Source organism: Arvicola amphibius, chromosome 10 (assembly GCF_903992535.2).
Source record: "Arvicola amphibius chromosome 10, mArvAmp1.2, whole genome shotgun sequence".
Lineage (NCBI taxonomy): Eukaryota > Metazoa > Chordata > Mammalia > Rodentia > Cricetidae > Arvicola > Arvicola amphibius.
In genome coordinates this window covers 80,848,757-81,103,676 of record NC_052056.1, presented here as the reverse complement: position 1 = coordinate 81,103,676, position 254,920 = coordinate 80,848,757, and the positions used below count along the sequence as shown (strand labels likewise).

At 45.8% G+C, this 254,920-nt stretch overlaps 4 protein-coding genes and 1 long non-coding RNA gene across 22 annotated transcripts in view; 3 read left to right on the top strand and 2 right to left on the bottom strand.

The window, feature by feature from the left end:
* Positions 1–13,017: 13,017 nt before the first annotated feature.
* On the top strand, positions 13,018–142,064 carry Kdm2b (lysine demethylase 2B). 12 transcript variants are annotated; one of them, XM_038346739.1, is made up of 23 exons: positions 13,018–13,241; positions 14,465–14,609; positions 17,524–17,602; positions 19,765–19,811; positions 42,884–43,062; positions 43,377–43,483; positions 54,809–54,902; positions 55,616–55,769; positions 63,277–63,392; positions 69,309–69,435; positions 71,750–72,234; positions 83,125–83,211; positions 121,599–121,823; positions 127,786–127,929; positions 128,758–128,844; positions 129,008–129,277; positions 129,487–129,600; positions 130,203–130,241; positions 130,423–131,102; positions 131,637–131,800; positions 131,882–132,043; positions 132,823–133,041; positions 140,804–142,064. In XM_038346739.1, exons 2-23 carry the CDS (start codon positions 14,597–14,599, stop codon positions 140,983–140,985), a joined length of 3,774 nt encoding a protein of 1,257 aa, XP_038202667.1. In that variant the 5' UTR covers positions 13,018–13,241; positions 14,465–14,596; the 3' UTR covers positions 140,986–142,064. The 12 variants fall into 12 exon arrangements, with proteins under 12 accessions (XP_038202667.1, XP_038202664.1, XP_038202665.1 ...); XM_038346736.1 differs by having other exon boundaries at positions 13,021–13,423; XM_038346737.1 differs by having other exon boundaries at positions 13,022–13,423; positions 129,017–129,277.
* Positions 59,826–67,168, bottom strand: LOC119825698. Its single transcript, XR_005287250.1, has 3 exons — positions 67,106–67,168; positions 64,111–64,319; positions 59,826–61,750 (listed from the first exon to the last, which is right to left on the bottom strand). It is a non-coding gene; the product is annotated as an uncharacterized LOC119825698 (long non-coding RNA).
* A 4,667-nt stretch (positions 142,065–146,731) lies between the features above and the next one.
* Rnf34 (ring finger protein 34) lies at positions 146,732–166,565 on the bottom strand. Of its 3 annotated transcripts, none has more exons than XM_038345294.1 (6): positions 166,431–166,565; positions 155,854–156,072; positions 153,196–153,603; positions 149,508–149,618; positions 149,074–149,275; positions 146,732–147,653 (listed from the first exon to the last, which is right to left on the bottom strand). In XM_038345294.1, the coding sequence occupies exons 1-6, from the start codon at positions 166,434–166,436 to the stop codon at positions 147,463–147,465; spliced, it is 1,137 nt and encodes a 378-aa protein (XP_038201222.1). In that variant the 5' UTR covers positions 166,437–166,565; the 3' UTR covers positions 146,732–147,462. The 3 variants fall into 3 exon arrangements, with proteins under 3 accessions (XP_038201222.1, XP_038201223.1, XP_038201224.1); XM_038345295.1 differs by lacking the exon at positions 166,431–166,565 and adding an exon at positions 165,014–165,111; XM_038345296.1 differs by lacking the exon at positions 155,854–156,072 and having other exon boundaries at positions 166,431–166,557.
* Positions 166,566–202,041: 35,476 nt separating this feature from the next.
* On the top strand, positions 202,042–233,721 carry Anapc5 (anaphase promoting complex subunit 5). 2 transcript variants are annotated; one of them, XM_038345113.1, is made up of 17 exons: positions 202,042–202,351; positions 204,379–204,458; positions 205,103–205,212; positions 206,065–206,248; positions 209,491–209,557; positions 214,525–214,626; positions 215,624–215,814; positions 218,723–218,804; positions 219,452–219,541; positions 221,011–221,153; positions 222,189–222,324; positions 228,103–228,177; positions 230,528–230,649; positions 231,465–231,572; positions 231,651–231,798; positions 232,788–232,950; positions 233,392–233,721. In XM_038345113.1, the coding sequence occupies exons 1-17, from the start codon at positions 202,181–202,183 to the stop codon at positions 233,601–233,603; spliced, it is 2,184 nt and encodes a 727-aa protein (XP_038201041.1). In that variant the 5' UTR covers positions 202,042–202,180; the 3' UTR covers positions 233,604–233,721. The 2 variants fall into 2 exon arrangements, with proteins under 2 accessions (XP_038201041.1, XP_038201040.1); XM_038345112.1 differs by having other exon boundaries at positions 220,972–221,153.
* An 8,899-nt stretch (positions 233,722–242,620) lies between these two features.
* Camkk2 (calcium/calmodulin dependent protein kinase kinase 2) overlaps positions 242,621–254,920 on the top strand; it is a 48,116-nt gene continuing 35,816 nt past the window's right edge. For all 4 annotated transcript variants that reach the window (XM_038345092.1, XM_038345090.1, XM_038345091.1 and 1 more), the window contains exon 1: positions 242,621–242,767. The gene's annotated coding sequence lies outside the window, so the exon portion shown is untranslated. The remainder of the gene's footprint in view (positions 242,768–254,920) is intronic.

Below are 254,920 nucleotides of genomic sequence, written 5' to 3'. Positions count from 1 at the left end.
CAAACTCGGAGATCAGCTCACTATTGCCTCCCAAGTGCTGGGATTAAAAGTGTGTGCCACCATTGCCCGGCCTAGGTATTACTTTCTAGTAACTTATTTTGGGCTTGGTTTTGTGATGCTGGGGATGGATCCTTGGCCTTGAACATTCCAAGCAAGTACTGTACCCCCTCCTAAGGCCCCCTCCTGGGTTTTTATGGTGATTTTATTGCATATCCATGATTGATTAAATTACTGGTCATTGGTGATCAACTTTACCTTCACCACAACCCCTGTCCTGAGGTCGCAGGTGGGGCTGAAAGTTCCCACCCTTTAATGCTGCTTTAGACATTCTGGTCACCTAGCTCTCATTCGAGCTACCAGGAGGCTGCCTGGCAGCACTCAGCTCATTAGCATATAAAAAGACAAATCACTTTGGAGATTCAAAAGCTTTTTAAAGTTGTAAGCCAGGAAACTGGGATGAAGATCACACATATTTCAAAATATCACAAGTGCTAAGCTTTAAAAAATTAGAATATAAACATATGTGTATGGTCTAAAAATAATTTATCTCCATCAAGCTAAAAGAAAATATTAATGGTTTGCAATAGCCCCAAGGGTGGAAACACAAGATGTCAGTCAGTGGATGAATTAGAAAATAAAGTGGGGTGTATTGCTGACAGAGGGCCAAAGGGCCATGCTGGTAATATTCACACTTGAGAAACTGAAGTAGTAGGATAACTATAATTTCAAAGCTACCCTGAGCTACAGAGTAAATGTAAGGCTAGCCTAGGCTATGTAGTAGAGTGAGAGAGGCTGCCTCAAAAACAGAAACAAAACCACCAAACCAACAAGACAGTGGAATATTCAGCACTCGTGAGACCAAGGCAGGAGAATCAGGAGTCTCCGCTATATATTAAGACTATATTGGAGCTGGAGAGATGGCTCTGTGGTTAAGAGGACTGGCTGCTAGCACTTCCAGAGGACCTGGGTTTGATTCCCAGCACCCACACGGTGGCTCACAACTTCTGTATCTTCAATTCCAGGTGGCCTGGTACCTTCAAATAGACATACATGTAGCTAAAACCCAATGCACATAAAATTAAAAAGAAACTTATGGCTATACATTAAATTGTCCTCAAAAAGCAGATTTGACAGATGTTATAACTAGATGAATCTTGAAGATATGATAAATGAAATAAGCCAGACATAGAAAGATAATGTGGTTCTTATAGTTTCCAAACTAGTCAAATTTAGAGACTGCATGATGGGTACCACTAGGGCTGTGGGGAGGGAGAACTTGGGATAGTTTTTGATGAATACAGAGGTAGCGCAGTGGGATAAGCCTTTGCTCAGGAACCAGGAGGTGAATTCTGTCTTTAAATGCCTCTGTAAAGGGGACTTTCTTCAGTAACTCCCCACTAAATTACTCTCCTTCCCTGCCTCATCCCCCTTCACTCACTTGGAACCCCAAGAGCCTATGTTCTACAGCAAGGTAGGCCCGCACAAGCTTAGTGGTTTCTCCTCTCCCCACTTCTTTGAGATGGTCTCATGTAGTCAAGGCTGGACTTGAACTCCTTATCTTCCTACCACCACATCTAGCATTCAGTCTGTTTTCTGTGGAACCCAGACGAAGACATGCTGGGCAGTTCACACTCTCTCCCACTGATGAGTACTTAGACTAGTTCACATTCTCTTGGGATGGCGACAGTGGTGCTAGGGTGCACTCTTGTTTGCCAGGATTGCTCCAGAATGTTCGAGCTGAGCAGTAAGCCCGCTAGGCCCTAGGCTACATGCACTTCCAGCTTCACTTGCCACTACTCAGTTCCTAAAGTGCCGACTTAGATTTCACAGCCAACCCCATCCTCAGTTCCCTCTAGCTGGGTCTGATGGGCCCTCTCTCTGCTCTTGTGGTACAAGTGCATCTTCAGCATCTGTGAGGGAGGGCACTTCCCCAACAAACAGCTTAGCTAAGCTGTTCTCTCCTTGGAGTCCAGCTTTCCACATCAACTCCTTCAAAGTTTTCCGTTACTCTGACTCAACCACATATGGATCAGTCTCCCCTACATTATGTACCTGTAAGAAGCATATAGCAGCTCCCTGATAGAGTGATTGCCAAACATTTGAGAGGGGCTAGACTCAGTCCTCAATGCTCACGTGTACATACACCCCTTTGCAGTATTTAGTTTGCAATGTTCCATTGATCTATGCAACTATTAGGACCAACTGTCTTCCTGACTACATTGTAAATTCCTGAAAGCAGTAGACACACAGTAGGTAATTGATAACTGTAAGTCATTCTTTATTCTAACCTACAATGTGCCAGATTCTGTTTGAGGGGAGGAGAATAATTCCTCCTCTGTTGCACTGGCATCCTGGCAGGACAAGAAGAATTAAAGAAGCCATGATGGACGGTGATGCCTGCTTCAGAGGAAAGAACAGGAGGCGGCAACAAGGGAGCATGACTATGATTCCTAGGGTCTGATTTCGCAGCCCAACAGTGTTGGGTGATGTCACTTCTTCAGGCACGCCACAGTTCATATACTGAGGAGAGAGGACCTTAAAGGTCTGAGAACCCACCTTGCAAATTATTCTTCCCTGGGCTCCTGCTCTTTGCACTGTGACATAGACAAAGCAAGTGTCACACTTTCTCCCAAGAGCTTAAGATCTGGCAGGCAGGTAAGCTTGCCTCATGGCGCCTTGGAGTCACCGAGTTCCACTGAGTCATCGCTGCAGAGGGCAGGCATGAAGTGATCATGGACAACTCACAGATGGGGAGGTTGGCCTACAGATCCATACTGATGAGTCAACTCCAGAGACCAGAAGCAAAAAAAGCCCCCCCCCCCCCGAATGTCCTGCTACCATTGGCTAATTTAAAGCTAACAGCTGGCTCTGTGCCCTCCCCCTTGAGTTCCATCATGAGCTGGTAGGCCAGGCAGGGAGGGGCCAGCTACCTAGTGACTAGCTCAGGCCTGCAATCAGTACCCACCCTTCTCTGGCCCATCACCCTAGACTGGGGTTCGGGAGGAGGATGTGGGGTGCATGTCTGAAGGCTTCAGATGTACACAGTGATGTTGGCACTCTGCCTGCAATGGCCTGTGACTCGCTCAGCTTCTGCCCAGTGGATCTCATCAACTATGGTGGTAGTCTGGAGTATCGAGGAGTGGATGGGGGGACACAGAGCATCCCTGGCACTATCTTCCTCTAACTCCACACTGTAGCATGTGTTCTGTGTGTCAGGAAGGTCCCTAAGAACTTCCATAATTCATCTCCCACCCCCCAATAAAGAGGTACCCTTTAAAGCTTAGCTGACTGAGCTGAAAACAGGCATATTTCAGGGGGTGAGTTTACTTCTCCATGTAACTTTATTTGTATTTTTGAGACAAGGTTGCTCAGTGTAGTCCTAGCTGTCTTGGAACTCACTCCTCAGCAGGCTGGCGTTAAACTTAGAGATTCACTCCCTGACAGCCCCAGTGCTGGGCAGTGCCTTTAATGGCAACACCACCACACCCAGCTCCTTGTAACTCCTTATTTTTATTTCGGTTCTTCGAGACAGGGTTTCTCTTTTTCTATACTCACTGTATAGACCAGGCTGGACTTGAACTCGCAGAGATCTGCTTGCCTCTGCCTTCTGAGTGCTGGGATTAAAGGTGTGTGCCACCACCGCCTGGCTAATTTTTCAAAAAGGATTTGTAAATAGCCAGGCATAGTGGCACACACCTTTATTCCAATACTTAGGAAACAGAGACTGGAGGATCTCTGAGTCTGAGGCCAGCCTGGTCTATACAATGAGTTCCAGGATAGCCAGGACAATAGGGATTCTGTCTCAAAAAGATTTATTTATATGTACTTAAAAATTATTTTTATACTTAAAAAAGGTTTATTTTGTATAGTGTTTTGTCTGCATATTTGCCTGCACGGGAGAGGAAGACAACATATCTCATTATAGATAGTTGTGAGCTGCCATGGGGTTGCTGGGAATTGAACTCAGGACCTCTAGGAGGAGCAGTCAATGCTCTTAACCCATCTCCCTAACCCCTCTTTTTGTTTAATACTTATTTAATGTGTATGCATGTTTTTCTTGCATGTATGTATACTTCATATGTGCTTACAGATGCTTGTGAGTCACCATGTTGGTGCTGGGTACTAACCCAGGTTCTTTGACAAGAACAGCTAGTGCTATTTTTTCTTTTTTTTTAGAAAGGTTTATCTGGGTAACAGCTCTGGCCATCCTGGAATTCCCTCTGTAGACCAAGTTGGCCTTGAACTCACAGAGATCTACCTCCCTTTCCTTCCCGAAAGCTGAAAGCTGGGAATAAAGGCGTGTGCCACCCCACCCCCAGCTCAACAAATTCTCTTAACCGCTAAGTCATCTTTCTGGCCCAGGTACTTTAAACGGTGTAGTCTGTGAACCAGATCCAACGGGCTGAAATTAAGATCTGTTTTTGCAAGGAATTTTTACTCATAACAAGAGGCATATATTAGACAGTTAAGAGTTTCTCTTGGAGTTGGGGAGAAGAGCCAACTGTCCTTTTTAGAGCATTCCATCCTCCCTAGGGGGAAGCTTGTTCTCTGCCAGGAATAGGTGGCATGGGAAGGAAGGGAGGGGAACGGAGGGTTTCCTGTAAAGGCTGCCGTGCGTGCGTATCAAATTCATGTTTTTTGAATGATCTGTGAATTAATGTCACTTTGGAAAGGGTTAAAGCCACCGACACCACCTACAAAAGCTATTTATCCAGGGAGAGGAAGCTAAGCACTGTGGGAAGGAGAATAGTGAGGGCATTGGGGAGAATGGTAGGGTTGTGGGAGTTTTAAAGTAAACAGACTGAGGTGCTGTTGGAGGTGACACAGGGAAGGGGAACGCAGGCAGGTGCTTGCCCATCATCCGCAAAGCCATGTTCAATCGTGTTGAACCTGTGGTTTGTGCCGTAGGTTTAGTCCTCAGCACTAGAAAGCTCTGCCCCTGGGGGAGGATCTCCCTGATCTGAAGGCAGTTTGGTGACAGCAGAGGCAACAGATACAAGCACCTCTTTCCATTGCCACAGGTTCAGCATTTGTGGATCGGGTGATTATTGTGCGTGTGTTAGGGACAGATACTGAGACCAGAGGAGGGGCATATGGTGTCCTTATTCTCATCTCACCCTTTGAGTCAGGCTCGCTCTCTCTCTGAAGCTGAAGCTCTTGTTTTCCTGATGGGCTAGCAGTCAGTGAGCTCCAACAATCCTGTCTCTACCCCTGCACAGATCAGGCTCAGCTTATGTAGGTGTCAGGAAACAAAATTCCTTGTTGCTCAGCAAGCATTCTTAACCAGTACGCTGCTTTTCCTGCCGCCCCTATTTATTAGTTTTGTTGTTGTTTGTTTGTTTTTTTTTTTGTCCTAGGGGTTGAACACGGGAACTCGTCCATGCTAAGCACTTTATCTCCAACCTCAGAAAACAAAGAATTCCACCTGGAGTTAGGTTAGTTTGTGCTGTAGACCTGTCACTGATGAGGCCAAGGGCAGGTGCTTCTTTCTGAGTTTAAGGATAGTTTGGTCAGCAGAGTGAACTCCAGGTCAGCCAAAGCTATACAGGGAGGCTCTGTCTCAAAGCAACAATAAAGAGCCAACTAGGGGCGCAAGATAGCTCAGCGAATAAAGATGCCTTCCACCAAGCCCGATGAGCTGATCCGAAAGAACAGGCTCCTTCCTTCGAGTCCTCTGATTTCCATGTGTGCTATGCTGCATCTGCACACACAACAAAAGCAATAAAGATGTAGAATGAGAAGCTTAACAATAACACAAGGAATCCCATCTGGCTGGGCCTTAGGTCTGTAATTCCAGCCGAGAATGAGGATCATAAACAGAAGGCTAGCCTGGACAATTTAAGAAGACCGAGTTTCAAAAGAAAATGAGAAAAAGGGTTGGGGAAATAGCTCAGTGGTAGAGTTTCTCTAGCACTGAAAGAAAAAAAATTCCATACTTAATAGGTTTTCAAAAAATTTTTTTCTCCTCTACCGCATCTTTTCTGCCGGGTCATTATTCCCTAAACACAACTATATTGTAACAACTGTTTACACAGCAATTAAGTATTAGGCATTCAAAATAATCTTGAAATAATTCAAATAATACCTGGAGGATGGGAGTTCTAAGGCAACACCACCATTATAGGACTTGAGTATCCTTGCATTTTGCTATCTGCTAGAGAAACCTCAGAACAACAGAATGTGCTAAGCACTAGAAGGAAATAAGATACCCAAGCCGATTCTAGTAGCCAGATGTTAGAGAGAAGGCGGCTAGTAGGATAAAACACAGAGGGGAGGAACCAGCAGGTGCAAAGGCCTGCAGGAGACAAGAATGTTTAGTCAAAGGACTCAAAATACATAGAGCAATGAGATCAGGCTAAGAGAGACTATGGCTGGGGAAATAGCCACTCCATCCTTCACAGGTGACTCTCCCCTGAACCTTAAACTTGGAAGAAATCAAAATGGTTGTGGCGCCTAGGACGCCAGTTTCATTCGAACAGCATCATTGGATGCCCCTTTCTAACACTGGCTCACACAGTACCCATGAGACAAGTGTGTCTACAACTTCCGCTCTACAGGTGAGCAAACAGGCTGGCCAGCGCCTTGTATCTTGAGGGTTACAGTGTTCCTTTAGGTAAATGCTTTCGTTCTAGCAGTGCCTTTGAATTGAAATAATACACAGAAAAGCTTTGTTTTCTTGCTTTCTCTCTTTCTTTCTTACTAGAGCCACTTAGACACGAGGCATTATGAATTTGCCGGACTTGTGGCTCCCTCCAGTTCAGCCTGGACTGTTCAGGAACCCTAGGAAGGGGCAATGGTTATTGCCTAAAGGCTAAGTGGCTTCACAAAATTCCCCAGTCTATTCTGGTTCTCCCTCTGGGGCAGCTCTCAGATACCATCTTCTGCCAAATAGAGTTTGTTTCTCAGAAGCTATAAGAAGTGGGAGGTTAGGGGAAAAAAAAACCTGCATCAACCACTGCAAAATCCCCCAGCAGCCTGAGCACAAAGGGTTTGAGTTCTGAACAAAGGGCTGGGTGAGACTGGAAAGTAGATGCTGACACATCCTCTCTCCAGCTGTGAACTGGGGGTCTGAGGGCTGCTGCAAAGGTCATCGGTCTCCACATCTCTGCGCAGGAAATGCAATTCAATCCTTCCAGTGACTGATCACTTTACAAGATTAATGGAAATGTCTCCATGGCTCTGTTCTGACAGCACAAAAAGTGAATCAAACTTCTCCCCTGGCCGCCTACTCAGCGAGGTCAGCTGATTCCTTGTCTTTAAAAGTTCAGAACTTTCTTCCCAGACGTCTTTGCTGACGTTCCTTTGATAGGAGAGACCTGCCTCCAGGGTTGGACCAAAGTCAGCACCTGGAGGTGGGCGGACTTTCTGAGGCTCTTCTGTTTTTGCTTCATCTTTCAAAATAAAGGACATGCAAAGGGTTAACTGCCAGCCTTCTTGTCCATCCCTCAAGGACTGTCAACCAGTGACAACCGAGCATGATGAAGTAATGCATGCCTTTTTATTTCCATTGGCTACCATACACGTCCATCAATCCCAAGATACAACTTTCGAAAGAATCTTTGAACTTTTATGGCTCTCTTCACAGCATTAACCCTTTAACTCACCTGTGGCCTCGAGGGTTCTTCCCATCCTTAGAAAGAGAAACAGGATGAAAAGCAGGATTCTATGGAGAACATTAAACTTTCCCCCAAGGGTCAGGCCTGAGAGTCTCTGTACAGTTTTGTTTTTCCTTTTTGACTTCGATCCACAAGGGACTGAGGACTAAAAAACAATATAATCAATCACTTCAACAGAAACAGCTCTGTCTGCTGATACAGTAAAGCAAAGGAGATTTTAAATTCTAAAAGGGATACAAAGTAGACCAAAACTTGTTTTAGGATTTGCCAGTGCTGGCTCTTGCACACACAAGGTTTTACTGTGTTTAATTTCTATTGCTGCACCCTTCTATGCCCTGGCACGCTGTGGACTGAACCCAGAGCCTCTACATGCCAGCAAGCGCTTGCTCTATTCCTGAGCTACGCTGCTAACGTGACATTCGTTTCTGAGGTTGTGCACCTCCATGGTACAGAGATGGGAAGGCACTACAGCGTCTGGAACCAAACTCAATCCTTCAGATCTGAATCAGGCACTATTCACACATACGTGTGGTTAAAGTTTCACAGGGTGCCAAAGAATAACTTCTTTACTTGCTTTTCTTCGCCCATTGTCGTGTCTTTCCAAAGAAAATTCAATGCATATAAATGGTTACATATAGCCACGCCGTGGTGGCACACGCCTTTAATCCAAGCTCTTGGGAGGCAGAGGCAGGGGGATCTCTGAGTTGGAGGTCAGCTTGGTTTACACAATGGGTTCCAGGACATCCAGGGCTACAAAGAGAAACCCTGTCTTGTTAAAACAAAGAATAAGTATTGATCTTCTTTGATTTACCCAAGTAGTGATCAAAATTTAGTATTCTATATCTTATTTTTACTTAAGGATATCATCAAGTCATTCCATATAAACATATTATTTTCTTTTTTTTTTTTTTTTTTTTTTTTTGGTTTTTCGAGACAGGGTTTCTCTGTGGCTTTGGAGCCTGTCCTGGAACTAGCTCTTTTTTTTTTTTTTTTTTTTTTAAATATTTATTTATTTATTATGTATACAATATTCTGTCTGTGTGTGTGCCTGCAGGCCAGAAGAGGGCACCAGATCCCATTACAGATGGTTGTGAGCCACCATGTGGTTGCTGGGAATTGAACTCAGGACCTTTGGAAGAGCAGGCAATGCTCTTAACCTCTGAGCTATCTCTCCAGCCCTGGAACTAGCTCTTGTAGACCAGGCTGGTCTCGAACTCACAGAGATCCGCCTGCCTCTGCCTCCCGAGTGCTGGGATTAAAGGCTATTATTTTCTTCTATTCAGCGTTGAAGATCAAACCAAGAGCCTTGATTTAATTTTTTTGTGTGTGCGTTTTTGACAGGTCCTTGAAATTATCCATAGGATGCATATCATCCTTTGGACGTTTATTTTTAAGATGTGGGCAGGTGAGCCAGCCCCATCCAACTGGTACCTGGCTAGGCTCACAGGCATAGGAGCAAATGCTTTGAATCTAAGGCTGCAGAATTCACATTGTACCATATGTGCCCTTCCATATAACCATTGCTGGGATCTTTGCCTCCATGGCCTCTTCCTTCATTCAATTACTGTTTTGGGATAGTTGATTACAGAGATGCTAAGTCGAATGGGACCTTGACTCATGCATAAATAGCCTGGTAGGTACTTTAAGAGAATAGTGGCAAATACCCTAAGGCTTCATTGTTTTAAGTTTTCTGTTTGCTTGCAGCTCTGGGATTGGATCCAGGGCCTTGTACATGATGCTAGGTAAGAGCTCTATCACTGAGCTATAACTCTAGCCCATTAATTTTTTTTTAATTTTGAGACAGGTTTTCATTATATTGCTCAGGCATGCACTACCATGCCTGGCTTAAATATGAGTATTTTTGCTACAAGTGTATTTTAAAATAGTAGAGTGAGTTCTTGGTTATCATTACAAGTAGCTGGGTTTTACCCCGTGAGCACATGCATGCGTGTACACACATCAGGACAACTGTAATTGACAGCATAGGTATATAATATTCCTATCTTTTTTATGTCACAAACCCTCAGTCAGGCTTACACAGTGGCCAGTCTTGTGTGCTCTGGATTCGTACAAGCTCTTGGTTCATATCCTATAGCGATAATATCATTGTGGTCAAACGACTTAGCATTTCTTTGAGTCTTAGCTATAAATGGGGAGAAACTGGCTAAGATGTAAAGAGATGGCAGATAGGAAAGGCTTTGCTCACAGACACTGTAAGTTCTTAAAAGCCTGGAGCTAGAAGCCGGGAGAGTCCAGAGGCAGGAGGCTCATGCAGAGTTTGAGATCTGCCTGGTTTACATAGCAAGTTCCAGGCTATCTAGGGTTCGGTAGAGACCCTGTCTTACAAAGAAGACAGCCAATGATCTGAGGTTTGTTTTTTCCCAGTCCAGATGAGTGCTCCATCCAGTCATCGTGTTAAGCCATGTCTGCCTCCCAGCCACCCAACAGTGTGTGTGTGGTGTGTGCGTAACTGAAGCTGCTGCTTCTGTTTTCTCTGTGTGTATATATGTATGTAACTGAAGCTGCTGCTTCTGTTTTCTCTGTGTGTATATATGTATGTAACTGAAGCTGCTGCTTCTGTTTTCTGTCTTTGAACACAGATCTGCTTAATTAGCCTGTGGGGATAGAGGAAACAGCTGAATGAGTAGAACCCAGGTAGGATTTAACTGGGTCTTTGACAAGACCGAGCAGGAAGATGCAGGAAGTCATTATTACTTTGTTTCCAGTGGGGCTGGCTGGGTGTTTTCTGCATTAAAAGTTCATCTTTTCTCTTCCTCTCACCTATTCTAAGCTCCTAGGGGGGACAATCAGCCAAAGTTACAGCTCAAGGGTCTGGCCCTTCCCCCTCTGGTCCAAAATAACCTCCTCTGCCACTTGGAGCGAATGCTTGGAATTCTTTCAACTGAGGACAGAGCCTTTCATCTGCCAATTACTGATAAAGAGAAAATGCAAATATGCTGGAGAAGGTGATCCATCAAGGATCCAACGTTTATTGAGTGACCACTTAGACCCAGCAGAGGGGTAGGCATTCTGGGGGAGTCAAAGGGGAACAAACTGCAGGCTGGCCCATTCTTTTAGGTTTGTGGTTTCCTGGAGGTCTGTAAGGGGAGGGGATTCTATCAGGTGACTAGTCAACAACCCCCACTCTCCACAAGCCAGGAGGTGATATATGGACTTAACTGCTTTTATATGAAGGTGTCTAACATTAAACTTTTTCCTAATGCCAGCATTTTGGGGGATTCTAGGAAGCCAAAGGGGGAGAAAGAGCCTTAGGAAGGAAGATGAAGGAGGGGGATCAAGTGTCCCATTTGACAGTTTTGCTTTAAGTCTGCACTGATTCTCAATTCAAGCCCTCCTTTAAGCCAGCTTCATTTTATTTTGAAGCATACATGGAGATGGTGAACATTTTAAAAGGGTCAGCTGTTTGCCGAGTGGTGGTGGCGCACACTTTTAATCCCAGCACTTGGGAGGCAGAGGCAGGCGGATCTCTGTGAGTTTGAGGCCAGCCTGGTCTACAGAGAGGGAGTTCCAGGACAGGCTCCAAAGTCAAGGAAAAACCATATCTTGAAACCCCCAAACACTCCCCCAAAATGGGCAAGCTGTGTGATTGTGGGTGAATGGTTTTGCCTTTCTGATCTGAGAGTATCTTCATTTACAAAACAGATCTACAAGGCAACAAGACATTTCCTTTAAAAGATTCTTTCTCATAAGAGGCAAATAAAATGATCCATGTTATTTATTTATTCATGTATTTATTTACTTTTGGTGTTGAACCCAGGGCCTAATAGTTGCTAGGCCAAACGTTTCACCACGGAACTCCATCCCAGCTGGTCCCAGGTTTTCAACAGAGGGATAGTTAGAAAGACTGCCTACTGGGTGCAGCTGAAAGCTAAGGAGATGTAATTTCAGTTTGGTGACAAAGTTGGAAGCTTGTTGCTTCATCCCAATGTAAAAGATTTCTACTGTTAACATGTGTGGATGGAATTAAACTTCAAAGAGTAGCTTTGGGCACAGGCAGAAAAAGGGAAGGGAATTCTAACGTGAGTGAGGCAGTATATTGTCTCTTAGGGTGAGTCAGGGCTCAGGGCTCAGCTCAGGTGGCAAGGCTACTTCCTTCCCACATCTGTCTGAGCTAGTGCTTGTTGACACTGGGACAAGATAAAAAGAACAACCACCCAGATTCATAATTTCTTGCATCTAAGTTTCTCAATGTGCAAACTGACCTGCTTTAACTTGTGTACTAGGATCATCTAAGGGGTCTCGGAGTATTCCGGGTGCTATGTCATAGGCCTTGCACGAGAGGCTGGGTGGGAACTAAGTTTAGGGCCAGCTTTTCTCATAATTAAAATGGACCTGATTTGTCCACTTTGGTATTACAGGATCACCCAGGTCCAATTCTGGGAGCAGTCACAAGCACTACTTAAGGGGACGGAGGAACATTGGGGGGTCTGATATTCTGTGCATATTCAGAGGGTGCCCCTACCTCCGCTAAGAAGCAATATGGATCAATCAAGGTGTGCTATCTCAGCAAGCCGCGAACATCCTCACCGCTTTACTATTAAATTGCCAAACAAAGAGCTTACCTTTCTCCTGCGTGTGAGTTGCATTACAGATGCGCTAACTCCGATTCTCTATTTCCCTCCCGTATATCGATTTATCTCTTTGCAGCGAGTGTAGAGACTTTTTTCTTTTCTTGCCCAACTTCTCATTTCAGGGCTCTTCAACTGAGGCTGTCCGAATGAATGAATGAAGGGCTGTCTTCCGGTCAGCTGCAATCTGAAAAGGCTGTGGACTGGCTGTATTTCCTGTACCTTTGCGTGTATGTCCATATTATTATTTCAATCCGGGGAGCTTAAAAGTTATGCAGTCTATACGGAAACAGAACTGCGCTAATTTCTTTTGAGCCCCTTAGATACCTCTTCCATACGGCAGGTTCGCAAATGGATAGGGGTTTGGACAGGCTGGCCCCTCCCCCCAGACATGCAGTAGAAAAGCAAAATCAGAAAAATAAATTATACGTACAAAATACTTTGAATTTAGGTCGCCAGCACAGGTAATAAGGTGAGGTAGACTCAGGAAGAAAGGGGCAGCCGTGGGTAATCCGAGTAAGGGGGCAGGGGCAGAGGTGGGGGGTCGTTTTGGGGGGTGCTAGGCCCCGGGGGCTTTCACGCCAGCAGGCTCGGCTAGCATTTCCGTGCCTCCCGCTGAGGCCATCCGAGCAAAGCTGCACCTCCCTCTCCACCCCCTCCTCTCTTTCCCTCCCTCCCTGCCCCGCCATCTCTGGGATGCGCCCGCCGCCTGCAACTCAACCCTCCAAAAGTCAGCTCCCGGGCGGCGGCGGCGCCTGCGTGCAGAGGCGCACTCGTGACCCAACAACAAAACAGCGATGCCAAGGCGCTAACGGCGCCGGGTGCGTCCCAGGCTCCCTTCTGGCCCCACACCTCCTACGGCTGTGGTCCCCGATACCCCCAACCCGAGCCCCCCTTCTCCCCAACTAGCCCAGCCGCGAGCTCCGAGCGCGATCTGCAACAATGTTTACGTTCCGGGGATTATGACGTCGACGCCTCCCCCCCCACAACTGCTGAAAATGGTTTCCTAGGACTTTGCAAACGGATCTGCTTAAGTGTTGGTGCAAAACTTTGTAGATATCGGCTCTGGCTTGCTCTATTTATTTATTTTTTGGTTTCTTTTCTTTAGTCTTCCCTCCTCTCCCCCTCCGCCAAAATGCAGGGGGCAGGAGTGTTGACAATTAATTGGTGAACTCTCCTAAAAAAATGGAGGCAGAGAAAGACTCTGGAAGAAGATTGGTGTGTAGCTTTTTTTTTTCCCCAAATCTGTATCTGGTATATGATCGATTATTTATTTTTTTGGTTGTTCCTTGCTGCCTTTTCTTTCCTTTTCTGTATTTTGCAAGAGGACCGGAAAAAATAATAAATTGCATGCAAAAGGAAGCAAGCAGCTTACTCCTCCAGTCTCTTGTGAGGCTCAGGGTCTCAGACACTTAAGTGGGGAGGAGGTAGCGCCGAAAGGCGTGGAGGGGGCTGAGCGGGCTTGGGGTTCGCCTGGGATCTGGGGGGTTGCGGGGCTCGGAGCAGGGCGGCGGAGGGAGGAGGAAGAGGGATGCGGGGAGTGGTGGGGGAGACTCCTTAGGAAGTGAGTGTGCGCGCGCGCTTGCGGGGAGATGAGGCAGCTGCTGGTGCGTTTTGGGGTCTCTGATGGAAGCTTTGTGGTGGGCCAGCTGCCTCTCTCTCCCCAAGCTCTTAACCTTCTCCCCTCTCCTCCTCTTCTCGCACTAGCGGTCGGTCGGCGGGGGCGGCTAGGGTCTCAACCCTTCCGTTTCAGCTTTCCAGCTTTTCTGTAGCTCCGGAGCGGCTCCAGCTTTAGAAAAGCCGCCGGCCCTGGGTTCCGGCTTCCCGGGTTGGCCGCTGTGGCCGCCGGGGCTGCTGTTACCGCTGAGCCGGGCGCTGCAGCGGCTTCTCTCGGGGCCTACATCTGCCCCGCCAGCTCATGCCCCGAAACCCCTTTAGGGGTTACATAACCAGGCTCCCTGTGGAGCGGGCAAAGCTCTGGACATCACTGGGGTAGGGGCAAAGGAAAGCTCCCAAATAGCATTTCCACGGCTTCAAAAGATGCAGGGAGTGCTTCGTGTATAGACATTTGGGCCTTGGGGGTGTGAGCCCCCTTTTCTGCTTTTCAGCATCTTTGGCATTTGCGCAAAGTTGTTCAGATTGCAATGCTGGGGTACAGTGGGCGCGCGGCTCTTGCACCTGTTTGTGGTGGGCCCAGGGTGAGAGGAGACCCCCAAGTCCTCTCAGTAATGTCCCGGGTTCTCTGGTTGGGTCCCGCAGCGTGCGATTGACCGCCAGAGATACGACGAAAACGAGGACTTGTCGGACGTGGAGGAAATCGTCAGCGTCCGTGGCTTCAGCCTGGAGGAGAAGCTACATAGCCAGCTGTACCAGGGGGACTTCGTGCATGCCATGGAGGGCAAAGGTGAGGTGCCCCCTCTCCTGGCTGCAGTGTGTGCAGAGGGCCAGCGCACACGTGGGGAGGGAGCTGCCTGTGGCTGGGTTCGTATTTCGCGCCCGCGTCCCCCATTCCAGGGGATCCGGTGACGAAACGAGACCGAGCACTGGGGGTGGGGGGTGGTAAGGAAGGAGGGCAAGCAGGAAGAGGGCTGGGCCTGGCGTGGGCCTAGGCCCTGATTGTACCCATCACTAACATCAGGGTGGTCATTGCCAAGGGGCTAGATGACTGAGAAGGACGGGGGACAGACACTGGGACTGAGGGAGGATGTGAGCGCAGCATCCTTTCTCTCCCAAGCCGGTTGCGCTCTCTGCGCTGCCAGAGGTGCAGCGTCTGGCAGGAGCCTTGTGAACGTCCTTGGGACATCGGGGTTAGGGCATATGCCTAAAACCTCCCATATAAACCCCTGTCATCCTGGACCCTGAGGGTTATGAACTGGAATGGGTTTAAGGATTGGAGATAGCAGCATCTTCGGTTAGGGTTACGCCCCTTAGAGGCTTGAGTCTGAGCCTTTGGTCAGTAGTGCCTTTCTCCTTTCGAGAGCTCTGCCCTGCGGGTTGGGAGAAGGGACTAAGTGGGCTGTTGGCAGTTGTTGGCACTACACCCTCCCAAGCCTGAGGCCTCTAGCGCCCCAACCGTGGCAGCGCTGAGTAGTGGGGTCTAGGTTATATATGTGATGAATTACCCGATCAGGCCTAAAGGTAAAATCCCTGTGCCTTGGCAGTTTGAATGAAGACTTAGGTATCTCTCTGGAAACAGGGTCTTTTTCCATGCCTGAGATGAGAGCTCTGTGCTCTGACCTTCCCAGTGTGGAGCAGAAGCTGGGTAGGCTCCGGTTTTGGAGGGACTCCTGACTTTGGGCTTCTCCCTCTCCTTCTGACGGTGTGGGTGTGGCTGAGGATGTTTTTTAGATGTGCTGGGTGATGCTCCTGTTTGAGGCTTGGTTTTAGGAGCCCTGAACTACCCCAGCCAACGTCCTGGGATTCCTTTGTGGACCCTGGTCCCAGAACCTATTTTTTTGGCTTTGGGAGCAGCCCTTGTTTACCCAAGCCTTCCTAGAGTGTATGGATTCTTTTTTTTTTTTTTTTTTTTAAAGTTTCCTTTTAATTACTCATTTTCCATTTTGTGTTTTCCCCATCCCCCTTGGAAACCCCTGTCCTCACAGTGAGCTGACAGCAGGGGAAGTGCCTCCCTCCAGGTTCTGCTTGAGTGGCTGAGGCCTAGAGTCAGCCCTAGAGGAGACTGTCCCGCCTTTGCATTTTTGAAGTTTCTCTTTTGTGCTCATCGCCTCCTGGGGCTCTGGTGGAGTTAGGGAGAAGTGGGGGGAGGGAAGAAGACATTTTTTCCCAAGAAATTTCACTCAAAAGCAGGGTGCCAGCCCCAACAGCATTTCTATTTTCTCTGTATAAATGGGATTTTAATTCTTCTTCTTTTCTCCCTCCACTTTACTGATCTTGGCAGAGCCTATGAGAATATGATGTGCAGGCTCTTGGTGGTCATCTGTCAGCAATCCTCAGGCCCATTTGTGGAAGCTGAAACTGGGGGGGTTGGTGGGGAGTTAGGGGTGTGAGGGCTGGGAAGGTTCCATTAGGGAGCTCTGAAGGGCATCCTTCTAGCTGCTGTCCTGGCTGCTTTCAAAGGAGAGGGCCTTAGGGTTCTGCTTGTTAATTCAGACCTGGCCCCAAAACTGGAGGGAGGAGTTGAAATGCAGAAGGAACCTTTAGCATGGATTCAAAACAGAAGCTTCTCAGACTTCTCTTCCTTTAAATCCAGAGGAATCCCCATTCACTGGGAGCCCCTGGGGATCTGAGCCTCTGGGGTCAGGGCTTTCCAGGCTCTGGGTTTTGTTCTCTCTCTTCGGAGCCTGTGGCTCTGGCCTCCTCCTCCCCCAAGGCTGCCCTGGTGAACTGTTTCACTGGGACCGAGGCTTCCATGGCTCCAGGGCTGTCTTTCTCCTTTCTGACTAACTTGGAGAGGACCTATGCTCTTGGTGCCTTGCGTTAGTTGATTTGGGAGAATGGAGGATATGTCTCGGCACCTCTCACCTCCATTGTCAGGGAGATGGTTGGGTCAGAGCCCCTGGCTTGGGAATCAATGAAGGAAAGGAATGAGGGCCTTTGGGTGGGATATTGTGGGTGGGGGCGTCTGTACCATGCAAATAGAAAACTGCCTGGTGAATTTTTTCGGGGAGTGGGGTCTTCCTGTGCTCCATCTTCACAGTTCACGAGCTCATCCCTCCTGGTTATCCAACTGAAGCAAGTATTACGATGTGCTCCAGCAGCATTTCACCACGGGAAGACAACAAAGCTGTGCCCAGTTCCCCAGTTATTTTGGCACCAAATACATAGTTTCCAGGGAAACCGGCTTTTCCCCACTCCCCTTCACTATGCAGGATATTACAATAAGATTTTCCCTGACGTTCAGCTCCAGCGAGAGCCCTCCTCCCTGGTCTCTGTGGGGCTTCAGATCCTCCCAGGTAGCATGCTTCAGTTTGGCTGTCCTTCTGTCTCAGCTCTGCCTGGGACATGTTTGTCTGTCCCTATTTCTCAACAGTAGCTGGTGAGCACAGAGTTCTCAGTAAGTCTCCTCCGCTGGCCTCAGGCTGTTCATTGACAAGTTGGGACCCGTGGGGCATGCGGAGAATGAGTGGGCAGAAGAGCGGTGGAGGAGACAGTTCGGCTTTGCCTGTCTATCTTATTCCGCCACAGGGTTTTTTTTGTTTGTTTGTTTTATTTTATTTTTATTTTGGTCTTCTAGCTGGTACCTATATCTAGTGTATATGCCTTGTTCTTTATTTCTCCCCCCTCACTGATGGGTTGTGGTTCATTTGCTCTTCAATAAATTAACCAAATAATTGTTTTTAATTCAAATATCCAAACAGATTTTAACTATGAGTACGTACAGAGAGAAGCTCTCAGGGTTCCCCTGGTTTTTCGAGACAAGGATGGACTAGGAATCAAGTAAGTTGCAAAATTAACCCCTTCTTCCCTGATCTTCCTCCTCTCTGTCAGAATTTCTAGCTTGGGATGTGTTCTCTCCTGTCTTCTTCCCACACCTCAGCACTTCCAGAAGGACTTTTTCCTAAGACCTGAGAACAGCTTCTCCTTGTTCAAGACCTGCTTGAGGAGAAGAACTGTCGAAAAGTGATCTTTTTCAGGAGCTGGGGAGAGGTCCTAGGGCCTTTAAACAGTGACAGACCTCCCCCATTCCTGTCTGGTCTAGCCTGGTCATTTCAGCAGTGTTCCATCTCCCAGCCCTTTCTGGTCTATCCTGATCCCACATAGCAACTTCCCAGTGAGCATTGTTCCTCGGCTGCGTAAATCAGAGAGAGGGTAGTAAAGGGACCAGCTACCCAGTCTGGGGCACCAGAATGCCTGCTTTCTCAACATACTCCCAATGTGTGGGAAATGGGCCTCTTTCTATGAAGGGTGTGTGTGTTTTCTCCCCTTTCCCTGCCTGCCTCTGTCTGTCTTATGTTCTGGAGGAGAACTGCCAACATTCTGGGTTGGGGAGAGATGGAGGCAGGCTGGAAGAACAGGTTCCTTTCCTTGGGCAGGGATAGGAAAGGATAGGCTGCCTCCTTCTGCAACATCTATGACCAGGCTCGTTCATGTATGTTCCTACCAGAGTCACAAGACTTTCAGCATCAACTTCACCATGTAGTCCTGGCTAGCCTGGAGCTCGTTAGGTAGACCAGGCTGCCTAAGACTTAGAGATCTTCCTGCCTCTTTCTGAGTGCTGGAGTTAAAGGTGTGTGATACCATGTCTGCCTTTCAGTAACTCCTTTGTTTTGTTTTGTTTCCGAGAGGCCAGGCTGTCCTCATACTTAACTATGTGGTTAAGGATGACCTTGAGATCCTGTTCCTCCTGCCTTTACTCCCAAGTGCTGGGATTATAGGCAAAGGCCACAGTCCATAAAAACATGATGTCCCCTTTTCTGACTCCGACTTGATTTATTATTTAGTTAATTTATTTATTTTTGAGATAGTTTATTCTATGTAGCCAAGGTTGGCCTGAAACTCAAAATCTTCCTGTTTGAGTCCTCCAAATGTGTTCCCTCTGAGTATAAATGGTCTCCCCTGCTTTCCGTACCATACTGTATGGAATCTTGTTTCCCTTCTGTGCGGCCCCTGGTTGTCCTCTGCCTCCCAAGTGCTGGAATTAAAGGTGCGTACCAGCATCGCCCAGATGGAAAATATTTTCTTTTCTTTTTCTTTTTTCGAGACAGGGTTTTTCTGTAGCTTTGGAGCCTGTCCTGGAACTAGCTCTTGTAGTAGACCAGGCAGGCCTCGAACTCACAGAGATCTGTCGGCCTCTGTCTCCTGAATGCTGGGGTTAAAGGCGTGCGCCACCACCGCCTGGCTGAAAGTATTTTCTTTTTTTTTTTTAAAGATTTATTTATTTATTATGTATACAACATTCTGCCTTGATGTATGCCCGCACGCCAGAGGAGGGCGCCAGATCTCAGTACAGATGGTTGTGAGCCACCATGCGGTTGCCGGGAATTGAACTCAGGACCTCTGGAAGAGCAGCCAAGTGCTCTTAACCTCTGAGCCATCTCTCCAGCCCCTGAAAGTATTTTCTAAAAGGGAGAGAGACACCCTAAATTAAAGCAGGTGTTTGGTCCTTGACACCACGCTTCAGTTTTCTTGCTGTAGAGCTGGCCAGTGAGGTCCCATCCTTCCTGAGGCTCAGCTTTGGTCTTTCTCTTATACTAGAGGGTATACTCCATGATTCTGGGCAACTTCTCTCAAGGTACCTTCCTTCTTTAACAGGTTTCCCTCTGGGTTACCTCATATTCTCAGCAAAGATCAAAGAACCCCTTTTGGGAAAAATGTCTTCCCCCTGGATCCAGGGTAGAGTCTAGCTGTGGGTTTATTTTATCTATCCATTTTTTAAATTTATTTTTTATTTTCATTTTGTGTTCATTCGTGTTTTGCCTACATATGTCTGTGTGAGGGTGTCAGAAGCCCTGTAATTGGAGTTGTGGGCTGTGATGTGGGTGCTAGGAATTGAACCTGGGTCCTCTGGAAGAGCACTTGGTGCTCATAACTGCAGAGCCATCTCTTCAGCTCCTGTTTGTTTATTTTGTAACCAAATGTTCATGCCTGTCTCTCTGTAGGATGCCAGACCCTGATTTCACAGTCAGAGACGTCAAACTCCTTGTGGGTAAGTGCTGCCAGGTGGGACAGGAGAAGGGAAGGGGCGGTCTTCGCTACCTGCCCATTTAGAAAGAACGTCCTCCCTGGAGGAGGTTGGAGCAGGTGTTAGTTTCAACCGTCTGATTCTGGAGAACAGGTCAGATTGCAAAGTCCTGAGAAGCTGTATGGGAGGGTGTTTGCCAGCACAGTTTTTATGAGGTGATTTGGACCCAGTCTCTGTCTCGGGCGTCAGCAATGCAATTTCAGATCTCCCCTTTGCGTTTGTTTGTGGGTTGCTGGGTAAACACTGGGTGCTTCATGACCCCTAAAAGACTTTGAGGCGTTCAAGCGGGAGGGATTATGCATCCTGCTTCCTCAGGGTTCTAGACAGGCCTAGGGTGGGGCTTCCACTCAGTGTGCTGCAGATGCCTGTTAACCCTCTGAGAGCCTGCAGAGTGCAGCTGGGGCTTGGCTCTCTCAGCCTTCACCAGGGAGCAAGAAAGTCCTTCAGTACCCCATTCTTTCTAGAAAACTGTTTATCTACGTGGTAGGCTGAGAATGTAACTGACAAGGCCCCTGCCGTATTTACTAGGACAGGAGTCTTTAAAGTTAACCACGCATCTTTCCAGTGATGGAAAGGACTTTGAAGAAGCAGTGCAGGGTGATGGGTCCAGCATGGTGGGGCTGTAGACGGGGTCATCAGGGTCGATGAGAGGAGACATTTGAGCGGATACCTGAGCCCAGACAATCAACTCTGGGTGCCTGGAGAGCGAGCTCACTTGCTGCTCTTCCAGAAGGCTTGAGCTTGTTTCTCAGCACTTACATAAGGCTGCTCACAACTACCTGTAACCCAGCACCGGTGGATTTGACACACTCTTCTGGCCTCTGTAGGCACCAGCGTACATACAGAATGAAATATTCTTTTATTTTTAAGAACCAATCATGGAAAAGAATAGTCTAAGCTGTTAGATGAGCAGAGGAAAAGGCCAAGGGGACAGACTTGACATTTCAACTTAAATGACAGAGCAGAAAGTGGTAGAAGAGCTGGCAAAGGCCCTGGGGAAATTTGGATTTGGCTGTTGGATATGATGAGAAGCCTTGGGGAGCTGTAAACAGGGATGAGGGTGAACCTGTGATTTATTTTCTTTGGGGGGGGTATTGGCATTTTTAAATCAATTTAATTAATCAGGTAATTAATTAATTTGTGGTATTGACTTAATTTAATTGTGGTTTAAATAAACCAAGGCCCTCATAAATGCTAGCCAAGTAAGTTTTCTACAAACTGGATTATATATTTTTTTAAGTTAAAATAAAATTCATGTAACCAAACGCTATTTAAAGTATACAGTTCAGTGTTTTTTTGTTTTAATGTTCGTGTTTTACAGCCGTCACCACTATCTACTTCCAGACTACCACAAATCTGTAGCTCCGAATTGTGTTTTTCTTCATTTCCTTCATATTGAATGACCGTGCTTTGTTTGTCCATTTTCCCACGGATAGACATTTTATTTTTTTCCGTCTTTTAGCTGTTATGAATAATGCAATGAATATTTATGTACAAGTTTTTATGAGTATCAATTTCTCTCGAGTCATGGGAAGGAAACTGGTGAGTCTTAGGGCATCTTCGTATGTCTTGTGTTGCTGCAACATACTGCCTGACGCCTAGCAGTTTTCCAGAGGGGAGGCGGCTTTGGTCCATGGTCTTGAGACTGTCAAGTCCAACAGCATAGGGTAGAAATACGTGGCAGAGAGAGAAGGGCCAAGCAGGGGTGTGCAGAACTCAAGGAACATCTTGCTTTAGAGCAACATGTATCATGGTAACGAATTCAGTCCCTGGAGACATTTATCCATGCCTAAGGGGTCCACCCTGAAGACCTAAATACCTCCCAGTAGGCCTGCTTCCCACCTTCAATACTGAGATACTGAGTTTCCAACGTGAACTTCTGGGAGTCACTCATGCGAAGTATAAGGCAGCTGACTAACCGTTAACTGCCGATCTGTTTGCCATCACGTCTTTATCAGTCGGATCTGTATGAGTGTCCAGATTGCTCCTCCTCTACACTTGTGCTTAATATGGTCTGTTTTAGTTTTGTTTTTTGCTTTTGCCTCTAAGTTAGTTTTGTTTCTTGGGGTTTGTGTTTATTTTTGTTTGAAGCAGGGTCTCATTATAAAGTCTAGACTGGTCTAGACTTGCCATTCTCCTGCCTCAGCCTTGTTATTACAGGTGTGTGCTACCACACCCCATCTGTGTTTTTGATGACCACTGGCCATGCCAGTGGGTATGGACTGGAGTGACTGGATTGAAAGCCACACACGCTGTGTGTGAAGATGAAGGCAGCTGGCTAATGGCATGTCAGACAGTTTGGTCGGAATAACTGGGGCCATTGCTCTTTTAGGTTTTGAAGACTGTGTAACCAAGGTTGGTGGTTTTGAATTCACAGTGATCCCCCTGCTTTAGCCCTCTGAGTGTTGAGATTATAGACATGTCCAGCTTCAGTTTTCTTAAATAATGTTGCCCACCTGGACTTTGTAATAGGCGTTCCAGGCCTTTTGTGGATGTGTTATGCTCTGACTGCATCCAGGCTGCCTCTTTTTTCCTTTGGTCCTCGTGCATCTCCTGGTGAAAGCAGGAAGACCCAATTAGATGGTTCCAGCATCCTTGGCAGACTAGGATTGTATGTTGAGTAGGAAAGTAGGGCCTGCTAACCAGCTTCCATCTCTGTCAGTGTTCTTTTTCCCCCTTTGTTTTCATTTTGAGACAAGGTTTTACCCTATAGTCCAGGCTGGCCTTCAGCTCACATTAATCCTCCTGTGCCTCCTAGATGGTGGGATTATGGGTATGAGCCATCATGCCTAGCTCTCTTAGCATGTCTGGGGACATTCTCTGTATGTATACGCTTTAGGAAGGCATGAGGAGTTTGGACCCTGATGTTGGTAGCTGCAATTCTCCTGGGCTATTACAGTTGTCCATTGTGGTCTCTGTCTGCACAGGCTCTGGACGGTGGTGATAGGCACGTTTATCATAAGTGACAGAGGTGACAGGTGTAACTCAGGCGGGCTTAAGCAGAACAAAATAGCTGACTTACGTGATAGATCCAGGCTGTAACCTTCAGGCACTTACAGACCTAGGTGTCCTAAGTCTGTCCTAGAGGAAGTTATCTCCAGAGGTCACCTCTTGCCTCAGGTTCTGTTTGGAGGGCCCTTACTTCAGAACCATCTTTCTCACCTGCCTTTCTTTTCTCCACAGTTTCTCTTTGCTTCTTCCTTTTCCTGAGTTGTTTTGGGCAGTGCTGCCCCTTGAGAAGGTAAAGACAGAACCAGGAGCCCCAGGCTGACACTTGGCTACCACAGGCTCCTCCTTCCCGACTGCCCTCTGGGATGACAGATAGTTCTTGAAGCTGGTAGCTCGGGGACAGTGAGTGAGCTCTAGGGACGGCTAAGCCTGGCCGGCAGGGAGTGAGGAAAAGGCAGTTCTCCAGGGTTTCTCAGACACATCTTTTCCTATCACCACCTCAGGCCTTCTGCTAGAAGGGCAGTGTTGGGGTGGCTGACCAACCAAATTCAGGAGGGGGTTGGGTGGATGGAGAGCGAGACACTCGCTATGGAAACATGAGCAACCTGAGGCTCATGCACCATGTCAGTGCTGAGCAGGCGTGGAGCCCGTCTAAGACACATCCAGACACACACACACACACACACTCCCCCCCAAAAAAGGAAGAGAGAAGCAGGTTGGGGGAGGCATGACCAGCTGTTCAGGCTACAGTGCTGGCTGTAACTCCTCTACTGTTTTAAAATCAAGCTTTTGTCTGCTGGCCATCTGCTCTCTCTTGAGCCCTGTCTTTTATTTATAGAAATGGGTCTCAATATGTTTTCCAGGCTGGTCTTGAACTCTTGGCCTCAAGCATTCCCCCTACCTTAGCTTTCCAAGTAACTGTGACTGGAAGCCTGTGTCACTTGCAGTGGCTTGCCTTTAAAAATAATAAAAATTAGAGAGTTTCCATTTCTACATTATACTGTAGTCCAAATAATAAAAACCCAGAGATCGATACTGGCTCTTCCCTCTACCTCCAACTGAAAACGGGTGATCCTGCCTCCAGGAATCCTCAGATTGAGACTGAGACCTGTCTCGTCCTGTTTTCTATTCCTCTCTAGTGCACCGCTACCGCCCAGCCTCTGTGGCTAACTAGTGTGGCTGCTGGGATTGAAGGTGTGCGCCACCACTGCCTGGCCTGTACGGCTGACTAGTGTGACTACTTTGCACTGATCTTCAGGCAAGCTTTGTTTATTAAAACACAGATAATATACCACTGTATTTCCCCTTTTGTCTAAAATAAAAGAGGCTATAACTGATACATGAAAATTATATATAGTAAGTATAACTATATAAGGAAAACTGTATACAATAAGTATAATAACTGTATACAATATATACAGGCAATAAATACATCAACAGTGTCTAGTCCATTTACATTTGACAAATTCAGAGAAAATACTCCATATCTATCCTGTCTTGATAAATCCAAAAGGTTGTACCTAATTCACTTTCTCTTGCAATTTGCGTTATCGAATTCTTTTACACTTTTTACCTCTTTAATGAGTTTCTTTTCTGAGTCTGGTAACCAAGAAAAATTCTACTATAACCACCTAGTCTTCGACTCCCTTAGAGACCCGAGGAGGAAGTAATATTAGCTGTGTAGCAGAAAGTACAAACAAGCAACTTTGAAAAAATGTGAGAGATGACAGAAACAGCTGGCCACCTGACAGTCACCCAAAGTTCCTCTGCAGTGTTGGGGTGTCCATCTTTGGCCGACAGGCCTAGAATATCGAATAGACTTTCCTATGAAGCAAGGTTTTTGAAGGACTGTCTCGCCTTGTCTGAGCAAGGTTTGACAGTCACTCTCTTTTGTGTCCTGCTTGTCCCATTAGGACAGAATACTGCCAGCAGTCGAGGCAAGGGCATTTTCTTGCCCAGTGGCTTATTTTTGCCACAAAGAAAGTAAACTCCATGTGAAGTTTCTTCAATGCCCATTATCTTCTCTGAAGTAGATTGGTGCTTCCAGGAGCATACATTGTCAGTTAAAAACAAAACAAAACAAACAAACAAACAAACAAAAACTGTTATTAAAACATCTTAAATACCATATTCTGATATTCTGTAGATCTCTGAAGTGTTTGATGATCTGTCTTTTTTTTTTTTTTTTTTTTTTTTTTTTTTTTTTTTTTTGGTTTTTCGAGACAGGGTTTCCCTGTAGTTTCTAGAGCCTGTCCTGGAACTAGCTCTTGTAGACCAGGCTGGCCTCGAACTCAGAGATCCGCTTGCCTCTGCCTCCTGAGTGCTGGGATTAAAGGCCACCACCGCCCGGCCTATGACCTGTCTTTTTAAAATATCTGTTTGACCTTGAAAACATACCTAATGTGACTACAAGTTCAATTGCAATAGGTGATTGATTACTAACCTGCATTTCCTTATTATCCTGAACAGTTGGTAATAATAATTTTTAAGGACTAGAAATTTGCATTACCTTGTTAAATGAACTGTATGGGTACCATACCTTGAACAAGAGTAGAATTGTATGTATAATATGTTCTAACAAAATTAACCTTAAATTTGTATCAATATACAAAATTTGGGTACAATATACAAAAATTCAACCCAATGTAAAACATTTAAAACTAGTAGTTGTTTTAAATAAGTAGATTCAATAAGCTACCTTTTTATCTTATCATATCTACATTATACTTATTTCTTTAAATTGAAGTGTAGATACAAGGAAGTTCATATATGCTAATAGTGCTGGCTGATTTTTAACACCCAAACACATGGAGACCTGCTTTCTTGTCTGTCTTGTCTGTTTCCTTTTTTTCTTTTCTTCTTCTTCTTTTTTTTTTTTTGGTTTCGGTTTTGGTTTTTTTGAGACAGGGTTTCTGTGTAGCTTTGGAGCCTCCACCAGGGTGGCCTCGAATTCACAGAGATCCTGCTGTCTCCACCTTCTGAGTGTTGGGATTAAAGACGTGTGCCACCACCACCTGGCTTGCCTGTTTTCTTCGTGAGTGGACTCATACAGAGTATCCCGTTGCTTTTGATTTCTTTTACTCAACTTTGTACTTAGGCAGTTCGTAGTATTTATCGTGTGTGATCTATTTATTTCACTGCTGTATAGGTTTCCATTCAGTGATTATCTCAGTTGATTTATTTATGATATCGATTGAGGGGCAGGCTGGTAGCTGCTTGGTTAAAGGCGGTATGCAAGCCATGTGTAATGAATGACTCATGCCTACAGTCGTAGCGTTTGGAGTGTTGGTCAGTGCTATTCTGGTTTTAGCTGTTCCCTTTTTTCAAAAAAATACTTATTTATTTATTTATTTATTATGTATACAGTATTCTGTCTGTATGTCTGCAGGCCAGAAGAGGGCACCAGACCTCATTTCAGATGGTTGTGAGCCACCATGTGGTTGCTGGTAGTTGAACCTTTAGGAAGAGCAGGCAATGCTCTTAACCTCTGAGCCATCTCTCCAGCCCAGCTGTTCCCTCTTGTATAGCCAGTCTTTCCCTTCTCATTTCAGCCGTGGTAGCACAGGTGTGCAAGGCCGTGAACTTGGAATTCCACGTCTTTAGTCTCCTAATTACAGACATGTGTTTGTGTGCCCTGCACAACTTTTAAAATTTCGCTCGCTTGCATCATTTTGTTTTGTTGAGACAGGGGCTCCTGTAGTCTGTGTTGACTTCACCTTCATGATCCTTCTGCCTCGGCCTCTCAGGTGCTGAGGTTATTAAGCAGGTACCGTGGAGCCCAGGCTGTGTAGTTAAGATGGTGTTATGTAGTTAAGATGGTGTTTTGGCTAGGTGTGATGGCACATGCCTTTATAATCCCAGCATTCAAGAGGTGTAGGCAGGTGGTTCTCTGAGTTCCAGCTCAGCCTGATGTACATAGTGAGTTTTAGGTCATCCAGGGCTACAGAGTGAGACCCAGTTTAAAAAACAAAAATGGGGAGGAAGGGTACAGTTGGTTTTATCTTGTCTTTTTTTTTTTTTTTTTTTTTTTTTTTTGAGATGGGATCTTTGGATCTTGCTGTATTCCTAAGGCAGATTCTAGGCTCAAGTGATCCTGTTCCTCACAGGGAACTGGGACTGGAGGCACTGCCGCGGGACCCCACAGTTCCAGTTCTTCTTCATTCTTACAGACACTGTTTAGCTTTGTACTCAGCTCCTCTTGATCATTTTTTTTTTTTACCTTCTCCCAAGTCATGAAGATGCTCATATGTTTCTCTTCTTCTTCTTCCTCTTCTTCCTCTTCTTCCTCTTCTTCTCCTCCTCCTCCTCCTCCTCCTCTTCCTCTTCTTCTTCTTCTTCTTCTTCTTCTTCTCTTTCTCCTCCTCCTCCTTCTCCTTTCTCTCTCTCTCTTTCTTTCTTTCTTTCTTTCTTTCTTTCTTTCTTTCTGGAAAGCTTCTCATTGACTTTTCATTTAAATCTCAACTTCATCTGGAATTGTTTTTTGTGTCTGGTAAAAGATAAAAGTTAAGATCTTTTTTAAAAAATCCTTGTGGATGAAAGGTAGCCTCTCTCCAGAGAACCACTGGCATCAGGAATCTGGCTTTCGTGTTGGGGTCTGTTCCTTTGGCCAGTCTATACTGAAGCTTAACTGTCTTAGTAACTTTGTAAAGGACTTTGTAGTAGGATTTTTTTGTCTTTTTAATTATTTTACATACACTTTACTGGCTTATGTGCGTGTTTGGGATTGAGAAAGCCCAGGGGAGTGTGTGCATGTCAGGATGACTTCTGAATCAGTTCTTTCCTTCCACTGAGTGGGTCCTGGGGAGTGAACTTAGGGCAGCAAGCTTGGCTGCGAGACTCTCTCTGCTCTGAGCCATCCTGCTTACCATTGCTTACCAGCCTGTTCGTGTTTAGTTTTTTGTTTTGTTTTGTTTTTTGTTTTTTTTTTTTTTGGTTTTTCGAGACAGGGTTTCCCTGTAGTTTCTAGAGCCTGACCTGGAACTAGCTCTTGTAGACCAGGCTGGCCTCGAACTCACAGAGATCCGCCTGCCTCTGCCTCCCGAGTGCTGGGATTAAAGGCGTGCGCCACCACCGCCCGGCTAGTTTTTTGTTTTTATTTTCTTCTTCTTCTTTTGCTTTTTTGGGATAGGATCTCACTTTGTGTTCAGGTTGGTCCTCAACTCAGTATTTAGTAGTTCAGGCTGACTTCGAGTTCTTGGTGATCCTCCTGCCTCAGTGTAAGTGCTGAGATTACACGAGTCTGCCGTCACACCCAGCTTGTTTTTATTTTGCATGTGAGCATCAACCCAGGGCCTCCGCATGCTTGGCAACACTCGTGGTTGAACTGTACATTCCCCGCCTCTCTCTGTGACATTTAGAATCATCTTGTTGCAGTTTTGGCAAATCTGAGTTTGGGTCCAGTGATGCACATTCTGTAATTCTAGCAGTATAAGAGGCTGAGGAGTGATGGAGGTAGGACTGAAAATTCCAGGTTGGGCTAGGCTAGCTAAAAACAACAACAACAAAAACAGTTATATCCCGGGAGTGATGGTCACTCCTTTAGTCCCAGAACTCGGGAGGCAGATCTCTGAGTTTGAGGGAATTCTGGTTTACAGAGTGATTTCCAGGCCAGCCAAGGCTACATAGTGAGATCCTTCCTCAAAATAAACAAGTAAGTAAAGTAGAAGAAAAGAAACACTGTTATTGTAGAGAAATGGGAGCTGGAGAGACAGCTCAGTGGTTAGGAGTGCTCGCTGCTCGTGCAGAGGACCTGGATTTGCTTCCCAGAGTGCTCGCTGCTCTTGCAGAGGACCTGGATTTGCTTCCCAGCACCCACGTGGCTGCTCACAACTGCCCACAACTCTGGTTCACAAATCTGATGCCCTTTTTTTTACCTCCCAGGGCACCAGGCACACATGTGGTATACATACATACATGTAGGCAAGACACAAAATAAAATACGAAATACACATCTAAGAGTTCCTTTAAGCAGAAATGGAAAAATGGCTTTTTATCACATTGAATTCTGATCAGTGAACGTAATGTAAGTTACTTTTCTGTAACCGTGATTGAACTCTGGGGGCTACAACTCTGGGGGCACAGGGAGACTTAGTGTGGTTCAGTCTCTGAGGGTTCAGTCCAGGGCCAAATGGACTGGTGTGTTTGGTAGAAAGGGGGTGGAGTGGGGTATGTGTGGTTGGGGGCTTCTTTAGCGCATGGTTGATGTATTACTGTTATAAGTATTACTTGTAACAATGTATTACTGTAACAGGAAGGGGTCACAGCAACATCCAGTTCCTAAGAATGGGCTCTGGTTACCCACTTCTTTCAGTCAGGCCCCACCTTCCTCAGTTCTTCCTCCTCCCAGTAGTCCGTTCAGATTTTCAGTATATTAAATCATTCAGGCCTCCCCGCCCTCAGGATCCAGGGAGTCTGGAAACGTTCTTGCAGGCATACCCAGAGGAACCCGTCTCTCACCTCCCCAATGTTTCTCAATCCAATCAAACTGACAAGGAGATTAATCATCACAATAAAAAGAAGGGATTAATCCCACAACCTACATCTCTTACTAGACTTATTCCTAGGTAATCGGCTTTTCTTTTCTTTTTTTTTCTTTTTTTAAATTCTCTGTGTGTGTTGCATACACATGTGGATGTGAATACCCATGACCGATTATTCAGAGGCCAGAGCATGATGGCAGGTGCTCTTTCGGGTTTTCCTTGTTGTTTTGAGACAGATTCTCTTCTGAACTAGCAGCTCCCCATTTTCTCCAGTCTAGATCGATAGCTAGTTTTCAGGATCTGCCCATCGGTGGTGAGGGTACATGTCTATGCTGACATAACTGGCTTTTTACGAGGGTGCTGGGGTTTCGAACTCAGGTCCTCACACTTATAGAGCAAGTGTTCTTCCCCACTGAGCTACCTCCCTCAGCCTCTGCTTTGTGTGTGTGTTTGTGTGTTTGTGTATTAGGTTATTTTAAATTAGCCAGTTGTATTATCTGCATTATTGTTTCTTTTTGCAATAGACTTTTACACTGTAACCCAGGCTGGCCTTTGGCCTGTGGCAGCCTCCTGCCGCAGCCTCCTAAGTGCTAGAATTATACGTGTGAATCCCCACGCATATCTGAGACTATCTATGGTACTTCTTCCATTTGATGCCTTTTAGTTTATTTTCTTTGTCTTGTTGAATCGGCTGGAATCTTGTCTTAGCTTTTCATTGTCTGATGACAGAAGTAAACCAGGCTCTCTGAAGAAAATGATTTAGTGCTGCTTCTGACATTTGGCTCCACTCCAGTGGCAGTTCTCAGCTGTGTCACCTCATGGCACATCACAATAGCTTGAGAACATATGGGTGCAAATAATTGCACTGCCATCCAAGGAGGTGGCGTGCTGGGTGGAGCCAGGCCAAGGCTTTTGGAAATGTCCTCTCCAAGGACTAGCCAAGATCCCAGGAGAACTAACTAGGCCCTGCCACAGGCTTTCATATAATCAAAGCTAGCTTCCACCTCCGTAGGTAGTCAGGGCTGGCTTCGAACTCTTGATCCTTTTGCTACCACTTCTGGTGCTGGGATTACAAATGTGCACTATTTCGCCTGGCTCCAAGCCTTAAAACCTTTTAACATGTTTCCATCACCTCCCTCCATTGCCGTTGTAAGCCAAGCCTCTGACCGCTGGAGACACCACAAGTGTCTGTCTGTAAGTTCGCTTTTTTATCATTTATTTAGTTTTTGATGTGTGCCTGGGTTTCCATGTGTGCATTTGTATGAGAGCTTGGCGCCATGGCACGCATGTGTAGTCAGTCAGAGAACATCTTGCAGGAGTTGGCTCTCCTTCCCGAGCCATGTGGACCCTAGGGATTGAACCCAGGCTGTTAGGCTTGACAGTGAGTGCTTCCATGCATTCGGCCATCCTACCAGCCTGGCGGTTTATTTTAAAAAGCTCACTCAGTTATTTTATTTTATACTGTGAGTATTTGCCTGCATGTGTGTCTGTGTACCACATACGTGCCTGGTACCTGCTGAGGCCAGAAGAGAGATCTGATCCTCCGGAACTGGAGTTACAGATAGTCATGAGCTATGTGTGTGCTGGGGATATTATTTGATCCTTGCAAGAGTACCAGCAGTGTTCTTCACTCCTGAGCCATCTCGTGGGGCTCCATATCCCCCCTCTATTTCATGGTGCTGCGAATGAGACCCAGGGACATTAAGTGACTCTGTCGCTGGATAGACCTCCCTAGCTCCCTTTGTTTCTCAATGTTTACAAAGGAGATTTTAAGGTGGGTGGAAGATAGTAAATATTTTATACTGAAAAATGTTGAACTTCAAAATAAGCATTCTTCTGCATAAACATGGAGACACACATACTTTGTTTCGCTGCTTGAGAATTAGTTGCAGTAGAGGTCTCCTAAGAAGCCGAGCATCCTCCTACAGGACCTGCGTAGAAGAGTCAGTCGCACTCAGGAAGTTCACACTGATATGTAGTGCCACGCAGTGAACAATTTTCGTTAGAGTGCTTTTTCTTGTTTCTTTCATTCTAGCATATGGTTAAGGTGTCCCTTAGGCTGTGGGGGACTTAGCCTGTAAGTCTCAATGGTGCTACCATCTGAAGATGCTGAAATCTGCATGCATGTATAAAATGATTTGGTATTTGTGGCCAATCTGCACATATTTTCTCATATGGTTTAATGCACCCCTAAAATAATTTCATTAATACAATGTTAGTGCCATGTAAGTAGTCATGATATATTTGCCATAATGATACTGATAGGAAAATAAGTCTGAACACGTCCAATATAGACACGCTTTATTTGCTTTATGTTATTTATTTATTTATTTTGGTGCTGAGGTGTCCAACATACGGCTGCAAGTACTAGACAAGTTGAATTCTTAGCCCCAAAGCTGAAGTGTATTTGAGACAGGGTCTCTTGAAGTAGTCCAGGCTGGCCTCTCCTTCCTGGTTTCTGGGATTATAGGTATGAATATTAAACTCATACTGTGCCTGGTCAGAATTTTTTTTCCTGAAATGTTTTCAATCTGAGATTGGTTGAATCTGATAATATGAATCTATGATTGTTCTCAAAAGTGTGTTGATCTTTTCTAGCTAATTTCAGTCCTAGGCACTCTGGACATTGATGGTTCAACAAGGAATCTATTTGGAGAAGCCTAGTTTTCCCACCACACCACCATAACCTAGGGTGTTATGTGGGCTGTGGGGTCTCTATCCTGGGCACTTCATTTTAGGACACTAGGCTATTTTTACATCTAGTATTTGGGTATTCAAGGAGTAAAGGAGCTGGAAGGAGAGAATCTGTAGATCAGAAAGAACTTGAACTCAAAGATCCCCTTTTTCTGCCTTCAGAGTACTGGGATTAAAGGAATTTGACGCTGCATCTGCACCCCTTCTCCCGATACTTTAGGTCTCAGGAAAGGTAACTTATCTTGGTGAGGTGATGGCTGTGTATTAGCTTTTTCTCTAAAGGGATATTGGAGTTAACTGATGCTCTTTGGCCCCTTTTTAAAAAAAAAATTTGCAGGAGAATTATTTCACTCAGTATTCATCGATCTAATTATGGTGATGGCCCCTTGTCTCTTACTGAATGTTTGCAATATGAGTTTATTTTGTTCTCACCAGTAATTCTGTGAATTAGTTGTTCAGTATTCTGGGTTGGGAAGCCCCAGGCTCTGAGGGACCAACTACTCCGCTCGTGGGCAGTAGAGCCAGGTTCTGGCTCTGAGTATGGCTCCCTATTTCTCTGTTCACTTTTGACTCATGCCTTTGTGTGCCAAGTGGCCGGACTTGGGAGGTGTGGGCTCGGCTCTCAGTAGGCTGAATTTAGGGGAAAGACTACAGATCCTCTATCTTGGACATCTGAGGTGGCTGACTTAACCTTAGATCTCTTTTGTGTGTTTGAGTATGTATGTATGTGCACTGTGTGTACATGTGTGTGTGGATACAGGCTTCCGTGAGGATATGAAGCCCGGAGGTTGATGTTGGATGTTTTTCTCTATAGTGCTCCATTTTATTTATTCATATTACTTTTAATTAATTAATTTATTGAGACAGGATTTCATTGTAGCTCTGGCTGTTCTGCAGCTTATATTGTAGGCCAGGCTGGCCTCAAACTCACAGAGTTCCACCTGCTTCTGCCTCCTGAATTCTGGGATTAAAGGGATGCACCACCACTGCCTGGCTGTTTTAAATTCTTTGAAATGACATTTATTATTGTATGGCTCAAACTCAAGCCTGGCAGCAAGCTCCTTTATATGAGCCATGTCGCTAGCTATTTATTCTCTCCCTGGCCCTTGTTCTCTGACTGAACCAGGAGCTCGCATCTGACAAGCCCCCAGAACCGCCTGTTCCCACGTCCAGCAGGGCTTTCAGCCACTCAGCCCCACCCTAGCTTTTCCATGCATAGAGGTGGAACGCCCGTCTATTCTCTTGTGCAGCTAGCACTTACCCACATCACCACCTCTTCAGCCCCACCTTTTACTTATTTTAAAATGAAACAATTTATTTAAGGTAAGGTCTCATGTAGCCCAGGCCAGCCTTGAACTCGCTGTGTAGCAGAAGATGGTTTTGAACTAACTACTGATCTTCCTGCCTCTTGTCTATCTTTCTTTTCTTTTTAAAAAAGATTTATTATGTATACTGTGTTCTACCTGCATGTATACCTGCAGGGCAGACGAGGGCATCAGCTCTCATTACAGATGGTTGTGAGCCACCATGTGGATGCTGGGAATTAAACCCAGGTCCTCTGGAAGAGCAGCCAGTTCTTTTAACTGCTGATCCATCTTTCCAGTCCCCTATCTTTCCTTTCTTTTTTTTGAGAGTATTTCTCTGTAGTCCTGGCTGTCCTGGAACTCACTCTGCGGACCAGGCTGGTCTCAAACTCACAGAGATCCATCTGTCTGCCTCTCAAGTGCACCACTAGGCCTCTTTTTTTTTTTTTTTTTTTTTTTTTAAGATTGTTTTACTATGCCGGGCGGTGGTGGCGCATGCCTTTAATCCCAGTACTCGGGAGGCAGAGGCAGGCGGATCTCTGAGTTCGAGACCAACCTGGTCTACAAGAGCTAGTTCCATGACAGGTTCTAGAAACTACAGGGAAACCCTGTCTCGAAGAACCAAAAAAAAAAAAAAAAAAGATTGTGTTATTAGCTAGGCTGACCTGGAACTCACTATGTAGACCAGGCTGGAAAGAGCCAACAGAATCTTCTGCTTCTGTCCTCTGAGTGCTGGGATCAAAGACATATTATATTATGTTTAGCCTCCTTTTCTTTTTTTCAATTTTTTGAAGCAGGTGTATGGATATTTTGTGTGTATATTTGTGTGCTACAGTTGCAGTGCCCGAGGAGGTCAGATCTCCAGAACTAGGGGTGCCGAGGGTTGTTATCTTCCACGTGGTGCAGACAGTGCTCTTAACCTGTGAGCCATCCAATTTATTTACTTTTTTTTTTTTTTTTTTTTTTTTTTTGGTTTTTTGAAATAGGTTTTCTTATACTTTTGGTTGTGAGCCCTCTTTCCAGCCCTGAAATAGGTTTTCTATATGTCCTGACTGTTTTGGAGCTCACTATGTAGACCAGGCTGGCCTCAAACTCACAGAAACCCCCTACCTCTGCTTCAGTGCTGGGATTAAAGGCGTGCACCACTGCACCAGCTTCTTTCCTTTCTTGACAGAGGTCTCGCTATCCATCCCAGGCTGGCCTCAAACTCAGTCCTCTTGCCTTTAGTCTCTTGATTGCTGGAATTGTCACCCTGTGTACCATCCTAGGTTCAGACCTTTCAAAGCTTTGTTTATAATTGTAGACTTTGGTCAGATGGGTGAAGTCACTTACTGCCAAGCCTGATGACCAGAGTTCAATCACCAAGACCCACTTGGTGCAGACACATATGTGACACACACACATTAATAGCAAATTAAGAATTTCTTTGGTATAGATTTTTTATTTGTTTGTTAATTATTTTATAACCTGATACACTGGGAATGTAAACCAAGATCATTTTGTGTACCTGGCAACTGCTTTACGATTGCCAGCACCATCTTTTTCCAGTTTTAATCTGGGAGAAGGTTCTGAGCCTTCCTCTGGCCCTGCTTCCATAGCTCACAGACGAGGACTGAGGACTGGCTCTCTGCCCGCTGAGTTCCTCAGATGATCTGTGGCCATCTGCTTCAGATGTGGGCTTGAATTTCGGCGCATGGAAGACGAGGCTTTTGTTCGATCCCAGAGGAAAAGTGACTTGGGTGTGGTTGTAGGTTTTGTTGGGTCCTAGCGCCATTAAATTTGAGCTCAAGGCAGAAGTCAAGATAAGACAAGCAGTTGTGGAAGGTCCCAGCTGTCCAGAAGGACGGAAATGCAGGGTGGTGGGGAGGGCATGAAGCAGAATTGTGACCCCAAGAAAAGTTGGGATTTCAGATTCCTTCCCATCTGACAGATTTGATACGAAGTTAAATCCCTAATAATCGTCAGATTAGGGAAACTGTACATACCCTCCTACTGCTTCTTACCAGCTTGAATCCCTGTCCTCCAGGGGTAACTCCTTAAATAACAAACACAAGCGCTTCTTGATGTACAGTAGGGTCTATACTAATAAAAGCATTGTTAGAGGAAAAGCAGTAGACAACACATTTTCTGTGTCTGTGCTCCTAAACACTGCCTAGCAACAGCACACGGTAGGGTACCAGCCGTTCAGCATCATGATCACAGGGCTGAGTAGGAGCATTGGCTGGCTGTTGCTGCCTTCCAGAAAGTATTGGATTGCCTGGGAACAGATCAAAACTCAGAATTCAAAGTATTTTTTTTATTATTTTGTTTTGTTTTGTTTTCTGAATGTGTTTTTCTTTTACACTGTCATAAAGTAAGAAAGTCATGTCTAATCACCTTAAGTTGGGGGCTGTCATTAATGGCCTTATCCACCACTGACAGAGATACTATAAGCCAAGGACCTCTCCTGTCTTTTCTGTTTCCTGGTTTTGGGAATTGAACCCAGCGTCTCAAACTGCTGGGCAAGCACTCTACCACTGAGTTATACCTCTCATGCCCATTTTGTAGAAGTCAAAACTGAGGCTCAGGGCTGGTTATACCTCAGAGATAAGAGTGCTTATCTACTGTATGTAAACCCTAACATAGCAAAACTAAAACAAAAAATTGAGGGTTCAGAGCCGTTTGTCCCTGATTGGATAACCAGTGAGTGGAAGAGCCAAGACTGCGCACATCCATGTGAACACAGAGAGCTTTTTGTTTGTTTTGTTTGACTGTTTTTTTTTTTTTTTTAACCTTTTGAGGACAGGGTTTCATAGCCCAGGATAGCCTTGGATTTGTGGTGGTCCTCCTGCCCCAGGCTCTGAAGTGCTGAGATTGCTGTCACACAGTCTGTTTTCATAACCTCTGCATAGTGTTGTGGCTCTCAGCCTCCATCGTTCAGAAAATTTCCTTGTCGCTGGCTTGGGTAACTTCTCTGATTTCCTTGTGTGGTTACATTTAGATCAGATTTGTTTGTTAATCTCTCTAGGTTAGTGTTGTCATTGTTGTTTTTCCTTTTTTTAAAAAACATTTTGAAATTTATTTTGTATGTGTAGGATTGTGTGGAGGTCAGGGATCAACGTTCAGGAGTCAGTTACTGCTCTTTCCGTCATGTGGTTTCCAAGGGCAGAACTCAAGGTTGTAGGTGTAGCTTAGCCGTCAGCTCCTTTACCCGTTGAGCCTGCCTTGGACTTGGGTCTTACCTTGCTGTCCACGAAGGTCAGAATCTTGAGGCATGGGCACAGTCCCAGAGCTCATTTGCGGGTGTCGAGGTGAGTGTCGAGAAGAGAGTTGGTCCTTTGCCTCCATCCCACCTCATACGTGTCTAGATCTGGGGAGACTTGTCTCGAGTCACAGTGTCTCCCTGGGCTGGCCTCCCTTTCCTACACTCTTTACTTTGGAACAGAGTCTTTGTGGGGGACCCCGACTGTCGGGCTTACCACGTGCCTTTGGCAGTTCTGTCAGAGCAAGAGGGGAACCCAAGGTGTCACTGTTGGAAACTGAAGCAGAGGAATGTACAAACCTGCACTTAGGATCCCATCTAACAATGTTACCCGCGGGAGATGGATGAGCAGGTACTTCTAGAAGCAGCGTAAAAGCCAGCTCTGAAGACCCCTGGTGATTAATGGTATTTCGGCGCTGTGATGTGGAACATAGCTGTGTCCCTTCCAAACACTTGGGCCACTGCTTGTATGTGCTTTCTGTTAGCATCAAGGTGACCTTGGGCAGCCTCCTCCTGGCTATGAGCCCACAACTCTTGGAACTGACTGATGGGGCCTGATTCAGATCAGGAGCCACAGGGCTACGGGTTTATTTCTGCAGCTGCAGTCTGTTGGATTCATTTGCAGTCTGTAAGCTGTGAGAGCCAATGAGACCAAGATGGAGAGAGAGGTCAGAGGAAGGCAAACATGATCTTGCTGGACCACTTAAGAAGCATTGCTCCCAGGTGGGAAAATTCCTGGTGATCCATTGACTGGGGAACCTGAGGTCCTCTAATGTGGATCTATCTTTCTTGGGTTCCAGCGGCGGCCTGTCCTAGTCACCTGGTACTATCTTGCGACTGAGCTGACTTGTCTGTCTCTGTGGTGAACTGTCCTGTATAGCGCTGAGGCTCTTCTTCCTCAGAGACCCAGTTTTTGAGACAGGGTCTCACTATGTAGCACATGCTGGCCTCAGACTCTCTGTTCTCCTGAATGCTGGATTATAGGTGTATACCCAGCTCAGGCAGGCTGACAGGCTGTCCCCAGTGACCCCTCAAACCACATTTTACCCCTCGGCTCCAACTTCCCTTAATCACACTGATGGGAAATGAGCTGAGTCTGAATGAGTCTGAACGTAGCGTGTCGGCTCTAAGAGAAGTCCCACACTAATGATCCCGCTCAGAGGTTTTCTAAGGGAAAGCCCAGCTATGTGGCTTGAATCCTGTCTTCCTTGTCCCACACCAACCTGGGCTGCTGGGGTGTTTTTGTTTTGTTTTGTTTTTTGATGTTTTGAGACAGGGTTTCTCTGTGGCTTTGGAGCCTGTCCTGGAACTAGCTTTTGTAGACCAGGCTGGCCTCGAACTCAGAGATCCCCCTGCCTCTGCCTCCTTAGTGCTGGGATTAAAGGCGTTTGCCACCACCCGCCCAGCTGTAGCTTGTTTGTTTATTGGGGCAGGGTCTTAACTATGTAGCCTTGGCCCCCCTGGCACTCCCTTGTAGACCAGGCTGGTCTCAAACTGCCTCTGCTTCCCAAGCATTGAAATTAATGGTTCCTCTACCTCTGTATAGTTCTCCCCAACCCCACCCCTAAGACAGGTTTTTTTTTTTTTCTTTTTTCTTTTTTCTTTTTTGTATAGCTTTGAAGCCTGTCCTGTACTCAACTTTTGTAGGCTGGTCACGAACTCACATAGATCTGCCTGCCTCTGCTTCCTGAGTGCTGGAATTAAAGGTGTGTGCCACCGCTGCCTGGCTCTCTGTGTAGATCTAAGTAAGAAGGCTTTTATTAATTCTTTGAGAATGTTTTTCAGGTAGAATTCCTTTTTGTAGCTTCGGCTGTCCTGAAACTCAGAGGTCTGAGTTCCTAGCTCTGCCTCCCAAGTACTTGGAGTAAAAGTATACACTACCACACCTGGCTTTGATTGTATTTGAGGCAGTGTCTATGTAGCCCTGTATTTTACTTATTTACATATTTGTTTATATAATGAGTGTCTTGCCTCCATGTATCTATATCTGTGCACTTTTCACACTCAGTGCCTTCACTTGGCAGGTCTGCAGCAGCCTCTGGGGCTGTAATGGTGATACTTTTTCCCTGATCCTAGTGCTACGCAATTACCTACTACTAGATCCTGAGCAAAGTTAGGGTGGAGAGGTGGACAGAATAGGAGGCTGTCCGAAGGGGAAGAGAATTTGTGGGTGCCAATAGCGGGTTCTCTCTCAGGTGGAACTCTGACAGCACTGGTTCTAGGCCCTTTGACTGCTAAGAAACTAGTATGTGCAAGTGTGGCCTGACTCTTCAGCAAAGACCAGGGATGCCCCCTGGTGGATATGCACCTTCCCAGTGCAAACACAAAGAGTTTTAGCTTGGGTCTGCTTCCTAGTATCTAGTGGCTGCAACTAGCCACTGATAACTGGAATGGTTGAAGGCAACCTTGGCATGTGGTAAAAATATGTAGCATTGCCGGGGCAGCTTTAGAGCCTGAGCCCTGTTGTTGCCGTGAATTAGCTCCAAATCCAGCTATGTGTACCGACTGGGCATGCTTGGGCACGTTAGTTGTCCAAGCATGCAGTCTTTCATGCGTCCAGTAAGTATAAGTGGAGTTCTGCCTCACAGAGCAGTGGGCCATGAAAGTGCTTGTGGAGGGGTGTGCCTGTGCAGCCCAGCAAACGGCAACACTGTAATTGGTAGGAAGGGCATGTTCCAGGGGACACGAGTCATGAGTCATCGCTCTGAGTGTGGCTGTACTCTTCCTCATTTGTAAAGCAGTTGGTCCCACTTTCCTTCAGGGTTGCCCTGAAAACCAGACCTTGAAGTCAACAGATAAGAACACCACCTGGGTGGTTCTGTGTGTTTGAGGAGTTATTTTTATGGCTCAGCTTCTGCTTCATGAGAGGTGTTCCATCTCACCAGTACTGGCCGTTGGGCTGTTACAAGGACAGTTCTCTGCCCAGAGCTGGGCAGGAAGTGTTGAAAGTGACGAGCTGTTAACTTGATTCCGCGTTCAGGTTCATCGAGGGCTATTTGGTGCAAGGGTCGGTAGACTTCTCGGAAAGAACCAGAAAGCAAACATTCAGGGCTTTGCGAGCGATGCGCTTTCTGCCGCAGGTGCTCAGCTCTGGCACTGCGGATGATACAGAATCAGTGCCTGCTGATCGGAGCCAAACAGACTTTTGTGGATTTCAATCATTTTCACGATTGTGAAATAGTCTTTCTACCACTGCGTTTAGGAACATAAAAAAAAAATGTTCTTCTGGGGTGACGTTTAGAGGCACTCAGAAATGGTCTGGCCTTTGACATACAATCGTTGTAGAGTTTCCTGCAGTACAAGCCTCAAGCAAAGCTAGGTTGTCCAAACCCCAGCAATAGGGTTGTTTACTTTCTTACCAAGAAGTTCAGGCAAACCTCAAACTCTGCGTGTGTCGTGTGTGCGAAAGCAGACTTTGAACAGTTCGTGCTTTGAGATTTGAGGTTCTTACGGAGTTGTCCAAGCCACAAACCGTGTGTTAGTTGTGTCTGGGACAGGATCAAGTGTGCTTTCAGTATTAAGGGGCAGAAAATCAGTGTGAAAAGTGTTGAAGGCACATGCAGGTCAGAAAGTGAGAGAAACGTAACACTTTCTAGAGGAATAAAAATCAAGTCTTCGCCAGAAGGCAGAGGCAGGTGGATCTCAGTGAGTTCATGACCAGGCAGAGACACATGGTGAGACCCTGTCTCAAAAAATAAAAGAAATCAAGGATTAAAAAACTGACAGGTGCTGAATTCGGCTATGCACTCCTTTCAGCATTTGATTTTGTTTTTTGATTTTGTTTTTTGTTTTTTTGAGGCAGGGTTTCTTTGTGGTGTCCTGGCTGTCCTGGAACTTGTTCTGTAGACCAGGCTGACCTCGAACTCATAGAGATCCTTCTGCCTCTGCCTCCTGAGTGTTGGAATTAAAGGTGTGTGCCACCACTTCTCGGCTTCATCAAGAGTTTTGCAGTCAACTTCGACTATATAGTGAGTTCTGGGACCAGACAGGACAATATATAGCAAGATCCTCTTTTTAAAAGGAACAAAGGTCAAAAAGGCAACAGAGCCAAGCGTGGTGTGCCTGTGCTGTCCCGGAGTCGGGAGAGCACGGCAGGAGGGTTCTGAGTTCAAGATCATTTTGGGCTATGTAGGGAGATCTGTCTTCTAAAAACATGCTTGTGTTCTCAGCATTTGGGAGGTGGGGGCAGGAAGATCAAGAGTTCCAGTTCCTTCTGGGCTGTAGAGCTAAGGCCAGCCTAAACTACAGGCTACACTGACTCAAAAACCAAAACCAAAACCAAGCAGTCAGAAAAGCAGGCCATGGGCTGGATTGACTGCTGGCCCTGAGGTGGTTGTGTGCTAACTCTGGGTGAGGGTTGAGGTAAATGAAAGGGTTCAACTTTGATTGTTGTTAGGTGTCTGTAAGTCTCCATGGACCATGTATTTGTCACTGAGATAGTAAGGAATTAGGGTCCTTTCAGACCAGATGTTGGGGTTCCCACCACAGTCCTGTTCATCTCGAGTGTCACACAAGGAGGCACCAGCTTCCTTCATGAATCACCAAGAACTTGGCAGGCTGCTTTGTGTCTGTATGCTCCCCTCTCTGGTGGAAGTTCCAGAGACACCTGTTTTCCCATTTCACAAATGAGCAAAGAAAGGTCAAAGGTTTGCTTGCTGGTGGGATCCGGCCCTCACCTGGAGGGTCTGTCTCTGTTCCCTTTTCTCTGGGATGTTGTCAGAGGCCGAGAAGTGTAGTGATGAGCGAGCAGGCCTGCTTTTCATCCTGCCCGGCTCCCAGCCACCGGCTAGCTTATACCCCGAAATAACAACACAAAATTGTATTCTTTTAAACACTGCTTGACCCATTAGTTTCAGCCTCTTAATCACATCTTGACTAACCCATATCTAACAATCTGTGTAACACCACGAGTGGTGTCTTACTGGGAAAGATTCAGCATGTCTGACCTGGTGGCTGGCTTCATTGCATCTATCTCCCTGAGGAGAGGCACAGCGGTCTGCCTAACTTAGGAGAGGTGTGGCATCTGACTGAGCCATCTACCTCACTTCCTTCTTCCTGTTCTGTCTACTCCACCCACCTAAGGGCTGGCCAAGGCAGTTTGTTTATTAGCCAATGAGAATCCTCCATCAGAGAAGAAGGCTGGACTGTCCTCACCAGGAGACACTTGCTCTTCTTGCTCTTTTCCTTGTGCTGCCATTCGTAGGTGATATGGGGTTCCACCTCATACTTGATATTTGCTCATTGTCTAGCTTGTGCGTAGGCCAGGCCCCTTTCTCCAGAGTCTTGTTGTGGAACTGTGAGGTGCCAGCACCCATGGTGCAGGGAAGAAAGACAAGAAAACAGTATAATCTTCAGCTGTTGAGATCCGTGCTGGGGGTAATGAAGCATCATTACATTCTGGACCCTGTGCCAATTATTTGAGGAATCGTGTGTTTTCTTCCTCACACTCAATCTAGCAGAAGGACTGATAAGATGAAGACCGAGGTTCAAAGAAACCAAGTTATCTGTTGCCTTTACAGACTAGGGTTTTTTCCTCCTTAGATTGATCATTCATTCATTCATTCATTCATTCATTTATTGAGACCGGGTCTAGACTTGCCTGGGACTCCCTGAGAAAGTCATCCTGGCCTTGGACCCATGGAGATCCTCCTGCCTTACTCAGCCTCCTGAGCGTTGGAATTACAGGTGTACAGGATGTGTCCCTGGTTTATATAATGCGTGAGGCTGAAACTGGCACCTTGTATGTATTAGGCAAGCATGCTACCAATTGAGCCAAATTTCTAGTTCCAGAAATGAGACCTTGTGGGAATGTGTGTATGCGTGGGTGCCTGCCTGTCTGTCTCTAGGCCAGCAGACAACCTTGGGTACCTTCCTGAGGAGTTATCCACCTTGTTTTTATAAGGCAGAGTTTCTCACTGACAGGCATCTCAGTGAGTGTAGGCTAAGCTGGCTGACCAGAGAGCCCCTTGCACAGGGGTCACTTAAGACCATTGGAAAACACAGATATTTACATTATGACTCATAACAGTAGCAAAATTAGTTATAAAATGGCAATGAAAATAATTTTGTGGTTGGGGGTCACCCCAGCACGAGAGGTATAGCATTAGGAAGGTTGAGAACCACTACTCTCTAGGCTTACCTGCAGTCCGATCTTATGGTGGCCTTTTCCCATCTGAGGCTCCCTCTGGCTGTAGTACTGTGTCAAGTTGACATGAAGCGAGCCAATACCCACAGACTTTGGCTGGCTTAGAGTAGCGGTGAGGAGAGTGGCGAGCTCTGTAGGAGAAGCAGATGTTGGATGTGGCAGGGGAGGTGCTTCTTCATGGGATCTGTAGTCCTAAGTGAACAGTGTGTACATTCTTTCCCCAGGGAGTCGCCGACTGGTGGATGTGATGGACGTGAACACCCAGAAGGGTACCGAGATGAGCATGTCCCAGTTCGTGCGTTACTACGAGACACCAGAGGCACAGCGGGACAAACTGTACAATGTCATCAGCCTTGAGTTCAGCCACACGAAGCTGGAGCACCTGGTCAAGCGCCCCACTGTGGTATGCCAAGGCCTTCATGGCCCCTTCCTTCCTTGTCTGCCACCCACTTGCTTGCCATGAGGCCTGGTTCTCCGCTGCTTGCGTCTTGAGATGGAATGGGTGTGAGATGGAATGGCTGGGTGGGCGTGGTTGAGGCTGGTCCCTCAGGGCATGGTGGGGAACTGTAGAAGAAGAGTTGGATCTGGTGCCTGGAAGGGTGGCATGGGTTGGGGCAGCCTAGCTGAAGGCACCCAGGGACTCCTCGGGAAGAGGGGTAGTTCTTTCTGGAATGTCTGCAGGAGACACGAGGGTGCTTACGATGGACTGGCTTTCAGGTGGACCTGGTGGACTGGGTGGACAACATGTGGCCCCAGCACCTTAAGGAAAAGCAGACGGAAGCCACAAATGCCCTTGCAGAGATGAAGTACCCCAAAGTGAAGAAGTAAGATTGCTTGGCTGGCTGTGGGACTGGGGAGGGCTGAACCCCAAACTTGTGGGTATTGGAAAAGCAGACGGAAGCCACAAATGCCCTTGCAGAGATGAAGTACCCCAAAGTGAAGAAGTAAGATTGCTTGGCTGGCGGTGGGACTGGGTAGGGCTGAACTCCAAACTTGTGGGTATTGGCAAGGGACTTCTTAGTCCTCGATGAGAGTCTCATGTTGCTTCAGAGGTGAAGGATTGACCCCCGGCTGGCACACAGCAGTCACATGAGAGATGAGTCCCTGGGTGTGAACAAACCGGCCTCTCAGGTCCGTGGGATGTAGGCCTTTAGGCGCTGTGATGGGTCAGGCCTGCCTTCCTGTTGGCCCTGGAGCCTCTCCACAGCTGCTCTGGAGGTCTGAGAGGAGTGATGGGAACTCTCTCTGTGAAATCCATGTCTGTGTGTGGGTACAGTTTTCTGGTTTGGTCTGTACCCTCAATGTGACATTGTCCTGGGAGTAGCATTTTCAGAGGACCCTGCTTTAGGAGCAGCACAGAACTCAGGCTGGGCAGTGTTTCTCTCACTTTAAAGATTTCGTTATTTAATATGTGTGTGAGTGTCTGTGTGTGTATGTGTGCACCACGTGTGTACCTTCGCATCAGATCACCTGGAAAGACAAGGAGTGGTGAACCTCTAGTGTGGGTGCTAGGAGCTAAACCTGGCCCACTGTGAGATTAGCCAGTGCTTTTAACCACAGAACCGTCTGTCCAACCCGTTTCTTTTTTCTTTGGTGTTGAGACGTGGAACTTCTGATCCAGAAGCACCTCACCAAGCAAAGTTCAATGTCAGTCACGTGATGTGCCTTCAGTGGTGCCCTGTGGATTGGAGGGTGGTCAGGGTAGGGAAGGTTACCCCAGTTGAGAGCAGAGAAAGACCTCGGTACACATCACATGACCAGCTTGTTCTGAGCCTGCTGTTCAGTGTGGACAGTGGTACTTGGGGGGGGGGGCTTTCATATTCAGGGATTTTAATAATGGGCCATCTGGAGAATGAAGTCACCTTAGATAATCCTGCAGTTTCAAACCCTCTGCTTCTGTCCCTGAAAATGGGAAGGGGATACTGGCTTCCCAGAAAGACTGGCGCTGGCAGCCTGGCTCCATTAGCATCTGTGCTTAGCTCCACTGCCAGCCATGCCCCCAGGAAATCTCAGCCATGAACTCCTAGTTTCCCCAGCCCTCCATTCAGCCTGTATTGAATGCAGACAGTGTGCCTGCTTTGTAAGGCAGGCTAACACTCTTGGCCCTGGATTTTTTTAATGTTCCTCTCTCTTTCTGTCTCTGTCTCTGTCTCTGTCTCTCTGTCTCTCTCTCTCTCTCTCTCTCTCTCTCTCTCTCTCTCTCTCTCTCTCTCTCTCTCTCATTAATTCATGGACGTTTTTCTTCCCCTCTAAGCTAAAGTTCATTGTAATCCTTAGATCTGGGCTTTATCAGAGGAAGAGACTATGGTCCAGGTGCAGAGGGAGGGGAGCAGGGCTTGTTTCCAATTCTGTTCTGTTCCGAATAAATCACAGCACAGTGTTTCGAGATGGGCAGATGAAGGGCTGAGCAGGACTAAGGACCTCATGCAGCCTATTTAGAGCATGTCTTGTAGCACAAGTTGCCATGTTTCTAGGTAGAGGGAAATAAATCCAGGCAGGTGAATTCTTTTGAGCCCTTGTTCTCAAGGGGTCTTCTTGGAGAGCAGGAGGCATTTAACTAGGGTTTTATTTATTCTTTGTCTTGTTTGAGACAATCTCTTTATATAGTTCTGGCTGTTCTGGAACTCACTCTGTAGACCAGGCTGACTTTGAACTGGGAGATCTACCTGCCTCTGCCCCCCATTTACCTTAATTGAAGAAGGTATGCAGTACCATGCCTGACTACTTTTCTTTACAATTTGTTTATTACTACTGTGTGTGTGTGATACGTGTGTGTTGGTGTGTACCACAGTGTGCCTAAGTCGTCTTTTTATGGGAATTGGTCACTCAGGTGGCCAGGCATGTGGAGCAAGTGCTTTACCTATTGGGCTGCCTCTGTGGCCTAACTGGGCTTTGGCGGGCAGAGGAAATGTGAGGACTGGGGAGGGATTGAGAAAAGGAAATGGTGAAGATGGAGCTGGAAGAAAGAAGCAGTGACTGTTTCCATTCATTCATTCACTCAGTATCAGGGAGTGGAGCATCTTAGTGGTACTGAGGACACAGGCACTCAGCATCAGGGAATAGAGCATCTTAGTGGTACCGAAGACACAGGCACTCAGTATCAGGGAATGAAGCATCTTAGTGGTACTGAGGACACAGGCACTCAGTATCAGGGAATGGAGCATCTTAGTGGTAAAAGCTGAGAGATTCAGAGAAGCAGGGCAGCTAGCCACTAGTTCTTACCACTATGAAATCCTCAGACCAAATGGGATATTCTTTCTCTACTAGTTCTGAGACTGGATGCTGTCTCTATGAAACCTCAGACCAAATCCCTGAGCTCCTGCCTCCTCCCGCCTTATATTCCTCTCTGCACCCAGCCATATCACTCCTGTCTCCACCTCCCTAGTGCTGGGATTAAAGGCATGTGATCCCAAGTGCTGGGATCAAAGATGTGAGCTCTGTTTCTCTTTTAGACTGATTCAATCTCTTGTAGCCCTCAGGGTGGTCTGAAATCACAGAGATCCATCTGCCTCTGTCTCCTTAGTGCTGGGATTAAAGATGTGTGCCACCACTGCCTGGTCTCTGTGACTAACTAGTGGCTTAGCTCTGCACTCTGATCTTCAGGCAAGCTTTATTTGTTAGATGACAAAATATCACCACACTGACCTTTGGGGATGAGGCCACCAACCGAAGCATGAGATGTCTTGGTTCTGGTCTGAAATGAATCATCTGGGAAGGCTCTCTCGGTTGACCCCAGAGCTCTCAAATATAGCCAGTCTAGCTTGCCAGGTCACCTCAGGGATCCCGTCTTGGCCTCGTGAGGTGCTAGAATTACAGTCAGGCTGCCACAACCCTGGAATTTATGTGAGTTCTGGTGATTTGTTGTTTGTTGTTTTGTTTTGTTTGTTTGTTTTTTTGTTTTTCAAGACAGGATTTCTCTATAGCTTTGGAGCCTGTCCTGGAACTCGCTCTTTTTAAATAAATAAATAAATAAATAAATAAATAATAAAATCTCGAGTTGGGTAGTGGTGGGGCAGACATTTATTTATTTATTTATTCATTTATTTATTATACAATATTCTGTGTGTATGCCTACAGGCCAGAAGAGGGCACCAGACCCCATTACAGATGGTTGTGAGCCACCATGTGGTTGCTGGGATTTGAACTCAGGACCTTTGGAAGAGCATGCAATGCTCTTAACCTCTGAGCCATCTCTCCAGCCCCTGGAACTAGCTCTTGTAGCCCAGGCTGGCCTCAAACTCAGAGATCCACCTGCCTCTGCCTCCTGAGTGCTGGGATTAAAGGCATGCACCACCACTGCCCGGCCCTAGTTCTGGTGATTTGAATTCCAGTATTCATAACTGGCCTAGCAGGTACAAACAAGTGCTGAGCATTTTCCCCAGTTCTGGGGAGTTTTGTTTGAGAGGGTCTCAATAGACAACCCAGGCTTGGCTCAAAGCTCATGATCTTTGTGCCTACACTCGCTGAGTGCCGGGAGTAACCATCAGTCTTCACCGTACGCCCTGTCCCCCCTTCCTTGAGACACTCTAAGCAGAGCAGGATGGGGTGCATGCATTCATGTGGGCTTGCATTCTGCAGCTGCTCCTGCTGTGTTGATTGGAGGTGTGAGGAGGCTGCTGCCTGGCCTGCATCTCAGCAGACAAGAGGAGATCACACCTGGGCATATATTTAGGATGTGAAATAGGTTGTACTGGGTGATGTGAATGCCTACTGAGGTCCGCCCTGCCCTTCTGAGGGCTTCAGTTAGTCTGCACACTCCGCAAAGATTCCTTCAAATAGTAAGTCCACACACATTTAGGGCCTCTCTAGTTATGAAAATAATAGGACATAAATGTGTGACTGTTTAGGCTCATGTGTCTCAGAGATATTGACGACACTGTGTTTCAAATAGATTTCCAAACTCCATCAGTGGCCATGGGAACTAGCTATAGAATTTGAACCTTGCTAGGAAGGACGGTGTCACCTTGGAGATAGTCCATTTGTTCAACTAAAAAGAAGGCTGATTTCAAATGTTCATATAAGCAAGGTGAAAAAAAAAATCTCACCATGATGGAGTCCTCTGGGACTGTGGAATGGTTCTGTGGAATTTAATTAAAATGACATTGTTTCTGGAAATCACAGTGCTTCCTTGCTGGAGGCGCCTACAGAACAGACAGCTGAATGGAAGAAAGGTTTGCGCGGTGGAGGGGATTTGTGACTAACACTAGGGCTTTTTTCCTGCCTCTAGGATTTATACCGCTTCATTGTGGTCAGAGGTTTGGGAATTTTAATAGGTTTTGGTTGAAATTCTTAAGGCAGGGGGAGGTGAATGGACCCTAGGTACACGAGACAGAGGGAGAGGAAAGCTTTCTAGGGGTGTTAATGTATTAGTTATAGTGCAAGAGGCTGCTTTAAGCTAGCCATGTCCCCATTCTCACAGAGCACATATTGTGGTGGGGACAAACACGCCAAGAAGGAAGTCGTATAATTGAATGCGTCTCAGTGGAACACAGAGCAGCAGGGTACAAAAGAGCGAAGCGGGTGAGCAATGAATACCCATAGCACCTGCATCTCTGCCGTCGCCACAGCCTCCTGCTCCCCCCTGCCGAGATGCTTTGAATGGGTAAAATTAGTCACCTTGGAAAAGTCCGGCCTGGACAGTAACAGTACTGGGGAGTTCCCTGGCTTGGTTGCTTATTGTTGTTTAGCCATTACCCTTAACTTTAACATCCTTTGGAAAAACAACAAAACAAAATACAGGACCAGTTGGTGGGCTCATGTCCGCAATCCCTCCCAGCACCTGGAGGGCTAAGGCAAGAGGATCACTTGTGAGTTCAAGTCTAAAACAACCCCCCAATTCACCCTTCAACCCCCATATCTTAAGACACCAAAGGTGATGTTGGGGATCTAAGCAGCAGCAGGGGGGTTTGCTCGAGGGCTCTTCAGAGCTTATGTCAAGGCTTAGGTTTAGGTGTATTCATCTGACAGTTAGAACCAGGCTTCTTAAGTGGAGCCTCACATGGCGGCTGGTATCAGTGGACATTGAGTTTCTCACCATGTTGACCACTTCACAGGGCTGCTTGAATGTCCTCTTGGCGTGGCAGCTGGTTCCCTCAGAGAGAGTGCTTCTGGGAAGACTCAAGAGGCCATGGTGCTCTTATGACCCATTTACTTCTGACTTCTCTTGTATTCATTAATTAGTCCAGCTCATACCCTAAGGGGGTAGAGATGGAGCTCTATCTTTTTCATTTTTTATTTTATTTTTATTTTTTTCCTTTTTGGAAGGGTGGTGGTTTCTTTGAGACGAGATCTCATGTAGCCTCAAATTTGCTCAAGATGACTTGAGCTTCTGATTCCCCTGCATCAACCTCAGGACTGCTGGAGTTATGTGACATGTGACCCCATGTCTTGTTTTAAATTTTTTAAAATTTATTTTTTATTTTATATGTGTGTTTTTCTTTCATATGTATGTATGTATGTATGTATGTGTGTACTATGTGTCCCTGCAGAGACCAAAAGAGGGTATTTGGTCTTCTGGAACTGGAATAACAAACAGTTGTGAGCTACCATGTGTGGGCAGGGAACCAAGCCTGGGTCTTCTGCAAGAGCAGCAAGTCTCCTAGCACTGAGCAATCTCTCCAGCACTCCCAAGTCTTGTTTTTATGTGATGCTGGACTCTGAACCCAGGGTTTTATACTGTCCAGGTGAACACTCTGCCAACTAAACTACATGCCCAGATCTCCCCGCCCCCCACCCCCAGAGCCTTGTACATGCCAGGCAAGTGCTCTCCCATGGAGCCGCAGCCCCAGCTTAGCTCTATCCTTTGAAGGGAGGACCTTGAAAGAATTCCTGGGCATTGGAAGCCTTCACCATCCGATAGGTCTGGACATGCGTGCACCTTTTCCACTAAGGAGGATTGGGCATGGTAGGACATGGCAGAAAGGAATTAGTGGGTCTCTCACTCCTAGCTGCTGTAACAGGGTTTTTGGCAGTGAGTGTGACTAGTGTAATGATAGGTTGTGGGCCCACAGTCAAGGAGCTCAGAATCCCAGCAAAAAGGGGGGCTTCGGATAAAGCATATTTGCAGCCCAGATGACTGCGAAGGGGCTTGGCCCCACCCACCACATACACTCACGATTTTACTGTATGTTTTGCTGCTGACTGGAAAATCTGGGGGCTATATTGGAAGGAGACGCTGAAAACACAGGGTGACAGTTTTACTGAATGCTCAGGCGTCAGGCCAGCGTGCACTTCTCTTCGTTGGGAGACTCAGCTTGTCCTTCTGTGTGGAGGCTTTCTTTGCCCTGGCCTTCCTGTCCCCCATGCTGTGGGAAGACAGGCATTTGCAGCAGATGTGAAATGTGGAGTGTCATCCTTAGGTGGGATGGGAGGTCTCACATGTGGCCCCTTGGGGTCTGAAGTTCTGTCTTCAGCCAGGCCTGCTTCACATCTGTTAGAGCCACGTGCCCCTTTCAGTCCAGATATTTGCTCCCATCGTAAGTGTTCACCCATGTCTTACCAAGTAGGGAAACTCACAGTATCATGGACAGAGACACCTCCCCAATGAAGAGTGCTCACACCCAAGAAAGAGAACATTCTCCGGAGCTATTCTTTTTACCTTCCATTAGGGAAAACATATACCTGCTAAGAAAACAATCTAACCAGTTGCAGTCTAAGAAGGTACAGAGAAGGAACTGCCTGGGTCATTAAACCCCTGGAAATGAGTTCAGTGTTTGCATACTTGAAGTGGGGCCATGGGGTTGAAAGGTGGCATAGAGGCTACGCTGTTTTTATAGGATCTGAATGTAACCAATGGTTACTGTCAACACTTTAGTTAGAACCTATTAACCTTGTGACTTTCCACGATATACATTGTTTGGCCTAGGAATGGAATTTGGTTTCTGCCTCTTGAGAGTCATACCAACATCTCCTGGCTCCTCAAGGCTTTGGAGGAAGGATGACTTTTGAGTTGAGTTGAACTCTCTTTTGCCTAAAGTTAGTGAATGATTGAAGTTGGCCTGTGACATCAAATTTTGTTGTTATTGGCCAGGTAGATCAGGATGGGACTGGGAGATTTGCCACCTTTTAGGCTAGTGTCCAGGATGAGGGGCTGTGCTTCTGAACATTGGCTTCCTCATCTGAAATGGTGGGCATGAGCTTACAATGTGTGAAGTTTGGGTTGAACAATGTAGTTTCTAATTATTAGATATTTATCTAAATGAATTCCTGCAATAATTTCTATGTCTGTAGGGTTATGGGGCTATTGAGACTCAGGTAAGGGAAGAGTCTTCTAGAATGCCTAGCTAAACTTCAGCTTACTACCTCCTTCTAGGAAATTACTGGGGAGAGGAAAAAAGTTGCCCAAGGTCACACAGCTAATAGGGCCAGAACTTCACCCCTCCCCATCATAGACTCTCCAGAAATCTTAGCTCTGGTCCTCCCTCCAGCTATGCCAGCCAGAGTGGGGAATATTTAAGGCAGGTGGTTTTATTAGGTTGCTACCTGGGCAGAAAGGTGCAGAAAACCCGCACCCAGTAGTCTCCAAGCTACTGCCTGGGAACTTAGGAGTGGGCTAGGGGTCCCGCCGCGTGTGGCCGCGCGTGTTCTAGTGTGGCCGGTGCTCCTCTGTCACCGCGGCCTTTCCACCTCGCTGTCGGCCTCCGCGCCGCGCGCGCGCGGGTGTTCAGTTTCAGCGCTGGGATGAGCGCAGACAGCGCCTGTCTCCCCGAGGAAGGAAGGCGGCGCGAGAGGGCCCCAGCGTCCTGGGCTGGGGCCTGGCAGCGCGGTGGAGGGGACTTGGCTGGCTGCGGTCGCCCCACGGGTCTGGCGCGCAGTGTTTCGAGCCTCTGCGGAAGGGGGACGCCTGGGAGCCGCTCCACGGCCGCCGAGGGTAACCTCCTTTGTGGCGCGTGGGGCGGGTGTGGGTGGCCTTCTGCCCGCGGGATGCATGGCCAGCATCGCTGAGCTGTTCTTTGTGTCTCCCGGGGTGGGTTGGAAGTGTGGGGTGTGTACGTTCTCGCCCGCGCGGCGCCTCTTGTCTGCCACCCGTCGTCAGCTTTCTTGAGTCTCTACATCAGACCTTAGCCGTAGGGGATGCCACCTGGGCCACCACGGGGAGAGTTTCTGGAAGTTGGAGGGAGAAGGGCGAGGTGGGGCCGCCCAGCCTCTGCAGACCCCAGGCCGCGCCCCAAAGTTGGTGAGGCAGGTGCAGTGCCCCCTCATACCTCGAGCCTTCCTCTATCCTGGGCCTCCAGCCCCTCAAGGACTGTGCTCCTTGGCTACAGATTTTCAGCAATTCTCAGCTGCTAACTTGCAGTGTGCATAGAAGCCACCTGGTGTGGTGGGGGCGGGGTTGGGGTGTCGCGTGCGTGGCTGTCCAGCCCTGCCATTGCGGAAACCTGCCTACTAGCCTGCCTAGCTGGCAGGCTGGCGGAGAGGAAAGCTTTAGCTAGCGGCTGTGGCACCAAGCCGAGCCGGGGTGCCCATGTGACTGCGGTGTGCTTGGGAGGAGGAAGCTGTAGAGGTCAGTGCAAAGGCGTCACGCCAGAGCGAGCAGGATCGAGGAGGAAGCCCCCAGTCAGCGCGGGTGGGAGCTTTGGGGTGACAAGCGCAGGGTTGCCTTTGGACTGCAGGGACCAGTACAAAGCCACTCTCTCACTGCCACTTTGGCGTAACGAGAGGGTTAAGGGCTTGAGGGCTGGAATGGACACTGAAAAGACAGGTCCACATTAGAAGAGGCTGGTCTGGAAGGAAGGTTCTAACAGTAGGTCCCTGAGGGCAGAGCAGACACTTGGAGAACTTTCCCTGCCAACACAGCCAGAGAGAACCCTAGTTTTCTATGTGAGTGGTTGGGGCGGCGGGGGTAGGAGGGGTCTGGAAGATGGGCTAAGTGGGAGTGACCCATTTGACCAAGCAGTCCCAGGGGTCCTAGAGCTGGGCAAACCAAACCTGTTTCTTTCTCCCTGCTGTAGGTGCCCCGTGGGCATCCAGCTACAGGCAGAAGGAAGCCTGTCCTCTTGGCTCCACCCCGCACACTTAAATTGTTTTCTCTAGTCTGTGTTGAGCTGAGGTTAAATTGTTTTCTCTAGTCTGTTCAGCTGAGGCCTGGAGGGGGTGGAAACCAAGGTTAGATTAAAAAAGAAAAAAAAAAAAACCTGAGAGGAAGAGCTAGTTTTAGGGAAATGAGGACTAATATTTTGAAGTGGAGCTTAGAGGAAAGAGGCCAGTGTGATCCATGAGGGTGGGGTAGGGCTGTAGGACCTCTCCACCCCTATTCTTTGGAGGGAAGATCTGAGGTCTTGAGTCAGGACCTGTTTGCATGGCCTTGGGTGGGCGGGCTGGCAGGGTGTGTGTGGAGCCCCAGTCAGGACTTCAGCAGCGCTAGTGCCAGCTTCGTGACAGTCCTGGGCTGTCAACTACACCCCTCCGATGGGGTTGCTAGGCAGCGGGGCTCTGATGTACGGGGAGGCCTTCTGATTTGTCAGACTCCTGCAGACACATGGTTAAAGCTCCTTCCAGCCTATCCGGAGGAGGGACGCCGCACGCTGCCTGCATATTGCCGAGCCCCGGGGTCCACCTGAACAAGAGGTGCAAAAGGCAACCAGAAGGAGGGGGCTCCTGGAGCCCTCCAACCTTCAAACCAGCCCAGCCCCACGCCCCCCATTCTCTCCACTGGGCTTGCTGCTGGCTCCTCCCTGCAGGTCCCCACCCCATTCTATCCCTCTTCCCCAAACCACGGAAGAGCAAAGTGCAGCAGGGAAAAGAGGTCAGTGGGTAAGCTTGTATGTGGGCCTCTGTAGGTGTCAAGATGGGTATGAGGGAGGGGAGGTTGCTCTTTTGTGCCCCTTGGGGTTCTTGTGGGTAGGGGTCAATAAGGGAGCTAACACCATTGTTGGTCAGGCCTGGACTTGGAAGCCAGTGAGGTACCCCCACTTACTCAAGCTCTGTGCACCCCTAGGGCTGGTAGCATGTAGGGGGAGGAACGGGAGCCTGCTGTGTACCTGCCTTAAAGGCTGGACTGCCTGCCTCTTCTAGTGCTTATCAGGGAGGGAGGCTGCTGTGGGCTCCTTCTCGCATTGAATGCACAACCTGTGACCCAGCTTCTATTGCCGGAGTTCTTCACCCCTCTCCAATCCCACTTGCGATAAAACATCTTTGAGATAAAACTCACATATCGTTCACATAGAAAAAGTGTGCAATCCAGTGTTTTCTGGTGTGTTCACAGAAAGGTGCAACCACACAGTCAATCTTAGGTATTTTCATCCTGACGGGATGAAACCCCCACCCATGTTAGTGTCATTCCCATCCCACCCCCACCCAGCCCCTGGCCACCACTAATCTGTGTGCTTCCTCGTCGGATTTCCCTAATTTAGGATGTTTTGTGTATGCGGAACAGGGTGGGATTTCTAGCCTCATTGCTTACTTGACAAGCCATTGCATCATTTAACTTTACCTGTGTAGTCTCAAGTGCAAGGGCTCAACTGCAAGGCCAGGGATCATCTGCAAGGGGCTCCTCTGCAAGGGCAGGGATCATCTGCAAGGGGCTCCTCTGCAAGGGCAGGGATCATCTGCAAGGGGCCCGTCTGCAAGGGCAGGGATCATCTGCAAGGGCTCGTCTGCAAGGGCAGGGATCGTCTGCACTCTTTCCCATTTCTCTCAGCGCTGTGCTTCATTCCTGGGCTGGACTACTGGTTGAATGAATGAGATGAATGGGGACTGGTAATTGGCAGACTATGCAGGTGGTTTACTACTGAATTCCAGGGGGCCCAGCTGGCTACAAAGGGGGCTGGCAGCTAGGGAGAGCTGAAGCCATCGGATCTGTGAAGGAGCAGAAAGGAAGCCTCGGAATTGGGCGGGGGGAGGGGCGGTTAGTGGTCGAAACTGATAGTGGCCTGTGGGTTGCCAGTTCTCTTGGGAACTTGAAAAACCAAGACGCTGTCTCTGAGCTTTGGGGTGGGTGACCCATGCTTGAGATTTGTCACCTGATCCCAGGGGCATCCCCCAGGAGGGAAACTCCACTTAGATTTCAATTTTTAAAATAAGAAGAGGAAATTCCCCATCTGCAACCTTTATAAAAGGGCATCGGGTCAGGTGGCTCTGAAGGGTTTGCTCGCCCTGTGATTTGGGGTTGACTTGTGCTTTCTGCCCCCACTCCTGCTTCTGTACTGCAGGTACTGTCTGATGAGTGTGAAGGGTTGTTTCACTGACTTCCACATTGACTTTGGAGGTACCTCTGTGTGGTACCATGTTTTCCGTGGTGGGAAGGTGAGTATCTGTAGCTTTTGTAAGTACTTCAGGCCGGTTTGCACCTAAGAACCTCTAGCATGAAATTCCTCGGCTTTGTCTCTGGGTTTTAAACTTCAGAGTAGAGGTGGCAGTTGCTGCCTGCCTCTGAGCAAGAACGTTTTGTGCCAGAGATAGACATCGCTCTGAAAATGAAGTACTGGGGTATATATTCAGTGTGCCTATGCTAAGTCTACTTTTGTGGGCAGCATCCCTGCATGGATGTAGGTGATGCAGGTGTTTCTTGTGGATGCCCATGAGTGCCTGGCTCATCTGGGTCTTTATGGACATCCACTTTAAACGACAGTGTTGGAAGAGACTCTGGGAGGAAGTCAGCCCACTTGATTCCAGATGTTTTTCCTCCTCCAAAGTGAGCACAGGCGGAGTTTATTTATTATTATTATCATACATCTTAGGAAATTCCCTTCCACTTCTCTCGCTACCTCCCAGACAAGCCTGTGGTTCAGGAGAGAAACTGTTCCACCCAGCACAGGAAGCATTCCTGCCTTGGTATTTCAGCAGGAATGGGGATACCCCAAAGGCATCCAGAACCCTTCCCCCCTGCTTGGGGAGTCCAGACAGATGGATTTGCCACCCTCCTTGTCCCTCCCCAAGTAGGTGGGGCTCTTTGGGGTTTGTTCAGAGTCTGGAAGAAATCAGAGACTTCAGCCTAACTGCCTCCTTTCCCTCTCAAGATCTTCTGGCTGATCCCTCCAACCCTGCACAACTTGGCACTGTATGAGGAGTGGGTGCTGTCAGGCAAACAAAGTGACATCTTTCTGGGAGACCGAGTGGAACGATGCCAAAGAATTGAGCTGAAACAAGGCTACACATTTTTCATCCCTTCTGGTAGGTTCCTGGTGTAGGCTTGGGGTTGGTCAACCACTGGCTCCCCCAACATTTGGAGCAGCCTCTTGCCTCCCTGTGGATTCAGCCAGGGTTGGAGGCAAAGTGAGGGCTTCTGTGGGCTTTGGGATTAGGGGAGCCATGGGTAAGGCCTGAGAGTAGGTCTGGTGGTACAGAGAAAACACAGAACCTGAGTTGCCATACCTGTGGGTCGGCTTTCCGTGGCCTTTAGAGAAGCCTCGGGTCCTTTCTCTGGGGACATTTGAATGTCTATCTTGGGCCTTCCTCTAGAACAGTGGTTTTCAGACTGTGGGTCACAACCCCTTTGGGGGTCAAATGACCCTTTCATAGGGGTCACATATCAGATATCCTGCATATCAGATATCGTAAAATCAGATATTTACATTATGGTTCATAACAGTAGCAAAATTATAGTTACAAAGTAGCAAAAATAATTTTATGGTTGTGGCCACCACAACATGAGAAACTATATTAAGCTTTAGGAAGGTTGGGAACCATTAGTCTATAAAGATTTCTGTGTGAAGATGACAGGCCCCTTAGGGACTGAAGATGAGTACCCCACAGACGTCAGTGCAAGCTCTAGGAGAGGGTTATGAGCCCTCTTAGTTGGCACTTGGCTCTGCTGCCTCAGTGTTCTCTCCTTTAAAATGGGCCAAGTTGTGTGGACTTAGTGAGTTCAGACCTCCTTCCTCTAGTTTCGTAGAAACAGACAAGAGAGGGCCTTTAGCTATAGACCGAGTTAACCAACAGAGGTTGCCAGAGACCTAGGAATCAGGGAGTTCTATGTGTGTGTGTGGGGGGGGGGCGGAGTGTCAAATCTACACATGGGAGCTTGTATATTTTTTGGTAATTAGACTTTGGAAGCTATGTCAACCAGAAGAAAGAGTGGCAGGAAACAGTTGTGATAGGAGTTTAAAGGATAATTGTGTTGGGTATCTAAGAAAGATACACTGGAGTTGGCAGTGACCAGGTCAAGGAGGCTGGTTCTAATGTGCCTTGTGGGTATCAAAACCAGTGTCTAATCAGAAATAAGATCTAATACAGTGTGGCACTATGGGATGAATGCATAGAAGCAGTATCACATGTGGGTAAGCAGGGCTTGGTAGATTTTTTTGTTTGTTTGTTTTTTGTTTTGGTTTTGTTTTTTCAAGACAGGGTTTCTCTGTGTAGTCCTGGCTGTCCAGGAACTCACTCTGCAGACCAGGCTGGCCTCAAGCTCACAGAGATCCACCTGCCTCTGCCTCTTGAGTGCAGGGATTAAAGGCGTGTGCCACCATCACCCTGGAAACTTTTTTCGAGTCTGAAAAAAATCTACTTCTGTCTTTATTTTTCCTACTTTGTTGCTACCAGGCAACATTAAAAGATAAAAATTATATTAATTTCTATATTTGTTTCGTGTGTGTATTGGGGTAGGGCGCTAGAGTTTGGAGGTCACAAGATAGCTTGAGGGAGTTGCTTCCCTCTTTCTACCATGTGCTCCTAGGGATCAAACTCAGGTTCTCAGGCTTGGTGGCAAGTACCAGGCTTACCCCCTGAGCCATCTTGCCGGCACCAAGATTTGGATTTTAAGTTTCAGGGGCCTAAGTGAATACTTTAGGTTCTCTTGGGACCTGGAAACTCCCCAGCATCTAAACCCTTTGATCCATAGATACACACATTTGAGTTGTATGGTATTCTGCTTGTGTTTTGTACAGAGAGAGCCTTGAGGGAATCCAGGAGGCTTTAGGAGTGTTTCTGTGTTGGAGAATCTCATTCTAGTTCACCTGACCTAGGTTTTCATTTCCATGGTGATGACCATAAATTTTAATTCTTTTTTTTTCTTCCTTTTTTAGTCAGCTTTTTTTGTGTATTGGGATTGGGGGGTGTTGAGGCAGGGTCCCATATAACCTAGGTTGGCTTTGGTTTCACTATGTAGCCTAGAAAGATCTTCAAGTCCTGCTCCTCCTGCCTCTACTTCTGAGGTGCCAGGATCATAGGCTTGTGGGACCGTACCAAGCTTGAGACAGATTTGATATATAACACAGGGTGGGCTAGATGTCATGATCCTCTTGCCTCTGCCTTCCAAATGTTAGGACCACAGGCATATATCACAATGACCAGCCTCCACAGTGAATTTGTCTGTCTGTCTGTCTGTCTGTCTGTTGAGCTAGGGTCTGTTGAGGAATGAACCCAGGGCCTCACATACACTGGCTAAGTGCTCTGCCGAATGAACTAACACATCAACCCACCCTAGTAAGCTTAGACATGTTTTCTGCTGCCTTAAACACTATGTCCGCCTCTGTCTCCCACTAGGTCTGCAGTTCTTTGAAAGTTCGTAGGAGGCTGATGGGTTAGAGTGGTTCAGTGTGTATCACTTTTCCTTCCTGTGTCTGAGGACAGAGGAGCTATGTAAGTTCAGCGCTGGTGGCTCTTCAGTCTCTATCCCTGGACAGGCCAGGAAAACTACCATTAAGAGGAAGATCATTGAAGAGAACTGAGAAGTGGGAAGACCCAGAAAAGGGGGCTTGCTGGGTTTATCCTGTGGATCTGCTGGCCATCGTGGAGGCAGAGGGAACGGTAACACAGGTCAGAGTGCCAGGAGCATCTAGTGAGGAGACCACTGGGTTCATCCTGGTCATTAGAGGCACGCATGAGTGTCAAGCAATAGAAAGTCAGGGGCTGTATCAGGATGAGCCAAGGGACATCTCTTTTTCTGATGTCCTGACCGTGTTTGTGGCCTCCTGCTCTGGCAGCAACAGTCCAGGTGAGTTATGGGTAATAATTCTGTGCAGGAAACAATCTACGTCTATTATTTGTTTTTGTTTTCAATGTGTAAGGGAAAACTCAAGCCCCTTTCCCCATGCTCTTTTTACCAAAAATAAAGATACTTGACCAAAGATCTGTTTCTCAATTGATAAGTTTCGGGGTCAGGTTTAGGTACCCAGGTGTGCCTAGTTTTTACACCTACTTACCTGGCTTGTATTCTGTTCTCCCTTCCTGACCATGTGACTCTGGGAAACTTAACTTTCTCACTTAACCAAACCAAACCAAACACAAACTCAACCAACCAACAGCTCAACAAGAAAATATATTCATGTGGTTGGTTGGTTGGTTGTGTGCAAGCATTTCATGTGGTCCAGGCTGACTTCAGACTTGTTACAGTGGAGGGTGGTTTTAAACTCACGGTCCTCTAACTCACCTCCCACATTCCATGATTAAAGCACTCAGCAAATGTTCTTGGAGCCAGGCTGATTTCAGGCAGTGAGGGAGAGCCTGAGGGGATATATGATACAGCCCCACCCTCTTGTGTGCATGTCCAGCCAGGTGACAGTCATGTTAGGAATACCTGAAGGCTGGAAATGTCTGAGAAGTATTCTGCAGTTTAGAGACTTAGGCTGATCTTAAGTATTCCCTGTCCTTGCCTTGGAGCAAGAACCATCCCTTGGAAACCTGAGGCAGTGTTGGGTGGCCAATGTTACTTGTCTCAAAAATTTTGCTGGAACCCCCCCAAAGAAATTAAAAGCCAGGTTGTGGTGACATGTAACTGGAAGTTTCCTGCCTGCCAGTTCCTGAAGCTTAATATTAATTATAAACTGACCTATTAGCTCAGGCTTATTAACTACCTCTTACAACTTAACCCATTTCTGTTATTCTGTATTTTACCACAAGGCTCGTGGCTTGTTACCTCACATCTTGCTTCTCTGGTGGCTGCTGGTGTCTTCCAGACTCCACCTTCTTTTCCCTGTGTCTTTGTTTAGATTTCCCACATTGCTATATCCTGTCAAGCAACTTCTTGATTAACCAAGTATAATAAGACATATTCACAGCATACAGAAGGGTATCCCACATCAGTGGCGCACACCCTTAATCCCAGCACTTGTAGGTAGAGATAGGCTGATTTCTGTGAGTTTGAGGTCAGCCTGGTCTACAGAGTGAGTTCCAGGACTGTTTCACAGAGAAACCCTGTCTCAAAAAAACCAAGAAAAGTAGGTTTTGCTTGTTGTGGTGGCCTACATCTTTATTCCCAGTGCTCAGAGTCAGAGGCCTATGGATCTGTGAGTTCAAGGCCAGCCTGGTCTACAGATAGTGGTGGCTCTGAGTCCTTGACAATGTAACATGATGGGGCCTTTGGTAATCCACCTATAAAATGGGTACAGGACCAGGGAAGAAGCAGAATGAAGCGGGTGAACTTAGCACGTGCTGGAGGGATGGGAAACTGGGCCATTGCTGGTTGGCTCTGGCGCTTCAGGGCTTGCCTTGTGTATCTTCCCACATTCTGAGGATGGAAGCAGTTCAGCTTCTCAGGTAAAATCTCCCCATTTTGCAGCACGAAGTAGCACAAACTTAACACACCCTTGGATCAGAGGCAGCCTGGAGTTTGCTAGTTGGCAGCCACAGTGTCCAGGGCATGGGGGTGGGCTGGTCATGGACTCCGTGATGGCGTCTCCACAGCATCTTCAGAAATGGAGGCAGATGTGCCAAGGGGCTCATAGACTGCTTTCTGAGCACTGGGACTGTAGGTGAGACTTCTGTGCTTCTGTTGTTCTTGGGTCTCAGAAATCACCCCTGCAGTGGGTTTTATCGGTCACGCTGCTCCTTCCATGGCTTCATTGTCCCCAGCTGCTTGGCCTGAATATGTGGCGTTCATTGCCTTTGTATTGCTGACGGCAGATGCCAGCCTCTCCTGCCCTGTTATAGACACCAGCCTCCCAGAGTATCGTGGTGAATGAGCTGCCCTTGGAAGAATGAGTTTTGAATGCCACGCCTCTCTCCCCGTTTCTTCCTAAGGGCATTATTGAGTCAGTGGAAGCATGTGTAAGCAGGGCTGGAAAGGAACTCAGCAGCCATTTCAATCTCAGCGAGTCTTCCTGACCCACCCGCGATGCCCTCGGGTGAGAAGGAAAGTGTGTAGAACCTTCCAGAATCTCTTGAGTAGCTGGGCATACAGATTCCCCGCCTACTTGCAGTGGCGCCTCTCCTCTGTTTTCCTCTGTTCACACGTTAGGGTATTAGATGTAAGTCTACCTGCAGGGAGAGTCTGGGTTAATCAGACAGTGGTCACTGTCCTTTTCCAAACTGACATAAATAGCAATTGCTTGTAGCAGTTGAGTTCTGGCTCACCAGGTTCCACAAGGAAGGCAGTCGTCTTCAAGTGGGCACACATGGCCAAATGAGGGAGAATCTGGAACGAGGCTCAGGCTTGGGTAGAGGGGAAGGCAGGCATGTGGAGCATAGGAACAGGACCTGGAGGCCCCAGACATCCCCGGTCCTGTCTTAGGAGGTGTTGTTTAAACATCAGTGATGGTGGCAACAGTAGCAGACAGCATACCTCTGCTTGGTGAAAAGCCAGAAATGTGGTTCTGCAAAGATCACCTGACAGGTGGCAGAGGCAAGAGACACTGTTTGTTGTTGTTATTTTTATTGTAGTATACAGATGCTCAGTATCTGTGTCTGTAACCTCACCACTGGGGGTTGAAGTTTGGAGTTAGAGACAGAATCTAGGCAGTCAGGAAAATCCAGGTTCAGTGAGAGACCCTGCTGCCAAAAGTGAAGTGAAGAGTGTTGGCTCTGGCCTCCAAGGACAAGTGCACACCTGCACATGCACATCTGTGCATCCGTACATATGCCCCCCCCCCCAGTATAGAAAAGGTTGCAAATAGGATTTTATCCTGATACAGTTGCACCAAGCAGATGCAGAAGTAAGACTTTTTAGACTCCACCATTGTCTTCCCAGAGCTTGATGGTTTCCTCCAGTGGCACAGGGGTCACAGAGTCACAGAGCAGATGGCCTGAGCCAGAGACCTGAAAGCCTCCATTCCTGTACCCCATGGTGTCCAGCTGTTGGTGACAGTGGTTTGCTTTTCTCTGATAACAGCTCTGCCCGCACTGGCAAGGAGGGCTGGTCCAGCAGCGGCCTTGGATCCTCCAGATGGCCTTCTCAGGTGGTGCAGACTGTGCGCCTGAGAACTGATGTCTTAGCTCACCTAGGAAAGAGACTGGACCTGAGTGGAGCCTGAGCAGAGTTAGGTTGGGCCTTCCAGAGTTTTCCTCTCGTGAAATGGTTAAGCACGCGTTAGGGAAGAGAGCTACAGGGTCTCTACTTGCTCCGGTTTGTGCTCTCCCCTCCGCTGGTCCTCTTCTGTCTTCTACTCTGAGTTTCCCCACTGGCTGTCCCTGTCATTGCCTCTGTCCTTACTTCTCATCGTATTTCTCCTTTGCTTCCTGGTGTTTGCTTCCTGGTGTGTTTTCCACGTCTGTTCCATGTCTGCTGGGGCAGTGCAGAGTAGCGGGAAATGGATGTTCTCCCTTGTCAGCTGCAATTTTAGCAAGGGACTAAGGGACTTTTTTTTCTGTTTGTTTGTTTGTTTGTTTGTTTATGTGTAGCTCTGGCTGTCCTGGAACTTGACCAAGCTTGCCTTGAACTCAGAGATCCCCCGTCTCTGTCTCCTGAGTGCTGCGATTAAAGCCGTGTGCCACCACTGACCTGCAGCAGCAAGGGATTCATCTCTCAGCCCGTTTGAACATCTCCAAATTAGAGTCTCTATAAAGCTGTATCCCTCTAGCTCCATGTTCAGGGGCCACATTGATATTTTCTGCACTGGCAGTGTGACCAGTCTCCATGGAGGTGTGACAAACCAGGTAGAGGCTAACTTTGGGGGTTCAAATTGCAGGTGACTTTATCTTAACACACCTCAGTTTCTTCACCTGTAAGTTGTAGTTGAAAAGAGTTTGTTTCTGTAAGAATCAATAAACTGGGACCTGAAAAGCCCTTAGAGTGCACCTGGGGATGTCACAAGTGTCACCCACACTTAAGAAGTTGCTGTGTGAGCCGGGCGGTGGTGCCACACGCCTTTAATCCCAGTACTCGGGAGGCAGAGGCAGGTGGATCTCTGAGTTCGAGATCAGCCTGGGCTACAGGAGCTAGTTCCAGGACAGGCTCCAAAGCTACAGAGAAACCCTGTCTCGAAAAACCAAGAAAAAAAAAAAGAAGTGGCAGTGTGTAGAAGGGACATCTATCATGGCTGTGTTAGTACACGGGGAAGACTAAAGGGGACAAAAAATGGCTGAAACGGGGTAGAAGCAGCCTGTGATTAAGGAGATAACTTAGACATGGGCCTTGGAAGAGTCCATGCCAGCAGGATGCGTGCTGCAGAAAAAGTGTCTGGGTTCTGTGGTCATTGTTCTGAACTGTCCCCTTATGACCCCTTCAGGGACCAGTATTCAAAGGAATAACTAGGGAAAGGCTGAGGGGCTCAGCATGGATGCAGGGACCAGGGCATTCTGTTCCTGACAAGTATCCTGACTTGAGTTCCTACCTCAAGTCCTGGGAGGTAGGTTTGCATCAACGTCTTCAAGACAGGCACTTGCCTGCAGCATCCCAGACTTGAATTAACTGGGGCCTCTAGGAGCTCTGGGCTGAGTTCCTCAGGCTGCCCAGGAGCTTTGGTGTCTGAAATGCCAGGCATCACATGTCCTTACACATCCGTGCCCCCTCTGCCCTCCCGCCCAGGTTGGATCCATGCGGTATACACCCCCGTGGACTCTCTGGTGTTTGGCGGGAACATCCTGCACAGCTTCAACGTGCCCATGCAGCTGCGGATCTATGAGATTGAGGACAGAACCCGGGTAAGAAAGTGCCCTCTGCCCCTGGGGGGCTGTGCTAGTCTTTCTCAGTTCCACTTTAATTCTCCCCACCGCTGCTCAAGGTCTCAAGGTCTCAAGCTGAGGCCTTGGTTCCGGTTCTGGAGGTAGCCAAGACATTCTCCACCAGAGCCCATCCCTAAATCCCTGGAGTTTCTGTCCACTGCCAGGCCATAGGCAGACAGAATCCTCTGTGGGGAAGTTGGGCATCATTGTGCATTCCTAAAGTCTCAGCTTTTGGGAAATGGAGGCAGGATCCAAAGTTCAAGGCTAGCCAGAGACCAGGCTGAGCTACTTTTTATCATAAAAACAAAGCAAAAAACAAACAAAAAACTTTGTGGGAACTCTACCTGAGCAAGTGTGTGTATTTGTCATGGGAGAGCAGCGGGAGGTGGGAGGGACCCAGCGATTTTTTTCTTTTTTTCTTTGCCTGTGTAGAAAGGTGTATGGTTCTTTTGTTGTTCCTGTTGCTGAAGTTTGCAGGGGCTGGGGAGGCTTGAAAAAGAGCCAGCCTGGTCCAAAGTCATATCTTTGCTAAGTGTTCACCTGGGAAACTGAAGTCTGATGGAAAGAAGCTGGAGTTTCTAATCTTGCTGCTGAGCTCGAAATCCCCCTCGAAAGCTGTCTGGGGTGAGGCTTCCCTGTGACCACTTGGGCGGTGCTTTCTCAGCTATCAAATTTCACAAGATAGGGTCATATGTACCTTTTGTTCCTGGAGTTTGTTTTCTCTGAATGTCCGTGGCTGGGACCTGGCCACCTTCCTTCTGTGCTACGCTTGATCACATGCACCCAGGCATCTGAGGTGGGTTCAGGGGTGAGAGTGGCGTGCAACCATCTGTAATGAGATCTGGTGCCCTCCTCTGGCCTGCACGCATACTTACAGACAGAACACCGTATACATAATAAATAAATCTTAAAAAAAAGAAAGAAAGAAACTGTAGCCCTGAGATGAGAAGGGCCTGTTTCATATCCTCCCTCCTCTTTCCGCTTCTGTTTTTAATGTGGCTGTTTAAATATTTCTTTAAATATTTAACTCACATACCATGAAATTCACCATTTGAAATGTGAAGTTCTGTGTTCTTAGTATGTAGCCATCACCACTAACGCCAGCACATTTTCACATACACCCCAGGAACCCCTGTACCCATTAGCAGTCATTTCTTATTCCCTCCAACCCCGGAGGTCTCTAATCTACTTTCAGTCTCTATGAATTTACCTGTTTTAGACATTTGTTAGTACGTGCCTTTTTTTTTTTTTTTTTTTTTTTTTTTTTTTTTTTTTTGGTTTTTCGAGACAGGGTTTCTCTGCAGCTTTTTTTTAGAGCCTGTCCTGGACCTAGCTCTTGTAGACCAGGCTGGCCTCGAACTCACAGAGATCCGCCTGCCTCTGCCTCCTGAGTGCTGGGATTAAAGGCGTGCGCCACCACCGCCCGGCTTAGTACGTGCCTTTTGTATCTGAACTTTTCCACTCAGCATGCAAGGTCCGTCCATGTTGTAGCACATGGCAGCGCATCTCATGACTGAGTAGAACTCCCTTGTATAAACAGAATACATGACATTTCTACTTGGGATTTGCCTCAAGATTGACTTTTAGACCCCAAAGAAGTATTGATGAGCAGCTGGGCGGTGGTGGCACACACTTTGCATCCCAGCACGTGGGAGGCAGAGGCAGAGGCAGGTGGATCTCTGAGTTCGAGGCCAGCCTAGTCTACAGAGTGAGTTCCAGGACTGGCTCCATAACTACTGAGAAACCCTGTCTTGAAAAACCAAGAAAAGAAAATGGTGAGCGTGGACTCTGGAGAAATACTTGCAGCTGCTCCGATCAGAATGTATCTTTCCAGTCTTGTTTTTAGGGTTCATTTTCATGGGATGCTACATTGGAGTCAAAGTTAGGCGGGTAATTGAGGGGGCCCAGGGTGTGATTGTGTGTCTAGTTTGTGGATTTCCTGGCTTGTGATGCCCACTTCCACACTGTCCTGGGCCACGATCCTCTGCAGACCCTGTTTCATAGGCTCTTCTGCTTTTCTCGAAAGGTGTGCGTCCTCTGTGCTGTCCAGGGGAAAGGCACTGTCTGGGCCCAAATGGCCACTTTTCATTTTGAGTCACGTGATGCCTGTACTCTGGCCAATGGTTCTTTGGCCAACCCTGAAAAACAGGCCATTAGTTGTGAGCAGCCACCAGCCGGTGTGGATGGAAGGCTGGGACTTCAAAGGAGAAGTCAGGCCCAGACTTAGCAGGCAGTTCCTGAAAGCCACAGTCAGACTGGGATTTCTCAGTTTCTCTGGCACCTTGCTGGGTAGCTGTCCCCTCCCAAGGGAATCTGATTGTCTATCTCAGAACACCTGCCCCCAGTGCATGTGTTATTACCCCTAGGAGCCTAGTTCCTCTCCCCAACTGGTGTCACTCAAGCAAAAGTCAGGGTAATGGACCCCCCCACCCTCCTACCCCCATGGCATCATTCTGTTTGTTCTGGTGAAGTATCTCATCACAGCAAGATGCATGTCGCCCCCCCCCCCCCGAAGACCGCTTGTCCTTAGTCTCTGAGGGGGCACCCATCTGGCTTCTCTGAAGCAGATTGTTGGCTCTAGGGCTGGAGTAAGGATGGCTATGGGGGCGGGGAGAGGGACAGGCTGAGCTGGAAGCAATAGCAGGCCTTTTAATCTGCTTTGATTTCTGGTCTTTGGAGAGGGGCTTGGCTACAAGGTCCAACTGTTTCCATCTTAGGAGCCAAAGCAGACAAAAGGCCCTAGAGAGAGTCCTGGAAACCAGATAAAATGTCAGGACTACTTGTCAGCCTGATACAGCTCAATTCCATCCATCCCTATCAGCTCCTTGAAGAAGGTTATGGCGGTTTGAAAATAGTTTTTCTCAGAGTGTTCTAAAACATGGCTTTGCTTGGGAACAAACGTTGGAGGTTGGCCAGAGTCAGGCCAGTGCAGGAGCCCCTCGCCCCTCAATGTGGGTTTGACTTAGAAAAGGAGCCTGCCTGTGTGGTGCCTGGGTGGGCCTCGGATGGGCTATCTAGTCCTCAAATCCTAAGATTCTCCCTCATTTGGAAAATAATTTCATTTTTCTGTGCTAGATGCTAGGTGATACTTGGCCCCCTTAAGGCAGTGCAGGCAGGTCTAGGCCTCTAAGGGCTGACAGAGGACCAGTTCCTTCTGGGAATCTCCCGCTCTGAAGATCACAGGAATGGGAACGCTAGCGCAGAACAGACTGCCATGCTGTGAGCTTCTTAATTCCGTCACAGCAGTCATGACATATGCCCTTCAGCTCCAGTTAGCTATGAGACCGGAAGGGTGGTCCAGATGACCACTCATCAAGCTGCTGTCTTTCTTATGCTTGTCTTTTTTTTTTTTCCCTTAATGACTCTAGTGAAAACAGCCTTCCCCGAAAAGGTAATGCCGGCACCCCTCTGGTTCCCTCCCTTTTCAGCCAGTGACTCTGTCGGGAAACTGCAAACTATCTACCTTTCCCCTCCCCCCTCCTACCATTGGATTTTTATTTTTTTCCCCATTGATATTTTTTTTCCAGGAGAAAAACAAAATTTAAGATACTTCCGCCCACTCTTGCATTTTAATTTCTCAAGACCTGGGCCCTAGGTGCAGAGAGAGTGCCTCAGCTTCCTCCAACATTTGCTCAATTCTTGGATGACCCAGGCCCCTGAGGAAGGGCTTGGGCCAGGCAGGTGCCACTTACTGGGCCTTTGGAAGTCCAGTTGGGCCTCTGAGATCCATTGTTGAATTGTCCTCTAGACAGGCCTTCTCTGTGACTGCCTTGCCCGTTGTTTTGGACAGAGGTTGGTTAACAACTCAATTTGGTGAGGCTCCAAGTTTGTCACCAAATAATATTGAGCAACCGTGTGTTTAATGTTCCCAGGCATGTGGCTGAAACCTTCTGAAGGCGGAGGGTGGAAGGTGACAACCTGTTTGTAAGTCAATTTTTGCAATTTTTTTTCTGCAGTTCTCTCTTGGAAAAAAAATAAATTACACCCCCCCCCAAAAAAAAAACCCAAACCAACCAGACAAACAAAAAAAGAAAAAACCGAATTGAATTCCTTCATCCATCTTTGTTCCACCCAGCTAGTTTCCCTTGGGTTCAGCAACAAAGAGGGGGAGATTTGCCGTCCTCTCTTGAAATACAGCCCCCCCTCTAATTTCCCCCTAACCTAGAAGGACTCTCTGGGGTCACAGTGCCCATCAACGGCATAGTGGCGTGGGTAGTGTAAAAAAGTTTAAAAAGTCAAAAGTTCCAAGTGTTCGCTCCATCAAGTCCGCTGTTGGGAGTTCTGAGCGTGGGGGTCTGTTTTCCTCAGCTCGCAATTTAGGGATTGGCAATTTGTTTCAGAATATTTTGGCCCAGTCTCTGGAATCGGGATGGGGCTGAGCCTCTTCCCTCAAACTCTTCATCATAGGAGGTCAAGGTCTGCTTCAAGCTCTAGAGCCCCTCTCCTGCCCAGGGGCACTGATGAGTAACTGACCAAAGGCATCCCAACATCCCAGCAGTGAAACTGGACTTCTCCGAAAGTAGCTGGAGCCAAGGAAAACACTTGATTCTGCTCCCACCTCCATGCATCTCCCAGAGGAGCTGAAAAGCATGCAGCGAACCATAATCTCATCCCTAAACACGTCATCACCAGAGGCAGGGAGGTGAAGTGGACCCGGTTCCCAGGTGGAGGAGGGCTTGAGAGCCTAAGTGGGTAGCAATGGGAGACAGGCGGGGAGGGAGGTCCTTTTCACTATGGTGCTTAGAGAATACGAGATAAATACGTCTTAGGTAATGGAGGACTTGAGTCTGCTCAGAGTTGGTTTTGTTTGAGAGGTACCTGGGCACCGTGTCTGGTCAGCACAGAAAGGGCACGTGGGGCTAAGGGCTACTGAGAGAGGTGAGGAGCGAGTCTCTGACCGTCACAGATACACCCTTAGAAACAGGCAAAGATGAGTGTAGAAGACGAGGTTGTGTAAGACCCACTGTGCAGTGCTTGGAGGAGGAGAGCGCCCCACAATGGGAGATGAAGTCACCTTACAGCTTCCATGTCCATTTAGGTTGTAGCTTCTGGAAGGTTCCTCCATGCTGAGGTCATCGATAATGGTGTTATTCCTTCCTTCCTTTCATTGCCAGTTTCTCTACGTAGACCCTGTACCGTCACCCATCAGAATTGCCTCGCAGGCCACACATTTTAGAGTTCTTACATGCGCTGCTTCTTCTCCTCCACTGATACCCTGCCACCAGACCCCAGTGATGTCTCACCTTGTCACATTGGGGAATTGTGTCCCTTGGAGTCCTTAGTGAAAACACAAGCAGGTATTGTAGGTGGATGTGAGGAACAGGACACTGGATGCTCCTAAGAACCCTACCCTTGGGAGGTAGGCGAGACCTCGCCACAATCACAGCGTCCCTCCAGTCCTAGCCTTCCTCCCAGAATTCAGGAGGCTGTGTAACAGCTGTTGAAGGGTAAGGACGGGGAGTGGACGTTAGTTTTCCGTGGCAGGGAGAAGCAACAGAACCCATGCAAGAATATTCTAGAGTGAGGAGCCCATGTCTGCTGTAGGGGGATCAGGCAGGGGTTCTGTTTGCAGGTATTCAGTGCTGGCAGCTGTCAGGGAAGAACTTTTTCTGCACACAGTGGGCCCTGTTCACCTTCCAGGATGGGTATCTTAGGGACTAAAAATGGATGCCTTCCATAGGCCTCTGTCCGCCTCATCCGTGCATGCTGCTGGCACCTACCTCTTCCAGGCCTCCCTCTTGCTTCCCCGCCAATGACACCTCCCATTTTTTCCCTTTTGCCATTTATGCTCTTGCTAAGATGATAAGCTCTACTTCAGGGACCCAACCGCCTGCCATGTGTCTCCCCCATTATTCTTGGAAACTGACCGCTTGCCTGCCTGCTCTTTGCTTCCAGGTTCAGCCCAAGTTCCGTTACCCCTTCTACTATGAAATGTGCTGGTATGTCTTGGAGAGATACGTGTACTGTGTGACCCAGCGCTCCTACCTCACTCAGGAATACCAGAGAGAATCAATGCTTATTGGTGAGTAAAGCTGCTTACAGCCTTCAGAGCTGCCTGTCTGGCCAGTCATGGAGCCTGTGGATTGCCCTGGGTCCCCTGGGATTCTCTGAAGCCAGGATGCTGGACAGGAAGCCTCTTAGGAAATAGCCCTGCTTGTGAGCCTCCTATCTGGAACACAGAAACCAAGGAAAGGCATTTGTGACCCTCAGAAGAAACACAGTTGTCACGCCCTCCTGTGACTGTGCATGCAGGAGCCAGTATAGGACCATCCAACAGACAAAGAACCCAGGCTCTTTTGGTCCCTCTGTAGTTACATGACTTTTCTTATAATACCCTGAGTTGTGGTTTTTGTCCCCAGAGGAGCAGACCCGTGTTACACAACTAGTTCCCATAATCCAGACCAAGTTTTTCCAGAAGGGAGGGGAGCCAGGGCTGGCAACACAGGTTTGGGAGTGAAGGGGATTTGGGATGGGGGAAGGAACGTGCTTAGGCTCTCTGCTTTGGTGCCCTCCCCCTGCTGCTGGTTCTTAAAGGGACACCGCCATCAGCCATCCCTGGATCACCCATCCCTGGATTCATAGATGCCTACCGTGAAGTTGCATCTGGCTGTTAGAGGGAACCCTGGTCAGCTTGTAAGAGCCAGATCTCCTTCCCCGGGTGGGACAGTTTCTGGGAAGATGAACTGAAGTTCATTACTATCCCAAGACACAAACCTCACGTTCACAGTGTGTGCAGTTCCTTTCACAGCCTCTAATTCTTGTGTCCTTTCCCCTTCTTTCCCTCGGTCTTGTCTTTTATTCCTTTTGTGGTATTGGGCCTGGACAATGGAAGTGGATTTTTATTTTTTGGCTTGGTTTGGTTATTGTTGTTTTGAGATAGAGCCTTGCTATGTAGTCTAGGCTGGTCTAGAAATAACTCTCTGTGTAGTGAGGCTAGCATCAAACTCTTAGTCTTCCTGCCCCATTTCTCCAGTGCAGGTATTTCAGGCACATTGCTGGTTGGTACTGAGCTGGGAACTGAACCCAGGGCTGTACATCCCAGGGAGTCACTTGGGGGCTCTTTGGTCTATCCCAGGTGTGCATAGCCATCAGCCCTGCCTATGTCTATTTCCAGAAGGAGTGTTTCCATACACTCCATCTTTTTTTTTTTGGTATTTTTATTTTGGTGGTCTTTGAGACACAACCTTATTATGTAGACCAGGCTGGGCTTGATCTTGAACCTGCCTCCCTGGGATTAAAGGCACAGGCTACCACACCTGGCCACCTCTCATCTCCTTATCTCTGCCCATCCCCAGCCTCAACTGTCACCGGTCTGCTTTGCCTAGAAACCCCTCACCTTGCTAATAATATATGAATAGAATCCTATCATGTGTGGTGTTTTTGGACTGGTCTTTTTCTACTAATTGACTTTCGAAGTTTAAAAAATTACATCTGTTGGGACTGGAGAGATGGCTTAACGGATAAGAGCACTGGCTGCTCTTCCAAAGGATAGCAGTTCAATTCCCAGCGCCCATATGGCAGTTCAAACCTGCCTATAGCTCCAGTTCCAAGGGATCCAATACCATCACACAGACATATATGGAGGCAAAACCCCAATGCACATAAAATAAAATAAACATTGAAATAAGTTTTTAAAAATTAACATTTATTTAATCTGCCTTTCTCCCTTCTCCCTCCGTCTTCCTCCCCCCCTTTCTGAGTAGGTGAGATCTCTCCCCCTCCCTCCCTGCCTCTCTACCCCTCCCCTCTACCCCCCCACAGGTCAAAGGTCAACTTTCAGGAGTCTGTTTTCTCTACTGCTATGTAGGTGCCAGGGATTCAACTTAGGTTGTCGGGCTTGGCAGCAAGTGCCTTTACCCACTAAATCTTCTTGGCAGCACTTGACTAATTTTTTTTTTAACATTTATTTATTTTAAGAGTATGTGTATGTGCTTTTATGGATACTGTGTCAAGTCCAGAAGAGGGCATCAGATCCTCTGGAACTGGAGTGACAGGTGGCTGTGAGCTGCCCATATGGGTGATGGGAACCACAGGTCCCCTGCAAGAGCAGTGATTGTATTTAACCACTGGTCTATCTTTTTATCCCTGCCATTGAGTGACCTGTATGTATATGATAATGTGCCAGGCACATTATCTGGTAAAGCACCCTGTATGGGTGCAGAGAACTTGAAAAAGCACAACTGGGATTTGAACCTGTGTATGACTGACTACTGCCCTTCTATAGGCCAGGAGACCTGGACTAGACCCTTGTTCTCTACAGTAAGGGTGAGTGGAATCCACAGAGCTTCCAGCAGGGGTTAAGTGATCATCATTTTATCTTACCATCTTCCCCACAGATGCCACAAGGAAAGCCAGTGTAGACGACTTCTCATCTGATTCCTGGTTGGACATGGAGGAGGAGTCCTGTGAGCAGCAGCCCCAGGAGGAGGAGGAAAAGGAGGAGGAAGAAGAGGAGGAAAGGGACGGTGCAGATAAAACACCCAAGCCACCCACCGATGACCCCACCTCACCCACCAGCACTCCCTCAGAGGAACAGGAGCACACAGGGAAGAAGCCCAAAGCCCCTGCCATGCGATTCCTCAAGAGGACTTTGTCCAATGAGTCCGAGGAAAGTGTCAAGTCCACAACGATGCCCATAGACTACCCCAAGACTCCCACAGGCTCCCCTTCTACCGAGCTCTCTACCAAGTGGACCCACCTTACCGAATTTGAACTGAAGGGCCTAAAAGCCTTGGTTGAAAAACTAGAGTCGCTTCCGGAGAATAAGAAGTGTGTCCCTGAGGGCATCGAGGACCCCCAGGCCCTCCTGGAAGGTGTAAAGGTGGGTAGGGACCAAGGCTGGGTCGGGTAGGGGTAGCTAGCTCTTCTGGGGTTGGTCCGGGTGCTGGGAATGTACTCTGGCTAGGCAAACTTATCTGGGTTATGGGATCTGGGACCACTGTTAGCAGCTGGGTGGAGGCTTGCTCTCTGTGAGTGACAGCAGCTTCTTCGTTAGTCTTTGGAATCTCAAGGCTCTCCCAAAGAAGGTTTTGGGTGTGTTGCAACAGCGTTCTATTGGATTTGGGAGACAGACTTCTATCTCTTGGTGACAGAGCTTGCCATTCTGGGTTGATTCCCTAGAGTGTGAGCCGGTGACCGTCCTCATAGCTAGCCATTGGCTATTTAGTCACCGTGCAGCAGCCTAAGGTTGAGAGGTTGCCATGATCTCAGCTGCATCTGCTTAGGAAGTAGGCCCGGGGGGTCAGGTGAGCTGGGATAGGAGGATCCAGGAGAGATGCCAGAGTGCCTGCTGGGCATCCCACTGTGTAGGTGCTTCTGGTAGTGCAGACTCCAAGTGCAGAATTGCTTCTGTAGCATCGCTCAGTCTGCAGTTATGAAGTTGTAAGACTTCTCCCCTTGCTGCTCCAGCATCTGATGAGGGCAGTGGAACTTGCTCTCTACTGGTATTAGAAACTGAACTTGGGAACTGGTAGCTTATCTAAGCAGCATTGTGTGGCCCTGCAGGGGCTCAGGCAGTCAGGGGATAAAGCTGGGGGCTGGGAGTGTGAAACACTGGGGCTCAGGTCAGATAGCCTGTTGTCATGTACTGTTATCACAAGTATATGGAACCATTGAACGACAACCACTAGTCCAGGTATACATCACTTACTAATTTTATTTTGTTGTCTGTGGTACCAGATGGATCTTTTTGGTTTTTCAAAGTAGAGTTTCTCTGTGTAACAGTCCTGGCTGTCCTGGAACTCACTCTGTAGAACAGGCTGGCCTCGAACTCCCAGAGATCTGACTGCCTCTGCCTCCTGAGTCCTGGGTTAAAGGTGTGCACCACTTATTGCCAGGCCAGTTTTTAAATTTTTATCAATCACAAAACAATGGCACTGCATTCCCAAAATATTGTAAGCGGGTTAAACTCTCCGTGTTGCCTTTTACTTTGCTAGAATCTGTGTAGTGTGTTGGCAGGGAGTGCCCCGGCTCCTGGCCAGATTTTTCTCTTCTTGTATCTCTCTGTTGTCCTCTGAGGCTGTATTTGATTGCTGGTGATCAGGTCTGTCAAGGTGAGGGCGTAGAGTCCAGCACCAATGCTGTGAGAAAAGGTGCAGGTGCTGAGGAACAGGACTGCTGTGGCTTGCCTGGCTGGGTTTTTATTTAGCTTTCTAGCTGAACGACTGTCTTATTCAATAGATCTTATTTGTTATTTAATAAGAGAAGGTTGCAGAACGCTAAGAAAGTCATCCTCATCACCACCTTGTGGAGATATCCAGAAAGCTGACGCTGGTGGTCTTCAGAGATGTCTCTCGTTTTACTTTGATCTTTGAGATAGACCCTCCTGTATCCTGGGCTAGGATAGCCTCAGAATTGTTATGTAGTCCAGCAGGACTTTGAACTTCTAGCCCTCCTGCTTCTACCTTCCAAGTGTGGGGATTCAGGCACATGCCACTGTGCTCAGTTCATGTGGTAGCAGGGAATGGAAGCCAGGGCTGTCTGCGTGTTGTGAAGGCACTCTGCCAACTGCCTGGAAATACTTCTCTTTAAATTCACTGATTCTGGATAGCAGTGCCAGGAAATCGGAATACAGGAGATCCTTGAGTCCAGATTTGTTCTCCACTCCTTGCCATGGGGCCCTGGGCACATCATCCTGCTTCCTATTTTCTGGTGCTGTGTAAAACGAAGATACTTCCTGGCACGCAGGAAGCAGAGGCAGGGGGATCTCTTGATTTCAAGGCTAGCCTGGTCTATGTAATGAGTTCGAGGCCAGCCAAAGCTACATAGTGAGACGCTGTCTCAAAAAGTCAAAAACAAAACAAAGATATCAGACATGATGTGCTTGATCCTTCTGGGGACCAGATTCTCATGTCTCTTGGTCACTCTGAAGAACCTAGGTACTTGACCAAAAACTGATGTGGGCAGGGCTGGAGTAATGACTCCATAGTTTGGAGTTCTCCCTGCTTTCTCAGAGGACCAGCATTGAGTCCAGGAACCAACCACCTGTAAGTGCTGCTCCAGAGGAACCAGCACCCTCTCCTGGCTTCATACACACATACCACACACAGACAGGAACGCACATGTAACTGAAAAATGAAACCTTGGACAGCTAGAGTGCTCGGCTAAGTCTGATGACCTGAATATTCAATTCCTGGAATATTCAATCCATGGTAGAGAGAGAGGGAGAGGGAGAGGGAGAGGAGAGAGAGAGAGAATTGACTTGACTGATTGACCTAGCCTCTGACCTCTGACCTCTATAGGTATACAATGGGATGCCTCCCCACCAGTAAATATAATAAAAAAAAAAATTAAACGATTTTTTTAAAGACTAAAAGGGGGTGCTAGATAGATAGGTGGTCGGGTGGTTAGGAGTACTTAACTGCTCTTGTAGAGGATCCAGATTTGGTCCCGCACTCACAGTCTCCTGTACCTCCAGTTCCAGGGCATGGAACTCTCCCTCCTTTCCCTTTTGGGCCCGTGCATGCACATGGTACATATAAACTTACGGACACACAGAGAAATACATAAAATTAATAAATATGTAAATCTAAAATAACGAACTGAAACGGGATCTGGCAAGATGGCTCAGTGGGTAAAGGCACTTGCTGCTGAGCCTCACAATGGGAGTTAAATCCCGGGAAGCCACTTAGTGGAGGGAGAGGACTAATTCCCCGAAAGGCACCCTCTGATCCCTGCCCTTGCACTGTGACCGTGCATGCCCCCTACAAGGTAAATACATGCAATAAAAGCTGGAATTTTTGAAAGAGTTCAAATAACACCATGGCAGGGGACCGGGCATGGACTGACTTTGAGGAACAGTGAGCTCCAGCTTTGGCCAGCCTCTGTTGTCCCATGATCCTTTCCTTCTCTTTCCCCACCTCTCATCCGTTCTTTAGGGAACACTGACCTCCGGCGTGGTTTCCCAGAGCTCCACCACAGGCTCAGTTGCTTAGGACCCCCAGCAGCCTCTTTCAGGGCCTGGCTTGAGGTGTTTGCAGAGCAACACCCAGGCCTCAGGCTCTAGGACAGTGGTTGTCCTTGGCTCCTCCTCTCCTCCGGCAGCTGCTAGCAGGCTCGACTCCCTACAGTTTGACTTAGAGTTAGTGTCACCCCGTTGCAGCCTGTGGTTAGGTTGATTGCCAGTGGCTTTCCCTCTCTCTGTTATCACTGAGTGATACCAGCCATTGGATTCAGGCCAGATGAATCCAGCAGCAGCTCACACCAACGTAATTAAGTGTATAGAAGCCATCCCCAGAGTCTCATTCTGGAGCTCCAAGTGCACATGAATTTTGGGGACACACTGATTAGCAGCAGTTGTGGGGTGAAGTAATTCACCGATTGCCTAGGAAGCTGTCTCTCCTGGAAATGTCTCTATTACAGCTAGAACTCAGGAAGAGGGCTGTGTCTCCTGGTGGAGGGGAAGATGGGCATATAGCTGTCATCCTCAATTTGGTTTTGAATGACCAGGATACAACCCAGCATGTGGCGGGGCTGTGAAGGGCTTGGTCTAAGTAGGCAGAGAGCACCAAGGGTGTAGATGGGATGACTTTATCAGAGTGAGCACAGAGCATCCTAACCACTAACTACATGCTGCCATGCCCCCTTGCTGGGATCTCATGTTCTTCTGGCTGTTATCATGGCATAGAAAGTCACCTATCTAACCACGTGGAATTATGGAATACAGTAGAGTTATGGGACTATTGGAGATTTCAGGGCTACACAGGGCTGTGGGAGTGAAAGACCAAAGTGAGGTTTTCCTATTTTTTTTTTTTTTTTTTTCGAGACAGGGTTTCTCTGCAGCTTTTTTAGAGCCTGTCCTGGAACTAGCTCTTGTAGACCAGGCTGGCCTCGAACTCACAGAGATCCGCCTGCCTCTGCCTCCTGAGTGCTGGGATTAAAGGCGTGCGCCACCACCGCCCGGCTGAGGTTTTCCTATTTTGAAGTCTCTTTTTATCTTTCTTCCTTCCCTTCTCCCTTCCCCTCTTCCTTCCTTTTCTATATTTTTTTCTTTTCTCTTTTTCTTTTGGGGGGCACAGTCTTACCCTATAGCCCAGGCTATATGTCTATATGTAGCTTGGTCTTGTCCTAATCTTGTAGCAATATTGCCTCACCCTCTCAAGTATCAGGATTATAGGTATGAAGTAACATATCTGGCCAAGGTTTTTTGTTTATTTTGTTTTGTTTTGTTTTGATCAACAGCCAAATAGAGATCAGCTGTATGGTTCTGACATCAAACTCCAAACTTAACAGAGAAGAAAGTCCTAAATTAAGAGCGCACTGCCCAAGTGGATGTCAATTCTAAATTAAGAGTGCATTGTCAGTCAGCGCTTGGACAGTTAACCCCAGCACTTGTGAGGCAGAGACAGGTGGATCTCTGTTAGGTCAAGGCCAGCCTGGTCTACAGAGCGAGTTCCAGGACAGATATCAAAGCTTCAGAGGAACCCTGTCTCAAGAAACAAAAAACAAAACAAAACAACAACAACAAAAAGAATTTTCCTGGGCTAGAGAGATGGCTCAGGGGTTAAGAGCACTGGCTCTTCTTCCAGAGGTCCTGAATTCAATTCCCAGCAACCACATGGTGGCTCATAACCATCTATAATGAGATCTGGTGCCCTCTTCTGGCATGCAGACAGAACACTGTATACATAATAAATATATCTAAAAAGAAAAGCATATTGTCCAAATGGGTGTTGCTTGTTTTGTTTTGTTTTTCAAGACTGGGTTTGTCTGTAGTTTTGGAGCTTGTCCTGGAACTAGCTCTTGTAGATCAGGCTGGCCTCAAACTCACAGAGATCAGCCTGCCTCTGCCTCCCGAGTGCTGGGATTAAAGGCATGCGCCACCACCGCCCGGCTTGTTGCTTGTCTTTGAAGACAGTTGTGGAGTCAGGTTGCAGTCACTGCGCAGTCTGTTGTGCTGCTGATGTTCTTGGGGACCCAGTAAAACAGGAGCAGGTAAGAGCCATGTCATGGCTGACACATGTAAGGCCCTAGCAAGGTCTTGAAGTGCGTAGTAAACTAGAGTTGGTATGGTTACTATTTCAGACACCTTAGAGTAAAAAGTTTTGCTTCCAGTCAGGTCTGAGCTGGTGAACCCATGATGTGGGGAGGGCGACAGAGCCTTTTTCTCTGTAGGGATCTTGCAGTTCTCCACTCTGGAACCTATCCTGTCCTATCCTATCCTGTCTGTCTGTCTGTCTGTCTATCTGTCTGTCTGTCTCGTGTGTGTGTGTGCACACGCGTGTGCGCGCATACGTGTGTATGTGTATATGTGCATGTGTGCATGTGTGTATGCGTGCATGTGTGTGCATGTGCGTGTGTGTGTGTGCGTATGTGTGCATGTGTGTATGTGTGTGTGTGCATATTGCATGAAGCTGGGTCAGGACCTTCTGCATCTTAAGCCAGTTCTCTATCACCCCTCCACCTCCAGCCCTGATGACTTTGTAAAATCACCTCTTGCTGACTTCAAAGGAACCTTTTCAGAGGAGCCAAAAGGCAGGAAGTGAGCAGCCAGGGGCTGGCTTCCAGCGTGACCACAGAACGAACTCTGTGTCCTGTGTCCCCTTGGCTGTACAGCCTCAGGAGAAAGAAGGGAGAGCAGGACTTGGGTGAAGAAGTCAGATACCCAGGCAAACCCATACCTGGTAAACATAGGTAGCCCCAGCGTTCAGGGCACTTTGCTGAGACCTTGTTTCCACACAAGACTGGACATTTCCATTTGCATGGGTTGGAGTTTAGAGTTAAGGCTTAAACACTGTGTGCTGGGGAGGCTCACAGTGAAATCTACAGTGAGACTTTTCAGGTACAGATGGAATGGAGGAAGGGGCTCGGTGATGACCCAGATAGACTGGTACCTGCTGTTCCCTCGAGCAAGTAGCTCTGGCCTTGTATACCCTCCCTTAACACCTCAGTCGGTGCTCTTTGCTTTGCCAGTCACGGCCTTGTTAGTGGCATTTTTAGTCACTGCATAGATGGGGCTTCAGTGATTAGCACCCTGCCCTGGGGAGCAATGGAGCCCAAATCTCCTGGGTTAAATTGTTTGAGAGAAGCTGGCATGGAGGGGAGAAGGGCAAGGCCTAGCCAGCCTGTGGTTCCTTTGGTAGGTCACATGTGGGGCAGTTTCCAGGAGCATGAGCCTCATGGTAGCTCCATCCTTTTGCAGGAAGCCTGCCCTGGGTTTGCCAGAGCCACAGGCTTATATGCTATAATTGCTAGGGGCTGGGGCAGGGTGGGTACACAGTCTTGATTCTGTGTGCTCAACAGTCCCTGGGAATGTATAAATTCAGGCAGAGCCTAAGGAATCCTGTGACATCATCCTCTCCACAGAACTTTTTTTCTTTCTTTTTTTAATGAGACAGTAAACTCCCATTAGGATATGCCTCCCCTGACTTTCTCGCCTTTACCAAAGAAAATATTTCTCAAAAAGACAAGGCCCATTGTGCCCCCTGGTGGCCAATCAAGTGCCAAACAGATGGGAACTTGGATTTCTTTGGTATGTGAGTGACGTCTAGGATACAAGAGCACCTAGGAAAACTTTAAAATTATATTCAATTAAAAAATAAAGAGCCAGGCAGTGTTGGTGCACCCTTGAATTCCAGCACTTGGGAGGCAGAGGCAGGCAGATCTCTGAGTTTGAGGCCAATCTGCTCTACAGAATGAATTCCAGGACAGCCAAGGCTACAAAGAGAAACCTTATCTCAAACCAACCAGCCAAATAAGAAGAATACAAAAACAGGCAGATCTGAGTTCAAGACCAGGCAGAATTACAGTCATGTCTTTAAAAAACAAAACATTTTTAATTTCTATACTTAACTTTTAGAACTGTTTTTTGTGGATGGTGGTGTTGGTTTGGTGAGACCGGTCTCACCAAGTAATTTTGGCTGGAACTCACTCTTAGACCAGGCTGGCCTCGAACTCTTAGAGAGCTCCTTTCTTCTCCCTCCCAAGTGTTAGAAATAAAAGCCTGCACCCCTTCACCAAGTAAGAAGTTTTAGGTTATGGAAAATTGAGATAAATAGAACCTCTCAAGCCCTGTTCCCATCTCAGTATAGTACATTCGACACAGTCCTTAAATCAAAGGTTTTGTCAGTCCCCTCTGTGCCAAAGTCTTGTCCCTGATACCCCAACATATTTAATCTCCTCAGTCTCTTGGCTGGACAGTTTCTCAGACTTTCCTGTTTTTTATGATGTTGGCGGTCTGGGAGGAGGCTCTGGTGTTTGGTAGAATGTCCTTCTTTGAAGGCTCCAAGCTTTCTGTCTTGAATTCTATCTTCTGGAAGGTTTCTATGTGGGGCTTTGGCCATACGACAGTGTGTCGGTTGCTCTTCTTACTGCTTCCATGGAATATCAGGCAGGAGCAGCTCAAAGGAGAACTGTTGTGCTTTATAGTTTCTTTTTTTGTTTGTTTGGTTTTTTTTTTTTTTAAATATTTATTTATTTATTTATTATGTATACAATATTCTGTCTGTGTGTATGCCTACAGGCCAGAAGAGGGCGCCAGACCTCTTTACAGATGGTTGTGAGCCACCATGTGGTTGCTGGGAATTGAACTCAGGACCTTTGGAAGAGCAGGCAATGCTCTTAACCACTGAGCCATCTCTCCAGCCCTGTTTGTTTGGTTTTTGATTTTTCCAATACAGGGTTTCTCTAGCTTTGATGCCTGTCTTGGAACTTACTCTGTAGACCAGGCTTGCCCTGAACTCACAGAGATCCTCCTGCCTCTGCCTCCCGAGTGCTGGGATTAAAGGTGTGGCTTAAACTTTCAGAAGCAGTCAGTCCACAGTGGCAGGGGAGCTTGAGGGAAGCCGCTGGCATAGTTTGTTGTGTCTGGGCAGCAGTCAGGACTCAGGGAGAGCACAAACAGGAAATTGTGCTCACTTGTAACCCTCCAACCCCACCCCTATTGGCCCATCTTTGCCATGTAGCCTTTCTGTCTAAAAGGTTCTGTATTCTCAAATTGTCACTAGCTGGGGATAAAGTGTTGACAGGCAGGAGCTTGTAGGAGACATTGCTCTTTTAAACCATAACATAGTCAAGATGGTTTTTGTTGTTGTTGTTGGTTTGTTTGTTTTTTTGAGACAGCTTTTCTTCTTTATGTAGCTTTGGCTGTCCTAGAACTAACTCTGTAGCCCAGGCTAGCCTCAAACTCACAGAGATCTGTCTGGCTCTGCCTCCCAAATTCTGGGACTCAAGGTGTGAACCACTGCTACCCAGCTCAGTCAAGGTATCTTATAAATAGCAAGCACCGCTGAATTGGATGTCCCTGGGCAGAGAATGAAAGGCAGGCAGGCAGGCAGGCAGGCAGCCGGCTTGAGCTGCTGTTTGCTGCCTCCCACGGGGAATGGAAAAACTGCTGTGCCATCTCTGAGAACCAGTCAGCCAAATGATGACCAAGAAAGTAGGGCAATAATTAGAGTCGAAGTGGTTTAGATTCTTGTCTGGTCATATAGATCAGAGAAAAGCCTTGAAATACTCTTCAGGGTCATCAGGATGGCTCATTAGACACAGGCTTTGCCATACTGACAGTGAGCTGGATCCTTGGGACACATGGAAAGATGGAAGGAGAGAATTGACTATGAAATTGTTCTCTGAACTCTACATGCACACTGTGGCTTCAGCATGTATAAGCATGTGTGCCCTGTTCAGCATACATGTGCATGCACACATATACATGAATTTTTTTAATTAAAATAATCTTCACCTACATTTATCCTTTGAGCTCTTCTGCTCTTCCTAGTAAATCTTCCTCTGTGGGGGCTGGAGATATGGCTCAGTGGTTAAGAGCATTGCCTGCTCTTCCAAAGGTCCTGAGTTCAATTCCCAGCAACCACATGGTGGCTCACAACCATCTGAGATAAGGTCTGGTGCCCTCTTCTGGCCTGCAGACATACACAGACAGAATATTGTATACATAATAAATAAATATTTTCTTAAAAAAAAAATCTTCCTCTGTGAATGACCATGTCCTTGAATGTCACTGGATGAGTGCTTTTAGCTGGCATCTGGCTAAATGTCGGCAGGCAGATCAGTTGTATTGGATGTTTTATTAGGTTGGGATGCTGACATACCACACTGTGTTCATTGCCTTGTGTACAGTTTGCAGGTTCTTAGAGGGTGATATGGACTCTTAGCATATTATGGTGTTTTACATGGCACCTTTAGAACCTCATTCTGTGTAAGAAGCCACATCATTGAATTACCTAGCTCATTTACAGTTGGAGGGAGCAAGGCCTAGGAATGGTAAAGGCTGGGCTCAGCCCTGTCACCTAGACCCTTGTTACTCACCTCTGTGGAACCTTGGCCATGAATTTTTCTTCTTCTTTTTTTGGTTTTTGAGACAGAGTTTCTCTGTGTGGGCCTGGCTGTCCTGGAACTCACTTTCTAGACCAGGCTGGCCTTGAACTCACAGAGATCTGCCTGCCTCTTAAGTGCTGGAATTAAAGGTGTGCGCCACCACCGCCTGGTGACCATGAATTTTTCCTATTCTTGGTCTTTTCTTGATTTTCCCCCCCATGGTAGGATTTCCTGTAGCCCAGGGTGGTCTCAAAGTCACCATGTGCAGAGAATGACCTTGAACTCCTGATCTTCCCGTCTGTTCTTCCCAAGTGCTGCAATTGCAGGCATGGACCCCGTGCCTGGCTGGGTTTTATTTCTGTCTTTGAGAACACACTTGATTTCCTAGGTAGCAGGGGTCTAAACTGCTCAGACCCCTGCTTGTCTGGCCAAGAAGTGGGATTGCGATGGAGAGAGGCTGAGCAGTTAGGAATGTCTGCTGCCGGAACACAAGGAACAGAACTGGGAGCCCAGCACCCATGTCACAGCTGGGCGTGGTCCTACACGTGCCTGGAATCCCAGGGCTGAGGTGGGCAGTGACAGGGTCTCTCGGACTTGCCGGTGCCCTGCCTAGCCCCCAAGAGGTTGTGGCCTCAAAGGACTGAGGCGGAGAGAGACAGTGGACGGCCCTTCTCTGGCTTCTGAGTTCTCTGTGGAGAACACACACATGTGAGTGTACAGTACAGACATGAAGTAACCGTGTGTGAGTCTGTGATGCTGTGGACAGTGTGGTGCACACCTGTAACCCCAGCACTCTGGAGGCGGAGGCAGGAGGTTCTGGGCAAGCTGGAGCTACAAAGTGAAATCATGTCTCAAAGATTTGGGAAGAGGGCCGGGCGGTGGTGGCACACGCCTTTAATCCCAGCACTCGGGCCGGGCGGTGGTGGCGCACGCCTTTAATCCCAGCACTCGGGAGGCAGAGGCAGGCGGATCTCTGTGAGTTCGAGACCAGCCTGGTCTACAAGAGCTAGTTCCAGGACAGGCTCCAAAGCTACAGAGAAACCCTGTCTCGAAAAACCAAAAAAAAAAAAAAAAAAAAAAAAAAAAAAAAAAAAAAAAATCCCAGCACTCGGGAGGCAGAGGCAGGCGGATCTCTGAGTTCGAGGCCAGCCTGGTCTACAAGAGCTAGTTCCAGGACAGACTCTAGAAACTACAGAGAAACCCTGTCTCGAAAAACCAAAAAAAAAGATTTGGGAAGAGGAGTGTTGTGTGTTCTGAGTCAATAAGAAATTTGGGTAACTTGGTTTCTAGAGGGTGGAGATTGTGACAGGAAGGGATTTCATTATTTATTTTTATTTATTTGTTTATGAGAAAGCTTACAAGTCTTCAAGGGGTTAGTTTTAACTCCTTTAGAGATTTTCCCTTCACCCCCAGTTAATATGGATCCTCTGTTTGCCCACAGAATGTACTGAAGGAACATGTGGATGACGACCCCAGCCTGGCTATCACCGGGGTCCCCGTGGTCAGCTGGCCAAAGAAGACTCCAAAGGTAAGAGGCAGATGCGCATAGGTGAGAGACCACTTCTCATCGCTCTCCCTGTAGCGTGTGTGTTGGGAGTCTGGAGCTGTTCTTCACTGGCTCCGGGGAGACCATCCCCCAGGTTTCCTGCAAATGCTTTCCTTTGTAAAGGGTTCCCTGATCCTAGCTATGGAAACTCAAGCAGCGGCCCCTGGCGGCCACCTATAAACCGCGGAAGGGAGACTTACTCTGTTATCAGGTGGTTTGTCTCAAATGTCCCAGTCTTTCGCTTTGTTCTCTCCCTGTCCCTCCACAAACTGATTCCCTCCCCTTTAGAGTGACTTCTCTGGTAACGTGAAAACGTCTAAGGCTCTGGAGATGAGTTAGTAGATAAAGGGCTTGTGGTGGAACAGGCAGGAAGGTTTCTGGGGACCATGCGCAGCTTCACTCCATCTCCTCCACCTGCACTCCGCTTCACAGTCGAGATACACGAGCTGTGTACATTTCCTCATTAGTTTAGACCAGCCCTGGGATGGTTCTGAGGACTCAGTGTCATTATGTACATAAATCTCCCAGAACAAGGGCTGGCCCACAATCAGCAACCTCTAAATCAGCCTTCTCAATATTCCTAATACTATGACCCTTTAATATAAGACTCATGTCTTAGTGAGCCCCACACATAAAATTATTTTTGTTCCTACTTCACTATTGTAACTTTGCTACTCTTTAGATCGTAATGTAAACATCTGGTGTGTAAGGTGGTCTTAGGTGTTATGGTTTAAGTAAAATGCTGCAGGTCCACAAGCGGCAGCGGCAGCAGGTCCGAGACCATGGAGGGCCACGGAGGCAACCTGGGTCCCAGGCAGGGAGCCAGTGCTGTTTCCTGAGTGGCCCGAAGGTCACGAGGGGCAGAGGAGCCCAGGTAAGGAGCCGCATAGTGGGTGAGAGACCAAGAGCAGCAAGCCCCAGGAGGAGCCATAGCCCCGATGGGTAAGAGACAGACGGATAGGCACACCATGCAGAATAAGGTTGGATATTTATTTAGTGGGTTATGGAAGGGAAGGGGAAAAGAGAAAGGGAGAAGGAAGAAAAGCAGAGAGAGGCAGAGAGAGAGCCAGAGAGGGGTGGAGAAGAGGAGCCATAGCAGCAGCTACCTCCTGGGGGGACAGACTCAGGAAGGAAGATCTTCCTGCCTCAGTGGGGGTATGGGTGGGTGGGGCTTGTCTCTTAAAGGGACAGAACAGATATTAGGTACCTTGTCATTCAATCACTGCTCTAAATGGTATCTACTGTTGCTCCTGGTGGCACACACTCCAGGAGTTAAGACAGAAGGAAGTAGACCTGGGCTACATGGCTAGTTCCAGGCCAGCTAGAGCAACACAGCGACCCTATTTCAATAAATTGAGCACTGGAGATTTGGCTCAGTGACAGAACATTTGGTGTCAGAAGAAAGACTCTGTGTTAGGGTTGGCTCCCCAGCTCCCCCAGCTGCAAGCCAAAAGCAGAGGTTACCTGAGCTCTGGGTGTAGCTTGGTGGTGGAGCCTGCTTAGCACGCATGAGGCCTTGGCTTTCCTCCCCAACGAAACGTTGCTATCAGGTAGTGCCAAAGGGTGTTCTGCTCATTTCTGACTTTGTTTTCCATTATCAATGACCCCAAGAAGAACTTTCTAGACCTCTAGGCATTGTCACCAGCCACGTAGTACCGGCATTTGAAACACGGCTTGCCCACACGTGAAGGTGCTTTATGTGTAGGTAGGTGTGCAGCAGACTTCAAAGGCAGCCCAAGAAAAATGGTATTAATTTCCATATTGTTGAAATTAGTGTTCCTTCATTGTATAAAGAGATGCCCAGTAAAATCTGAACGTCAGGTGAACAACAAATTCTTCATCTAGGTGTGATTTCCACAGTGTTATATGAAATATATTTATGTCCAAAAGATCATGCTCATCTGAAGTTTAGTCTAGGCAAAATGCAGTTTTAGTTGATAGATCTGGCAAAACTAGTTAAAATGACAATTTTTTTTTCTGAGATGGCAGTTTAACTGGATGGATTATTAAGGTTTATTAAGGGTAATTTATTAAGGGCATGTGTGTTTGTAACAGGGGCTTACTCTGTACGCCAGGCTACCCTAGAGTTTACTTCTCCATGCTAGCCTCAAACTCACAGTGATCCTCCTGCCTTAATCTCCCCAGTATTCGGGCTGCAGGCATGTGCCACCATGTATGGCTCACTTTATTTTTTTTTTTTTACACTTTAAATTGTAGCTACAAAGCAATAGTTACACAGCTGTCACCTCAGCACTTGGGCAGTAGAGGCAGAAGCATCAGGAATTTGAAGCCAACTGCTGTCACGTAGCAGTTTGAGGTCAGCCTGGGCTGCGAAAGACCCTGACTCAGCTGAGGATACTGTTAAGTGGAAGTAAATTCGAGGTTTGAACTCCAGTACAGAGAAAAAAACTCAGAAGTACATCTGTGGCTCATTTCTTCTTCCTGGTGCTATTACTGACAATTCTTTTCACATTGTCTGATTATTGCCCAAGAATCCTTTTCCAAATGTAGGATTGTTTGAGCTATCCATTACTTATTTGAAATTCAAAGGTTATTGAATTTCCTAAAACTCCTACTTGGTAGGAAATGCGTAGGGGGTGTAGACAGGGTCCTGGAACTGCTTGCTGGCTCCAAATGGCAAAGCAAGGCTCTGCTAGCCCTTGTCCCCGGCTAGCTGACCACACAGCTTGTGAGCCTGCTTCTATCATGCATGTCGGTGAGAACTCAGTGAAATGTGGCAGAGGGAAGGAAGGGGGGAGGGCAGCACCACACTTAAGCATTTCCTGGCGAGTAGGGTTAAAAAGTTAACAGGAAAGGAAGGAATGGCTGAACGACTGGCTGCCTGGGCCACACCGGGTCCCTGGGTTCCCAGGTTTGACCCCAGCTTCCTTCGAATTTGATGCACATGGGGTCGAAAGATCAGGGTGCTCACTGAGGCCACCAGGATGCAAGGCGGCGAGCAGGGTCTGCTTTGGGTCCAGTTACCCTACAAGTAATTAATGCTCAGGGGTGATTAGCTAGAAATGCTTTGATCTTCACCTTGCTTCAGGAGAACAAAGCCCCTTTCTGGAACTAATTAGGTGCTGTGAGGTCCTTTTTGGTGGGGTACCCTTCAACGCCAGGATCCCACTTATCACTGTCCATCACTGCTCCCCCAATTGGCTGTTTCCGTGAGTGACGTTGGACTTGTTTTGATCTGTCTACACCTTGGCTGCTTCCTTTTATAGCCAGATGGTGGGATTTTGGGGTCCTGTCTGTGACCCTGGAGGCAAGGCAGTGGGGTAGGGGTGCTATATTTCTTTGAAGCCCAGCCTCTGACCTTGGCCTTATTAGGGACTGAACTTCAGCTCACCAAGCAGGCACTTAAAGCCACTGGCTTGCCGGATACATGCTCAAAGGAAACAACCCAAAGAGGAGACTGAGACACAGCTGAATTCCACCCCGTTATGGGGGGGGGCGGTTTTTCTGTGTAGCCCCTACCGTACTGACTTTTGCTCTGTAGATTGACTGGTCTGGCCTAGATCTGCCTGCCTCTGCCCAAAGGCGTGAGCCACCACTGCCCTGCAGCTTCTTATTCTCTTATCTAGTGACCAAACCAGATATCCTTTGAATTCTTTTTTTCCCCATTTTCTCTGGCTTTGGAGCCTGCCCTGAACTCACTCTGTAGACCAGACTGGCCTTGAACTCAGAGAAACACCTGTCTCTGTGCTGGGATTATAGGTACCTTTTGAATTTCAATGATTGCAAGAGTTTTTGGAGTGTAGCATCAGGAGGGTTTGTGGCAATTATTATTAGTTCAGTACCCATTCCACTTTTTTCTTAACAAAGCCTCACTAGGTAGCCCTGACTGGCCAGGAACTCATTATGTAGACCAGGCTGCTTCAGACTCGAAGATCTACCTGCCTTTGCCTCCTGAGTGCAGGTATTAAAGACATGAGGCACCGTGCTCTCCGGGGACTTTACAGGACTGTTGCAGGATGTGAGAGGAAGTGACACAGGTTCTCTGTCACCTGTGGTTTTACTTTCTCTTCCCTTTCCTCTGCATTTGAGTGGTTAGGTTAGATGCTAGAGGCCTGAACTATCTGGGTCCTTCAGGTATGACGTGCAGTCTGTCCCTGAAAAGGCCAGATCATTTGGTCAAAGGGCCAAGGACTTCCTGTGTTGTACTAGAGTTACAGAGTAATTAAATGAATGAAATATGGCTAATGGGGGTGAGGTGAAGCTGCTGGTAGCAGTGGTTGCTCATTATTGGCTTCTGATCAGGGCTCTGGACTAGAGAGGCAGTGTGGTCAAATGAGGGCCAGTCCTTAGGCTGGGAACATCAGCTTCATCTGCGAAACTTGTTAGAAAGTAGCAGGACTAGCCTGGGCTCCCTAGCAAGTTCAAAGTGATCTACCCTGAGGTGAGCCAAACCTCATCTCAAAAGAAGAAGTGAGATTGGGGTGAAGGAGTTTCCTGTGTATCCGGCAACCCGAGTTTGGTGCTTAGAACCCACATGGTGGAGGAGAGAACTCCTGACACAAACACACTCTGTCTCTGTCTCTTTCTCTCCCTGTGTCTGTCTGTCTCTCTCTCTCTCTCTCTCTCTCTCTCTCTCTCTCTCTCTCTCTCTCTCTCTCTCTCTCTCTCTCTCTCTCTGCGCCCCCCCCCCAATGAGACAATTTCTTTTTCTTTTTTTTTTCACCCCGAGACAGTGTTTCTCTGTGTAACAGTCTTAGCTGTCCTGGAACTTGCTCTGTAGACCAGGCTGGTCTCGAACTCACAGAGATCCTCCTGCCTCTGCCTCCCGAGTGCTAGGATTAAAGGCACGCACCACCACTGCCCGGCACAAACAACTATTTTTTTTTTAATATTTATTTATTATGTATACAATATTCTGTCTGCGTACATGCCTGAAGAGGGCGCCAGATCTCATTACAGATGGCTGTGAGCCACCATGTGGTTGCTGGGATTTGAACTCAGGACCTTTGGAAGAGCAGGCAATGCTCTTAACCACTGAGCCATCTCTCCAGCCCACAAACAACTATTTTTAAGGACTGTCTTGGGTCCTGCGTTTGACATTGAGAGCTCAGTGGGCTCCCGATGAGCCCCAGGAATTCCTGCTTCTGAAAACTTCCAAGTGCACGAGCATGGTTTTAAGGCCAAAGTCATTGACACCACCTGGCTCTGCCACTGACTAGCTGTGCACTCCTGGTTAAGCCTAAACCTCAGTTTATCCATCTGTAAAAGGGGCTTCTGCTAGCAAGGTTGCTATGAGACGCCATCTGTAAAATACCTTTATTACTACTAAAACCATGTGTGGCAGTGCACACACGTGGTATGTGATGTCCTTGGGAGGTAGAGGAGGGAACGATCAGGAATTTAGAATCATACTAAGCCATATAGTAAGTTTAAGGCCAGCCAAAAAAAAAAAAAAATAAATCAACCGGGACAGAAAACCCTCTGTAGTAGGCCATTGGTCAAGGGAGCAATTCTAGTTCTACAGAGTTGTGGTGTGTAATACTTGACACCCTGAGCCAGTCCACCCACAGGCTGATGATTCTCTCTTAGCAGACAGCTGCATACACCCGCAGTGCTAGCATTCCTGGGTCATTCAGAAGGATGAGTTTAAAGCCAGTCTAGGCTGCAGAGTAAGAGAGTCTCCCAAGAATCCAGGAAAGAAAAGAACAGAGGACGCAGAGGAGGCGTGGCAAGATTACCCATCCTTGAATCATCTGTACTTGTTTACTAACACTTAACCTACACAAGGGCTGAGCAGAGCTTTTTTTCTTGCCCTTGGTCTTCCCTTTTCAGTTTTTTAAGATAGGATCTCAGGTTGCCTGGGCTGCCCTCAAATTTGAATTCCTGATCCACCCCCAACCTCCACTTCCCAAGTGCCAGGATTGTAAGCATGCCTCACCAAAACTGGCCTGTGCAGCTTAACTTTGGGGAAGTCCTTGTGGCTTTTCTGAAATGAGTCGTTGTGTTGTGTGTGTGTGTGTGTGTGTGTGTGTGTGTGTGTGTGTGTGTGTGCATGCGTATGTGTGTATCTGTCCCATAAGCATGGACAGGAGGAACAGGCTGGTTTAAGAAGCTGTCCTCTTTTATCCCTCCCTTCTACCCTAACAAGAACAGCTCCAGGCTCTTTAGCGGAGTGTTGCTATTTCTTTAGAATGTGCCCTTGGGGCCTGCAGGCAGCAGAGACTTTGCTCCCTTGCCATTAGGTCAAGGACTGAGGAGAGGGTGTCAAAGGCTAAGGGTGTCAAAGGCTAAGTCCCTTGCAGTCTTCTAGGAGTAAGAAGGACCTTGTGAAAGCCCCATGAAGCAGCGACCCCCTGGCAGGCACTAGGCTACTCCCACTCAGCCCAGGAGTGGCAGACAGAAGCCCCTGGAGGAGGAGCCCAGACAGGCAGAGAAAGCAAGGTGCTTAGTTGGTAGAGTCCTTGCTGAGCAAGCGTGGGGACCCGAGCTTCTTCTCTAGAAGCCATGTAGAAGGCTGTGCACAGCAGTATGTGCACGGGATTCCAGCACTGGTCTGCTTCCCAAGGCCAAGACACATGAAAGCCAGGGGCTCCGGGTGGGAGAGACCTTGCCTCAGAAAAGTAGTGTAAAGCGAAGTGGGGAGCAGTTGACGGAAGCATTTGATGTTGAGCCCTGGCGCCCACACCGTGACAAAACTTTACCCGGGGAGACGCAACAGACACGTCTACTCATCCCAGATACTATAGTCTGTCCTTTCCAGGGGCCTCAGTTGGTCTAAACCTCTTCCAGGCAGCTGGTCTGGTCTGGCCTGAGATTCTTCCTTGCAGCTTGACTTGTCTGTGAGCCTTTCTTCTGAGGGGCACTCTCAGCTTTTATTGCTGACTCTGGCAGGGAGGGGCCTACTGAACCTGGTTAGTTTCAGGGACTTCCTGAAGCTTTTTTTGAGTCATTTACTGATGGGGAACCTCTGTCAGCCAATGACCTTTAAGAGGTTGGACTTTTCTTTCCTGTTCAGTGAGTTTGCCCAGTATAATAAAGAAAATATAAACGGAATCTTTGGTGTTAGCTTGGGGTTCTCTGACCCACGTCCTCACCCCCAACAATTTACCTTCCTTCTTAAGGAGTTTCCTGCAGGATGGGGTGGGTTCTTTTTGTGTGTTTATTTTTTTCATTATACGTACATGCAGTGCCCTTGGAGGCCAGAAGAGGGCATTACATCCCCAGGATTGAAATTACAGCCAATTGTGAGCCACTATGTGGGTGCTGGCAATTGAATCCAGGTCCCCTGGAAGAGCAACCAGTGCTCTAAACTCACTGAGCCATCTCTTTAGTCCCTGGGATGGGGTGTTTTAATCTCTGGGAAGCCAGCCTCTATTCAGAAAACCTGCCAAACGACACTTCCTTCCTTCCTTCCTTCCTTCCTTCCTTCCTTCCTTCCTTCCTTCCTTCCTTCCTCCCCTCCCCTCCCCTCCCCTCCCTTCCCCTCCCGTCCTCTCCCTCCCCCTCCCTCCTTCCCTCCCTCCCTCCCCCTCCTCCACAATGGTCCCTGAGCCTTGGAGTGGTTGACTATAGATGATGGCTAATAAACAGGCCACCATGTCACAGTAATAGTCACTTATTCTCAGGCTCTTCCCAGTGGTTATGAGTTGAGGCTGATAACGTCTGCCGGTGACCTGTAGAAGGCAGTTTGACAGGCGCACTGCACCCAAATCGCTTCCGGAGGAGTCTTTCTTCTGGCTTACAGGCTTAAACGCCCCCCCCCCCCCACCGTGGAGCAGGTCTTAAATCCACTTGGAAGGCTGTTGGTCGCCCATGATAGCTGAGCCACTATTGCACAAGCAGATACATCCTGCCTGGCATGTGGGTGTTTTAGCGCACAGGATCCATAGCCAAGCAGAAATAGTGACAGTTTTTCCACCAGCTGCCAGCCTGGCCCCTCCTGGCACTATGAGAGCCTGACATCAGGGTGGGAGTCTGGCCCCTCCTGGCACCATGAGAGCCTGCCATCAGGGTGGGAGTCTGGCCCCTCCTGGCACCATGAGAGCCTGCCATCAGGGTGGGAGTCTGGCCCCTCCTGGCACCATGAAAGCCTGCCATCAGGGTGGGAGTCTGGCCCCTCCTGGCACCATGAAAGCCTGCCATCAGGGTGGGAGTTTCCGGCTCAGGCCCAGGTTATTTTCTTCTTGTCCCACAGTCAAAGCTCGCGCGTGCAGCAGCGTTAGCAATAAGGTCGCACCATCTACTTCTGGCGTACAGCCAACAGCAGTGGCAGTAGCTTTTATGGTTTGTGGGGCCTCAGGGGCTTCTCTGGCTGACTGCACAGTGGAAAATAGCTCACCCCTGGCACTGGTGTTTCTATCCAATAACCTTATAGTCTCTGGGAGTGTCTTCCTACCACTGTAGGGTACCATTTAGATTTAAACTGTTGAGCTGTTGTTTAATAACCTTTTTTTTAAATTAACGCAGCCTCAGCTGGGTTGTAAGGTGAAAGTTAAGGTTGTAAGGTAAAAGTGCCTGGTTGTCTTCAGCCCCGTTCTGTATGTCCGTGTCACCCATACCTAACACTGGGTAGGGTGAGACCCTTCATGGTGCCTTCCCCTGTTGCTCGCTTGCGTGAAAATGCTTGTAAGAGGCCCGTGGCTGTGTCCACATGGGTGAGGGCGTGTTTGCACCCCTCACTTGTTGGTGTAGGTCCTACAAAGTCTACCTGTCTCTCATGGGACAGGTCTGTGTCCCTTCAGAGCGTCTGTTAAGGCTGTAACCATAAATGGGCCTCAGATGTTTATTGTTTTTGTTTTTTGATTTTATTGGTGTTTTGCCATGGACTCAGGTGCCCTGGAACTGGAGTTACAGTTGTGAGCTGCCATGTGGGTTTTGGAAAGTGAACCCGGATCCTCTGGAAGAGCAGTCAGTGCTCTTAACCGCTGAGCCATCTCTCGAGCCCCAGGCCTCAGATGTTTTGACAGCATATTTCACAGGAATGCCAGAACCTCAGCTATTTTCCGACCTGTGTTGGGTCCCCTATTATGGGTCTTTATGTGGGCCCAGTGAGTAGTGCCCAAAGGTACCTGAGGTGAAATGACCCATATCTTGGTGAGGGTATCTGCTTTCTGATTTCCAGAGGTACTTGATGAGCTGTGGGCTGCCACATGGAAAGCTACCAAAGGTTCCTACTGAACTCTGCTACATTACTGTCCACATTTGCTGCCCTCATAGTGTCCGATTCAGCATCTGCTAGTCCTCCTTTCCCCAGTGGGCCATCCATAAAGCGAGGCCTCTGTATAGAACCTGCATGTTGGTGCCGACTGTCCCAGGCCATGTCTCGTGAGTTTCTGCTGTCCACACTGCTCTTCAATCAGGTCCACATGGTATCTGTGTTCCTGTGCACTGTATAGCTACCTGTTCTTGTTTGGTGTGTCTGCAGCACCATCTATGTTGTAGGCATCGCCATGGGTGGCTGGCATCCCTGCCAGTACTTTAACTGGTTTAGGTGTTGGTTCCATCACTGGGGGATTCTGGGTGGCTTTAAAGGGCACTGGTCCTAGGAGAGCCCGCATGGCATTGGTGATGGGGCTGGGAGACACCATGCCTCATTGTAAGGATGTATGCCACCTTTGCAGACTGCGATTCCATACCACACCAGGAAGGGGATTGGCCAGGAGGCCTTCAGTACAGCCCTTTATTATGAAGATGTTTTCACAGTCCCTGGGGTGGTAATCGATCCCACCTGTTGCAACGCTTTATCTGCTGCTAGCAGTTGCTGTCCTGGTGCTATGCACCCAGCTTCTTTTCCTTTCTGTGACGAGACCAAACCTCTTCTGGAACCGTTTGCTCAGCTTGCTCTTGCTCTAGCCCTCGCCCTTCTGATGTTCTGGTGATATCTAACAGGAAGGGATGCTGGGGTAGTGGGGTACACAGCTGTTGAGCCTGTCCCAAAGCCTCTCGAGCCTTTCTATCCCAATCCCTCATAATACCTTTATCAAGTTATGCAGAGGGTGGGCTGCTTGGGCAAGATGGGATATGAAAATCTGCCCATATCACAAGACCTCTGCCCCCGCCATGCCTGTAGCTTCTATACATTGACAGGCATAAGCTGTTGGGATTCTGCCAATAACACTTCTAGGTATCATATGCATTTTCCAGACCATAATACCCCCAAGATTTTACAGCTTGTGCCTGGCCCTTGTGCCTTCTGCGGACTGATCTCCATTCTTAGATGCATTTCTAGATTTGCAAAACACTCAGAGGTTAGCATTATGCCATCTGTACCATGAAACCTTTTTTACAGAGGGTGCATGGGACAAGGAAGCGCAAGTCTCAGTCCGCCATCCCACGACAAACAGTGTGGCTGTGAATGTAACCCTGCAGAAGTGCTCTGGGTGTCTACTGCTGACTATTCCTTGTCAATGGGACCCAGCAGCCAAAGAAATACTAAAACGTGTTAGCAAGGGCTGAGACAGTGTGGAAAGACCCCACTGCTTGTACTGCTTGTTACAGCAATGTGGAGGAGGGAGAGGTGGGCACTACCTTATTTAGCTCTCTGTAACCACAGCCTTTCTCCAGGAGCCATCTGGTTTTTCACACGCCATTTTGGACTGTTGAAAGGACTCTGAGCTGAATGAATAATCTCAACCCTTTCTAATTCTCTAACGGTTTCTGTAGTTTGATCATGGCCCCCAGGGAGTCTGTATTGCTTGACCTCCACATCAACGCCCTACACAGAGGGGCAGTTCTGTAGGTCTCCATCGTGCCTGCTCACGCACCAGTAGCGCCATCGTGTGATAAACCCCCTAACAATGGCATGCAGGGTGTGGCCCAGTAATCTATCCCCCTCCCCCAGAAGGTTTTCTTGCAGTGGAGAAATATACACCAAGTGGTCTTGGGGGGAATAGCAATCTACACCAAGAACCAGCTTAATCCTTCTTACTTCTTACTTGGACTGTCTTATCTCCACATCCACCTACTGTTGCCAACTGACCCGGTGCTTCTGGGGTGGCCATGAATTAAGGTACACTGAGCTCCAGGATCTGTCCCTGTGACGCTTCTTCCATAAGAGGTGCCATAGGGGAATCACCTGACCCTCCCTATCTTTTCTTTATCCCGATTTTCCCTAGGCACCGCAGCTTGGTACGAGTCCAGCCACGTTTCAGGCGACTCGGATAGGTCCCACTCGTTTACTCTTCCCACGTGCTTTAGCTGCCTGCAGGCTGTGATGCTTGGATCGCAGAGGGAACTGTTATACAACACTGTACCTGTGACTAAGTGTGTTCTGCACATGTGCACCTGTGAATAAGTGTGTATCCTCACCGGAGAAACTGGGGGAAAGACGAGGTTAAGTGTGACCAACAGAGTGTGCAGTGTGAGACTCCTGATGGGATTCCAAAGACTTCCTAAGTAGCAGTTAGGTTTTGGACGCCAGGTTGGAGCCTGGCAGGGTCTTAAGAGTGTATTAATAATAATAATAAAAAAAACTTCTGATTGGAAGTTCCAAAAAGATTCTCTGTGTTCCAGAAAATATTGTGTGTAGCATCAGCAACAGCAAAAGCCAGTCGGAAGAAAATGATTGGTGGTTAAGGGTTGTCCCGTGTATTCGTTTCCAGTGACTAATGCCCAAGATAATTAACTTCAAAGACAGGCAAGGTTTGGTTTAAAGATTTAGAGTTTCCAGGCCCCTGGTTAGTCTATCTGCATTTGTTGAGGCAGGAGGACATCATGGTGGGAACACAGATGGGGCAAAGCCATTCACATCATGGCCATAAGTGAGAGGGGTAGAAAGGAGCCTGAGGTCTTACTACCCCTTCAAAGGCATATGGAAGTGACCAGAAGACCCTTCTCTCTCTCCTCCCGCCCATGACTTTTAGATGGCATCTTGATATATAGCCCAGGCTATCCTTGAACTATTATTATTTCTTGAACTCTTAATTTCTTGTTTTTCACCTCAATTTTTATTTGATATGTATAAGTGTCTTACCTGCATGTATGTCTATGCACCATGTGTGTGCAGTGTGCCCTCTGTGGTACCCCTGAAACTGGAGTTACAGATGGTTGTAAGCTATCATCCATGTGCTTAAATTTAACCCCCCCCCCCCAAAAGAGCAACAAGTGCTCTTACTTGCTGAACCATCTCCAGCAGCACCAACACCCCAGGCTGACCTTGAACTCACAGTAATCCTTCTGCATTAACCTACCTGCTGTGATGCCACCACGCCTGGCTTAGTCCTCAATCACCACCTCCTAGTGCCAAACTGGGAGTGGGTCCTTGAAGCATGGGTTTTTGTAGGCATTCAAGTTTCAAGAGTTAGGAGTGAAAACCCAGGTCTCTAACCAGGTATGTAGTCTTATATTAGATTATATCTCCTGGTAGCAGGAACTCCATCACTGCAGCTGTGAACCGTGGAATAGTGTGTGTGTGTGTGTGTGTGTGTGTAAGAGAGAGAGAAAGACTGACTAGTTTTCACTGCAGACTTTTGTAGGTTAAATGTTCAATGTATGAATATCCCATTGAGGCAAACAAACATTGGGGTTTATTTTCAAATTTAATTAAGTCTTATTTATGGGCTTTTGTATTTGTGGAATTTGTTATCAACTTATCTACAGCCTGTAAAGCAATACTTACAGGGCTCATCCGGTTCTTTGCAGATGTACACATGAACAGCATGGAGGACTGTGCTCAGGCCCACTGATATCTTGTAGGGTTTTATCTCTAAAAATGAAAGCGAGTGTCTTTATTGTTTAAGTTGCCCGCGAGCACAGCACTGCAGTGCTGGTGCTGTTCTGGAGCACAGGTTGTGACATGCAGAGAAAATAAGTGTCAGGTGAGCTTCCTTCTGGCCATGGATTCAGTGGTAATGAGTCAACCGTATATATTAACCAAGAGGTCTTTAAACAAAAGTACACTTAAACAGAGTTTAAATATATTGGTTAATTGATTGATTGAGTGGGAAAGATGTGATCAGAGGTTGGAAGGTACTTAGCCCCGTTTCTGCCCTGGGAATTTTGGTGGTTCTTGGTCCATTTTCTTCCTCCTGTTTGTTGGACAGTGAACAGGTGACTTGCACTGTACAGGCTGTTGGATGTAGAAAAGCAGCTTTATTCTTTGTCTTCTTGAAGTCTGTAGGTTGTAGCAGACACAAGTGAATATATGCTTAGCGAGTCAGGTTAGTGCCATGTGGGACCATGGGTGACTGCTGTGGGTGATGTGGGTAATGGTGGGAGGAACTGGTGTTGACTGTGGGGGGAGGCACCTGGAAATGAGAGGCTTGGGTCTGGGAGTGACAGTGACGTAGGTGGGTCTGGGGGAGCTAATGAATATTGGAGGTCATGGAGAAGGATTTAGATTGGATACTGAGAGTCCGAGGGAATCCTTGAAAGGGTTCTCCTTGGGGAGGCAGAGGCAGGTGGATCTCTGGGAGTTCGAGGCCAGTCTGGTCTACGAGAGTGAGTTCCAGGACAAGGCTCTAAAGTTACAGAGAAACCCTGTCTCGGAAAACAAAAAACAAAAAAGAAAGAAAGAGAAAGAAAGGGTTCTCTTTGGAGGGATGGGTTTTGTGAATTGTGATGAAATATATGTTGCATGAAAGTTTACATCCTGGGCGTGGGTAGATGGCTCAGTTGGTAAAGTGCTTGTCACGGGGACCTGAGTTTATATCATCACTGCCAGTTAAAGAGGGGAAAATGCAGCTTATACCTGTATTCCCAGCACTGGGGAGGCCGAGACAGGCGGATTCCTGGGGTTTTTGGTCTAGGTAGTCCAAGCAGATCAGTGAGCTTCTGCTTCAGTAAGAGACCCTGTCTCAAAAACTACTAACAGGTGAAGGACAAGTGAGGTTGTCCTCTGGCTTGTGCATGCATATGTACATGCGTGCACACACACAGACAGACATGCTGTCATTTCCATTTTCTGTGTGCGCCGGGGAATGACCCCAGGGCTCTGTGCCTGACAAGCACAGACGCTCTCCTTGTGATGGTTCCTCAGCCCTTTTAAGTTTGCAGTTGGCAGTAAGCGCACTCAGAGTGTTCTCCCTCTGTGACCACCATCTGTCTCTGTGACATGTCATCCTCGTAGATGGAAACCTGCCCTGTGACAGCTTTCCTGCAACTCCTCCTCACTCAGGCTTCTTGAAAACTAATTTAAAAGTTGGTGTGCCAGAGCTGGGTGGCACTGCTACATCCCTTTAATCCCAGCACTCGGGAGGCAGAGGCAGGCAGATCTTTGTGGGTTCGAGGTCAGCCTGGTTTGCAGAGCAAGTTCCAGAACATTCAGGGTTACACAGAGAAATCCTGTCTCAAAAACAAAACAAAACAAAACAAAACAAAAAAAACCCAACAACAACAGTTGGGGGCACCAGGAAGCAAGCTGGTAGTTGGGAGGATGTGGATAAAAGCCTAGCCATGTCAGTAAAGAGGCCAGACTGTAGGTGTATTTGTCTTCTTCCTTCCCTTCCCTTCCCTTCCCTTCCCTTCCCTTCCCTTCCCTTCCCTTCCCTTCCCTTCCCTTCCCTTCCCTTCCCTTCCCCTCCCCTCCCCTCCCCTCCCCTCCCCTCCCCTCCCCCCCCTCCCCTCCCCTCCCCTCCCCTCCCTTCCCTTCTTCTTTTGGTGTGGGGAGGGCTTTCCGAGACAAGGTTTCTCTGTGTAGCCCTAATTGTCCTGGAACTCACTCTGTAGACCAGACTGGCCTCAAATTCACAGAGATGCGCCTGCCTCTCGAGTGCTGGGGTTAAAGCTGTGCCTCCACTACACCTGATCACAGATCTGTTTTCAAGGTCAAAGCCCCCTGGAGGACGGGGAGTTGGTGTGTTGTTGGGGCAGAGCAGTGTCAGAGGTGACTGTCAGGAATTCTGTTCACCAAGGCAGGAGGACTTGGGGTCCATGCCTTGTTTCTCCGTGGAAGCTGGACCACAGCGGTTTCCAGCATCTTGAACTTGACTTGGCCTTTGCATCCAGGCGCAGTTCCTCTACACTCCAATCTGTCTCACTGAACTTTCTCCATTCCACTCTCCTGTTAGTTCACCAGGGCCACAGTAGCAGAGTACCACGGGCTCTGGCTTAAATAACAGCAATTCAGTATCATTTCTGGAGGCCTGGGGCGCCGCCTGTAGCTTGCTGGTCTGGAAAGCTCTCGTTGGTCCCATCTTCATCCCGTCTCAGTGGAACCGTGTTCCTCCATGTTTTCCACGTTCTTGCCTGCCTCCATCTTTGGCGCTTTCCCGTATACAAATCTCTGCAGTTCACCCCGCTAACTCCCCGCTTCAGCAGAGAGCTTGCTGAGCTGAATGTCCCCTGGTCATATTCCCAGGCCCTGCTACAGCCTTTCTAGATCACCGGAGGTCTCCCCTGTCCTCAGGTTTGTTACGAGGCTCAGTGAGTTGAAAGCAGCCATAGGAAATGGGAAGGTTGTGAAACATCAAGCTAGGGACACTCATTTCCCCATCTTTCTTCTGGTGGGATGATGGCTGTTGACTGACTGTAGCCCGTGAAGGCTACACTGTCTATTACAGTCCTCTCGAACTCCTGTCTGGTAACAGTTCCATTCGAGTTCATCCTACCAAGGTCGTGATGGACAGTCTACATTTTTGTATGACTAGCTGGTTTGTGTTGAGACAGCATCTCACTCAGTAGTGTAGGCTGAACTCGCTATGTAGCCGGGCTAGCCTCAGACTTACAGCAGGCCTCTGCCTCCATTAACCTTTTGACACAGGGATTATTTTATTAATTTTCCCTTCATCTATTATTTGATTTTTTTTGAGATTGGGTCTCTCTATACAGCCCTAGTTGTCCTAGAAAACACTGTGTAGACCAGGCTGGCCGCAAACTCACAAGGACCTGCCTACCTCTGCCTCCCAAGCGCTGACATTAACGGAATTCATTACTGTGCCTGATTCATCCATTTTGTATCTGGTGAATCCATGTTTTTCCTCAGGTACCAAGAGCCTGGGAAATAATTGTTGAATGAATGAACTCAATAGCAAAAATTTCCAGAAACTTCTAAAGATACAGTATTAGCCATGTATTTTCATCTCTTTACTCTCTTTGCCCTGCTCCCAGATGCTTGAGTTTTATGGTGACTTAAGGGACTTCTTTTTTCTTTTTTTTAATATTTATTTATTTATGTTTTATGTACATTGGTGTTTTGCCATGAGTGTTGGGTCTCCTGGAACTAGAATTACAGACAGTTGTGAGCTGCCATGTGGGTGCTGGGAATTGAACCTGGGTCCTCTGGAAGAGCAGTCAGTGCTCTTAACCACTGAGTCATCTCCCTAGCGCCCCTAAAGGACTTCTGTCTTGCCCTTCCATGTCTCAGTCCTGGTGCGTTGCTAAAAGAACACTTGAAGGAAGAGGGCTCCAACGCTCTCTTGTCCCCTTTGTCCCTCAGACTGAGCAACCCTTCATCATCCTCAACCTGGGGAGATCTTGCCACGCTGGCATTTGTCAGCATTTATTTGTGTCCTTTAGAAACACGTTATGGTAAAAATAAAACACAGCAGTTTCCCGAGTGGCCCATGGGTCCCAGGCAGGGAGATACATAGCGGTAAGAGATAGAGATGGATAGGCACACCATGCAGAGTGAGGTTGGGTATTTACTTAATGGGTTATGGAAGAGAAGGGGAAAGGGGAAAGGGAGGGAGAAGAGGGATGAAGGGGGAGGGGAGGAGAGGAGCCATGGCAGCAGCTACCTCTTCAGAAGAGAGACAGAAAGGAAGGACTCACGCTTTCAGGAAGCAGAAGGAAGATCTGCTTGCCTCAGTGGACAGGGAGGAGGGGGAGAGGGAGCAGGCAGGGCTTGTCTCTTAAAGGGACAGGACAGACCATTACAGTTAGGACCATAAGACAGCACTAAGCTGAAATAACCTGCAATTAAAGATTGTAGCCAAGGATTTCCTTTTGAGCTAGGCTGTGTTAATAGCGCTGGACACGTTCTTGGAAAGCAGTTGATATTAAGTGCTGGTGCCTTTGGTGAAGCCATTAGAAAGTCTGGCAGGCTCTAAGTGATCTTTTGTCCATTGCTGCTGCTCTGTTTCCAGAACAATGACCAATCTTTTACACTTCTGTCATCAGATGCCATCATATATTGCCAGTGAGTTTTCCTTCCCGCCTCCCTCCCTCCCCTCCCTCCTTCTTTGCCCTCCTCTTCTTTTTCTTCTGCCTTTCTAATTTGTCGTTGTTAGGAATGTTTAGCTACACAACACCTTTAGAAAACTGAGGAAAAACACGGCAAGATGGGATGAAAACAGGTGAAATTTATTTGATTCTTTTTTAAATAAAGACTTGCACTTTCCTTTTTGTTAACTGATTTATTTTTTTATTTCATGTACAATGGTGTTTTGCCTGCATATAGTTGCCAGATCCCCTGAAATAGGAGTTACAGACAGTTATGAGCTGCCATATTAGTGCTGGGAATTGAACCCGGGTCCTCTGAAAGAGCAGTCAATGCTCTTAAAACACTAAGTCATCTCCTCAGCCCAATTTATTTGATTCTTGTTACTGAGCTGGATGCTGAGTGTTTTTTTTTTTAATATTTATTTATTTATTATGTATACAATATTATGTCTGTGTGTATGACTGCAGGCCAGAAGAGGGCACCAGACCTCATTACAGATGGTTGTGAGCCTCCATGTTGTTGCTGGAAATTGAACTCAGGACCTTTGGAAGAGCAGGCAATGCTCTTAACCTCTGAGCTATCTCTCCAGCCCTGCTAAGTGTTTCTGATTGGGGTGAGGGAACCCTGAGTTGCATGCAAGGAAAGTTGGTGAGGGGGTTGGACACAGTGAAGCTCAGGAGGTTCAGAGCTATGAAGTGAGCCCCTGTCAGAGAGAGAGAGAGAGAGATAGAGAGAGAGAGAGAGAGAGAGAGAGAGAGAGAGAGAGAGAGAGAGAGAGAGAGAGAGATACTATGTATCATAAACTGGCCCCTGTCTAACTCCCAAATGCTGGAATCACATTCCTGTGCCACCATTAACTTATGGACTAGGTCATTTCATTTAAGATTAGTACAAATTTCCTTTTTAGGTAGAATTCCACTGTGTTTATCTATACCACATTTTTATATACACAACATTTTGCTTGCCTATTTGTCAAAGGACACTTGTCTTTCAGGATGCTTGTCTTTCTTTTACCACCATAGTTTTTTTGTTTTGTTTTGTTTTTTCGAGACAGGGTTTCTCTGTAGCTTTGGAGCCTGTCCTGGAACTAGCTCTTGTAGACCAGGCTGGCCTTGAACTCACAAAGATCTTCCTGCCTCTGCTTCCCGAGTGCTGGGATTAAAGGTGTGCGCCACCACCGCCCAGTTTACCACCATAGATTTTTATTTTATTTATTTATTTATTTATTTATTTATTTGAATTTATTTGGTTTTTCGAGACATGGTTTCTCTGGCTTTGGAGCCTGTCCTGGAACTAGCTCTTGTAGTCCAGGCTGGCCTTGAACTCAGAGAGATCTGTTGCTTCTGCCTCCCGAGTGCTGGAATTAAAGGCGTGAGCCACCACCGTCTGGCCACCATAGTTTTTTAGAAGATTGTGTGTGTGTGTGTGTGTGTGTGTGTGTGTGTGGGCGCACATTTATTGATTGATTTATTGATTTATGATGTGTATGACTGTTGTGTCTGTATGTATTATGGGTACCCAAAGAGGTCAGAAGAGGGCCTCTGATCCCCTAGGACTAGGGTTAAAGACAGTTGTAAGCCAACAAGTAGTGATATAAACCTAATCTAGGTCTAAATGTCTTTTACAAGCCAATAAGATGATTCAGTGGGAGGGGTCATGGCAGCAAACGCCTTTAATCCCAGTGCTTGGGAGGCAGAGACAGGCAGATCTGTGAGTTCCTAGGCCAGCCTGATCTTCAGAGCTAGTTCCAGGACAGGCTCCAAAACTACACAGAGAAACCCTGTCTCAAAAAACCAAAACCAAACAAACAAAATGGTTCCGTGGATACAGACACCTGCTGCCAAGACTGACCCCTTGGGTGTCCTCTGTGAGACCTGTATGGTAGGAGGGTACTGACTCCCCCACACTGTCCTCTCATCTTCACACTGTGGCATACTTGTACCTACATACGTGCAAAATAAATAAATTTAATGCCAATTCCATGGTCCACTCTTTGTTCTCAGAACTTGTTGACGTTACCATCATCACCTTGAATTATCTCAATTACCATATTCTGTCTCCATCAAAATGCTACGGGGGGGGGGGGGGCACTTATGGTAAACAGCGGTTCTGGGCTGCAAAAGAGGATTTGTTCCTGCACTTGTCTTTATGTCTTTATGTCTTTGTCCACTGGCTCGGTCACTGTTAAAGTACTTTGGTGGCTCATATACCTGTAATCTCCTATGTAGAAGGCTGAGACAGGAGGATTGCTATGAATCCCAGGCTAGCATGATTACAGTGTAAAACCCTGTCTCATAAGCTTGGCTGGGAGTGGGGAGATCAAAAGCCCAGTGTGTTGGTACACTACAGGCCAACTTTAATCTCAACCATTGGGCATAGGCAGATGGATTTCTTTTTTTTTTTTTTTTGGTTTTTCGAGACAGGGTTTCTCTGCAGCTTTAGAGCCTGTCCTGGAACTAGCTCTTGTAGACCAGGCTGGTCTCGAACTCACAGAGATCCGCCTGCCTCTGCCTCCCGAGTGCTGGGATTAAACATGGATTTCTAAGTACCAGGACAGCCAGGGCTACATAGTGAGTGTTATGCTATGCCTGATAACTGGTCCCCCATAGAGTCTGCACTCGTATGTAAAAGCAAAGAGCCTTTATTCAAGCTTAATCTTGGATTCTCCATCTACTTAGACATCCATGGTTGAGAGTAGAGAGTGCCCAGCCCAGTTGGGATAGGACTTTTTAACATAGTGGAGGTTCAGGACCCTGGTTGGCTGACATTTGTCTAGGGGTCTTAGTAAAAGGGGAATAGGTAAATTCCTGGACTCTGGAACTTCTGGAGATCTCATCTAATCTTATCTAATGGTAGGAATGTCAGGTACTTCCCTTTAGATGCTGGCCCTTCCTGGGTGGTGTCAGCTTAATAGCTTTTCCTGGAACCTGGTGCCTCCTGCCAGGGTAGTTATGTGGCCTGGACCCCACAGTGAGAACCCTTTTTAAAAAAAAAGAAAGAAAGCCGGGCGGTGGTGGTACACGCCTTTTATTCCAGCACTTGGGAGGCAGAGGCAGGTGGATCTCTGTGAGTTCTGAGGCCAGCCTGGTCTTTAGAGTGAGTTCCAGGACAGCCAGGACTACAGAGAAATCCCATCTCAAAAAACAAACAAAAAAATCACAAACATTCTTGACTACTGTAGCCCAATTAATGCTTGCATTCTGCATTCTGTGCATGTAGAGCCCCTCAGTTTCAACTGGGGGGCGGGGGTGCGAGTTAGTATGTGCACACTCACTCTATTGAGATCAAGTCACAGTAGATAGAATACTCTGCTAACTTCACCTCCAGCCCCTAGAAAAACCTGCTTCTCTGATCCAAATTGCATGAACTTATACTTAATATTCATGGGGCTTTGTAGGGAGATAAATGACTCCAGCGTGCAAGAATTTGAGGCAGGAGTATTTGAGTGCTTAAGTTCAGGGCTAGTGAGGCGGCTCAGTAGATAAAGATGACTGCCTTCAAGCTAGGTCTTTAATCCCAGCACTCGGGGGGCAGAGGCAGCCCCATTTCCGAGTTGAAGGCTAGCCAGTGCCTTCTCCAAACCCTGTCTCCAAAAATCAAAATCTAAACAAAGTGTGGGGGGGTGTCGGCCTTCAAGCCTACAGCCTGAATTTGAACCCTATGCTTCAGTTCCACCCGGCAGAACCTTACCCCCACAGTCTGCCCTATTACCTCCTCCAAGGTTCATGACCCCATACCACACATTAGTAAAATGTAACAAAAATTTAAAAGAGAGCAAGTGTAAGAATAGCCTGAACTAAGTAGCAAGTTCCAGGGCACCAAAAGTAACTTTAAATTTCCTGTATGTGTTTTGCCTGCCTGTATGTTGGTGTACAGTGTACATTCCCGATGCCTGTGGAGGCCAGAAGAGAGGAGCATTGGATCCCCTGGAATAATCCCCATTACAGATGCTTTTGAGAGATGCCATATGGGTTCTGGGAACTGAACTCATGTGTTTCATAAGAGCAGCCAGTGTTCTTTTTGTTTGTTTGTTTTTTGAGACAGGGTTTTTCTGTGTATCTTTGGCTGTCCTGGAACTCGCTTTGTAGATCAGGCTGACCTCGAACTCCCAGAGATTCACCTGCCTCAACCCAGCACTTGGGATTAAAGGTGTGAGCCACTACATCTGTCTCACCTAGTGCTCTTAACCACTGAACCATTTCTCCAGCCCCCAAAAGTGACTTTTAAAGTCAGGACCAGTTTTTGATTGGGATAGATGATGGGAAACTGTCCCTTAGGTCAGTGCTAGTCATCCATTAAATTAATTTTTTAAACATCTTTTTACGTAGTCTCAAATCTTTCAGAACATGTAAATATTTATAGGTTGATTTTGTTAAAGAGGCACAATTAGGAAAGGAACCTTCATTTTAAAGAAAGCCCAGTCTATTGAGAGAGAATACCCATATGATAAATATATGTGATTTTTAAATGTTATGGAATGTGTCTTAAAATGCAGTTAAGTACCATTAGTAATTTCTCTAACTGAAATTACTGCAACCTTGATTTGTCAAAATGATGGTCTTCTAACCAGTTTTACCAGGTAATCCTAGACTCGTATTTGGTATGTGATAAGAGTCACAAATGTCTTTTTATTCCCCTTAAATATTAAGAATGACCCTCAGATACTTTTTGCTAGGCAGGCATGGTGGTACAGGCCTGTAATGCTGGTACTGGGGTAGCTGAGGCGAGAGGATCATTTGTTTGAAGCTAGCCTAGGTAACATAGCAAACCATTTTGCTTTTACCACTTAGTGAGGCAAGGATTATTGAAGAGAGGCAAATGGTATAAAAATAGTAAAACAAGTGAAGCATACATTCTTTACTGCTGCTGGACATAAATGACATCTTGCATCAGGATGACCCCCTGAGGACAAGCTCTTTCATTTCTGTTTGTTCTAACAGGCATGTTCGCAATGGTGTTCATTGGCTTAGAAGGGTATCAGCCACTCAGTGCAATTGGCCCCCCAAAGACTCCGTACTCTTTTCCTGTACTGGGTTTGTGAAAATGTTCCTAAGCTTTAGCTGTGGCCTTTGGGATATGGACACAAAGAAAGGGGCCTTACACCGGGGAGGACCGTTTCTCCCTTGGATGTAACCAGACTCCTGGTAAAAGGTGGATACATCCCCAGTCTCACTTCCCTCTGTCCATTTCTAGAAGTGGGCAAGTTGAGGATGAGAATGGGCATGGGCCTCCGAGTATGGTGAGTGTCTGAATACTTAGTTAGCGGGAGTGAGCCCCTGGGTTCTATCTTGAAGAATAATAACCATGTAACAAAAGAGGGAGCACTCTGGATTATTTATTTGTTTGTTTGTTTGTTTATTTGTTTATTTATTTATTGCTGTTTGCTCCTTTAATTTATTAGTAAACAAACCCATTAATATTAGTTGAAGTTGGGGCTGGAGTGATGGCTCAGCGGTTACGAGCACTGGCTACTCTTCCAGAGGACCTGAGTTCAGTTCCCAACACCCACACGGCGACTGACAACCATCTAAAACAGGACCTGATGCCCTCTTCCAGCACACAGATGCACGTGCAGAGCACTCATTCGTAAAATTAAATAAGATTTTAAAAAATTAAAAAAATATTAGTTGAAGTTTTACTGTAAGCAAGTCATTGAGCCTTAAGACTGTATAAAAGGAAGCTAGGGGGGCTGAAGAGATAGCTCAGTGGTTAAGAGCACTGACTGCTCTTCCAGCGGACCCAGGTTTAATTCCCAGCACCCACATAGCAGCTCACAACTGTCTGTAACTCTAGTTCAAGGGGACCTGACACCTTCATACAGACATACATGCAGCCAAAACACCAATGCACATAAAATAAATGAAAATAAATAAGTTATTTTAAAAAAGGAAGCAAGGACTGTTAAAGAAAACCCTGTCTTGAAAAACCAAAATGAATGAATGAATGAATGAATGAATGATTGATAAGAGATGAGACTTCAGTTTATAGCGCTGGGATTAGATGGAAAGACATAAGACTGGAGGGACCAGGTACAGCTCCTTCGTAGAGTGTGCGCTTAGCTATTGTGCACAAACCAAGCCACATAAATACAGTAAAATGAAAGACTGGGCCCGTAAGAAGAGCACTGTGCATTTAAAACTATGTGATCTCAGAAATGTCTACCTGCAGGATGGCTGGGCAGAGCCTTGTGAGAACGGTGCAGGTGACATTCCATCACTATCCCTGTTTTTGTTACTGTTGTGTCTTGGGACAGGATCTCATGTAACCCAAGCTGGCCTGGAACTCTCTAGATAGCTTCGATGGCCTCAAATGCTCTCAGTCCTCCTTCTTCAGCCTTCCAGGTGATGGGGCTGTTGGTTTTAGTTACCATCTTCCTCTTCCATCGTTTACTGTTTTAATCATTTTTTTAATTTCTATTTTTATTTGAGACAAGTCTCACTATGTAGCTCTGGCTGGCTTAAAATGTTAGGAAGACCAGGCTGATGTAAAACTCATAGAAATCCACTTGCCTCTGCTTGCAGTACTAGGATTATAAGCATGATCAACAGTGCCCAGTTGATATGTACCTTTAATTTTTTATACGAGCTCTTACTAATTTGTTCAGGTTTTCCTTGAAGGTAGCCAAGGCTGACCTTGAGTTTGTCATCCTCCTGACTCAGCCTCCCAAGTGGCTGGGATTCTAGGCATATATCACCAAGCTCAATTTAAATGATATATCCTACACACACATTTCTGTAGCTTGCTCTATAAAGAACATTACAAATCTTAGATATGCAGGTCCTGCCTTTGCATTGTATTCTAGGTTGTAGGTATATAGTCATTTGTCTATGGCCGCCTCCCCTTTTGATGTTTCTTCTCTTTTCATTTTAGCACATTGCCTTTTCCCCACCCTGGGATGAGTCTCAATCTGGGTAGACCCAGGGAACATTCCTGAGGTCTCAAGATCTGATAAGTACCGATCGGGCATTCAATGACACCCAAAGAGAAAGAGAGAAAGTGGGTGGCTCCTGTGACCTGGGAGGACTTGGCATCCAGGTGGTTTTTTCTTTTTTTTTTCCTCATGACATGGTGAAAGCTCTGGCTCCTCCTGACTCAGGGCAAGCATCAAATGGCTGGGTGGCATCAGCTTTGAGAACTTTCGAAGACCAGATCTGGCTATGTGGAGCAAGGAGAGTGTTCAGTTCTTCAGGGTCAAGTAAGGAACAGCCAAAGCTCAGTGGAAGCAATACAGTTTAAGATGGCAATTCTGCTGGGTAAGGGATGTCATAATGTCTACAGTATACAGTCTGGAACCCTATCAACACAGAACAGATGTTGGATTATTGCACCAGGTAGCGAAAGGAAGCTTGGTTGAGAGAGACAGAAGAAGCCCTTGAACTACCAGGAGAGGATCTCCTAAGAGGCTTGGATTGTGGCTGGCTGGTCCTTAGGTTTAGAAGCTAGCCCAGCACAGGAATTATTCGATTTTGGTCTCCCCTGGTAAGATCAGACATCAGGATGGCTTTGTTGACTACACCTGCCCTCCTTGGTGTTGCATGTAACCTCAGAGGTCACAATTTATAAAAATCTAGCAGGATTGGGTTGCATTGATAACCCTGGAATTTTCAAACTTTAGAGGCTGAGGCAGCAGGATTGTTGTGAGTTCGAGACCAACCTGGGTTAAGTTACAAGTGCTTACGCCAGCCAAGGTCACGTTCATGTTCATCTCACGTTCATCTCACAAGAAAACAAATCTAGTGTTTTTTCTCAGCATGTCAGTTGGATCATGACAAACCAGTCTTTTTGTTTGTGTTTGAGACAGGACCTTACTATGTAGTCCTGACTGGGCTGGCCTCAAACTCACAAGAGTTCCTCCTCTGCCTCCTGAGTGTTAAACTGAAAGACATGGCCACCAAAACTGGCCAAATGAAAACCAGTTTGTTGTGGCTTTTGCATTTTCTTCCTTGGCCCAGGATCAAGTTGGAAGGAAATCCTTTCTCTTCCTAGCAGAATCTCACCTCAGCTTCTTTAGCTACGCCTTGGGGCACAACTTGTGGGACAGTGAACAGTGCCTATTCTGTGGCCTTAAATGAGATCGTGATCTTAGCACACTCAGCACAGCGCTTACAGCGCTCGCGTGGGGACTTTCTCCAGACGATGTTAATTTAGCTAAGGGATTCTCTAACCCTCACTTGGCTCCCATGTACTCCCCTGCCAAAGCCCCTTCAGGCTCTGCAGTGTGATGAAAGGAATGATTCTGGTGTTCCCTGCAGCTCTGTGCTCAGCCTCCTTTCCCTTTCTCTTTGTTAAGCCATGGTAAGAGAACTCTGTCATTTTACTGAGAGTCCTCATAGGAAATCAACCCGAAGACAGTTCTATTAAATGGACTTAACCTGTGAGGAGGGGGGGAAATCCCATTTCTAGGCTACTCCTGATGGATTATGCAGTTTGGATGTCTCTGACCTTGCAACTATGACCTGACCAGTGGCAGAGAAAGAAAAGCATTTTCTTCTTCTTCTGGGGATGAAAGGTTGGGCCTGTGCATCCTGGACAAGCTCACTGTGCCACTCAAATGCACCCCAGACCTAACCTATAGTTTGCATCCTTCCCCCAAACCCTTCTAATTTCTTTAACCAGCTTCTTTCTGGGTGGAGCATTTCCTAAGTGCTCATACATGGGCAGCTTTGTGGGTGAAGGGAAGTGTGTGTGGGGGGGTCATTTTTTGCCTTTTTTTTTGTAACCTTGGACTGTGAACAATACAAAACGGAAGAGGAAACTAAGTGAAGATGTGTTCAGTAAAGAGCAAGTCAGCCAGGAGTTTTTCCGTAGTGTCGGTGGGTGTATAAACTTCAGAGACTATTGAAATCCATAGAGTGAAACTGACATCCCACTTATTTACTCCTGCCGAAGCCTCGTGCGTTTTAATTTATAAGGTCTCCACCACACATCCTGCCTTCATGGACAGCCCAGGCCATAACAAACTTGCCAGTCCCTCCTGTGGATATCCTGGCCTAGATGAGAATTAGCAGTTGGATGCCCATGGCATGTTGGTCATCTGACTTTGCTGCGATTGGATATTCTTGAGAAAGCTTCTCAGTAAGTCCTTCCTGTTTTATAGATGGGGTGTGACAGCAAGTCCAGGTGTCCGTAGTGCCATCTTGGATAGGTGTGTGGCGTGTGAATCACACTGTCCGGCTAAGTTATCCTCTGTGCTGGTTTGTGTTCCAGTAATTGTGGTGCCTGTAATAACATTGGTCATCTGATCTAAAAGTCACTAACGGATCTTTCAGGGGAAGGGTTGTTGACATAAAAGCCAGTAGAATTTCTGTTGGAATGAGAGAACGATTTTCTGCCGTGTTGGACGAATCCATCACCGGCCAATCTTCCTGGCCAGTCTCGTCGGATTACTGAGCTCTGAGAACTGCAATAGCACCTGTAACCTCTCTGAGGTCAGTTCCTGGCACTGGAGTGGTGCTTCCCTCCAAGAGGGTGGCGCGCCCACCTCAGGGACGATTCTGGGGCATTCTGACAGCTCTTAGTCAGGCGGTCGGAGCCTGCACCACCTCAGATTTGACGCTGACTTTCAACCTGAAAAAGCAAACGGAAGAGCAGAGAGGACAGCGTCTAGGCTGCGGCTCCTCCAGCGACCAGGGAGCTGGTCCCAGCTCTTCCCGAGGCCGACAGGCCTGCAGGCTCTGGGTAGGGGGCCTCTGCGACTCGCGGGCTTCAGATCCCGAGGTCCCGATCTCCGAGCGAGCGCAGGCAGATCCTGCTGCAGGAGACCTAGGGACCCGTGCCTGGCGTCGCACGTAGGGCGGGCCCCGGGGGCCGGTGCACCCGGTACTCAGAGACACCCCTGCGGACCACACAAAAGACCCCACCCCAGGCCGGCTGTGCATTTCCTGTGGCAGCGGCGGCGGCGGCGGCGGCGGCGGCGCCCTGCGAGCCACCTCTGTGCTTCGCGCAGCGCACGGACCCGGCCGGGCGGGGCGCTGGGCACGCCCCCACGCAGCCCGAGTCCCCGCGCTACGCGCCCCGCGGCAGCCCTCCGCGGGCCCGCCCCCGTGTCACCACAGGCCGGGCTCCCTTTGTGTGAGGGCCGAGCGCCGCGGCCGCGCCATTGGCCCGCCCGCCCGGGGGGCCAGCCCCTTCCTGGCTCGCCTCATGCATATGCATGAGCACCGGCCCCGCCCCGCCCCCTCCCGCGCGGGCGTGCGAGGCGCGCGGCGGCTGTGGCTCCCTCGCCGCGCGGGAGCCCGAGCGCTAGCCAGGGCGAGCCGAGCCTGCTCCCTGCGGGCGGCGGCGGCGCTCCAGCCATGTCAGCGCTCTCGAGTCTGGGCCCACCATGAGCCATGGCCATGTCCGTGAGCGCCGAGGACGACGACTATGAATCGGAGCCCGACCAGGTCGGCGGCCCGGGGTGGGGCTGAGGGAGGGACCCGCGGCGCGACCCGGCGAGCTCCTGCCTGACGCGCTGAGGCGGCTGAGGCGGCCGCGACGCCGCGCTGAGGAGAAAGTTTGGCGGCCGCGGCCGGTGGGCCCGGGGCGGGCGCGGGCAGGGGGCGTGTGCGGCGGGACGCGGCGCCGCGGACAATGTGGGCCTGCGGGCCTGGCCGTCGGGTGGCGCGGGCCCGGGCCCCGCGGGTGAGTTGCGGGGCGCGCCGCGCCCTCCTCGGCTCCGCAACCCGCGGCCCACGCGCTTGCGGGGCTCCGCGGGCCCCGCGGCGCCGGCGCCCCGCCGCCTCCCGCGGTCGAAGTTGCACCGGGACCGGCGTCCTCGGGGCCGGAGGACGTCCGCGGCCCGTGGGCCGACGGCCCGAGCTTTTGTCTGGTCGCCGCGCGCTCGCCCGCCGTGGGCAGCCGAGACAGGAAGGGGTGCGAGCCGCGGCAGGCGCGGGCCATCCGGAACCCGGCGGGCGAGAGCTCTCGGCCTCCGCGGCCGGCAGCACAGCAGCCCCTCTCCCCGAGCGGAGGGAGCGGGGAGAATTGTGCGTGGAAAACAAAGCTCGGGGTGTGTTGACCGCGAAGATTCGCCCCAAGGCTCGCGTTGAGCACAGCAGGGAAGAAAGTTGAAGTGCTGCTGCTGCTTTTAGCCCGAGCCCAGAGCCACCGTGTGAACGAGATAGCGTCTGCAGCAGCCGGGCCGCCAGGTAGACATGCCCACGGACTCGGGACCGGGTGGGTCACCTTATCCTGCGGGTTCCGCCGGCCCCTGGGAGCCAGGTGCCTGTTATTAGTGCTGCTCGCCTTTCCTCAGTGCGGTGAGGATGTTCAAGCGAAAATATCGGACCCCCCCCCCCACCCTGAGGAAGTAAGCAGAAGGGCTCCTTTGAGTCGCCCCGAGCCTGCCGGTCCGCAGTTTTCTTTGCCAGGGCTCAGTGTTGGGTTTCCTGGTCCTGCTGCCCGCTCCTCGGCGTGCCCACCCTCCAAGTGCTGCTGAGTCTCCAGCTTCTTGGTCGGATGACCCCGGGCACAATCAAGAGGTTTGGGTCTGGAGGTCTGTCCCGCCTGTCCCTCGGGCAGCGCTCCCTGCGCGTGGAAAGCTCTCGGGATCATGGTACATCGTTCGTGCCTCGACTCATGGTTCAGTTCAGGTCTGCCAAGAGTTTACGGTTACCATGGCATCAGAACGTCTTCGTATCCGATGGTGTCTTACTGACTTTGGTCCATCTGGCTTGGGTTCCTGTTAGCTCCTGTGGCCCAGGGTCTTTGACAGGATAAGCCCTCTCTGAGCGTTTGTGTTTACTTTGGTTCCTGGAACAGCGGCTCGCTGCCTTGTTGTTGCAGTGCTCTCCAGGGCAGCCTCTAACTTGGAGCAGTTTTCCTGCCTCGGCCTCTCGAGTTCTGAGTCAGCACAGCCAGCTTGTCTCCGGGCTGAAGAGCACATTTTGAGGTGCTGCCCTTTCTGGGGGAGACTGCTGTTAGGAAGGGGCCTAGTCTTGTAGCCAGGTAGTGTTTCCTCTTTGCATGGGCCAAGCTGGGAATAGCCCTTCAGGAGCAGTTAGCAAGAGTTCTTTGCGGGCTTCCATTAGCACAGGATTTCCCCTTTCATATTTACTAGGCAGACAACATTCTAAGCCGAGGCATCCAGCAGCCGTGGTTTTCTCAGTCCTTGCAGAGTTGCTGTCCACCCAGGCACTGCATTTTGCAGGTACTTCAGGCTGTGGCTCAGTCCACTTTGCCCTCCGTACCATCACATTTTTCATCAGTTTTGTCCCCGCTGGGATTTTGTTTAATTTTGGTTTTTCAAACAGGGTTACTCTGTGTAGCCCTGGCTGGCCTGAAACTAGCTCTGTAGACCAGCCTGGCCTTGAACTTGCAGAGATCTGCCTACCTCTGCCTCCCAAGTGCTGGAGTCCAGGTGTGTGCAACTACTACCCGGCCTCAAAGGGTTTTTTTTTTTTTTTTTTTTTTTTTTGCGTCAGCGTTTCCTCTTAATATATCCCAGGTTCTTGAACTTTTTATCCTCCTGCTTCAGTCTCCCGAGTACTGAAATTATGCCAGTAAACTTGGCATTATAGTTTCTTTTTTTAAAAATATTTATTTATTTATTTATTTATTATGTATACAATATTCTGTCTGTGTGTATGCCTGCACGGCAGAAGAGGGCACCAGACCTTATTACAGATGGTTGTGAGCCACCATGTAGTTGCTGGGAATTGAACTCAGGACCTTTGGAAGAGCAGGCAATGCTCTTAACCTCTGAGCCATCTCTCCAGCCCCGGCATTATAGTTTCTTAAACTGACATTTTTTTAAAAAAAAATTGTTTATTGTGTGTGCATTCGTGTTTGTATATGCATATGTTCATATGCCATGACATTCTTGGGTGTGTGTGTGTGTATAGAGTTCAGAGGACAACCTGTGGGATTTTTTTTTCCTTCTCCCATGTGGGCCCTAGGGATCAAGCCCAGGTCACTAGGCTTAGCAAGCACCTTCACTCACTGAGCCATTTTCCTAGCCCTTAAATAGTGAAATTTCAGTCTTTTTCTGTTTTTCTCTTCGTCTTTCTGCCTCCCCTACCCACCTTTTCTTTCTTGTCCTCCAAGTCTACTGGTAGCCAGGAATGACCTTGAGGTTCCTTTCTGTTCACCTCCAAAATGTCTAATTTATAGGAGTGGGCTACTACACCATACCCAGCTCACAGTGAAATTGCAAGGCAGGTCCCTGAACCTATCTGAAGATGTATGGGAAAATTTGGCAACTTTGTAATTAGGTGTGTTTTTCTAGGGAAAAAGTTCTTAGCTTCCTCAGGTTCTCCAGAGGTCCCTCCATCCCCTGGGTGTTTTTATCTTCTTCTTTCTTAGCCTCAGTACATAAACAAACCCAGAACCTTCCTTAATGCCTGCAGGTATGATGTGTCCCAGGACTCACAACACTGGTCATACCTATTTGTGTGTGTGGGGTGCGTGTCCATTATGCTTGAGGAATTTGATGTCAGCTTGGCTGTGTTGTACAGGGGGATAAGGTTGGTGGGAAGCTTAGACCTGTCTTCCTAACCCAGTTTTGGGAATTGAACTCAGGTTCTTGGACTTAGTGAGCAGGTTCTCTACCATTGAGCTACCCAGTCTTCCCTTTTAAAATTATGTTTGTTCTGTGTGTACATACATATGTGGCCATACTTTCCATGTGCAAGGAGTGGGTTCTATTGGGATCAAACTAAGAATATCAGGCATGGTGGCAGGTGTCTTCAGCCACTAAGCCATCTTGCCTACTTCCTCTACTTTTTAAAATTTTTTTTTTTTTTTTTTTTAAGATTTATTTACAGTCTTCTGCCTCGATGTAACCTGCATGCCAGGAGAGGGCACCAGATCTCATTATAGAGGGCTGTGAGCTACCATGTAATTGCTGGGAATTGAACTCAGGACCTCTGGAACAGCAGCCTGTGCTCTTAACCACTGAGCCATCTCTCCAGCTCCTTCCTCTACTTTTATTTCACTTTTCTTTATTACTCCTTTTTCCTTTCCTTTCTTTTTTCTTTCTTTTCTTTTTTTCCTTTCCAAACAGGGTTTTTCAGTGTAACAGTCCTAGCTGTCCTGGAACTCGCTCTGTAGCCCAGGCTGGCCTCACAACTCAGAGATCGCCTGCCTCTCCCTCCTGAGTGCTGGGATTAAAGGCGTGCGCCGCCACTGTCCAGTTTACTGTTTTCTTTTTACTTTTTGAGACAGTCTCACTGAGTTTCTCAGGTTGTCCTTCAACTTACTCTGTTTGATCTTCCTACCTCAGCCTTCCAAGTAGCTGTGAACCCACCAGACCTGTAAACCTGTTTTAATTGTAGAAATATTTAGCTGCATTTTATTGTGTCTCCTCACTTGACTACCTTTTTTTTCCCCACACCCTCCTCAAGGCAGGGTTTCTCTCTGTAACTCTGGCTGTCTTAAAACTTACTCTAGACTCAGATCAGCTTGCCTCTGCCTCCTGTATGTAGATCAAAGGCGTGCGCCACTACTGCCCACTAAAAAAAAAAAAAAAAATTATGTGCATTGGTGTTTTGCCTGCATGTATGTCTTTATGAGGGTGTCAGGTGCCTTGGCACTGGAGTTACAGACAGTTGTGAACTGCCATGTAGGTACTGGAAATTGAATCCAGGTCCATCTTTCCACTGTAGAAACTCTTGACCATTTGTTTCTTGAGACTTACCTGGCTCTTGATGAGAGCAACTTTCTGTTGCTTTTCCAGTCATCCTGGCATTCCTGGAGGGGTCCGTCTTGGTTGGGTTCACTTTAATATTTTCAGTTTTAGGATTGCTATCAAAGACTTCCTTCTGGCTGCCCTCTCAACCTCACCATCCCTGATGCAATCCCTGGTACAACTTTAGCCCTTACATGATGTTGATTCCTGATGTGTATCTTTGCTTTGGTTTGTTCCCTAGGTCCTGCAGATTGTTTCCTCCACCTCTTTGACTTCCTTGCTCTGCCTGTTGCTCAGGCCAGACAGAAATTCACCCTGCCTGCACTCCTATATTCTACCCATTACCAGGATCCCGAATTGTCCCCTGCTGTTTTCATGTGTTGGTTTTGTTCATACCCTCAAATTTTGTCTTACTGCCCATGAAATCTCATTCCCTATATTATTGCCAGAGTGCAGTCCTGCTGCCCCTGTGTGTGAAGTCCTGTAAGTACAGGGTGTGTTTCCTAACCGTGGCCTAGGAGGCCTTGCAGATTAGGTTCCTTCTACCTCAGAACTCCTTTCCAGAAGTTTTGCTGAGCTTTTTGTAGTTCTTGAATGTATCATGTACTTTCACATCTCTATTTTTTCCTTCCTTCTGCCTAGACTGTCCACTCCCTAACCCCATCCTCAGCACTGTCCTGTGGAGTCCTCTTCTCCCTCTGCTGCCTTTGGAATCACATTTGCTTTGGTGTGTGTTGGTCTTTCCGACCTGCCTTTTCCGGAAGATGAGGCATCTCTTCTGGGTTTGCATACTAGAGTCCAGGCTTTAGAACTACTTCCTAGGCTCATAGCTTAGTTTTCTCATTTGTCAGCACTGTGACAGTGGGAAGGTTACTTAACTGCATTGTCTACAGTTTGCTTATTTGTAAATGGACACAATTCCTACTTTGTAATAAGCTATTGATACAAATATATTAAAAAGTGACTAGCACTTGAGAGTTAGCTTGTAGTATCATCATGTTAATTTACGTGGTTTCTGTATTTCTCCTTCCAGACTGTAATGTCTTTACGAGTAGGCTACACAGCTTACTCATCTCAGTAGTCCCAGAATTTAGCATTGAATCTGGTTCATAATTTACAGCCAGAAAACACTTGGGTGGGTGGATGAGTGGGTGAATATGTGAATGAGGGGGTTAATGAATGAATCCCCAGAGCACATGGCAGACTCTTAATGCTAGTGATGCTGAGCATCTTGTCCTTGTTTGTTGGTCATTTGTGTGTTTTATATTTTTTAAGAAATAGCTAATTGTTTTGCCTGCACATGTGTCTGTTCACTGTGTACATGCAATGCCCCTAGAAGCCAGAAGAGGGCATCAGATTCCCTGGAACTAGAGTTACAGGTGATTAAGTCACTTGTGGGTACAGAGAATTGAACCCAACTCCTGGAAGAACAGGCAGTGCTCTTAACCACTGAGTTACCTCTCTAGCTCTCTTTTGGCCCAGCTTTAGGGTGATATTTTTGTCTTTTTATCATTGAGTTGTTAAGAATTCTTTATTCTGTATCCTAGCCACCACCCACCCTTCTTTTTTTGTTTTTTTGGGTTTTTTTTTTGGGTTTTTTTTTTTTTTCGAGACGGTTTCTCTGCGGCTTTGGAGCCTGTCCTGGAACTAGCTCTTGTAGACCAGGCTGGTCTCAAACTCACAGAGATCCGCCTGCCTCTGCCTCCCGAGTGCTGGGATTAAAGGCGTGCGCCACCACCGCCCGGCTTCTTTTTTTTGTTTTTTGAGATGGGGTTTCTCTGTAACTTTGGAACTAGCTCTTGTAGACCAGGCTGGCCTCGAACTCACAGAGATCTGCCTGCCTCTGCCTCCTGAGTGCTGGGGTTAAAGGCGTGAGCTACACTACCCATCTATATCCTAGCTCTTTTCTGCTTAGATGACATGCAGATATTTTCTAGTTTTTTTTAAACACCTGTACATTCTTTTAATTCTATGTTTAGGGTTCTGATACATTTGGGGTTATCTTTTGTATGTAGTGTTTGTATGTAGTGTGAGGTAGGGTCCTGTCTTCATTCTTTTTTTTTTGTTTTTTGTTTTTTGAGACAGGGTTTCTCTGTGGCTTTGAAGCCTGTCCTGGAACTAGCTCTTGTAGATCGGGCTGGCCTCGAACTCACAGAGATGCGCCTGCCTCTGCCTCCCAAGTGCTGGGATTAAAGGCGTGCGCCACCACCGCCCGGCTCTCTTCATTCTTTTGCATGTAGATTTCAACTTTTTTCAGCATCATTTGTTGAAAAAAAAATTCTTTTCCTCAACTGAATTTTTTTTGGTACCCTTGTTGAAAACCATTTGCTTAAAAAAAATTCATTTCTAGACCCAGTTCTTTTCCATAATCTGTAGTTCTTGTGCCAGCATTGCACCTTATTATTGACTGCCCTTTTGTAATAAGTTTTGGAACCACAAAGTCCAAAACCTTCCATTTTATTGTTTCTTCCTACTTCTCCTTTTCTTTTTTTTTCTTTTCTTTTTTTTTTTTTTTTTGGTTCTGAGGATCAAACTCAAGAGTCTCCTGCATGCTAACCCTACAGCCGAGTTCTCCTTAGCTTTGACTTTCATCATTTTTAAAAAACATTTGTGCGTATGTGTGTCACATAGATGTGGGATTAGTGAGATTCTACCCATAAACTTTCTGGAAGATGAACCTGGTAGATCGGAGATACTCATTAAATATTTACAATAACATAACATTTCGTTTAAGGTTGTGGTGGGACACCTTTAATCCCAACACTCAAGAGGAAGAGGCAGGCAGTTTGAGGTCTGCCAGGGCTGCATAGTGAGACATTTCCTTGTAAGGGAGATGCTTTTGAATTGGTCTTGGGGAAAGAACCCTTTAAAGTATATATGTTCTAGTTTTTATAACCTTTTGTTTGTTTATTTGTTTGGTTGGTTCGTTTGTTTAGAGACAGAGTTTCTTTGTGTAGCCTTGGCTGTCCTGGAACTAGCTCTGTAGACCAGGTTAGCCTTGAACTCATGGTGATCCGCGCCTGCTTATCCTCCCGGGAGTGCTGGGACTGGACTAAAAGTTTGCACCACCAACACCCAGCTATAAATGATCCCCCTTTTTTTCTCTTTTAATGAATTAAAAATGTGGGTCTTGGGCTGATTACATCAACAAGTAGACCTGGGAACGTAGTTGAGTTTCTAGCATGCACTGAGCCCTAGGCTCCATCCCCAGCCCTGGTGGTACATGCCTGTAATCTCAGCACTCAAGAGGTGAAGGCAAGAGGATCAGGGGTTTAAAGTCACCCTTGGCTACCTGATAAATTCAGGGCCAGCCTGGGAATTTAAATAAAAAGATCAGTAAATGATCTTGAAGCTGGCATGCTCCATGTGGTGGCATAAAGGATACTGTGGAGTTCAGAACTCGTGTTGGAAGCTTTGGGGACTGCACAGAGGATAGTGAGAAAAGCTTCATGGCAAAATGAGGTGACTTTGGCTAATTCATCTTCCTTTTTTGTCTTCACACTTGTCTAGAATCTGCTGCTGTGGGGATTTTCTGCTTGGTTCTTCAGAGTTCTAGTTGGATGTTTTGTTTGTTCCTCTTTCTCTTGAGACAGTGCCTCTCTGTGACCCTGTCTCGGGACTTTCTTTGTAGACTAGGCTGGACTTACTAGAGTGCTGAGGTAAAAGGTATGCACCACTATGCCTAGGTCTAGTTGGCTTTTTAGTTGGGTTTTGTTGTTGTTGTTGTTTTGGTTTGGTTTGGTTTTTCAAGACAAACTTTCTTTGTTTAGCAGTCCTGGCTGTCTGGAACTCGCTCCATGGGCTAGGCTGTCCTCACTCACTGAGATCCACCTGCCTCTGCCTCCTGAGTGCTGCGATTAAAGGTGTGCGCCACCACAACGGTTATAGTTGGTTTCCTTTTAACATGCCAGCTGGTAACCATAGCCAAGGCCTTTCTCTAGCTAGATTTACAGAGAGGTCCTGGGAAACAATTTCTTTGAAGGTTTCTGTCATTTGCTCTGTCATTTTCCAGGATGTCTCTGCTAGTTAGGTCTAGGTCGATTCACTTTGTTGAGGTAGGCAGTAAGCTTTAAGTAAGGGAACGTAAGCCCCTCTGGCCTTTGGCATTCAACATAACTTTGGACTGAATTTCTTTACTTTACTTTTGTTTTGTTTTCATAAAAGAGACCAGTCTATGGAATTTCCTGTAACAAAATAAGCCCTCCTTGGTTTTTCCCTTGGAGTTGGATGGCATGCTACCCCTCTCTATGCCTAACCCGAGGCTCCCAGTGACTCATGTCACTGCCATGTTTGTCAAAGTTTGATGAGTGAGCTGTGAGGACACTGGCCCCTGGTAAAAGGTAGGTACAGTGTGCTGTAAGGAGAAGACACCCTCTGGGTTCTACTTTTGACAGCATTGCTGATTTTTAGGCAGCTTTCTTGTTGCTGTTTGGACAGTTGCTGAGTTTTCAGAACTCAGGCCCATAGTCTCTGTGTGCCATTCTCAAATTCACAAACTCTGGACTCTGGTTGTGATATACTTACTTGATGGCAGACTGACTTGGCTTGACATATGCAGTATGTCATATAAAGGCTGTTGTGTTCCATTAAAGATAGAACTGGTCTTATGTGTGTTTGGGGGAAGCCAAGACTCACTTTAAGGAAAAGAGGTTCTGTGGAAGCCTCTGCTACTTGAAGGAAGAGTGACTAGTGGGTGGGTAGCCCTCTAGACTGGAATCCTGCTCATCCTTGTTCCTCCCATCATAGGGGAGATGAGGGTATATGGGCCAGAAACCCTGTGAGAGCAAATTGGGGTTCAGAGCAGATAGAGTAGGAGTGTCACGGACCTCTTAGCACTTGAGCCTGTAGAGGCGTGACAACTAACTTGAATGTTACAGACTGCTAGGAAAGTATGCTGATGTGGCTGTGTTCAAGGAGAAAGGTAGACTTCTTTTCTTTCTAATGTGGGCGGGCACCCTAGAAAGCCCCTGAGGTCAGAAGTCCCTGGAAGCTGGCAAGCTGCACAGTAACGACTCTGCAGACCTGTGGATTAGGATTATTAGCAAACTATCAAAGTTTACTGAGAATAAGCAGTTGCCTGAAAAGTGACTTTAAACATTAGGTGACAATTAAGCTAGTGCCCTCCCTAGCAGAGGGACTAAACTTGTCCCAGTAAACTCATGCTCCAAAAGGCTTTAGTCCAGTTATTCTCAATGTTTTAGTGCTCTGACCCTTGTGTACAGTTCCTTATGTGTGGTGACCCCCAACCATAAAATTATTTTTGTAGCTACTTCATAACTAATTCTGTTGCTCTTACTGATCATAATTTAAAGATCTGTATTTTCCGATGATCTTAGGCAACCCTTGTAAAAGGGTTGTTCGGCCCCCAGGTTAGAACCACTGCTTTAGACAGTACTCTCTTCCATGATGTCCTTCCTGTCTCAGAGCCTTGGTGCACAGTGGCCCCTGTAGTTGTCTTTTTTTTTTTTTTCTTTCAGAGACAGGGTTTCTCTGTAGCTTTGGCGCCTGTCCTGGAACTAGCTTTTGTAGACCAGGCTGGCCTTGAACTCAGAGAGATCTGCCTGTCTCTTTCTCCCAAGTGCTGGAATTAAAGGCGTGTGCCACCACCACCCAGCAAACTTTTCTACATAGGTCTTTAATTTTTTTTTTGTTGTTGTTGTTTTGTTTTTTTATTTTGTTTTTTGGTGCTTTTTTTTGAGACATGGTTTCTCCCAGTAGTTAGTTGTCTTATCAGGTCCACCATGCATCCTAGATTTGCAGGAGGCTCTGGGGTTGGGGACTAGAGGCAAGAACTATAGCTGTTGAGCGCTGCTTTATTTTTATTTGATCTGCTTTTCCCAGTTACAAGGAAGAATACATTTGAAGCCCAGTTAAGAAGGGCCTCTGAAGTTATAGGTTCCTTTTCAGGGGACTGCCCAATTCTCCTTGCGTGTCTGGGTGGCAGGGAATCTATGTGATGGCCATACAGTGTTGCATGGGACCCCTGTGATGTCAGCTTTTCTGTGCCTTGTCTCAGAGCTTGAGACAAACACTCTCATGAGTGCTGGGCCCCTGAGCTTCCCCAAAAAGTGAATTGGTCCTATGTAATGTGTTTCTGATGTTCTGGTGTTCTGGCACAGGTATCAGAAGCAGACAGTGGCCTGGTGTGCCCCCTTTCTCAGGAAGTGTCACTTAACTGTGGCCAGGAGGATGTCAGCAGCCATCAGGGTCTAAAAGGTCTGAGGCTAGGGCGGCTGCCAGCACAGCTGGGATGTTTTCTATAGTAGTTTAGTTACCCTAAAGCTGTGCTAGTAGAGGGCTTAAAACTATAGGCCTCATAGTTTTGGAGACCAGAAGTCCAAGATCAAATTTTCTCCAGAGGTTCAAGTTGAGGATCCTTCCTTGCTTCTGGCGTCTGATGTTGGTCTATAGTCTTTGGATGCCAGTCAGGCGGCACTTTCCCATGTCTCCATATGTGTTCCTACTGTACATGTCTGCCTATATCCAAGTTTTCCCCTTTCAAAAAGTTACCTGTCATAAAATTTGAGCTTACTTGACTTGCTCTCCTTTAACCTAGTTGTCCTGAATCCCATCCCTGCGGTACCAAGATTGCCAACTTAAGCGTCTCTTGCTTGGGTATACAGCTCAACCTGAAGCTCTCTCCTAGGTGCTTGACTATTCCTGGAGCCTCCCATTTCATTTGTTCCATCCATTCTCCACCAGAACCGGGTGGTGGGTCGGCCTAAGGGCAAGTTAGGCCCAGCCTCAGCGGTGAAGTTGGCTGCCAACCGAACAACAGCAGGAGCTCGCAGGCGCCGGACGCGATGCCGCAAGTGCGAGGCCTGCCTGCGGACGGAGTGTGGAGAGTGTCACTTTTGCAAGGACATGAAGAAATTTGGAGGCCCCGGGCGCATGAAGCAGAGCTGCATCATGCGACAGTGCATTGCGGTGAGTGCATGGGATGCATGGGTAGGGGCTCTTCTCACAGGATGCTGGGCTTCCCTGCTTCCTGCTTGCTGGTCTGTCTTGCCCTAAAGGAGCTCCTTGTGGGATATAAGGGGTTTTAGGTGATGCTCTTCTCAGCTACCCTTGGTTGTACTGGGGTGGCCTTGCCACGTGTCAGGCTCCTGTTTGTCAGCTGGTGGTCTATAATTCTTCTTCCCTTCTTGAAATGGCTGAGTACTTTATTAAAGAGGTCAGGAGAGCCTGTCTTGACATGAATCCTGTTGCTAGCGTTTATGGTACAGTTCATATGATTCTGGTCCTTTCTTTCCTGTCCTTTCTTTATTGTTAGAAGTTTGGGTGGGTGGTCAGTTTTGTCCTAGACGAGGAGGAATGAGACATGGCATGGGGGATCTGGGCCCATGGAGAACTTGGCCAGCCTTTCATACACCTCACACTTCTTTGGCAACCTGACACAGTCCTAGAGTTCAATTTTAGTTCCCTCCACTACACTCTCAGAATTTGCCTTCCCTGAGCGCTGCTCCCTGGGGGCCCAGTGGTCTTCCTCCCGCCCCATTAAAAAGCCAGCTTAGCTGGAGTAACCAGATTCCTCAACCCTGGTGAACTGGTCCCTAAGTCCAGCATGGTATTAAGTTAGTGAGCTTTTTCTCCCTGAATGCTGCTGCTCCCACTCCCAGGCCCTGGGCACCTTCCACTTCTCCCTGCGCTTATACTGGCATATGAGCACACTTCCTAAAAACCACAACATTTTCATTTTCTAAGAGTTGCACCACTGTAGATAGCGTGTGTGTGAACGTGGACCGTGTTTGTCATTTTATGAGTAGTTTATTTTATTTATAATATGCTCAAAGATACAGTTGTCATGCGTGACAGAATTGTTTTAATTTAAAGCTTTGTATGTTTGTAGGTGGCACACACCTAGCACCAAGAAGCAGAGAGGCAGGTGGATCTCTATGAGTTTGAGGACATCCTGGTTTATAGAGTGAGTTCTAGGACAGGCTCCAAAGCTACACAGAGAAACCCTGTCTCGACCCCACTCCCCCCTCAAAAAAAAAAAAAAAGAAAAAATTTGTATGTCTGTTTATTGTGCCATGTGTTGCTTTGTAGCCCTGCTGGCATCAAACTCTTGACAGTCCTCTTGGACCAGCCTCCCACATGCTGGGATGGGTGTGTGCCACCACACCTGGCTCAGAAATTTGTTAATGTTGAGTAATAGTGGATTTATGCATGATTACATTAGATGTATATCATACCTTTTTCGAGTTGTTTCTACCTCTTGCCTCTTGTGAATAACATTGCAATAAACATGAATACTTGAACACCTTTTTGAGATCTGTCCTCTGGGCAGAAGTGGAACTGTTGGATCATAATTCCGTTTTTATTCTTTGAGTAATTTCCACAGTGGTGATACAATTTCACATTGCACAAGAAGTACAGAGATTCCATTTTTCTACATCTTAAGCCATATTATTTTTTTGCTCTTTATATAGTATTTCCCTAATAATGATTGATGTTGAACACCTTTTTATGTACACATTAGCCATATATCTTTTTTCAAGACCTTTGCCCATCTTTAAGTTAATTTTTTTTTTTTTTTGGTCTTTTCATGAGTTGTAGAAGTTCTTTATATATTCTGCATATTATTCCTCAAAATCAAATGCAAGGTTTTTTTTGTTGTTGTTTGTTTTAGATTTATTTACTTTTGTGCATTGTATGAGTGTTTTACCTGTGTGTATGATTTGTGTCTGTGCACTACTGTATATGCCTGATGCCCACAGAGGCCAGAAAGAAGTATCAGGTCCCCTGGGACTGGAGTTGCAGGCAGTTGTGAACCACCAAATGAGCAGGTGCCAGGAACTGAACCTGTATCATACCTTAAATTAATCTTAGCACTCAGGAGACAGGCAAATCTTTTGAGTTCCAGGCCAACCAGGTCTATGTAGAGTTCCAGGCCAGTCAGAAATATATAGAGACACCCTTCTTAGGGGGTAGTGGGAGGAAGTCTTTGTGAAATAACAGAAGGTTGTGGAATGAGGAGATGTTGGCCACCTTGGTATTTGGGAAAACAAAGACAGCTCACTGAAACCCAAGGAAATGTTGTGTTCCAGCATTATCTGAAGTAGCAAAGGCTGGGTTTTGGAGGACAAGAAAAGGCAGAAAGGACCCTGATGAGGTGAACAAGGTCAAGGTCACAGGAAACTGTCAACCTTGGAGGGGGTTAGGGCATCATCTAAAACAAGGAGTTCAGCCATGTATGTCATCAGTAGAATAGGGGATGTCTTGGTGGGAACAGCCCATGGAAGCAAAAGGAAGGTGTGAGGGTAAAGACTGATTCTGAGGCACCAATGGTGATGCAACTTAGAGATTCTTGCATGGAGATGAGCTTGGGAAGCAAGAATGCCTGTGTGAGGGCTGGAGAGATGGCTCAGCGGTTAAGAGCATTGCCTGCTCTTCCAAAGGTCCTGAGTTCAATTCCCAGCAACCACATGGTGGCTCACAACCATCTGTAATGGGGTCTGGTGCCCTCTTCTGGCCTGCAGGCATACACACAGACAGAAATTGTATACTTAATAAATATTTGTTTAAAAAAAAAAGAATGTCTGTGTGAGAAGCCACATAGAGACAGGGAGCCTAAGGAGGTAGACTTTATACATCAAGAGAAGAAGGGCTGGAAAAGGGGGCAAGCATATGGACCACGGGCAGTTAAAGGGGAAGGGTTAGAGGAAGGCTAACCCTCAGAGGTTTGAGGCAGGAGGGTTGACAAAAGTGTGAGGCCAGACTGCTCTGAATAGTTGCCAAATCAGACTGGACTACAAAATGCAGTGTCTTTGGGGAGAAAATGTTTAGCTAATTTAAGAAGCTATATGGGGGATAGAGAAATCGAAGAGTCTTTACTAACAAGACTGTGGAAGGAGGCACTCGTCAGGCATCTGCAGAGATGAGAAGGCACATCACATAGGTTTCCTGTGTCTTCCTACTTGTGCAGAGGTGGGCCACTTCCAGTTGTGCCAAGGTCTAGGTGACACTTCTCAAAACCAGCAGTTTCCACAGACAGACTCCTTAAAATTATGGATTGTTTTTGTTTGTTTTTAAGATAAGGTTTCTCTGTGTAACATTGAATGGGCTCAAACTCATTGCAACTCACCTGCCTCTATTTCTGCCTCTGAGTTCTGGGAATAAAGGTCACCATTCCCAGCCTCACAAAGACTTTCTAATTTATCTATGGAATGTATATTTCCCAGCTTATGTCGAGGTCCTTGTGAAGCAGTTTAATTAAAACTGGTGGTACTAGCTGGGTGGAGGTGGCACAGGCAGGCAAATCTCTGTGAGTTCAAGGCCAGCCTGGTATATAGAGTGAGTTCCAGGACAGCCAGGGCAACACAGAGAAACCCTGTCTCTAAAGCCAAACCAAAACAAGGAAATGATCCCTGTGTACTAGGCATTAATTAGCACAAGAAGACTGAAGATCTATCTGCCTTGGCCCCTGATCTCACTGTGTATCATCATGTATAATAGCAATTCTCAAATCATATGATCTTAAGAAATTATAAAGACCCCAGAAAACTATTGTTTATCTGCTATTTGTTTACTAGTATTATGTTGGAAAATACAATTGAGAAATAGTAAATGTTTTAAGTTCATTTTAAATTAAGCATATTCACAAATGACACATTTTTATGAGAGCTAATTCTATTTTCTTTTTTTTTTGGTTTTTCGAGACAGGGTTTCTCTGTGGCTTTGGAGCCTGTCCTGGAACTAGCTCTTGTAGACCAGGCTGGTCTCGAACTCACAAAGATCCGCCTGCCTCTGCCTCCCGAGTGCTGGGATTAAAGGCGTGCGCCACCACTGCCCGGCTGCTAATTCTATTTTCAAAAATAAAAATAATTAGGGGAAAGAATGGCACTGTTGCATGTTTCTATATATCTCTTGTATCTGGTTCATTATGACTTTTAATTTCATATCTGCTTCTTCTATATACCACCTGTTATATTTTCTTTTGGGTGGAGGATTAAGAAAATTCAGCCTCCATAGCTGGGTGGTGGTGGCACACGCCTTTAATCCCAGCACTCGGGAGGCAGAGGCAGGTGGATCTCTGTGAGTTCGAGACCAGCCTGGTCTACAAGAGCTAGCTCCAGGACAGGCTCTAAAAAAGCTGCAGAGAAGCCGGGCGGTGGTGGCGCACGCCTTTAATCCCAGCACTCGGGAGGCAGAGGCAGGCGGATCTCTGAGTTCGAGGCCAGCCTGGTCTACAAGAGCTAGTTCCAGGACAGGCTCTAGAAACTACAGGGAAACCCTGTCTCAAAACAAACAAACAAACAAAAAAAAACAAAAAAAAAAAAAGCTGCAGAGAAACCCTGTCTCAAAAAACCAAAAAAAAAAAAAAAAAAAAAAAAAAATTCAGCCTCCAACAGATAGTTGAACAAGGGAGGAACATAACTTCAAGCCTTCAGAATCCCATAGATGGCACCTTTTATTTGTTTGTTTATTGGTTTTTTGAGACAGGGTTTCTTTGTATAGCCTTGGTTGTCCTGGAACTAGCTCTGATCTCAAACTCACAGCAAACTTCCTGCCTCTGCTTCCTCAGTGTTGGGACTAAAGGCATGGGCCACTACTACCCTTCGGCAGCTTCTTTAAGTTAATTGCAAAATAGAATCTGAAACTGTATCAGTCAGATTTTTATACTGTTGCACTAAAAGTTGTCTTGCCCTCGCTCCTGCAGTTATGTTGTAACATTACACACTGGCTACTGAGGCCGAGTTTCCCAAGGATTGCAGCATACTCTGAGCATATACAAATGAATCACATTTGATAGTAAATGTTGCCATCATTCTGATAAGAAAACCTGTTCCTGGCCATGGAAAGACTACCAGGTGAAGGAAAACCTCATTTGCTTTTAGATTCTTGAATTTTGTCATTTGTACCAATTGACACTTTGTTTTCTTTTTGTAAATGACAGGATTATGTAGGTCTTCAAGAATATGTAACAGCAGCTAATGGTTTTTCTACTTTTTAAAATAAAAATTATGTTCTAAGCCAGACATGGTAGCTCACATCAGTCATCCCAGTAAAGGGGAGGATGAAGCAGGTAGTTCATGAGTTTCCAGTTAGCCTGGGCTGCAGGGTAACTCTAGATAGTGAAACCCTGATGGTGGATGGATGGACGGACGGGCGGACGGAATAAAATGATGTTGTGTGGAGAACTTGGTGGTCAGTGGAGCTCACACATTAGTCACATGTACGTTTCCTGTAATAACAGTCCCTCAGCATGGGGAAGTACTTTGTGCATACTTCCTGTGTGAAAAGGATGTGTGTTCAAGGGTTGAGGTTTTCATGAAGTTAATAATCAAAGATATGAAGCGGAACTGGTGATCTTCCAGTGTGCATGTGGTCCTGGGTGACTGGTTGCCTGGATGACAGGATCTGGCCTCTAGTCCTGAGGACTCCCAGCAGTTTCACCCACCCATGCTTTTGAACCATTACTTCAGAAGGTAAATCGTATCTTGCCCTTATTCAAGATAGGTATGACCCCACATTCCTCTTTTGAGGTCTTGGAAACAGAGGCATGTGGATTATGCCCTGATACCAATGGTAAGATGAACTTCAGCCCCTCTGTGGACATACTTCTTTCTGATCTTTTCCAAGTGGGAAGCCTTGTCTGACTCTTAAATTTGTCTAGATAATCAAAATATGTTCTTTATGTTGTCTGTCTACTTCCACCAAAAGATAAGATCAGGGTGCAAGAGATTTTGATCTGTCTTATTCATTGTTATATTCTTAGTTCTTGTAGAGTACCTGGCACATAGAGGTGCTGATAATATGTAAACAGGTAAATAAATTCACTTGGATCAGCTTTCTGATTCATGACAGGCCCACGAGAACTTTTGCCTAGTCTCCACTAGGGTCTGTCTTCACTCCCTGCTGACTTCAATGTTTCTTGGGTCCCCAGCCAGTGCTGCCCCACACTGCCGTGTGCCTTGTGTGTGGCGAGGCAGGAAAGGAGGACACAGTGGAAGAGGAAGAAGGCAAATTTAACCTCATGCTTATGGAGTGCTCCATCTGCAACGAGATCATCCACCCTGGATGCCTTAAGGTAGCTCTAAGGGCCCTGAACACACCCCCTGCCCTCTCTCCATGCTTTAGGGCCCGATGGTTATGATTTAGGACCCGATGGTTATGATATGGCAGCTAGATTCCCTCCCTAGAGACTGCTGCTCAGGTCGTGAGGATATATAGGTGTCATGCTGAATTCCTAGAGGACCCTCACTTCTAGGGCATTCTGTGTTAGGTGATAAGTCCAGGACAGGAAGAGTTTCAGGCAGTATCCTAAGTGAATAAATTCAGTTAATTCTGAATAACCAGTACCTCAGAACTCCAGCAGGATTCAAAGTATCTCAGCAGATAGAAATTAAGTATCCTGACTTCTGGCTTTTGAGAGAAAAGGGCCTAAGCCAAGGAGGCCATGTGGTTTCTCACCTGTGCCTCTGCACCAGGAACCCGTTCCTGTGGTATGCTAGGACAGGACTGCCTTCTGGGTGACCTCTGTGCCTGCCTGGCTCAGGTGGCTGGTTCCACCTTGGAAAGGAAGAAACCACTCTATGCTGGTACATGTCTCTATTCCAGAATGCATTCATATCTGTGGGCTGTAAGGGATGAGGGCCTTTGTTTTTGGCCCTTATTCCCTCATCACACCCACCTGATAGCTTTGGAAGCCAGGCGCTCCTGCTAGTTACTGCTTCTCTATTTCTCCTGTGCTCGGCTAAATTAAATAACACAACCACATGGTAGAGCCTTTCTTTTGGCTAGACACAAGATGTACACAGCTTTGGGGGAGGGGTGTGAATGCTGAGGCAGACCTTGTATCCTTGTGGACCCTCTTGGCACCCTTTCCTGCCCACTGAGTCCTGTCCTGTCCTTTCAGATTAAGGAATCAGAGGGTGTGGTCAACGATGAGCTTCCCAACTGCTGGGAGTGTCCGAAGTGTAACCATGCTGGCAAGACCGGGAAAGTGAGTGCGGACTCCAAGTCCCTGGTTGGGTCGGGTTGGCAGAAAGGGATGGGCTGGGCCTTGCCAGGCCTGTCCCCAGTTGTCAGTCAGGTGGGGTGCGGCGGGCTGGGAGAGGAAGAGCAAGTTCAAAGATATACAGTTGGATTGGTCTTCTCTCTTTTTGGCCTACAAGCAAAAGCGTGGCCCTGGCTTTAAGTATGCTTCCAACCTGCCTGGCTCCTTGCTCAAGGAGCAGAAGATGAACCGGGACAACAAGGAAGGGCAGGAGCCTGCCAAACGGAGGAGTGAGTGTGAAGAGGCTCCCCGACGCAAGTCAGATGAGCACCCTAAAAAGGTGCCTGCAGATAGCATCCTACGCCGAAAGTCTGATGATGTGCACCTAAGGAGGAAACGGAAATATGAGAAGCCCCAAGAGCTGAGTGGACGCAAGCGAGTACGAACTGGGAAGCCCTGGGCAGCAGCAGAAGGGTGGTGTGGCTGGTCTTAAGTATGGGGTGGAGGGCGGGGGACCAGGGAAGGTTAATGGGTAGAACTCGGGATCCTGGCCTCTTAAGAGCTGCCCTGAGCAGGTCACCCAAATCCTGAGAGCCTGGCCCAAAAGAAAGAAACAAGCAAAGTCACTCCTCTTCCCACCCCCTTTAGGCCTCGACGCTTCAAACGTCCCCCGGTTCTTCCTCTCACCTCTCGCCGAGGCCCCCTCTAGGCAGCAGTCTCAGCCCTTGGTGGAGATCCAGTCTCACTTACTTCCAGCAGCAGGTGCTCCCACGCCCCACCCTCCCGAGGCCCTGGGGACTTGCAAGTCCAGGCTGTTCTCCTCTCCACCCCTCAGAACCCCTGGTCCATTGCTACAGATGCTCCTGTGGCCTGGGCTCAAATCGGCAGTGGGCCAGCTCTGTGAGATTGAGAAGCCTCTATTGGTTGGGGAAGCTGCAGCTGGGAAGATCCTGGTGACCCTGCTCTGCTAATGGGCCTTGCCTTTAGTAGCCACAAGGTGGCGTCTGGAGAAGCTCCTGGCAGGTCTTGGCTAGGGATGCCTCCTGTCTGCTCTCCAGCTGCCTGGGCTTCCTTAGCAGTAGCTGTTGTTGATGAGCAACTGCCATCTCTGGTCTGTCTCAGGTGGGAGGTCAGCTGGGTGGGAACAGTTGACTGTCCTCTATCATTTCTATTATTTTCTGGGAAGTCAACAGGCAGAACTATAACTATGCTGTCTGTTAGTCGGATGTGAAGGACATGGCTTTGTGGGGAAGATGTCCTAGCCCTTGCTGAAGAGACTGGGCTCGCAGTGTGGTGGTGTGTAAAGGGGATGATGTTCCTCCAGTCCAGGAGCAAACTCTGTATCCTTTTCTTCCTTATGACAGCTAAAACCTGGCAAAGAAGATAAGCTTTTCAGGAAAAAGGTACCATCTTCCCCCTCCCTCATGAACCTGCAGCTCACTTTTCAGCTTTCAGAGCTCCAGGCAACACCCCGATGGCCTTTGTGTGTCCCATGATTGGGTTGAAAAGTCTGGGGTGGGCGCTATCCCAAACTGCATAGGTTATCACAGGCCACCCATCCTTACCCTTACCTCTCTCCTGCAGCGGCGGTCCTGGAAGAACGCTGAGGATCGGTTGGCACTGGCCAACAAACCCCTTCGGCGCTTCAAGCAGGAACCAGAGGACGATCTGCCTGAGGCACCTCCTAAGGCCCGGGAGAGTGACCAGTCACGTTCCAGCTCACCCACCGCTGGGCCCAGCACTGAAGGGGCTGAAGGCCCAGAAGAGAAGAAAAAGGTGAAGATGCGCCGGAAACGGCGGCTTCCCAACAAGGAGCTGAGCAAAGAGCTAAGCAAGGAGCTCAACCACGAGATCCAAAAGACAGAGAGTACCTTGGCCCACGAGACCCACCAGCCCATCAAGTCAGAGCCCGAAAGTGAGAACGAGGAGCCTAAGAGGCCCCTAAGCCACTGCGAGCGCCCCCATCGCTTCAGCAAGGGGCTCAACGGCACCCCTCGGGAGCTACGGCACCCACTGGGACCTGGCCTGCGCAGCCCTCCTCGTGTTATGTCCCGGCCCCCACCCTCTGCGTCCCCACCTAAGTGCATCCAGATGGAGCGTCATGTGATCCGGCCGCCACCCATCAGCCCTCCACCTGACTCGCTGCCCCTTGATGATGGAGCAGCCCATGTCATGCACAGGGAGGTGTGGATGGCAGTCTTCAGCTACCTCAGCCACCAAGACCTGTGTGTCTGCATGCGGGTCTGCAGAACCTGGAACCGCTGGTGAGGGACATCCCTGTGTAGGTAGCGCTTAGGTTGTGGCTCAGGATAGTCCATGGCAGCATATATTGCTTAAGTTGCTTATAGAGATTAGTTAGTTTCCTGTTACAGATGTAGTCTCAGGAAGGGAGGTACCCGTTTGCTTTGCTTATATGGTAAACTAAGGACCACATAGAATTCCTTGTCTAGATTTAGCTGAAGTTGAGTATGAGTGACCAGTACTAATTCCAGCTTGGTATTTTCCATATCAGTTTTAGCTGCATTTCTGACCCTCCCTCATGAATAGGAGGATCTAGTGCCTCCACAGGTGTTATTATAAGGTGTAGTAAGGTCCAGAAATATTTTATGAAGAGTACTTGCTGGCATCTTCTGTGTAAGTATATGGCCACGGCAGATGCTAATTAGGTGGGAGAGGACTGAATCTTAAAGGAACTTCCTTGAGATGGCACATGGGGAAGAGTTATCATAGCCAAGTAGGGGTTCTCCAGGTAAGCTAGTAACTATGATGATGTGTTCCTTGCCTGGCCTGGCTCTCAGGTGCTGCGATAAGCGGTTGTGGACCCGCATTGACCTGAACCACTGCAGGTCCATCACGCCCCTGATGCTGAGTGGCATCATCCGGCGACAGCCTGTCTCCCTTGACCTCAGCTGGACCAATATCTCCAAGAAGCAACTGAGTTGGCTCATCAACCGGTTGCCTGGTAAGCTTTTGTTAAGGATCCCAAATGTGCAGTAATGATAGCTGGATTGTGTCACTTGACTCGTACCCACTTATCTCCTAGGGCTCCGGGACTTGGTGCTGTCGGGCTGCTCATGGATTGCTGTCTCAGCCCTCTGTAGCTCCAGTTGTCCATTGCTCCGGACCCTGGATGTCCAGTGGGTAGAAGGACTGAAGGATGCCCAGATGCGGGATCTCCTGTCCCCACCCACAGACAACAGGCCAGGTGAGTTGTCAGACTACCCTAAGCAGTCTGTCTCATGGAGATGGCGTGACCAAGATACCCTGTTCTGGTTTGGAGCACATTACCCTCTCTCAGCCCCCTCCTTCCATGTGGTTTATACGTCATCAGCTTTGTTCTTTGCTGGAAGACATAGGTTAGAGTTCTTTGCGTGCTTTGGGTATGAGGGTTTTAAGGAAAGGCAAACTCTCCTCTGCTTATATGGTCTCCATTCTGTTTCTTTGTTAACTTAACCTTCTGTGGTTTTAACCTTCTCTTCTGAGGCATCATGATTAGAGTGATTGAGTGAGAACTCCAAAGAGTATGTTCCTAGGCTAGATGCCTGAGTTAGTCTGTCTCTCTGTCTGTGTCTGTCTGTCTGTCTGTCTGTCTGTCTCTCTCTCTCTCTCTCTCTCTCTCTCTCTCTCTCTCTCTCTCACACACACACACACACACACACACACACACACACACACACACACACCCCAAAGCTTAAATGATACATATATGAGGTGGGGTAACCACAGACAAGGGCAGTAAGCTAGAATGAAAAATAGTTTCACCAATTACACCTTGAAGACAGATCCTCCAACCATGTTTATTCTGATTTTTCTGGAGATTCTAGAAATACAGATTCTGGTTTTTAATGCTGAAATTCTGGCTTGGGGTAGGATACGCGTCATGACTATAAAATGAAAGGTTACACCTAGAGTATTAGTAGCAGAACTTGAACTTGATTTCCTGTTCGGATTGATGGATTATCTCTCTCCTATCTGCCCCAACAGGTCAGATGGACAATCGGAGCAAGCTCCGGAACATTGTAGAACTGCGCCTCGCTGGCCTGGACATCACAGATGCCTCCCTGCGGCTCATTATCCGCCATATGCCCCTGCTCTCCAAGCTCCACCTCAGTTACTGTAACCACGTCACTGACCATTCCATCAACCTGCTCACCGCAGTTGGCACTACCACCCGAGACTCTCTGACAGAGATCAGCCTATCAGGTGAGGTGGGCCCCCATGCCTGTGGGAAGTCCCGGCATCTGTGGGACAGCTAGGCATTGGGTATTTTATCAAGAACTACTGTCTAGACAGGCGTTGGTGGTGCACACCTTTAATCCCAGCACTCAGGAGACAAAGGCAGGTGGATCTCTGCGACTTCAAGGCCAAGTCTGGTCTACAGACAAGTTAACAGAGAAACCCTGTCTGAAAAACCAAGCAAATCTACTACCGTCTAATCACAGTACTTGGAAATATAAGTGAATGAGACCACCAAGTCTACAGAAGTTATTAAAATTGAAATAATTCCTATCAAAAAATAGAGCTAACTCAGTGATAGTATCTAACAGTGGTTCCTGATCTACTGTCTAAAGACATCTCCTGGATGCTAAGAGACAAGCTCATGTCTGCAGCTAGAGTGTGGGCAATAACCACTGAATACAGGGTTCACAAATGGACTAGCAGAAACTATATTTCTGTCTGTGTTGCCATGTCTTGTATGTGCCCCTTATGAGCTTCCTATTAGGAGCCTGTTAGAAGTGAAATCTCTACAGGATAGTTCACTGTTCATGTCTGTCAAATACTGAAGAATTCTCATTCCTTCCATTGTTCTTTGGCTAGAGTAGGTCCTGAAAGATTTGGACCTTGGTTACACTTACAGTAAAGGTGGACAGTGGCAAGGCCACTTGTTCTTAATTCGGTTAACAGTATTTTCTGGTTGCCTAAAATACAAAAAAAAAAAAAAAAAAAAAGTAAAAGAGAGAAAGTCACTCTTCCTCAAGAAATGGATACCCTCACCTCACTAAAATGCATTTTGACACAGTTGCATTATGTTCTGTTAGGACTCCCATTATTCCTTTGTTTGCCTGTCTTTACATCCATATCCACACCAGCTGGGATGGGGGTGCTCAGAAGGTAAATCCTCCTTGCTGTGAAGGTTTGGTAGCAAGAACTGTGCCACTAACAGGGAAAGAACGGTGCTGATGTGAGCGAGCGCAAGGCTCACTCAGTTGAGATTTAAGGGTTGTAGAGCTGCTGGCATCTGGTTCTAAGCCCTTATAATAAATCTTTTCTATGTTGTTTTTTTACGGATGTGCAATGCAGTTCCGGAAAGTGTGGGAATGCAGTTCCGGAAAGTGTGGGAGTGTATGTGTAGATCCTGCTACGTTTAATTTTCTATAATAACACTGAGATCATCTTTTTATCTCAGTACACCTCACACCTCTCTCTCTCTCTCTCTCTCTCTCTCTCTCTCTCTCTCTCTTTTCTCTCTTTTTTCTTTTTTCTTTTTTCTTTTTTTTTTTAAATATTTATTTATTTATTATGTATACAATACTCTGTCTGTGTGTATGTCTGCAGGCCAGAAGAGGGCACCAGACCTCATTACAGATGGTTGTGAGCCACCATGTGGTTGCCGGGAATTGAACTCAGGACCTTTGGAAGAGCAGGCAATGCTCTTAACCACTGAGCTATCTCTCCAGCCCCATCTCTCTTTTTTCTTAAGAGAATGTATCATAGCCCAAAATACCCAGAAGATGGAGACAGTAATGATCTAAATTTCAGTGCTTTACTACACTGCATGTTCAAGGCCATTCCAGGGCACATGAGAACCTATCACAAAACAAAAACTTAAGCCATGTCTCTATGCTTTTTATTATTATTATTATTATTTATACAATTTCTGTCTGTGTGTATGCCTGCAGGCCAGAAGAGGGCACTAGACCCCATTACAGATGGCTGTGAGCCACCATGTGGTTGCTGGGAATTGAACTCAGGACCTTTGGAAGAGCAGGCAATGCTCTTAACCGCTGAGCCATCTCTCCAGCCCCCATGTCTCTATATTTAATCTCTTCTTTTGGTTTTTTCGAGACAGGGTTTCTCTGTAGCTTTGGAGCCTGTCCTGGAACTAGCTCTTGTGGACCAGGCTGGTCTCGAACTCACAGAGATCCGCCTGCCTCTGCCTCCCGAGTGCTGGGATTAAAGGCGTGTGCCACCACCGCCCGGCTTCTTAATCTCTTCTTGTTTCATACTGACCTCCTATTAGTGTAACAGAATTCATGATAAATTTAAGTGCCACATGATGGCCATGATCATCTGACTAAAGAATCTGGCACCCAGTTGCCATCTTAGACATACATATCGGGTGCTCAGACAGATCTGGCCTTTCTCTGGTCCATACCCCCTTGGGCAATCCCCAGACCTGATCTCTTGTCCAGGTTTTATATCCACGTGTTGCTAAATAGTGGGCATGTGCTGCCATTTCTGTTCAGATTATGTCTGTATACAACATAAGGATTCATTGCTGTTCTGTCCTCCTGTTACTGTGACTCCACTAGTTTAAAGTTGGTAATATTGACCTTATGATCTTGTACATTTTGGTCACTAATTAAGCCAAATAATGTAGCTCTGAAGCAAACTGTACAGCAAAACTGAATATTCCCTTACAAACTTAACTAGTCACACAGTTAGTTGTTTCTACAGGACAGTACTTTCATCCCTGGCCTCTTTTTTTCCCCTTCTTTTTCCCTTCTCTTCTGTTAGAATTCTTGTTCCCGTCTGTCTTTACTACTACACTGCTGCTATTTAGGGACCTCACCTACCACCATCTTGTTCTTGCTTTGGATGCCTTCTTTCCTTGGTTCCATATTGTCCTTGTGGGCCTCCTGTTGGGTGAAGTACATGAAACATTTTGTGTATTCATTATTAGTTGGTTGATAGTTGAGTATAAACCCCTATTTTGTAAGCCATATTGTTTCAGAAAATGAAAGATTTTCTCCCCTGGCTTCTAACTTCCAGAAGTAGGAAGTGAAAATAAATTTAGTATTTTATCCATTAGTGATCTTTCCTCCCAGTTTTGTAGAAGTTGTCTTTGTTTCTAATTGTGTGTGTGTGTGTGTGTGTGTGAGAGAGAGAGAGAGAGAGAGAGAGAGAGAGAGAGAGAGAGAGAGAGAGAGAGAGAACACGTTGGGTTCCCTTGAGCTGCAGAGGTGAGTCACCAGGACCAATGTAAGAACAGAATACTCACACATACACACTATTAATTGTTGAGCCTTCTCTCTCTTTTCTGAGCTTTCTCAGAATTGAGAAAGAGCTATCCATCTGTCAGTCCTGTCCGTGTCCGGGCCGGGTGAGGTTTCCCGTGTTGCTTGTGTGTGTGTGTGTGTGTGTGTATCTGTGTGATATCAGGGAAAGTTATTAAATCTAGCATCATGAAGATTTTTCTCCTGTTTTTGTATATGCTATTTGATGGTGGTAGATTCATTTTCATTCTTTTGCATGTAGGCACATAATTTTCCCAGCACCATTTGTTAAAAAGACTATTTCCTCATTGAAATGTACTTGATGCCCTTGTCAAATCATTTGAGGATCCACAAAATGGCACATACTGCAAGTCTGGGGACTCATTTGATCCTCAGGTTCCATATGCTAGGACCAGAGAACTGATTCTCACAAGTGCACCACACACAGAGACACTTTTTTAAATTGTTTAAGCTAATTTAACCAGCCAGAAGTTGTGGCTCACACCTTTAATTCTAGCACTTGTGAATTTGAGGCTACGTGGCCTTCATAGTTTCAGGATAGTCAGGGCTTTGTAGAGAGACCGTGTCTCCAATAAAATAATAATTATAATTCTGTTACATGACTGTTATAATTATATATTTTACATGTTTTATATTAATATAAAATTGTTATTATGTGAGATTAACTTAACCATTTAGCAGAATTTTTTTGCCCTGATCCTATTCTCTTGGTTGAAGTCTTGAAGTCGGCATCACAATTTGGGATCTCTTCTAACTTGGAGTCCATTGCTAAGTTTAAGTTGGGCTTTTCTAATTTTTGCAAAACCACTGGGATTTCACCTCAGTGACAGTGGTAATATCCTAATATTTTAAGTTGCTTATAACTTTTAAAGTTTATTTTGGTAGGTTTTTATCATTTTCAATGGACAAGTCTTATTCCTCCTTTTAGGTGCTATTATTATTTTAGGAATGCAAATGGGTTTTGTGAATTTACTTTCTCTCTTTTTTTTTTTTTTTTTTTTTTTGGATATTCAAGACAGGGTTTCTCTGTGTAGCTTTGGAGCATGTCCTGGAACTAGCTCTGAAGACTTTGAACTCACAGAGATCCGCCTGCCTCTGCCTCCTAAGTGTTGGGATTAAAGGTGTGCACCACCACCATACCACCCAAATTAGAATTGTTTTTTTTTAACTTTCCTAAAATATTTTAAATATAAAAGGGTTTTTGTTTTATTGTTTTGATATTTGGACTCTTCAAATACTTCACTTTCCTAATTTTTTTTAAAAATCAACTTTTAAAGTTCATGTTTATTAAAAACTGCACCTTTTTTTTGTTAACCTTTTCATTGTTTACTGTTTTAAAAAAAATAGCCAAGTAAAACCATCTTTAATTTAGTGTGAGTAGGGTTTCTCTTCCAGTTCATATTTTGAATTGTTAGGTTTATTTGTTGCATACATATATGTTATGTGCATCGTGTGTGCGCCTGATGCCTGAAGAAGTCAAAAAAGGTGTCAAATCCTTTGAAAGTGGTGTTATAGATGGCTGCGTGTTCTTGGAACTTAACCTTGGTCCTCTTAAACACTGAGCCATTGCCACAGCCCCCATTTTATAGTGTAAACATTTCAGATATATAAAAGAACAGCAAACAGTACGGGGAACATACCTGTTTGTATTAGTCATTTATAACAGTGAGACCTCGTATGTTTCCCTAGGATGAGAATCCTATTTACATTACTGTAATAGTGCTGTCACACCTAAATTAAGGATTAAAAAGAACCAGAGTACTCTTTTTTTTTTTTTTAGAGACATTTATTTATTTATGTGTGCACTGTTCTGCCTCCGTGTTGCTTGCATGCCAGAAGAGGGCAGCATAGATGGTTGTGAGCCATAATATGGTTTGAACTCAGATCCTCTGGACCTCTTAACCTCTGAACCATCTCTCCAGCCTCCCCCCAGTACTCTTTTACTCTCCAGTGAGACTGCAGATGAGAAAACTGACAAAAAAGATATTTCTAAATATAACCTCTCCCTCTTTCCAAGAGCCCGTTATTCTTTCTGATTGGCCCCTCAGATGTTCCCCTAAGATGAAAAGGTTATTTTTAAAATATAACTAAAACAGGAATTTTGCCAATATTTGGGGGGGGGGGCAGCACACAATTCTGTTTTGTTTTGTTTTCATTTTTCACTGTGACACATGAGGCCCCCTGTCCTGTTATCAGTAATCCTTGATAAGGAATCAGGAATGGAGCACAGTGATAAAGCACTTGCTTATCACATAACAAGGCCCTGCCTGGATTCTATCCCAAGACCACAAACACAGAATTCCATAGCTGCTTTTAGAAGACAAGAGAAACTTAAAACCATTGGCTTCTAAAGTCTTCTATTCTTTATATTACATGAAGTTCATGGTATTATTGGCTTGTTCTCCATCCAATTTTTATTTCCTGTGAATTCCAGGTTAAGGTCATAAATTTGATTAACCGTTTTTGGTTAAAAAAATAATTTCCTGTAATAATTGTACTTTGTCTCCCTGCCATGAAAAAAACAATTGTGATGGTCTCTGGGTGAGTGCGGTGGCATGGCAATGGTTAGAGTAGAGCACAGGACAGACGGCCCCTCTTGTTTCACTCCATCCGAGGATGCACATAGACCCTTCCAACAACATTCTCCTTTAACTGTCATGGAGCATATCTCATTGCCCTCAAGCTCCTGCACTGCTGTCTCACTTCTGTCACCAACTCTGGGGGAGGGGGATCCCCCGAAACAGTCTTTCACATCTAGATAGTGGAGCCTGACAGCTCCTGTCTCTTCTGACACCTCAAAGCAGCTCTCACCCAGAGGACTTTGCTATCCAGCTGGCACACTGCTGTGACTTGAGGCCATTAGGCACACACGTTTGTCTTGGCACTTACCTTTCTACACCAGTGTGACTAGCCTTTCCAGGTGCCTCCTTTTCCAAGTTGACTTTTGAGCAGGCAACATTGGCCTTTTTGGTGTATTACTTTCAGCTCTTAATTTAAACAGCACCTGGAGGTTAAAGACTCCTCTGCCTAGGAAACTGGAAGGGAAGGATCTTTCTGTGCGAGTCTCTTGATCCTTCTTGTGCATTAAACTTCTTTACAGTCTGGTACCTCCCACCTCCCACAGACAGGCACTATGTAGCTGGTGGATGATACCCGACAGCCTATAGCCATCCAGTTTTGATTGAAAGTAATGAGGATAAATTAATACCATAAAAAAGACCCTGTTCAATATGGAGCTTCATGACCTAGTGAGAAAACAAATGTAAGAGTATGGAAAATGTGCTTTTATCCTCTATAAAGTGAATCAAACTCTGAACCTCAAGGGAATGACTTTTTAAAATAATTGTGTATGTGCATCATCCTTTGCATTTTTGCTTTTATATAAGCAGATTAACAGAGCCAGGTATGGGAGTGCACATCTTTAATACCAGTACTTGGTAGGCAAAGGCAGACAGATCTTGTGATTTTTTTTGAGGCCAGCTTGGTGTACAAAGCCAGTTCTAGATTAGCGAGGGCTATGTAATAGAAGTCAAAAATATTAGAAAGATTCGTGTTTTGGAAGCATCTTTTTATTAGGGTCCTCATAGTTCTGCCCCCTCCAGCCTAACTATCCCACCCTCAGAAGTCAGTGGCTCAGCATATGACTCAGCTTCCTGTGGCTATTTAAAGAACTTGGATTCCTACTACATTTGTGAAATTGGGTTATCCTCATATATTTTTGAATTGTGCATCCAAGAATTAGTGAGCATCTATGTTCAGGGCTTTGGGTTGGCATGAGATTCCTATTTGCAGGATTGACAATGGTCAGTGCCTGCATTGATTACTGTCACTTTGATAGTGCATGATATCAGTTGGCCCTCTTTTTTATTCAAAAGTCTTAACAGTGATGGCCAAGGAAAGGCTTCAAAATAAATACCCCTGACAGGAAGCTAGCAATCATTTTCTCATCCATTTGATCCACCCAGAATTCATTTATCTTGCTTGATCTCATTTGGACACTGATTAGCACGTAAGACAGTTGACTATGGATTCAATTCTAAAATAAAGTAGGTTTAAAGAAAATATTTTTTTTAAGTGCACCACTGATGTCTACAGGATATGGTGAATGTCGTTTATTTATTTATTTTTTTTGTGGAAAAAGTCTTTCTTCATTCTTGGTTTTTGGCATAGGTTTCATGGAAATATTCCCATATTAGGCTGGGGGACCCCACACACTACTTGTAGGGTATGTCACTCATTACTGGAGTGTCAGTAGAATGCTCCCAAGGTGACTTGAGGGACCTCACTGATTAAGCCATATCAAGTAGGATATTTATCTGAACAGTGTAGTCAGATAAGGGGGCAATACTTAGGCAGACCTAACAGTGTATTCCCATCAGACAAAGGCCTCAACACATTGTGACCCTTTAGGATACATTGCTCTTGTATGTAACTATATACAGGAAGAGGCAAACCTGTGGTACAAGTAGTTTCTGATTTGTGGGGAGGAGGGCAGTGTTCCAAAAAGAACCTAATATTTTCACATGCCTGGCAAAGCACTCTAAGACACTTTTCAAGCATACATTTTTAAGCTTTGCAATTGTTGGTAAAGTCACCCCCATTTGGGGGACATCAAGGAGTTGACTGTGTTAGTGAGCTGTGTTCTATTTCTACTACTGGATCCCTGAATTGATATAGGGCCTTGGTCTGTGTCTTCTGTCCCTTTATATGATTCTTCTTCTCTGCAGACTGCAATAAGGTCACTGACCAGTGCCTGTCCTTCTTCAAACGCTGTGGAAATATTTGTCATATTGACCTGAGGTACTGCAAGCAAGTCACCAAGGAAGGCTGTGAGCAGTTCATAGCCGAAATGTCTGTGAGTGTTCAATTTGGGCAAGTTGAAGAGAAACTTCTTCAAAAACTAAGTTAGTTCCAGGACAAGCATGTAAATATGGAGGGTTGGGGAAACACAGCCGGGGAGGGGAAAAGACTACAAACACAAGTGGGCTTATATTCCCTTTGGAATTCGGAACAAAAGACCACAGGACACAGTTCTGTTTCACAAGTCTTGCCGAGGGAGAAGACGTTCAACGACCCATTTGGGGGATGAGTGAGCCAGATGTTTGCCTCTGCTCTTTCTGCACCGTGACTGCACTGCTTTCTGGACCATTTCTAAAGCGGCCTTTAGAAGACATTCCAGTTGGAAAGGAAGATGAGCTTTGGAGAAATTCTCTTAGAAGCCTGAGCTTAGTGCTTTTGTTGATAGCTTTGTTTGGGGCACCCTTGTTCCTTGAAATGCCGAGGCTTCTGGTGTCAAAGTGGACCACACATACCATCCACAGCCATCTTGACACGTTTTGTTTAGTTGGTTTTGTTACATCTTACATTATGCAGAACTATTTTTGTATAAATTGTTTAAAAATTATTTATGTAAGATTTGAATGCATACCAGTGTTTTTATTATTTAGATTGCCAACTTTCCTTCAGGTAGGGAGAACTTAACCTGTACTTCATCAACATAAAGAGCCCATCTACAGATATGCCCAGGTGTGACAGGGGGCTACGACCTTCCACTTAAAAGCATGTTTAACTGGATGTTGAGAGCCTATTTTGTATGTCAAGAAGTTACACAAGCATGTTGTGGATAAGTGTATAGTCCAGGTAAAACACTTTGCCAAGTTTCAATAGAGAGTTTACCTTTTCCTAAAAATTTTACAATTCAGATTTCAGCCTTTACACTCAGGAGGGTTTTGCTCCAAGCATGAGCTCTTGTATTCTATCTCCATAGATCTAATTTATACCATGAATCAAGTAGAATAAATGTGCCCATAGCCTTCCTTTCCTTTGAAGTGTTCAGTTCTCACTGAAGTTGGTAACCAGGTTATTTTCTAGTTGTCAATTCTGCATCCGTAAGTGCCATTGTTGTATGGTGGTGTTTCCTAGACTTTCCCTGATGCAGTTTTACCTTTGTTGGATTTGTATAATAAACAATTGTTTAAAAAAAATCTACTCTTGGTGTTTCAGAGTTTGTTTTTATGAGAGGGCTAAAAATCTACTTTGAATGGCCAGGGTAAATAGACCTCAAACTAATTTCTGTCATCTGAGAAATGCAACAACCCTGAGACACATGAGATTTGTTTCTGACCAATAAAGGTAATGGGAAACAACTATGCTGCAGTTTTGGCCACTTGTGGATATTAGGAGTAATGACTCGTGTCTGAATGTCTCCTACCACACCTGTACAAAAGTAATTTCCATGCATGGCCACTGTCTCTCTTACTCTTCTACTGCTGTGATAAAATACTGTGACCATGGCAACTGACAAGAGAAGCTGAATTGAGCTTATGGTCAGAGGGTTAGGATTTACGGTGATGAACTGGGGCCATAGAGGGAGAGAGGGAAGAGGTAAGCGGCTATGGCAGCAGCTGAGAGCTCTTGTTTTGATCAATCCACAAGTGGGAGGCAGAGACAACTGGGAAAGAATCTTTTTTGTTGATCTCCTCCAATAAGATCACACCTCCTAATCCTTCCCAAAAAGTTCCAAAGCTATTTAACATTCTTTTCTGAAGTTATCCAGATGTAGAGGGCACAGGTAACATTCCCCACCCACAACCTTCCTGAAGAAGGTTGCATTCTGTGCAGTGACCTTGGGCCTGGGGGCTAGAAAACTAAAACATTAGAATTTGGAGTCAGTTCTGACTTGATGTTCATGTATAGAAATGAAAAGATGGATAAAATAAAGACCTTGGCACTGCAAGCCCTTCCTGCCAATGCCCTGGTTTTAAAAAAAAAAACTCCTAAAACATCTGCCTCTTATTTAAATCCAAACACCTTTTTTTGTGACTCAAATTCTACCAACACTGGCTTCTATGTTTAACTCGGGAATAACAACAGAATTAAGACTTGTTAACACTGTTGTTTACTTGTAAAAAGATAGTTTGATTTTACTGGCCTTGAAGGTATGTAACATAGATGTAAAGGCCATTTCTGTGGTAATTTTAGTTCTTTGAACCTCCAAGTAAAAACAGCTGCATCCTGATGTTAAGAAATGCCATCTTCATCAGGTGGTGTTGGCACACGCCTTTAATCCCAGGACTCAGGAGGCAGAGGCAGGTGAATCTCTTGAGTTTGAGGGCAGCCTTCTCTACACAGTGAGTTCCAGAAAGGCCAGGGCTACACTGAGAAATCCTGTCTTTAAACACCAAAAAATGAAAGGAAAAGAAAGGAAAAAAAGAAAAAGCCATCTTCCATGCTTTTGTACCCTGTAAAGGTTTGTCACTCATTGGTTTAATAAAATGCTGATTGGCCAGTAGACTTAGAATTCTAGAAACAGGAACGATAGAGAGTCAGATAAGAATTATGAACTAATTTAAGTTGTAGAGCTACTTAGTAATAAGCCTGAGCTAACAGGTCAAACACTTTATAATTAATATAAGCCTCTGTTTCTTTGGGACAGGTGTGACAGAAACTTATATCAAAAAATGGCGTTCAACATGCAGCAACTATATCCACATAAAACCTAAGAGAGCTTGGGAAGGGATTCTAGACACAAAAGAACAGTTAAGCACGGCTTCTTGGTAGCAGCATTTTTGCGGATGGGCTCTGCTAGAGACAAGCGGAGGCGCAGCTCCTTTAAGAGGGGCTTCTGCACAGCTCTTTTGAGAGGCCCTGCCACCACACACTTAAATGGTGTTCATGTGCAGTCAGCAGCGTGCTTAGTGGTGTCATGGACACGGCTCCTGCCAGAACCTCTGCCATGAAGCTAAACTATCAGAAAGCTAAGGAATGCGGCAGAGCAAACCGCCAACATCACAGCTTTAATCCTAGCCATGCTGTTTACCAGAAAAAGCTATAAAGAAATTCAGATGGGTTAAAAACACACACACACAAACCTCTAAATGGTTTATAGTATGTTTAAAAACATACATAGGCTTGGGAAAGAAAAAGGATAAAGTCCTTAAAGACAAATAGAGTAGCTGGACGTGGTGGCGCACACCTTTAATCCCAGCACTTGGGAGGCAGAGACTCTGAGTTTGAGGCCAGCCTGGTCTACAGACTGAGTTCTAGGACAGCCAGGGATATACAGAGAAACTGTCTTGAAAAACCAAAAATTTAAAAATAAATAAAAAATGCCCTGTAAAGATGGGAAATATGCAGAGAATCTGGATGCTGTATGTTATCGTGTTGTCATTTGTTTCATTGCTAAGGAGCAACAGCTGCTAAAAGACATTTGATTATAAATGCTGCTGGGTTAATCCAACCTAAATATTTTGAAAATGCCTTGACTTCAAAATTTAAGTCAAAAGATATTGTTACTTTGGAGAAGAGTTTTTGATTTTATTTCCACAGGAAATGAGAGACTGGATTCATTCTGAGTTAAGAAAAATCAGGTTTGATCGTGGAAGAACCCCTGAAAAATTCTCCTGATAGGAGCAGATGGTTCAGATGATTCAGTGTCTCAGACGATCTAGTGTCTTTGTTGCAATTTCCTCTGAGTTCTACATCCAGAACAGCTATAAGGTGACTGGTCAAAGTGATCCAGCCTCACAGAATACTCCAGTCAGGATTTGACTATAATCCTAAATTTTCTTTGGGTCCCTATGAGATTATCAGTGCCCCCAATCAGCAGAAAGTAGCATAGAAAACTATGCCCATGTTTCCAAAAAATAAATTATGGATGTTTGTCATTTTTTAAGAGTGTTGGTTACAAGTTGATATAGTCAGAAAAAAACTTAAACGAGATTAGACTCAGGGTTCTTGTTGAAAAGAAACAAGGGAAAGTGCTATGAGATAACGCTCTTGTACCCTGTACAGATTTGTCACACATATTGATTTAATAAAATACTGATTGGTCAATAGCCAGGCAGGAAGTATAGCTGGGGCAGTGGAGCAACCAGGCTATGAGAATTATGGGAAGAGGAAAGGCAGAGTCAAGTCAACAGCCAGATGCAGAGGAAGCAAGATGAGGATGCCTTACTGAAAAGAGGTACCAAGCCATATGGTTAAACATAGACAAGAATTAGGGTTAATTCTAATTCTATTGTAAGAGCTAGTTAATAATAGGCCTGAGCTAATAGGCCAAGCAGTTTATAATTAGTATAAGCCTCTGTGTGTTTCTTTGGGACTGAATGGCTACAGGACAGGGCAGGACAGAAACTTCTATCTAGACATCTTTCCCTCTAAGAACTGCTTTCATGGTTATTCCCCCACCACCACCCCCAAACAGTTCTTGCTAAGAATCTGGCTTCACACCACATGTACATAGCAGAGCAACATGATGTAGTTACAGACTAGTACACAGGTCACAGTCAACATCCCCCAAGGAGTATTGAACCATCACGGAAGATTATAGCCCAGTCTCTAGATTTTTGTCAACTGTTACATTTATATATGTGATATGCATGTACCCTGGCTCACGTGTGGAGGAAGCAGATTCTCTCCTTCCACCATGAAGCTTGAACTCTGGTCATGAGGGTCATAGCAAGTGCCTTTACCTACTGGGCCATTTCAACAGCCCTCTCTATAGTTTTAGAGAAGCTTTAGATGAAGCCAGTGTAAACCACACGCTGTAAACAGGTGATCCACAGCTGTTAAAGTAATACAAGGACCATAGCCTTGTGAATATACTTGCTATGGTCAATCTGAATTGGTAGACCAGAAAGTGAGGACCAGTCCATCAAAGGACCCTGATGTTTGAGAAAGATACCATGGTGCCTCAAATTACATTCTTTGCTACTGTGAAGACAGAATAAGGAGATTTCATTCTATTCTGCTGTGAACCTTTAGCACTTTTATCCATTTACCATATGTTATGGGCATGGCATGTCAGTTAAAATACACAGCTTCCAGAAGAAATGTTTACCCTCTGCCAAAAAAAAAAAAAAAAAAAAAAAAACCCGAAGTAGGCAGTCATCCCTGGTGTTCACCATGGACTGGCTCCAAGACCCTTATGCCACAGATGGGAAAATCCACACATGCTTAATGCTTAAGTCACGTGCATAGTACATAGTATTAAATACCTTGTACACATAATTCTGTGCATTTCACATCATACCCAGATGATTTACAATACCTCATTCAATGTAAAGTAAGGTGAATTGACAGTTCTCAACTCAACCAAAAGCAAACCCTGACTTAAGTTGGCCCTAGAAGAGCCTTTCTGCATAAGCTATTGATCTCAAGTTCTCATTTGCTATGTGGACTCTTAAAGGGCTGAAAAAGGAAATCTTAGTATTAGAGTTAGATTGGAAATCTGCTGCTGTCCCTTCCCCCATCCCAGTGCTGTGAGGTTAACATGAAGCTTACTAATAACAGTATTATCTCTAGCCATGAGCTGCACCCTCGGTAATACACACACACACACACACACACACACAATTTTCTAAATGTATATATATACACATACTCCTTAGCTGAGATTTTAGACAAAGCTATTAACTTCTCAAAGACTGGCTTCTCCATCCATGTGTGCTAGTATCTATTTTAGACTCATGGTAGGGACTGAGCAAACCATAAAGCATCTAGAATACCTTGTCACAGTAAACACGACTATGGTAAGTAAGCAGCAAAGATGTCTCTGAAGGCGTCCACATCTCTTCTGAAGAGAGGTACTAGACCAGGATGCTGATGTTTGTTCATGCTATTTGCAAATAAGTTTGAAATTTAGGGAGACAATATAAACTACAGCAGCCTTTTAATCTAATTTTATTCCTGAAGTTGAAATTACTAGCAGGTAGCACTAAAAATACACCTTCACTATACAAAACAGTGTAAACTGATTACATGTTAATAAAGAATTTAGCACACACACACACTTCTAAGATAAGAAGCTAGATGCAGCCCTTGCTATTAAAAGCTGTACCTGAACAAAAATAGACATATTTATCTGAGGCCCTGGCAGTTGACTATAGAATATCAATTGTCTCCCAATTACATTTAAATGCAGAGATAGCAACAATGTGGAAACTTACATTCATCAAATATTAGCATTTAAAATATATATATGACTAATAAAGTGAACATTCAGAGCAGCCACTGCTCAGTATAGTCCACACTAGCCCACTTGTGAACAATGAGTTCATTTCTAAGAGAACGTAAGTTTCAAACACAGGATAAAGGGGAAATTAAGAGACAGGCCTCCAGAGAGCAAGAACAAATACCCACACTGACAGTCTAACCTCAGCAACTAGTGCCCAGGGGAAACAAGTGATAAAACCCAGCAGAAAGCTGGGAAAGCCATGTGTCCACAGGCATAGGCCTGTCTTAGGATGAACTTTCTGTCCCCAGTCAGTAATGAAAATAATTTTTAAAAATAGTCTCTGCCTTGGAACAGTAAGTTTCCAGTCCTTTATGCACTCAGATGTTTGGGGTAGAATCACGGGCGTGTCCACTGCGAGGGGCCTCAATCTCATGACTTGAAAACATGCACAGCTCGTACCACATACTGCCGACAGATGGGACACTCACTCATGCGCTTGCCACACTTGGTGCAGGTGACCATATGCCCACATTCCAGCAGGACACAGTCAATGACTGCATCCATGCAGATTCGGCACAGGCTGTCGTCTTCCTCATCTTGAAGCTGCATCCGCTCACCGTCTGAAAAGAATAGAGAGTTAGGGCTCTGGAAGTGGCCATGGCCTTGTTCCCCTACCCACAGCCAAGCAGCCATCTTCTGAGCAACGACCACAAGCCCAGTACCACCCCAGTGCTATACAGAAAGTAGTCCCTTAACCTCCCTACACTTCTTACACTAGATGTGATACGTGTCTCAGATTTCTGGAAGAAATATGTGGCTTAGGACCAGCTAAAATGTGTTCCATAAATGTTGGTTACTTATTTCTGTTTTATGATGCAATAGAAGAGGTTAGTGCTGAAGATATATTCATTCTATAGGAAAAGGAAATAGGGGCTAGGGATGTAGCTCAACTGGTAGAGGACCTGCCAGCTTGCGTGAAGTCTTGGGTGTGATTGCTAGCACTGTATAAGCCAAGCACAACAGTATATGCTTGTAATCCTAGCACTTGGGAAGGTAGAGGCAAGAGGATCAGAAGTTCAAGGTCCTCTTTAACTATAGTGAATTTGAGACCAGCCTGAGTTACAGGAGACCTTGTCTCAAGTGAAAAAACAAAACAAACAAACAAAAACAACCTATCAACCCATATCCCTAACATGGGCCACTCAGTAGTCAGACTACAAGTAGAAGTTTAGCTGGATGTTTCAGCTGTGTGGCTATGAAGATGGGACAGTTGCATTTCAGTAAAAGGAACTTTATTCCAAAAATAATAAGAAAAACTAGATTCAACAAATGATTGTCTAGCTTACCTGGTAACAGTTGTCTCAAAGCCCATGTAATATAGGACTATTTAGCAGCTCAAAAAACTGGCTTACATAACTAACCCAGGGATATTTGCTTTTCTAAAATATCAATCGATTTATTTATTTAATTTTAGGTGTTATAGGTGTTTTGCCTGCATTTATGTCTGTGTATCACTTAAATGCCTGGTTCCCATAGAAACCAGAAGAGGAACAGGGTCCCCTAAATTGAAATAACAGAGTTGGGAGTCTCTATGTAGGCACTGAGAATTGATCTGGGTACTCTAGAAGAACAGCCAGCAATTTTTAACTACTAAGCCATCTCCCTAGCCCCAAATCTTTTTTTTAATGGTTTCTGTTTTAATAATTTAATTTTTAATTTTTTGTATGCTGGTGTTTTGGCAGGCATGCACGTCTATGTTACAGACAGTGGTGAGTTGCATGTGAGTGTGTGAATTGAACACAGGTCTTCAGGAAGAGCAGCCAGTGCTCTCAACCACTGAGTCATTTCTCCATCCCAGTGGTTTTTATTTTCGAGATAGGGTCTGACAGCTAGGTATCCTCTTGGTTTAGCTTCCTGAGTACTGGGATCACAGGCATGCACTGCCATGCTAGCTAAATCTGACTTAACTATGGCAACAAACAACCCAGTTTTTAAAGCCCAAGAAAGAATACTCAGGATAAAAAGGAAAATTAAACCTACATGACTTTTGGTTTTCTTCATTCTCTTTGTACAACCGGTTGACTTTCTCTACCAGCTCCCATTTTTCACAACAGCCGGAATAGTTGACAAAGTTCCGAGCCAGGATCTCCTTCAGCTGGCGCACACTCATCCCTTCTACCTCTTCAAGGCTTGACAGGTCGGACAGCGAGGCTCTCACTTTCTTCTTAGAGAGCCCTGGGTTCTGAAATCAGAACATCTGTTACCTTTGTCTCCACATGTCCAGATGCCCCTCCTATTTCAGTACAAATGGCTCTGGATGCTCTCCCCAGACTCCTCAGTTCCCTGAGGTGATGTAATATAGTGTTCTACAGCTGAACCGGAAAAAAACGTCCTGTGCTGATCTAGAGGAAGTCCAGCATCTTCCTTTTCTGCCAATACAACTATCAGGAAATGTAGTTTCAAAAGAGTTTTACCTGTTCCTCCAAGTTTTCTTCTTGTTCATCATCATCATCTTCTTCATTATCATCTTCATCTTCATCATCATCATCATCATCTGTGTTGGCTGAAGCTATTTCACTTTGTACCTATATGCATGACAAATCCAAGTGATTACTAATCAGACTTCTCTAATTTTTACTTCTCTCTAGAGAAAAACTATCCACTGATCCTCCTCAAGATTACCTTAGAGCCAGGTCAGCAAAGCAAGCAGAACATTCCTTTAATCCCAGCACTCGGGAGGCAGAGGCAGGAAAATCTCTGAGTTCAGTGCCAGCCTGGTCTACAGAGTTAGTTCCAGGACAGCCAGGACTGTTACACAAAGAAACCACGTCTCGAAAAACAAAACAAAACAAAACAAAACAAAAATCCTTGATAAACCGGCTAGTGGTGACACACAACTTTAATCCTAGTACTTGGAAGGCAGAGGCAGGTGGATCTCTGAGTTCAAGGCTAGCCTAATCTACAAAATGAGTCCAAGACAGCCAGGGCTACACAGAGAAACCCTGTCTCAGAAAAAAAAAAAAAAAAAAAACAACTCAATAATCAACAGTTTTCCTTAGAAAAACAAAAATTCTTTCTATTTTGTATTATATACTTTCTTTCACATATTCTCCTTTGGGGCTAGAGAGATGGCTCAGTAGTTAAGAGCACTGGCTGCTCTTCCAGAGGTCCCAGGTTCAACTCCCAGTACCCACATGACAGCTCACAACTATAACTACAATTCCAGGGGATCCAACACCCTTATGCAGACATAAATGCAGACAAAACACCAATTAAAAAAAAATTAAGCCAGGTGGTAGTGGCACATGGCACGCTTTTAATCCCAGTACAGAGGCAGGCAGATCTCTGAGTTCGAGGTCAGCCTGACCTACAAAGTGAGTTTCAGGACAGGCTCCAAAGCTACACAGAGAAACCCTGCCTCGAAAATAAATAAATAAATAAATAAATACATACATACATACATACATACATACAGATTTTTTTTAAAGATTTTATTTATTTATTTATTATGTATCCAACATTCTGCCTCCATGCCTGAACGCCAGAAGAGGGCGCCAGATCTCATTACAGATGGTTGTGAGCCACCATGTGGTTGCTGGGAATTGAACTCAGGACCTCTGGAAGAGCAGCCAGGTCTCTCCAGCCCCCAGATATTTTTTTAAAGGGAAAGTCTAGTCTGTGCTAGAATTAACTCATTTCCTTCCTGCCTCCACATTCCAAATGCTGGAATTGTAGATGTATACCATCACTCTTACTGACATTTTTTGACCACAGCATATAATAGCTAGGTTGGTTCCAGTATCACATATTTCACCCTACAGGCACCACATTACAGCACTGTGCCACCTACATCTCCCCCAAATGGTGTCATATATCCCAAAAGTGGTACAAGTCAGATATATCTTCATATAATTATGTAAGTTCTCATTTGAGAAAATCATAAAACTTTGGTCCTTGTTTTACCTAAGTTATGAATTTTTGGATAACAGCTAAATCAATCTTCCAGTCTCTGTCCTTTAAGTTGTTTTAGTTTTTGGTTTTCAGATGGGGTTTCCCTATGTAGCTCTGGTTGTCCTGGATCTCACTCTGTAGACCAGGCTGGCCTTGAAATCACAGAGATAAGTTGTGGTATATTACTTTAACTAGGGAAAGATGTGTTACATTTGTTCATGCTGGGTTTTTTGGGTTGTTTTTTTTTTTTTTTTTTTTTTTTTTGGTTTTTCGAGACAGGGTTTCTCTGTAGCTTTGGAGCCTGTCCTGGAACTAGCTCTTGTAGACCAGGCTGGTCTCAAACTCACAGAAATCCGCCTGCTTCTGCCTCCCGAGTGCTGGGATTAAAGGCGTGTGCCACCGCTGCCTGGCTATGCTGTTCTTTTTTTTAACATGTAAAGATGTGTTGCTTTGACTGTCTTTTTTGTTGTTGTTGGGTTTTTTTGTTTGTTTGTTTTATTTTTCGAACAGAGTTTCTCTGTAGCTTTGGAGCATGTCCTGGAACTAGCCCTTGTAGACCAGGCTGGCCTCGAACTCACAGAAATCCACTTGCCTCTGCCTCACATGTGCTGGGATTAAAAGCATGTGCCACCATCGCCTGGCTTGCTTTAACTGACTAAGGCACCTGACTGGTCTAATAAGCTGAACGGCCAGTAGCCAGGCAGCAGAAGGATAAACAGGGCTGACAGGAAGAGAGATTAGTAGGAGGAAGAACCTGGGCTTAAGAGAATGAGGGAGCCACCAGGGGCCAACCAGACAGACTCTGAGGAGGACATACAGGATGAAAGAAAGCTTTTTAGCCCTGAGGCAAAACATAGATGAAGAGAAACAGGTTAAGTTACAAGAGCTAGTGGGACAAGCACAAGATAAGGCTGAGCATTTCAGACTCATTTATATACAACAAACTATGAGTTGCAGCCTTGCATGTTATCCAACTATGATGCTCAAGAACATTATTAGGATAGTATTCTTTTTATTTTTTTTTAATTTTATTCATGTTTTATGTATGAGTGTTCTGCATGACAGATGAGGGCATCATATCCTACTATAGATGGTTGTAAACCGCAATGTGGTTGCTGGGAATTGAACTCAGGACCTCTAGAAGAGCAGCCAGTGCTCTTAATTGCTGAGCCATTTCTCCAGCCCAAGATAGTATTCTAATTATACTAAATAAGTACATTTATTTTTGTTACTTAAATTAGGTAATTTTGTAATAGGAGATATAACTTAGTTAAGAGTACTTGCTTAGACTGTGTAATGGTGGTACGGAGGTACAGGTCTTTAATCCCAGCATTAGGGAAGCAGAGGCAGGTGGATCTCTGTGAGTTCAAAGCCAGCCTGGTCTACAGAGTGAGTTCCAGGACAGCCTGGGCTACACAAAGAAACCCTGTCTGGAAAAATTAACAAGAGCGCTTACTTAGTACAAATAAACTCTTGGGTTCAATCCCCAGCACGACCTAACCCAGGCTATAATGATGCACATTTTTAACCCCAGCACTCAAGGAGAGGAGCTGAGAAGTTCAAAGTTAGGGCTGGGTTGGGGAATAAAACGCAGATAATTAAAATGCTTGCTGTACAAAGACCTGAGTTCGGGTTCCCAGCACTCACACAAAGGCAAGGTAAAGAGCACATTTCGATGCCAGCACTAGAGACAATGATGGGAGCATCCCTGAGGCTTTGTGGCCAGACTGCTAGCGGGATCAGTGACTCCAGGTCAGTAAGGGCCCAATCTCACAGATTAAGGTAGAGAACAAATGAGCAAGCAAGACTGCATACACATACACACATGAACAGGTCATCCTCAGCCACAGAGGGAGCTTGAGGCTAACCTGAAGTAGAGACCTTGTCTCAAAATAAGTAAATAAAAGCAAGTCAGAACAATTTCCCTTCATCAAGGTCAATGATTATTAACTATTGATTGTTTCTATGGTCACTGACACTTTAGCTACTACTCCAACAGTTAACTATACAAATTCTATAACTATAGACAGGAAACTGAGGACAAGAAACTCATAAGCTACTTCAGACTACACATCAGGCAGACATGCATTGCAGCCCTGGGGATGGAATCTCTGCCCTTCATCTGAAGTCACCCAGCACTGTTGATCCCTATCACATATGGGCAAGAGTGAACACACCAGGCTCTCGGGGTCATCAATGACACCATCCTACCTGTGCCAGAACTTCTGATCTGAAGGTCCCATCTCTGTCCATGAGCTCACCCTGGAAGGAGGACACAGTAGCAGAGGGGGCTGTATAATTTGAAAAAAACGATTGTGTAAAAAAACTAGAAGTCTGGGACCGTGAGGAATTCAGGCTGCTTGAGTCCAGGTCACCCCCTGAAGCTAGTCCACGATGGCACATTACTAGATCTACCAAGTCTTCCTTCTCCCGACAAGTGTCAGTCGGTATGTTTCTGAGGAGGAGATACTGCCGTAGGTCCTTCACTTTCAGCCGCATCAACTGAGGGCGCTGGAAGGCTGTCTCCTGCAGTAGGTGACAAGTAGAACATCTGCGGAGGTTTCCGTGTGAAACCGAGCAAAAGGAACAGAAGTCCTTCTTGCAGTCACAGCAGACGTGCTGAAGACAGAACAGACAACACCACACATAAGCCATTGTGAAAACGCCCTCTTCTTAGGCTTGTATTAAACCTGAAACCTGGTTCATGTGCAATCCCCACCACACCAGCCTATTTTCACAAAACCAGTCGCCACGAGGGCAGCTCAGAGCCACAAAACTTCAAATACAGCTCTTTAAGAAAAATATACACTCTTGTGTTAATGAATTAAAACATTTCCACCCCTTGGCACAAACATGTAATTAGCAGAACTGAGCTGAGTTGAACCACATGGAACAGAAAGCACAGCCGCAAAGCTCTTTTCTTTTCCTGGTCTTTTCCTATGTGGATAATTTCCTCAGCAAAGAGGAGGAAAAAACTTAATAGAAAAAGAAAGGAAACTGACCTCTCCAACTTAACCCAAGGACACAGAAGATGCCACTAGTACAGAAATCTGTAGCAACGTGACTCTAATTACAATCTAAGCCATCTTAGAAGAGGGCCTTTGAGAGGACACTCACGTGTCCACACTCCTGCTCAGTGTATGGCTCCCACAAGCCAACATCTCCTTTATGTACTTCAAAGGATTATACAGATCAGACTGCATGACCCATGAAAGTAAAAGTGGTAACCTAAGTGCTTTATGTAAAATCTTCACAAACATTAGTTTATTCATTGCCACTCCCACCCCTAAAACAGGTTCTTTCCCTGTACTCAAACTGGCCTACGACACTCTACTCTAAGTAGCCTCACCTGGCCTTGAATTTACAGCAATGACCCTCTATCTTAGCCTCTTCAGTTCTGAGATTACAGGTAAATTTCAATCACACCCAGCTTCCTTATTTAAAAGTTAAGAATACTGGAGCTAGAGATGACTCAGTGCTTATAAGCACTGCTTGTCTAGAAGATCCAAGTTTAGTTCTCAGCACCCATGTCTGATAGCTCACAAATGCTACTATAGCTCCAGTTCCAGGCTATCTCAGGCTCTCTGGCCTCCTCAGGCATCCACATACATGCAGTATCCACTCACAAAGTCACACACACATAACCATAACAAAAAGAGAGAGGAAGAAAGCAAACAACAAACAAAAAAAGAGAAAAAGTAACGAAGATGGTCAGGGAACTGAGCATGGCTCAAAGGTTAAGAGTTCTTCCTGCAGCCCTGCAGAGGTGTCATAAATCTTTAATCCCAGCACTGAGGAGAGAGAGACAGGCAGATCTCTGAGTTTGAGACTAGCCTGGACTAGAGCGAGTTCCATGATAAGTTCCAAAGCTACACATAGAAACCCTGTTTCAACAAACAAACAAACAAACAGAGTTCCTCCTAATCTTCCAAAAGACCTGTATTTGGCTCCCAGCACCCATATTGGGCAGCCTTTAAGCCCAATACTCTGGAGGCAGAGGCAGGCAGATCTCTGTGAGTTTGGGGCCAGCCTGGTCTACAGATCAAGTTCCAGGACAGGCTCCAAAGCTACAGAGAAACTCTGTCTCGAAAAAAAAAACCAAGAATATGGTCAGGTGCTGGAGAGATGGCTCAGTGGTTAAGAACATTGTCTGATCTTCCAGAGAACCTGGGTTCAATTCCCAGCACCTACATGGTAGCTCACAACTGTCTGTGACTCCAGTTCCAGAGATCTAACACTCTCACACAGACATACATGAAGACAAAAACACCAATGCATATGGAATAAAAATAAACTTAAAAAGAGGGGTAAAAAGAATATGATCAGAGTTTTTCCTATTGGATTGCCTTGTCCAGCTTTGATGAGGGTATGTGCCTAGTCTTATTGTAACTTGTTGTGTTGTGTTTGGTTGATACCCCCTGGGAGTCAGTCAGTCCTGATCTTTTCTGAAGAGAAAGGGGGGAGTGGATCTGGGAGAAAGGGAGGTGGGGGGAAGAACTGGGAAAGAGGGAGGGGAAACTGGTCAGGATACAAGAGAAGAATAAATAGAGATGGTAGCTAGATAAACAAAGAGAAAGAAACAAAGAGACAGACAGACAGACAGAGTGTGTCTCATGCTGTAATCTAATACTTGGCTGAGGCAGAAGGACAGCTGGGCATTTAAATGAGTATCATCAGTAATGAAGTAAAGATCCACACACCAAAGGAAATGCAGCAAAAACTGATCAGAAAATGTGAGAGAACTAGAATCTTACTGCATGGATTTCCAAATGGATTATCTATTCGACATAACTTACAACCAAGAATTATGATCTGTATCTTGTTTATTTCCCCATGTGTTATTTGTATGCAACATTTCATCCAACTCACCTTCTTTCTAAAGACTGAAAATGAAAGCCCACACGCTTTACAAACTATATTGGGCCCTTCAGTAGCTGCTGGTGGGTAGGTGGGAAAGTCAGAGCTTGGTGTAAATCTGAATGGGCCGGTGCTTCCTGGAAATCCCGCCTGCTGACCTCTGACAGCTCCAGTTCCCATGACTTCATTTAGCAGCCCACAGCATGAAGCCCACATAGAAGTAGCACCCGCCTGAAAAAACCACAAATGCATAGTTTAAAACCAAGCAGAGGGGCTGGAGAGATGGCTCAAAGGTTAAGGACACTGGCTGCTGCTCTTCCAGAGGACCCATGTTTGAGTCCCAGTACCCACATGTTGGCTCGTACTATCTATAATTCTGGTCCCAGAGGATCTGATGTTCTCTTCTGGCTTTGTAGGGCACCAGGCACACACGAGGTACACAGATATATATGCAAGCACAACATCCAAACGCCTTTAATCCCAGCACTCAGGAGGCAATGGCAGATGGATATCTGTGAGTTCGAGGCCAGCCTGGTCTACACAGGGAGTGCCAGGACAGGATCCAAAGCTACACAAAGAAACTCTGCTTCAAAAAAGAAAAAAAAGGAAAATAAATAAATAAGCCAGAAGTGATGGTGCATGCCTTTAATTCCAGCACTCAGAAGGCAGAAGCAAGCAGATCTCTGAGTTAGAGGCCAGCCTGATCTAGGAAGTGAGTTACAGGACAGCCAAAGACAAAGACCCTGTCTCGAAAGTTAATAAATAAAATAAAGCCAAGTAGAATGTGGGCTGCCACTTTTCAGAGGTAAGTTTGCCTTAAGTAATCTTGAGATCACAAGGTAAGTGTCTCCAATCTATCATCCCCAACACAGTGCTAAATAAGCTTCAAATTCAGGAGCAGGTAGGGGTAAATATTCAAAAAGGCACTTTATTTCCAAGCATCCCTAAGAAGAAACATTCACGTTACCAAAACTGCAAGTCATTGTGAAAGACAATTTTCTGGTATTTCCAAACAAAAAAATGCATGACAAAAAGGAAAAAAAAAGTTGAAGCCAGGCAATGGAGGCGCACGCCTTTAATCCCAGCACTCTGGAGGCAGAGGCAGGTGAGTCTACACAGTGATTTCCAGGACAGTCTGGCTAAAAAGATAAACTCAGCCTCGAAGGAAAAGAAAGAAAAAAAGAAAGAAAGAGAGAGAGAGAGAGAGAGAGAGAGAGAGAGAGAGAGAGAGAGAGAGAGAGGAAGAAAGGAAGAAAGAAAGAGAAAGGAAAACCTGAAACAGTCTAGAGGCCCAGGACTCAGATTTGCAATCCTCCCTGCCTCAGGTTTCTATATGCCACTACACTGACTCTATATCAATCAAGTATGTCCTATGTAATGTTGAAGACATGCTAATCCCCTTTAAATGTCAGCTTTTATATGAAATTTAAAGTCCTACAGTGTCTGAGTACTTCCCCTGTTAACCTGGAACATGTACTAGATACAGGTCTATTTCTCCAGCTATTATTGAACAGAAAGATAAGATATAAAACCATACTCTCATTAATCCTACTGTCTCACTGGTTATTGAGTATAATATGCTAGTTTTTTATTGTTAAACATAACAGGGAAGGAGATTGGAGGTTAAGAACACTAGCTGTTCTTCCTGAGTTCAATTCCCAGCAACCACATGGTGGCTCACAACCATCTGTAATGAGATCTGGTGCCCTCTTCTGGCATGCAGGCATACATCAGGCAGAACACCATATACGTAATTAATAAATATATTTTTTTAAAAAATAAAAAATGAAGAGTGTAACTCAGTGTCAAGAGTACACTCAGCATGCATGAGGTCCTGGGTTCCATCTTAAGCATGACAAAAAGCAATCAAATGCCAAATAAAGCTCTCTAGGGGTTTTGTTTTTGCTTTTTATTTTTTTTTAATAGGGTCCCTTAATGTAGCCCTAGCTGTCTTGCTTGGAACTTGCTATGGAGACCAGGCCTTGAACTCCCAGAAATCTCCTGGAGAGCTGGGATTAAAAGTGTGCACCACCAAACTCACACCAGCAGCTCTCCAGATTTTAAAGTATCTCATGCATTTATCTTCCTTTTTGGATTCTACTTTATTTCCCACATTCTTTATAAAGAATATATTCATTTGACATTAAGGGAAGTACTTTTAAGACAGAAGCTACTCTACCTTTTAAAGACGAAAGCACTAAACATCATTTCCAATGGCCAAAACACTCGACCTCATAGTATAAAGGACATTTGCCTCTCCCCTGAATAACTTTCTTTTAGGGTATTTTTGTTTATAACTTGTCTCTTTATTCTCAATAAGAATATGGTTATCATTCACTATACCACCTATAAACAATTTATTTTTATTTTTGTGTTGCTGGGAATACACCCCTGCTTGGCAAACACTATACCAGAGAGCTACAAGTACAGCTTCTGTCTCCTTTTATATTAGACTCAGAAATGTTGATAAGCAAGTTAGAAATAGATACAAATTTTTAAATGTAAGGCCAAAAGCCATTTTCCAGGGCTTAAAGAATAAAACGTACAGTGTTTGGGATAGCAGGTGTGTGTTTGTTTGTTTGTTTGTTTTGGTTTTTGAAGATAGGTTCTCTGTGTAGCCCTTGCTGTCCTGGAACTTAAATCTGTAGATCAGGTTGACCTTGAACTCGGAGATCTACCTGCCTCTGCCTCCCAATTGCTGACAATAAAGTCATGTGCCACCACCACCTGGCTCCCATGTCCTACTTAAACATATTCTAGAACCTAGACAATGTGATAAATGGTAGGAGTCAAAGTACCTGAGGTATTAGCTAAAATGGCACCAAACAATACCACATGTGGCTCCATTTATTTTATCTGCCAAATATTATATCAACTAGCTTTAAAAAAAAAAACTCGCCGGGCGATGGTGGCGCATGCCTTTAATCCTAGCACTTGGGAGGCAGAGGCAGGCGGATCTCTCTGAGTTTGAGGTCAGCGTGGTCTACAAGAGTTAGTTCTAGGACAGGTTCCAAAACTACAGCTAAATCCTGTCTCACAAAACAAAACAAAACAAAAAAAAACTCTAAAGATTTAAAAACGCAACTTGGAGTACAAATAATGATGATACTGTTCTCACTATCCAGAAGTCATTCAAGTGGAAAAAAAAAAAAAGAATGTGGTATACAAGATTCAACTGTCTAAGTACCTTCATCACTAACTTAAGGATTATACAGTTTCACATCTGTAATTCTCAAGATAGCATTTGCTTTAAAAATAATGAAGAGTCCCTATCTTAGATCCTAGAGACATAGTTTGCTTATACATAAAAGCACAAAACACCAAACAGTGATTCTTCCTTCAAGGAAAAAAAGATTTGGCCAGGAGTGGTGATGCACACTTTTAGTCTCAGCACTTGGGAGGCAGAACTCTGAGTTCAAGGCCAACCTGGTCTACAGATAGAGTTCCAGGACAGAGAAACCATGAGGTCTTGAAAAACCAAAAAGAAGAGAAAGATTTATCAGCAGTCTTCCAACGAAAGCTACGTGTGCTCTCTTTCATTATCCTCTCGGAGACAGGGCTTCTCCACCTCTCCAGGTAGTTCTTACTACCCTGGCGCTTTCTATGGAGACCCAGGGAAGTGCTGGGATTCAAGAAGATGCATGCTACCATGTCCCACCCAAAGAAAGCTCTCTTAATTAATTTATTTTTTTGAGACAAGATCTTACTGTGTAATCCTGGCTTGCCTGGAACTAGATACACAGACCAAGCTGTCCTCCAATTCATAGAAAGCTACCTATGTATGCCTCTGAGTGCTAGGATTAAAGGTGTACACAACCATATACCCAGCAAAGTTCTTTTAAATCTTCAATCTAAAAAAAAGGAAATAAAAAAAAAGTTATGGTGGAAAGGTATCAAGAAAGACACCCAACGTCACCTCTGGCTTCTAAATACACACATACATGTAAAAATACACCAAAATTTTTTAAAAATTCAAAAATAAACTGTACTTCTAGCAGAGGGAACAGAGGACCTATTTGAGAGAAAATAAGTACAATTTTAGGTAGATGCCATTATTAGAGGAAAACAATATAGTCCCATTCCCTCGTGTTTCTATGAAAGAGCAGGAATTTCCTTTGCAGTCTCCAGAAAGAAAATAATCAAAAGAACACTAGAGCTGAGGAGATAGCTCAGGTGGTAAAATGCTTGCCTATGAGCACAACACAAGAACCTACTTTCTACCCCAAGAACCCCTCCCCGCCCCCCCACACACAAAAGCCCACGTGAGGATATAAGGACACAAGCCTATAATCTCAGCAACTGGGAGGTGGAGGCGAGAGGATTGGAAGCTCAAAGTCATTCTTAGCTATATGGTAAACTGAGACCAGCTTGGGTTACAGGAGGCACTGTCTCAAAATACTAAGTAAGTAACTCGACTATATAGTCAAAAAGCTGAGCATATGGTGAATCTATATCCCAGCCTTAGAAAGGAGACAGGCAGATCCTTGAGGCTTGCTGGCCCCTAGCCTTCTTGGCAATTTCCAGGTCACAAAGTATCTTAGTCACTGTTCTACTGCTGTGAAGAGACACCATGACAACTCTTATGGAAGAAAGCGTTTAACTGAGGGCTTGCTTACAGTTTCACACTCCATTATCATCATGATGGGAAGCATGGTGGGAGGCAGGCAGGTGCTGGAGGAGTAGCTGAGAGATACATCATGATCCATAGCAGATAGAGACTCTCAACTTGGCAGGGTTTTTGAAACTCTAAAGCCCACCCCCACTGACACATTTCCCAATCCTTTCAAATAGTGACTAGGCACTCAAATATATGAGCCTATGTGGGTTACAACAGGAACAACCCCCAAAGTTCCCTCTAGCCTATACACATGTACACACTCACATAAACACACACGCAGAGACTTTTAGCTTTCTTTAAATATTTCATTATAAAAACAAAATAGTCCCACAGCTTCCCAGTCAAAAATATGTTGCTGTCACCCTACTTAGTACAATGCAGATCCATATTACTACTTCCAGCCACAAACTATAGGAGAAGGGAAGAAAACTGAAAAAGCTAGTTTGTAGCCTCATTAGGATCTGTGAAGTTTGGTCAAACAGAGCCAATGAGAAAGTAACTCTGGGGGCTGGAGAGATGGCTCAGAGGTTAAGAGCACTGGTTGCTCTTAACCTGAATTCAATTCCCAGCATCTGATCTGATGCCCTCTTCTGGCCTGCAGACATACATGCAGGCAGAACACTGTATTAATAAATAAATAAATAAATCTTTTTTAAAAAAGGAAAGAAAATACCTCTTGCATTAAGCGAACACTCTTGTCAGTTTAGGAAGGGTAGAGCCCACAATGCTCCCTTCTCTAAGAATAGCATCTGTACTCTTCCAAACTATTTGACAGTTCAGAGTTCACAGGGGGCTATATGCACTCACTAGTCCTGTCCTGGGGCATCCATCATTCCCACCCAGAGAACATGAAAAACATAACTTCCACTTCTATATGAAGCCCTGTGTCTTCTGACACCTCAGAACTGAAGTGACCTCCCCTGTACTTGGGAACAGGCGGTTTTAGCTCCTAACCTCTGAGGCTGTACCATCATGTGCTAAGTAATTGCCTCGGCCTGTGAAACTGACCCAGACTGTGGTTCTCTGCATGTTAGACTCACCACAAAGCCTTAAAAATTATTCATGCCTGAAGACCTGAGCTTATCCCTGGGGTCCACATGAGAACCACCTTCCCCAAAGTGTCCTCCAAATGCCACACAAGGGCTATGGAATACACATGCACAAATAAACAAACAAATGAAATTTTAAAGGTTTTTAAATAAGAGGCCCTCTGATTTTGCTACTCTAGAGTACAGTTTGAGCAACAAAATTTTTTCTTTAACTCCCAAGTGATTCTGATATACAGTCAATTTTACAAGGTCAAGGCTTTCTGGGTCTGACTGAAGATTCCTTCTTCCTGCTCTAACAATTTTGGCTAGAAAAGCCTGGGTAACGTCGCACCCATGTGCTCACCCAAGACTTCTCTATTTCTTTGTTGTCAAGGGTGTTCCTCTCCTTACCCACTTCCCTTTACAGCTCCCCAGTGCTTTCAGAAAGTATTAGGTAGCCATATTAGAATGGCTTAGCTGAGGTTCTGTCAGTTTAATCTGATTCTCAAATTAGTTCCCTTCACTGAAATTTAGTGATTTATTTTACTCTCTGTTCCCAACTGTTTTTTTCTTTTTCAAGACACAATCTTTCTACGTAGTCCTGCTGTCAGTCTGTAGACCAGTCTAGCCTTGAACTCAGATTCTTCTGCCACTACCTCCTGAGTGCTGAAATAAAAGTTGCACGCCATCATGCTGGAGCTACTTTTATGTTCTACTGAACTTCCTGTTTTCTTGTGTGAAATCTCTAACCCCAGGAAAACTGGCACTGATGGTCTAGTTTGTCAAAAACAGGCACTGTTAAAAGTTTTTTGGTAGCCAAGAACGCACGCCTTTGATCCCAGCACTCGGGAGGCAGAGGCAGGAGGATCTCTGTGAGTTCAAGTCCAGCCTGGTCTACAAGGAGAGGTCCAGGCCAGGCAGGGTTACACAGAGAAACCCTGTCTCGAAAAACAAAACAAAATTATTTTTAGGATAGCAAGATGGCTCAGAGGATAAAAGCATTTGCCACACAAGCTTGATACCCTGAGTTTTAGCCCCTAAACCCAGGTAAAGATGGAAGAAAATCAGCTCCACAAAAGTTGTCCTCTTGGGGGCTGGAGAGATGGCTCAGTGGTTGGGAGCATTGCCTGCTCTTCTAAAGGTCCTGAGTTCAATTCCCAGCAACCACATGGTGGCTCACAACCATCTGTAATGGGGTCTGGTGCCCTCTTCTGGCCTGCAGGCATCCACACAGACAGACTATTGTATACATAATAAATAAATAAATAAATAAATAAATAAATAAATAAATAAATAAATAAATAAAAGTTGTCCTCTTATCTCTGTACTCTAGCCAGGGTGGCTCATGGGCATTCCCTCCTAGCTCCCATAAGTACAATAATAGTAAAGTTTAAAAAAAAATGACTGAAGCCAGGCATGGTGGCACACGGTTTTAATTACAGCACATAGAAGACAGGCAGGTGGCTCTAAGTTCCAAACCAGCTTAGTCTACATAGCAAGTTCTAGGTTAACCATGGCTAAATGGTCAAACACTGCCTCAAAAAAACAAAAACAAAAACAAAAACCCCAACAGCTTTTGTCCTTCACTTTCAATTAGAAGAATTTCAAGATGGCTCAGTGATTAGAAGAGTCTGAAAGTTCTTCCAGATGAACATAGTGAGCTCCAAGTCTACATAGTGAGACCCAGTCTCCCAACAGATAGATAGAAAGATAGATAGATAGATAGATAGATAGATAAACAGATATGTGTGTGTGTGTGTGTGTGTGTGTGTGTGTGTGTGTGTATTACAGATGGTTGTTAAAGTATTCTGAATGTTTCTAAGAACATTCTAAGAATGGACTCAGCCCTCCCTCTTCCAGTGCCAGTTTTCAAATAATCTCAATGTATGTCTTGTGTGTATATACATGATGTAAAATACACTTAGGCTCTCTGAAACAGGGAAAAGTTTCAAAATACTCAAAAGTTCCCAGCACTTGGGAGGCAGAGGCAGGGCGGATCTCTGTGAGTTCAAGGTCAGCCTGGGCTACGGAGTGAGTTCCAGGACAGGCTCCAAAAGTACAGGGAAATCCTGCCTCAAAAAACCAATAAAATGGGCTGAAGAGATGGCTCAGCAGTTATAAGCACTGACTGCTTTTTCAGAGGACCAGGGTTCAATTCCCAGCACACACAAGGCAGCTCATAAGTGTGTGTAAATCCAGTCCCTGAGAGATCTGAAACCTTCACACCATTGCACATAAAATAAAGTTTCAAAAAAAGCGGGGGGGGGGGGCACAATAAAAAAAATACTCAAAGGTTACAATAAATTTTGACTCTTTTGTTTTTGTTTTTCAAGACAGGGTTTCTCTGTGTAGCTTTGGCTATCATGGAACTAGCTCTTGTAGACTAGGCTGCCCTCAAACTCACAACTGGCTCAAATTTTGGCTCTTATACCACAGCCCAACTCAAATTTTTGTTCTTATACTAATACTGTGATCTCTTTTAATGATTCCATTAAATACAATATTAACCAGCCAGATTAGATAATGCAGTTTCTATGATGATTAAATGACAGAGAGGGGTGGGGAAAAGGCAAGGCAATGGACAGAGAATGAAGTTGTTGATGGGTATAAAAACTAAATGATTTAAGTCATTTACTTTCAGTTAAATAAACAGTAGAAATTATAAGAGTCTACTGTGCTGCCAAATGGAATATAATAATATTGTCCTTGCTGGGTGGTGGTGGCGCACACATTTAATCCCAGCACTCGGGAGGCAGAGGTAGACAAATCTCTGTGAGTTTGAAGCCAGCCTGGTCTACAGAGTGAATTCCAGGACAGCCAGACACAATCTTGAAAAACATAAATAAATAAATAAATAAATAAATAATAAAATAATAAAATAAAGTATTCTAAGTTGCAGTGATATTTTGTAACTACACTGGAAAGTAAAAAAAAAAAATGCTCATGGGGGTTGATGGCTCAGTGGTTAAAAGCACTGGCTGCCCTTCCAGAGACCAACTTTGATTCGCAGCACCCACATAGTGTCTCACAACTATTAACACCAGTCCCAGGGGTCTGACATCCTCTTCAGACTCCATGGGTATCAGGCATGGTCATAGTGCAGACATATATGCATTCATACCTATAGAACAAAATTTAAAAATTTAACAGAACAAAAACCTTAGAGGCTAGAATGATGGCTTAGTTAATGATGCTCCTACAGAGGACGTAGGTTGGGTTCCTAGCAACTACAAGGTATCTTACAACCATTGGTAACTCCAGTTCAGGGGATCTAATGCCACCTTCTGACCTTTGAGAGTACCAGGCATACAGATGGTACACATACATACATACAGACAGACAGACAAAACACTCATACACCTATCTTCACCCTGAAAGTTAGTTTCAATATTTCCTACTCCAGACCACACATTTACAATCCAAGCACTCAGGCAGATCACTCACCAGTTCAAGGACAGCCTATATAATCAGTTCCAGGCCACTCAGAGATACACAGTAAGACCCTGTCCCAAAACAAAGAAGTTACCTATTCCAAAAATCTTCCTTGCTTCCAGCAGTAAGGGGCCTGTTGTTTCGAAATCAAATCACATGTTGTACCAGCTGGAACTCTCAGTTGTCCTGACTCCAGCCTCTACCTCACAAATGCTGGGATTACAGGTAAGCAACAATGAAAGCATCATTATTTTTCTTGCTTCTGAGGGTTGGTTACATACACACACACCTTACATTATTGTGGTTTGTATTGTGGCTACTTGGGATCTGTCTGTATCTGTCTGGGGTTTTGTTGTTGTTGTTTGGCTTTTGAAGAAAGCACTTGCTTTGTGGCAAGTGGTGGCCTCAAACTTGCAGCAATCCTCCTGCTTCAGCCTCCTAAACATTAATAACAAGCATGTGCCCCCGTGCCTACCTTGTCTCCTTTAACTGGCAAACTCCTTCCTAAAGAGGGGGATTATATTCTGAGTTACCTCTACTCCCTCTTGACTAATACTAAGAAGAAACTGGACAAACAGTTGCTGAATTACTCTAGCCACTTGACATTCTATCAATCGTCCACAGTAAATCTTAAACTCTTTGTGAAGGTCGAGTTAATCTAGCAGCCCAAAGCCAACAACACTTCTTCGATGAGATGTATACAACCGTCTCTATAGGGAGAGGTATCATCACCTTCTGACTCACGCCACTTGGTTTGATTTGGGTAAATGAATCAATACCTAAATTGACTGTTGTACACGGACTCTTTAGAACTCTCTGTGATGAAGGTGAGAAAAATCGTCTCCCCAAAGTAGGCCAGAATCACGCATACACCCCCTCCCCTTTTCTGAAACTTCTATCAATGATGCTCCCACGCTCTCACTCCCACCTGGGAGAAAGGCTGTCAAATTACTTGCTGCGTACCTAGTGGCGATGCAGACGCAGCTAGCTAGCGCTCTAGGTCACGGCCACAGCGTCTAAAGCCGCGGAAGAACTCCTCTGCGGGGCGGACCCCAACCCCTGGCCTCTCTAGCCGGGCTACCCTAGCCCCAGCCTCATCAGTCCCCGCACCGCTCTCTGCCTTCTGTCTCGTGATGCCCCCATATCTGGGTTAGCTCAAGGACTCGAGGAGGCAGAGGGCACGGCCGTGGGCAGAAGCACCGAGGCCTGAGGAGAGCTCTAGCGGTTTGAAAAGCTCGGGACCCCGAGAAACGCACAGGGTCGGGGAACAGGGCCCAGCGGGCTGAGCCCTCAGGGCCACTCGCCTCCTCCTTGGCCAGGCCGCCGGAGGGCGCTGTGGGAGCTCGGGCGGATCCGCTAGCCCGGCCTCTCCGGCAGGAATCGGTCGGGGCGCCCCCCGCAGTGGTGGTCTCTCAGGAAGCCGCCGGGAAACCTGTGAGACGGAGTAAAAGGAGACGCTCCGGGCGCACAGGAGAGGCGAGGAGGGCCTCCCGGCTCCACCAGCCCCTCACCTTCATGGCCGCGACCGCCTCGGCTCGGTCGGCTCTACCCGGGAACTCAGCACCATAGCAGCCTCCTCACACAACGGACCTCCTTCCTTCTAAGGCGGCGAAAGCTGCGCCTCCCGAGGCCGACTGAGCGTCCCGACGTAAGGGGCGTGGCCACGTCCGGCTCACGCCCCGGGAAGACGCCGAGCAGCGGGCGAAGCTCACCAATCCGAAGCAGTTCTTCGGGGGGCCGGTCACCAGAGCCAATGAAATTGTAGGGAAGGGGCGGGGCTTCGGGAGCAGCCTCGGGAGCGAAGAGGGGCAGGGCAGGGCTGGGCGGGGCCCGGTCCGACGCTTAGGCTCTCCGAGGGGAAGCTCCCGAGACTGAATTGGCTTCCCACTTCCGTGCCTAAATTCCCCTATGGAGACGGAAAAGAGTGTGATGAGGTGGGAGAAGCGGTTGGTTTGGAGGATTTTGTTGTGACCTGCCGAGCAGGCCCTCGGGGCTTACCCCATTCCCCGAATGTTTTAGATTCCCGCATTGTGAGAATCTCTGGTCTCCTCAAGGAGAGGCCTAGGAAGAACCACTAAAGGTTTATTGAATTAAATTCCCATTGCTCTTTTATTTGTCGTTGTTTAGCGTGGAGGGGGGGCGGTAAAACAGAGTTTCCCTGACTGTCCTATGCAGACCAGGCTGGCCTCAAACTCAAAGGAGCCGCCTGCCTCTGCCTCCAAGTGCTGGGATTAAAGATGTGTGCCACCACACCTGAGATCAATTGACCTTTGAAACGTTCAACATGACCCAACTCCTAACCTTTGAAGGAATTCACATGATCCTTTCTAATTGACGTGGGAGGCAGGGAAACAGTGGCAAATGATGGTATCAGTTTCTTCAACCTCACTGGGTTAAGGCTTTAAATAGTTGGTTTTCCTACACTTCTTTCTCTCACTTCAAAATAATAACTGAAACCTTGTCGGGTGGCAGTGGCACACGCCTTTAATCCTTTAATATGAGAGGAGAGACAGAGACAGGCGGATCTCTGTGAGTTCAAAGCCAGCCTGGTCTACAGAGCTAGTTCCAGGACAGGCTTTAAAGCTACAGAGAAACCCTATCTGGTGGGGGTGGGGAGGGGGAGGGAATAAAAGGGAATAAAATTTAAAAAGGGAATAACCACTGAGCTATCTCTGCAGCCCCTGGCTATTCTTTTTTTTTAAAAAAAGACTATTTATTATATATGCAGGCCAGAAGAAGGCACCAGATCTCATTACAGATGGTTGTGAGCCATCATGTGGTTGCTGGGAATTGAACTCAAGACCTCTGAAAGAACAGTCAATGTTCTTAACCTCTGAGCCTTCTCTCCAGACCCCCGTCTATTCCTTTTCAACAGATCTGCTTAGATGTACTCTTTGGCAGAACACACATGCAGCTGGACACTGTGCCACAGGCCTTTAATCCCAGGACTGGGGAAGTAGAGGCAAGCAAATTTCTCTGACTTCCACACCAGTCTACATAGTCAGACACTGTCTTAAAACACAAAACAAAGCACAGAGAACTATTTCCTTCGACTGACTATGTCAATGATGTGGGAGGGTCTTCTATCTATTGGTTAATTAATAAAGAAAACTGCTTGGCCTGATTGGTCAGAACAGAACAGAATGCTGGGAGGAAGAAGGCAGTGAGACAGTCGCCATAAAGCCAGCCACCAGGTCAGACATACTGAATCTTTCCCAGTAAGCCACCACCTTGTGGTGCTACACAGATTATTAGAAATGGGTTAAGCAAGATGTGAGAGTTAGCCAGAAAGAGGCTAGAGCTAATGGGCCAGGCAGTGTTTAAATGAATACAATTTGTGTGTTGTTATTTCGGGGCATAAGCTAGCCAGGCGGCCAGGAGTCCCGGGCAGGACAAAAAGCAGGCCTGCCTGCAGCCCCCTCTACATGTCAAACTTATTTTTCTTCAAGTTCTATTGAGATAATGTAATTTCTTGTCTAGGATGAACCTAAGTTTTCTTATTTGGGAAAACCCAGAAAGCCAGTCATCCTCCATGTTAGTGGCAATAGCTGAACTTCATTTAAAAAGAAACTATCAGAAAGCACTTATTCTTTCTTATCACCCAGGCAAAGAACATTCATTAAACATTTGCTGATGGGGCTAAGGAGGCGGCTCAGTCAGTAACGTGCCTGCTGAGTTCCATCCTTGGCACCCATGTAAAAGTCAGGTTTGGTGGCACCTATCAGTAATTCTAGAACTCTGTGGGTGGAGACAGGAGGATCCCTGGAGTTTGCTGTCCAACATTGGTGAGCTACAGGCTCAGTGAATGCATGACTTTGTCTGAGCAAGGGAGGAAGCAATTAAAGAAAACAACCAACATTGGCTTCCAGCCTCCACCCATACACACATTTTTTTTAGCTAAAAAATATTAAGCCAAACATGGTGGCATACATTTTTAATCCAAGCAGGCAGGATGCAGAGAATTTAAGGCCAATCTGGTCTACATAGTACATTCCAGGTCATCCAGATTTGCTGGGGTTGAAAAGACTGGTTCTCCCTCAATAATCTTCAAGGATTAGTGAGTAAATATCAAAATATTCTGGCCATCATTAGCTTTCTCAGAAATGCAAATAAAACCACAGACATCACTCCTGCTCAGATGCTGGAAAGAGCAAAACACATGTAAACCTTGTTGAAGATGAGGAAGACTCACTGGTGGTCGGAGTGTGACATGAGAAGGCTGCTGCGCAGAATTCTGGCAATCATTTAAGGATGTGCAACATAAAGTTACCTATGACCACAGAGAAACTTAGAGCAGGATTCACAGTAGCTAAAATGGGGAGGCTGCACAAATGTCCATCACTGAATGAATGTAAAAACGTGTACAGTTTTTTTCTTTTTGAGAGAGGGCTGACCCCCTGGATACAACAGAATATTTATTTTTTGGCTTGACTAACATGCGTGAGGCCCTAGGTTCAATCCCTAGTGCTGCCAATGGAAAAGAGAAAATCATTTACAAAATATGTCTGAGTCATCAAAATGACTCAGTGTGTAAAGTACTGTGGGCAAAGTCTGAGGAACTGAGCTTAATCCCCAGGATGCATTTAAGGTGGAAGAGAGAATCAGCTCCACGGAGTTGGCTTCTGACCTCCACATAGATGTTGGGTACCACCATCATATACTTTCCACACCCCTTCCCCCCTTCCCTCTCCTCTCCTCTCCCCTACTCTCCTCCTCGCTCTCTCTTATCCTCTCTCTCTCACACACACACACATACAACCAACATAACAAATAAAATTCAGGGGCTGTCTAGATAGTTCAGTAGGCAAAGGCATTTGCACTCAAGCCCTGGATTCGATATGATGGAAGAAGAAAACCAACTTCCCCAAGTTGTCCTCTGACCTCCATACAAGAACCAGAAGATGTGCAGTATGTTCGTGCATGTGTGTGCACATGCACATGCACAGGCACACACATACACACGCGCACGCACACACACACAATAAATGGAACTTTAAAAAGTAAAAAAAGAAAAAGCAAAAATAAATGTCCAGAATATGTATCACATATTAATTTTTCAGAATAGCAAATTCACGGAGAAAAGGGTGACCCCCAGGGACGAAGGCGTGGAGAATGATGAAGTGGCTGCTATTGGGAATGCGGTTCCTTTTTGCCATGGATTATTGGTTTTTACTGGTGATAGGGATCAAGTCCAGAGCACTACACCTGTGTTCTGTCACTGAGTTCTGCCTCAGACACATTCTGGAGGATGGAAAGGTTTAAAACTGGCTTGGGAATAGAGTCTGTGTGAGTCAATGATTTCTAACTACCTGGAGTTGAGACTTGAGATACTTTGTATGTTTTTTTATTTAGTTTTGTTTTTGTGATTAATTTTATTTTATGTGTATGGGTGTTTTTCCTGCCTCTATAAACATACTTGCACTGCATGTGTGCCTAGTGTCTGAGGGGACCAAAAGAAGGTGTCAGATCTCCTGGAACCAGAGTTCAAAATGTCTGTGATCCACCATGTGGGAGCTGGGAATCAAACCTGGGTCCTCTGGAAGAGCAACCAGTGTTCCCAACCACTGAACAACCTCTCTAGTCTGTTATTTTTGAGATATCATCTCATAATGTAACTCTAGCTGTCTTAGAACTCACTATGTAAACTAGGGATGGTGGCACACGCCTTTAATCCCAGCATTTAGGAGGCAGAGGGAGGTGGATCTCTGTGAGTTCAAGGCCAGCCTGGTCTACAAAGCAAGTTCTAAGACAGCCAGAACTGTTATACAGAGAGATCCTGTCTTGAAAGACAAAAAAAAAAAAAAAAAAAAAAAAAAAAAAAAAAAAAGAACTCACTATGTAGACCAGGCTGGTCTTGAATTCACAGAGATCAGACTGCCTGTGCCTGCCAAATGCTAGGATTAAAGGTGTATGCTAAGACCTTCTTCTTCTTCTTCTTCTTGTTATTCTTATGGAGGAGGAGGAGGAGGAGGAGGGGAGGAGGAGGAGGGAAGAAGACGGCGGAAGAAGAAGAGAACGAAGGAAGAAGAGAGCGGAGGGAGGAGGAAGGAGAGGAGGGAAGAGGAGGAGATAGGAGATGAGAGCGGTGAAGGCGCGACGGACGCATGGGTGGGACAGCTTTCTTCAGGCTATCAGCCCTATCCTCTTTCTTCTTCTTCTTCTTCTTCTTCTTCTTCTTCTTCTTCTTCTTCTTCTTCTTCTTCTTCTTCTTCTTCCTCCTCCTCCTCCTCCTCTTCCTCTTCCTTCTTTTTCTTCTTTGAGACAGGGTCTCAGGCATCCCAGGATGATGGCTTCCAACTTGCTATGTAGGTAAGGAGACTTTGAACTCTGGATTCTCTTGCTTCCACTCCCCAGTGTTAGAATTATGGTGATTGGCTACTACTACTGGCTTTTGAAACTTCACACTTTCAGTAAAAGAGATTTGTCGTGTGATGGAATGTTGCTTCACTGCATTTCATTTTCCATGTAAAAACGTTCTTTCCACTGTGTGCTAATTGTACCAATTATAGTTTGAAAAAATGTGGTTTCCTAACTTATGATAAACTACTACTTTGCATTTCAGAGATAAAAAGAATTGCCAAGACACATGAGATAATTTATTGTAGCTCAATCACTTATTTATTGTATAGTGGGAGTGTTCTCTGGGCAGCTGGGTATGTTTTTGTTTTTGTTTGTTTTGAGTGGGGGATGAAACAGGCTCTTTCGTAGTCTAGGCTGGAGATACACAGCTGAGGCTGTATTGAACTCCTAGAGCCTCATGCCTCCACCCCCCACTTCTGGGATCTCAGACATTTTTATTTATTTTTGCCTTAAATTAAATCTCTTCTAATTGATAAATAAAAATATAACTGCACTATATGGCTACCTGCAATGTATCAATATATGAATAAAGGAAAAAATCATATCCTTTTCTACATGTACATGTTTATTTACATTTTATTTATTTGATGTACTTGTGTCTGGATGTATCAGAGTTCATGTACTAGGGTTGGAACATAGGCAGGCAGGCAGACACAGCATCAGGCGCCTCAACCCCTGAGACATCTTTCCAGCCCAATCTTTTAAAAATTATGTTCATCTATCTATCTATCTATCTATCTATCTATCTATCTATCTATCTATCATCTATCTATCTATCTATCTATCTATCTATCTATCTATCTATCTATCTATCTATCTATCTATCTATCTATCTACATATCTACCTATCTATCTGTCTGTTGGGGGTAGGTGGGACACACTCAAGACACAGGACACTTGTGGAGGTCAGAGGACAACTTGTGGGAAGCAGACAGCCTTGTTCCTGTCATGTGCATCCTGGGGATGAAAACTCAGATCTTCAGGCTCCATGCCAAGCACTCTCACCAATTGAGCCATCTAACCAACACATAAAATATTATCTGAAATAGAATCTTATGATGTGACCCAAGCTGGCTGTAACTCATGGCAATTCTCCTGCCTCCGCCTCCTGAGTAATGAGATTACATGTATAAACCACCACATCCATCTACATGAGAAGTTCTTCTATTGAGCTTATAAAGTGCTGGAAGACAGTCGACTTGGGGATGCAGTGGCGTGTGCATCTGAGGTTAGAGCTGCGGTAAGAGGAGCCCAGGGATCTGGGGGTCTGAGGACAGCCTGGGGACATGCAGGGAACCCTGTCTCCAAACAGAACACCATCTGAGCCCTCTCTCACACAGAAGAAACAAAATGACATGAGCTAAACCTTTTTTAGTTACTAAATAAGCTATTTCTTTCAATCGTGTACTTGTGAGACAACAGGGTAGAAAGATAGTTATTTTAAGTTTATCACTTCACCATTTTAAGAATATTAACTCATAGCCCAGGCATGGTTGTGCACACCTTAGATCCCAGGACTCAGGATGCACAAGCAGGGGGATCTCTGAGTTTGAAGCAGTCTAGTCTATATAGTGAGTTCTAGGGCAGCCAGAGCTGAGATCCTGTCCAAAAAAGAAAGTAATTCATGTGTGGAAGGCAATATGAGTAGTTGTCAAAGTCATTTAGCAACTTGCTAGACCAGTCTTATTTTGGAAAAATTCAAACTCATATGAGATAAAGATATCACTCAGCGCTGGAGCAGATGGATTTCTTTTTTTTAAAATTTATTTAATGTTATGTGCATTGGTGTGAGGGTGTCAGATCCCCTTGAATTTGAGTTACCGACAGTTGTAAGCTGCCATGTGGGTGCTAGGAATTGAACTTGGGTCCTCTGGATGAACAGCCAGTACTCTTAACTGCTGAGCCATTTCTCCAGCCCAAGATGGATTTCTTTAAGTTCACGGTCAGCCTGGTCTACATTGTGAGTTCCAGACTAGCCATGTAGACAAACAGACAGACAGACAGAAGATAGATAGATAGATAGATAGATAGATAGATAGATAGATAGATAGATACATACATACATACATACATACATACATACATACACACATATACATCATACATACACACATACATGATATGTAGGTAGGTAGAGTGCGGCGAGCGAGCCCCGACCAGCAGGGAAAGATCACCACCGACACAGGATCCTTCTCTAATCACTTTATTGAAGCGCTGCTTGGTTGAGGGAGAGCTGGAAGCAGGGGGCCCCGAGCCGGGCTGGGTGGCGGCTTATATACAGGAGGACGGGGCGTGTCTACTGATTAGGTGACGAGGCAGAAAAGGATTGGTGGAAACCTGTTGCTAGGCAGATGTGGCGCGAAAAGTTCGCGCCACATACTTGTTTACCCCAGCACTCGGCGCCATCTTGTAATGGCGAAGTGTAGATGTGGCCGCCACAGTTCCCCCCTTTTAATTTTATGACTTTTAAAAGACAGTCAAGGCTGAGGTCAGAGGACCTTACCCTGAAAATGTAGACATGTCCCGTTTTTCTCAGGGATGGGAAAAATAAGCGGGACTACCCATATGCATAAGGTCATGATCTCCTGAGTGGATCTACTCAGTGCACTCTTAGGTGCAAAACCTCCTGTCCAGGACTACACATCCCCAGATTCAGGGGAACCTCATCGATCCCTCTTTCCGAGTGCAATGGCTCAATGGCCTTCGGGTGCAAAAGCAGGGATTAGGGTCAGGAGTCCTGTAAGATGCTGATCCAAGCTTGGGGGGAGTTGCCGGCCTCCAAGGCTGTAAGGGCACGTGCAATGGCCACCTTTTCCCGTTTCCTTACCCGAATCAGCCTTAGAATCAGAAACAACGCCAATATCACTCCCGAAGTTAATATTAATCCTAGCACGCCAACCCCTGCCCATTCCTTAATATATGAAAAGGTATCTACCAGCCAATCTGTAAATTCCCCCAGCGAAACCTTAGTCGCCTGGGTTTGATTCAAAGCCAAAATCTTCAAACTAAAATTTGCTTGCAATTGTTCCAATTCCCTTGTCCAATTGCCATTTAGATATTGAGAAATCGCTCGGGATTCATTAAGGGTAGCAGTATAGGGGGTAACACACAAGTGCTTAGTACGATCCACACAACCAAAGGTAACTATATCAAACATTTCTAACACATTTCTTTCCACCAAATCAATTCTCTTATTTAACAATAAAATACCTGACATTAATTGATGGTTAATCTTTTCTTGTATATACATAGCGTCCGAGGTTTTTTGAACCACGGAATTGATAATAGTAACTGTCTGAACTTGATTGGCCATAGCTACTCCTGCAATAACAGCTGCCGCAGCAGACACTGCAATAGCCGTCACAATAGTTGCTGTAATGCCAAAATCCCTTTTCCGGCGAACCAGGGTGGCTAATGGGAAGTTCTTAGGATTGGCTTTTACAGGCAAAAACACAAAGGTAGGGATGCGCATAACAACCGCACCTGAATGGTAGAAATTCCAACATTGTGACAGAGAGCAATTATCCTTCTTGCAATCAACTGCAGTATTATTTGAACTCCCTGTAGTATTAAACAAAAGCCAGACAAAGGGAGGATCCAGGCAAACTCTGGTTTGCCGTAGAGTAGTATTATGTTTTTTCTCTACACTAGTTATATTAATTTCTTTAGAAGTGTGATTCATAATCCCTGTATAATTATTTAACATAATTATTCCAGAGCGAACAAATGTAGCAAATGGAGACAACTCAGTTATAGCTCCTCTGGAATTCATAAGTATCCACGGAGTAAAGGGTGATCCAACCTTTATCATAAGTTTTCTTTTAACCTTAAAATGGTTAAGATTCCTAAGAACCCATCCAGAATTATTGTAAAACTTATCATATCGTCCTCTGCAATCCACAAATTCAGGGGGATAGCTCAAATCATTACCAGAGCATCTAGGGACAGACCAAGAAAAAATATTATTACTAGTATGATTACTATTGCCAACCTGTGAATCACTATTATTAACCTTGCTAACCTGTACCCAATTGGGCGTTGTAAGGTTGCAACTGATCCCATAAGTGGTAACATTAACAGTATCATTAGAACCGGAATAGGAGCCAGATCCAGATTTAGCTCCAGATCTAACCTGAGGCAGGGCTACGCTAATGGCCTTTCTCAAAAAATTGGGGGTATCTTCTAAAAATGGATCTCTAGCTACAGTAAGATTCATGGCATCTAGCAAGATGCAGTCTGAGATAGAAGTGCTCTGATTTGTGGTAAAACATAAAGTTCCTGCTAGGGGCACTACAGTTTGATTAAATTTTTGTTCCTGAGCATCCACCTTTTTGCAAACTAAGTTCAATTGGCAACTATCAACAAAAAATTGTGGCAATATTGTGGACTCATTGTGAACAGGAATTGGAATGGGCCATGTACGGGCCACAGCCCAGAAATAAGATTCTTCAGATTCAACTGGAACCGGCAGGTTCACCAACAGGATCAGGAGCAGCAACATCTCCTTGCTCTTCGTCAGGCTGTTCCAGTGTTGTCACGATCCTTGTCAGTCTGGTAGGGATCCACACCGGATCTGGCCGATTCTGAGGAAAGACACAAACAGCTCCCCTGGACCTCTGTATCACAGGGTCCGGTCCATACCATTTGTTATCAATTACATCCTTCCATTTTACTAATTCTGTATTTCTGTGTCTGTGGTCCATATGTCTTTCCGCGGCTGAACAGCCATTGGAATCCAAGGTCAAAAAATTAAATGTAAAAAGAGCGAGAGATATTCTATCTCGCGGGGATGCGCCCTTGGCTATTCCCCCTTTTTGTTTTTGAAGCAATTCCTTAATGGTGCGGTTAGCCCTTTCCACGATGCCTTGTCCTTGTGGATTATAGGGCAAACCAGTAATATGATTAATTTCAAAAATAGAGCAGAACTGTTGAAAACTTTTAGAGGCATATGCCGGGCCATTATCAGTTTTTAAAGAATAAGGCTTGCCCCAAGCAGCCCAGGCTTCTAGGCAATGGGTCTTTACGTTAAGGACCTTTTCACCACATAACGGGGTGGCATGTATAACACCTGAACAAGTGTCCACAGAAACATGCAAAAATTTTTGTTTACCAAATTCTGAAACATGAGTAACATCCATCTGCCAAAGGGTAAGTGGCTTTAACCCGCGTGGATTAACCCCAATATGAGGCAGATGATGAAAAACCACACAGGAGGAACATTGTTTAACTATCTCACGCGCTTGGTCGCGAGTAATATTAAACTTAAGGCGAAGGGTATTTGCAGGCACATGAAACTTTCTATGAAATTGTTCAGCCGATTGCATAGGATCCAGGGCAACTAAAGCCATTTCCCTGGTAGCCCTATCAACCTTATCATTAGCTTCAGTCATAGGTCCAGGAAGACCGGAATGAGCTCTAATATGACCAATAAAAAATGGTTTAGCACGTTGAACTATACAACTCTGAATTTGTAATAACAAAGATGCAACCATGCTACTAGGTTTAACATATGCAGCCACTTCCAGATGTTTTACGGCATTAACTACATAGCATGAATCAGAATACAAATTAAAAGGCTGATGGGGAAAGGCCTTAAAGACCTCCAACACTACTTGACACTCCACGACTTGGGGTGCTCCAGAGCGAAATTTCAGAGTAACAGGCGGGGAGCCATATACCATATAGGCTCCAATTCCAGTTTTGGACCCATCAGTAAAAATAGTCAAGCCATTATTCAAAGGAGAAGCACTGGTAATCTTTGGAAAATATACAACATTCTGTGCCATAAAGGACAGCAATTTATCAGACGGATAATGATTATCAATAACGCCTGAATATGAGGAAATCAATACGGCCCAATCATCAGTAGTCCCTGTCAAAACCTCAATTTGATCTTTGGTATAGGGCAATATTAGCTTCTCTGGCATTTTTCCAAAGGAGGTCAAGCTGAACCTCACTCCCAATAATGCCTGTTGTGCCACTAAATCAGGATAATAGCTTAACGTGCGCGAACCAAGTGTATGACCATGTATCCACCAAATCGGGCCTGTCTGCCACAATACTCCAGTAGGATGACCAACAGTGCGCAGAATGCAAAGCAAAAATGGTTGTTCTGGATCAAACCGAAGAACCTGCGCTTGTTCTATGGCCTTTTCCACTATCTTTAATGCTTCTTTTCCTTTTGGTGTAAGCTCTCTAGGTGACATTACATCAGGATTTCCTTCTAATATTGAGAACAACGGCTGCAAAGCTTCACGGGTAATGGGGAGATATCCTCTCAGCCAATTTATATCTCCGAGCAACTTTTGAAAATCATTTAAAGTGCGTAAATGTGATGTGCGAATGCAAATTTTTTGTGGAAAAATCTGTTTTGGGGTAACACGGGCTCCTAAAAACTTTATAATACTTGTCTTTTGAATCTTATCGGCGGCAATAATCAGCCCCTTTTGTTTTAAGGATGCCTCCAGGGCAACTAATGCCTGTTCTAGCATATGCTCTTGTTTTGCTGCCAATAGGATATCATCCATGTAATGGATCAGCCTAACTTTGGGAAAACTACGTCTCACTGGTTGTAACGCCTGATCCACGTATAGCTGGCACATGGTGGGACTGTTGGCCATACCCTGTGGTAAGACCTTCCATTGATAGCGTTCATCAGGCTGTTCATGATTTATAGAGGGAACAGTAAATGCAAAACGATGTTTATCTAAAACATGCAAGGGTATAGAAAAGAAGCAATCCTTAATATCTATGGCAAAAACAGGCCAATCTCTTGGTAAAGCACTTAAAAGAGGCAACCCTCTTTGGACAGATCCCATGAGTTGCATCTGTGCATTAACTGCTCTAAGGTCATGCAGCAGCCTCCATTTTCCTGATTTCTTTTTTATGATGAAAATAGGAGAATTCCAAGGAGACACAGAAGGTTCAATATGACCAAGCTGAAGTTGTTCTTTAACTAATATGTGTGCGGCCTGGAGCTTTTCCATAGACAGGGGCCACTGAGGCACCCAAACGGGTGTATCTGTGCCCCAGGGGATGCGTAACACATCATCAGTGGCCCCTAGGAAAAACCCAAGCCCTTCCAATCAGAGTTGGGAGTGGGCAACACAGGGTCACTTCGTCCTTGAAGGCGAGCCCCCAGCCCTTTTCCTGGTACATAGCCTTGTGCCTTCATGATATCTTTACTCACTTGAGAATAATCATTGGTAATTATTAATTTTAATTGTTGTTGTACATCCCTTCCCCATAAATTTAAAGGAAGGTCTATGACAAAAGGCTGAAAAGTGCCTTGACTGTGTTCCATCCTCCAATGCAATTGCTTAGCACTCATATCTGGAGTATTTTGGTATCCTAGACCCTGTAAGGTTTGTGCAGCCGTCTGTAACGGCCACCTCTTCGGCCAATCCTGTTTACGCATCACACTTCTGTCCGCTCCGGTATCCAATAGGCCCGTAAAGAGCTTTCCTTCTATTTCTAGGGTACACATGGGGCGATCATCAAGTCCTATAGACAAGCATGCTAGCTCAACCCCAGAGGAGCCGAACCCTCGCTTGCCCCTCTCTTTCTCATAAGAGGGAAATTTTTCATGGTCTGATCGAAGAATTAACAATTGTGCAATACGATCTCCGGGTGCAATCGAAATGATGCCAAACGGAGAATGACACATTACCTTAATAATGCCTTTGTAGTCAGGGTCGATCACTCCAGGTAGCACTAATAACCCTCTAAGAGTACCGGAGGATCTTCCTAAAACTAGTCCCACTGTTCCTTCCTCTAGAGGTCCTGACATATCTGTGTCTATAGCTTGAACACCCATACTCTGAGTCAGTACCAATCCGGTGGTGGCACGGAGGTCCAACCCTGCGGAGCCTGTGGTGGCCCTTCTGATGACTGGGGTGGTCTCATGTTTGGCTCCTGAATTGCCCCATAAATTCTCGGGCCCTGGGGTAGTGGGCCCTTCTGCCCGTTTTTTGACATGGCTGATGTGGCATTGGGTATGGGCTGTCCATTGATATCCTTTACGGATCGACACTCATTCGCCCAGTGTTTTCCCTTTTTGCACCGCGGGCATGTGCCCGGCTGTCTCTGACCTTGGCTCTTTTTATGTGTGCCTTGGGGGCAATTTTTTCGTACATGCCCCGGCTTCCCGCAATTAAAGCAGGTACCTGATCTTCCCTGCCCCCTGGAGACTGCTAGCATAGCAGCCGCTAGACCAGCATTAGTTAGAGGGCCGCCTATCTCTCGGCAGGCCTTAAGCCAAGCATCCAGCCCTTTATTTTTCCATGGCATGATGGCTCTCTTACATTCTTTAGTAGCCTGTTCAAACACTAACTGCTGAACCAAAGGCATGGCCTCTTCGGCTTCACCAAACACCTTCCCTGCGGCTTCCATCATGCGAGCTACGAACTCCGAAAATGGTTCAGTAGGGCCTTGAATAATGTTCGTAAGATTGCCCGTTACTTCACCTCTTTTTGGTATCATTTTCCATGCTCTTGTATAAATTTCATTAATTTGTTGATAAACCTCCACTGGATAGGCTGTTTGATTAGCCGTCCATTGCCCTTGCCCTAATAACATGTCTGCATTCCAGGGAGCTCGATTTGGCGTTTGCGCATTTACTCGAGCCTGAGTGTGAGCAGCTTCTACCACTATAGATCTATAATCTAGATATTGACCTGTAGAAAGGCATGCTCTAGCAATTTCCCACCAATCTGTTGGTGTCATAGCTCTGGTGGTCAACCGAGTCAGTAATGTGCGGGTATACTGCGCATTAGCTCCATAAGTCTTTGCCGCTTCCACTAAATCTTTCAACTCTTTATAAGGGACTGGCTCATGATATCTTTGTTGATTTTGATCCTCAAAAACAGGAAATACCACCACTGAAGGTGGATAATGCACAGCTAACTGCGCAAGAGTGCCCCTGTCGATGAAATGGCAGTTACTCCTGGGCTGCACGTAAGGAGGGGGAAGCTCTCTAGTGGGCGCTTTTAGAACTGGCCCATATCTCTCCTCCTCATAATGTGCATCTTCCTCCTCTAAGCTCTCCTCCTCTGCCTCTACCAGCTCCTCTTCAGCCAGCCGCAAGGCTGCGAATTCATCCAGCACCGGATACAGGGGAGGTGCTGAAGGTTTATTTATCTTAGGATCCTCTTTTTCTTTTATATCTTTCTTTTCCCCTTTTTTGTTCCTTATTACCGTGCACTTTTCTTCAGTATCCTCCTCTGTCTTTGAACCTGCTTCTGAAAGGCTGTCCTGGTGTCTTGCCAGCATTTTCCTTCCTTCTCTTAACTCCTCTACATTTTTTCCGTCTTTCAAGCAGGAGTGTACTAATCTCCAAAAAGGATAAGTTCCCTTCTTTAATTGCCCCTGTTCCTTTGCTGCCTCCAAATCTTTGCCTAGCTTTCTCCAGCAATGCAGATTTAGATCCCCAGACACCGCAAACCACGGCGCCGAGCGATCAATATCCCCGACAATCACTTTTATAGTGGATTTCGAGATTTTCAATCCTCTCTCCTGTAGTAACCGCTGTATAGGATCTACAAAATCGCATGCACCGGAAACAGACTGATCGTTGCCCATCTTTGCTTACTTTTCTACAAGAGGCTTACAAAAGGGCAGAAAAATCGCATTATCTGCCACGGACTTACTTTCGCTTTAGATGTTGCAGCAGCGACACTCCTCTCCTGGTCTATGACAACGGATAAAAATGCAAAAGGCATAAACCACTACAGCAAAAACAACCACTGCTAATGCAAACCACAAAGGACTAATTCCTCCAAGAAGCATACCTGAGGATACTTACCGGCGCCGACCGCTTCGTGTGTAGAGTTCTGAATCCTCTTCGGCCCCCCGTGTGTGTCCGCCGAAGTTCCCGGGTTTCGGCACCAATTGCGGCGAGCGAGCCCCGACCAGCAGGGAAAGATCACCACCGACACAGGATCCTTCTCTAATCACTTTATTGAAGCGCTGCTTGGTTGAGGGAGAGCTGGAAGCAGGGGGCCCCCCCGAGCCGGGCTGGGTGGCGGCTTATATACAGGAGGATGGGGCGTGTCTACTGATTAGGTGACAAGGCAGAAAAGGATTGGTGGAAACCTGTTGCTAGGCAGATGTGGCGCGAAAAGTTCGCGCCACATACTTGTTTACCCCAGCACTCGGCGCCATCTTGTAATGGCGAAGTGTAGATGTGGCCGCCACAGTAGAGAGATACAGATGGATAGAATAGTGAGTCCCTATGTTACCTTCACCCAGTTTTAATGGTTCTCTGCATTCTTGCTTTTTTTTTGAGACAGGGTTTCACTGTGTAGTCCTGGCTGTCCTTTAACTCACTCTGTAGACCAGGCTAGCCTGAACTCATGGAAACACCTGCCTCTGCCTCCCGAGTGCTGGGAGTAGGTGTGCGCCACGAACGTCTGGCTCCATTCTTTCATTCTTGCCTCGCTCTATCCACACCCCCATCCAGTTAACCGAGTTAAACTGAGTGTTAAATGTGGTTGCTTAACTAGATATGAGCCAAATGAAAATGTGTGAGAATCCAACCAAGTTTGTTGTGTTAATAAAAGTGTCCTGTGTCACTTTCACAATTATAACCAAGACAAGGTAATCCATCTTCTTCAGAGTCACTGTTTAAATTTCATGATTTAAAAGATGGTTTTCAGGGCTGGGGATGTGGCTTGGTTGATAGAGTGCTGTCTACCATGTAGGAAACACTAGTTTAGATCCCCAGCACGGGAGCAGGGAGGCAGGAGGAGCAGAAATTCAAGGTCATCCTTGGCTACACAGTGAATTGAAGGACAGCCTGGCATACATGAGACAACTTCTCAAAAAAGAAAGAAAATCAGAAGCAAAAACAAAGAAATCCTTATTTAACCCAAGTTTGCAAGTGGCAATGTTGTAAATGGATCGATAACAAAAATGCATTCAATGGGAGTCAGCATCATGGCTCAGAGTGCTTGCCAGGATGCTTGCTGCCAAGCTGGTTACCTGAACTCAGTGAACATGTTGGAAGGTGAGAACCAACTTACATAAATTGTCCTCTGATCTCCACATGCATACAGTGGCATGTGCACTCCCATTCTCTCTCTCTTACACACATGTGCATGCACACACACACCGATAATAAAATAATGTAATAAAAAAGAGTACAAGTGAGACTGGGTACGAGGGGTTCATCTTGAGGGGCAGGACGACAAGAGAAGATAACGAGATAATAGGAGGGACTCTGATCAAAGTATAATATACATGTACACAATTACGCAAGAATGAATAAAATATTGATTATATGAAAAGAAGGAGTTCTCCATCTGTGAAACAGAGGCCATGATTGCCAACTGGTACCTTAAGCTTTAAAGCTTGCTGAGTAAGTGAAAACTACTGACAGCCAAATGGAAGAGAGGCAGAACTTTAGTGGTTTTCCAGAGTCAAAGGGAAGGTTTTACAGGCACCCCGCCCCACCCTCCCTACTAGGCAAACCCGGCACAGGACTTTCTTCTTTTCGTAGCTTGGGAAACTGAGTCAGTCCTGAACTCCCTTGCCCAAGGCAGAGTGTACACTGATGAAAGTCAGAATCATGCCAACTCCCTCAGCCCGTGCAGGGTCATGTTCACCGGTGTTTCTGTTCTTCTAGTAAAGAGACAGATCTTACAAAGCAAGTTCATTCTTGTTCGGGAATCTCCATTCACACAAGAGGGGTGTCTGGAGAGTGTGAGCACGCCACAGTCTTGGGAGGTAATTTGCCTCTGATGTAGGCGGCTAGTTTACTTTCCCCATGGACTTCTTAGCTCATTCTCCTCATATGGAGCACTCTCAGGTTCCAAGCCCTGAACAAAGGGACACGGCTCTTCCTGTGGAGCTTTAAAGCCATAACAAATATCGACGCGTCAGAACTGCTGTGTTTTCTTTTTTTTAATTTTTATTTATTATGTATACAATATTCTGTCTGTGTGTATGCCTGCAGGCCAGAAGAGGGCATCAGATCTCATTACAGATGGCTGTGAGCCACCATGTTGTTGCTGGGAATTGAAATCAGGACCTTTGGAAGAGCAGGCAATGCTCTTAACCGCTAAGCCATCTCTCCAGCCCCCTGTGTTGATTTCTTATGGCTGCTGCATTTAATGCCCACATGTCTAGTGGCTTGAATAACGGAAATAGATTCTCTCGCAGCAAGAGAGACCGAAAGGCTGACATCACTTATTGGCGGAACCATGGTTCGATTGTGTTATGTTTGAACTTGTGTGTTCCCAGCTGCAGGTGCTGTTTTGGGAGACTGTGGGACCATCTGGACACAGTACCTCGCCAGCCAACTTGGGCTGCAGGAGGGGGCCTGGAGAGCTACGGCTGGGTCCCAGTTCTGCTCACTTCTCTGCCTGCTAATCTGTTAGGATGTGAGAAAGCCATGCCCCCAAGTTCCTGCTGCCAGGGATGGTGCCACCTTCTGTTAGGCCTTCGTCACCTTGAGGGACTGCTTCTGCTCTAATTGGAGACGGCGTGAGCCCTTTCCTCTTAGGTTATTTGATGACAGCAACATAAAACTAGCACAGCAATGGGACAATCTTTTATCTCTGTCTTCACCTGACGTCGTGCCCACCCACACAATCCAGAAAAACCCCATATTTTACCATCAGTGTTGCTTCTTCAAAGTAAACTCATGTTAACAGGCTCTGGGTGAGTGTGTAGTTTTAGAACTCACTATATAGTCCACGCTGGCCTCAAACTCATGGCAATCCACCTGCCTCAGTGTCCCAATTGCTCGGATATTTACTTCAAAAGCTCTAAAGTTCTGAGTTCAGTCTACACACACACACACACACACACACACACACACAGAGAGAGAGAGAGAGAGAGAGAGAGAGAGAGAGAGAGAGAGAGAGAGAGAGAGAGAGAGAGAGAGAGAGAGAGAGAGAGAGAATATGAAAATATTTTTAAAGAGGCTGGGGTGTAGCTCTGTGAGAGAGTGTCTGTCTAGCATGGTGGAAGCCCTGAGTCCCATTTCTTGCACTTCCCAAACAATAGGCTGAGACTACACCCCACCAGCAGTTGGTGACAGTCAAGATGAAGCTCTGGAATTGTCATTGGTTTGAAAGTCAGCCTTTTGAACAGCACACAACATGCCAGTTTCCCCCTGAACCGAATCATATTTTATGACATCATTATTCCAAGTATATGCCCGAGCAGCATTCGATAGCTAAGAAAATGTTAAAACATAACATTTCCGACACTCACCAATGAACAGGGCTGATAGACCTCAATTGTCCTATTTAGCCAGGGCTCACAACCTATCAAAGGAAAGCAAGTCAGCTCCCTCCATACGCCTGAGAAGCGCTGGGAGGATCAAGAAGATAATGAAAGGGACTAAGCCTCTTTCTAAAGATCATAGACAGCACATCATTAGATCCCTAATTATGTGTGCTACCAAGTGATTCACAGAGAGCATGGGCTCAGACCCTGCCTTTCCCTGCTAACAGTTTACAATCCAGGCAGACAGACAGGCTGACGCTCACACTCATTTACAGACCAGCCAGACACACACAGTGCAATACGACCATTAAATCAACGGATGTTTGAGTGAGGCAAACATTTGGGATGGGGACATCCAGATGAATGAAATAAAAACAGGTGAACATCCCACTTCTAGGCTAAGGTAAACCATGGGACAGAAGTTTACCCACTATTGCATTCATTGGCAAGAATAAACACAAGACTCAAAATTGCTCTTTTATTTATCCTCATTCTGAACATCTTCTAGGGTTCTTTGCTTTTGTGTATGTGATGGGAGGGGACTCATTGAATTCACAGTCCTCCTGCCTCAACCTCCTAAAGGCTGGGATTGTAGGAGTGGAGGCCATGTCTGGAGGGTGACAATAATTGAAACAACTGGGGCTGGAGAAATGGCTCAGCAGTTAAGGGCACTTGATACTTCTCAGCAGCCAGATGGCTTACAACCACATGTAAGTCCAGTTCCAAAGGATGTGATATCCTCTTCTGACCTCCATGGGCACCAGGCACACACATGGTACATAGATAGATATTCGGGCAAAACATTCATAGATGTAAAATAAATGTTATTTATTTATTTATTTATTTAGTTTGTTTGTTTTGAGACAAGGCTTCTGTGTGTAGCCCTGGCTCTTCTGGCACTCACTATGTAGACCAGGCTGGCCTCAAACTCAGAGAGATCCACCTGCCTCTGCCTCCTGGGTGCTGGCATTAAAGGTATGCATCATCACTGGTCAGCAAATAAATATATCTTTAAAAAATAATAATTGTAGCATTCTCTGTTACAGTCTCTAGTTACAGACCATGGTTTTGTGTGATATTTCTGAACACACATCTGAAATTGCCTTTGCTAAAACAAAACTGCTTTTTCTTCTGAACACCATTGGCAAGATTCCTGAAAAAACTCTTTTGGCCTTGAATCAGAGATTTTTTTTTTGTTTTGTTTTGTTTTGTTTTGTTTTTCGAGACAGGGTTTCTCTGTGGCTTTGGAGCCTGTCCTGGAACTAGCTCTTGTAGACCAGGCTGGTCTCGAACTCACAGAGATCCGCCTGCCTCTGCTTCCCAGGCATGCGCCACCACCGCTTGGCTTCAGAGATGTTTTTGTTTCAACTAACTCAATTCTATTTAATTCTTATCTCTTGTCATTTGAATTAGGATTCAGAATAGTCTTTTTTTGAATAGCTAATTATCTCGATCATTTGACACTTGAGAAAAACACTTTCTAGGGGCTGTGGGTACAACTCAATGGTATAGGACTTGCCTAGTAAAATGTAAAGATTTGGGTTCTCTATAAATAAATAAATGGAAGGAAAGAAAAGAGAGGGAGGGAGGGAGCACAACGCTCCCGTATGGAGAACCTGTGGTTTAAAGTTCTCCTAGCAAGTCAAGGTCCCTTCAAGCACCTAGCCTATCAGAATCAAGTTTGGCCGGGGCTATAAGAGACAGTCTCATAAAACAAAAATTGGGCTTCAAAAATGTATCAGTCAGTGAAAGTGTTTGCCGATTGACTATGAGGGCCTGGGTGGAATTTTCAGCACCCACATAAAAGGTGGATATGGCAGTGTGAGCCTATAACCCCAGTGCTAGGGAAGTGGGGACAGGACAGGAGACCCCCAGGACATGGTGGCCAGCCAGTCTACCTTTATCTGTGAGTTCCAGGTTTAGAAATGGCACAGTAGGTAAAAACGCTTGGCTCACAAACATGAGGCCCTGAGTTAAAGTCCTCAGGACCCACATTAAAAAGTCAGAGTGGTCACAGGAGAGGCTGTAATTCTGATGCTAGAATGGACTGAGACCGAATCCAGCCTCATTCCAGGTTCAGAGAGGCCCTGCCTCAAGGTAATACAATGGAGAGTTATAGAGGGGAAGATACTTGACATCCTCTTTGGCCTCCATGAGCACACAGTGCACACACCCACATACACATATGCCCCCCCCCCACAAATACGCTTGTGAATGCAATAATAATAATAATAATAATAATAATATAAAAGTGGAGAACAACTAGAAGATATCAGGTATCAAATTCTGGCCTCCACATGCATGCATAAATACACCCAAACAAACATGTACACAAGTATACACATACACACAAACATGTACACAAGCATGTATCTACACACACAAAATTAATACAAATCTGAGTTAAATTTTATAATTTTTTACTTTTTATCTGTTGATAATGAAGATTAGTCTTAGGGTTAGGATACAATAGGTTTAAAACAGGGCAGAAAAAGAACAGTGTGGTACATGCCAATAATCCCAGAAATTTGCAGTCTGGGGTAGGAGGATTGGGAGTTCAAGGCCAGCCTGGACTACATATCAAGGTTGCCTCTAAAAATAAAGGAAATAAAAATAAGGCTGAGGGATATACTGAAGAAGAGACTGGGAGAAGTATTGATTAAGAGCTCTGACTGTACTTCCAGAGCACCTGGGTTTGTGTAGTAACGAGGGCAGTGGGCTGCGTTCCCACTCCCAGCTGCCTAGCTAGTTTACACCCGAAATAATTAATGGAAACTGTATTCATTAAATTACTGCCTGGACCATTATTTCTAGCCTCTTATTGGCTAACTCTGACATCTTGATTCAACCCATTTCTAATAATCTGTGTCGCCACTTGACTGTGGCTTATTGGCATGAGTCTAACCAGCGTCCGTCTCGGAGAGGAGAGCCATGGCATCTGCCACACTGCCTTCTTCCTCCCAGAATTCTGTTCTGTCTACCACGTCCATCTAAGGACTGCTCTATCAAAAGGCCAAGGCAGTCTCTGTATTTAACCAATGAAAGCAACAGAAATACAGAAGGACCTCCTACACCAGGTTTTGTCCCCAGCTCTGACGTGAGTGGCTCACAACGACCTGTAGTTCCAGCTCTATTGGATCTCACACCTTCATCTGGCCTCCAGGAGCGCTACATACACAGTCACAGACACACATGTAGGCAAAACACTCATACACATAAAATAAAAATAAATAAATCTCTGAAAATGGAAAAATAGCTGGGTGTGTGCCTTTAATCCCAACACTCAGGAGGGCTGTGAGTTCAAGGTCAGCCTGTTCTACAGAGCTAGTTCCAGTACAGCTGGGGCTGTTACACAGAGACACCCTATCTCAAAAAGTCAATAAATAAATAAACAAACAACGTGATGGGGAATATCTTTCCTCTTTATTGGAGAAACCACTTAAACAACAACAACAAAAATCTGATCTGTTTGCTCTTGATTGGTCTAGCCTGGGTCATGTGCTTGTCACTGAAACAACCATAGTGATCAAGGGCTGGAAAATTGGTATTTACTGCACACTGAAGGGTCTGAAGATCGTAGGCTGGAGTGAATCCTTCCCTGAGAACTTAGTGGGTGTTAACCATAATGTAGTTCTTGGAATTGTCTCTTGACACTTTGATTTCTGTGAATGAGCTTAAACATCTCAGAGCTGGAGCGGAAACTCCAGTTCCTAAAGAAGCCCACGTTTTCCAGTTGCTGTGGAAGTTGAATTCGAATTGGCCTCAAATAAAAGCCTGGCTGAGTCATGTGCAGTTCCTAGAATAGGAAAAGGGCATAAAAAACTGTGGGTATGAAACTGGGCATAGTGGTGCACGCCTTTAATCCCAGCACTTGGGAGGCTAAGGCGGGGGATCTCTGTGGATTTCAGGCCAGTCTGGTCTAAGGAGTGAGATCCAGGACAGCCAGGACTCCATAGGGAGATCCTGTCTCGAAAAACTGGAGAGAGAGAGAGAGAGAGAGAGAGAGAGAGAGGGGGGGAGGGAGGGAGGGAGGGAGGGAGGGAGGGAGGGAGGGAGGGAGGGAGGGGAAATAATTTAGTTTCCTGCCCTTCCTCCCTTTCCATAAATGATGTTTTTCAGTTCCTTGTAACTGAGAGGGGTAAACAGCCAGGTCTGTGTGTAAACACTGGCGTGCCACTATTCTTGCCCATTCTATAAGGCAGTGTTCACCAAATCCTTTTTCTTTTTTCTTTTTCCTTTTTTTTTAGATTTATTTGTTTATTATGTATACAATGTTCTGCCTGCATGTATGACTGAAGGCCAGAAGAGGGCACCAGATCTCATTACTGGTGGTTGTGAGCCATCAAGTAGTTGCTGGGAATTGAACTCAAGTCCTCTGGAAGAGCAGCCAGTGCTCTTAACCTCTGAGCCATCTCTCCAGTCCCCCACCAAATTGTTTTTCATGACCAAGAATAAAAATACAGGGATAGTTTGGCTGAAAGAAATAGTTTTTAAAAAAATTTATTCAGGACAGGTGAGGGTGGTGCATGACTTTAATCCCAGCACTCGGGAGACAGAGGCAGGCAGATCTCTGTGAGTTCAAGGCCAGCCTGGTCTACAAAGCAAGTTCCAGAACAAGCTCCAAAGCTACAGAGAAACCCTGTCTCGAGAAAAACAAAACAAAACAAAAGCTTTATTTTGTATACTGTTCTGACTGCATGTATGCTTGCAGGCTAGGAGAGGGCACCAAATCTCATTACAGATGGTTGTGAGCCACCAGGTGGTTGCTCGAAATTAAACTCAGTACCTCTGGAAGAGCAGTCAGTGCTTTTAATCTCTGAGCAATCTCTTCAGCCCTGAAATATATTTTTAACAGACTTAATTCATTTTATTTTTCTTGTATAAAAACCCTTATGTGTCTGGGCAGTGGTGGCGCACACCTTTAATCCCAGCACTTGGGAGGCAGAAGCGGACGGATCTCTGTGAGCTCGAGGCCAGCCTGGTCTACAGAGCAAGTTCCAGGACAGCCAGAGTTGTTGTATAACGATCTGGTGTGGGTTTTCACAGGATGCTCAGTGAATTCCTGATAAGGAGACTTGATGAACACAGTCTCTTTCCAGAGGTTGGGGGTCAGGGAGCTGTAGGTCTCGGAGATGGCATCAAAGGTGGCCTTGGCAAAGTTGCCAAGGATGGCAGTGAAGTCCCTGGCTGATGTGTAGCAGTCCACCAATACAGACCATTAGAAAAAGCTTCCTGGGCACAGGCATAGAGGTGCTGCCAGTGCCTCTGGGACAGAAATGGGGTGCATTAGCACAGAGCCACAGTAGCCTGTCACTTTGCACGGAACAGTGTAGGGCTTGTCAATCTTGTTCCCCCAGTAGCCTCTCCACACAGGGATAATGGGAAGCTTGGCCTAGGTGATGGCCGCTTGGATGGCAGTGGCTACCTCCTTGGAGCCCGTAACACAGAAACCAACATGACCATTGTCGTTCCCAACAGCCACAAAAGCCTTGTACCGAATCTGATTCTGTACTGGAATGAGCTTTAGAATTTCGTCCTTTAGGGATGCACCCAGGAAAAATCAATAATCTCAGATTCCTTAATGGGCAATGAGAATAGGTAGATCTCCTCCAGGGACTGATCTTCATGTCTTTAACCAGGCAGCCCAGCTCGGTGACGGGGATCCACTCCTTGACCTGGCACCTCCACGGGCCCCACAGCCTTGACCATGGCCACAATGATAACCTAAGTTTGCTGCTGAATCCTCCACAGAAGTCTCCATGAGATCCTAACCCTGGGCCTCCCGCTGCACCAGGGTCATCCGCCATTTGGTGTCTTCCCAGAGAAGAAGCTGAAGTATTTTTGATGACATTGTTCATGTGTGTGTTCATCAACATAGGGAGTATGAAAGGTATGCATAAGTACACGTAAACATCCATATACACATATGTATTATATGTATACACATGAACATATATCTATGTATACATACTAGATGCCATTCTTCCTTGGGACTGGAGATATAGCTCAGGGGTAGAGTGCCTTCCTAGACTAGATGAAGTCCTAGGATCAATTCCTGGTAAGGACAAAAAAATAATTCTTTTATTCATGAATTCTCCTCCACACGAATTGGATAAAATACCTCTCAAAGACTTTAAAGAGCCAGAGAGTTAAACAGTTTCCCTGGCAATTTAATTGACTTGTGGTAGGAGACCACAAAGAGACTGAAATTAGGGGCTGGAGAGATGTCTCAGCAGCTGAGAGCTCTGGCTGTTCTTCTGGAGGATACAGGATCAGTTTTCAGCACCCACACAGCAGTTCACAACTATCGGTGACTCAGACAGGGGATCTGATGCCCTTTTCTGGTCTCCTTGGACACCAAGGTATGCAGGTGGTGCACAGAAATACAGGCAAATGCTTAGAGATAGATAAAAACAAAACAAAACAAAACAAAAAAACCAAAACCTTTTTTTTTTTTTTCGAGACAGGGTTTCTCTGCAGCTTTAGAGCCTGTCCTGGAACTAGCTCTTGTAGACTAGGCTGGTCTCGAACTCACAGAGATCCGCCTGCCTCTGCCTCCCGAGTGCTGGGATTAAAGGCGTGCGCCACCACCGCCCGGCACCAAAACCTTTTTTTTAAAAAAAAACCAGAAAGCTACTTAGGGATCGAAAAATGTCCAGTTTTAACATTAAATAAAGAGCACCCAGTGGCTTCAGAACCTGTGAGAAGCAAGAGTTCTGCTGCTTTTCCTGGGAGACATGAACTGTTTGGACTATTTTAGTAAATTTGGCCTGACGAGAACTGATTAACCGGGCATGATGGCACATGCCTCTCATCTCAGCACGAGGGAGGTAGAGGCAGGTGGTCTACAATGTAAATGAGTTTTAGAACAGCCAGGGCTACACAGAGAAACCTGTCAAAAAAAGAACCGGTTAAACATTCCTCAAAATTAGGCTTTATGGGACCGAAGAGATGGCTCAGCAGTTAAGAACACTGGGTATTTTTCCAGAGAACCCAGAACTCACATGGCAGCTCACACCTGTCTGTAATTCCAGTTCTAGGGGATCTGACACCCTCACCTAGACATACCTATGGGCAAAATACCAATGCACATAAAAAAAAAATAGGTTTTACACTGAGGACCCAGTATAACTTGACTTTTAATAAAAATAGGGGTGTTTTAATTAACTAATTAGATTGATCTTTTAAACTTCATTTGATTTGAGACAGGATTTCTCTGTGTATCTTTGGATGTCCTGGAACTCACTCTGTAGACCAGGCTGGCCTTGAACTCACCGAGATCCACCTGCCTTTGCCTCCTGAGTGCTGGGATTAAAGGTGTATGCCACAATACCTAGCTAATTTTTTTAAAAAATTTTAACAGTATTTAACTTAAATGCAGACATTCAATACAAGCCATTAGAAGGGCTCAAGATTTATTCATTTAAAAACAAAATAATAGGAAATTAAACAAGATGATCTTTCAGTTTTCAAAATTTTAAGGAAAGGCTCATGAATAGGGCCATAAAAGATCTGTGTAACCAGCCCCAGTCTCTCACTACCACTAGTTTACACCCATACTGTAATTTTTTAAAATGATAAACTGATTAGCCCATTAGCTCAGGCTTCTTATTAACTTTTGTAACTTATATTAACCCATTATTCTTAGCCACATGGCTCATACCTTTTTCAGTGGGGCAGGTCACATCCTGTTTCTCTGGTGTCTGGAAAGGACTGGGGAAAGAGCTTCCTTCTTCCCTGGATACTCCTGTTCTCATTGCCCTGCCTCTACTTCCTGTCTGGTTGTCCCACCTATACTTCCTGCCTGGCTACTAGCCAATTAGTGTTTATTTAAAACACAATCGACAGAATACAGAATTGTCCCGCACCATTCCACTTTTTGGGAATGTGGGCATAGTTTTCCAGGCTACTTCCTGCTGGTTGGGGGCACTGATAATCTTATGGGGACCTAAAGAAAATTTAGAACTATGATCAAGTACTGACTGGAGTATCCTGTGAGTCTTGATCATCTCAGGCAGTAGTCTTGAATTTGTTCTGGATGTAGAACTCAGACATCCAGGCCCTCTGTTCTACCATAGGTTTCTCAGGTGGTCTTCCTTGACCATACTGTAATCATAATACATGTTCCTGAATTAAGATTTACAGTTCAACTTTTCTAGTATAACCATTTAAAAATGCTTAGCATCAGCCTGGGTGGTGATGGCTACACACCTCTAATTCCAGCACTCAGGAGACAAAGGCAGATAGATCTCTGTGAGTTTGAGGCCAGCCTGGTTTACAGAGCTAGTTCCAGGATAGGCTGCAAAGCTATAGAGAAACCCTGTCTCAAAAAAACCAAACAAAACTAAAACAAATCAAAACCAAAAAATGCTTAGTATCAGATTGCTTCCTATAAATGCCAAATAAATCATAACAACATCAATATACATTTGTTCTTAAAGCAAGGGGCCACCATTTGTAGAAAGCAATATTTAGCCTCCAGATCCCTTTCCCAGAAATGACACATGTCCACTCAAAGGCCTGTGAATGCTCATGCTTCCAAGTGGACTATCTAGCCTGATGAGCACAGAAGCAAACACAGTAAATTTGAAGATTAATAGTGTAATTAGTTTTCAAAATTAGGCATTACTGTGTACTCACAGTAAACAGAAATAGGGGTCCTTATTTTGGTTTGTTTTGTTTTTCAAGACAAGATTTCTCTGTATAACAGCCCTGGCTGTCCTGGAACTCACTTTGTAGACCAGGCTGGCCCCAGAAATCCAACTGCCTCTGCCTCCCTAGTACTAGGGTAAAAAGTTTGTGTAAATGGAGACTGCTCATTCATTTCCTGGCTGCCCAGATCCAAATAATCACACAGAAACTATATTAATCACAACACTGTTTAGCCAATAGCTTAGGCATACTCCTAGCTAGCTCTTATATCCTAAACTAACCCATTTTTATTAATCTGTGTATCACCACAAGGCTGTGGCCTACTAGTAATTTTCTGGCATCTTCTTCCTTTGGCAGCTACATGGCTTCTTTCTGATCCCACCTACTTCTCTATATATCTTGGTTTGGATTTCCCACCTGACTTTGTTCTGCTAAGCCACTGGTTGAAACAGCTTTTTCATCAACCAAAAAAAAAAAAAAAGAACACATGTACAGAAGGACATCCCAGGGGCTGGAGCGATGGCTCAGTGGTTAAGAGCATTGCCTGCTCTTCCAAAGGTCCTGAGTTCAATTCCCAGCAACCACATGGTGGCTCACAACCATCTGAGATGAGGTCTGGTGCCCTCTTCTGACCTGCAGACATACACACAGACAGAAATATTGTTTTTTTTTTTTTTTTCGAGACAGAGTTTCCCTGTAGTTTCTAGAACCTGTCCTGGAACTAGCTCTTGTAAACCAGGCTGGCCTCGAACTCAGAGATCCGCCTGCCTCTGCCTCCCGAGTGCTGGGATTAAAGGCGTGCGCCACCACCGCCCGGCAACAGACAGAATATTGTATACATAATAAATAAATAAAAAAAAACCGCTCGGACAGAAGGACATCCCACATCATCTCCTCCTTTCTGTCTAAATAAAAAGGAAGATCTTTACTTTTACATAGTAAAATTATATATAACAGAACAGGTATCAAGCAAGAATTAAAGTTATAATATTTTTACTCTATCTTTTATCATAACTAAGTAAAACTATAACTATCTAGTCTTCAACTCCATCAAAGACTCCAGAAGGATATATTATCTAAGTAAACAGGAAGTGCATTGTAAACAACTTCCAAAGTTCAAATGACAGAGACATCTTGCTGCCTGCACAGCCACTCGAAATTGTTCTGTAACAAAGATCTCTGCATCCATCTTCAGCCTACAGGTCAGTAGTATCTGGCAGACCTTTCAGTGAAGCAGGAAATTTGAAGATCTGTTCTGCCTTGTACTGGCAAAGTTCATCAGTTGCTTTCTTCTGTGTCCGGCAGAATGTCTGGCAGTTTCTTTCATGAAGCAGGAACCCTGAAGGGCTGTTTCATCTTCTTTTGGAAAATTCAGCAGTCATTTTTCTATGGGTCCTGCATGTCTAATTTATACAGCATACCATCAAGCAGTCCAGGCAACAGCAGTTTCTTGCCCAAATGGCTAACCTTGTAAAATTGGAGGCAAATTCCATAACAAGTTTCTTCAATGCCTATCAAACTATCTGAAGTAATTGGTGCTGCCAGAAGCAGACATGTCTCACTGTTGAGAAAAGTCTAAGTTCTTAAAACCTTTTAAATGCCATATTTGGTAGGTCTTTGAAGTGTTGAAGGTTATCTATCTGAAATATATCTCTGTATATCTAGAAAACCTAACAAACATGACTACAAGTTTGACTACTATAAATGACTATTAATCTGTAATTGTTAATTATATATTACATTTTAAATGAGCTGTATAAACATAATACCTTAAAGAAGAGCAGAAATACATATACACAGTATAACAAAATCAACCACAAATTTGTATCAATAGACCAAGATCCATACCAATGCAAAGTATTCATCTCTATATCATATCACCCTTATATTTTTAATGTTTTTAGAAATTGACTTTGACCATTAATCATTTATAACCAACCCTTTCAAAATGAAAGTAAACATTTATAAACAATCATTTTGGGAATTTGGGTGTTGTTTTCTCCAGACTGCTTCCTCATGTTTGTTGGGTGAAGTATTTTTAGGATACATGGAAACCTTTCGGGGTGGTCTTGTTTAATCAAACAATATTAGCTTGGAAGGAATCCTTGGTTCTCATCTTCTGTGGAAACAAAAGCAGAATCTTTTTTCCAAAGTAACATATCCTTAGACTCAAATTTTAAAGTCAAGATACCTTTAAAATATATGTGTTGGTTTAGCTTACCAGCTCCCAGAATCAAATGTCTCTCTGCAGTCAAAAAGTTCAAAGAAGGGCTAGAGAGATGGCTTAGTGGTTAAGAGCATTGCCTGCTCTTCCAAAGGTCCTGAGTTCAATTCCCGGCAACCACATGGTGGCTCACAACCATCTGTAATAAGGTCTGGTGCCTTCTTCTGGCCTGCAGGCATACACACAGACAGAAAATTGTATACATAATAAATAAATAAATATTTAAATAAATTCAAAGAAAACACAATAATATATATAATCCAGACTTTCTGTGTATATTCCATCTTTATGTGGTTTTTTTTACTCCTTTAATCTATGACTGTCTATACTCTTTTATATTATATTATTTTTACTGTCTCTTTAAAGACTTTATTTTTTAAAACTATTTCCTTTTACAACTGTCTATACTCTTTTTCTTCTCTCTCCCAGATGTACGTTTTTAAAACACACTATGACCCATTCAGAAGTTTATTTCTGTCTGAATTTGTCTTTATTGCATATCTGTAATCATTTTATGACCAGGAGAGCTTGTAAAATGGTAAACAGCCCTGGATGCTGGCTCCACCTCCTCTTGGCCTCTTGATATAGCAGAGGTAGTGGAGGTACATGTGAGTCATGCTTACCTCCCCAGCTCCAGGAACACAGCGGGTGGGTCTATGTCGCCATTAAGCAACTTGTAGCACTCTGGTCACAAAACATAAGTGCTCTATAGAAGGACCTCCAAAAAGAGCCAGAACCATCTGTGCCAGTAGCATGACCCAGGAAGCCGTCTCTTAGAGAAATCACACAATTTTTGCTGATAATGCCGAGTCTTTTAAGAAACAGAGTCCACGCAAGAAAATGCTGCTACCAAGAAGCCGTGCTTAACTCTGTTCTTTTGTGTCTAGAATTTCTTCCCAAGCTCTCTCGGGTTTTGTGTGGATGTAGTTGCTCACATTGGCGTCATTTGTAAAAGAAGACGGCTCCTTTGTTCCTGGCAGCCCAGATCCGAATAATCACACAGAAACTATATTAATTACAGCACTTTTTGGCCAATAACTTGGGTGTATTTCTAGGTAGCTCTTACATCTTCAATTAACCCATTTCTATTAATCTGTGTGTCACCACAAGACTGTTGCCTACTGGTAAGGTTCCAGTGTCTTCCTTCTTTGGCAGTCACATGGCGTTTCCCTGACTCCATCTACTCTCTCTATATCTCTATTCGAATTTTCCTCCTGGCTTTGCTCTGCTAAATCTTTGACTGAAACAGCTTTATTCATCAACCAATAAAAGCAACGCATATAAAGCATATACAGAAGGACATCCCACATCAGGTTTGTACTACTACTACTTGGATTCTCCGGTAGGGCAACTAGTGCTTTTAACTGCTCAGTCATTTCTCCATCCCCTAGTTGATTTTTAATGTTTTATTTTCTGTGTGTATGTATGTGTGTGACTATGCTATGGCATATACCTGCAGTCAGAGGACAGCTCAACGAGACTGATTCTTTTCTTCCACCATGTGGATCCCAAGGACCAAACTCAAGTCTTCAGGCTTGGCTAAAGATGCCTTTATCCATGGAGCAATCTTGCCGACCCAGTCTGTTGCTGTTGTTTTTGTTTGTTTTCTTAAAAGAGTCTCACTATGTAGCCTCAGCTGGCCATTTTTTGTTTGTTTTTCTTTTGCTTTTAATGTTGATTCTAGGTGTCCAGCACAGATACTCAGGCTTAAAAGGCAAACACTTGCAACCAAGCTATCTCCCAGTTCTACATATTGTTAAACAATAAGGTTTTGTCTGTTAGAAAAAGTTTAGGCAAACTCTGTTACCCTTTGTTCTTCCTACAGCCTCTTTTGAGTGTTTTTCTTCAACCCCACAAGAAGCTGAGAATTATAAAATGTTACAGTCTAACAAGAGCTGGCTAAGATAACTAAGCTTCCAATGTTCTTAGATAGTAAGTAAACTATCTTGTGTGAAGAAGGTGGAAGAGAGAGAAAATACACAAAAAAGTCAAACATTTTTATATTTTAACCCTGTCATTATGGTCTTGGGTATAAAAGGCATTTACTCCTCTGAAGATCTGGGAGAGATGGCAAACAGAGCTAGTTTTTATTTTCATGGAGGTATAGTAAGTCAGATCCATTTGACACAACATTCCCCTCAAAAGGCCTTCATCAAGATGGAAGGTAGACTATTTGGTCTACCAGTCAGGGAGCCAAAATAAACCAGAGAAAATAGAACAGAAAGGTACCTTTAAGTCAGAGCCCACACAGGCTATAACTCAATGCAATATCACAAAGCAAAGTATAATAGAAGGAACTTTTAAAAAGTTTTTGAAACTTTAAGAGAAGTTATTTTCTTTACTTCTATTGGAAAATGCCAGCAAGCCAAATATTGAGCATAAGTCAGCATACCAGCCAAGAGTACAAAAGGCAAGTATAGCTGGTGATTCCCTCATGCCTGTAGTTCTGAGACAGATTGCTACCAGTTCACTACAGCCTAGGTCATACAGTGAGACTTCATTTCCAGACAAAAGGAAAGAGAACAAAGAAATCAATGAGTATAAAATACAGTCATGGTCATGAAAATTACAGAAAGTGAATTGTCTCTCTAACTGACACTGTGAGATACAGAAAGTGGGTACACGCAAGCAAGTTGATTTTGCATTAGAAATTAATCAATGTGTCTATCACTCCCTCCAGCTGCATTTAGCGAGCTCTAACTTGGATGAAGAAAAAGCAATGAGAAATCCCTTCTCCAAGGAATGAGGTCAACAGAGTTGGAGAAGCTGGTCTGATACTTTGGGTATGGAAATGCTTGGCCATGCTTATCAGGTTAATGGTCAAGTTTGCCTAGTAATTCAGTCAGTTACCCAGACATTTCCATATTAATTAAGTAATGAGACTCTGTGTGAGAGTTAAGATTTGTTCAATAGGAGATATTTTCTTCCTCTTCAGCCAAACACTTTTCTCTGTGTTGTGTGGAGGTGGTTCAGAGACATTGGGCATTTCCCCCAATTGTTTGCTACTTTATTTCTTTGAAAGAGAGTCTGCTAATGTTTTGGAAACTTGATGGCAGCAAGCTCCTATCTGACCTCCTCAACACTGGGATTATAGGCAGGAACAGAATAATATATATATTTATATAAAATATATATATAATATATATGGATATCAGGATTTGAACTCATGTCTTTATGCTTACACAGCAAATACCATTATTCCACAAGTTCTATGTTACCTATTTATTTATTTATTTGGGTTTTTTCCTTTTCTTTTTTTAAAAAAGATTTTATTTATTATATATACAGTGTTCTACCTACATGTACTACTGCTCACCAGAAGAGGGCGTTATAGATGGTTGTTAAACCATGTGGTTGCTGGATATTCAACTCAGGACTCCTGGAAGAGCAGCCAGTACTCTTAACCTCTGAGCCATCTCTCCAGCCCCTACCTGTTTTTTTGTTGTTGTTGTTGTTGTTTTGTTTTGTTTTTGTTTTTGAGACAGAGTTTCTCTATGCAGAGTCCTGAGTGTCCTGGAATTCACTCTGTAGACCAGGGTGGTCTCATACTCACAGAGATCCTCCTGCCTCTGCCTTCCAAGTGCTGGGATTAAAGTTGTGTGACATCTCCACCTGGCCCTGTGTTATTTTGTTTTAAATTAAAAGAGCATTCATGTATGCACCCAAGACAAGTTTACTTATTACATATTGTAGTGATGGTCTGCGGGCAGGCCTGCTTTTCGTCCTGCCCGGTTCCCAGCCACCGGCTAGCTTAACATGCGAAATAACAACACACAAACTGTATTCTTTTAAATACTGCCTGGCTCATTAGTTCCAGCCTCTTACTCACATCTTGACTAACCCATATCTAATAATCTTTGTAACACCACGAATGGTGTCTTACCGAGAAAGATTCAGCACGTCTGAACTGGCCGCTGGCTTCATCGCATCTCTCTCCCTGAGCAGAGGCACGGCAGTCTGTCTGAGCCATCTACCTCACTTCCTTCTTCCTGTTCTGTCTACTCCACCCACCTAAGGGCCGGCCAATCAAATGGGCCAGGCAGTTTCTTTATTAGCCAATTAGAATCCTCCATCAACATATTTATCTTGTTCCAATTATCCACATCTCGCACGCTGTTTTAGAACTGCTGTGATTAGCGCCTGTCACTTTGGGAAGGTTTAGGTTTGATTAGCAGCAGGTAAAAAAGCTCTATGTAACGCTGCTGGCTGTCTCATCTGGAATGGGAGGGAGCTGCAGATGTTACGTTGGAGAGCTACTGTCTGATGAGCAGAAGGAAAGCAGGTGTAGCTCTGCTCTGGGTGTATAGTGTTCCGAGACACATGAATCATGCATCTGATTGCCTACTTCAAAAACTAACTTCAACGTCTACTGGTTTTCAGTTCCTTCTTTTCGTTTGTTTGCTTGTTTTTTTGAGACAGAGATTCGTCCATCTCTCTCCCGAGTGCTGGGATTAAAGATGTACACTATCACTGCCCAACTCCTTTTTTTTTTTTTTTAAAGATTCACTTATTTTATGTATATGAGAGTTTTGCCTGCAAGTATATCTGGCACCTCTTGCTTGCCAGGTGCCTAAGGAGATCGATCAGAAGAGGGCTTAGGAGCTCCTGGAACTAGAGTTACAGATGTTTGTGAGCCACCTTTGTGGGTGCTCCATAGCGCTAAGTCATCTCTCCAGCTCTGTTTTTTTCTTTTTCATTTTTAATCTTGTGTGTGAGTTTGTGTCAGTGGTTCTCAACCTGTGGGTCGGGAACCCTGGGGGATTGAACAACCCTTCCACAGGGGTTGCCTAAGACCATAGGAAAACAGAGAGATTTACCTTATAATTCACAACAGTAGCACAATTATAAAGTAGCAACAAAAATAATTTTATGGTTGGGGGTCTGACAACATGAGGCACCGGTTCAAAAGGTGGCAGAAGGCTGAGAAGCGCTGGTCTATGTAAAGTGTGTGCAAGCAGTGCCAGAGGGCATCAAAGGGAGCCAGAGCTCCTGGAACTGGGGGAAGAGACTTGGGAGGTACCCGATGTGGGTGCTGGGGCACAAACTCCAGTTCTCTGGAAGAGCAGTAAGTGCTCTTAACCACTGGGCAATCTCTCCAGCACCTACGTCACTTAGTAAACAAACAGGATGGACAGAACAAAGAAGACAGACCCAGTATGGGTTTGCATGCAGCAGAAGGTGAATTTTGTTTGTTTGCTTCAAGAGATATAAAACAACTAAGAATGGCAAATCATTGAGAGTAATTTTATTTAAAAATAACTATTTATTTTTATTATATTTGTGTAAGTATTTTGCCTGGATGTATATTGTGTCCTACATGCATGTCTGGTGCCTTCAGAGGCCAGAAGAGTGACAGTCCATAAGAGCTAATAAGAAGCCTGAGCTAATGGGCCAATCAGTTTATAACTAATGTAGACCTCTGTGTGATTTCTTTGGGACTGGATGGCTGAAGGCTATGGGACCAGGCAGAGTAGAAACCCTGGTCAACAGGAGAGGTTTGTTTAAGAAAATACCTAACACTCATAACATCTGGGCCATCTCTCCAGCCCTGATAATATAATTTAAGCTCTAGAAAACTAAGTGTCTTGAGATATAGAAAAATAGAAGGGGCACTGTAAAAAGTCAGACTGAAAATATTGCAGGCTGGGGTTTGATCTTGAGGGGTGTCATTCACCAGACTCTGGAGTTTATAGTTAATTATGTAGGAAACAGATACCGCAAGGAGGTGATCTGACCTTCTGTTTCACTGAGGGTGTGGCACTTACAAACTGACCTAGATGTCTGCAAATGGCATTTGTGAGATGTTGAAAAAAAAAAAAAAACCATTGATTCTTGTTCTTTAAAAGACAGAATAAGGCCAGGTATGGTGGCCCACGATCTTAATCCTAGCAATAGGGAGGCAGAGGCAGATTCTACAAACTGCATAGTGCCATCCTATATATTAAAAAAGTAAAAGTTAATATAATAAATGAGTGAAAAAAATTTTTTGAAGCAGGGTCTTCCTATGCAGCCCTGGCTGGCCTGGAACTGGCTTTGTAGAGCAGGCTTGTCTCAAACTTTCAGAGATCCACCTGCCACTGCCTATGCCTCCTGAGTGCTGGTATAAAAGGTAGGGCCCACAACATTCAGTTTGAAAATATAATTTAAAGGTCCCAATTTAATTTTATTGGTTTTTTAATACAATCACTTAAAAATGTTATTTGGGCAGGGTAGAGCTTTTGAATCATCGTGGCTACTGTGGTAGCCGTCGACGAGTAGGAAGGTTTGAAGCCAGGTTGAGCTTTTGTCTCAAAAAGGGGCGGGGCGTAGCTTCAGGTGAAGGTCTTTGTTAGAGTTTCCCTAGCATGCACGAGGCCTCGAGCTCGACCTCTAATACCGCCAAAGGAAAAAATGCAATTTGACCTGTTTTCAAATTATATGAATGCATGCACAGCCTGCTCCCTTTGTCGCTGACCGCAAGCATTGCCTCTTCCTTTTTACCGGATCTCTGTCCACGTCGACTAGGAACCTGTTCACCTTGGTTGAGCGTTTCTGTAGGGAACCGATTTCTGGTAACACCACGTTTGTCTCACCCCCTACTGGATACTTTGATTGGCTGTCAATCTACTTTGTGGTCTCTGATTGGTCGAAGTTCTGCCGGGCCCAGAGGACCGCTTCTGCGGGAAACAGTCCGGGGCGGGCGAGGTGCCTGGCGGGTGCAGCCATGGCGTAAGGCGGCTCGTGGGCGCGGCGCGCGGCAGGCCTTGAAGGCCTGTCATTGCCAGCGTCCACGGGAGCCACTACTTCGGACCAATGATGACCAACGGGGTAGTGCACGCCAACTTGTTTGGCATTAAGGACTGGGTGACGCCCTATAAGATCGCGGTGCTGGTGCTGCTGAACGAGATGGGCCGCACGGGAGAAGGCGCCGTCAGCCTCGTGGAGCGGCGGAAGCTCAACCAGCTGCTCCTGCCACTGCTGCAGGTGAGAGGCGTCCATCCTCTCCCGCCCGTTTCCGCGCGCGGACTGTCGGCCCCGCCCTGGGCCTGGGGGCGGGGAAGGTGCAGTCTTGTGCCTTCCTTCGGGCGGGGTTCACCTGCAACTCTGCTCTAGGGGAACCTGGAAAAGTTACGGGGATGCTTCTAGCTAACGCTAATTGAGCGCCTGCTATGGGCAGGCGCTTTCCGTGCATTCTTTTTTTTTGCAGGCCTCATTGGCCCCTTTATTACCTGAGTGACTAGAGGGAGGCCTTCTGGAAAGCGGGGTACACATAATCTTGAGCTTTGGAGAGCAAGGATAGGAATTGCAGATGCTCTAAAGGACTGTAATAAATAGAATCATGACATGTTGGTGTTGCTCAAACTTATATGTGGTGGGCACTGGAGATGGTTTATTTTATTTTGCAGACTTAGATTGTAGCTCCACTGACTGGAGCGAGTTCATTAAACCCCTTTGAGGCTCGACTTTCTCTCTGTAATGTGAGAAAGATGGTAGAAACAATTGGCATTCATTTTTTAAAGACTTATTTATTTTATATGTATGAATGTTTTGCCTGCCTGTATGTATAGTGTGCTGCGTGCCCATAGAAATCAGAAGAAGGTGTGGTTTTCCCTGGAACTGAAGTTGCAGATGGCTGTGAGCCACCACGTGGGTGCTGGGAATTGAACTAAGGTCCTCTGTAAGATCAGTCAGTAATCCTAACTACTGAGCCATCTCTCCAGACCTAATTGGCATTTATAAGGGTTTCCATAATTTGTAACTCTCAGCTGTATTCATATTTCTAGTATTATAAGTGCGTATCATCTCAAAAGCCATAATAGTAAAATTTAGTAACTAAAAAAGAAATAGTGGTTTTAATAGCTTAACCCAAACCTGCCTGCCAGTTTTTTTTTTTAAAAAAAAGGGTGGTTTTTTTTTTTTTTTTTTTTTTTGTCATTTGGAATTCTTTTTGATTCTTTGCCCAGCCACCTACTAGTTTTAAAGTATATACAGAATTAATCTAATAACATTCCAGTAAACTCTAACGCCTTTACTTACCATTTGACTTTCCCAATTCGTGTTTAACCTTTCCACTAATCCACACAGTTTGTTGTAAAAACATCCAAATAGAATAAAAATTAATGGAGTTGCCAGTCGTAATGGTGCAGGCCATTAATCCCAGCACTCAGGAGGCAGAGGCAAGCTGATCTCTGTGAGTTCAAGGCCGGCCTGGTCTACAAAGTGGATTCTAGGGCTGTTAAACAGAGAAACTCTTGTCTTGAAAAACAACAACAAAATGAAAAAACCCAAAGGCAACTAATGGAGTGAAAGGCAGTTCCCATGCTGTCCAGTTCTCTCTCTCTCTCTCTCTCTCTCCTCTCTCCTCCTCTCTCTCATCTCCTCTCTCTCTCTCTCTCTCTCTCTCTCTTTCTTTTAGGGAGTTTCACTATTAATCCATGTTATTGTTGAGTAGCAGTTTGTAAAGGGCCTAAACACTGTTAACTTTCTAAAATGGCTGCAGTGTGTCATGGTTAGAGCTCATCTAGGTTATAACCATGATAGCTGAGGTTGCTTTTACCTCAGCTATCTGAGGTTGAGGTTACCCTTTACCCCAGAAGGTACTGTCTCTAGGTTTAACCTTCCTTTCTTCCCAAGTCTGGGAAAGGATAAAATGTGTTTATCCTCATGAGAACTCGAGCACTCACCTTTGTATTGTGCTTCCAAGGGACAGAGCCCTTTGCATCAACTCTCCTAACTTTTGCCACAGACGTAGTGATTGTTGTGTCCATTTAACTAATGAAGGAAACGGGCTCAGAGAAGCCTCCGTGCTGCGTGTTTACTAGTGCTGAAAAGGAGAGCCTTGTCCTATAAATCCTGTTCATTCTTTCAGTCCACAAATGTGAAGTAGTTTTTGGTGTTTTAGGTCGTCAGGAAAACCCTGATTCTGTATTTCTTGTTTGGAATGATCGATGAATGACTGTTTGCAGTTCTTGGGCCATTATCTCTAACCTTCCTGTTTCTCCTTTATACAGGGCCCAGATATTACACTGTCAAAGTTGTACAAGCTGATTGAAGAATCGTGTCCTCAGCTGGCAAATTCCGTACAGATCAGGTAAACTGCCTTTCTGCAAGGGGGTGGGTGAAAATTGTAAAGGAGTGGGTGGAAGTTAACAAGATAGGGTTAGGGGCTGGGGGTGTGGCTTCATCAGTAAAGTGCTTGCCTCCCGTGCACAAAACCTGGTTCTAGCCCCCCCCCCCCTCAGTAAACTAGGTGAGCGGCACAAAGTTGTGCCCAGCAATGGGAGGTAGAGGCAGGAAGAACAGAAGTTCAAAGTTTTCCTTGGCTGTAAAACAGATTGGAAGCCAGCTGGGATCCATGGCGAAATAAAGTTATACTTATTTGAGGGATTGTTTTTCTTAGTACCTTTATTTAAATTTTTTTTAAGTGGATAGCATTAGACATGAAGATTATATATTCTTTCCCCCCAGATGTATTATTTTCTATGGAATTACCTCCTCTTGTTTTAGATAATTCCATTTTTACTTTGACAAATGTTATGACCAGGAAGGGAGCAATGTATGATACTCTTGAGAAATATGGGAGTGACATTTTAAGTGGAATATAAAGTTTGTTTTACAAGCCACAGCTTTAGACAAACCTTGAAATCAGAACTGTTATTGGTAATTCAGGAATATGATACATGGGAGATGTTCAGCGGGCCTTCCTAAAACATGCATCCCGATTTTCTCATTCAGAATCAAACTGATGGCTGAAGGCGAATTGAAGGATATGGAACAATTTTTTGATGACCTTTCAGATTCTTTTTCTGGAACTGAACCAGAGGTTCACAAAACAAGTGTAGTAGGTATGAAACTTCTCAGAGGAGCAGAGAGCGCTGTCATTGAAGTGAGCAGCTTTCCAAGGGGCATCTGTCATTCCTTTGGTGTACATGAACAAGCAGAATAGGGTATTGCTATATTGTGGTTTGTATTTGCTGCCTTACTGTTTTGATCCATATTTAACCATAATTTATGGAGAAGCTCCTCTGTTTTATCTGTAATAGTTAGTCTGGTTCTGGGGTCTTTAGGGTTTCCCAGCTCATTCCACACTCCTGCGGACCACTTGCCTGTGTGGTGCAACTTGTAAGTGAGGGTCACCAGCCAAACTTAGGAAGTGAGGTAAGTAAATACACTGTTACTTTAGTATCTGCAGTACGTGCATACATGGCATTTCTTTGATGCTTTTTCTACTAACTGTACCCGTGTCCCTCCCCTCTGGCTCCGTTGCATGGTTGTTTTTATGTTTCTTGAATCAGTTGTTTATTGAATTCCTGTTTCCCAGGTCCTGGATGTACGAGGTAGATATAGATTTTCGTCTCACAGAGACTACGTTATGCTGGGAGGAGGGGTGGCAGATGGTAAAAAGTTAATCAGTAAATAAGCTAATTTAAACACTTCTTGGCTTTCGATTAGAATCAAATATAGTAAATATGGTTTTAGATAGTTTGAATAGCTGTGAAGAAAATAGAGGCCTGACAGGATGGAGATGGGAGAGGCCTGAGCTCTGAACGTAAAGCATGAGGGAGGAACACTCCAAGAGGAGGGGCAGCATCTGCAGGCGCCTGCGGTTCTTCCCAGGAAGAATTGGGCCCATAGTTGTTGCCTTGTCCTAGGATATCAGCTAACGCCTTTATCTTGTCTGTGGTCTTCTTTTGTAGGTCTGTTTCTGCGTCACATGATCTTGGCCTACAGTAAGCTTTCATTCAGTCAGGTGTTTAAGCTGTACACTGCCCTTCAGCAGTACTTCCAGAGTGGGGAGAAGAAGACGGTGGAAGATGCTGAGATGGACAGGGAGGACGCAGAGCGGCAAATGGAAAAGGAGGAGCTCGATGTGTCTGTAAGGTGAGTCTGTTTTCCTGTGGTGGTACAGCTTCACTGAAAGTGCTCGGTTTGCTTTGCTCCAGGCTGTATGAGCTGGCTGTCCCTTTCCCGTCCCTGGGGATCCAGGTTGAGTCAGACTGCATCCAAGGCTTCATACCCTATGGCTTGGAGTTGGCTGGTGGGAGACAAAAGTGGGCAGTCCACGGGTAGAAAGAGTGAGGTCAAGGTATGGTTTCAGTGGCTCCCTTCCTTTGGGCTTATGGCAGTAGCTATAGGGGCACAGTTTCTGTCAGGTGATCCTCTTTACTTTTAGAATGTGGTGACTAGGAAGAGGTATTAGCAGGCATGATGTAAAGGTGGCCCATTGTGATCTGCCCTGGGAATTGTCTTTCTCTTCCAGCTTCTCTGAGCCCTGGTTCTCCCACTCAGATTTCTAAGTTTGAGCATGCAGTTCTTTCCTGTGGGGACAGCTACACTAATAAGCAACAGCATCAATCTTCAGAATGAGGGAACTTTTGACTGTTCATGAGAATCTCCTGAGGGCCACCGAAAACACAGGCCTTCTCCACACATACACATCTCTGTATGAAATGTTTAAATTAGCTCATAGTCCAACGGCTTTCCGTAAGTTTTCCTGTTCTTTGGACATCTGCTCTGCACTGGGCTTAGACTCATCCCTGTCTGTCCTCAAACAGGAACACATATATACATAGCACATATACAAACTCACACACACAGTTTCAGGTCGGGTGTGGTGGTGTAAGACTTTTATCCCAGAGCTCAGGAGGCAGAGGCAGGAAGATCTCTATTAGAGGCCAGCCTGATCTACAGAGTTAGTTTTAAGACAGACAGGACTACATAGAGAGACTCTCTCAAAGGAAAAATAAAGAAATTTTAAAAAAAAAAATACATTTATACATACACACGTATGTGTGTATGTGTGTGTGTGTGTGTGTAGTTTTGTGTATTTCTTGACTCCTTTGATTATTTGAAGCTTTTTGTTCTGTTTTTGTTGGGGATTGGGTCCAGGGCCTGTGCGTGCTCTTTGGGTGTTCCACCATTGAGCTTTTTTTTCAGTTACTGTTTTAGAATGGTTAATTGAAGCCCTTTCTTGACTTTTGAAAAGGAAATTTTTAATTTTGTGTGTGTGTTGTGTGTGCAGTTTCTTTTTTCTTTCAGGGGGTGGCTAGAATCCACAATCTCATGCATGCTAGATGAGTAGCTACCCGACCTTTTTTTTTTAAAAAAAAAATTTATTTAGCTTTTATTTTTTTGTGCATTGGTGTGAAGGTGTCAGGTCTCCTGGAATTGGAGTTATAGACTGTTCGGAGCTGCCATTTGGGTGCTGGGAATTGAACCTGGGTCCTCTGAAAGAGTAGCCAGTGCTTTTAGCTACAGAGTCATATTTCCAGCCCCTGCCCCTGCCCCTTTTATGATTTTATTTTATTACATTGCAAGAAAAACTCCCCTTTCTTGTAGTTATTGGGGTGCTTTTAGCTTTCTACAGGGAAGTTATTTTTCTTGTAAATTAATATTAAAGCTGAAAAAGGGGAAACTAGCACATTAGGTAATTGTGTGATTTGTGAGTCCCCCCACCTGACAGCCAGGTTCTCCTGTTTGAAGGGGTAACCCCACTGATAGTCCAGACGACAGTCCTGCGTCAGCCTTCAGCTGTGGGTAACCCCACTGATAGTCCAGATGACAGTCCTGCGTCAGCCTTCAGTTGTGGAGTTGCAAGTGTGGGCCAATGCTGCCCACTCCAGTTGTTAACATAGGAAAGGAATGGCTGAGAATGTAACCCAGTGGAACAGAACTTGCCTTCTGAGACTCTAGGTTTAACCTTCTGCTAACACATTTGGAAGTTGAACTGTTCAGTTATTAAATGTTTCTCAAATGTTACAGAACAGGCAGCTGAAATTTAGCTTGGCCTTTGGTTCATCTTTGTGTCTCAGCAGCAGCGTTTGGGTTCTGCAGAAGGAATGCAGCCTCTAGAATCACACCATGTGCACCTCCTCTGGAGAGCCTTAGGCCGCAAGATACCTGCACTGCTTCTTTCCTGGGTTTTTGGGAGGCCCTAACATCTGAGGAAATTCTCATGTTTCTTTTCTTGGTGGTAACTTAATACCAATTTCCCAAACTCACTTACTCCATAAAAGTTTACTGAGTGTTTCCTGCATGCCAGGTCCTTATGCTTGGTGCTGTTCATTTTCAAAGAGGAGAAAATCCCCATGTTTCTGTCATTAGGTAGGGATGGACAGATGATGGGGAGGTGACTAAAGTTTAACTTTGATAAATTTTCAAGAGAGTCACTGTGGTAAAAAATGAAACAGACACCATGTTTGGTGGTGTGTATAATGCTCACTAGGGAGAGAATAGGAATAGATCAAGGAGGCAGGATTATGAGTTCCAGATCTGCCTGCACTGAGTTCCAGGATAGCTTAGGCTATTTAATAAGACCCTGTGTGCTTTTTGTTTTGTTTTGTTTATTTTTGTTTTTTTGAGACAGTGTTTCTCTGTGTGGTTCTGGCTGCCCTGGAGCTCCCTGTGTAGACTAGGCTAGCCTTGAACTCAGAGATCCACCTGTTTCTTCCTCCCGAGAGCTGGGATTAAAGGCATGTGCCACCACCGCCTGGCAAGACTATTTTAAAGAAAGAAAGACTGGGACATAAGATAGAGAGTCCTAGGAGTAGGGAGCTGTGGTATTCGGAAGGTTCCCTCATGTTGTATATATGCCGGCAGAGTCTGGAAGAGATCCTCTGAAACTGGGGCTTCAGATAGTTGTGAGCTGCCATGTAGGTGCTGGAAATCAAACTTGGGTCTTATGCAGAACAGCATCTGCTCCAAACACTGATCAATCTCTGCAGCCTGAGAATCTCCTGTTTTTAAAAGACTGAATAATAAATTGTATGCGTACACCCCATTTTGCTTCTCTAAAGTTTGTCAGTGGATAATTGAGTTGCTTTTATGTTTCAGCTGTTGTAATGCCATGTAAACATGGGTCTGTAGGTGTGTGTGGTCCCTGCTTTCATTACGTTCTGATGTTTGATTTTTTTTAAACATGTAATTCACTGAACTTGAACTTGCCATCTTCCTGTTTCAGCCTCATAAGTAGTAGAATTATAGGAGTGCATTACCATAATTGACTTTGTACTTTTAAAGAATTTATATGATTTGTAAATGTTATCTCTTTTACTCTTGTGTGATTCTTTGCTATTTATTTATTTATTTATTTATTTATTTATTTATTTGCTTTCATTTTCCAGAGAAGAGGAAGTATCTTGCAGTGGTCCTCTGTCCCAAAAACAAGCAGAATTTTTTCTTTCTCAGCAGGTATGTTAATTATGTAACTTAGGAGCTTTTTTTTTTTTTTTCCTTTTAATAAGTCCTATGGTGTCCTGTCCGTGTGAAGTTAGGAAGTTTATTTGCAGGAGTTTAGTGTCTGCTCCTCTTGTCTGTCTGTCTGGTAGCGTCCGTGGGTCCTGGCCTGTGCTATGTCACTCTGTTCTTTTTTTTTTAAGATTTATTTATTTCTTGAACACTGGTGTTTTGCCTGTATATACTCTGTGTGAGGGTGTCGGATCCCCTAGAGTTAGAATTACAGACAGTTGTGAGCTGCCAGGTGGGTGCTAGGGATTGAACCCAGGTCCTCGGGAAGAACAGCCAATGTTCTTAAACCACTGAGCCATCTCTCCAGCCCCACTCTGTTCTTCTTTTAATGTTATAATGCAGGCTCATTTGATGACAGTGTGTGACCAACAGCCCATACCCTAGTAATTTAGTTTGGCTTTTTTCTTTTTTGCAGTTATGTATTTACTTGTAGTATTGAGGGAATGGAACCCAGTGTCCTGTGCTTACGAGGCAAACACTAAAGCAATCTGTTATATCCCCACTTAACATGTTTTCCCAATGTACACGTCTGCTGTGTTGGTACGTGTATGGCCCATATGTGTGCATGTGCATCTCTCTCAGTTGTTCTCTGCCCTATTCATTGAGGCAGGAGTTCTCAGCTGAGTCCATACTTGCCAGCTCACTCTGAGAATCCCTCACTGCCCGTCTAGCTCTGGGATTACAGAGGGCTGCACATAACCCCCCACCTTGTCTTTTTGACATTTTCAAACAGAAACGTAAAGAAAAGTGCAGGGACAGACAAAGTAGCTCAGTGTGTAAAGGTGCCTGTCACCAAGGTCTGGAACTTAGCATGGCAGGAAGAGAGAAGCAGCCTCCCACACGTTGTCACCTGACCTCCACACATCCCACCATTTGCTCTTTGTTAGTTTGAGATGGGATTTCATGCTGTAGCTCAGGCTGGCCTCAAACTGTTGGCAGTCCTCCTGTTTTGGCCTTCAAGTAGTCGGATTGTAAGCTTGAGCCACCCCACCCAGCAAAAGTGTTGTATCGTCAATGCCCATACAACTACTCTCTGGATTCTACAATTACATTGTGCTCTGTAACGTGTTTACTACATGCTCTATCCAGATAGAATGAGCCTTTATGTTTTGGAGCAGGACTAGGATGTCACTATGTAGCCTAGACTGTTTTCTGTCTTAAGCTCCTAAATGCTGGGATTAAGGCGTGCACCACCACTACCCAGCCATCATCTTTTTTAAATTAAAAACATAATCAGGTGTATATTTGTGTCTATGTATGGGTATGTGCACATGGATGTAGTGCCCTCAGAGGCCAGAAGGAAGCAGGTGGATGGGAGCTGCCTGATGTGGGTGTTGGGCACTGAACTTTGGTCTCTGGAAGAGCAGCTAGCAACTTAACAACTTAACCATCTCTTCAGGCAATTGTTTTATTTTTTAATGTATTTCAAGTTCCAGATCTTGGTATATGTTGCTCCAGATATGAGCCATAGATTTTCATTATTGTGCTAACATAAACTAATTATTTTCTCCTGTGTTATTTTTAATACAAAATAGAATTTTAATTTTCTTTGTCCTGTTTTTTTTTTTTGTTTTATTTTGTTCATAATTTCCTGCCTGCAAAAAAATGTAGTATTTGAATTTTGGCCAAATGTGGTGGTAGATGCCTTCAGTCCCACCACTATAGAGACAGAGGCAGGCAGATCTCTGTCAATTCCAGGATAGCCTGGTCTAAAATAATTGAGTTAGCCCTGCAGGTGAATTTCATGTAGAATTCCATAACTACGGAGCATGGGTTTCATAACTAAGTACTAGCTACAGTAGCTGTGAGGAAGAAGTATTTGTCTCCTCACACCGGTGCCCTACAGATGAATTAAAGGGTTAAATGTAAATGGGTGACGCTATAATTAGACTAGAAGGAGCTACATATTAAGGTTTAACTGTCTCTGGGTGGGGAAAGCCTTTATGAACATAAAAGCTCTGGAAGAAACCATGTAGGAGATACTTGGTTTTTCAGCATAGAACTTAAGATCTGAAATGTCATCATCACATTCTCTACCCTAATTAGAAGGCAAACAAGACGGGCAGTATTTGTAATAAATGTGAGTGAAAGAGTTAACAATGCTACAGTAGAAATTGTTTTCAAAGACCTTTTGATGATGAGACAAAATTCATGATATATTATTATGTGGAAAGAAGAAATGGACGGGCTGGAGAGACAGATGGCTCAGTGGGTAAGAGCACTGGCTGCTCTTCCAGAGTCTAGACCCAGGTTGGGTTCCTAACACACCCACATGGAGGCTCAGAACCTGCTTTAACCCCAGTTCCAGGGATCTCTTGCCCTCTTCTGGCCTCCGTGGAGCACTGCATATATGTAGTATACAAACATACCTGTAGGCAAAATACCCAAACATAGAATAAAAATAAATAAATAAAAACCTCTTTTTTAAAAAAAGAAAAAAAATAAAATTATATCATTATTTTATCTTCTTAAATTTTTTGTTTTATTGTGTGGATGTTTCGCTTGCATGCATGTATGTAAACTGCATGTCAGTGCTCTTAACCACTGAGCAACATTCCTCCTGTCCCTGCCCTTTTATTTATTTTTCCCTCTGAGATAGGGTCTCACTGAGTAGGTCTGACTGGCCTCAAACTGGCAAGGATTCTCCTGCGTCTTGAATACTGCGATTACAGGCATGAGCTACCATGATTTTTTTACCTTAGTATGTGACCCAGAAACTCTTGATCCTTCTGTAACTGCCACCCGAGTGCTAAGTTTACATGGTTAGGCCATTGTACTCAACTTCATATACATATGTGGAGAGAAAAAATAGGAGGGTAAAATACTGTACTGTAACCAGGTATGGTGATACTTCAGTACTCTCAGCAGTTACTGAGGCAGTTACTGAGTCAGAGGATTGAAAGATTAAGGCCAAATCCTTTCAAGAAAAACAATATGTTAAACTATTCATAATCTTCTAGCTAATAGTATTACTAACTTCTTATTTCTTTTGTAGCCATTTCATATTTTATGGCAGTTTTTATAATGATTAAAAAGAATTAAAAATGGAATGTCTGTGGGGCTGGAGAGATGGCTCCATTAAGAGCATTGTGTGCTCTTCCAAAGGTCCTGAGTTCAATTCCCAGCAACCACATGGTGGCTCACAACCAACCCTCTGTAATGGGGTCTGGCGCCCTCTTCTGGCCTTCAGGCATACACACAGACAGAATATTGTATACATAATAAATAAATAAATATAAAAAAATAAAATGGAATGTCCGTGAGTTTGAGGCTAGCCTGATCTAATAGTTAAGTCAGCCAGGGGACACAGAGGCCATCTCAAGAAAAGGGGGTTTAATTGGAAATTATTGTTGCTTCCCTATGGTCACAGCATTCAGAAGGATCACTAGTTAGAGGCCAGCATGGACTACACAGCATGTTCCCAAAAACAGAAAGAACCAAATAACTACTATTTAGAGAAAAAGTCACCTATATAAAATTTGAATGTACTGCCTGTATAACCTGTTAAGTATAAACATTTAATAGGGTTTTATTACTTAATATAAACAGTTTAGTATAAAACATTTAATAGTGCATTGATGCACTCCTTTAATTCCAGCACTCGACAGGCAAATGAGGTAGATCTCTCAAGTGTGAGACCAGTGTGGCCTACATATTAGTCTGGCCAGAGATGGGTACATAGCAAAATTGTCTTTAAAAAATTAACTTGTAACTGTTTTTTGACATATATTAGTCAGTTTTGTGCTACTCCAAAGAAATATGCAGCATAGAGTACTGTCAGCTAAAGAGGGGATATTTAAGTCCAAGATTGATTGGCCCTGTTGTGTGTGGTTTTTGTTTTTGTTGTTTTGTTTTGTTTTGTTTTGTTTTTTTTTTTGGTTTTCTGCTACAGGGTTTCTCTGTAGCTTTGGTCTTTGGTGCCTGTCTTGGAACTCATTATGTAGACCAAGCTGGCCTCGAACTCAGAGATCTGCCTACTTCTCTCTCCCAAGTGCTGGGATTAAAGGCGTGCTCCACCACTGCCTGGCTTGGTTTGGGCTTCTGAGAGTCACACATCATAGTGGGAACGCTTGTCAAAACAAATGGACCCATCTGTAGCTGTGCCGCAGTGAGACTGAGAGGTGTGTGTCCTAGGGGTACCTTTGAGGCCATAGCCCTACTGGCCTAATTCCTACCACTAGGTACTATTTTTTTGTTGTTTTCTTTTGTTTTAGGATCCTTAAATTCTTTGAGAATCCCTTTAATGATTTTCCAGTGATTTCAGAACTCTCAAATTCCTGTAAGGGCCTTTCATGATTTGAGTGGTTATTATGATCTCTTAGTTGGTTTTGGTTGTTTGGGGATGCGTGTGTGTGTTTAAGACTCTACCTTTTAAAGGTCTCCAGCACTTCTCAGTACTGCCAAATTAGGGGCCAATGTGGGTTCTTGAGGGGCATCCATGCCGCAGTAGCATACTCTGTGTAATTGCTGAGTCTACCCATGTGAAATAGCTGGGTCTAGGGCAGTGCAGCAGATACTGTAATGTGCTTTACATGTCCTAGAGAGAGAAGGATAAACACATAATCTGTCTGGAAAGAGTTCACGGTCTTGGGAGGGCTCGAGCGACATTTACATATAGTCTGGCAGCTGCCACAGGAAGGGGGCGTGCGAAGGACTCATGGGAGCATGTGCAGGTATCGAGCTCTTGCCTAGCCTAGGTAATAGAAAGTGGTTGGTTTGCTGGGCCTGGAAGGAGCAAGTGGGTGAGGAGTGCTGGCCCAGAGGCTTGTGTGCACGGGAGGGAATTGGTGTGTGTGCTGGTGCAGTCAGTGCGTTTAGAAAGAGGCCGTGCTGAGGCTGATGGAGCGAACTTACTCTGATTGCCAGTGTGCGTCCTCCTCTTTCTAATCTGCTGTCACTTTGACTTTCAGGCTGCTCTGTTGAAGAGTGATGAGACTAAAGCCCTCGCTCCAGCTTCCCTGCAGAAAGAGTTGAACAACCTGTTAAAATTTAATCCTGACTTTGCTGAAGCAGTACGTTTTTTCCAGAATTTGTTGTTGGGTTGCAAAGAAAGGCCACTGCTGTTCAATACATCAGATAGACACACAAATTCTAGGTTCTAAAAGAAATCATATTGTTGGCATGGTTAATAGCAGGCCCAGGCTGCTGGGCTCTCCCGCCATCTCTGGGCCAGAGGCCCTGCTACTGTGTTCTTTTACTCATTTTGGATGTGGCTTTGGACGGGAGATTGTAGACTGATTATTATTTTTTTAAAAATATTTATTTATTATGTATACAATATTCTGTCTGTGTGTATGCCTGGAGGCCAGAAGAGGGCGCCAGAACTCATCTCAGATGGTTGTGAGCCACCATGTGGTTGCTGGGAATTGAACTCAGGACCTCTGGAAGAGCAGGCAGTGCTCTTAACCTCTGAGCCATCTCTCCAGCCCATAGACTGATTATTAAAAACATTTTGGGACTGAAAAAAATCTTTTTCTTTCTCCCTTTTGTGAGTATCTTTAAAAATTAAATATCCAGTAATTTAATTCTCTATCAGATCTGTTACTCTGACCTTAATGATATTCGATTTGATATCGGATTTTATTCTCATGTCAAAACAGCTACGTTTTGTTTTTCAGTAACTGAGAAAGTGGTTTAATTCTGTGATTCAAAGCAAAAGGACAAGAAAACCTGGTAGCTAATTTTTACTGGTCTTACTCTGTCAAGTTGGACATTTAGAAGAATTAGGTTATAATTTGTACATGAATTAGATTTTCATTACTTCAGTGATCCTTAGTACCTTAGCTTGGGGAGGTATGCTACCCTTGTGTATTACTCGTCGGTCTAACATAGCCAGTGACATTGTAGGCCATATATTTAGGATAAACCTGAGCAAACACCTGATGGGACTGCAGTTTGTCATCTGTGGGCTGTTGCAACCCAGTATCTTGAATCCCTCGTTTTTCCTGTGAAGAAAAGGTTAAACTGAACTCTGGCTTCCATGAGACTGTTAATTATTTCTTCTTTTAGCATTACCTCAGCTACTTAAACAACCTCCGTGTTCAAGATGTTTTCAGTTCAACGCACAGCCTCCTTCATTATTTTGACCGCCTGATTCTCACTGGAGCCGAGGGAAAAAGTAATGGGGAAGAGGGCTATGGCCGGAGCCTGAGATATGCTGCTCTAAACCTGGCTGCCCTGCACTGCCGCTTTGGTCACTAGTAAGTTCATAGACTTCTGTCCATGCGGATATGGAAGACAAGCTCCTCAGTGTTAACCGAAATGTGTTTTAAAAAACAATCCACCTTTTGCCAGGTGTGGTGGTGATGCACCCCTTTAATCCCAGCACTCCGGAGCAGAGGCACATACATTTCTGAGTTTGAGATAGCCTGGTCTACATAGTGAGTTCCATGCCAACTAGAGCTATGTAGTAAGACCCTATCTCAAAAATGAACAAAACCACTCTTAAGCATAGTGGCACATGCCTGTAATCCCAGCATTCAGGAGTTTGAGGTAAGAAGACAGCTGTAAGATCAAGGACAGCCTGAACTACATAGGAGACCCTGTCACAAAGCAAGCAATTTTATTTTTAAAATGTAGAAAGAAACTAATTTGAGATTTTTCTAGATTTGTTTCTAGCTTCCAGAGTGAACCTTTCTGTACTGGAACACAAGTTAATGAAAATCTTCCTTAGTAGTATGCCCCCTGGCGTCACTTTCTAGTGTTGCATGTTTTAGTGCCTGGGCCTAGTTTGTCTTTTTACTTCGAAGAACAACACAGCCATTTAGGGATGAGGAAACTGGGTTATTAGGCCAAAGGTTCCCAAAAGGATTTTTGGATGTAATGACGGTGCTGCAGAAGCTATTTTCAGTACTTAAAAAGCTAAAGGAAAGTTGTGTCTGCTGGCAGAAGCCTGCATAGCTTGCTGGAGTTCTGTGTGCTTTTGCATGAGTTCAGGTAGCCATGAGGTAAAACTGGTTGATTTGTTATGGTATATACCTGGCTTTATTGTTTATTTTGTTTTGTGGAAAATACATGAGAACTTGTAGTCAGGGTAAGTGTGTGGCATTTTCCTGTTAGAAAAGGTCATGTAAGAGGGGTTTACGTTGACGGCACATGTGGGTGCGAGTTACCAGACAGTCTGAGAAGAACACACTCTGAACATTCTCAGAAACGTGGTGCGCAGGTCCAGAGCAGGATGTCCTCAAGGAGATTCAGTGGTTATGTGAGACTCCATAATATCTTACGGTAATTAACTCCTTTTTCTACTTTAATAACCTCTGCATCGAGCGTGTTTTTTGTTTGTGTGATTTGTTGATTTTATTTTATTTTTTTTACTCCTCTTGGGGTACTGGTTATGGGACACGACCTGTAACTGTTTACCACTGAGCAACAGCTCCAGCCCCAAAGACCTTTCTTTTTTTAATAGGGTTTCATGTTTTTCAGCTGCCCTCCAACTTGCTACACAGCTAAGAGTGACATTGAACTTCTAATCCTCCTGCCTCTCCTAATGCTTGGATTTCAGGTATAGAGCAGCACACCTGCTTATGTGGTGGTAGAGATTGAACCCTGAATTAGGCACACACTTTGCTGACAGTTATATCCCTAGCCCCATAATGCTGAATATTTCTTGATCATACACTTCACACTAGGCACCATTGTGTGTGTCAGGAATAGAGAAGTGGGAGATAGCAGTGTAGAATGTAACAGTAGTGGTTTTGGCTAGCACTAGACCAGGATGAGAACTGTGGTGATGGAGTTGCCATTGCTGGAAGAAGGAACATTCTTACTCCAGGTGTGTGCATATGCACAGATGCCAAGGTCACAGGTTAGTCCTACTTGCAGCCTGCTGACCTGAGATTGGAACACAGATTTAGGGCAGCCAAGTGGCCTGTGCCTGTGTTTGGAGGAAACGGTTGCATCAGTGAGAAGGGTCCACAGCTTATGGTTTGTCTGAGCGATATGCATCTGTAAATTAGGAGAAATAGAAGGTGACAGAGATCAGCATTGGGTCGTGGAAACTCAAGCATTCACTGAATAGTGTAGGAGACCATTGCTTCTGTCTTAGAAAACTAAGTAGGCTTCCCCGTACACCTCAGGTGTGGAACCCGCTTGCCTCTTGCTAGATTTTAGACTTTTTGAAACAGTCTCATGTAGCCTAGCCTGGTCACAGGCCTGGGCCACCGTGTCAGGTTCTTTTACTGAAAATGTTTGCTTGACTTTCTTGAAGTTTCTGTGTTGGAAGTTGCTAGTCCTGCTGTATAATTCTTTCAAGCTCATCTTTCCTAAGCTTAGCACTATATGACCAATCTGCTATTGTTTAATGGAATGATATTAACTGAGAACCTGTGTGTGAGTGTGTGTTTCCTGTTCTCAAGTAGCTCACGATCTGAATTCTGCTCAGCATGGAAAGCAGTTTGAAAGAAATGCAAAACAGGTAAAAAGGTCTGGCTTCTCTGTTTGGACAGGCAGCTAAGAAAAACAAACCCAGGACCACTTAGTTAAGTCTCACCCGTGCAGCTGCTGCTAGTGTTGGGAGAAAATTCACTGTGTACCTTTTCCTTAAACAAGTGGCTTCCAGGAATTTCTGGTTCTCACACTGAGGTGCCAGTGGCAGCATTAGTGAGTTTTTCATCCTGTCATTGCTGTTGGGAAATTCAGAGTGGAAGGCATGGCCTGTGCCATTAGAGGTTTGTGTAGTGGTTAATAAAATTAACACAGATTAAGAAAGCAACACGCAGTAGTATTTAATGGAGCAATGCAAAATGGGATTTTTTTAGAGGGTGTTTTGTTTTGCTTTTAAACAATGCAGAAAAGAACTTTTCATTAAGTAAAATATTGGTCTTTTCCTTGCTGTTCTCTTGGCAGTGAACTGGGACAAACATTTTAGAAGCAGCAAGGAAAGCCATTCCCTTTACTAGACATTCCCTAGGAAGGACCTGTCCCTGCCTCCACAGTGGATGTTTCCTGCTCCTGGGGCTGGGGCAGCCACTGAGAAAACAGTCCATAAATAGCTACAGTTGCTGCTAGAGCCTGCTCACGGACAGACTGCCTGCAGATGACTTCCTGCTACTGACGCTTGCATGTTTGTGGTTGCTAATGGGATGCTAATGTTTAGTCTGTCATTAGTCAACAGGCAGAGCTCGCCCTGCAGGAGGCGATTAGGATTGCCCAGGAGTCTGCCGATCACGTGTGCCTGCAGCACTGTTTGGTGAGGCCGTCCTCTGGTCTTGGGATGTTGCTCGCGGGTTGAGTTGGCCTCCTGAAGGCCCAGTTTTAATCAGGTTGTTTACAGTGGGAGCAAAGGTCCTTAGCAGTGAGGGGAAACTACTTAGGTGGACACAGAATTCAAAGGGCCCCCATAGTCATTTGCCTTTCTTAATTCATGGCATTTGTTCTGCTTTGAGTGCTTTTTATCTGTAAACTCACCATGAAAAATGAGTTAAGTATTGCATTGATATTGGCATTAGGGAAACAAGATACTATACCTAATAACTTGGTGAAATATTGGTGTATTAAAGCATAATTGCCAAGTATATAGAGTCCTGAGACACTTAATGATCACCTGTGACTTTTGTCTCAATTAAATGCCAAATGGGAGCTTTATGCTTCTTTCTGAAATGCCTACTACTTGCTGGCAGAGATACAGTGGGTCAGTGGCTTGTTTATCTCAGTCTGGCTTTGGTAAAGGTTTCAGTATTCCTGACAGGTTTCATTAACACTCAAACAAATTCACAAGAGGCAGTATTTTAGGGGGTTATTTTGTTCCTTTAAATTGCCTTATGTCCACATTGATGTTCACTGGAACATCCACCATTGCCGTTGTTATGACACGTTTTGATGGTTGTCTCTTGCCAGAGCTGGCTTTATGTGCTGGGGCAGAAGAGAGCCGATAGCTATGTTCTGCTGGAACATTCTGTGAAGAAAGCAGTACATTTTGGGTTACCGGTAAGGCTCATCTTTCTGTGAGATTGTTAGAATAAATGGTGTGGAGTCTCTTCTTCCGCCCACCTTTGTCGTGACCCAGCGTAGACTTATAGTGGGTATCTCAACATGTGGTTTCGTTCTTGGTTGCTTCCTATGACTTTATTAATCACACTACTAGATTCTTTGGGCAGGTTTCTCTCTATCCCCTTTGTCCCAGTGACATCTGTGAGAGCCCCACTTACTGATTTGATGCGAGATCTTTGTTTCGTTTTAGTTTATTGAGCAACAGTTAGTATATTTTCACTTAGAAAAATTATAGGAAAGACTTTTCTTCTTTCTTAGTGCTGGGAATAGAACCCGTGACCTCACACATGCTAGGCTAGGCAAGCGCTTTACCACTGAGCTACATCCCCAGCTCTGGAAAGGCTTAATTTTAAGCCAGGGATTGGCAAACTACAGCCTGTGTTTCAAATCTGGTGCTCTTTCTGCCTGTGCGTGAACTTCGAGCAAAGAAAGGTTTACATGTTGAGATGGATGGGTCAGGAGAACAGCCACAGTAAGCAGAGACCAAATGTGGCCTGGAAACTGGAGTCTGCTCTGACCCTTGTCAGAATGGTTGCTGGTCCTTGTTTTAAACAATAAGCAAAGCCTGCTGGGAAGATGTTTTCATTGTAGCCTTGGTGACACAGACTAGGCAGAGGGCGGGGTCTGTGTGCAGAGAATAGGAATGACTTTGGGGTCTAGACCGCCGATGGAGGAGCGTTGTTCTGTCTGGGCATCTGCTGGATCTGTGACCTTAGACCATGAGATTGAGAGCAGTTTAATGTACACCTGTTCCGTCTGTGCAGTACCTGTGTGATCTCTGGGGAAAGGAAACATACATGGACAGAATTGAAGTGGCTCTTTAGAGACGACTTGATATACTCTTGTTACAGATTTAGCCTTTTTTAGTTAAACTTTGCCCTTAAAGATTATTCCAGAAGTTAAGAAGATAACTTGTTGCTCATGACAGGCATCCTTTTTATTTTTGATCTCCTGTTATCTAATGTGCCTGGCACTGTTTGATCTATTATCTCATTGTAATCCTTACAACAATTCTTTATGATAGGTTTGATGCCCATTTTACAGATGAGGAAGCTGAGGCTTAGCTAAGAAGCTAAGTGACTGGCCCTAAGTTAACAGTAAGTAGCAGAGGCAGTGTCTAAGTCCAGGTTACCTAATGCCGAAGCCCTGGCTCTTTGCCATGTACCCTCTGCTTCTCTTTCAGCCCTAGAGTTTCAGGAACACATCTCTCATGGGTCAGGGTTCAGGTCAGGCCGTAGGAACTTTCCTTTAAGTAGAGCTGTCACTATGCATGTGCTGAAATGTGAAATCCACCACATTTCTGAAGAGCAAAACAAATTCTGCCATGTAATCTCTATCTTGGGTCGTGGGTATATCTGTCCCCTTAGTACCTCGCCTCCCTGGGAATACAGTCCCTTGTTCAACAGAGAGCTTTTGCTGGGAAGACTGCCAACAAACTGATGGACGCCCTAAAGGACTCCGACCTCCTGCACTGGAAACACAGCCTGTCGGAGCTTATCGATATCAGCATTGCACAGAAAACGGCCATCTGGAGGCTGTACGGCCGCAGGTAGGTCTCCAGGCAGACTGCCAGAGCCGCGGAGGTGTGGAGCCTGTGGAGATAAGCAGGGCTATCACACTGGGCCTGTGCAAGGTTGTCCCCGTCGGAAGTTGTTCACAGAGGGGATTAGAGAAAATGCTTCGTCATCTGGAGACATTTTGTAGTCTGCACGAACTTGGCAAAGTCCTCCCCATGTACACGGTTTACTCTTCCCGGCTGCTCTGTGTATAACCGGTGGGTGATCTCTCATCTGGTTTGCACATTTGATCTCAAAATCCTGAGTGTAATTGACCAGTGACCAGCTGGGACTCAAACCCAGATCACCTGACCTGGAGCTGAGACTCCCCCTCCCCCTGTTCGCATGCTGCATGGCCTCCTTGTGCAAGTTCAGCATCCCTTCCCATAACTGCTTGTGTAGACAAGAGTGCTTCTCTGTTGAGGTGTTTTCTCTGGGATATCTCCAGCCTCTCTGTTTTCCACATAGCCACCTGTAGTTTGGAAGTAAACTTCTGAACCAGTTCTCTGGAGCCCTGTCTCAGTCTCATGCATCCCCTAGAAAGTCTGTTGTTTCTAGGAATTCAGTAATGAAAGGAAGCGCCTCTTTACCAGTCTTGTTTTTGTATTTCAGATAATTTTTTGGCACGGTGTGCTCTGAAACAGCTGCCGACACTGGCCACTGCCTGCATTGCCAGAGCAGCCGGTGCCAGGATGGCATCGGGTCTGAATTTACCCGTGAAACCTAATTAACATCCTGTGACCTCAGGGAACATCGTGGACGGGGCGGTGGGGGTGGGGATCTGGGTGCTGAGTGCTCCCAGGTGTGCTGGCCTACTCTGCATCTCCTTGGGGACTGCACACCCAGGATACTTCTGCTCTCCTCGGCATGAAGGCTGGAGAGCTGGCATGGGGAGGAGTTGCTTCCACACATCCAGAGCCACAAGAGTTAACTTTCTTGTGTCTCCACTGAGAATAACTGTAGGGTATGGCTCAGGGGCAGCCTGGGTCTGCTGCCTAAAGGGAAACTTGTCCCCTCTCCTCACCCAGCACCATGGCACTACAGCAAGCCCAGATGTTGCTGAGCATGAATAGTCTGGAGTCAGTGAATGCGGGCGTGCAGCAGAACAACACTGAGTCCTTTGCCGTCGCTCTCTGCCACCTCGCAGAGCTACATGCAGAACAGGTGGGTCTGCTGTGTTAGTTTGTGCTTTGTTGCTGTGGCAAAATTCTTGAGAAAACCAACTTGAAAGGAGGCACAGTACGTTATATCAGGTGCGCGTGGTGATAAGGATCTGTTTACCTTGTCCCAACATGGCCTCCAAGGGTGTGGCCCAAATGTTAATTGGAAGAGTGGCACCATCTCCCAGTGGGCTTTTGAGGAACATTTCAAATCCAGCTGCAGCACAGGTAGACTGACTGGTTTTGCTCTCGGGCTCTTCTTTCCTTTAGTGTTTGAGAAAGCTGTGTGTTGGATGAGTCTGTTTGGTGCAGTTGTTGAAGAATGGCGTTCCCCATGGAGGTGGTCTGCATGTGGAGTGTGCAGAAGTTTGTCAAAGGTTTCGACATCGGTGAAGGGAATAAGAGGTTGACCATTTGTCCTGAAACAGAACAGGCTGGGTATGGTGGCCACGCCTTCATTCTCAACACTGGACAGGCAGAGGCAGGTGGATCTCTGAATTTGAGGCCAACCTGGTCTACATAGTAAGTTCCGGGGCAACCAGGACTATGTAGAGACCCTGTCTCAAAAACAAGAACAACAACAAAAACAAAAAAGAAACAGAATAAAAGAAGAGATGGAAGCTGAATGCAGCAGAGGTGTCTGTGTGTGGAGGGGAGAGGAGGGGAGTATGGTAATGCAGCCGGAACAGTTAGCGGTGTGTGTGTGTGGAGGGGAGAGGAGGGGAGTATGGTAATGCAGCCGGAACAGTTGGCCAGTGTCACTCTCTTGTTCTGTGCCAACAAGCTGTGTTCAGTGTTGTCTGTGTGTTAGCTTGCAAAATCCTTTCAGAGCCTCAAGAATATGAGGTCCAGGCAGTTTAAATATCTACCCACCAGCACATGTCAGTTCTGTTTCTAACCCATGTTTGGCTGACCCAAAGTACAGTAGGAATTGCTTGTGACCTTGGCTTGTGTGGTGCACAGTTGTACGTAATTCTCTTTGTGGAGGTTAAATCAAGTCCTGATGCTCCAGGAGGAGACTGCAGCCCCGGGCCCACAAAGCAAGCTGCAGTCTGAGCAGGCCCTTCATGTCATTACTCCTCTCCAGCCTTTGCGGTCCCCGTCGTTGTGATGGAGTCCCAGCCTATACAGTGAAGACTTCTCCAACTTTAGTTTGCATCTTCTGGCCCTTCCTTAAACACAGGTTTGAGGTTGGGCTTTGATGGGTTCTGTCTGTCCCCATTGGTTTTTGTCTTCCTGTGCTGCCTGGGAAGTTCCACTCACCCTTTCCCAGGCCAAAGGGTAAAGTATCTGTGTTTATTACTCTCTGCTTTCTTCCAGGAATTTGATATGTTTAATCTTCCTAGGTTTCTTCCTTCCTTTTACTGGTGCCAGAGCTTCCTCTCATTCTTCGGGTGCTGTCTCTACATTGTCTTTTGAGACAGGGTTTCTCACTGGCCTGTGCCAGCAAGTCCTGAGAATCTGCCTGATTTGTTTCTCCAATGCTGGGATTACAAATTTATACAACCACACCCAGTGTTCTGATTTTCTTAATTTTTTGGGACTAAACTCAGATACTCATGCTTTAGTGTAAGCATTCAATCCCTGGCCTATCTCCCAGCCCTGCTTATGTAGTTCAGAGCTAACTTCAAATTGTTCTCTCGCCTTTGCCTCCTGGGCTTGCATCCACGACTGCAGGAACTGCCTAGCATCTTTCTTTCCTCCTGACCCCATGGTTAAGTGGCGAGTAAAGAATGAGCTCCAGGAACCTGTGGGACTTTTTTATCGTTGGTTTTGTTGGTTTTCTGTTTTTTGAGACAGGGTTTCTCTGTGTAGCCCTGGCTGTCCTGGAACTCACTCTGTAGACCAGGCTGGCTTCGAATTCACAGAGATCCACCTGCCTCTGCCTTCCAAGTGCTGGGATCAGAGGTGTGTGCTACCACTGACCAGCTCTGTGGGACTTTTTTTTTTTTTTTTTTTTGGTTTTTCGAGACAGGGTTTCCCTGTAGTTTCTAGAGCCTGTCCTGGAACTAGCTCTTGTAGACCAGGCTGGCCTCGAACTCAGAGATCCGCCTGCCTCTGCCTCCCGAGTGCTGGGATTAAAGGCATGCGCCACCACCGCCCGGCTCTCTGTGGGACTTTTTGAAGTGACATTGTTGCCACTGAGCTTTACTTTTCTCCCTCTCTCCCGCTCCCTCTCATGCTACTCCAGAACTTGAGGTTCTGCCTCATCTTGAGTTGCTGGAACCGCAGGTGTCCACCACCATGCTCAGCTGCTGCGGATGTGTAGATTAGTTCTTTTTCATTCTACTGAATTTGTGTGCTGCTTTGAAAAGTCTTAGTAATCCTGCCCCTTGGATTTTTTTTTTTTTTTTTTTTTTCATGGTTTATTTTTTTTATATTTAAAAATTTCCATCTCCTTCCCTCCTCCTCCCCCCCTCCCTCCCCTCCTCCTCCCCCTTCCTTCCCCTCCTTCTCCCCCTTCCCTCCCCTCCCCTCCACCCATACTTCCCCTCCCTCCTTTTCAAGGCCAAGGAGCCATCAGGGTTCCCCAGTCTATGCTAAGACCAATGTCCTCCCAACTCCCCCCAGGTTCAGGAAGGTGATCGATCAAGCTGAGAAGGCTCCCACAGAGCCCGTCCATGCAGAAGAATCAGAGCCCAGAGCCATTGTCCTTTGCTTCTCAGTCAGCCCCCGCTGTTGGCCACATTCAGAGAGACGGGTTTGGTCGCATGATCCATCAGACCCATTCCAACTGGAGTTGGTGATCTCCCATTAGTTCTGTCCCACCGTCTCCATGAGTGAACGCACCCCTCTCGTTCCTGACTTTCTCCCTCAAGTTCTCGCTCCTTCTGCTCCTCATCAGGACCTTGGGCGCTCAGTCCAGTGCTCCAATGTGGGGCTCAGTCACCTTCCCCATCTGTCGCCAGCTGGAGGTTCCCTCACGGTCCTGACTTTCTTTCTCATGTTCTCTCTCCTTCTGCTCCTCATCAGGACCTTGGGAGCTCAGTCCGGTGCTCCAATGTGGGGCTCTGTCATTTTCTTCATCTATCGTCAGGTGGAGGTTCAGTTCAGATGGAATGTCAGGGCACAGCCTGCCCCTTGGATTTGTATAATAGTTTTACCTTCCTTTCGTTTTCCTTTTTAGTCTTTTGTGATCCCACCATTATTTGCCAAGATGGGTTGGAAGCTTTTAATGACTGCTAGAACGATAGCAGCTTACTCGTTCTGTAGCTGCTTTAGCAAGACCTTTGATTTTAGAGTATCTGCCACATGTGTTTTCTGTGCTGAGAACTGCCGGGTGTTTAATGGCACCGGTTGGGCTGGCCACCTGTGGAAAGGCAGGCTTGTCTCAGCCTGGTTTATTCTTTTACTCCTTTTGTCTATGCTTCTGGAACTGGTTTCCAAATGAACTGGCTGTTGCACTGTGCTTGCCTGGGTGGCAGGACTGGGTGAGCATGGGGAGGCCTTTGTGACCTCCTGCAATCCAGAGGGACAAACTAAACTTCTCAAGGCGTCCGCACCTTTCTCTTCCCAAGTGACCTGGGTCATCATGTACCGTTCCTTTCTGAGCCTCAGAAATGGCAGGTGCATCTGAGCTATTTCCTAGAGGAAGAATGACTGCAGTGTGTACAAAGTTCTCTTTACTTGGTCTGAAGGTTGGACAGCCCATCTCAATACCAGCACAGCTCTCTGTGGCATTCATGAAGACAGTAGGCAGGATTGGCCTGTAAAAACCTTGGAAGATAAATGATTATTGCTATAGTTCATTGTGGGTTTCACTTCAGATTAAAGCTCAGTTGTGTGATAGCTCTACACAGTGCACTCCTTGGTGGAAAGATGAACATTCGTGACTAAAAAGACAGCACCTTACAGTACACATGTCTGTAAGGAGGTATGACTGGGTTCACAGAAGAACATGGATGTCAAAATAAGAGAGAGAAAACTCAGTTTTGTTGAAATTAAATTTAAGACCATTGTAGCTCTTTGAGGTGGCTCAGTGGGTAAAGAGTGGGTAAAGGCTTTGCTGCCAAGCCTGCCAACCTGAGCTTGATCCTTGGAGCTCACATGGTGGAAAAAGAGGACCAGCTTCTCCTGGTTTTCCTCTGACCTGCACACTAAATAAATAATGTCAAATAGCCGGGAAGTGGTGGTACACACCTTTAATCCCAGTACCAGGAGGCAGAGGCAGGCGAATGGATCTCTGAATTTGAGACCACTATGGTCTACAGAGCGAGTTCCAGGACATGCTCCAAAAACTACAGAGAAACTCTGTCTTGAAAAACTATTAAAAGAAGGAGAAGGAGAAAGAAAGGAAAATGCTAATATGGATTTAATATGTATTATTACTGGAAAGATCTGGAACTCAAAAAATATTTGTTTTGGCAGATGTGGAGGAGCACACCTTTAATTCCAGCACTTGGGAGGTGAAGCAGTAGGCAGACGTAGACAGATCTCTGTTCTTCTAAGGCCAGCCTACATACTGTGTTCCAGGCTAACCAGGGCTATACAGTGAGATCCCATCAAAAAAACAAAACCCTACAATATAGGGATTTCTGACCATGCAGTTAGTATTGTACATATTTGACAATTAATATGCATAGTTATTTTGGGTTCTTCTATTTTTTTTATATTTAGGTATAAAAGAGACTTGGAAGGAAATATGCCAAGCAGGTCTGTGATTGTCTTTGAAATGGATTATAAGTATAACTGGGTTTTGGGGCTGGAGGAAGAGGCTCAGCTGTTAAGAGCACTGACTGCTCTTCCAGAGGGCCCAGGTTCAATTCCCAGCACCCACATGGCAGCTCACAACGATCTGTAAATCCAGGATCCAACACCCTTGCAACAACATACATGCAGGAAAAACAAATGTGTACAAAATAAAAATAAATTATTAAAAAAGAACTCTAAAAAATAAATAGCTGGGTTTTTTGAGATGAATATTATTCCTTGTGACCCTGGCTGCCCTGGAGCTCACCAGGTAGGAAAACCTGGCCTGGAACTCAAAACTCTTGTTTTGTCTCTGCCTCCTAAGTTCTGGCATTGCAGCCATGAGCCTCCAGGCCTACTCTAATTTGTTTTTCGTCCTAGAAAGCACTTTTTATAGCCTGTCTTCAAAATAACTTTTAAGTCAGGCATAGTGGTATGCTCCTATAGTTTCGGCGCTTGGGAGGTAGAGGCAGGAAGAACAGAGTTCGTGGCCAGGCTTAACTACATATTGCCGTCTAGCCAGTCTAAATTACAATGAGACCCTGTCTTTTTTGGTTTTGTTTTTGTTGTGTTAAGACAGAATTTCTCTGAGTAACAGCTCTGACTGCCCTAGAACTCAATTTGTGGACCAGGCTGGCCTTGAACTTCTAAAGATCTGCCTGCCTCTGCCTCTCGAGTGCTGGGATTAAAGGCCTATGCCACCACCGGCCAGCTGAGTCCCTGTCTTCTTCAACATGAGGCTAAGTGTAGACATTCCTTGAATGGATTCTGTTCTGTGGTACAGATAACACCTGTGCAAATTGTGTCTGTATGTATCTGAACCCAGTTGAGTACAGAGTTTGATAATAATTATATTTACAGAAAGTAGTTTTTACAATTAAAGTTCACATTTTAACAAGGAAAAAGATTTAAGAGAAAGTGTGAAATTCATTAGAATGTATAGAAAAGAAAGAGATAACTTACTGTGACCTTCAGCCCTCTGAGTATTCTACCTGCTGATGAAGATCAGGTAGATTATGTGAACCTGTTGGGTGTGTGAGCAGGTATAACTTCAGTTCTGGTATGTCAATCAAATCACGCTTTTCTATTTTAGGGTTGTTTTGCTGCTGCCGCTGAAGTATTAAAGCACTTGAGGGAGCGATTTCCACCCAACAGTCAGCATGCCCAGGTAATCTGCCTTTTGTGCCAACGGATTTATTTCTGAAAAGAATGCTTTTACATTCAGTGGTGGCACACGCCTTCAATTCCAGCACTCAGGAGGCAGAGGCAGGTGGATATCAATTCTGGGGACAGGCTCCAAAGCTACAACCCTGTCTTGAAAAAAAAAAAAAAAACCAAACAAACAAAAGCGTGGGGGTGGTATTTTAGAGTCTTCCCTCAGAAAAACATTAAGCTACAAAGGAAGTTGTTGATCTAGATATGTGCTTTAATGGTAAAGTACCTGCCAGGCATCCACAAGGTCCTAGTTCTGTTCTTAGCACTGCAGAAAAGTAGGTAGAAAGAATGTGTGCAGGTGATGTTCCTCGTCTGTACTAAGCTTACACATAGCCCATTGGGCTGGAAAGGTCCCTCAGTGGTTACTGTACTGTTCTTGCACAGGACCTGAGTTTAGTTTCCAACTCCCATGTCAGGCAGCTCACAATCGTTTATGACTCCAGCTCTAGGGGATCTGATAGCCTCTTCGATACTCTGCAGGCACTAGTACCCACATGCTAATATCCACACGCAGACACATACGTGAATTGGAAAAGGAAACAAAGCAAGTGGGGAGTGGATGCTGTCAGTGCTTGTCGTTTACTCTTTACTCTTGGGGGACCCGCCGCCCATCTCCCAAGTAAATCACACTCCTTATAAATGCCCGTCCTTAGCTTCTCTTAACTTAAATTATCCCTTCTATCTTTTTCCTCTGGGATTTTGCCTTTTTCTTTTTCTGTATACTCTTCTTCTCTGTGTCTTGCTGGGTGGCTGGCCCCTAAAGTCTTCTTCCTTTTGCTCCTCCATCCTCTTTTCTCTTCTACTTCTGTTTATTCTCTGTGCCTGCCAACTGCCCCCTCCCGTTCCTTCTCCTGCCTTGCTGTTGACTGTTGAGCTCTTTATTAGCCCTATCAGGTGTTTTAGACAGGCGAAGTAAACACAACTCACGGAGCTAAACAAATGTAGCATAAAGAATGCAACACATCTTTGCATCACTAAACAAGTGTTCTACAGCATAAACAAATGAAACCCGTCTTCAAATAATATTCCACAACAGGATGTATTTTCTCACACTTAATGGGAGGCAGAAACAGGCAGATCTCTGATAATGAAGCCAGCCTGGTCTATGTAATGAGTTCCGTGTCATCCAGGGATACATAGTGAGACCCTGCCTCAAAAAACAAAGCAAACCAAGCTCAGGCCAGGGATGTGACTCAGTGGTAGCCTGCTTGCTTAGCACGCACAAAGTTTGAATTCTATCCCTGGCACTACATAAATTGGATGGGATGGTAGATGCCTATAAGTCCAATATTCAGGAGCTAGAAGCAGGGTGGACGATCAGAAGTTTAAAATCATGGGCTGGGGACGTAAGCTCAGTGACAGAACCCTTGCTTGGTATCCTCAATGCCCTGGTTCAATCACCAGTACCAAATAGACACACACAGAGACTCACACGTTTATAACCAGGTTCTAGCAAGATATCTCAGTGGTTGTAAGAACACTTTCTTGTGTTGTAAAAGACCTGGGTTTAGTTCCCATCATCTTTATGGCAGCTCACAACTTCTACGACTATAGCTCCAGAGGATTCAGCAATCCTCTTCGGGCCTCCAAGGGTGCTAGCTATGCAAGTGGGGCACTTACATATGTAAAGGCAAAACTCCCATACACAAACTAAAAATAAATTATTTTAAAAGTTCAAAGTCATCCAGGACTGTATGTACATTTTGAGGCTAGCCTGCAATACATGAGTCCCTGCCTCAAAATTAGAAACCAAACAGCTCTATTCTGTATATTGTTTAAGGGTATTATAAAAGTATAGGAAACATGAATGGGAATGGCAGACAACAGATCAATTGCCTAGTATGGAAAACAGGAGGGAAATAGAATTTGCTGAGAATTTCAGTAGAATTTAAGGGCATTATTGTAAAGCACAGTGTGAGCTGATAAAATAGACATGTATCTGTTTTGTGTGTGTTTGTTCTGCACAGCAACATCTGCACGGTTCAGGCTGGCCTTGGACTCTTGATCCCCTGCCTGCTTCCCCAAGTGCTGGATTGCAAGTGTTCCCCACCACTGAATGTGGGCTTCTCTTTGCCTTTTTTTACTTGCTTGTAACATTAGATAGATAGAGAGAGAGAAAGAGAGGGAGAGAGAGAGAGAGAGAGAGAGAGAGAGAGAGAGAGAGAGAGAGAGAGAGAGAGAGAGAGAGAACCTCAAATGAAAATGCATGTATGTGAATTGTTAGGATGTTTGCTAAGCAAACCAATATACTTTGATAAATGTGAATATTTTTCTTTTTGTCTTTAATTCTTTTTTCTTACTAGTTATGGATGCTATGTGATCAAAAAATACAGTTTGACAGAGCAATGAATGATGGCAAATTCCATTTGGCTGATTCACTCGTTACAGGAATCACAGCGCTTAATGGCATAGAAGGTGTATATAGGTGAGAAACTTGGAAAGCTGTCACCACAAAACCTGGAGCTGATTCCAGGTCTTCTGCAAGAGAAACAAGTGCTTTTCAATGCCGAGCCTCTCCAGAATGTTTTCAATAGCTTTATATTTACTGTGCTTTTGTGTGCGCATTAATTTGCTTTCAGCTTTAACTGAAAAAGTCAAGGCTTTTTTTTTCTGTTTCATTTAGGAAATAAGAAAATAGATAATCAGTAGCTAGGTCTGTTAGCACATGCCTTGAATCCCAGTGCTAAGGAGGCAGAGGCAGATGGATCCCTGTGAGTTCTAGGACAATTGGTTTATATAATGAGTTTCAGGATAGCCAAAGTGCACACATGAAGATCATAGAACAAATTTTAGGAGTTAGTTCTTTTCTTCCACTATGTGGGTCCCAGGGATTGAACTCAGGTCATCGGGCTTGAAGAGGCCTTTGCCTGTTCAACTTTCTTGCTGGTCCAGTTAGACTTCTCTTCTGTGCATATGCGTATCTATGCATCAACTGGTTTTCTGAGGCAGGGTCTCTTGCTGGCCTCGGATTTGCTGGATAGCTGAGGATGTCTTTGAATCCATCCTCTTGTCTATGATCTGTTAAGATCACAGTCGGTGGTAGCAGCTGCTGTTGCTCCTTTTCAGTTTCTGCCTTCTTCTCTTCTTCCTTTTCTTTTAACAAAAATTAAATCAGGCAGTTTTCCCCTTTAGAGGTTAGCAGTCTTGCTGAGGAAATAGAGCCTTGATCCCAAAATGGTTATAGTTGAAGCACTTGCAGACATCTGCATAACCACCCCTGTTTGTGTTTGGTTGTTTCAGAAAAGCTGTCGTAATGCAGGCTCAGAACCAGATGACAGAGGCACACAGACTTCTACAGAAGCTGCTGACATACTGTCAGAAACTAAAGAACACAGAGATGGTGATCAGGTAAGTAGTCCCTCAGGTGTCTTACTGGTGGTGTGTGTGGTGGTGTATCTTCTCATCCCGTTTCCTTTCTGTGGTCAGCGTCCTCCTGTCAGTGGCAGAGCTGTATTGGCGATCTTCCTCTCCGACCATTGCCATGCCTGTGCTCCTGGAAGCTCTAGCCCTCTCCAAAGAATACCGGTTACAGTACTTGGCCTCTGAAACTGTGCTCAACTTGGCTTATGCCCAGGTAAGCCAGTTTGGTTTTTCCTGTGGTGGGGGACTGTGGGATGAGGGTGTATTACGTTTATGTGTATTTGTATATGCTTATGTATATGGGGTGTATATGTGTGTGCATGTGAGTACCAAAGTCAGCCTTAAATGTCATTTATTAAGAGCTGTCCACCTGTGGGGCTGACAATGTTTAGCCTTATATCAATAGTGCAACATTATATGTACTTTTTTGAGGCAGGGGTTGAGACAGGGTTTCTCTGCGTAGCTCTGGCTGTCCTCAAACTCACTCTGTAGACCAGGCTGGCCTGGAACTCACAGAGATCTGCCTGCCTCTGCCTCCCAAGTGTTGGGATTAAAGGCATGTGCCGCTGCTGCCCAGTTTATATGTATGTTATTTTTTAAGATCCGGTCTCTGTAACCCAGGCTAGCCTCAGACATATGGCACTCCTGCCTTGGTCTCTCTAGTATGGGGACTAGGTATCCATCGCCAAGTCCTTCTCTATGATGTTTAGATTATTCTGAATGTATAGTTCCTTCCCTCCTCTCTGGTGCTGGGTTCAAATTAGGAAGTTAGAGTCATCACGGGCTTCTTCCAACGTGTCTGTCATTACTAAGTCTTTGTGTGTGGTACCTGCCTGTAATCTCATCACTTAGAGACAGGTTGGAGAACTACTACATTTATGAAGCCTGCCCAGGCTACACAGGGAGTTGCAGTCCAGCCTGGTCTACAATAGTAAGGTCTTATCATAAACAAAAGAAACCCAAACCCGAATAAAGCAGTACAAAAAGAAGGAATAGGACAAAGCTTTCTATAATATGAATGAACACTGCCTGCTGGATTTCTTGTAGAAATCATATTGTTGTGTGCCTGTATTCTCTGGTAATGTGTTGTTTAGGATGAGGTAGCCTGTGTCGTGGAGAAGATAAGTCAGAGATAACCATTCAGGAGAAAACACCCAGAACCTAGCCCTTCTTGGTAGTGGGCACAGCACATTTCTCTTTCAGCTCATCCTTGGAATCCCAGAACAAGCTTTAACCCTTCTCCACATGGCCATTGAGCCCATCCTGGCTGATGGGGCTATCCTGGATAAAGGCCGTGCCATGTTCTTAGTGTCCAAGTGCCAAGTGGCTTCAGCAGCTTCCTATGGTCCAGTGAAGAAAGCAGAAGGTAGGAGCTGTATGAAGGTTGTTGGGTTGGCCAGCAGTTGCACCTGCCTGCTGCCATTTCACCAGCCCTGGCATTCTAATTATTGTAAAATTTGTTTATTTTATGTGTACATATATTTATATGTATGTACCACATGTATGCCTGGTGCCATGAATCCCCTGGAACTGGAGTTACAAACAGGTGTGAGCTGCCATGTGGGTGCTGGGGATTGAACCTGGGTCCTTTGAACCATCTCTCCAGTCCCAGCATGCTAATTTTTAATGTTAAAAGAAATGAAACAAAACTTTCCATAGTATGGTGTTTTCCCATATTTTAATGAGTGGAACATATAAGAATACCTACTATATGGTGACTCTAAATAGCAAATTTTGAAAATTGAAGTGTTAAATGTTGATTTCCCTCCCATTCTCTCCCCCACCCCCATCCCACCCCTATTATCAGCTCTGGAGGCTGCAATCGAGAACCTCAATGAAGCCAAGAACTACTTTGCAAAGGTGGACTGTAGAGAGCGCATCAGGGATGTTGCTTACTTCCAGGCCAGACTGTACCATGCCCTGGGCAAGACCCAGGAGAGGAACCGGTGTGCCATGATCTTCCGGCAGCTGCATCAGGAGTTGCCCTCCCATGGGGTGCCCTTGATTAACCATCTCTAGAAATGACTCCCTGCTGGCTGTTGTGTAGCTATCACACTCTGGGCTTGTTCATGTCCCTCCCTGTCCTTAAGTGGTGATCGTCACATGTTATCTTGCCAATAAACTGTTTTGGTCCGTTTGTCTGAAGTGTTTTTCTGGGTTGAATTACAGTATCTTTGTAAGAGCTGCGTGTATCCTCTCAAGAGATCTGCTTATACGGGGCTTGGTGGCACAGGCTTTGATCCCAGCACTTGGGAGATAGAGGCAGGCTGATCTACATGGTCTGCATAGGGAGGTCAAGGCCAGCCAGTGCTACAGAGAGAGAGATGGCACATAAAAGTGGAGGAGGCATGGTTGCTGTCTGCTATCCCAGCACTCAGGAGACAGAGGGGATTGTCCAAGCAAGCTGGCTAGTGAGAATAGCAGAGTCAGGGAGAGAAACTGAGGCTCAGTCACATGGAGAGTGATGGAGAGGATACCTAGCCTCAGTCAGCCTCCCCTCCCCTCACACAGGCACATGAGCCCTCGTGTGGCCACAAAGTTGCTTTAAAAAGAAGGTTTAGGGCTGACAAAAATGTGTCATTGGGTATAGGAGCTTGCCACACAGATCGGACACCCAAATTGTATCCCCTCAACCCATATAAAAGATGGAAGGAGAAAACCAACTCCATAGTGGTGCCTTTTGGCTGCCATGCATGTGCCTGCATGTTCTGACACATGGCACACACACATCCCTGATAAAAAGGTCTTCTGGTTTGTTGTGCTTTTTGTTAGTTTTTTTCAGTGTAGAGAATCCAACCCAGGGCAAGTGCTCTGCCACCCAGCTATATCCCAGCCCTCAGCAGGCTTTCACGAGTCTTGGGTTTGCTCTGCAGCTTCCCTTTCTGCCAACCCTGGCGAGTTCTTGTGTTTGGTGTTCAAAACAGGGTTTCTCTGTGTAGCCCTGGCTGTCCTGGAACTTGCTCTGTAAACCAAGATGACCTCAAACTCAAAGAGATCCTCCTGCCACTGCATCCTGAGTGCTGGGATTAAAGGTGTGTGCCACCACCACTGCCTGGCCAGGAGAAGGTATCTTTATTTACTTTATGATATTAAAACCAGTAACATATTTCACAACCAATTTTCTGTGTGTTGTTCTACGTGCATGTGCTTTTCTATATGGAAATGAGAAGTTATGATAAGTCTAGAAATTCAGAAGAAAATAATAGAAGAGAGGGTCTGAGGCTTGGAAGGACCTAGAAGCTGTCAAACACTGATTTACATATGCCAACCCTACGGTTAAGCAGAGACAACTATCATCATGTGTTCGTGAATGTCCTCCTCTTGACACAAGGAAATGCCTGCATTTCAAAGCCAAAGCAGCCCACACCCAAACAGCTCTCAAAGCCACAAGGAACCAAGCAAATTTTGCAGCTTCTGTCATTGGCTCTTTCTCTGTTAAATTTAAACTTCCTAATGAGAAACAGTTTCTCTCTGAGGCAGTGAAAAACAACTTCATCCGCCAGAGAGTGTTTGCTGGCCAAAGACAGCTGCTTTGGAAATGGGCTCAGGGTAGACTCAGAGATACTAATTTGAGTGTTGATGTTTGAAAATCTTTCCTTTAGTTTCTGTGGAAGTTGTATTTATAGAAATGAAATCACAATAATGGCTGTGTAGTAAAAAAAAAAAAAAGCCAGAAACTATAGTGAATTGTTTATTTTCTTTTATGGTTTGGTTCTCTCTCTCTCTCTCTCTCTCTCTCTCTCTCTCTCTCTCTTTCCCCTCCCTCCACCCTCTCTCACGCCCTCACCCTCTCTCTCTCTCTCTCTCTCTCTCTCTCTCTCTCTCTCTCTCTCTCTCTCTCTCTCTCTCTCTCACTCTCCCTCCCAGGCTGGTCTCGAACTCACAGAGATCCGCCTGCCTCTGCTTACTGCCCAGCTCTTGGTTTGTTTTTCTTAGACATGGCTCAGGCTGACCTCAAACTTGGATCTTGCTACCTCAGTCTCCCTGGAGTGCTAGGTAAATGGGTGTATGCCACGGTATCTGGCGGGTTCCTGTTTGTGGGGTGGGAAGACAGTGCTGGGGTGACACAGCACCTCACACATGTTGAGCATGTATTTTACCACGTGCTGCACCACCAGCCCTTGTTACTAGTTTTTGTGTAGCCGGACTCCATGTCCATCAGCATAAAAACTCAGGGCTGCCAAGATGAATCAGGACTGACTGGAATTTGTAGGGCTGCATGAAAAATAAAAATGAGAGGTTTCTTGTATAAAAATTCCTGGTGTTAGGCTGTAGCTCAGTAGTGCATGAGGATCTGGGATTTATTTTCTCCTAAAAAAAAAAAAAATCCTGTAAAAGATAAAAATGGCAACAGTAGTCCTTGGTTTTTTGAGACAAAGTCTCACTATACAGCCCTTGCCAGCCTAGAACTTACTGTGTGGACCAGACTGGCCTCAAACAACAGAGATCCGTCTGCTTCTGCCTTCCAAGTGCTGGGAAAAAGGCATGTGCCACCACTATCACCCATTGCACCACTACATCTTAGGTCCATGTTCTGAGGCCTTTCTGAGCACAGCCAGGTCTGCCTTCACCCACAAAGTCACCTGTCTGGCCCTGCGCTCAATTGGCTGACTTCATCTTGGCAAGGAAGAAGTCCCCGAATCCAAAGTTAGCAAGCAACCTGTTGTTCCCAGCTGTCTGTGACTCAGCCTCCTAAGCTGGTCTTCAGGAGGAGACAGTAAGTCAAATGGAAAATGGAAATATCAGAGTGACCCCAAAACACAACTATCTGGGTGATAGTTAACTGGCTTCCCCCCACTCCAATGGAGAGTGTGGTGGAAGGAAGTTGGAAATTATGCTCTATATAATGGCGTAATTCCAGGGGGTTTCACATCAAAGTTCTCAGAATGGGCTGTCTGGTTAAGTGGGAAGGGGTCTGGTGAGAAAGGAATTAAAGTTTTATAGTCATTAGTATTTGGGTCTCTTCCAGAGGCCTTCAGAAACTGTCCTCAAAGGAAAGGGGAACCCCAGTGGGCACTCTACTTAGCAGATTTGGTGGTGTGCTTTTTGACCTGGATGAGAATAGGTAACATTTACAGAGTGGTTAAGAGCACTTGCTCTTCCAGAGGACCCAAGTTCAGTTCCCAGCACCCCCAATATTAGGCAGCTTTAAATATTAAACTGCATTTAACTATAGCTCCAGGGAATACAAGGTTGCCTTTTTGGCATCTGCACATATCACACATGTGACAGAGATAATATAAATAACAATATATTTTTTAAAATTTTGAGACAGGGTCTCTCTCTCTCTCTCTCTCTCTCTCTCTCTCTCTCTCAGGCTTTTTTGAAACAGGGTCTCTCTGTGTAATAGCCTTGACTGTACTGGAACTCACTTTGTAAACCAGGCTGGCCTCAAACCCACAGAGATCTGCCTGCCTCTGCCTCCCAAGTGCTGGGCTTAAAGGTGTGTGCCATCACTGCCTGGCACAACAGTCTTAAAAACTGGGCAATAGCATTCATTCAGTTTAACAGATAAAAGTAGGCTGTAGGGAGATGAAATCACTTGCCCAAGGTCACACACCTAGCAAGTTGTAGAACTGGGATCCTAACCTCTCTACATTACCCAGATCGACTATTCTGGAAGGTCCTGTGTTTTTGTGAACATGTTTCCTGTTTGTTGACTAATAGTGTCATTTATCTAGTAGCCAGCATGTACTAGACACCACTAAAAACTTTAAACACCATCTCCAACACTGTAAGCATAGTAACCTCTCCCTTTAACCAATGAGAAAACCAGATTCCTGACACTGTGGCCTATGTCATCCCTGGTAAGGACATGGTAAGCCTGGCAAGGTAAGGACCAGACAGTCCTTGGTGTGGCAGCCTCTACTGCCTGATGCTTTTCCTCTGTCCCCAGCAGTCTTTGCCTTCATCCGTATGCCTGGACTGTTTCTACTTGTTTTGAGTATTCAATCGTGTCCTGGCGTTTTGCTTCTTGCAAATATGTGCATGGATAGATGAAGAGCTCTCTCATAAACCCTCTCATCTTTTATGATGACATTTGTATTGCTGCCTTAAAAACCTATCATTTCACTGCCTGTGGAAGGTAGCTTTTCAGGCTCTCTTTAGCTGTTCTGTTGAAGGTAACCCAATGAATCAACTTCATTGGTGATATGAATCCCACTCTCTTGTTCTAGATATTCAAGCCTACGTGGCAGAACATTCCCATGAATAACGTGAGTAGAACACAGGCTACCTCAGGAAGGAGGGGCAAAACCTTGAAAGGACGTTGTGAAGCCATCCTCATGGGAGAGAAAATGATAAAGTCTTAGATTTCCATGCCTCCCCCCTCTACAGGGTTTGAGTTTTCTTTAAAAAATAAGACTCGGATGCTGTGTTTACTTATTTTCCTGGCAATCTGTGTTGTCAGGACAACAAGATCTGTTTGCCTAGAATAGGATTTTCTGATGTTCTTGGAGGGGGAGATGAAAGCGCAAAGCTAACTCTTGTTTTCGTATCTGTAGGAAGAAAATGGTTTCCTTGTGTGGGATGGCTCCTAGCACAAGAGGAGCTGAATGGCAATGACAGGCAATTACAGTGTTCTGCACTTTATTCTAATTTGCTTTAATAAGAACGGCACATAAACTGATGGGATTTTTAGCACCGTGCTAAGCATATCGGTAGTTAGCTTCAGTGAGCACTTGTGTGCTAGGCACTGAGCTCGTATCGTCACACACGTTATATTGTATTGAAACCCCAGACCAGGTCTGTGAGCTCCGTACTATTAGTGTCCCGATCTGACAGCTGATGAAAGCAAACGGAGAGAGACCAGATCAATGGCCCAAGCTTACAGACCTGGTCATTAGTGGATGCGAGGCTTGACTGAAGTCCATCTTATTCCAGAGCCACTGCCTTTCAACCTCTGTGCTGAGTTATGCAAATGTTCTGCATGTGATACCTGCCTGAACTGCAGGAATTTACAGTTGAAGGGTCAGACAAACATACAAGTGAAGCCGGGCCGTGGTGGTGCACATCTTTAATCCCAGCACTTGGGAGTCAGAGGCAGGCGGATCTCTGGGAGTTTGAGGCCAACCTGGTCTACAGAGTGAGTTCCAGGACAGCCAGGGCTACACAGAGAAACCCTGTCTTGAAAAACCAAACCAAAGCCGGGCGGTGGTGGCGCACGCCTTTAATCCCAGCACTCGGGAGGCAGGCGGATCTCTGTGAGTTCGAGGCCAGCCTGGTCTACAAGAGCTAGTTCCAGGACAGGCTCTAAAAAAGATGCAGAGAAACCCTGTCTCGAAAAACCAAAAAAAAAAAAAAAAAAGAAAGAAAAACCAAACCAAACAAACGATAAAAAACACAAGTGGGGCTCAGATCATATAGTTTAGTGGTAAAGTGTTTACCTAGCATGTACAAGACCCTTGGTTTGATTCCCCAGCACCACAAATCAAAACCATAAATGAAGAAGAAAAGAATAAAGACAAGAAGGTTGGCTGAGCATTAAATAATCTAACTGCCCTTAGACGTTAAGAGAGGGAGCCAGATGTCAGATCCTCTGGAACTGGAGTTACAGGCAGTTGTGAGCCATTATGTGGGTGCTGGGAACCAAACCCAGGGATTCTGCCAGAGCAGAGTGCTCTTAATGGCTCGGATGTATCTCCAGCCCTTGTACAGACATTTTAAACCTTTCTTTTTTTTTTTCTTTTTTCTTTTTCTGGTTTTTCGAGACAGGGTTTCTCTGCAGCTTTTTTAGAGCCTGTCCTGGAACTCACTCTGTAGACCAGCCTGGCCTCAAACTCACAGAGATCTGCCTGCCTCTGCCTCCCAAGTGCTGAGATTAAAGATGTGTGCCACCACTGCCCGGCAAGCATTTAAATTTATACTGAATTTCTGCCTGTGTTATCTACATTGTTATAATAAAACATGGGCAATTTAGTAAAACATGACATAGTCATACAGAATTGTTCATTTAAACAAATAACAGGAAAGAACACCAGGGTCTATTTTTTAAAAAGATTTATTTATTTAGTATATATACAACATTCCTTCCATGTTGCCAGAAGAGGGCACGAGATATCATTATAGATGGCTGTGAGCCACCATGTGGTTGCTGGGAATTGAACTCAGGACCTCTGGAAGAGCAGCCAGTGCTCTTAACCTCTGAGCCATCTCTCCAGCCCACCAGGGTCTATTTTTAATTACTCTAGGAAAGCAGGGTTGCCTGAGAATTTTTTTTAATAGGCTGAATCAATGAGTTTGCCGGACTTATTTAGAAGAGCATGGGAGACCTCGAAACAGCTGCATCACTTCAACATGCCCCCTCCTTATGGGGAACACCTCACAGAGTGCCCCCTAAACGGCAATACACAAGAAATTATATGAAAATCACTCTTGGTGTTTATAAATAAAGCTTTAATAGGAATGCTGCTACACATCCATTGATTTGTTGTTGTCTGTGGTTGCTGATAGCAGAGCTGAGTCATCACTGTAGAGAGCACAGGGTAGATCCGGAAATGTTGACCTTATGGTCTTTTACAGAGAATGTCAACTCCTGCCTTAGCATTCATGACTCCAAATCTCCCCGGCCAATTAGCCCTGACAGATATTTGAGGTGGGGGGGCATACATTACAGAAAATACAGAACTGTGTACCCCACCTCGCATTGACTGTCGTCAGCATTTTGCAATTTGCTTCACAAATATTTATAGAGGAAATAAAAGAAGTATTATAACATCTTCCCATGCTTGCTGTCTCCTTTCTCCTTCCCTCCTTTCCTTCATTTGTTTATTTATTATTTTTGGTTTTTCGAGACAGGGTTTATCTGTGTAGTCCTGGCTGACCTGGAACTTGCTCTGTAGACCAGGCAGGCCTCGAATTCACAGAGATCCGCCTGCCTCTGCCTCCCGAGTGCTGGGATTAAAGACATTTGCCACCACCGCCCATCTTATTTTGTTTTGTCTTTTTTGTTTTTTTTTTTTTTGTTTTTTTTTGTTTTTTTGGTTTTTCGAGACAGGGTTTCTTCTGTAGCTTTTGGAGACTGTCCCGGAACTAGCTCTTGTAGCCCAGGTTGGCCTCGAACTCACAGAGATCCGCCTGCCTCTGCCTCCCGAGTGCTGGGATTAAAGGCGTGCGTCACCACCACCCGGCTTGTTTTGTCTTTTTTGAAACAGGATCTATGTAGTCCTGGTTGCCCTGTAACTCCCTACGTAGGCCAGGCGGGCCTTTAACTTATGGTGATCCTCCTGTCCCTGCCTCCCAAGAATCTAAGTCTATGCACCACATGCATGCATTGCCCGAGAAGGCCAGAAGAGGGCATCCTATCCCATGGAACTGGAGTTCCAAAAGATCGTGACCTGTCATGTGGGTGCTTGAAATTGAACCCAGGTCCTCTGCAAGAACAGCTGGTGCTCTTAACTACTGAGCCATCTCTCCAGGCCCCACCCTTAATTTTTAGACCATGCTAGTACCTCCTACACGCTAGGCAAGTACTCAACCTCTGAGCTACATGTCTATCTTCCTACTTCCTTCTTGGTGTCAGACTGTCATGAATCTAACATGAACCAATTCTCTTTGACTTTTATATTTTTTGGATAAACATGTGTCCTTAAGAAATACGCCATGTGGGCATCACAGAACATGCTGCTAGCCTCCTGAAATCAGAGCGGCTGTGTTTAACTCTGCAAGAGCCCCTCACAAGCGGGAGAAGGCTTACCAATCCTTCAGGGAAGGAGTAGGGAGAAAGCCTTTAGATCTTCACTGGAGATTTCCCATTCGCTCTCTCCTTCCCTCTGGTGCCCACCCCAACCTGCACATGGCCCTAGGAGATGACAGAGTATATAGGAGGGGGAGGCAAGCGAAGGAGAACTCCACCTATGTCGCTTTTGGCAGGTCAACATCCATGCTGGAAATGAGTAAGACCAATAATAAACTCATTGGTTCACCAAGCTGGGCTTGGACAGAACTGTGTCTTTGATCTGTTGTAGGCGCCCTATTTTGGGTGAATAGATGTTTGTTCATGTCTCCCCAGGCAGTCACTCCAGAGTGGGGCTTAAAAATACACACTGCGTAATGCTGTATTCTGCAGCTTGCTCTTTTACTCTACGTGTTTTTGTGCTCTTTTCATTGTGGGTACAGTAGAGATAACCGTCCTTAACCATTGTGTACTATTCCACCAAGTCTCGCTCTATTTGCTATTCCTAACAAATAAATGTGAGGATGTTGAGCAATATCAGAGGTGACAATCTCATAAGAACGCCCACTGAGTTTATTTGTCCGCTCCTTGGAATTGTTTGTGAATGCCTCTGCAGCCTAGAAACACTGGAATAATTTACTAACGAGGACTGGAAGTCGACCCAGTTGACAAAGAGCTTTGAATCCTCGGTGAGTTTGATGTTTCAACCTGATTCCCTTTTGGCTGCCGGCAGGGACTTGCGGACAGTCACTGGTGAACATCCAAGTCTGAGTTCACTGACCCCCACCCCCAAGGCCACGGGGTCAGCGAGCCTTTGAAATACTCTTTTACTTCAACGTTGTTATCCAACTGGGAGACTAAAGGAGCTTAAGGCTCCTGCAAAGTCAAACCCCAAAAGGGTAGAGTGTTTAGCCAGAATAGGATGTGTTTCATCACAGGCATCTAAGCAACCTTATGGGGAGACCCAGAACTTCACTGGGCCATACAGAGTACAGATGCATTTTACGGCAGCCTACAGCAGTGGTCAGTGGGGAGGCGGCTGCGGAAAGGGCTTCCCCATAATGGGCGTTGCCCCGAAATCTAGGGAGGGAACCGCCAGACAGGCTCCTGGGTTTCCCCACCGCCTTTGGGGAACTTCTCCACGCTCAAAAACAAAGCGGCATGGAGCAGCTGGCAGAGACCGAGACCCACTCACAAACTTGCGGCCTCTGCGCCCCTGCGCGGGTCGGGCCTCGCTTCCTGCCACCGGACGCCTCCTTCCCCCCACCAACCTCGCCTCCGCCCCGGTGCTACTTAAGTCCCCGCGGGACCCGGCGCGCGGCCGAGGCTGCGGCGGGCACGCGCTCTTCCACGCCGGCTCCTTGACCAATCAGCGCGGAGCCCGAGGCGCCGCCGCGCGCGAGCCGAAGCCCGGGCGGCTCCTCTCGCGGGGAGCCGAACCGGACCGAACTGAGCCGAGCCAAGCCGAGCCGGGGGCGCAGAGCGCGGGAGGCGGCGGCGCGGAGCTCAGGTGAGCTGGCCCGGGGCGGGGCGGGCCGGGCGGGCCGGGCGGGCGTGGGGGGACACGCAGCCGCCCTGTGGGTCTCTGGGTCCGGGGCGCGCGCGGCGCCGGTAGACACAGCCCAGAGGCGGGCCCCGAGGGGACCCCACGTGCGCCGCCCCGCGCCCCGCCACGTGGAGGGCTGCGCCCCCTTCCCCCGGGCCTCCGGAGCGGGGCGGCGCTTGGGCCCGAGCGGTAGGGGCCGGCCTGGAGTTCCGCACCGAGGTCGGCCGGCAGGGGCGGTCCTGGGTCCAGGCGACGGCCTAGGCCACCCTTGCGCTTGACAGGTGCGGAACCTGAGCGCGCGGGAGCGTCCCACCCCCGCAGCCTGCGGGGCACGGGGCGACTCCTGCCCTAGGGGTTCGGACACAGGTGCCAGGACCCCGAGTCTGCCCTCTGACCACCCCGACCTCACAGGCCGGTTTGATCCTTTTGACCTAAATTTACCTCAGGGCTGCAGCTCGCGGGGCATGAAGAGTGCATGCTCCGGCCCCCCGGCTCAGCCCCTGGGGCTGGTGCTCCGGTGCCACCCAGATTTTGCCAAGGTTCTCCCCACCCCCTGGCTGCCCAGTTTGGGGAACGGGGTGTTTTCACAGCTCTGCCTGCCTCCTCCCGGGCTGCTCTCACTTGGAGACGAAGAGGTGGCACTTTGCAGAGGGATGGAGTTGGGGGTGGAGAACATTTGAGGTGCCATGGGCAAAGAAGCAACCTTCTGATCTGGGGGTGGGTTATGCCGCGCATTCATTACCCTAGATGCAACTTTTCCCTTCCTCAGCCTACTCTTTGATTTCCCCCAGCCCTGGAGCAGAAACTTCAGGTGCCCTGGGGCATTAACGATGTCTTTTACTCCTCCTTCCAACTCTGCCCCTACAGGACTGAAGGGAGGATTGCTGTCTGTCCCCAAAACTCCTTTGTTCTTTGGAAGTGGCAGGGGATGCCACTGTTCCCAAGCCTCCCTACAGAAACTGCAGTTTCAGAATAGATTGGGATCAGTGTGCAAAAGCAGCTTCAGTCTGCCAGGTCTTAACCTGCTCATCAAGGCAATCATTTGATGAGCCCCTACCTTGGATAATCGTAGTGACTTTTTTCATCCATTCTGGGGGCAAGAACCCAGTGCCAGGAGCATGCTAAGAGCACCCTCTACCACAGGACCACATTCCTGCCCACTAATTAGGACTTATTGAGTTTTTCCTATGTGGCAGATACTGTTTTGTTGCCTGCGTTATCTTATTTAATATTTACCCCAAATCCTGTTTGTCAGGGAGTTTTGCCACTTTGGTCGAGAATAGGAGATTGAGGGTCCTAATACTCCTTTTAGTATTGAAAGGCTCAGAGAGGTTAGTTAACTTATCTGGGATCACACAGACAAGCAAGGCTTCCCTCACCTGCTTGGGGGAGCCCAGGCCTTTTTACTAAGCAACGTATAAGGCCACAGATCTAAGGAGGTCCTGCGGTCCTGTCAGAACTCCAGCTTGTCTTTCCCTCCAGTCGCTAGTGGGCTAATAACTAGGCTGTAGTTCTCGGGGGGGGGGGCAATTCCACCCCCCTGGTGAGCATTTGAAAACGTGGAAGGAACTTTTTGTTTGTCAGAATGAGACTAAGCACTCTTGGTGTTTAGTGGGCAGGAGCTAGGGAATGCCAAATGTCCTGTAAGAATGCCGCTACCCTAAATGCCAGTAGGAAGATGTTGAGAAATGCCATAAGCCTCAAGTGCTGGGGCAATGGAGAGATAGCTACAAGGTGCATTCTGGAGAAGTCTGCCGAGCCTTTGAAGATGGGCTGAAAAGTGGAGGGAGGAGGTAGAGGGGATAGGATGGGGCCCATCTCAGCAGAGGGAGTTTGTGCATTGGGTTTGGGTGTAGACAGCAGCGCGCTCTGTTAGCTGGGAGGGGACAGCTGGGTGGGGAAGGCCAAACTGCTCAGAATCTAACAGGGCCACTAGTCACCCTTGCCTTATGTGAACCCATCTTAGGAAAGGACTCAGATTGGGAGCCGCTTAGTCACTTGAGACCTTTCTTCCTTGATCTGCCTCCTCCCAGTGGCTCTAGGGCCTCATGGATCTCATTTCTTCTTGCTATCCTGGGGGTTTGGGCCTGTTTTACAGCACGTTTCTCCTTTAGTTAGAATCTTGAACAAGAGAGCCCCAAGGTGGCTTCACGCGGGTGGCTCTTGAGCTGCCATTACCTCTCTGATCACACCTGTAGCTCTTCCTTGGAAAACTGACTTCTTAGATGGGATGTGACCCGGTAGAGTGCCTGGCACAGGTGAAACCCTCGGTTTGGTCCCTCGCACTCTGTAAGCTGGGTGCAGTGGTGCGTGTTTGTAATCCCGGCACTCGTAAGGTGGAAGCTAGATCAGAAGTCAAGATTGTGCTCATCCTTAGGAGGTCGGAGGGCAGCCTGGGCTATGTGAGACCCTGTCTCCAGATAAGTAAATAAACGAGAGTTTAGAGTTCAGATTGTTTGTTGATAGAAATTTGTAAGGGTTTTGGTTTTTACCTTGCTAGCAAGCACTCCACAAGCTACAGCCCTAACCCTGAAAAAAAGGAAAAAGGTGAAGTTCCCTCCAGCAGCACAGTGTCTTTCCCTCGCTCTTGCACCCACACATCTGCTGTCTGTAAGACTAGTGTGTTGTGTACGTGTCCTGCGAGTTACATCTTATATACATGGCCTCACTCTGTATCATGTCTTCTTTGCGTCAAGCCTTTTTATGGCTGAATAATATTTCATAGTCTGAGTGGACTACATTTGGTTTATTCATCCAGTGATGGACGTGTGTGCTGTTTCTAGTTTAAGGCTTCTCTTTCCCTTCTCTGAGAGACAGGGTCTCATTATGTACCCCAGTCTGGCCTTCACCCCTTGATCTTCCTGTCTGTGCCTCCTGCATGTGTACACACCACCATGCCTCGCTGAGTTTCTTTTTTCAATTATAGAACATTTCAAGCACGGAGAAATGCCAAGGTTTTGTTTTGTTTTGTTCATTTGGACTGACTTCAGAAGGCAGGAAGGAGGCCCTGGGCGTGACAGGAACTGGTCAGGGCACTGCCCTGTGCGCAGCCTGGCTGTGTAACCTCCATCCCCTGTTTGGGGGTCACTCCTGGCCAGAGTCTCTTAGCTGAACAGATGAAGTGTATTCTAGCATACATCTCCCTTTTGGAAAGGAGGAAAAGAAAACTAGAAGATTCTGTCATGCCCCTACACCCACCCCATCCCGAAAGCTGCAGAGGGACTATTTTTGTGTTGCCTCTTTTTATCCTGGTGGCTGTAAATAGTTGAGAGATGGCAGTTACAGAGATAAAAATGCAAATTCCAACCTGGAAAGGAGAGATGGATGATCCTACAGGAAGTGGGGGGAAGGGAGAGGCCAGGGTCTTGCTCTCTGCCCTGAGAGGTTGCCCAGGAGGCAGAGCTGAGGGAAGGCTAAAGGTATTGCCCAAGTGTTTCTGTTAGGGAACCCTTAAAGGGAGGCAGTGGTTAGAGGGGGCAAGGCGGGGAGCACATTCCTGTCCCTGTTTAGGTTCTTTTCTTTTCTTTTTCTTTTTTTTTTTTGGCTGTCCTGGAACTCACTTTGTAGACCAGGTTGGCCTTGAACTCAGATTATCTGCCAGCCTCTGCCTTCCTTGTGCTGGGATTCATCTGCCTCCAAGCCTAGCTCTGTTACTCTTTTAAATGTCTTTTAAATGTACATCGAGGGCCAGGTGGCGGTGACACACGCCTTTAATCCCAACACTTGGGAGGCAGAGGCAGGCGGACCTCTGAGTTCAAGGCCAGCTTAGTCTATAAAAGTGAGTTCTGAGACAGCCGGGACTACACAGAAAAAACCTTTTTCTCTAATGGGGAGTGGGGGGACATACATTTAAAGCATCTGGCAAAGAGAGATTGTCTTTAGGTTCACCTCAGACCTGGACACCCATTCTGTGTCCAGGTGTGGGGGCAGGTGGCCCTGTCCGTTTCCTGACTTGTCCCTGTTTGGGAGGGCATGTAAACTTGAGGTGAGAGAGGGAAAGCGGTGATTTAAACAGTCTGTAGACAAGGAGGGATGAGGAATGGATGAAGAGAGTGTGGGTGGGGGAGACAGGATGCCCATGGTGCCATCTGGGCCCCGGGTCTATGACTGGCCAGGCTGTGCATCACTGGAGTGGATCTCTTCCCCTTACAGGTTGAAATCTCATTTATTTCTCTGCCTCTTCCTTTGGTTCCGTGGAAGACGGGGAGGGAGTCAGTTAGAAATGCTCAAGGAAGGAAAAAAGTTTCTACTTCTCATCTTGTCTCAAGTTTTGCGTCCCTGAAACACTGTACTCATTCAGGGGCAGTGCAGCATGCCAGTTTGGATGTGAAATTATATTCACTTTTGATTTGGTAAGAAATGAGGCCTTGGACTACAGCTAGCAGGGAAGGTAGAAAAGGTTTAGTTACCATGGTGAGATTAGAAATTCTGATTTGAAGCCTGAGCGTTGGTGGTGCATACATTTAATCCTAGCTCTCGGGAGGCAGAGGCAGGCGGATTTCTGAAGGATCTCTGACCTAAAGGACAGCCTGGTCTACAGATCTAGTTCCAGGGTAGCCAAGACTCTGTAGAGAGACTCTGCCTCCAAAGCCCCACCTACCCCCCACCGAAAAGAGAAAAATTCAGAATTGTTTTTTATTAAAGCCAGTTATGGAACTTTTATTTTCCTTTCTTTTTGGGGGGAGGTTTGTGTTTTGAGACAGGATTCTGTAGCCCTGGTTGTCCTAGGACTCTTTCTGTAGACCAGGCTGGCCTCAAACTCAGAAATTAACCTGCCTCTGTCTCCCATGCTGGGCTTAAAGGCATATGTCACCACTGTCTGGCTTTTATTTTCTTATTTTATGTTTATGTTTATGTGAATATATGCCATCTGTATACCAGTGCCCACAGAGGCCAGAAGAGACTATGTAATGCCCTGGAGCTGGAGTTATAGGCAACTGTGGGCTGTCATGTGGGTACTGGGATCTGAACTCAGGTCTCCTGTTAGAGCAGCAAGTGCTCTTAACTGCTGAGCCATCGGTGTCTCCAGTCTGCGGCCAGGGAGTTTGACTGCTTACCTGTGGAAGCCTTTGCTTCACTTTTGTTTAATGCATTCACAGCTGTGCCCTCCCTAAAACCCCTTAGCTGTGTGATCATGGGCACATCACGCAGACTGTCTGTGCCTCTTGTCTCCTCCCTGGTGAAGGAGGAAGTAGTAAGGTCATCATGACATGGCAGCTCATGAGCTGATACAGGCTTATTTAGTATGATGCCAAGCAGCCAAGACCACTAGTCTCACGTATCGCCATGGCAGCTGCTATTAGAGCTGTTGCTGTGGGGTGAGTGTCTTCAACAGGATTCTTCCAAGTCAGCCAGCCCCTGGGTCTTCTCCATCTCTGGTTTACTTTTCTCTCTAAGATAAACAAGCAAAACATTGACCTTGTAGCTTTTGTCTTCTGCCTAGCCATCAACGTGAAGGCTGCCTGGGTTATTAGGGGATAGGCAGCTGTACGAGCGCCTTGGGTGTAAGGAACTGAACTTAGTAGAGAAGCTTTTGTCAATCTGTTTGTCACGTGTAGGTCTATGTCTTTGGTGAGCAATGAGCTCTCTTGGCTCAGGTAGTTGAAAACACTGGGGTCTGTGGGCTACGGGCATAGATGAGCCTGGGTGCCAAATCCGTTTCCCATCCATTGTTCTTTCTTAATTCACTTCATGCTAAAGCAGTGTTCTCCCCCACCCTTGTAAAGCATACTCTTACAACACTGACAGAAAGAATCTGTCCACGCTTAAAAAAATCGCAGAGTAAGACCCAGTAGACGGCACTGGGTTACATATGATCTCCTGAATCCATCACTTGGCCAGAGTAGTCGATGCCCAAGTGGGCAGTTTTGAGTCATGGATGAGACCTGAAACTGGTGCTGGGGTTGGCTCCACGGGGCTGCCTCGCCTAGAAGGATGTGTTCCCAGAATAAAGGGCTGCAGTTCTCAAGACTAATGTAGACTGTAGACTCTGGGCCAGCTAAAGACAGCGTCTGACATTCTGACTGGCCTTGGGATGTTTGAAATATACACCCTCCAGCTTACAGTTGCTGAATGCCAGCTGTGTTCTAGAAAGTTCTAGGCTTGAGAATTCAGTGGTGAATTAAAAACCTCACTCTCCAGTTAGTCAAGCCATGTCTCTCAGCCAAGTCCGAGCATTTGTTCTTGGTACAGTTGGAGGCTGCTGCCTTTGGTGTCCCCTCATACAGATTGAGTTCCCAGGAAGGCAGCGACATGGCCTATGCCAGCCTCTTTGTTAAGATTTTGACCCAGCCTGTACTTACTCAGGACACAGTTGTGAACTTTACAAGGCTGTGTCTGTAACTTTTTCCATCCTTGGAGAATACAGATGAGGGCTGGAGAGATGGCTCAGTGGTTAAGAGCATCGCCTGCTCTTCCAAAGGTCCTGAGTTCAATTCCCAGCAACCACATGGTGGCTCACAACCATCTGTAATGAGGTCTGGTGCCCTTTCTTGACCTCTAGGCATACACGTACACAGGATATTATATACATAATAAATAAATAAATAAATAAATAAATAAATTTTTAAAAAAGAGAATACAGATGAGGACTGCTGGCTGTGCACCATGGTCAAGGACTTGCTCTTCATGTGCAGGAACCCTGAGTTACACCTCAGGCGCCTCGGTGAAACAAAAAAGCAAAACTGGCGCATTTTAGCTCCGCTTGAACCTACTGTGATTCTAGGTAAATCAGCAACTTTTAAAAAAACTTTACACTTGGTGTGTGTGCACACATGTGTGAGTGCTCATACCACAGTATGATTGTGGAGTTGGTTCTCTCCTTCCTGTAGCCATCTACAGGTTTCTGTTTCACCCAGTCCCACAGCCATTCAGTCCCAAAGAAACACATGGAGGCTGTTCCTAATTATAAACTGTTTGGCCTGTTAGCTCAGGCTTATTACTAACTTATTACTAACTAGTTCTTACAACTTAAATTAACCCATAATTCTTATCTATTTTTAGCCACGCAGCTTGGTACCTTTTCTCAGTAAGGCATTCTTATCTTGCTTCCTCTGCATCTGGCTGGTGACTGACTCTCTGCTTTTCCTCTTCCCAGAATTCTCCTAGTATGGTTGCCCCCCCACACTTCCTGCCTGACTGCTGGCCAATCAGTGTTTTATTAAAGCAGTATGAGTGATACATCTTTACAGTGCACCAGAACACTATCCCACAGCACCTTCCGCCATCAGGGTTCCAGGAATCAAACTCAGCTCATCAGACTTGGCTGCAGTCCTTACCCACTGAACCATCTTGCTGGCTCTAGTGAATCTTTTGAGCCTTTGTTTTCTATTGGTAAAGTGGAGAATTTAGGGCAGATGATCATGAGGTGTGTGCCTAGACGGCTAACATCGCCTGACTCTTAAAGCTGGGGTTGTAGGCTCTGACACTTGTGATGGTGAAGTAGGTTATGAGATGTGGGATGTGGGGAACATGGCCTTCAGCCTGACCTTGGCCGTACACTGGCAGTTGGCAGTCACACCCAGCTTTTTATGAGGGTGCTGTGGGACTGAGAACTCTAGGTCTTCATGCTTGTACAGCAGGCATTTTACTGGGGAGCCATCTCCCTAGTGTACTTGTTTCTGTGTGCTTGGCAAGGTGGTCGGTTGACTAGCTGTGGTGGCACATTCCTATAATCCTAACAGGCAGGAGGCTGAGGCCGGAGGGTCACAAAGCTAGCCTGTGCCACACCGTGCCACATGCTCTGTCTCAATTTTTAAAAAATTTTAATTAAAGCCGGGCGGTGGTGGCGCACGCCTTTAATCCCAGCACTCGGGAGGCAGAGGCAGGTGGATCTCTGTGAGTTCGAGGCCAGCCTGGTCTACAAGAGCTAGTTCCAGGACAGGCTCTAAAAAAGCTGCAGAGAAACCCTGTCTCGAAAAACCAAAAAAAAAAAAAAAGAAAAAAGAAAAAAAAATTTTAATTAAAAGGAAAAGGAAAGTATTTCCCAGGACAGACTTCCTTGACCCCCAGCTTCCTCCTTCTTCATCGTCAGCTGCCTCTCTTCTGTTCTCTTGTGTACTGTTCTGGCTGTCTACTGTGCACTGTGGCACTGGGGCACCTCCTTTTAAATCTTTCATGAGGTTGTTGGTCCCTTGTGACAGAAACCACACAGTAGCTTCTCCATAATCACTTGGAGTTTTTCTTTCTTTTTTTTTTTCTTTTTTCTTTTTTGGTTTTTCGAGACAGGGTTTCTCTGCAGCTTTTTTAGAGCCTGTCCTGGAACTAGCTCTTGTAGACCAGGCTGGCCTCGAACTCAGAGATCCGCCTGCCTCTGCCTCCCGAGTGCTGGGATTAAAGGCGTGCGCCACCACCGCCTGGCTTTTTTTTTTTTTTTTTTTTTTTTTTTTTTGTTTTTGTTTTTCGAGACAGGGTTTCCCTGCAGCTTTAGAGCCTGTCCTGGAGCTAGCTCTTGTAGACCAGGCTGGTCTCGAACTCACAGAGATCCGCCTGCCTCTGCCTCCCGAGTGCTGGGATTAAACCGGCTTTTTTTTTTTTTTAAAGATTTATTTATTTATTTATTTTTAATATTTATTTATTTATTATGTGTACAATATTCTGTCTGTGTGTATGCCTGCAGGCCATAAGAGGGCACCAGACCTCATTACAGAGGGCTGTGAGCCACCATGTGGTTGCCGGGAATTGAACTCAGGACCTTTGGAAGAGCAGGCAATGCTCTTAACCACTGAGCCATCTCTCCAGCCCTAAAGATTTATTTATTATATACAGCATTTTTTCCTGCACACCAGAAGAGGGCATCAGATCTCATTACAGATGGTTGCGAGCCACCATGTGGTTGCTGGGAATTGAACTCAGGACCTCTGGAAAAGCAGCCAGTGCTCTTAACCTCTGAGCCATCTCTCCAGCCCCCCACTTGGAGTTTTTCTTTGACCATTTGGTTTTGTTTGTTTTTTGAGACGTGTTCTCGCTGTGTAGCCCTGGCTAGCCTCAGATTTGCTGTGTAGAGTGGTGTGGTACATACTTTTAATCCAGTCCCAGCACTCGGAAGGCAGAGGCAGGTGGATCTCTGGACAGCCAGGGCTACACAGAGAAACCCTGACTTGAAAAACTATGTCCTCCACCCCAAATTTGCTGTGTAGCTGAGGATGAACCTTGAGACCTTGAACAGCTTCTGATGCTTCTGCCTCTACCTCCATAGTATTACAGCGTGCACTCCTATGCCTGGTTTATGCAGTGCTGGGGATTGAAGACAGGGCTCTTACATGCCTGGAAAGAACTCTACCAATTGAGCTTCAACCCTAATTGCTTGTTAAAAGCACAAATGAATGAATGAATTTCCTTTAGGGCCTCAGTTTCCCCAGGTGAGAGAGGATATGGCTGTTTAGTTCCTTTCCTGACTCCAGGACTGACATCTTCTTAGTCTCTTAGTCTTCGTAGGCTCCTGATCCTTTTTTTTTTTTTTTTTTTTTTCCTGGAGTGCTAGGGAAGAGGGGTTTGAGAACCCTGAGGGACTCTGAGGAAGATGTGTCTCTGATTTTGAGACCCACCCACTGAGTTGTCTTCCAGCCCCAGCCCCACAGTGGCTCAGCTCAGCTCAGCATTTGGCAGGTGGCAGTTGCTGGTTGGAAATGGCCCCCAGGAAATGGAAATGGCCAGGCATTTCCTGTAGGCCTGTGCCACTTGGCTTTCTGGCACAGGAAGGAACATTTCTCTCATCCTGGCTGGGGACTGGCTCCATCTGCTCCAGGAAGGGTCTGGTGGCTCCACTGGGTGCCCTGGAGTGAGGGGGGCCTTCTGGGCGGGGCAGTGCTTGTGATTCATGGGGAACTGCCAGGCCAGACTGCTGGCGCTTTGCCAAACCTGGGCAGCTTTGTGGGAAGGTCCTCTTCAGTCCTGTGTTCTGATCACTGCCCCTCCTTACAGAGGGCTTGTCCTGTGGGAATTACACAACCAAGCAGAGTTACTCTGTGCCTAGTAGCTGCTGGGCTTAGTGTGATTTCAGTAGTCTTTTATGCTAAGCTACTGTTTTTATGTGCAGTTTTCTGCTAGAGGCATCTTGGTGGCTTCATTAGATTCCCGTAGGGTCTCTGGCCCAACAATTCAGAATACTGGCTTAGTCTGTGGGAACGGGGCAGGATCCTTCTACACAGCCCTCCTGGCCTTTGTTCATCTTTTCCCTAGATCTGGGTCTGCCTGTCTTCATAGGCAGCCCTAGCCTGGGTCTGAAAGCTTCTGTTCTCCTCCTTCAGACCTTGAAGGCCAAGTCTGCGTCAGAGGCGGTGGCGAGGGAGGCCCAAGCCAGACACTGGCTGGCCAAAGAGACTTGATTAAAAGCAGCTTTGTTGGGGGTGGACGGCTTGGTGTCCTTGGCCTGGAGTAGAGATCGATAAGCAATTGTTTTTGTGTTGGCAAGAAAAAAAAAATCCCCATTGACTCCCGCAGGCACTGCCAAGTCTGGTTTTCTTTTCAGGAACACTTGTAGCCCCAACAGAGGTAGCTCTTGGAGGAAGGACAGACCTCCTGTCCTGAGGGTAGCTGGACCACACGAGAGCAGGTGGGCTCCCCAGGGCAGCAGTCACTCGGGAACTGTGTTTAGGCATTGTGTTGAAAGGATAGCACATTAGTCATGTATTCTGAGTACATGGCTCATCTGCTCTTCATGACCATCTTAAAGATGGGGAAACTGAGGCAGAGAGCTAAAGCAAGCTAGGAAAAGGATAGGCCCAAGCTATGGAGTCCAGGGTCCTGCCTTCCTCTTATTAGAAGATGAGGATCACAAAAGAATATGTAGAGTAACAGCAGCCAGACTGCAGATAATGTGGAACTTGGGTAGATGCATCCATTGGCAGGGAGGCCAGGGCAGGGGCAGAGCTAATGATGTCATCCTTGGTGCTCTGAAGTGTGGCTTATCCGTTCCTATCATGGATGCTTACTTTCTTCTGGAAATTCATTTTGGGGCCGGAGAGATGACTCAGCAGTTAAGAGCTCACTGTACCCTTGCACGGGATTTGAGATCTTGCACGGGTTCCCACCTCCCAAGTCTGGTGGCTCACAACTGCCTGTTACTCCAGCTACAGGGGTGCCATGCCCTTTCTAGTGTCTAGGACACCTGCACTTCCGTGACACAGACACACATACATATCATAAAATATGCACATAATACACACCCAGTGAAAATGAGCCATATTCACCATGTACAACCCTGCGGCATTAAGCATTCCACTGTGTTGGGCTCCTCTCATTTGGGACCTCCTTGTTCTCCTCTCCTCTCACTATGCTGCTTTCCTTCTTCCTGTTCGGCATGCAGGCTCTCATGTAATCCGGGCTAGCTTCAGACTCACTGAGTAGCTGAAGTTGACCTTGCATTTCTGCTCTCACCTGCCTTTTTGCCTAGTGATAGACCCAGCGAGCACCACCACCTGCAGTTTCTGCAGTGCTGGGGGTGGAGCCCAGGCCTCTGTGCCTGCAGTTTGGGTACTCCACCCACTCAGCACCACCCCAACCCTGTTCTGTTTCTTGCTGTGTGAATTTGACCATCATGGCTGCTGTTCACTGGTTACCAGTTAGTGTTGGCTCATTTCATTTAGCATATCTTCAGGGTGCTTCTCCACCACCTTGTAAGTAAGTCAGACTTGCCTTCTCGTGACCCTTACGTGACCTTACCCCGTTCTCTGTGTCCACACATCCTTTGATGGACATAGGGTTGTTTCCGCCTTCCGGCAGTTGTGACTGGTGGTGCTCTCACTCTTGTTATGCAAGGGTCTGACTGAATCCCTCCTTTCTGGTTTTTGAGTGCATACCATTGAGAGGAATTACTGGCCACGCAGGAATTCCATGGATCACTGTCTGAGGAACTGCCAGCGTTTGCTTGAGGTTTGAGTGTGTACTTCCCTTGCTGTTCACTAGGTTGAGTATCTTGTCACATGGTTGAGTTTGCTGTGGTTCTTTTGGGTGTGTGGTATGTGCACGTGTGTGTGTGTGTGTGTGTGTGTGTGTGTGTGTGTGCGCGTGAAGGGGACGTTGGGTGTTCTGCTCTGTCACTCTACCTTATTCCTTTTGGACAAGACTAATCCTGGAGCTCGGTTGGCAGTCAGCAAGCCTTAGCCAGCCTCCTGCCTC

Bases quoted from the DNA above. Each gene is read 5' to 3' on its own strand.
- Kdm2b (XM_038346736.1), top strand. From the start codon at position 13,391: ATGGAGGCAGAGAAAGACTCTGGAAGAAGATTG. The intron at 55,770-63,276 runs GTAGGTTCCTGG...CCTCCCGCCCAG, and splicing joins CACATTTTTCATCCCTTCTG to GTTGGATCCATGCGGTATAC. The intron at 128,845-129,007 runs GTGAGTGCGGAC...TCTCTCTTTTTG, and splicing joins ATGCTGGCAAGACCGGGAAA to GCCTACAAGCAAAAGCGTGG.
- Rnf34 (XM_038345294.1), bottom strand. The intron at 149,619-153,195 runs GTAGGATGGTGT...TCATGCATATAG, and splicing joins GATCAGAAGTTCTGGCACAG to GTACAAAGTGAAATAGCTTC. The intron at 149,276-149,507 runs GTAAAACTCTTT...TTCTGATTTCAG, and splicing joins AAGAAAACTTGGAGGAACAG to AACCCAGGGCTCTCTAAGAA.
- Anapc5 (XM_038345112.1), top strand. From the start codon at position 202,181: ATGATGACCAACGGGGTAGTGCACGCCAACTTGTTTGGCATTAAGGAC. The intron at 215,815-218,722 runs GTAAGTTCATAG...GTCTGTCATTAG, and splicing joins CACTGCCGCTTTGGTCACTA to TCAACAGGCAGAGCTCGCCC. The intron at 218,805-219,451 runs GTGAGGCCGTCC...GTCTCTTGCCAG, and splicing joins TGTGCCTGCAGCACTGTTTG to AGCTGGCTTTATGTGCTGGG.